This window comes from Hippoglossus stenolepis, chromosome 24, assembly GCF_022539355.2.
Source record: "Hippoglossus stenolepis isolate QCI-W04-F060 chromosome 24, HSTE1.2, whole genome shotgun sequence".
Taxonomy (NCBI): Eukaryota; Metazoa; Chordata; class Actinopteri; order Pleuronectiformes; family Pleuronectidae; genus Hippoglossus; species Hippoglossus stenolepis.
Window position 1 is genome coordinate 7,088,111 of NC_061506.1, and position 241,376 is coordinate 7,329,486.

The following is a 241,376-nucleotide window of genomic DNA, read 5'->3' on the forward strand; positions in this document are numbered from 1 at the left end:
ACTACAAAGTAAAACAGGAAATGATCAGCTCAAACAGAGAGGTCCTAGTTTAGGGAAAAGATTTAATCAGGGAGATCACATTTCTTAACATGAAAAAATAATGTTTGGCATTCGTGGAAACATTTAGTGGTCCGTGAAAATACAAAATAAAGTAATGTGAGTTTAAATATTGTCTGTGTACAGAGTAGAGCCTGGGTTTGGTTTTATCACTTGCTTATACAATAAATAAAAGTCAAGCTCTTTTCTCAATCTCCTATTTCTGCTTTTGTTTGCGTCTATTGAATAATAAGGAGCTCCCCCCTCAAGGTCATGACAATTCATTGCAGTATATCATTATCTTAATATCGTATCACAGATGCCTATATTCTCCATTAAAATACACATTAGCATCATTTACATCCTCTGTTATATGATCCTCGATGAGAACAAGCTGCTCATCGGGTCCCTGCAGCTTGTTGGGAATGTCGTCATTGCTCCTCCAGTGTATCGTGTTGCATGAGCCTCCCGATTATAGAGGCAAGACACTGTCAATGCACGATGATGTCACTCTATGATTAACTGAAGATGATAAGGAGGACGAGGAAGAGGAGAGCGCGGGTGGCGATGACGGCAGTGGGATGATGTAATGTCAAGTGTAAAACAGCATTAAACTAAACAGGATCTCGTTCTGGGCATGACTCCCCCTCTATCGCTGTGATCAAACTTCAGATTGGTTTACAGGTGATCAACAAATAGACGGAAATCTAAAACCAAAGCACTGGCAAACGCGAAACTGTCGTGGCCTTCAAAGTTCAGGTACCTGGACGTTTTACGACACCGACAACGATCACAGATTGCTGGAGGGCCAACTGCTGGCGAATGCAGCCAAGCGCTTGAGGTTTTTCTTTTTCATTTCATACGGTCAAATGATGTTTAATTTACTTTTTATGTCTTTAGCTTAAACTATTAATGTATTCAGGGATAATAAAGAGACTTGGTGGCTGTTAAATGGATCAAAAATGTGACATTTCAATAAGCTCTTATCATTCAGCCTAGCTGTGACTGCAGTACTTCACAATAAAATCTATTTTATCGCAGTTTTGACTCATTACAGCAGGGATTTCTTGATGCAATGGGCAAAGAACGGCACAGCAGTATTTTCCCTGTCTAATGTATTTAAATTACATGTGACAAACCTGATCTGATGGAATTAATTTAGGTAATCTCACCAACGAAAGACCTGCACAGCACCAAGCAGCAGGAGGACAAAGTTAGCGACACGCTGGTCAACCGAGCGATTTTTGGAGCCAAAAACAATCGTACAAGTAGCACTGACTGTAAATAAAGACGGACGAGTTACTGCTTTCCTAAAGTAAAACCAAAGCTTCACAATCGCCCCCTGGTGGCTGCAGTACAGATCATAAACCCTGACTCATAAATATTAGTAGATGGGATATGCTCCAATTTAAAAAGTACACATCACAGTATTTTTTACCACAAAGATGGTTTCATTCCTTTTAGGTAGTTCTTATTTAATGCTATAATAACAGGGTGAATCATCATGATTGACAGCTGAGAGTGACTCACGATCGGTTGGCATGCATCACCGGGACCGGGATCGCGACTGCACAGACTCCAGATGACATCACTGGCACAAGATGGCAGCATTCGTGAGACACATTTTCCAACTTTACTAACAGTCTATGACAAGAAGGGTGAATATTTCTGTAACTTTTTTAAACAATTTGTTTCTGTCTTTTTTTCTCCATATTAAGGTCAACACTGTGAATGTCCTCCAGGAAAGGTTCTCTGAAAACTATTGAAATTATCCCCTACATTTAAATAATATCACATTTTTCTGACGCCAGCTGCTCAGAGAAATTATAAATTGATTTCCAACATTGTCAGAAAACATGGTCGTTCTTTTCTAGAGTAACCTTTGCAATTTTCTTTCTTTCTCTGAATCTTGTATTAGTAATTCAGTCTGTATATTCAACAATGAAAAACTACATTTACTGGCCCACTATCTTTAGAATAGAAGGTGTTTTAAGAAAATAAAGAAACACTAAGAACAAAATGAGCGAGGGGTGCTTTGCCTTTGTGAAGGCTGGTCCGCACATTAGCTCCCACAGCCTGGATAATATCACATTCACTGGGGTACAAGGTCTGTGATAAGATCCACAGACGACAATAGAATTAGGATGAAGTCATCCATAAAGTAGATGTCATTTACCACTGTTTTTGCAGGTTTCTGGAGCCAGAAGATCCAATATTAGGAGACAGAGTGGCGTCCTGGTGAAGATGAAGGATAAGTGGGGGAGAGAAAATCACCCCAGCAGAGCTTGACAGATTGATTCTGAATCTAAAAATAAGACAAAAATAACATAAGCAATCATGTTTAATAGAAAATCTAATCTTAAAATTAGCATTTAGGCTGATACAACCCCTTAGTTTCAGCTCCAGTTTTAAAAAATATTCAATAAACCACTTGAAATTTCATGTAAGAGTCCACAAAGATTACAGTGCTTGACTTGATTACAGTTTTCCAAACTCTGCACAGACACTGTTCAGCTTCTAACGAACAAATTCGTGGTTGATATTCGACTTTGAGAACTTCTCATTCAAAGAGAAATTGCTGACTCTATATTTGATGGGGACGTTGTGCGGTTTCGAGCACCATCCAGCTCTCTTTGTATTTAGATGTCAGGATCCTCGCGGCAGCTGGGGATTCGGCGGCCCGCTCAAGAACTCTTCAGCTGGGTGGACACTTTCCAAAACAGCAACTTCAGTCTGACTCTCTGTTTTCAGAGTCAGGAGTCTGTTTACCCACTGGGACGCACGCTGCCACTCCAGTGTTCTGCCGTTCTTGCAACTGTGAGAAGTGTCGAGCGAGACGGCGGCTCTTTTTAAACTCTGGCCTTCCTCACGTCTGGGTGACAGCTGCTGAGTCGGCACACGTGCACCGCGCACCCGAGCACAATCTTAGCCACGACGGCGGCGCTGACGATGCACAGGCACAGGAGGACAATCTGCGGATCTCCGTGACTCTTTGTGATTGGCAAAGAAAGATATCATGTGGACAGACCAAAGCAAAAGCAATTTTCCGGAGCTGAGGGGGGATATATTGAGGTCAAGTGAACTTCATTTTTCCTCCACATTCACTTTACATGAAGTCTGGTCTCTAACACATTCATTATGTCTGAACAGCGGCCCCATAACAGCTCACGGCCCAGTCCTGAATACTGATTTCCTGAGCCCTCATGATGTATTCATGCACGGTTACATTACATGTGACAGCAGAGGGGGTGGTCTCAGCAGGGGGGGGATGTTAAAATGAAAGACCTCTTCTTTGGACTAAAAATGTGGATGACAGGGAGATACATCTGTTTTTGATTTGGTGCCTGCCCTTTGTGAGCCACGTGAACAAAATCAGAAATGTCTTAATGTCCCATGCCGATGGAGGTAGTGGGTGAAGTGTTTGAGTCCACAAAACACTTTTGGAATTTCACGGATAAACAGCGTTGCAGCCAACTCCAAAACAATTCAAGTAAATGGATGACTCCTTCTTCAAACGTAAAAAAAACTACAGAAAAACAACATAAAATGCCTCCATACTGCTCCTGTGGTGTCACCCAAGTGTCTGTGGACTAAATGTGTGCCGTTATCTTCCAGCCCGGAGCCGTGTTCCCTTTCACGCGCACACTCTCGCGCCTCTATGCTGTTGCCCGAGGGGCACGACATTAGAGAAACTCGCAATTTCTCGAGATAGGTGACTGCAGTATTTGCGGTGTTTTATGTTTTGTTTCCGTATTTCTTTAACGTTTGAAGAATCTGTCACCAGTTACTTCAATTGTATTGGATTTGGCTGCAACGCATTTTCCCCTGAAGCTCCAAAAGTGTTTTGTGGACTCAAACACTTTCACCCACCCCTCCATCAGCATAGTGGTGAGTGGATAATCGGTAAATTTTCCTTTTTGGGTGAACTATCCCTTTAAGACTGCAGACCGAGTTGAGCGTGTCCTCCTTGACGCCCTCGGATAACCTTCAGGAACAGGAACACCTCCCATGATTGCTCCAGGGTTCTGTGGTCTGCGGCAGGTCTTCACTCGCCACTGCTCAATTACTGCAGGTCACTTCTGGAGTTTCAGAGAGAAAGCTGCGACCAGCATCACCACGAACAAAGTCAAAGAGGAGGCGGCCGAGAGAAATCCAAAACCAAAAGTGTGAGAACTCATTTTCACAAGTTTTCCTTGAAGAGCCCTCACACGCTCTACGGCCAAGACAGAGTGGCAGAAAGAGAGCACAAGGTAAAATGTGCTCGGTTGCATGATTTCACGCCCCCTCCTGCTTTAGTGTCTGCCTGTGATTCTGCAAAAGGCGTCTCACTCTCTGGGTTTATTGACCGGGTCCTTTCTGCCTCGGCTGCATTGACCATCAGATCAGCCACCCTTTGCTTCACAGTTTATGAACTTCAAAGCGGCGTGGCCAGGAGTGAGCGGATGATGGACTGCGGCGGCGTTAAAGAGAGATAGCGGAAGGAGCCAAGGCTCAGCCGCTCCTGGCTGTTTAATTCCAAATGAGGGGGATGACAAGGCATCCCACGAGTGGTAAGTATGGGTGGACTCATGGCAAGTAAATAAATCACAGCAGCGGTTATACTAAAAGGCACAAGGGCCTGTGCTATGTGAGAGGTAAATAGGAGTTTCAGATCAATACATATACACAAACAAGCAAAGGGCGAGCTTGTTTGTGTTCTTGCTACACTTGGGCTGCTAACCTCTGAGAATAGCTATTCATAAGAAAGGAGTCGAGTGCCTTTTTAGCTGAGACATAGATGAGAAGATCGCTGCCACTCTCAAAATGTCAACTATTCCCTTCAAGGCCACTCGCTGAATGAATAAAAAGCCTGCCTCTTTAATTTGTCTCTGCCTGGTACAAGCGTACATGTAAAATCTCTGTTTGTTCTACCGCGGTGGTTCCATCTTAATTTGTCATCTCCCCGAAAAATATGAAATTCCATGTTCCAGCAGCAACAAAAGCAAAAATCATCTTTGCACCTGTCCAATTTCCTTTAACGAACATGATGTGATGCATGGGAGATACTTAAAATCCCAGCGCCTCCAAACTTCTTTAATAACCGGCAACTCAAGGGACAAAGTGTTCGGCACCTGCACAGCAAAGATCTGAAAGCGTCATTTTTTCCCTCCTTTATTTTAGTCTGAATAAATTTACTTTGTCTCGTGATCTGAGGATCTGCTAATTCCAGCCGCACAATTGGAAGCGAGGGCTGTTGCGCGCATCTGTAACAGTTGGTGTCCGCCAGATGAATTTAATGAGTCGAGTCTTTGTGCAGGAAGATAACCTTCTAAAGGGACATTGCCAGATAACAACTCGGCTCAAACAAAATGACAGCAAATGCCATCCCTGAGGTCCGACTGGGTCTGATCTGAGGTTGATATTTGCCACATATCTGCCGTGTGCGCACACCCCCAACACACACCTAGATACACTCAATGACACGACAACAGAAACGCACATTTGCAGACAATCCGCTCTACCCAGTTCTGGAAAACAAGACAATCTGCATCATGTTTTGAATTAAATAATGTGCTCTTATCCTTCCTCATCACATTTGTGTTTGCAGCCATGACTGAATATGCCATTAAAAGTCAAGTCATATTTGTTCATATAGCACATTAAAAACAACCCGAGTTGAGCCAAAGTGCTTGACAATCGTGGCAAAGGGAGACAACACGAGCATGGATGAAAGATAAGATGAACAATGTTAGAGATGCAGAAGAAAAACACAGTAAATGTGAATTCAAGATGAATTAAAAAGATAAACACCATAAAATGCATATAAAGTAAGTTTAAAAAAACAACAAAGATAAAGTGAAATATAGATAGGCATGACTAAAAAGCAAGATTAAAAAGCTAGCACTTTAAATTAGATTTTAAATTACAGATAGCAGAGCGAGACCTGAGGCGGAAAGTAGAGTAAATAATAAATCAGTAAATAAATCAAATAACAAAAACGGTAAATAATAAATCTTACTTTAGCTTGATTGTGTTTGAATTAAGCCAATTCTTTTTAAAACTCTTAATTTGAACTAACTACCTCTTAATTCACCTTCAATAACAGTGACCTGACTTTGTTAAATCAGTAGAATCAGTTAGTGACGTTTGTTTCTTCATCCGAAGAAACCCACAAGCGGCTGGCGAGGATTAAAAAGCCTGCTTTTGTGTCCTCCCTGAAATCGAGCACTTGTTTCTGAAACCACAATGAGTTCTTATTGTTAAATCTGCCGCTGTTATCACTGTAAACTGTGTTTGTGCTGTGGAAAAACCTTGATAAACTTGATCGGCATAGCAACAGTTGCAGGCTTAGTTGATTAGAGGACACTTTCCAGATAACATTTACCTCCTTAGATGACTTCCAGCTCTGGCACAGTGTGAAATTTAAACTGATGGAGCTGGCAAAGTCTGATTAAAGACTCCTCTGGGGCTGAATTGTTATGAGATGATCCCAACAACTACAAAATGATACCCCTGAATACGTTCTTGGAGCCTTCAAGTGATATAAAAAATCTTCTACCTGCAAGATCTGTGATTAAGTGCAAGTGTCAGATTCCTGGATCAGCAGACCCTGTGATGGGTTGAGCTTTCTACCCACACAGCACCAGGTTCCTACACATCCCGAGGAACAAACAACAACACACACCACCGCCCGAGCCTCACCGCAGACTTCTCTGCTTCTCCCCAGGCGATGATTTCCACCTCTCCCCTCACCCGCTCCTTTCTACAACACGGTCTGCTCACAAATTACTTTTGATTTGCTCATTTCACAACTGGCCCTGCGATATAACTTTACAACTGGACTGTTCAGCTTTGTGGATTGTCCACTAAAACGTGATCCCACAACATCGGGGAACATTTATGATCTTTTCAGTCAGGCATAGTTAGGGACCATCATTGATTTGAATAAAGTTTGATATCTACATGAGGTTGTGTGCATTGATCTTTCAATGTCGAATGTTGTTCTTTTGTTTCTTATGCTGGACTCACCCAAATATGTTGCTTTAAAGGTTCAGTGTGTAGAATCTAGTGACATCTAGTGGTGAATTGTCATGTTGCAGCCTCACCCTCTCCTTCCAAACATGAAAGAGATGTAAATATAAAGTATTTAATTATTAGCAGCGTTTCAGTCGTCACACATTGCACTTTGGTTTGTAAAGACATCATGTGAAACGACATTATCATCTTCAGTGAACACAGGGTCCGATAAAGGAGAGAGGCGGGGTATTCAAAATAACATCGTGCTAGCATGTTTACAGCCGCCTGTGCTTCTATTGGCTCTATTGACAAACAATATCATACTATAGATGTATATACGCAGTGAGGTTTAGCTTTCAATCCCGTATGAATTTGATTTAATGTCGTGCTACTCATCTTTGCTTAAGGTTTTCGGACACGTCCTCATAACTCTCAGGTTCCTACGTCTCCTTGTTTACTTCAATGTGTACACCTAATGTGTTTTTAAAAGTTGTATTATTTATATGCAAACAAGAAAATGAGAAAAAACTGAGCTATGATGATTGTTGTATGATTAATTCAAAATGTTGATATAGATTTAAGAGACATTATAACTCACTGCTTTATCAAAACATTAATTAGGTTAATCGTCCTATAATGAAGTTTTCAGATATGAACAGTCGGTGGAAATTAAAGAAATTTTGAGGGAATTGAGTGATAATAACATCAAACTGTAATTCAGACTTATATTACACAGATTAGCGTTCTTCACTGTTTACCTTCTACAGTTCCAGATAACAAGGCTAATAAATATCAGCCTTTGTCTCTTCACTCTCTCTGTGAAGGTCGTGACTCATCCAACAAAGAAGCCAGGACTTTACCAAGCTGAACAGGTTTTACCGCCCGAGATACAATTTCTTTTCTTCTTCCCGCCGCGACCACTTCTACTTCTCCTACTTTTTTAACGACCTTGTTTCTGCTGCTGTAAATAAATCTAATTTTCCGAGACCTTGAAGTGGCCCAGTGTTTGTGTGTGAGTGTGTGTGAGAGAGAGCTTGGAAAGCCAGAGATGAAAAGCACATCTTTAATGCATCTTGTCAGATGTCCTTCACTTCACAATAGCCCCATATTGCCATAATTGCTACACTTGTGGCTCAAGTAACAGTTTGCAGTTCAGATTTAAACATGGGGGGGGGGGTCACAGGCTCCATGTTGAGATGTTTACCAACCACACCATCCCAATTGATCTGTATCAATATAGAAAGGGTCCCTCTGAAACTGCCCCCTGTGTCTGATTTGCCCCCGAGGGAGCAATCACCTCCTCCGCCGACGAACACGAGAGCTGCACCTTCCCACGTTGGGCCTCGTGTGTATTCTCTGCTTTGCCTTGTTGCTTTGATTAAACTGTAATTCTCTGCCTTCATTTGCTCCCAGCAGCAGAGTCGTCCACCCCCCCCCCCCACGCGCATTCATCATGCAAAGTAATGATTTCCTGCTCTGGCTTGAATTAACTGTCCGAGTGAAGAACACTGGGGATGTGTGTGACTTTGGAGGAGCTAACACATGCTATAGAATACCTTGCATATATGAGGATTTCCCACAGAATTAAAACCTATTCCTGCAGCAGCCCTGAGCTCTGCAGAGCATTTTTAGCATCTGTTAGCTCGTTGTTATTGGTTTTACAGTCTTGAACTTTCACTATTTTTTGCTCCATTCTCACTTATCAACGTAACAGCTGTTTTGTAGTTTAAAACCCGTCATATAAGCCCAATGTGAGCAAGGCAGCAGCAAACACCTCACAGACACAGTTAGCCACCAGCTAGTGGATGTAGCACAACACCTGATATCTCACCTCATGAGTTAGTAGAGCTAGCAAATATAATATCTGTATGTCAGACTTACACTCAGCAGATGGTGGGACACAGGGGTCATGTTCCTCCTTGTTTCCTGCTCATGTCAACAACATGTCAGCCACATGTCAACTTCAGCAGGTGATTGATTACATGTCAGTGTTGTGTTGGGAGCAGGTTCTGCTGCCCCCAAGAGGCCAGAAACGGTAACTGCAGCTTAAAAAAAACAACCTAATATGGATTATTAGTCAAGGTGAAAGCAGTGCTGTTATTTTTAGTCTAGATATATTATCTGTTAATTTATCAATTTCTTTATGTTATTCATGCTTTACTTAAGGATGTATTGCAGCAGCAAGACATGGTGTAGAGAAAAAAGAAATCAAAATAAGAATAAATCAGAAACATATGGAAGTGAGAAATTCAGAGATTTTAAAATCTTTACTTTGTGACGTTTTTTATTAATCTTGTGACTGGTTTCATTGATTTATTTTGTATTGTTTTGTTTTGTTGTTGCTTGTGTTTAATTGTTTGTTGCTGATTGCGAATGATTCTTGCTCTCCTGGAAAAGAAATCTTGATCTCACTGTGACCGCCTGATTAAATAAAGATTAAATTAAAAAAACTAAATAATATCTCATCATCGTCATCTTTTCTAACTGTTCAGTGCTTCACACAAGTGCACATAAATGGGCAATATCAACAAAATCAAGTAGCTACATTGACAATCATAGAGAGCGAGAACAAAATACAAACTGTTTGAGGATTTATTTTTTGGGAAAAAGCTTTTTAAAACTTGGCTCCGACTCAGCCAACCCGACACTGAGAGAGCACATTAAACACTGAGCAGAATATGGATCAGAAAAAGATCAAAAAGCCTTGAAAAAAAAAAAAAGCTGTATATCTCAAAGTATAATCCAGCTGGAGTCACTCCCCAAAAGTCAATGAACGCAGCTTCGGGGCTTTTTAAGAACTTTATCTGCACTAACTCACGACTGCTTCCATGTACGTCCCATCATGCATCGCGGCTCCACATCTGTCACTGTCATTGTTGGTTTTCAAATCCTCCCTCTGATCCGTCCCGTCACTCGTTCCACGCGTGCTCTTCGGCAAAGCTCAGCCCGCAGAGCCTTGACATTAGAGCGTTTTAGGAATCGTCTACCTGACAGCTCCCTAATGATTTCTTTTGGCCGCCCTGTCCTCGGCTGTCTGCTAATAAGTAATTACGGGCCCGACGCAGCTCGGATCAGTCTTTCAGTGGGAACACATTCATCTGCTTGTGTGCTGGTGTTGGGTGTGCGTGTCAAAATCACACTTTTCCTCTTATTAATCTCGGTTGTGTGTGTGCTCGCACATTAAAACGACAAGTGGGACAGTGATGAAAATACACACCACCCACGGGAAAAGCAGCAAGAGAGGGCAGGAGAGGACAACGCAGCCGATATATGCGTTTGAAAATGGCAGGTTTGTGATTTTTCCGTATTTTTTCACAGCTCCATGAGGCTCTACTCAGCCGATCGAAAGCCTGAATTCGCTTTTCATCGCTCAGCATTTCATATGATTTACCCCTCAGCTGACACATGAAATACACAAACACATATATATACTCCTGTGACAGTGTTTATCACCTCGATTTAACGTCCTTGAACCTCGACCTGTAAGCAACCTGCAACCCTCCCCTCCAATCAGCAGCTCCGTTGGGCGTACACTTTTCTCACTATACTTTATCTGCTCCCAGGGCCCAGCGCATATTGACGCACCCGAACCTGTGCTTTAATTAAACCTGTGTGCCATCGACGGCCTGTTGAGCCTCGATATTAAACACAGGGATGCAGTGGGGGAGCTTATCTGCCCAGTTGCTTTTACTTTACAATCATTAGCATTAGGACCATGTGAGAGAATGAGTAAAAAGGGGGATTTAGCCTCGAATCAATTTTTTGGGTCCAACATGTTAAATATAATATGTCAATATGAAAAATGTATTGTCTGGTCCTATAGGTAATGTTGTGCTGAAAGAAATGATACCAAACAATGGCAAGCCAAAAATAAATGGGGAAAATAACAGAAATTCTGGGACCCTGAAACGGATCCGCATCAACATTTTGTGGGGTCTCTCCTGACCCATACCACATCCTTCCACCATGTTTTGTCAGAATCCGTCCTGTAGTTTCTGTGGAATCTTGCAAAACAAAACACAAGCAAGCAAACTAGATGGGCACTCTAAGAGCACATTCTACCACTTTATTCTGATCCACTCAAAAGAAATTATTTGTAACATTCGCCACCTCTCCACAGAATTTCACGGAAATCGGTTCAGTAGTTTCTGCGTAATCCTGCAAAACTAACAAATTGCACACACTCGTAAATATCAGCCCTTTAAATATAGCTCAGGACTCCTCAAGGTTAATGTGTATATTGATGCTTTTAATATTTTTTTTGGGGGGTGTCGATTGATCTCACGGGGACCTTGAGATCACATGTTTCATTTCCACCTCTGTAACAGTTCAAATCTCAAACCTGAGCTCCTTCAAATAAGTTGACTCAGCAGGAGATGTTTTATACTGTGAGAAAATGTATGACAGCATATCGAGACGGTGCCCTAGTGTTTCCTGAATCACAGCTGGAGTCCGACCAAGAACCTTTGTTGCACGTTCTCTCTCCACCTTTCATCCCACCCTCATTCTTCTTATGATATACAGTGTCTCAAAAATACATTTATAAAAAAAAGCCTCATACATATTGTGTTTTACTCAATGTTTTGTCCTCCTTGTGACATTTTGCTGTCAAGACGCCGAGGGCCCTCCCAGCCTCGTGTTTGGCCCCCTCTCTTTCTCTTTTCCTGCATCTGCTCAAACTCATCTTGACAGCAGCCTCTCGAAGCCACGTGAAATCTCATTAGCTCGGGTTTTATCTGTGAGATTCTAATCTGGGAAATGATCAGCTGGAAGTTAACTGGACCGGTTGACTGACGGGGAGGAACTTTTTCAGTTTCTTTTGTTAAAACAGCACATTTTGTCATTTGCATGGTATATGACCAGCCTAAATTATTATAATAAAACTTAGGGCACATATTACCTCAACTTTTTATCTTATCAAACTTAAAAATAACACTTGAGGATGCTCTAAAGAGTAGGAGGAGTCAAAACGTGTCTCTGCTTTTCTGTTGGTTAAATTAAGAGAAGTCAAGCACTTGAATTAAGATGTACAGAAAGTCATTACCTACATTTTTCATCATGACCACTGATATTTTCCACAGTCATCCCCCAAACATGTCTCAGGATCAGTATTCTCGTCCCTGTTTCTGCTCCACAGCCGACTAACACCCCCCTGAAGCTGCTCTTAACTTAAGAGCTCTCCAGTCAAAAGCAAAAGTGTTAAATTGATTTTTGTTAAGGGAGTAAAAGTGAAGGATATTTTACTTAATACTAAAATTTTCACTTTTTGCACTCTTCATGAATACAGGCCCTGAAGCAAGACTGTCAGTGCCAGTCCGCCATGTGCCGTGTTCATCCAATCAGGTGCGGAGAGGGTTCCTGTTCCTGGTTCTGCGCCCCGGCACAGAAGAGCACTTGTCAGAGTGTCAGTCGGATTTAGGCTCATGTTGGTCTGCAATCATCGACACTGTTTCTAACCCAAGAAAACTCAGAACAACAGTTAGAACTAGATCTGCCCTCAGTCGAACACATTCCTCTGCCCAACAGTCCCCTTAACTTGAAAAAAAATTATATTTCGCAATGTTAAAGAAAGTAAAAAACAAATCTTGGATCCAGATCCACACCAACATTGAACAGGTTCTCATCCTGACCCATAGTGTTTCCTTCCAACAAGTTTCGTTGCAATTCCTCCAATAGTTTTTGTGTAATCCTGCCAACTAATAAACCAAAAAACTAGATGAAAACTATAAGAAGGTGAAAAAGTATTTATTTGGATCCACACTAAAAGTAAATGGGATCATCTTCGTACCACGTCCCACCCTTTTACAAAGTTTCACGGAAAGAGATGAAAACATGACCTTCCTATGTCGGACGTAAAAAATCACTTGTAACCTCCCTCGTTCCCTTGCTGCCTCACTGTTGGCCCTGATGTTCCCTCGAGCCTCCCTCGTCTTCCCCCTCAAAACGCCGAAGGCTTCATCTGTGTCGGGCTTCCTCACAATCCCATTATGCTGAGTTTTGCTGAACTCGGCCAGACACACAACAACCTTCCCCCCGTTCCCTTTTCACCCTTATCTCCTCCATCTCTCCCCCAAATACCACTCGCCCATTATTACAGCTTTTTTATTCTCCTTTCGTTTCTCCATCACTCCTCCCGCGAACACCTCATTATCCCTTATCTGCTTTTCTTATGCCCCCATCTCTCATTGCCTCCCCCGCCCTAATCTCCTTTTTTTTTTACTGCCGCTCTGCATCTCCCCCTGCCATTTGCTAACCTCCACTTTCTTTTTGCTGTATTTACTTCGCTGACCTCAATCAAGCCGTCGCATTGTGTCCCACATTATATACAGTCTATGGTCCCAATCAGGTGGCTGATGGCGAAACGCCGCGAGGACGACGCGGGAAATGAGCTGACTAACAGCAGAGTGCGTCTGCTCCATTGTTTTAGATGAGTACTTACAACGGGCAATGGGGCCGGTGGATCAGAAATGATATTATAATGTGACACTGGAATAAGTCCGCCATTAGCACAGCCAAGTGCATTTGCAGATGAGGGCACTAGATAGCTCCGGCTCCGGCTCGAGTGCTTCGCGGTGCGGTTTCTTCATTTACATTAACTCTATTCATCTTAACCAATAGGTGCCCATTGCTTTAGTGGAATCAGGCCCGGATCTCATGAGCCAGCACTTTTTAGTTGGTACAAAATGGGACACGCCAGCTTCTGCCAATTCTCCTTCAACATCCCTGTAAGCACGTGAGAAGAATCATTAATACTTGATAGGAGTTAAAGGAGATTGTTTTTAAAAGTTGATTTGTGACGGAAGCTCAATCTCGCTCGGCGCAAAGTTATTTATTTGACCAAAAAAAAGAATCATCCGGTCGTTGAAACATCCGGAAATGTGCTCCGACAGCCCTGAGGTGAGTTTCTTAATCCAAACCACGAAGATGTTGAATTTTTCTTCAAATTTAAAAAGCTGGAAGCATATTTGGTATTTTTTTCTTTCGAAATGACCTAAAGGATTAATTGGTTTTCTGTCAGTCAGTGAGCTGATTAGCATGGCACTCAGACAAGCGCATACCTTCGCCCTCGCCAAGGCACAATAGTCGCCTTAAATTTGATAAAACTCCAACAAATTGCACAAACTTACAGAAATCAGTCCACTAAATATGTCCGATTGTTTTTTTTAAAAGAGTTTTTCGCACACAGCCATACCACCAAGTTTCGAAGTAATCTGTCGAGTAGTTTTCATGTGATGCTGCTAACAAACAGACAAATGAACAAACGCCGATGAAAACATTACCTCCTCAGTGGAGCGATTTACTTGACTCTTTGATTTCCTGTCGTATTAAAGCATATTAAAGAGAGAGAGTTTTGGACTGGACCTAAAACTGCAGAGTTGAAATACTTCGAAACTCGTGGCAAGCTACGTCAAAGACTGACGGACGTGATGTAATCGAAATTTCATACTTTGCTCAGGTGACAACAAATAAAGCAACCATCAAAAACAACTGGACAATTGACTGATGAGGTGTGACTGAAAGCCACATTTACTTTACTCCACTTAAGCACATTTTTCCGGTACTTCTCACATTTACTCCGGTACACATATCAGCAAATATCTGTACTCTCTACTCCACTACACTTTTACAATGTACTGCATTAAACTCAGCAAATACTTTAGTTAATCTTAAAAGTAAGTACTAACTAACTTTTAGTAAGTAGAAGCGTTAAAGTGGTGCTTTTCCTTGAGTTCATTTCTCTTGAGTACATTCCCCACCACCGATGAAACCTCAAAGGAAATGTCCAGTCCTTTTAATATATAGAATTATTGAAATTAAACGATGATTGAAATGAAATCTGTTTAATTGTACTGCTAACGACTCCAAGTTGTAATTAGGCCCTGAATTAGAAATGACTTCGTATTGAGAGTCTGCTCTAATGGCTGACTGATAGTTAACCAGGAAACCTAATGCATGAAATCAGAGCTTCGACGAGTTGTAGATGAATTAATTAACGTCTCCTTATCACAAACACTTCAGTAACACTTCCTCCTTGCGTTTCACATTCAAGCAGTCAATGTCTACATTTAGCAGCTGCCCTGCAGATTCCCTTCTCCTCCAGGATCGCACGCTTCAACTTTCCCCCTCTCTTCCACCCTCTTTAGTTACACAATGAGCCGGTGCATGGGTTTCATTAAAGGACGAGATGTAGGTGCAGTTTAGTTAAAATCTTCCTCCCTCTCTGAGCAGGGTACAGTGGATTTAGCCTCTGCTGAGCTGCGTTTGGTTCCTTTATTGTCAACAGGCAATAAAGGGAAACATCCTGCAAGATGCCATTCGGCTCTGGTGTCACAAGTTGACGTTATTAGTGTCCAGCAGACTCCTGGAGCTGCACTGCCCCCTGCAGGTGATGGGACCGCACGGTAGCCACACACAGCAGCAGTGATTCTGTGCACACTCCCCACAGGCCGAAGCCACTGCTGCGTAACCCCCTCCAGCACATGAGCACACTCAATTACCTATTATCTTTTCCATCCCATTTTAGAAACAGATGCACAAAGCACAAGCCAGGACACGACTTGTTCATTACTTGCTCCGTATTTGACCCTCGGGGTGTCACGACAGGTGGAGAGCTGTCGACTTAGGGCACGCTGCAGTCGTTTCTTTAAACTCACTACACCGTATAATAAGGATATGCAACTGATTATTCTAATGGCCTTTTTACTATGTCTAGAGTCATATGATGCAAGATTTCAAAACTCTTTTCCAGCAGATAGTCAATGCTGGTGTCATGTCATCAAAAACAAATGTCTGAGGGACTTCAGAGGCCGTGGTGAAGCAGATGTAGTTTCCAGCCTTACAGAGAGGTCGGCTGAACTCTGTGCGTCGGCCCACGTGTGCCCTTGAGTGAGACGCTGCTACGTATTAGAAGCTGCTCCACATATCGGAGATTCACTTCTACTCCATTCAAGGTGCGATAGGGAGCGTATCCTTGATAGCTTTGTGGCGCTTAGGAGGATTGAGCGCCGCTGATATGTTCTCGCTCCCAACCCCCGGATGCCAAATAGCGAAATGAATAAAAAGTCGATCAAATTGTGTTGAGTATCCTTATTCATTCAAAAGTGTGCAGGAAAGCAGAAGAGGAGAAATAAACGTTCACGCTCAGGTGCCACCGAGGTCTCACGCAGGTGTTGTGGCACTCGAGAGCACGGGTGACATGAATATTTGAAGCCTTGTGATTCTTTTGAGATTAACATTTGAAGACGTTGGAAATTACAGACTCTGTAAAGTTTAAAATATGGATTCGGCCATGAATCATTTAGGAGCGCTTGGTTTAAAATATGCGATGGAGACGGATTCAGGAAGAGGACGATCTGGGTTTGTTCCTCTTCTCGTTCTTCTTATTACCTGACCCCTTCATGCTCCCTGTTCTCCTGCACTGTGGCACTTCATCCCACAATATTGCAAAGAAAATAAAAGTGGCATAACACTGACTCTTAGAACGATAGAATTTGGAGGTCAAAGGTCAAAGATTAACGTAATGTGTTTGGTCTTACGAAAAGCAACGTCTCAGGGAACGCCATGAGCGAATTTCTTTAAATTTGGCAAAAACATACACTCGGTCTCAAGGATGACCTGATTAGAGTAGGCAGCAGACAGGAGGTCAAAGGTCAAGGTCAAAAACATCGGATATAAGTCACACAAAGTGCTCTTCTATTACTGTTTCTATTATTTGTTATGAGTTGAAATCCTCCTTGTTGCCATAGTTCTCCTGCAGCTAAATAAAGAAGCAGAGCATTTACTCACCTATGCAGGTGGGTAATTGGCCAGAGCCAAACACACTGGAATAAATAAGGGGGAGCTCGGAACTCTTTTCAGAACCGAGCGCGTGTTATTAAACACGGAACAAAAGGATATTCAACCGAGAAACTATGCACAGCTCATGTCAATGCCCTCATTTACCTCCCGTCCACATTCATTGTCTGTCCACACAGGTATTAACACACATGTAGCTCAGGTCTGGATCGAGTCTTGACTTTATTTTACGCAAAGAATTGTTATCAATGGACAAAATCTAAAATATTTACTCTGACCTCCTATTGATGCTTACACCTCTGCAGAAGTCTGTGTTACCTTTAAATAGACACCAGGAGTATTCACATAGAGCCTGTAGCTGTAGAGATGTGGACTATTCGTCTTTATGCTCGATGCGTTTTTATGTTTTCCAGCTGCAGCAGCTTTATTTGGAATAAATGGATGGATTTTAATAAATGTTGCTGGATGAGGCGATGTCTGTTGGAAATGTGTCCCATTAAGACCCCGGCATTCAAGTAAACACTAAATAATAATTGCTGGACTCTTTCAACCACAACTGGAAAATGATTCCTTCTGTTTCATCCACATATAGGTGAGTACTTTTTCAATTTCCAATGCACCTGAGCTCTCATTTCAAACAACAGATGATTATTAAACTGAAATAACGCTGCAGCACGAACTGGGGTTAAGATTTAGTCGAATAAGATTGTTTACTTTCTCTCAGGGGGAGCAAGAAGACTCCTTTCAACGTCTGGATGAAAGATACTGTCTGTTGCGTGCGGAAATGCAAATGGAATTTTTGGGAAACAGTTGAAAGAGAAATGAAATTAGTTCATAATTTTGGGAAACTGTGTCATACGTACAGAGTTTAAACAAAGGATTAATGATGTAGAAGTAGAAAGTGTGTTGGGAAACTACATTTCTGGGTGTTAGACTTGGACAAAGACAAATTGTGGTGGATAACATTCATCAATCAGGTCAAATCAAATGAACCAATAGCAAGTAAGCATGTTATTCCTGCATGACCACCATTTTTGTTTGGATTTGGAAGAAAGCTGTGAAATAATTCGGCCAGTGTGTTTATTCACTTTATTCCGTATCTACACGTTGTAATCCTGCAGTTGTTATTTCTCCCTCTGCTGCGTCTTATCTCCGGCTCCTGAAAGACGAATCGCTCGTTTCCTCTCTTTTTCGTGGGTTCATTCCATTTTCAATCGAGTGTCTAAGGACGGAGGATGCAGCTTTTTGTAAATATCATGAAGCCCTTTGAGGTCATTTGGGGGTTTTATGGACTTTTCCCTGATTGGGTTTTGATCTGATGAGTACTCAGGCCTTTCACATCATCAAAACTCTCAGTGAGCCATTTGTGCTCATAGAGATTACATAGAGACATCTATTGCAGAAGAGGGAAAGCCTCGATAGACCAAAACGCAATGCAGGCTTATTTAATAATCATGGAGCTTTTCCTTCTTGGGACACTGTTGTGATTTAACCTTCTCTCTCTTTACTTAAATGTGCTCTTTTTGAAATATCCTGGAGTTTGCTGAGAGGCAGTCGATGTTATCTTTGAAAACCAGGAGATGCAGAGAGAGAAGCGAGAGAGAGAGCGAGAGCGAGAGGAAGTACATTACAACACTTCATCAAAAACTAAACCAAAAAAAAGGGAACTGCTCCAGGAATGAGCTGGACGTCATGAGATTAATGATTTCAAAGAGTGTCAGCATAATGAGGGGGTGAGGTGGTGGTGTTGGTTGTTTGAAAGCACCTGCTCAAGGGCATCAGGGCAGGGGATCGTCCTCACTGCACCTCATCTCCAGCTCTGGCGTCCAGGTTCAAACGCAGCCTGTGTAAATAAGGACAAGGAGAGGCGTAAATGAGACAGCACATTACTGCAATGCTGCGGCTGCAGGTGACACAGGCTGTGGATGGTGCTAACACATGTTTGGTTATGTCTCTAAGAGAAAAGTAAACAAAACAAACCATTATTAGAGGATTCCACATTGTCACAGAGTGGATTATTCTTCCAAATCATTATCTTTTTGCCTCATTTAGTCTTAATAAAACCATGGAACACCATCTTTTAACTGCAACCTTATGGCAAAAGTAACGTTTTTTCAGTTTTGTCAAATTAAAATAAAATCCTAGTAGAATTACATGAAAAAAATGTTTGTATGTAATTTACATGATAATCATAAAAAAAACTAGAAAAAACTGTAAAATATTGACTGATATGTCCTTGTATTAATGTTTTTTATTCTGCGCTAAACCGTACAATGAGTTGCTTTTTTAGTTAAGTCTGTTTAAATTTACTTTTTATTAAATGACAATAGTTTCCTTGATATAGAAAACCTTTAACTGTAAAAAAATAACAGACATATACTGTTTTTGGTACGTGCCTAATCATTAATTTTATGTTATTAAATGCATTCTACCGTTTTTTGAAAACAAGGGTGCCAATTTTAACTGTTTAAAATATGTTTACAGTGCATTTCTCTCCCTGCTGTCTCTGGATGAAGATGTAATAACAGAAGATGAGGCCAGGCCACTGAAAATGTGTAATTACTTTGTCAACAGTGGATTTATAACTTCTGAAACCCTTAAAATAATTGATATAGTTTAACATTTTGTGTTATCTGTCATTTCAGAGCAGGTATTTTTCTGCCTGTTGCAGCGTGAAGATTCAAGGTTTTTTTGTATTTAATATCACTCAGCCTAATTCTACACTGGAATATGTTTTGCCCCCGGGCGGATTCATTTGTATTCGTGACAGATCACCACAGTGCTGAGGAGAATCCGGGCTCTGTGTGTTTATAATTGTCACAAGTTCATTCACAGGGAGTCATAAGATGTGACGCTTCCTGTGAACACACTTCATAGTATCTGTTATTAACAGGAAACACGCAGCGAGGCTCGTTGAAATGCAAAGCAGGTCGCCACGCAGACTTACAGCCATTTGTCAAACACAAGTGAAAGTTTTCTCGATATCGTTCTCTGGTGTTTTGATCCCTCGCTTTGATTCACTTTTGTCTCGCTGCTCTCCCTGAAGAGCTGCGTAATGAAGCCGCTCATTCAAAATCTGGTCTCGCTTCAGCTCATCTGTCACTGTTGATGATGGAAATCCAGGTCGTTGCACACACTCACTGATTTTCTGGTGTCGGCACAACAAGTCACACACCGGGAACAGCAAATACTCAACAGGAGCAGGATTTTTCAACCTAATCAAAGTGATTCTACAACCCCAAATCAGAAAAACTTGTAACGGTATGTTACATTTAAAATGTGTAAATGATCTTGGACCTGTTTTACAATGAAAACAACACAAAAGCAAATGTTCTGATGTTTGACCTTCAAAATCTTGCAACGTGTTTCAAAAAAAGCTGGGACAGTAAAGCATTTACCACTTTGTAATGTTGCCATTCCTTTTCACACGTGATGGAGGTGTCATTCTACTTCTTTGGTCCGGTAGCACATCGGCATCCACTTCTTCCCAGACGCCCTCGAGCCCAGAGAAGTCGACGGCGCTTCAGGACACTGTTGACACAAGGCTTCCTTTTGGCGCAGTAAAGTTTTAACTGGCATTTGTGGATGTAACTACGTATTAAAGTAATCCTGAGCCCCTGTGGTTATACTGTCTGATTGATCAGAGAGCACAGTTAGTCAGACGGGTGAAATATCCAAATCCCTTCCTATCTTTCTTTGAGGAACACCGTTTTTAAACTTTTCAATAACTTTCTCACCCATTTGTTGGCAAACTGGCAAACCTCTGCTCCTAAAGGACGAGGCCCTTCCTGGATGCTGCTTTTGCACCAAATCACGACACTACATTAAAATCACATGTTGACTTCACCTGTTTCAAATCACATCATTAATCAGTCTACCTCATGCCCCCTAATGTGTTGCAGGCCTGAATGGCAGGAATGGACGTATATTTACAAATGAAAATGAAGTTGACGAGACAAAACCTAAAATATCTTGTGTTCATGCTGTCTGCAATGAAATACAAGTCAAAGTTAATGTAGAAATCACTGGTCTTTTTCTAATATGTGCATTTTCCATACCGTCCCAACTTTTTCTGAGTTGGGGCTGTAGATTTAGTTGCTTCTCCCTCTAACAGCAAGGTCTGCAAAGTTAGTGAGAGTGGAAACCTCCTGAAACGCCGCGGCGCCACACTCCCAGGGAAGCGTGATGTCAAGTTACGTGTCCGGATATCACACATTTGCACAGTGAACGCCTACAGTATCTCATCTGACCGGCATCCTGTGGAAGTCAGGGGCACGTTCAATCTCAAAAATCACATGCAGAGAGTTTAACATTGAGCATAGTTTGAAGCATTACAATTTAACATTTAAACCCGTGTTTCAGACTGAGAAGAGAAGCTGCTGCAATGGATGTATTTGAGGAAAGTGACATTTTCTGAACATTAGAGCATGTAAACAATTTAAAATAATAACCTAAATATGAACAAATATCTCTGTTAGTGTTTGTCTGCCACCCACATTTAGCATTTGTCTTTTGTGACTTATTCTTGTGTCTCCCAGTTAATTAAAGTAATAAAGTATATTTACTTGAGCTGTGCTGCTGGTTTACAGTAAAATGTCAATGTTAGGTTATTTCTTTCCATTAAGAAAGACTGATCCTAACCTTTACAGCATCTGCATTAAGAGCCAGAACCAGAAACACTGGATAAACACAAGCAGCGACATATGTATCCTGAGCAGAAGCTGAGAGATGAAGCGACGCGTGTTCACGTTGAGCCCAAAATAAAACACAACCAACGCTCCACAGCAGCCGCAGCTGCTGGCGATGGAGAAATCCTGCAGTAAAACAAACACAAACGGATTCTAATCACACCATGATCGACGAGAAACATCTTTAATTGTGCCGTTACAAAATTCAAGCTGGGTAGAAAAAATATGTTTTCAATTATTGAGCTCATTAACAAGAGAGTGAATGTTCCATTGTGGTTTTAAAGTGATATTTCATGCTTGCACATATTCTCATGAGTTCTGGCCCAGTATTGTCTGTTCCAGGTGTCGGTGTAGTGATACGTTCTCCTCCCTCATTGTCCCGCTGCAAACGCTTCAAACGAAAAACTTAACTGGGGCATTTTTTTTGTTGTTGCAGATTTGTTGTTTTTCCTGATTTTAGCTATTTCCCCCGCTACTCTCAAAGCGAGAAAGTGTGCGGAGTCGGAGCAACAACAAACGAGACGGCAGCGACGCCGGCTCCCTCCTCGGGGCCACCTCTGAGGCTGATTCCTGCCTCGGGAGAAATATCACTTTAAAAGCAGGTACACAGTGTGAACAGCAGAATGCATGAAACAATCTGTAGCCCTGTAGACAAATATATATTCACATGTTGACATTCTTAACAATAAATAAAAAGATATGCTGCTTTACGATGCTGCTGAGTAGTGTAAAAAAAAAAAACGTTTCCCTTATTACAGTTTTTTTTCTGTTCGGTGGCCGTAAAAACTTTACAATCATCAATTGAAATGTGGAGACATTCATTACTAAAACTGACCAGTTCATGATGTAGTGTAACACGTATCCAATGTCCTATTATACAGTTCATCCTTGTTTCCATCCTCATTTTACATCACTGTTAAAAAACAGGGAACTATTTGTCAGTTTTTAAAAGATCGAATTTAAAGCACTTAAGACCTTTTTGCTTTTTGACCGACATCCACAACATCGTACGCACATTACAAGACAGAAAATGCAAAAATAAATGGATGAAATAATAATAAACATATTTACATTCTTTGTCAATTAAAAGCATCTCAGTTGGACAAACGGAGTCCAAGCTGTCTAACACTGATATTATCAATAAAAAATAAAGTTTCAGCACCAAAAGTGCTTCTGCTGACCAAACTCGGAACCCCGACAAAAATCAGTTCGGCCGGGTTCAACGTTTCACACGAACGCTGTGTCAGTCCGTGAAACCGAATTTTCAGCTTCTGAGCAGGACGTCGCTTCCCGGGACGCTCCTGCGCTCCGCGTCGGCCGCGCTTTCACCGGCTCCCGCGTCGAGTCGTCCGTGCGTTCGGGCTGACTAGCCGCTGCTCGCTTGAGACAGAAAGCAAGAAAAAAGGGGAGAGCAGTGATTGGAACCTCAGCGAAAAGAGGCTAGAAAATGATGTCATGAGCGTCACCGTTAGGCTGCGGCCTGTTCGCAACAGGCGGGAGAGGCTTCTTGAAAAAGTCTGTGGAGGGCATGAAGAGAAAGGGTTGGATTTTATTAGTAAACGACATTCCATTGAGACCTGGAGTTCAAACAATGTCAATTTGAGCTCTAGTTAGAAGAACATAAGCGAAAATGAGAAAGACACTGAGGTGTGGTGGACGGAGGACAAATGTGGGTGAGCACACAAACAGGCCTTTGAGTTGATTAAGACGTCTGCCACCACGAAGGGAACCACACACATTCAAACACATGCCTGGTGAGACGCAGGAGAAGAGAAAAACAAAAAAGACAGCGATGTGGGTCTGTTATGCTAATTAACAGTCGACACACATCGCGAGGCAGGTTTCAGTGTTTCCTTTGCAACGGCACGCTGAGACATTTACCGCCGCTGCTGTGGAACGTGCAAATCCACCAGACCCCCCCCCCGACACCGCAAGCGGAATCCACAAACACGGCTGTTCCGAATCGCACTCCAGCGAATTTCGCGCAGAGGAAACACTGAGTCCGAGCCGTGACATTTAATGAATGGGTTAATCCACACGCAGACCAGGTTAGCGAGAAGATTAATGGCTGATTGGGCTGAACAACAAAAAAGGAAGTAATGCATGAAATCGAACTGTGGAGGGTCAACGAGGGATGAAGCATAACCAGACGTCACACAGGCAGCTTTACCGGAATGCTTCGAGTCCCCCAGCGGCTCTAGTTTTGGCAGCCTAGAAGCTTTGGGTGTGGCCCATCCCACTAAAAAAAAAATTAAAAGAGACACACAAACTCATCAGAGTGAAAAAAGTGACGTTCAGGTTCCCTCTTCAGGATCTGGTGCATGTGGCTCCTTGAGAGCTTTTGAGGAGCAACGGTGACAACACGGAAGTTAATTTGACAGTCTACACAGCCCTGCTACTTTCTAGATACAAAAAATAAAAATTGGTTTATTTAATAAAAAGACAAGATGTAAATTTGTGTTTATATGTAAATATCAGCATTTATACGCCCTCAAAAATCCATATTGGTTGGGCTCTAAAAAATAAAATTGCACTTCCTGTAGCTGCTTCAAAATAAAAGCCTCCCACTGGTTTGTAGGTGGAAAACAGGAGTAACAAGAATTAACTGGTTTGCATTACTAGTAACTTAAAGTACGAGCAGCACTGTGGGGGAGACACTAGACTCAGACTATGCAGGCGTACGTTCAAGGATGGCGGCTTGAATCGATGTCCACACTCACCAGGAGGCGCCGGCGGGGCGAGGCTCTCCGCCGGCCCGTCCTCCGTCCTCAGGGGGTCCACGCGGTGCTTCCTCTTCAGGAAGAGCTTCTTCTTCTTGCTTTGCTCGCCTGTTGTGGCTGAACGTGCAGAGAGGTTTCGGGCATGAGACACGAGACAGCGGTTGGACTTTGTAAATATGGTAATGACTACAATTTTCTACATGGGCCTGAACAAATGTGTTCAAGTAATTTCCTGTTGCCCTTCGTTTTACTCCTTGACTTATCAGGTGTTTATCTTTTTCACATATTCAGTACTTCAGTAGAGATTGCATTACAGACTGCTGATAGTATTTTTAGCGCCTTTAAAATACTCGTTTCAGATGTTTGTTTTATCGTTTGCTGTAAAAACGGCTTTCATTTCTTGCTTTGTGTTTATCAACAAGCTCAGATTTACTTTCCATATGGTTCAAAGCCAATTCACACGCCAGAAGCTGAGCCTCTTCAAAGACGCTCTCACGTTCTTTAAAACTATTCCCAGACATATAACTGTATGTATTTTTGAGGCGAATTTACAAACGTATCACTCACCTGAACTTGCGCTTTCCGACGCTCGTCTTGAATCCTCTGGCTCTTCCTCCTCGCCCTCTTCACACTCCTCTTCCCCTTGATCACCATCCGCCTTCAGGCTTTTACTCCTGCCCTCCTGCAGCTCCTTCTGCCGCCTCCTCTCCTTTTCTTTATCCTCGTTCTGAAAGGAGAATGAAACCCTCGTTCCTGAGCTCTTTGAAATACAGAATGCTTTAACTTGAGCTCCTACGCAACACGACACCTTCCAGTTGTGCGTAAACCAACAGTTTTACACACCTCAGTGATGACGCTGTTGATTGGCTGGAAGGGGCTGGGAACGTTTTCATCATCAAGCTCCTCTTGGATTGGCCGGCCTTCTTGTTCTGCCTCTTCTCGCTCCTCCCGTTCTCTGCAGAGACAACAAGATGTCAACATCCAGTCACAATTAATACAAACGTGGAAAGAAATGTCTCCTTCAATATAACTCAAGCTCAAAGAAGCGAGGGGAAATATACTTTTACAGACAGAGGGGAGACTTTAGTGGAAATCCTTGGCATTTTGACATTTCAACTTCCCACCAGCTTCATTTATCATTTGCCTCTGTCCATCTTCTCCTTCTTTTATCTGTCCCAACATAATTTATTTCCTTATCTGCCTCCACCTTATGGTTTCCCCATTGTCATGTTCACGTGTGATTTTTAGTAGCTCTTATGAGGACAGTGCTTTACAGTCTACAGATGTTATTTTTATGGCCCCTTGTGTTTTCCTAACCTTTCTTCTCGTATCCGCCGCACCCTCTCCGCCCGCTCCTTCTTGTCCTGGTCCTCCTGTGCGCGCTGCTCGGCCGTGTCCTTCTGCACGCGCTCGGTGATGGCCTCATAGTCTTTGGCGATGTTGCTGAGGAGCCAGTTCAGGCCCTTCTTGATGGACTTGTCCATCTTATTGCCATAACCCAGGACTGCAGAGCATGGCTCCTGGCGCAGGAGCACATATTCAGAGATTAGATGCTGCCAGCAGTCCTCTAAACTACTTGCTGTCTTACACTGTGCTACGGTCGAGAAGGACAATAAACTTGTCTCTAAAAGCCCTGCTCTTAGTCTATAGCTGGGTATTACTGCAGTTAAACCAAATGCCCTTAACGCCACTCGACTGCCATTCCCCCAACAGGTGCACAAACACTTACGATCTGACAGAGACACTTGTTCTCGTTGACAAGCTTCTCTAACGACAGGTTCTCAATGATGTCGGCTTCAGCCAGCGCTCCGTCCTGGTCCTGTTTGTTGGCGAGGCTGAACGCACAGAGGAATACAGAGATATCAGTGAGTGCTGACGTGCAGGAAAAATAAATAAATAGAAGAACACATTGCACTCTCCTGTGATTTGGCTCAACTAGCTGCCGGGTTCAACCAGCTCCCTCAATCTTTGAAGAGAAAGGTAAAGTAGCTGCAAGGACAGTTATCAAACCACCTGCCTTCAGCACTCGGATGTCTCTGGCTGGGTAATGCCTCTATAATGTCCTCATGTTTTACACTTTCATCAAAGTGTCAAGACAGTTTTTTAAATCCCTTCGCACTTTCCACACATTTTCAAAATATAGTCCGATCGTTTGTAAGTGTGTAATACAGCATCATTTCTGGGGAAATATCACACTCACACTAGCACAGGTTTGCCGGCGATGCGCGGGTGCTGAAGGACCTCGGCCATGGTCTCCCGCGTCTCCTGGATCCGCTGGACGTCGCTGGAGTCGACCACGAACACCACGCCGTACGACTCCGAGTAGTAGTTCTTCCAGATGCCCCGGATTCTTTTCCCGCCTCCCAGGTCGAAGATGGTCACCTCGAACTTGCCCTGCTTCAGGTCGACCTTGGAAAAACCTACTGTTGGAGCCACATCCTGAGGATTTTCTGAGGGATGAGATAAGAAACGAGGAGAGTAAAGGGAAATTGTATGATATGGAGAACTAAACATTATAATATCTATAACAAACCTCCTTGGATCCCTCGCACTGTGGCCGTCTTCCCTGCATTATCCAGTCCCACCATCACCAGAGTCACTTTCCTGTAAGATAAGAAGGGGACAAATGAACACAAACATCACTACTACAAAAAACCCCGGGGCATCTGATGGCGTCTGCGGTGCCCTGCATCTAAATGTGCTGTGTCCGTGACACAGAATCGACTTGGCATTAGTGTCCATGACGCATTCGGGGGCACAGATAAGCCAGTTAATAATCTGAATGACCAACGCAATCAGATGTCTGCAGGCTGACTGGGTCAGCAACAGTCACAAGGTCAGCGAAAACAAATTAAACTAATACATTAAAATAGGGTATACTGGCTTACTATCAATATCAAGTATAAAATGCATGTTTAGCAGTGAAATTACCAGATTGTGGACTTAATTTGTGTGTCTATCTTCTGGAATGAATATGTCAAACAACACATCTTGGTTTTAAGTCCTCCGAAGACAAACAAATTCACGCTGGGCCTGTTATTTGTATTGAGAGCCAGGATGAGCTTTCCTGCAGGACAACACCGGCAAACAAAGGAACAGATGCCCGCTCGGCCGTCTCTGCAGGAATGCACCATGCACACACCTGGAGCGCAAAGACGGCACGGGAGCAACAGCTACCACCGGGTTTCTCAAACGTCCAGATATCTTAGGGAGAACTTCGATAAACAAGTGGAACAAACATTTTATAAAAGAAATGCAACATTTGCACCATCAATTGCAAAAGATATAATTTAGCGTTATTGCTCTCACAGCAATATTTTTAAATCCTGGAGCCACTTTATGAAAGGATCCATCAAAGAGAATAAAGAGAAATTTACAAAAATGGCACCTTAAAAGCAGCATATTGGTGGATGCTTACACGGTAATAACACAGCATAAGCATCATTCAAATCTTGTCTCCCGGCTGCATACTTAACTTTGAAACTTGCGCCAAAAAGACAACAACCGCACAATCCATCTAACCGTCCTCTGGAGCCAACTGGCCTTCATCATCTTGACGTAAACCTCCAAAAAACAGTGAGATGCTTCCCGTTCCCTGTCCGCTAACCCATAACCCTGCTGCCCTCGCTGACACAAACCCGTCACAGCCACGGACCATAGAGGAAGAGACGCACTGAACAGACCTGCCTGCAGGATTAGTGAAGGATTTCAGACTAAGTCCATAGGATCAGATGCCTCACAGGTACCACGTGGGTTAAGCATCGTCAATTAAATCTTAGTGCCCAACACCTTTCTGTTTTGGTGTAAACAGTAATCAAAGACGCCTCAGATAAAAAAGGCTGAGAGTATGTTCATTAAAAGAACAAAAAACGAGGAGACACTGAATCCTTTCTTACATATGATTGGATTTATGACTTATCTATTTGGCTTCGACAATGTCATAATAAAAAATGTCAATTGCATTTTCCCCAAAAACTAAATGACACAGCTTTAAATGTGTTTTATATAACCAACGGGCCAAAACCAAAGATATTTAATCTAAAATCAAATTGGCTCATTCACTAAAGATTATTCAACAAAATCATTATCTTGCAGTTGCACAGAATAAAACAATCACCACGAGAAATAAGTTTTTATGGAGCGCATTTGATGCCCTTGAAAAACAGACTACGAGGTTTGTTCTTAGAATTTAAAATGTTGTCGTAATACAATCCACCGTGCTGAAATAACCACAACACCTGTAAATAAAGCAGATGTCTAGTTAAAAATCTAAATAAATGAGGTTAAAAACTGACTGACAGACTTGAATGTGTGTTGAGGATCATTGAATAGATTATGCAAAAATAGTGAGAATGGATGATGAGGTGCTGATTTATGTTCTCAAGATATTTTCTTACTCAAGCAGGGTGATATGAATAAAACAGGGCATGCAGACATCTACGCGAGTGGACGGACACGCACACAATCAGATGGCGCCGTACTTCGTTTTCTGGAGCATGTGTGTAAAATAGAAAACACGAGACATGACAAAAAGAACTAAGAGGAGGAAAAAACCAAACCGAGACAAAAACCTGTCCCGCTCCGCTCCTCGTCTGTTCTCCGCTGAAGTAGGATGAGAGGGCCTGACTAATTTATATTGTCTGTGAAAGGAAGTGAATGAAGGGAGCACGGCTCTTGTGGAAATACTGAAGCTTTTTCAAAAGGGTGGATCTTATTCTTTCTCAATAAAGTGTATTTGTGAGTAAGAAGCTGTTTCTTTGCAATATTGAGGCCGTAAGAAAGGAAACCCTGTTGTGTATGTTTTTAAGGTAATCAGATATACCCAGGATGATCGTATTCGGGATATTAAATTGAAGATACTGAACCAGTCATTCTGATTTAAAGGGCATAGGGCGAAGCTATAGAGTAGGGTGTCATCTGCCTGAGAATATCTGTTGCATGTCGGGGTATATTCTATGCAACCTCTCCTTCCCATTTTGTTTTTATGGGAGTGGAATCAACGGGACTGACAGATTGTAAAGTGTTAATATACAAGATATACATTTTTCTGAGCACGACCCCTTAAAAGTCTCAAAATACTGCAAAAATGTACTAATAAAGTCTCTTATTTGTACAAATCCAAAGAAGTCACTCCCTGGTAATTTACAGGAACTGATTTAATGAGTGGAAAGAGACTGAGATCGTTACAATCAGCCTCCATCTCTTTCCTCTGATGGAACCACAGAAACAACCTGTTTGCATCTGTCCAAGTTAGATCTGTGCTGCAGACTCACGGGCTTCGCCACACAACTCACCTGGCCGGCTCTCGCCAGCGTTTTAGCCAATTGCAGCAGTTCGCCATGAGGCTGAACATCTCAGGCCGACTCCAGGTGACTGCGGTCGGGCGTCCCCTCGGCCGGGACCCGGTCACACCTCGATCGAGCCTCTCTCGCAGCCCAAGCAGATCCAACTCTGGGAAACCTCAATTAGCTACATAGCGAGCCAACCCGTGTTGGCGTCGACGTTGACGTCTTCCCTGCAGGTCGACATGAGCAGCGGTGGAGAGTCAAACGTCCGTCGCCATGTGTGTTGTCGATAAACGGGATTCTGGGTGACGGGCAACTTCCAGAAACCCGGAATCCCCGTCCCGTTAGATGAGGCTAATTGAAGCTAACGTAGCTAGCCGTAACGGTATCTTGTCAACGCGTTTAATTCCAGTCTCAACACGGGAGCGAGTCGATTCTGATCCAAACAGACGCTGGAATGCAGCAGCGTGGTAGAGCTGTTGTTTTCTCAGCTGGTCTGAAGCAGCCACATTCGCTGTTTTACTCACGGAACAGCAGCTAATTAGCTTTAGCCCGGTTTGTAGCTCCCCGCTTTGTTTACGCCGTGTGTACCGCTGCTGCTAGGCTGCGGACGTGATGACGTCAGCGTGCGTGAGCGACGTCTTTCAGAAAGAGTCCGAAGATGATTTAAAAACTACAGTTTCTATTTATGCTTATCTTTTTAATGGGGCTATGATAATAATAATGACAACAATTATTATTATTATTACTATAACTTGAGTTATACTAATATAATATAATATAAAACATGTATCTGCACTGATATAAGTGAAGAAGAAGAGAAAAAGAAAACGAAGAAGAAGAAGAAGAAGAGAAAAAGAAAACGAAGAAGAAGACGAATATTCAGTGTTCTGGATGTTCCTCTTCCCTTTGGCGCCCCCTCCTGTTTATTTTCGCTCCGGCTTAGCTCGACTTTTAATGCGCGTGCGTGAGTTCACTTCCGCTCCTCCTTGTTTTCCTTTTGCCTGCAACTCGTTGAACAACCGGCGAGCTGCTGTTAACACGACTCTGATCCGACTCCTGCGGTATGTTTGTTGTGTAATACCTATAGTGTGTGCAGTGTGTGCAGTGTGTGCAGTGTGTTCGGAGCAAGTGACCTGTTTCCAGTGCTGACAGCTGCCGGTACTTCTTTTACAGATCTACTCTTAATCCTACTTTATTTACTCATATTAATCATCAAACCCGTGGCTGTAGTTCTCGTGTATTTATTACAGGTGAGGACTTTGTTCCCTGGGGACACTTCACATTGATCACCTGCAACATTAAAATCACTTTAACGCATCAATAACTATGATTATCCACTGATATAATGCACTTTGTGTTCACCGCCTGTACAAGTTGTGTTAAGATGTTATTTTTTCCTTTCATATTCCAGGTGCGCCTCTTCTCCTGCGTCCTCATGACTCGCATCTTCGTCTACGGCACCCTGAAGAGAGGGCAGCCCAACTACCACCACATGTTTGACGCTGCCAACGGGAAGGCCGAGTTCCTCGCCTCGGCCCTCACCGCCGAGAGGTACCCGCTCGTCATCGCGGGCAACCTCAACATCCCTTTCCTCCTCAACCTCCCCGGCCGGGGTCACAAAATCCACGGGGAGATCTACGAGGTGGACGACAAGATGCTGAGGTTCCTGGACGACTTCGAGTCCGTCCCCACCCTGTACCAGCGGACTCTGGTCCAGGTGGAGGTGAAGGCGTGGGCGAGGCGGGCAGAGGGCGAGGAGGTGGAGGTGGCGCCGGGCAGCACCACTGAGGCTCTTATGTACAGCACGACGTCGTATCAGCCGGACTGGCCCTCGCTGCCCAACTACGACAGCTACGACACGCTTGGAGATCACGGGCTGGAGTACGTGACCAGAGAAGATCGAGACTGAAGGAGAAGAGCATCAGCTAAACAGAGATGTCTTTATTTTCATGATCACACTAGAAACTTTAGATTTGAATTCCTACAAAATGTTCTCTGTCTTTAAAAGCACACTTAATGTAGATTTATCCTTTTTTTTTTTTTTAAAGGAAACTCAACATAAATGTATTAATTTTATCGTATATCATCATCAGGGTAGCAGTTTAACATGATGTGTTAATAACAGTATAAAACTGAAGGTTTCTACTTGAATCATCTCATATTAAATAGATAAAACTGTTTAAATTCCTCGTACTTCTGTATGTTTTACTGTTTACTGTAAATTACCATTGCACTCCAATCCTCATGTTTACTTGTGCTGTGAGTTTTTCCGGACCAACCCGTCAAACATGTTTTTAACATCACCACCCTTTCATCATGTGTTCCAAGCCCTGAAGACGCTGCCGGAGACGATCTGGTGTGAACAGATTGGGTTCTCCAGGGTCCGGATAGATCAGGTTGATTTTTCTCTGAGTCGCTACGACAAAAACATTCAAAGGATGGATGGAATAGTTCATTCTTGTTCGCCTAAATACAATATACAGTGCTGTGAAAAAGTATTTGCCCCCTTCCTGGTTTCTTATTTTTTAGCATATTTGTCTCACTTAAATGTTTCAGATCATCAAACAAATTTTAATATTAGACAAAGATAACCCGAGTAAATACAAAATGCAGTTTTTAAATGATGATTTCATTTATTAAGGGAAAAAAGCTATCCAAACCTACCTGGCCCTATGTGAAAAAGTAATTGCCCCCCCCTTGATAAATCATGAATGAACTGTGATTAACCACATTTTTTGGAAAGCTGAGTTCAATTTCACTAGCCACACCCTGGCCTGATTACTGCCAGACCTGTTGAATCAAGAAATCACTTAAATAGAACCTGTTTGACAAAGTGAAGTAGGCTAAAAGATCTTAAAAAGCAACACATCATGCCGCGATCTAAAGAAATTCAAAAACAGATGAGAAACAAAGTAATTGACATGTATCAGTCTGGAAAGGGTAACAACGAACCACGGTGAGAGCCATTATCCACAAATGGAGAAGACTTGGAACAGTGGTGAACCTTCCCGGCCTACCAAAATTACTCCAAGAGCGCATCGACGACTCATCCAGGAGGTCATAAAAGACCCCAGAACAACATCTAAAGAACTCAGGCCTCACTGGCCTCAGTTAAGGTCAGTGTTCATGATTCAACAATAAGAAAGAGACTGGGCAAAAATGGCATCCATGGGAGAGTTCCAAGGCGAAAGCCACTGCTGACCAAAAAGAACACAAAGGCTCGTCTCACATTTGCCAAAAAAACATCTTGATAATCCCCAAGACTTTTGGGCAAATATTCTGTGGACTGACGAAACAAAAGTTGAACTTTTTGGAAGGTGTGCGTCCTGTTCGACTGGCGTCAAACTAACACAGCATTTCATAAAAACAACATCATACCCACAGTCAAACATGGTGGCGGTAGTGTGATGGTCTGGGGCTGCTTTGCAGCTTCAGGACCTGGACGACTTGCCATAATTGATGGAACCATGAATTCTGCTCTCTACCAGAAACTTGAACACATGAAAGCAGTAATATGACAGTAAAAAAATTAATGAAGAAGTAAAATAAAAGGTGAAAAGAAAACGATAAAAACACACATGAAAGCACGTCTATAAAAATGAGACGAGATAAGATAAAACGAGATAAACTTGATTCTGTCCCATCATTAACTCTCTTATACAAACTGTGTACTGTTTGTATACTCCAGTCTGTGTTCACCCTGATCTGGCATCTAAAGTGCGTGTGTATATAAGTGAGTGTGAGGTATGTGTTTGTCCACAGCAGCTCTCTGACTTCCTAATGCTGTTTAGAGAAAGGACTCCTCTGAGAGGCTGCACCGCCGGCAGCTTTAATGACATCGGTGCTGTGCTGCTTTGGTATGTGATCTCTGGGCGGGTGTCTCATTGCTTTCTGAATTAATGTCTGTTGCAAGCTGACGGAGGGTTCGGTTTCATGCCCTCCTCGCTGATTCGCATGCAGTATTTCTTTTCGGAAAAAACCTCGGCCGCCATACTATCAGCTTGGAATTTTGCGATGATAATTAAGAAAGAATCTGCAAAGAAACACTGCCTCAGCTGGCGTTTGGAGCATCCAGAGCTGCCAGTTCTGGGGGAGCTGTAATTGGCTGTTGCGAAAATGACAAGAATGTATGTGGTCGTTAGTGTGTCAGTGCCTGAGGATGTGTTTGTGGCTGAGTGGACAGTTTGACAGAGGGATGGGCTCCAGTGTCTGTGGGAGGGGGAGAGAGAGGGAAAGAGAGAGAGGTGCCACATCGAAGTAATATTATTCCACGTAAAAGAAAATGGAAGAAATGCTACGTTCAAAACTTCCTGTTTATTGCTTTCTTTTTGTATCTGCAGAGAAAAATGGCTGAAAAGAGCAGATAAGACTCTAAGGAAGTCAATGGAAAAATAACATTTTTTAAATTTTTTGAATTTAATTAATTCATATCACTTTAAATTTACCCAAACTAAAGACCAATCTTCATCAAAGTGGAGGATCAGGAGTGTGTGTGTGTAGCATACCCTTAACAGAACTCTCTAATGTACTCCATATTTTCTCCACTCATATCATGAACATATTTATTTGTAGGTTTTCACAGGTTTATTGAATTAAGAAATAATGAAATGGCAAAACAAAATTCATTAAACATTTTTTTTAATAGATATTAAATGCAAACATATTGACATTGACAAAGAAATACAAATATAAGGATATATTGGAAATCAAGAAATACTGCTATAATGAAATACTGAAATGTTTAAATGCTAATATTATGAAATATTGCAATCAAGAAAGAAAGAAAGAAATACTGAGATAAAAATTTCCATGTGGAGCTCATGGCATTTTAGTGCAGCAGTTGAAGCAGCTGCACCAGGCCTTTTTGACGCGCTTGAAAAACGTCCTGACGCGTCTTGATGCCGACTTTCTTCTGCTCTTAGTCACGACCTCTGAAAACCAAAAAGAAATGTTGGATTAGTTCGACTGAAAAAATAAACACCGGGAGTCTGTGAGGGATTTAGACGTGTGACTAACCAGGCTGGACGGAAGCTGTTGTCTCCTCTTCATCCTCCAGATTAGATGACACATTGATTCCTGGAGTAGAAGGATACACCTCCTCGGAGGTCAGTGGTTCAGGCTGCTGAGGTACAGTCGGCTGGACAGGTGCTGCTGTGACCTCTTCATCCTCAAGGTCCAAAGATGTCGTCTTTGGAGGAGAAGGATACACCTCCTCGGAGGTCAGTGGTTCAGGCTGCTGAGGTACAGTCGGCTGGACAGGTGCTGCTGTGACCTCTTCATCCTCAAGGTCCAAAGATGTCGTCTTTGGAGGAGAAGGATACACCTCCTCGGAGGTCAGTGGTTCAGGCTGCTGAGGTACGTAGGGCTCCTCCATGGTGACAGTCATGTGTGGGCCGTCACCGTGCTGCTCCACAGCGAGGAAAGGGTGCTTGAGCACTTGAGCAGGTGTGATCCTCTCATTCTTGTTGACTTTCAACATCTTTTTCAAGAGATCAATGAAGTGCTCCACCTCCTCCTCGTCCTCAGCTATGAGGCCTTGATACATGATCTGGAATGACAAAGCTCTGAATATGTCTAATGATCGGATCAAATGATGCAAATGCAGTCAAAGAGTAAGACTCCTGAGGAGTCTGTTGAAGACATTCTTGTATTAATATGACATAACAAACATTAACGTACCTCCTCAAGGGTACATGAAGATTTGAAGCACTTCCTGTCGCTGTAGTGGAGCCCAGTCCGAGCATGCAATTCTAATGAAGTCTACAAAAAGACAGAGTTTAGGGTAAATCATGGATGGATGGATGGATGGAAGGATAGAATGATCGATGGATGCATACCTTCAGTCTCCATGTCCCACAGATATTGAAATACTGCATGCTGCGTGGTCCAGCGTCCAGTTGGTCCGTGGGCGGTTCACCCAACGTTTTCACAATCTTTTTCATCTGGAAACGCACATATGATCCGATTTAAGAGCCGAGAAACAAATCCAGGACGCTGCAACTATTTGCATCTGTGAGGAAGATACTTACGATGTCGTACTCGTGTTTCCCAGGTAACAGGGGGCGGCCCAGAGCCATCTCTGCCACAGTCAATCCTACAGACCACATGTCAATAGGCTGCCTGTGACGGAGACCCAACATGACCTCTGGAGCCCTGATGGAGACAAAATAAACAACATTAAACTTCCTGTATGAAAAGAAAACGACTAGTGACACAAAGCTGCAGCATCTCTGCCACATGTTGTCTTCTCTGCGACTGCTGTGTGCCTTACCTGTATAACAGACTCTGTCCCCCTGAGCCTGGATGTATGTCGGGGCCTTGGCGAGCAAGTCCAAATTCAATCAACTTCACTTGTAGCGGTTTCTGCCACTTATCCAGCACCATGATGTTCTCCGGTTTGATATCGCTGTGGACAATATCCAGGTCTTCCAGGCAGAGCAGTGCAGTCGCCAGCTGAAGAAACACAATTAATTATTATAGTTTGTTATGAAGACAAAGTACATAGTATTTGCTTCGCATCAGATTTGAAATATACAGTGAAATGACACTTTTACACTGGAAACTTCTGGGAGTGGAAAAGAGAAAATCCAACAAACCTGCTGCAGAACAGGCCGGATCTCAGAGATGGTCATAAACTTGACATCCTTCAAGTATTCATCCAGAGTCACGTCCACAACCTCAAAGCTGGGACATGTGGGCTCATCGTGGACAATGATGTGGCTTCGATCTGCATCTGCAGCCTAGTCAACATTGAGGAAGCTTTGAGTAATGTGATGGGTCTAATTACAAAATATTTCTACATGCAAATTCTTGCTTCAGTTTTGATAAAGCAACAGTTTGTACCGCACCTCTTTCCGCGCATTCTCCTGGAAATAATCTGTGGTCATCTTGATGGCCACGTTTTCGTCAGTTTTAGTGTCCACACACTCCACGACCTTTCCAAACCTTCCCTTGCCGAAAAACTTCTCCACCCTGTCGCGGAAGGTTTTCTTGGGTTTCAGGGGCTTGTCTGTGGAGGACGAGATGAGATGGACACAACATGAAGTCACATGTTGATACATATATGATACATAGCAAAATACACATCCGTCAAAAACTTTAAGTCTATACCATATAATTAGTTTGTTTCATCAATAAAAATCTATTTTTGAATATAGGACAAGATGGTTAAGGTCTTCTGCACAATATAAGTTACCAACTACCAGCTGCTAACACATGCTAACAACTGATGTCAGCATCAAGTGTTTTAGTCTTGTTCTCAGCAATACAGGCCAAACTTGAGGTTACACTGAGGCTCAAGGTAAATCTGAAAAGGATTATCAATGAATAATAAATCCAATTCTTATTTTTTAACCATATAAAGTTAGCAATCATCTGTGTTTTTTAGATGCTAATTACTCAACTTACCTGACATATCAGTAAAGGAGCTGGACATCTTGAAACCAGAGGCCACAGTGATGGTGAAACACAACTGGAACAGAAAAATAAAGCTATCTGGAAGGTTTCAGTACAAAACCGATCTCGAAATACGAAGCACAAGCGAGCGCAGCAAAGCCAACAATCTCACTATGTGATTTGAGGGATTTTTGTGACTCATATATACATATATGATAAAAGGATCAAAGGAAGGGAACATTCTAGGACTTCCTTTCCTTTGATCCTTTTATCACAATTGGTACACTTCAAAGTCTTCAAAGTCATGGTTCTTTGTAGGTGCATCCTATGATCCTATGAGAGAGAGAGAGAGAGAGAGAGAGAGAGAGAGAGAGAGAGAGAGAGAAACAAACTACACAAAGTTAGTGACATATAGAAATGGGACAATATGTATAAGAATATGAACATGGGCCCAGAGGCAAAATTCCCAGCATGCACTGAGTTCCCCCAGGAGTCCTGGCCTATAGCAGCTTAATCAAACAGGAACATTTAAAGTCTAACCTTAAATACAAGAGAGACCATATTTTCGCCACTCATATCATGAACATATTTAGTTGTAGGTTTTCACAGGTTTATTGAATTAAGAAATAATGAAATGGCAAAACAAAATTCATTAAACATTTTTTTTTAATAGACATTAAATGCAAACATATTGACATTGACTGACTGACTGAGACCCCATCAGGGCAGAACGCATCAGCTGACCACAGCCCCATGAAACCAAGATGCTACACACACTAGGATGTGATTGTTCGTTTGCTGTCACAAGTGTTGATGGGAGGAAATATAAAGGTGTACTGCTGCTGAAAGAGGAAAAATAACAGGAAAAGAAAGAAGTGCGAATAAACGCATGCAAAGAGAACCTGCAGCTGCAGGCGGACATTCTCTGTATCCCCGTTGGTAAGGTTTCTTTTTATCTGCTCCTTGATTCTCACCTGAGCCACAAATGGTTCCAGTCCACCCATGGGGAGGATCGACGACGCATCTCAGAGGAGACATGACACTAATGTCTTTTACCACTCGAACACAACCCGTTGCTGGAAATGTACACCCCAGAATCAATAAACTTATTTTAAACGTGAAGGTAAATCTGAAAAAAACAACCATCTGTTTATCAGAGACTTTCTTCTTTGTGATTTGTTATTTAACCTTGTGTGTATCATTAATAATAAAGGCAGGGAGAGCAATGATCAAACTGGTTCCTTGTCTGACAGGTCACCCTGATCCTGTGTTTATCTGATGGAACATCATGTGTTGTGTATTGCTGAGCACAAGCAAGTCAGACATGTTTATAAAATAGAGCTCTTGATCACTAAAGCATCAAATTGTTATGACTGCGCTCTACTAATACATTCCAGTCAGTGTAGCAGACATGTTGAACAAGCACAAGTTTTATTTGTAAAGATTCCCAATTCTTGAAGTGCAAATATTTAGTCCAGTTTGTACAAAATGACCTCTAAATATGTCCAGACTAAAAAAGTGTTTTTAAAATGACCACATGCATGAAAGCAGTGTACAATCCTGTTCAGGTTCCAAATGTCCGGAAGATTAGCAAAGGGGAACTAGTGCGCGATGGGCGTTAGTCGGATGTGTGATTGTTTTACAATGAGGAAACTATTTTATTCGGAATGTAAGCTGGTAGTGTGGGAGAATAAGTTGCATCAAAAATATATTAGTTTTTTGGTGATTACTTGTATTTCCCCCAAAAATATCCAAACGATACAATCAGATCTAAATGTCGCTAATATTGACAATATTTTGTCCAAATATATCTTAGCTGTTTATTTACAAGAGAAAGATCAAATTACTTGTCATGGGCTGCATTTGGAGAAAAGGCAAGAACAACAAACCTTTTTTCTTTAAGGGGAAAACCCCAACAAGTAGGAAGCGTTGGGAAGGGAGTGGTTCATACCAACAGCAATGTCAAGTTAAGTACAACACATCTGCGGGATAAGGAACCAGTTAGTCAACAAAAGTATTATAGATGTACATATTTACGAGACAGTCTTTAGTTTATATGGTACTTTGAAAGGATTTGGGCATTCAAGTGAGTTTATTTAAATGTAATCCCACTCATTTGCATCAGCATTCAATTTAATGGGTCAATGGTTTTATTTTGAAACCGCCTCAGACTCACCTGGGTGACATGTCAACCAGGAAGCTGCGTGAGACATTTTATGCGTTTGTTCCTCATTTGTGATCTGGGCCTCGTCGAGCAGAAAGGTGGGACGGGGTCATCGCACTTTACTCTTCACTGCCGAGTGTGTTTGCACTGCAGGTTTTTGTGGGAGAAGAGGAAGTGGCGGTGCAGGAAGTCAACAAGTGACTCCTTAAACATGCTGGATCCAGGAGCGAGTGAGACCACAGGCCTCAGCCACATTTATGAAGGTGAGTTACTGCACAGGACACTGTTTTCACGATAAGGGGGGCAAAGAAGTTCACTGATATACATTTGTCTTGAACACTTGAATGCACGACCAAGTGCTTCTATGTCATTCTAAATCATTGGTCTTTGAAATTACTAGCGGGAGAGCCTGTAACTTTACTAATAATTATCTTGTTTTATATAAATTATAAAACACCACAGCGGCCAAAGTAAAAAAATCTGTCCCTGCTCTGCTTTTAAAAATGAGTATTTCTCCTTGAAATGCTTTTTCCTTTGTGATGTGTTGTTCTAATACAATTCCGACCGAGGCTCTGTTCATGAAACACCACAGTAAAACAAAACACATCTGTTTTCTGGGATGTTCTCCCTTTTTTTCTAATTTATTTATGAACACAATCTTTTCTCATCTTTATTTAAAATAGTAAAATACAAAAAAAAAAAAGTAGGGTAACACGGAGGAGAAGGTTTTTGGCAACGAACCAGTGAAATCTCAGTCGGCCTTTTTAAACAAAACTCGCGGGAAAAGAAGAAAAAAAAGAACATTTCACAGTGTATCAAAGTACTGTACAAAAAGTCACTCATAAAAAAAAGTGGAGACGGATGTTTTCCAATCTGGCGTCACATTGAATTCATAAAATTATGGATATTGAACATGTGTGTTCACGTGCACACAGATTCCCACATACAGTTCATTTCATCCTGGTCTTATTCAAGCCTTTCTATGTACATTTTTGAAACCTTATCACAAATGTGCTGCTCTACAGGAAAATAGAGAATATTTAAAATCACCTAGGAAATATTATATGGAGTGAAATACTTAAGGGATAAAAATCCTCCGTATTGTAAACAGGGATGTAGTTAAATCCATGTGTGTGTGTGTGTGTGTGAAAGTCACTCGATGGCACAAAAATAAAGAGTCGGGAAGGAAAACATCGTAGGCACGACTTTGCGTTGGCAGTTTGACGAAGAAAAAACGTTACGATATGACGTGATTAAGTTTCTGAGTGACGTGTGTGACGATTAGTGTAGATTGTGACATGATTCTGTGAATATAAGAAAGAGTCTTTTCTGGTGTTTGTGCCGTCTGAAGTCCAGATCAGAACGAGGAAGTGGCCGGTTCATCAGTAAAGCTCCTTCCTGGTGCTCAGCAGCGAGTGGCTGGAGGAGCAGGTGGCGCTGCGGATCACCTCCATCCACCTGCAGGCCAGATTTATTCAGTTCATAAATCAAGATAAACAATCATTGTCACATCCATCAGGACTAAACTCATCACGCATTTCTATTAAATTGTTGCTGTTATTCATGTTCATGTATTATTCTGTTGGTTCTGTGGTCTAAATATCTTTTTTAAATTAAGTAATTGCAATAAAAACAAATAGAGAATAAATGAATCCAGATTATAATAGCATATTAATAGAAATGTGGAGCTATATTCAACAGAATGTGTTTTTTTCCCACATAGGATAAAACTAAATACAGATTTGACGCAGTGTGAATAGAATCAATTCAACTCAACCCCCCAAGGGTTGAATATCCAAAGTGCTGTACCTTTCAAATGTGTACTCGCTCTCTGATCTGAAGTAGTAGACGTGGGACTTGAAGTGGAGCTTGAAGACGTAATCTTTGTGGATGTTCTCCGACTCGGACGGGACGGTGACGGAGTAGCCCAGCAGAGGGAGGCTGGCCAGCGGGTAGTCATCCTGCAGGACAGAAACATTTCAACTCATCGCCACAGCTCTGTTCTCAAACCAGAGGGAAACGTGATCACTGCATAATCTCCAGTTGGTTCCCCTGCGTCTCTAACCTGATGCGACTTGTAGAAGAAGAGGCTGAAGTTGGTGAAGACCACCCAGAGCTTCTGCCAGCCATTACTGTTCTTGAACTTCCTCAGCAGGTTACCTGACAGCTGGTTCTGGAGGCACAGAAGACGAGAGAAAGAATAAAAAGCCCGCTGAAATAAAATGCTGATTTTATTATAGCGTTTCAACGGATGGAAAAAGAAGAGCCTGAAAAACCTGACACACAGTTGAATGCAAATATTAAGATGCTGTGGGGTTATTTAAATAAGGTGGATGCAGAGACTCTTGCAAAAAAACTCTTCCCCTCCTTTTGCACACAACTCTGAAATCTAACATCCACGTGACAACTCGAAGAAGAATTTGAGGGGAAAAGACACACAAAAGGACAACAATAGAAAATACCAGAAATGATAACAGGATCTCTTTTATAGTTATATTTCTTTGGGCCAGTAAGAAATTAACATCCAATAGTTGTGTTACCAGGGTTTGTGCAACAAATTTGACATTTTTTGTATATTTCTTTGGCTCTTGCAATACCTCTCTACTCCAGGAGGTGTCCCTTAAGGACAGGTTGTGATTCCTGAACCAGCAAACCACACAGAGAGAGAGAGAGAGAGAGAGAGAGAGAGAGAGAGAGAGAGAGAGAGAGAGAGAGAGAGAGAGAGAGAGAGAGAGAGAGAGAGAGAGAGAGAGAGAGAGAGAGAGAGAGAGAGAGAGAGAGAGAGAGAGAGAGAGAGAGAGAGAGAGAGAGAGAGAGAGAGAGAGAGAGAGAGAGAGAGAGAGAGAGAGAGAGAGAGAGAGAGAGAGAGAGGGCCCTGGTGTCTGATGAGGCAGCTCGGGCAGGGGAATGGAAGATGGAGAGAGAAAGACAAGAGGGTGGAGGAGATGGATGGAGACAGAGACGTGGAGGAAAGACAGGATGTTGACATAAGACAGGAGGAGAAGAGTGAGACACCACAGATACTTCACACTGGACAGATCAGAGGACAGGACAGGAAGTGTGATGCGAGGAGGGGGAGAGGACGACCACGAGCGCACAGCGCCGTACCTCTACGGCGACGCTGAAGTCCACCATGGACACGCTGGTGTTGCGGTGCCAGCAGACGTGCACGGTGGTGTTGCCGCGGTGACCCTGGCGCTCCAGGGACGAGCGCGAGCCGCAGAGCTCGTCCTCCGACTCCTGCTCGGCCACGCCGTCCTCCGACAGCTCTGCGGGACGAGAGAGGTCAAGAGAGGTCAGACACGATGATCTAATATAAACATCAGGAGGGTTCATCTTTTAAATGAAATAAAAACCCACGACTGTGCCACCTTCGGATAAAATATTGCTTTAGTAAAGAACCTTTCACATTATATAATGGTGACAATTTGAAAACATTCCACTTATGTAACTATTTCTAATGTTAAAAAGATGAATAAATGAATACAAATACAGTACAGACGATTTATTTCCTTTCTTCTGTTGTTAGGGGAAGAATTTTGCACATTAACATGATATCTTTAATGCACATACAGGTGCATGTAAATATGTTACTTGAAGGTATTATACAACTTATTATCAATGACAACTCAATATGTTTAAGTTCAATGATCAGCAGAATCTATCCCTTCATTTCCTCAAGGTTTCTGCAGGTTTCAAAAACTTAAATTTGAGACTTTTAGACTTTTAATCCTACGTATAATAATGATTTATTCATAATTATAAGATAAATTATGCTCCTGACATTATTAAGATGTTCATAAAACTGTTCAATATAAATAAACGAGATTAAATTCAAACACACAGTAGGGCTGCACGATTAACAAATAAAAACTGATTCACACCAATAGAATTTCATTTGATTGAGGATTTGTTTGACAGGGATTATGCTGCATTTTAATTTGGGACATCAGTTGCCTCAAAACAAGCGCCCCAGATCTTTCCCAAGGAACCTAAAGCACCACATAATGCTGCGTCATCTTTGTTTTCTCCCATTTGATGCAGAGAAGCAGAAAACCGGCAGTGAGAGAAACGTGGAGAAAAGTTTGTATCAAAAGAAACAACGAAATGAATCCAGAAGAAAACACGCTGATGCTGAAGAGAACCGTGATTCTCATCTTTTCCAGAGTCTTGCAGCTCCAATTCCCATTCACACCCGTCTACATATTCTTAGGTTCACCGCGGCTGCAGATGAAGACGCCACAGAACAAAGAGCTGAGGCAAAAACATTGATCAAAGCAATTTCAATACAGTCTGGACATAAAAGAAGAGGAGAGAAAAAATAAAATCACCCTTTTGTTGTCGCTTGTAAGTTAATACTCTTCAACTGTTGGACAATAAGAGATGTCGAACCGAAGGTCACCAGGCGGGGGCCTCGCTGAGCGGGGTGACAGGCGTTTAAGATAAAGAATGAGAAAGAAGAAGGGGAGGAATAAAGGGCCGGCCGCTGGGGACTGGACCTACGTGTATCAGGTGACGTTACAATATGATGAAAGACCACCTGTGACACATCGGGGAGGTTTTTCATGTGGCGCTGAAAGCTGCAGTGTGGAATTGTGGGAATTGTGCAGTTATCGCTGTAGGTAAAGGTCGGTGCTTCCCTGGAGGGCGTAAATATTCAGTCGGTAAAGAGAACAGGTCCCAGCTGACGTCCCTGTGTCACATGATGTCTTCTGAGACATAGACTTTTTCTAGAGACCGACTCGGCTCGTCCTCGACCCCACTGTTACGCTTCGACGATGACATAATGTGTTTGTGTTGTTGGGGTTTGATGCTTCAAAGGGTCGGGACTTACTGTTGTCGGTGAGGCTCGTGGAGAGCAGGTCATCGCTGGGGCTGCTGCTCTGCTCGGCGAGGTCGATCGCCATCCTGATGTCCTCCACCCACCGCTCCATCTCCGACGCACAGCTGCAGACGGAAAAATGAGCAAAAGGATTACACGCCTTTTTATTTATTTTTCATCTGCACTCTGTGGCCTTACGAGCTGATAAAAACAAGAAAAAGAGAGCGCGCGAGGAAAAAACAAGCAGCGAAATGTCCGTATCAGTGCATGAGTGACTGAATGGAAACTAGGTCACACAGTTAAATTTCATTAGAGGACAAACAAAGTGTGGCGGAGCTCCTGTGGAGGAAAGATTCATTTTTAATGAGGCTGACCTGCATTAAACTGCACATAGTTTCTATTCATTCTAAAAGGCTTTCATGAGAAATGCTCCGCTCAAGTTTTCTTTTCTTTCTTTTTATCTAACATAGACGGTTTGTGGTGTTTCTTAACTCTTTGGGAAAGCTGTATCTTTGTTCTACAATAAAGTGTGTGTGTGTGTGTGTACCTGGCCGCCACCACCACTGACTGCCGCTGTCCGAACAAGGTGAAGGAATGAGGGACTCCCCACTCCTCCTCACTCTCTCTGATCTGCAGAAACACACACACACACACACACACACACACACACACACACACACACACACACACACACACACACACACACACACACACACACACACACACACACACACACACACACACACACACACAACTATTACTTTCACACACTTAAATGCTGCTTGAGACTTATTCAAAATAACCCTGGATGATATATTTCAGACAGAACCATCAGTAATCTACTAATGGTGACTGTATTTGTGCCCACTCCTTTGTGGTAGACCTCAGTAATCACAAATATGGTTGGAAAATTTACAGTTCCTGCATGTAAACGAAATTATTACACTGACATAGAATGAAGACAAACTAATTTCATCCCCAAGAAAATCGACTTTTAGCAGAAAAGAAAAAGATCATACCGTCATGCCATAAAGAGGCAGCTGGCCGTGAACTTTAAACTGATTGACCGGGGTCGTCCCTCGACTGGTGTACACCAGGGAGTCACTGAACTGAGGGGGGACGACGAGAGGAAGGAAGGAAAGAGGTGTCAGTTGCATTTTGTTTGCCATCATCAGTTTTAAAAATACTCTGAAAAGCGGCTGTGCGGTCGTACCAGGAAGAACATCCTCTGCTGGAGACCTTTCCCTGAGAGCTTGCTGAGGCAGCCGAGCCTGATGAACTCCTGGAAGAGGAACAAGAGAAAATATCAGAGCTGCAGAAATCAGCGGGATGAGTCACTTTTTTTAACAGGATCATATGATTGTAAGTCTATATAATAATAATAAATGCAAAAGGTCGAACCCTTCCGCGGATGGCGAGGTTGTCGATGCCGGTCAGGTCTTTCTTCAGCTCCAGGAGCTTCTGGAAGTTCTCCATCTTCATCATGGTGCCTTGAAGCTGCAGCACCATCTCAGTGATGTCCGCCAGGCCCGCTGAGGGAAGAGGAAGAGGGTAGAGATGGTAAGGGGGTGGAAACAGAGCATCCTCCTCTTCCTCACCCACACCCTGTCCCCGTACCTCTAGAGTCCCTGAAGTCGTCGTGCGTGGGGGGGTAGTGCTTGCAGAGCCGCTCCAGGATGAGCTTGTAGTGCAGCAGGCGATGGAGCGGTCGCAGCAGGAAGATGTTGAAGGGCAGGTAGCAAACCCGCTGCTGCTCAAAGTCTCGACACAGAGTCTCCACCTTGCGACTGGACCTGAGGACGGTCGAAGAGTTTCTTTTGTGTAAACTTTGGGTAATAAATCTTTCTCTTCTTTTATTTCTCCTCATGTAAAGCAAATGAGGATCTCAACAACAGTGAGGATAAAGTAGAAATGTGTTGCTTCTTATTGCTTTACATTCTGAATCTTAATTCTCATGATTATATGTTTCAAAACCAAAAATGCAACTTCTCCTCAAATGTAAAATTTTACACAAACGTCTAATGCGTTCATTTCCTACTGCTCCTTAACACCAGCCAGTAACGTTTGCATGATTACGGCTTTAGTTCTCTCACCTGCAGGCACGTTCCAGTTCAACCAGACACTCTGAATGTTTCTGGAGGTTAACGGTCAACTGCTGCACATGCAAAAGAGACAAGAGAGAGTTTAAGGATATGGGAAAAATGTTAAAATCACCTGATAATGAATGGATAAAGTGTAAGGGAGACATAGTTACCCTCAGACCCTGAATGTTCTTCAGTAGAACATCACCGATCCGCTGATAGTCTCCCTTAATGTGGGCGTTGGAGCGACCCTCCCTGTGAAAAGACAAAACAGACAATATTGCAGTAGCACTTATCAACCAGTAGGTGTCAGGTCAGAGCAAAGTTCCTCACACACGAGTGGAAAATCTCTAAATTCCCATCATCCCATTCATCTTTCCCAGTAAGACCTTGGTCCGGCTCCAAACACAAGGTTTGTCCTCCTGTCTGTCATTACGTAAAATAACACAGAGCAGATTCCCACAGGAGGAGATGAGGGCGACCATGAGTGTGTGTGTGTGTGTGTGTGTGTGTGTGTGTGTGTGTGTGTGTGTGCGCACTGGTTCCCATGCAGTGACGTCACATGAACTAAGACTTGAGGTCTTCTTCCACGTCTTAACGTTTCTTACATCTAAATTAAAATGGCACATGGTGTTAATGGCAAATGCGACTTAAAAGTATTGAACTCAAAACTCTAATTTGTCCTCCTTTCCTTCAGCCTGCAAAAAAAGCAAACTGTAAAGCACTTATCTGGTTTAAAAAAAATCTGATTTCTTCTTTTTCCCCCCTTTCTTTTTATTTGTAAAATATCTAAAATAAACATTTCCAGACATTTAAACTTTAACATAAGTTGCTTTCAGACGTGCACTGAAGTCCAGACATTTTCCTGACATTTCCCGGAGCGGTTGTGTGTGGATATTTCTAATTCATAATTATATCATGTTAACATACTTCATGTCTGAGTGAGGCCACGTGAGAATTCAGCAGGAAAATGGCTAGCAACTGTGTCAAATACAAATCATGGGAGTGAACGGACACTGACCACTGTGCCAGCCGCTGCTCCACCTCTTTGAGGAATCCCTGGTGGAACTTGTGGATCGGATCGTAGTTGGAAGAGATCAGGTTCTGAACGAGGTCTGGGAACGCCTCGTCTTTGCCCACAGAGCTCTGGAAGGACTGTGATGGACACACACACACACACACAAGAAACTGTTATGATCCCAGCAGACCCCCGAGAGAAGAGAACAGTGTGTCAGAATGAGTGATCTGATTTGAGAGCACGTTGACGTTTGGAAATCCATCAACTGCACGCACACAAACACACGAACATGATCCTCACGGCCCAAAGTGAGCGCACGACAACCCCTGACACAGAGGTGTTATATCTCCCCCCCCTCAGAGGAAATCACCAGCGATTATGACGGCGGCGCAGACAGAAGGCCGTCCAGCTGTTTGAAGAGGAAGGGTGACAGCGTGGAGGGAGAGAGAGGGAAAGAGGGAGGGAGGGAGGGAGGGAGGGAGGGGTGTGGGAGCTCAGGCCTCGGCAGTGCCAGCCAAAGAAAATATTTAAGAGGTTTTTTTTAAAAGCGCCAGCGCACGCCCTCCTCCCACATCAAAGAGGGTGGAAACTACGGTTGCGAAGGAAAACAGTGGCGACGGAGAGAAAGACACGGGAGAGGGGGAAACAAGATATCGTTTTCCGCTGCACGCCGAGGTCAGATGTCACGGTCAGCGTCTTTATATGAAGGTGACGCAGGCAGGTGCTTTAAAATGGGATTCCCCACAATTCTCGTCGTTACCTCTGCTGCAAATCCCTTCTAATTTGTCGGGAACAACACAGACAGCGGAGGAATCACATTAAGCCGACCTTTCATCCCAGGATTCAGGATCCAGACGTTGTGTCTACGAACGCACAGTGACTTTTCCCTCTTTTCGTGGTTTTACTTGTAAACCACAAAAAGAGGCTGGAGATAATCGTCTATTTAAGCTTGAAGAACAAACAAGATACAAGCTTGAGGGAGGAAAGGGAGCTGACTGTCAATATAAAAAAACACAAGGAGCTTTAACATGCTGGCTTCAGAGCCGTCTTCCGTCCGGAGCGACAAAAAAGATCATAAAGCTTTAGATGTCTTGGTCCAAACTAAACGCACATGGAGCCAACTTTTCAGGGGGGGAATAAAAAGCAGAGGAATAACACAATGTAATCTTAATATCACATGACAGACTTGAGCTCCTTGTCCTTTTATTTTCAATTTCCTGATATTTTCGCCTGGAAAAACACAGAATTCGACCCGATTCCAGGCGTAGAATCACACAAACCAGAATCTTGACTCATTGTCAACACATGCTCCTTTCAAAAGACCGGCTTTCACTCACTAATCCACAACTGAGGCTTTTAAGAGACCAAATTTGGCTCGCCGTGTCTCAGTGGCTGTGCACTGAAGGGAATGTGTTTACGCTTGGTCAGGGCAGCTCGACGAATAGGACGGAACATGTGGGAAGAGACACCGTCTTGCTGACATGTCTCAAAGTCCTCACCTCTGTGACGACCTGCAGGTCGTTGAGGTAGGTCCGCTCCGTGGTCAACAGCTCCTTGGCGATGAAGTAGGCCTTGTCTGTGGGAAACTTCTGGACACAAACGGAAAGATTAGACGGATCCATCAGTCAATACATCTATTTGATAAAGAACTGTACAGACACGGTTTTGTTTCGTCAAGTTCTGCAGGTTAAGAAATTCTTAAAATAACTGACAGTAGAAAGAAAAACCTGGAACAAATTTAAGGGGGGAAGTGGGGATTGTGCTCATCATCCATTCTGCCCACCTTCCTCCTCGCCTCCTCCTCATCCTCGTTGCGGACGTATCCGGCCTCAGTGAGCAGCGGGCTGGTGAGCGGCGATAACTGCTGTCCCTCCGCAATCTGACCCGGGCCCAGGACACCGTCGCTGCCCATGCCCTGTCCATTCATCGAGCCGTTGCCGTTGACCACCAGGCGGGGACTTCCCAGCGGAGAGTCGTCTGAGCCGGGACTTCCTGTGGGGGGAAAGATAGGAAAGTGGAAAAAGGGAGGGAGATGAGGACGTGAAGAGAAAAAGAGTGAGATACGATGGCAGGAGAGGATAAGGGATGGTGTTACTGTGGATTCTATATGTACGATATAAAAGCTGAATTCACGAAATTCACTGCCACGGTGAGGAGAAGGTTTCCGCTTTTAGAAGCTCAAGATGTGAGCTTGTTCTCTGAATCACCAGCCACCACTCAGCGTGGCAGTGGATTTCATGCATCGACCATCCTACGCCATCAATCTTTAACTATGAGTCAGGACCCAGAACGAGCAGCTGTGGTGTTCCAGCAGGTCGCCACATGACAAAAATGCTACGATCCCTCGACTCAAGGCTGCGTCTACAGAGTAAAGATAGAAGGATGGAAGGAAAAAACTATTCATTTGAAGTGGCAGGTTAGTAAGAAGCTATGTTTTATTCTGAAGGCGTTGAAGCATATCAGTGCATTATAAGGGAAGGTAAAAGGACAAATGATGCAAACTCAACTTTATGCCAAATATTTGCCAATTAACAGCAATTTGTTCCGTCCAAAAAGGGAGAAGTAGCCCAGAATTTTGTATTTTAATGTCCAAACTGGCCTTATGACGAACATAAGCTGCAAATTCTCCCATTGAAAGTTGAAAAGCTATTTGAACTGCATCACGTCTTTCCATTTCCCTCATGATGAACTACAGCAGGATCTTCAACAGTTGTGATGTCTAAAATTAGAGGTTTTTTAACAGGAGCCTGGTCTGACTGTCATCTGGAAAGAAGACTAGAAACCTACTTTTCACTACAGAGCAGCTACAGAGGTTTGACTACAAGTTGTGACTTTATACTTGCCCGTACAAGAGTCCACTGTTACACACCAAACTGGATCATGGGTAAAAAAAACCATGGCAACCACTGAGTGCAGATCTGTGACGGGTGCTATAAAAGAACTTACCACCACACACAGACACAAAAACAAGACGGGTGACACAGCGAGCGAACACAAAACAAGACGTGTGGAATTCACATGTGCACGGTGACCACCAAAACAAAGCACTACTCTACAGTCTAGCTACCACGACACGAAACACGGGGAGGGGGTTCACGACTCAAGCGGGTCGGGATGGTGGTGGTATGACGGGGTTGGGGGGGGGTCGGCCCCCCTCCACAGAAAATTCCGGAGTCCCTTTTTTTTCTTCGAACATACAAGGTCGTATTTTATTGACACTAGTGCACACAATCAGTTACAGTGTTGAAAAAAAGAGCGATGGAGGGTAGAGAAAAACAAAAACAAAATAGGTTGTGCAGGAATACAGAGTGTTACAAGAGTGACAGAAACCCAGTGAGCCAGCCTCATGCCGTACAGTGTGCGTTAAAGAGGAGAAATGGATCATTTCAAACAATGCCTTTCGTTTGCACAGGGATATAAAGACTTCTTCTGGCAGGTCTGCAGCTAAACTGGCAGCAGGTTGACCTCGGCACGTCCAGTATTTATTAGGATTTCATGCTTTTAGAGATGATACGCGCCTGTCGCTCAACAAACACCGAGCTGTAGCGTGGGCATGCACCATGGGAAATCAAGTGAATACCAGACATGCAAAGTAAAGCTGCCGCCAATCTGCGAATCAGCTAAATCGTTAGAACAGCCACAAAGCTGGGTTTATCCCTCGAAAAGAAAGATATGTAAACAGAACGAAGCACAAATGTGATGCTTAAACGTTTAACATTTTAAAAGACTAATTTAAAGAATGTAGTTTGACATCTTGGGGAAATAAGCTTATAGAAAACAAAATCACAATCTATCAATGTGTTACTGTTTGTACAGTACATGAAAATTACAAAAAGCCTCCATGGAAGTGCTGCTATTCGGGGACAGGCAGTGAAAGGGAACACAAGGCGGACTCAACTCCAGTGTTCAGGTGCATGTGTGATCGTGTGTGTCCATCTTCTGACAATACTCAGACTTTCACATCTTGCAAAATCTCTCAAAGATCAATATCTGTTTTGTTTTTTTACACTTACACTTACATTAAGCTTCACTTTACTTGTGTCTGTCGCCCGTCGCCCTCTCATCATGTAATAAGAGCACTGGGGTTGAGTCGGCCCCGTTTCACACTTGTGCACAATGAGGGAAAAAAAAATGGGGCGATAAAACAAATGGTTTCTGCACATTTAAAAAAAACACAGGGAGCAGTTAATTAATCATGAGGGTTAACTGGAATAGCTCACTGCACTGAAAGCCTCTTAAAATATGCGAAACCATTTTTGAGCCCCACGACAGAAAACAGCGGGTGATTAAGTGGAAAAATAAAAAAAGCAGAACAACAGAAAAGCAGGGACTTTGCTCGCCTTGTTAACATGCAATCAGAGTAAAGAAAAGGAAAAACAGTGAGAAAACAGTGTTGTCACCCATAAAAAAACATGCTTGAAATCAACGCATTTACAAAGCATGGACATTGTGTTTCAGGAAGAAGCAGTAGCTCTGAGGAAAGAGAAGGTTTAGGGGATGAAAAAGTTCTTGTCCAAGTTTAGTCACCCCCAGTGCTTGGGAAATCAATGCAAATTCTATGTTTGCAGAATTTAGAGGGAGAAAAGTATGTATGCAAACTGTAAAGCAGAATATATAATCTAAATCCAATAGAACTTCTGTATTTCCCATGGTTCCTCCAGCTTAATGCTGATATCACTGTCGTAACCATTAACTAATTACAGTAGTAACACAATAGTTTTAATAATTGTTAAATATGTTGGCTAAAAACACTTGATATAAATTGTATTCATAATGGTAAGGCTGGAATGTTTTTTCCTTTTTTGACATTTGGGAAACTTATTTGGGAAACACAGACCTTTTATTAACGCTATCCACCTAAGAGTGTGTTTGTGTGTGTGTGTGTGTGTGTGTGAGCAGACAGCCAGCAAATGACAGTGACAGGGATATGAGCACAGCTTCAATACACAGCATCGGAACAGAAGAGAAAACAGCATCCAAAGAAAGTGAAAGATAACAGTGAGTTCTGTGGTTATTGTTGTTGTTGTTGTTGTCGTGCATGCCAAGGGCCAAGCCGAGCAAAGCGGACAGCTGGAGATGGTCACGGTGGTGGACGACAGTCAGTGTGTTCGTTCGTCGCTGACGTGCGAGTGAGTTGAAGAAAGAAAAAAGAATGATAGAAAGGAAATGACGAGTGAAACCGACAGCTGATAAAGCATCTGGAGCAGAAACGCCGAGACACGTGGAGCTTCGGTTATCATCTAAAATACAGATAATAAATGTAATCTACTCAAACTCTTGCTCTTCCACTAATACAAAAGAGAAGTACAGGAGAACTTTCTACCACAAACATCCAAATTACAGTGCAAGCTGCCCACCGGACAGACGGACGGACAATCGAATGAAAGCGTGAAAAAGTGCTCAGAAGAAAAGGCCTTCAACCGAATAAGAAGGCATTACCGACCATTAGCTACAGCACTCTGATCCCATTAGCTTACACATGAAACACGTTCTCCTACGAGTCGAGTGCGTCACTCTAAGTACAATCCATCCTCTAGCAGGAACTATAGAACTCAAATATTCTGTACACATAAAGGGAAATATCGTGGTCCGAACAATCACACTCTGCCTCTGCCTCCCCCTTCCAACTGGAATCCCTCCACGGACTCCAGCCATTTTTCTTACAGCCCTTCTATTGCACAAGACGACAGTAAAATAATTAGAATAGTTTGATTTACTGGAAATGCTACATTAGGGAACTACGAACGGGGGAAACAGCATTTTCTACAAACCGAGCCTAATAGTCTCAACAGCTTTTCAGAACGAGCTATGAAGCGTCACATTTCACCCCAAAAAACACCAAGAATTCTATTTTATCTCCCGCTTCAACATGAAAACATCTCATTTACAGAACTTGGCTAATTTCTCCTAAATGGATTAGACTGACTGGGATTACATCAGTGCTGTTAAAGGATTACAGCGATTACTTCTTCAGAAAAATGACAATTCCCTACAAAATCTATTGTTCACCTGCTCAAATGTCTACACAGTTTTTAAGTTATGGCACATTGTAAGGAAGGTTTTCCTTAAACCGTCACCTTTGCTCGTTTTGTAACTTCTCACAACTCTGGCTAAATTGCCTCAAGGCTTCTTTAATGATTATCCTTAAGACGAATAGCCAGCAAAAGTTCCAACGTGTAAAGTTTAACTGGATTGAAAATTACAAAAATCCTGGGGATTGGGAGGTTTACAAATATCGGATGAATCACAGCTACGTCGCTTTCTATTCACAGTTAAAAATACGTCCAAAACTCTAAAAATATGTTAAACCATTTGCTTAAAAAAGTGTATCACAGCAAATCTAGTGTAAAAAGGTGAACTAGAACGACTTCTATATTAATATTCAAAGATTGATGGACTGGTTTTCTGAGAGATAAGACTTAAACCAGTCGAATATCTGTAATATTCTTGATTAAGGTTTTATGATTCCTACATAAACAGGATTATATTTGTTTTGCATAATAATGGATGATTCGAGGCTCAGCTACTTCTTATACGAATCCGTCTCAGCAGCTAAAAACCCGGCCGCCGATATCTTCCTCATTAAAGCGGTAACATCCTCCCTCCTCTCCCTCCCCATCCACCCCCTCCTCAAGCTGCAGACTCCCGAAGGAGAACTTGCTGCGAGGCAGCGGCGACGAGTGTGCCACATTTGAGTTAACCGAATTCAGGGAGCTGACGGCGGCCGGGTTGCCGTACATTAGCGGCTGGCTGTACGCACTGCTGCCAGTGTCCGACTCTGTGTCGCTTGTGTCGGTGCCGCTGCTGGTGGAGCCGTCAATCATCTGTACCGGTTGGTTTAGATTTTTGTGGTTGTTTGTGGGTTTTCCCTGGCGACCAAACAACCGCTGCGGCGTGCTGGATCGCGCCTGACCCGGCACCACAAGGTTACCCGTGTGGTTGCCGTTAGTTACGATCATCCTACGCTCCATCGGGGCAGAGCAAGGGGCTTGGGCGTGCAGCCCGGGGCGATGAGGGTCCCGGTGGTGCATGGGAGTAGACGTCAGCTGGCTAAGAATGAATGGATCAGTATCAGAGCGATTTCTCATGTTGTTGTTGCTATAGTGTTTGGACAAATGTAGCGGTGTGCGGTTTGAGGTTATTGGGGAGTAGCTGCCGTAGTGGTTCGGTGGTTGGGACGACGGCGGGACAGTGGGGGCTTCCATGGTAACCGTGCCGGGTAGTTTACTGAAAAGATGGCCGCCGTCGTCCCATCGCGTACCTGAGCGCGGCTGACTGTTGTGACCGTTGTGGCCGTTTGTCATCTCGGCGTGACTGAGCGAGTTGGTGCGGTGGTGGAAGCTGCTGATCACCGGGCTGGAGCACTGACTGCGAGTGCCAGACCCTAAAGGTCGACCTAACCCTCGCTTGTCTCGACCCTGAAAGATCTCATCCAACAAGGTGCTGTGCAGCGGAAGACGGCCGTGAAACGAACCCCCATTGGACAAGATGTCATCTGTTTGCCCATGACTCAGATTTAACTTGTTCGACACAGGAGACTGATCTACATGACTTCTGTTACCCAGCATACCCTGCGGCTGCGGCTGCTGCTGCATCAGCCCCTGGTGATTGGTGTGGTAGAACCCATTCACAACCCCAAACAAACTCCCAGCTTGCCCCTCATTACGACCGCTACCACCGCGCTTATTATTATACACCGCAGGCTCATCCTCATTGCTGTCATTTGCATTGCTGTGGCCCCTGGGGGCCCTGTTGTTCTTTGTCACATCACATTCACTGTCTATATCGCTGCAGTCTATGTAAGGTATAGAGGAGCTGCTGCCTTTGTTTGTCCTGCAGGATGGACCTGGGTTGAGGAGGTGCTGGTCCGGCGCTGATCCCGTGCTGCCGTGGTTCCGTCTGGACTGAATCGGGTCCGAGCCAGGAGCCACCGGTATATCTTGGAAACCGTTGGCGGAGGCCACAACCGGCGGCGGCTCCTCAGAACCGTTCGTCTCAGCTCGATGGCTCAACCTGGCTGAGTCAGGCTGGTCTGCTAACGCGACGGACATGGCACTCTGCAAATAAGAAAAGAATAGGAAGAGAATATAAGATAATGAGAAGAAACTTTCCAAGGTAAATAAAGGTTAAAGACATACTAAATTGTGCGTTACCTCTTTTGGCACTTGTAATCTGAAGGACGAAGACAGAGGGGACATGCCGCTGTGGGACAGAACCTTACTGTGCTTCCTGAAAACAGCAGAGGAGAAAGATGAGGTCAAATCATCAGCAAACTGCTACAGCAATAAACTGCTGTGGATTAGTTGCGACGTGATGGATGCTGGGTAGAGAGGACCTGTCTCTAATGAAGGAGGGAGATTCACCTTTCAAATGGAACTTTCTTGAGCTCCGAGTCTTTCACGTAATCGATGACCTGCTTCTGAGTTCTACCACTGCAGGAACAAAGCGGCTGATGAGAAACAAATTAAAGACAAAAGCAAACAAAGAGCCGTCACATCTCCAGCCTCTCCTGACCTGAAGCGGAATGAGGACCCTCTGGTGAAGAGGATGGGCTTGGCTTTGGCCTTGGGCTCCTCGAAGAGCCTGAAGAAGGCGTGATACTCGACGCTGATCTTCCAGAAGATCTTACAACAGTCCCTGCTGGCCATGGCGAACTCCAGCGTGTCGTGGTGTGCGCTCTGCTGGAGGACGCACAGGCAGATGTGAGCATGAAAGCGAGACAGGACAGAGGTCTAGATGACCACGTGATAATATAAGTAAAGAAAAGAAGGACGAGAGAAGAAGGGGGAAGACAGAAAAATGAAGGATTGTAAGAAAGTCATATAGACTTACAGCGGGGTCGGCTCGCAGCTTAATTAGGAACCTTTTGCGTTTGAAGCTCAGCTTGCGAATCTTAGACCAGTTGAAGGCGTTGATCTTGGTGTAGCCCTAAAATAAAGGAGAGGATATTATGAGAAGCTGGTTAATACTCACCATCTGTTATCTTACAGGGAAAAAAGATAAAAGGAAGGACTTCAAATGCAAAAATCACCTTTTCTTCTGTATGGATTTTTCATTTACCCCTAAAAACACACAGTTTCAGCTTGACTCAATAAAAAAAACCTCTTGGTATAACAATAAAATATTCTCAGTGCCGTTCTCCATTCTTCGTCCCTGCTCAGCTGGGTGTAGTCTTGCCACAAAACCTCAAGGATAAATTAACTATGCTGTGTCATATCAGCAAAAAATGTCAAGATCCAAACACTCTGTGAAAAGAACGAGTGCAGACTTTTTAACAAAATTCGGGTCAGAGTGGTTAGAAGAGGGTGGATCTTCTCTTTGGGTCCGAACGTATTGCAGGAAGGTGTAAGAAAGTCTTTGAAACCAGGTGTGGCCTCCATTAAACCAGGACATGCTGACTGCAACTTCTACATTCTGCTATTTGCTGTGTCCTTGTCTCAGTTTGTGTTTCTGTATTCACTCAGGAAAACATCCAAGATACTGCTAAATAATATATCTCCCTTTTTTTGGAAGGAACTATTTCAGGAATTTACGTCAAGCTGAGATTTACAGTTGTCTGCTTGTCCCTGCAACAACTTCAAACTATTTTAGGATTTCAGGCAGGTTGCTGAACCAGAGTTTGTGCCACAAGAGAAATCTAGAAGTAAAACCCTTCAAACTAAAATATTCTCGTGGATTTTAGTAACTGAAACACATTTCTCTGTAAGTTGGAGTAGGTTGCGTTATAAATATGTTCTATACTTGATACTCAGCTAAGAATCTGTTGTACCTGGAAGACCAGCACCCCGGTGTGTGCCACCGACAGGTTGAGCTTCGATCCCTCTCTGTCCTTGGCTGGGTGCAGACGAACGCCGTACATTTCCAACCGCCGGGCGATTTCCAGCAGCTGGTAGTCCGATTCTGCAGGAGTCTGCCCGCTAAGGAGGAGAGCGATCTATCAGTTCAGTAATTATCCATCAATCAATCAGCATCTTATGTGACTCTTTCTAAAGTGTCCTGACACCTTCTTCTCATCTGTTGATTTGAAGATTAAGTGTCTCCACATGCTTAACTCTCTGAGAGCACTGGGGACTGTTGCTGCCATGATTTGACAGCTCATCAATATCCTTCACCACATGGTCATGTGTCATTGTTTCAACTGTATCTGCCAGATTTGAGAGGGGAACCATTCCAAGTTTCAATTCCAGCTGGTTACCAAAAGTAGAAAGTCTTGAAATACACCACAGGATCAGATGTCAGTGCCCGGAAAGAAATCTGCCACAATACAAGTCAAAAAAATCTGAAAATAGCTTCCTGTTTCCTGTATAAGCTGCTGAATTGGCCACTTCCTTCCTGCGCCGTCGGGGGGGTGCTGAGGGACTTGAGGAGAGAAGGGGAAGGAGAGAGGGAGCCCAGAGAGACGAGGGGAAAGGGTGTGCACTGTGAAGAGTGTGACCGTGACAAAAAATAATCAACAAGTCTGAGATTATCTGCAGTTGAGGACGGGCTGAAGGGGAATTTATATTTCTGGAAAACAGGAAAATGCATTTGTCATTGGTGTGTGTGTGTGTGTGTGTGTGTGTGTGTGTGTGTGTGTGTGTGTGTGTGTGTGTGTGTGTGTGTGTCCCAAGGGCACAGAGGCAGGGCCAAGTAGTTTGTTTGTAGATAGCCACCTCTGCGGGGGAGAGATTAAAAGTGTGTGTGTTTGTGTCCACATGAGTGTGGGCGTGTGTGAGCAGTTGTGGTTTAAGAGATAAACATCTCTGCGGGAGAGAGAGGTATAGGTTGGGTGTAATTGTTTAATGTGTGCGTGTGTGTAGAAAACAACGTCTCCTGACAGCTACAATCTCAGCGACACCAGGAAACCCCAGTCAGACTAAAGCTCAGCTAAGTATTGTTTTCTAAGAAGGGATAATCTTGACCTGCTATTTCAGGTAAACACTGCTGCTCCTGTAACTGTTGAAATGACCTCAATTCTTATTTAATGCCTGCTATTAAAGCTGTGCAGAACACGTGTATCATTATTGGACACTTTTCCTTATATTTAGAACATTAATAAACAAAAAATAGATACTATGTCTATAATCAAATCACCATAATCTTCTTTTATAAGACATTTTATGGACAAGAGCAGCCCTCGTGACTGTATACACACTTAACATTTTACACGGAAATCCTTAACTTGTTCTAATCTGAAAACACAGCAGCTTGGGCCCTTCTCTGAACTGTGCATGCAACAACTCACACATGCTTGCGGTGGCAGTCGGTGATCTTGTCTCTGATGGCGTCCTGGTCGGGCAGGTACTTATTGTGGAGGAGATGCTGCCAGCTCTGGGTCTCATCGAAGTCTCCGATCTCCGCTGATGGAGGAGAAGAGAGAGGGGGGGAAGGGGAGAGAGTTGGCGGACGGGTGAGTATTCAATATTTATTTGGAGTAAAAAAGAAGAGGAGAAATGAAGGTGAGAGAGTAAGTGTGTGGCTAGAAGAAGAACAGATAAAGATCATTTAATTATGTTTTATGATTTATTATCATTATCTGTTTTGCTCGTTTTAATCTTGTATATACTCCATCTCAATCTAATCCACTGTACATGCAGTGTGCTGATGCCTGCCTCCATCTGTTCAATAACAACCACTCGTACTGTACCACCCGCAGGTGCACACACACATGCCAGCACTGACGGTTACCACGGCAACCCAGTGATATCCTTCAAGCATGGCGTGCCGCAGCGAGCACCGAGACCCATAAATTCTATCTCCTCCACACACTGAATAACAACGTTCGCTGGAGGTGAACACTGATAGAAACAGCTCCCACACAGTGTTTACTTCTTTCAAACATCACGTTTAATGTTACTAGTTTTCCATGTAGGGGAATATTAATAATTTATGTTATGGATAAGCACTGAGGAATAAAGACAAAGAGGCAGGAGGGCGACATTTCGATCGCGGTACCATGCTGGCAAGCATCTGTCCTGCTGGAGCGAGCCGAGACCCTCTTCTCATTAGTGTCATCGTAACTGTTAAACACTGTGAGAGGCAGCTTTGTGTTTATATGATGCTCTTTTTATTTATCCAGTACACGCATGGGGAGAGCTGCTTGAATATCCCAATAACTGAATATTTGCCGGGATATTTTAATATTAGCAGATTTTATCGTCCCTGGGACATTAAAAGGGACGATTGCCACATAATATTTAGAACCTGATGCACGAAAGGAAGTAGTGATGCATCCTCAGGTTGATACCTTGATCTCATTTGTTCCACTGTAATAATTTTAAAGGTGCTTTGTAAATAAACATTTACTTGACTCGATTCTTCATTTCATCATGTCTAGCTGTATTAAAATAAAGTGGCAAGAAATCAAGTTCAATTTGATCGTATGTGTCGTGTAAACCGACATATGGTGCGTGTTGTGAAAAACATGTCACACTGCCAATGTGGCACCTGCATGTGCTGCACTTACACTGAATGATGTGGGAGACCATGAGGGCGGCGCTGGTGTCGTTGCAGATGAGGCGACCGCAGGCGAGGTCGCGTTTAATCTGCAGGGCGAACAGATACCTGGAGAAAAGAAAAACGGAGGTAGAGAGGACAAAGAGGAGAGTGTGAGAGGAAAGTAGAAAGGGAAAAGGCACAGACAGAGAGGTCAATGCACACTCTGTAAACTTAACAGCTTACATTGTTAAAAGCAATTCCATTACCTTGACATTTATAACCACACACTGCTGATATATTGCATCTCCTGGCAACAAACTGTTCCCTAATTGAGAAAATGCTCCTTTTCTGTTAATAATTACAGAGTCTGCTTCTTATTGCAGGATCTGGAGCTCATGAGCAGAGTCACGCACTGCACGTCCATGTACGTGTTGCCAGGTCATGACGCCGCACTTACCGAGAAACAGCAGAGGCAGCGTCATAAAGCAGAGAGCGGTGCGTAGGTGGTGTGAAGAAAGCTTAGCTCAAAACCCATTGATAATAAAACCCTGACTCAACACACACGCCCACGTAAAGTCTCAATTTTACTAACGCATATTGAGATTTCAGTGTGTTGCTGCATATTTTTAGGAAAACGACAGAAGAGAAAAAATTCACCAGAGCTAATTTAACATTTCTCCCACATGGGCCCTTTAAACCTCGAACTAGACTGCACGAGGACGACAGCGCCCGCCTGAGGTTCAAATTCACAATGCATCCATGAGCATGTGATCAATGGACCAGGGCGGCTTTTTATGCAATATCCTTTTTATAAGTGTGTCATTACCTCAATGATAAAGTTAATGAGGCTTCGGCGAGAGTCTATATCGTTTTATTTCCGCCCTGAGAGGAAGAACAGCAGGGGCTTTTACTGTGTAGGGACGGCAGGCCAATTTAGAGTGAAATGTCTATTATGGAGAATGCAACTACAGCGACAACATACAGTATAAGAACATTACACCTACACTAACAGTGATTGGCCAGTGTTGTGTCACAGTTAGGGCGGCTGTGGCTCAGGAGATCACTGGTTCAATCCCCAATAAGTCTAGATAAGGACTTTATAAATGCAGCCCATTTACCAGGGTTCCATTTTAATAAAAAGCCAATGACATGTATCCCAAAACAAATCTTTCCTCCATCCGCCTGTTTCCATGTTTGGTCTGCATGTTGACACACTGACAGCAGTTTAACACTGTGACAGCAAAACAAAGAGAGTGGGCCCACTTCCTGTTTAATGCTGGAGTCAGCTGGCACACTACAGGACAATAAAGTGTCCAGATGAGAGGCAGCATTTCAAAGTATTCTGTTGTTAAACTGCACACAGCCAGAGGAGGACATGATGAAGTTTGAGACATTCTTGAGGTCACTTGCTGCTCTTCATCTAAAAGCTTCTTCTTATTCCATTATATTACAAACTGTGATTTAAATTAGACATTTATCTTCAAATAAACTCATGAAGAACAAATGTGAAAGCCACTGGAACAAGAAATATACACTCCTGTCAGTTTCTTGTCCATATCACCCATTTCCTTCCAAACAAAGTCAGCTGACAAACATATGAAATCGATGCTCTGACACAGGGAGGCTGATATTACACAATTAAACTACACACAGTAACACTGGATTACGTGCTGTGAATCCTGTCTGTGTGTGTGTGTGTGAAGGAAAGGCTAAGATGTGACTCAAGGATTACAACTTGAAATGTCCCCTCTCAGACAAGAGCTAACACTTCCTGCTTTCCTCTTGAGTGGAGTAAATCCAGCTGGGCAGGTCGTGGCAAGCGCTGCACCATGGGAAGATGCGGAAGGTGGAATCATTCTCGTATTTTGGTTGTTTTCGGGTATCGGCGTTGTGTTGCTGAAACCCTGAATTTAGTTAGACGGACGCAAACGGCGCAGTCAACTCTTTTAAAAAAGGGCAGGCGAGATGGCCGCTGATAGTTTACCCACAATAGATGGAATGTGAACATTTCTCCTACATAATCTAATCTTTGGATGCTTCTCCAGTTTCTGCTGGCTGTCTTAGATTAGTTAAAATGAGAATATGTCTCCCAGAGTAAAAGACTTCAATCCTTTGCAGTAAGACCGCCTGTTTCCCAAAAGCAGCCGAGCATGCTTTCAGCTATTTTGGAACAACAAATGTTTTTATGAGCCTGGTTCCAAGACGACAGACTAAAATGTCTTGTTTGGGTCCAGAAAAAGGAAGAATAACCTTGTTAGACGTTGTGGTATGTGGATATAAATGTGTTGTAAATGTTAAGTGGCAACTAAAAATACAAAACAAAATCCAAACATGTTGTAGAAGGGCCACAGATACAGCTATAAACTGTATATGGTGTTTAAAAATCCCCCTGGAGGGCTGGAAACCCTCCTCTTCAGAAAGGTGGGGTTTTCTGCAACGTGGAGACCTACCGAGTCAGCTCCTCCATGAGCTGTGTGTGGTCAGGAGGGAAGAACTTCACCACGAAACGGAGGATGGTGTTTTTAGGCCCTGAGGGAGGGAAATAACGGGATATGGGTGAGAACCGAGGGGCGGGGGGAGGGTAAGTACAGATTCAGAAGAAGAGGCAGACAAAACTGTTGTGTCATACATTCCCCTGTTATCCTATCCAGTGTCTGATTTTAAAAGATTTGAGTCTTTGTGTATGAAACATTTACTAAATTACCCTCAAAATTCAAGGGCCAAGATCTAACTTCTCATTTTCTAACACTTTAAATGTCATAATTACACTCGTGGTCATTTCTGAGCATCTGTGAGCTACTTACGTCTGATCTGTTTCAGCGTCGGCTTCAGCAGGTCCAGCCACACCTGTGGACGACAGAGACCGACTTTACCATCATAATAGTGTCTCATGACATTCTCTTACTGCAATGCAGCTGAAAAAGGTTTATTTAAATAAGTCATTCAGGAGCTAAATAAAACTCTGGATCTAGTGAATTTGAATGGGGTTTCATAAGGGGACTATAAAATAAACAGAAACTATGAACCAAATAATCTATATCTTATATTGGGCTTTCTATAAATATTAAAACACACTGTTGCAATAAATGCAACAGCAGCTCCTTATGATGCATAATGGAAGAGTCATAATATCAATACTGTCAGAACATGAACATGATGCTCCTTGTAATGGCTTTTGACATATAGTGCAGTATATTTTCAATCTGGGTAATTTATTACACCTGTAAAATTCCCCACTAGCTAACATAAAAAAGATAAACACTTCGCAGGGTGTGTAGCTTTGTGCACTTGTGTGTGCGTGTACTGACAATGTCGTCGTAATTTCTTCAGTATTACATCTTTTGTGGTCCACTTCAAAACCGCCTCAAGCCCGAGACACAGAAATGCACAGTGGGTACTTGTAGCCGAGCATATTGAAGCGTTTGTATGTGCATATTGATACATGAATGGGGCAGGCTATGAATGTTGTCCTCCAGCTATGGGTTCCTTTATTACGCAGAGACAACAACAAACTGCAGACGCGGCCCCAGGCATCTACAACCAGCTGCTTCTTTCATGAAACACGTAGAAAGTCCAGGTGAAAGCCGCGACGTCTTAAATCCCCAGAGGAGGATAAACGAAAAGAGACTCTCCCCTGCAGAGTCCCTGTGTGGCGCACTGAGCTCCTCCATTACATTACGTGGGACTAATCACAACCTTCGCGTGAAGCGGAGTGTGCACCCATGTCATTTAGGCTAAAGTTAACTTGTGGGAAAGGGAGAAGGAAACGTTGCTGAGATCCTCCCGACCACATGGAGGAGAGAAAATCCTCTGCGTGTGCTGTGCAAACATCCTGGATGCTAAATCTAGATCTGTGCAAGTCACAGGGTTTTAAATGCATCATTGAAATGTTATTGGAATAGGCTCCTTTCACAAATACAGCACTAAAAAGAGTGAAGACAGATGATGTTTGTTGTACTTTTGTGCAAAATGTTAAGTCGGAATATTTAAGAAAAGGGTTGAAAATGTATTCAGCAAAAATACCGTCATCTTGCGCTGGTCCTGGTACTCCAGTCCGAAGTAGTCCCCCTCCGTCAGGTTGAGGTGGACACAAGCCAGGTCGAACAGCACTTTGCCAGGAGAACGTTGCTGGAGGAGAGGAAGAGAGGTGGAGAAAGACTAAATTAAATTAAGATGAAAGCGGAGGATAGAGGAATTAAAGCAGACGCCACATTGTCACACAGCATCTCATCAGTGGGAGAGCTGATAGTGGAGTATTTTTGAACTGACTTTACCAAATTAGTTTCCTCAGTGAAAGGAGACGCGTATATAAATAAATGAAAAATCCTGATGCCATGTTTTCTAATTCTGCTGACCTTTGACCCTATGTGAGGTCGAGGCTTCAGGTTTGGGTCTTATGAGTAGCTGGAGGCCCAGGCTCAGCTGGGAGTCTCCAGAAACAATCACAACGCCCCAGGAAAGAGCACATGTGTGCTTCAAAACACTTGTATCATCTGTGTTCTGTTAAATGACGTCGCTCTACCCAGTGCTGGTATGTTAGCATGTTAACCATAGTTCTTTCTGGAGTCGTTCAGCAGACTAAATGTGGGACCAAACGAGACCCAGACATGGAAGCGAACCCAAAATTAGCACAGAGCAATTTTCTCCGAGGCGGTTCCAGCGAAACGGTGCCACCCTGTCAGTCCGTGGAGCGTCTGAGGAGATACACCGTGCTATTACATTCAGCGAGTCTGATTAGGCTCCAGTGGAGGTCTGTTATGAGTAGCTATTAAGACACGCATTCCTGCCGCTGACAGGCACATACAGGCAAAAACACAGATCCGAGATTGAGATCAGCAACAACAGACAAAACCTATACAGTCTAAATGTAGGAAGGGTGGGTGATGATGTTGTGACTGGGGCATTTCATGATGCTGAACATTGTGACTATAGCTTTTTAATTAGTTTTACTGCGTATTGAACATACAAAAATAAAGAAAACATATCCTCTTCTTTTAGATCTGTTATGGGCCTGTTGCTGCTTAGAAAGCCATAAATAACACTGACTTTCAACTATTATTAAGAGACTTTTATTTAGCCATAGAGTTACCAGGTAATGTAATGACATGAACTCTAGAAACTGTCCAGAAAATTGAAAAAGACTGTCTGAAAGCAACTCAACTTTCCAAATGGCATGCACCTAGTTTCAAAAGTTATGATTATTTGCCACGATAATCCAAGTTATTATTGATCTGCATTTTTGTATTTAAGAACAACCTCCTGGGTATCTCTTATAGAATACTATTAAAAAGACAGAATAAGTTCAAACTGCCAGGATACAAAAAGGATGGATGTAGAAACTGCACAATAGAGGCCACAGACAGGAGGGAGTGGTGAGCAGAAAAAATGAGGACGAGAGGGATCAGAGCAGCGCAGGGCTCGGTGTGAGCCAAGTCTGTCACCATCTGGCTACCGTGTGTGTGTGTGTGTCCATCTGTTTCTGTGTGGTTAAGACTGTCTGTAGGGACACACCCACATACTGTACTCGACCGCCCACACGCATGCACACTTTCAAGCTACCCAGGCCTCTAGAAACAACTGATATCTGACAATTTCACGTCAGTTCGTCTGCAGATGGACGCGACCTGGCTGAATGACAGCTCAGTGATGTCCTCGCGTGCATGTTATGACAGAGACGACTCGGAGCGTGACTGGCAGATGCCACAAAGCTCGAGGATCTCTGGAGTTTGGACGAGATCCAGATCTGGGCCGTGATCTGGTTTAACTGAGGTTAAGAGGGGAGAGGAGGAGGAGGTGGGAGAAAAGAATCTGAGTTTAACGCAGATTAAAAAGCAGGGAAGGAGACAGAAAAAAATAATAATCTGTAAATCATAATTAAATTTGGACAGAATAAGAAATCTCTATTCTTTCTTCAACTGACAGAATAATTTGATAAATTGTGCTTTAAATTGGACATTTTTCTTCAGAGAAAGAACATATGTTAAAGCCATTCTGTTATCACACATTGATTTGTGTTTACGTACCAACCACATTTTTGAGCCGAGAAAGGAGGAGAATGACATGAAAGCCCCAAAAAATGAGAAGGAAAAGAAATCTGTGTGTTTTGGAAACGGCTCGTCTTGCACAAAAGGCCGCGGCTGAATTCCAAGTGTGTTTTAGGAAAAAGCAATTTCCTTCAATATCATCAAATCCTTCTCCGGTAAAGACAGCGGGCCTGTGTGAATGCATTAGGGAGATATCCCCTATCACACTAAAGTAATGTAAGATGGTGGAATGCAGAGGGGAATGTCACTGAGGGAGCAGGGGTGAAATCTTGAAATATCAAAACCAGTTACAATAACAGAGGGTTCTCAATCACTTGAGGTGTCACTGTACAGGTGATATATCTTCTTACAGACGTGTGCCACATTCTTTGTTTCGTGTACAATGCTCGTGATTGGAGCAAATGAGCAAATGATATTGTTGATATTGTTTAATGAAAAGAAAACAGGGACCTGTGGTACCAGTCAAAATCGTAACTGTGAGGATTCCTGAGTGGAAAAAGAAAACGTTTTAATGAAGAAGGGAGGAAAGCAGTGTCCCAGTCCTGGTCAAAACCATTAGGTGTGGTCAGACTCAGCTCTTGTCAGGGGCTGAGGCAAACCTCTGAAAACAACGGTGGCTGAACTGGATCTCGTTACAGGCAGGTTTATAAAATTCAAATCATATTTAAATTTTACTCTGCTGTGCCATAATTTTACAGGCTATGTTAGTCTAATGGTTTTATTTTAAATTAAGAGTGCTTCACTTTCTCTAGAAAGAAAATGACTTGAAGTAGAACCGATTGTTTACAAACTGGTAATAGGCACAGAGACAGACTGAAAATACCGCTGGTGGCTAAGGAGGTTCTTTCAGGAGGAAGTAGTTTCCTGTTGTCTGAGATAACATTTCAGTTATAGCCACCATCGTCAGCCACGGTCAAAGGCAGTGGAGGATACCATCCTTATACTTCTGTCACATTTCCGTAGAGGATATGATACAATCTGTGTGATGACCAAAAAGCTGCCAGTTGTTTCAGTTCACGATTTCGACTCTCTCCCCGTCTAACACCAGAGTTAACACAGACAGTACAACAAGCAGTGGTGCTCACCGAATGAAAGTGGCACTCAAAATGGAACAGTCCGGCCTGTTCTCGTGATCTGCTCTGATCTTGGCAGCAGTTCGCAGCAGAGGAAATGGACCCTCGGTCGAGGTCAAACATGATATCCATATATATAGGTGTTGTTGATAATAAAAATTATGGAATAAAAATAGGCTGGGTGTCACACTTGCTGGTGCAGGGATGACGGGAAAGTGTTAATGACAAAGCACCACAGGGAAATCTCCCCAGCGAGGTTTACATTTTTAAAAGTTTGAGCGTCTAAAAATAACCGCTGTGTGCGAGCGTTGAGGTCTTTCAGCTGAACAGAGCCGACGAGGCCCCCGTGGAGCCCAGACCGGGGTCTTTTCAGTTCAAATCACAATCGCCTCATTCAGCGGCTTCCATCAATGAGCCTTTCTTAGTCGGCCAAAAACACAGATGGATATAGTGTCTTATCTAGATGTGGAATGAGGCTTTGAGAATTTCATATGCATACAGTGAAACATTCATCGGCATGTGTACTCGCATGCAGACGCAGAATAAAGAGCCTGAAAAAGAATTTCCAGCTCCAGCTCCAGACAGTAAAAGCAACCTGCAAAGGGCAAGGTCGCATCCATAAAGGCAGGGTCCAGTTTCACACAGCTGTCCTGTTGGGCCTTACACCAAACACGGCTCTTATTTTTTAAAAAGATAATTAGAGGGCTAGCCGGTCTAGCAGGGAGCCTTAATGACCGACTGTCCGGCAGTGAACTGTGCCGGAATCTGGCTTCAAGATCTAACACAATAGGAGGACGAGTGGCGACTTCAAGAAGTCGTCCAAACAGCTCCAGACGTGGGAGAAGGAACATTAAATCCATTTAAAACCATTCAAATCAAATGTTCTTGCTTGTGACAAAGCTAATGAGGATAACACAACATGCTGTTATTGATGGGACAGTACAGAGCAGAAAAGTGACTGCTCATTTTTCCAGCTAGTGAGTCAGAACAAATAAATAAATAAATAAATAAAGCATGAGAGGCCCTTTTTGCTGCAGCAGCTGTATCAACTGCTTCCACTTCCTGTTTACTTTTCACATGACTCATGCCCTATAGCAGTCATTCCCAAAGTGTGGGCCGCGGCCCCCTGATTTGTAAGTAAGCAATAAATTACCACAAAACATTTATGATTGATTTTTAAAAAAAAGTAATCATCACAGGTAATGAAACAAAGACATGAGATATAAATTCCACGTTGTTCTTATTTTATCTGACCTATATAGCAGGTGTCATTGTTTTTGCTGACCGTCACATTAACACTTGAACGCATCATTAGCGGGGGAATCATAGGTGAGGGAGAACTTTGTTGTGAGCTGGGTCGAGCAAAGATGGAGCAGAGGGAAAGTATTAATGACGAAGGGGAATCAGGAAGTCCAACTGACTCATTCAAAACTAAAAAGAGGACTCGCAGAAAGGACTCAAGTGAGTACCTGTCGCTGGCCCAGAGGAGAAACCCCAAGCCTGTGTGTGCTGTGCGCTGAGATGCGAGCTAACGAGACCCTGGGACCATGTAAAGTGCGCCGCCGCCATTTAGAAACTAAACGGACAATATTTATCCAAACCTCGAGCACCTTTTAAAAACACGCTGAGAGAGCATCGGAGCCAGCTACGCGGCAACATCAGCCCTCTCATTGGTTGGGTGAGTTACAGGTGACACGATGTCACTTTACACGATATGTGATTCAATATCAAGTATATCGAGATAAACTGCTTGAGGTGTCAGACTAGAGGAATTCCAGTGTTAATGTCAGTTTATGGACTTTTTGGGGGGGGGGGCCTTAAACGCCTTAAGTATATTTGGTTACGCCTCAAATGTGTTTTTCTTCTCCCTGATATTCTTGTTGTGCTCTGTTATACAAACAGCAAGAATATATTTTTAACAATACCCTATTTGCACTTCATGTTTTACATTGGTTGCTTTGCAAATTGTTACGCTTAAATGTGGATGTTATTGGATTTGCACTGCATATGCCTACGTTCATATACACAATTATTTTAGCTATAAAATGAATAATATGTTTGGTAATAGATGATTATAGTCCTGTGTGTGGATGTTATAGTTGTGATTAAAGGTGTGGGTGGGCCGCACAAATTTTTCAGTTTTCAAATTGGGCCGCGACATTCTTAAGTTTGGGAACGGCTGCCCTATAGACTCAGATTATAGTGGTGGCCCCAGAACGAAACGTGTGTCCAGAGGTTGTGTGTGTCACAGCAACAAAATAAAAAATATCCAACATGGTCAGCTGGAAATTTGATTGTGGTGGATCCCGCAGGTAGAGAAAAACCATAAGTGATGAAAATGTATGTTCTGCTTCTACCTCCCTCTCTCTCTTTGTTTTTGACTTTGGATCATCCCCTGTGTCACTCCATCCCCTGTCTGGCGTCCAGACTCCATTTCGGCTCTTTGCCTATCAGGGGCACTTGCCAGTAATCCGTCAGCGAGTCTGTTTACTCATCAGAGTGCGTCTCTGCCAAACCCACCCCCCATCACTGTTACACAGCAAAGCCGTCGGCCAGCAAAAACACACACACACACACACACACACACAGAATCAAGCAAACACACTTCCTCCAGACGTCTCTCGTGCTGCGGCGTCTGCGTCCGGCTCGTTTTGACCCCGGAGGCCTGCAGCTGAGAAAACCTCCATATATTTCCCTTCACTTTTCTTTATTCCTTTTTTCTTCTTACGGCTTTTCTGTGGCTCCCTTTATGTCGGAGATGAACAGTTAATGAAAATGCATAAATTACAGTAATAAACCTCTCGAGCAAGTCAGTCGTTAATAAAGTGGTGCCTTTGTGAGACCGTACAAACTGTATCTCACACTCATACTCGATGTCAGTTTTTACATTTCACATCTAAAAGTCTACGTGGATATATTTTACCTATTCATTATTTTGTTTATCTTCTAGTATTTCCTTCGCTCTCTCTCTCTCTCCTCTGATCCTGTCTTCCCCTGCAAACCCACGGCCAAGTAAAACATTCTCACCATCTGTGGTGGTGCGCTGAGGGTTTACAGAGAAAGCCCAGAGTGCCACTGATGCAAATGAACTATGAAATACCCCCCAAAAAATGACAGGACATTTTTTAAGATTTTATTTGAAAATTTTACTAAATAAGGCCACTGGGCTGATCTGAAACAACTGCAGACTCCAATCAAGGCTTATCATACTCTTGGCAGAAATGTGTTTTTCAGAATAACTCATTACTCCACACATGCAGGAAACAAAAGAAAGCGTCTTGAAGGGAATTGGCATGAAGTAAAAAGGGGTGTTTGAAGGGTAGTTCTCCTCTGTAGCGCTGGTCTGGTCTGCAGCACTCGGACTTATGTCAACAGGGATAGAAACCAGATGGGTGAGACTGACGATAAGAACTCTCCACAGGGGGGGGGGAAGAGACGGGTAAAAAAATAAAAAAAGTAAAGAACACAGAGCTGTTGAGTTTCTTCCCTCTGTCTCCTGCTAGGAATTCCAGCATGGGGTCTTTTCAGCACAGCTCAGGAAGTCCATCAATTAGTCAAAACTCGAGACTTAAAACAACCATCAGATATATGTGATAAAAGAAATAACAAATGCATAAGAAAGTTACATAAATGGAAAGTTGAGGACAAAGAGATATTGATACTTGAGAGAGCATGCTGTGTCCTGTTGCTTAACTTCAGGCCAATGGGACAAAAATCAACAGAGAGGACGCAGCTTGAGTTGGGGGGGATGTGCAATGGGAAGATGTTTTTTTTTTAAAGTCGAAACCGTTCTATCTCTGTGTCAGTATGCACGCCGGCATTTTGTCCAATCTCCTCACAAGCTGATGGAACGATTACAAAATGAGGCAGATCGGGGGGGTTGTTCCCTGAGGCGATGTTTTACAGGACCAAGCACAGTATAGTCGATAGAATCTGCTTTAGTAGTGTCATGTTAAGAGTCACTGCATTGGTGCGAGATCTTCAGCTTTGGAATTAAGGGAGCTGCTTAATGACAAACGACAAAGATCCCCCCACCCCCATTGTGCACTGGTTAACCCGGCTCCCGCTCCTCTAATGTCACAGCAAAGAAAATGCCAGTGGGTTTTCCCCATAGCGTGTTAGCATTGGCTAATGCATCTTCTTGAATGATGAAGATATAAAGTGGTACAGCCTTGGTGCAGCTGCATCCACCGATTGGTGAAATATTTGGGATGTACTTTCGATAAGGTTTTAAATTATATTTCTTGAATTGTTCACTTTGGGGCATTTTTTGGAAAGATTCGGTATTATCCTGGTATGAGGTTAAAGAATGCCACTGGCCTGGACACTACAATTTCCTCTCAAGAAAAAAAAGAGAGGAACACGAAATACCACTAAGCAGTGGGACAGCTGGGCGAGGCTTCCTCCCTCCTCGACTGCCCACCAATCACGTTCTCTCTATAAGATTAGGTTAAATGGCTTAACCCAGTGGCCGGTTCCTCCATGCTGCCAGAAGGGAAAGGACTCAGGGTTCATGCACACGCACACGCACACACCAAACTGGACTGGTGAATACACAGCAGGTTGGTAGAACACCTGCTATAGCGTCCTGCAGTGACAGCGAAGGTGCAGTGGGAAATCAAACTGGCAACACCCCTGGTGCAGGCTGATGAAAATGCCTACAGGCTGCGATGAAGACGACAGTGTGTCTCAGTGTGTCTCAGTGTGCACGTGTATATGTGAGTGTGTGTGTGTCTGCATGTTACGGCTCAGTGCACAGTTGAAGCAGACAATTAAATTGAGCAGCAGAGGGGAATACATGCACAGTGTTGTACCATTAAAAAAAGCAATTAGTGTCTTGGGTAGGATGGTGGCGGGGACGTTTGTACTACGCCTCGTGAAATAATGAGGACTGTAAATTTCACAGCACACAACTGCTTTGTCCCCTGAAAGCATCTGGCACTCCAGCAAGAGAGACGGGGCGATAAAATGCAAACGGTCGACCAAATGCTGCAGGCTTTTATCTTAAGTGTCTGACAGTATGTCACTGTGAGTGGCTCCACTTCTCCCTCTCTGCATCACAAGTCAGTCAAACCTCAACCTGCAGACGTGATGTCATTATTTCCAATGTCCACTGCTCATGAACGTCCATAGATCTGCTTATAGAGCTCAAGGAAAAATTACACAACCTGTTATAACTCCAAAACTTTCATGAGAATAATCTGTTTTTTATGTTTTCTTCAGTATCAAAATAAACCAGTGATGCTTCACGCCCAAATGTAAACAAACATGGTACTGATAGTCTCCTTTAAAATCTCTTTAACACTTCCACACTACCAGAAAATAATAGCAAATCACACGCTATAGGATATTATTATGATTATTGGTCCAGATGCAGGGCCGGACCACCTCACACATCTCTCATGTGACCTCATGGGGAAGCAGATGGAGAGTGGCATGGAGCGACAACTTGCTCTAATGTCAATAAACAAAAGTAGACGGCGAAGCGATGTTGTCAACACCGGTTATCTAATTTTTCAGCGAGATTTTAACGCTAGCTGACATTAGCCTCAGAATGTTATCCGATGCACATTCAGCTGCTCTGGTCTCTCGGTCTCGCTCACTGGCTGTGACGTGATCATCGTGATATCAAATCGTAAAATATCAAACGTGTTTGATAAATATCAGGGTGGCCCTGATGATTCTGTGGGCATTACGGGAGGTTTAAAGAATGGCTCTGTAACCCCTCACACTACCAGATAATCTGGGCCGACGTTCGCTACAGACCAAGGCTCCAGACCAGATTTCTCCTCCGATTTCTGTAGTCTGAGCCCAGCTTTATACGCCGGTCCAAAATCTCCCATCGATGTTTAACTGGGTTGAGATCTGGTGACGGCAAAGGTCACAGTGTGACTCACATCAATTTCATTCTCGTGGAAACTTTCATGACCCTCGTGACCTTTGGGTGGGGGCAGCAACATCCTGTATCTCCTTTAATTCCTCACGTCCGCAGATTAAAACTATGACGCACAAATGTTTGACAATGCAGATAAAGACAAGCTTAATCATTATTAATGGTGTAGATACCTAAGCCTGGATTGTGTTGCTGTTGATGAGACAGATGATTTACAATGAAAAACTAAGCCTGCATTGAACATGTTTGTTTGTGCCTTAATGGGGACACAGATGATTTACAAGTTATCAACATAGCCAAAAAACCTTCAGTGCATTTCAAAGTGGATATGACGGTGATATTAAAGCATGTCCATCAGCACTCACACAAACAAAACACACGCACACAACCTATTAACTTTCAACTGGAAATGAATCAGTCAATCGGCTTCAATCAACTTCAAATGAAATGCTCCCAAAAACCGATGTGCTTAAAAACAACACTTCAATCAAATAAATCAATCACAGCCAAAGTCAGAAGCGTGTTGATAGCGATTCATCAGGGAGCGCAGTGCTGGAAACTCCCAATCTGAGATGTTAAGGAACAGTCTCTGCAAAAGTGAATTAGGATGGGGTTGTCTTTCAGCGCTGCAAGTATGATGAGATTTTTGCATGACGAAATCGTTTGACGGAAAGAGAAAGAGAGGCATTGAGTCTGAGAATGATAATAAAAAGTAGGAGAGGAAAGAACAGGAAGGTGAGAAAGGGTGAAAACTTTTTCTCCAAAACATCACATTTGAGCACGCATTCCTCCGCTAGTTTCTCGGAGAAACGCGCAGCAGGGGAGACGCCATAGAATTCCACTGAGGCTTCTGGAAAACATCCAGACGGAGGCGAGGAGGGAGCGAGGAAGGAGATTAAGAAACACTTCACCTATTGAAAGAAGACCGAGCGCTGTGTGCTCCCACAGACTCACTCAAGCAATGTCCAAATGCTAAGGAGAGAAGTTACACAGCTCGGTCCAGAGCTGCGTCAGAGACTGAATGAGGCACCTCAGTGGTCTTTTATATCTAAATCTAATAGGGCGCCTTGGGTTTTAATCTGGTAGCTAAACTCCTCGTTCCCTCTTGTGCAGTTCTTTTCTGGTTCCCATACCAAGGACGATGGACTCCCATGTTGAGGAATCTCTTAATTCCAGATCAACATGCAACCTTAAGGGTAAAAAACAAATCAAACTAGAAGGGCACTCGGAGAACACATACCTCCGCCAAGGCCCAACAGCCCCCTTATTAAACTACACTTAAATCCACTAGATTTGTATTTGGATCCGCACCAAATTGCTCAAACTCATAGACTTCAGTACCTGAAACAAATCCTGAATCCAGACCAAAATTTAAAGGGTTCTTCCCTGATCCATACACCGAGTTCATCCGTCCAGTAGTTTTCGTGTAATCCTGCTAACTTCAAAAACATAAATTCTTTGGCGATGATAGAAAACTTATTTTAGGTTCAGACATGAAAAATGACCGCCACATTTGCCTGCATTGCTCGAATAAACAATGTGTTCCTGGGGAGAAGTCATGCTCCCCCTCCTCTCCCTCAGCTGTGACTTTATCACCTATACCGAGGGAAAACCCTGACACGAGCTAAATACTCTCCGGCATCATCGAGGGAAGATTTATGGCTGCAGCTACAGCTGGAACCAGAGCCTGCAAACATCTGTCGAGCTCACGCCAGAGAAATCAGGTTAATTTTATGTTACTTTGTACAAACTTGGCTCCCCCCTAAATGCCCCGCTCTGACAAATTGGGCTTCGGTTTCCAGGTAGAGGAGGCCGAACAATCAAAAAGCCTCATTATACAGCAAATTTGATCTGATTAGGAGAAACAGCACTGCTGCCTGAAGCTACGTACTGAGTCCAACAGCAACACGTGTCATTAAATACACCGTACAGCTTCTGTTTTTCAACCTCAGCCAGATTCATTTGTTAAATACGGAGCTGGATACCCGCCAGGGTGTCTGGTGGTGGTGATAAAACCCACCAGCCAGCAGTTGATGTTGATTTTACATTGTGTTTAAAATGACAACGCTGAGGTTTTACCACATGGTGACAGGGAGGGTGAGATGATATTATTGTAGCGCCACAGCTCCAATCGAATACAGGAAATAATCAATATCCCACTGGTGAGATTATAATGACAAGGGGAATTTGTAAAAGCAATAGTGAGAGTTTCACCACATACACAGCCCCAGCTCAAAACCCAGACTCGTAATCCACAAAATAAAACGACTAAATTGTAAGGGGTGGTTTTGTGTAGAGGAGGTACAGTGATTACCCTGAATGGGGCCCGGCTCTTCCACTATTGGCCTCCTCACTGGGGACCTCATTCACAGCAGTTACACAAAAATCCCTTCTACAGCCAAGCAGAGCGGACAGTGTTTGCTCATTCACCGGCTTCTGTGGGAGTCGGATGTGTGTCTGTATGCATCTTTCTCCTCCTCCCGAGCGCCGCAGTCTCTCTTTTTCTCTATCGCAGCGAGTGAAACACTTCTCTTTTTCCCCTCAGTGGGGCCCACTTTGTTTCGTTCCCACCCCCAGCTAGCTCCCTTTCAGAAACAACCCCTCGGGAATCGCCTCCTTCAGAAATAGTCTTCCACTTACTGGGTAATAATCGCTCTGTCTTGTCCCCCCATTCCCTCCTTCCTAGCTCAGAGGCAGCTCCGTCTGTGGCCCCGTCTTTGAACTCAGCACGTCTAAATGCTTCCACGTGGCTCCATGTGCACACACCCACCCTAAAAGCCAAGTTACAAAAGGCATGCTTCGACTGAAACCATGTAACACCAGAGTGTGACACAGCATGGGGAGAGGACTGACAACAAATAATGCAATTCTCACTTCTTTAAATTAGTTTTTTTTTTTTTACTTTAACAGTATGAAATTGCTCTTTTCCTTTGCTCCACGGGCAGGTCAAAGTTTGGGGTCAACTTCATAGAGCTAAATAATAATAAGTAGCTGAGAGGAAACTCAGTCCACAGTTAGAACTCCCTCTCTGAGGTCTCTGACCACAGGAATGAGACAGTGGATGCCAACCATTACATAATACAGAACTGAGCCTCTGTGTGCAGGCATGCTGCATCCACATGTTCCTCAAACCTGCGGTCGGGACACCACAGAGAGTCTGAGAACATTTCTAATTCAGACATTTTGCCATTTGTCTCGATTGGATTGTTGCTGTGAGCCTCTTAGTCACCATGGCTACACTTGACAAAACTTTGCATCCATGCACTGCGCAGTTTGTGGTGATTCTGGAGGCCGATTTAATTCGAGCAATTCAATCGTTGACTTCATGGAGACGTAAAGGAAAACAGGCTGTCCACTGAAATGACAACCGCTGGCAGATTATATCAGCTGGAGCTGGCAGGCTAACAGATGCTAACCCCAGAAAAATGCATCACGATCATAAACTGTATATAAAGATGGATGACGTCTATCCACTTCCTCCCACTATCCAGACGTTAGGCCAAAATATCTCTGATACAAACAATGCCATTTTGCCGATTTAGAGTCTGTGCAGTAGCAGAAGTTCCGTTTTTATAGCATCAAACAACTTATTACAACCAAAAGTAAAGAAGAAATTAGCACTTGAACATACAGCAGTGTGACAAGAACTACTTAAAATGACAGAAACCAATCTTTGAAGCATGAATTATTCTCTTGGTTCGTGTCCCATCCACTAACATGGAGGAGGACGGAGTAATCCACCTGGTGGCAATCGAGTCAATTTGCCTTCACTTTTGGGATGATGTCATTTCTTCCCTCTTTACAGTCTGTGATGCATTAGTTTGTGCTGTGTGTTAGCTCAGTGCTAAAGGGAGGATGGTGCATCACCCGTGTATTTAAATGATTGAAAAGCATCATTTATTCATGCTCGGCTATGAGAGAGACAGAGAGAGAGGGGGGGAGGGATATTGCATCTGCAGATCTAATAAAATATGTATTTTAATAGGACTGTCTTTAACTCGTCTTAAAAGTCCATCTTAGCATGCACGCATTGGAGATATATTCAGGCACACATAACATTTAACATTTATGTGGCCCTCGTGAGTTCATATAAACAGTATCAATATATGTAATGGTGTGTTACAGCACTGGATTGAGCAGGGACTGGGAGGGAGAGGTGGGTTAACATAGAGCAGCTCTCTGTGGATGATGATGAATGAAGCCTGACAAACGCTACTGTTAGTACTGTACATGTTCCAGGAGAAGAGGAGAAGAGAAAGAGAGCAGAGGTTTTCGAGTTCGTATATTGGAGCATTCCAGAGAAAACAGAAGTCACTCTAACCCATCACCTAAAAGTTTGAAAAAAGTAAAAACCAATATTAAACAAAACAACAAAACCAATCAATCAGTAGGAGGAAGAGAGGGGAGGAATGAAGAAGACGAGAAGAGGAGAAAGAGAGAGAAAAAGGAAAGGAGACAGAAGGGGAAGATCAAAAACCCAGTATTTCAACCTCACCCTGAAATAACAACGTTACACTGTCTTTAACCATCACCTCTACCGACACATCCAAATCATGACAACTTATAGCTGTCAGTACTCCTGCCAACCAACAGACGCGTTATCATAATTCTCTCTCTCTCTCTCTCTCTCTCTCTCTCTCTCTCTCTCTCTCTCTCTCTCTCTCTCTCTCTCTCTCTCTCTCTCTCTCTCTCTCTCTCTCTCTCTCTCTCTCTCTCTCTCTCTCTCTCTCTCTCTCTCTCTCTCTCTCTCTCTCTCTCTCTCTCTCTCTCTCTCTCTCTCTCTCTCTCTCTCTCTCAGAGCAGCTCAAGAGGGAAATAATTCAATCTCAGCTTCAGGGCAAAATTCTTCAGAGTAGCAAATACAAACATCCCCAACTTTCATTTGAGCACTTGAGCTGACTGGTGAAAGTTTAAAAACAACTTTATGAGTCAGTCTGGACCAAATTGGGACTGTCTGGTTCTGTGCGCGCTAATTCACTAATGGGAGGGCTGCATTAAAAACTAATTTCTCCAGCTCTTGTTGGGGACGAACAGTCGAGGTCTCTGTGGTGGAGGCACAACAATGAGGCAGTCATACCTCTGCTGTGGAGGAGGGATGAGACGCGGTTTAACCCACATGAGCGTTTCTTACAGAGCAGAATGATCTGGCTTTAAAACATTGACATGCTAAATATACAACTTCAGGCTGAAGCTGCTTTCAGACATGCAAGTGTTGATATTTTCCTGAAAATGCATGAGAACAGAAATGTCCAGGTCAGTTGAACTTTTCCGACCAGCCCCCTTAGTAAAATGTCTGAGTGAGCTCACGCGAGAACAGATCAGGACATTTTCCAGCGGACATGTTGACATGTTGACATTCTTAACATGTGACAGCCACAAAACTGGAAGATGTCATTGAAATTCCAGAGCTTTTGGCGATAAGGACTGGCGATAAGTAAAAAAACTAAAACACAAGATTCCCACAGTGGAATTTTTACGTCAAGTCCTGCCTATCCCTCGCCTGAATGTTCATCCTGTTGTTGTGAACCTGTCTGATCCGGTCAATTTTCTGCTGCCTTCTTCATATGTGTCCTAATTTTCTGGACATTTCCCAGAGTTCAGCTATTAAAAAAGCCAAATTCAAATGTTAATCTTGAAGAAATTGGAAAGAAAATGGGTCTTTGTGTGACTCCACTGCTCCTTTTGTCCTTTTTTAAAAAGGTGTAACCGACTCACTATCTTCCTTTCTCAGTCCTTTCATATCTGCTCCTTCCACGTGTATCATTTACTCCCAAGGCAGCCGGCAGCACAAAGGCCCATCCATTTGAAATGTCAACTGCTTTACATCGTACCTCAGTGAGTGAATGTGTGTGTGTGTGTGTGCATAATTGTGGCAGGGGACTTGTAGCTCATCTATCACAGGCCTTGGGGGACTGCTAGTCCATCAAATGATGTCGTCTGTAAAGCGCTTCCATCATCCTAATCCTCGTAACCCTCCCCCCTATGGTCCTGAATCGCTCCCTAGCTCACTTTTAGACCAAAACACACACAAAAGGTCAGGAGCCATGCAGATCATAAAGCCACAATCCAATCATGCAGCAAAAAACCCTCGCAGTGATCTTACTGCACCTCTCGCACACACGCCTCGCACACACCCCCCTTTCCACTCTGTCCTTCGCCTGACGTCCACTGAGAAAGTCAATCTTGACGTGGATATACTGGATGGTCTTGCGGGGATTAAGGTCAACATGCTAGACAAGACGTGAAAAAGTAATAACCAATCAGACTCCACTGATTGAAAGATAGATGGGGTAGAAAAAGGGACAGCGTTCTCCTTTTCTATTATATCACCTGAGACGCAGGAAAGAGACGATGGAAATGCGATGGGAGAGTGAAAACTCCGTCAGGGCACATGTGGCTCCATATGCAGGTCTTAATCATGACAAGTATTATACATATATGCTTCTGCTGAACCGGTGATTCATCTCAAGCGAGGGCAGGTCTACGGGGCGGGGGGGCAGATTTAACTGAGCTTAACTGATCTCCAGGGAGCAGGCAGCAGGTCTTCATCTTTGTCATCGGGCGAGTCACAGAAAAGAATTAAATTACAGCTGCAAAGACACCACAGACGACCACGAGAGAATAAGATGTGTGCAAATCAAAAAGAAGGAAAAAAAACTCCATTGTCTGCAGATCTGAAAGGAACAAAACACGAAATATTGAATTCACGGTCTTTTTGTTTTGCTCAGCGTTGCAGACCTCTCTCTCTTTATCTTTTGTGTGTTTTGCTTCAAATCCAGTATTACTGCATGTCATAATGTATTGTAGCTAACGCACATTCAATCCTATTGAAGAAACAAAACTCAAAAATACATAATTTAATTTAAAAACCCAAACCATTGGATTTGCTGTTTTTTACAAAGTGTTGGTTAATGAGAAGTAAATAATAGAAAATAGATCCCTATAAATCATTGTAGGGATCTATTTTCAGCTGTGGATTAATACAAATTTGGTGCCGAGTATTCTCCAGCAGCAGCAATGACTTAAAATTAGCTGCATGGAAAAGCATGTCGCCCAGTGCACCATTGTTTGGATATTAATAAGCTGTATCAGTCTTTAGCTACATGGACAATAATTGTTTTCTCGTCTTTCATGAAATTTGTGGACAGTAAAAAAACATAATCCTGCTACTTTCACTAGAGGAAATTACCCCGACAATGCAACATATTCCATTTGGATTTGGAAGATTACTGACTTTTGTATGGATGGGAAAGCCATTATTATTTTCTCCTCACTTTTGTCCCTATAAAATTGGTTTAAAAACCTTCTTCTCCTCAAACAAGTGCAGTCACTTGTTCCTTTCCTCCACCACACAAACCAAAATGGTTTCCTTTGGAATCTCCCCTTCAAATCGCAGATGCCTTGACCTAAACCTCAACTGAGCGAATCTGGGGCAGCGTTCTTTTCTTGTTATGGAAAAAAATAATCACCAAACAAAGATTCTCTGTGAAACACAAGTAAACACTACATAAACACTGCAGCTTAAACGGATTAAAACTGTAATTGAACTAAATATCGGAAGAGCTGAGTCAAAAGTGGAGCGTGATGTGTACATTTGTGGATTCCTGAATTTGTGTGTTGCAGGACATAAGAGGAATATTATGTTCTGGGTAAACCAGTGCAGAGCCAAAGCCACGATTAGCTTCAATGAAGGGCTTCAATGATACTGAATTTCGATTTAATAGGTGAAATCAACTCAAGGCAAATGAGAAAACTTCCTACATTATTCAGCAGGCACACAAACACACACACACACACACAACAGATGTAGCAACACACACACACTGCACATGCTCTCTACCTTCAATTATTTACCAGGTGGGAGTGGGTGATAATGTTCTGCACTCACACACTCCTCCACCATGCTGCTTCCACTGCAAATTAATAATGAAGCCTCCCAGCGTGTGTGTGTGTGTGTGTGTGTGTGTGTGTGTGTGTGTGTGTGGCTACAGTGGTCACTAATGCAGTGTGTGCCGATGTCTCGTCATGATGTTTTATTGATGAAATACACACAAACTACAGTTTCTCTACATCAGGTCAGAGCAAGACAAAGGAAATGACAGTAAGTTATAAAGAAGTCTAATTATCGATGTAAAATGACCTTGTTCTATAAATCTATGAAGGGAAAAGATACATTCGATTTAAATGGTGTCCCTACAACTCTCTAGAATCTGCTTTAAATCTAATGTGTTCCACATTCCTCCTCATGGGAATCCTGATAATAGACTCTGCTCATGGTGCTGGGGGGGGGGGTACACATTCCCACTGACAACCTGAGGATACAGCTGATAGAAAATAAATTGGATAATATACTATAAAATAACAGATTATGATGATTTAATACATCAATGATGATTTATGTTGAGTTTATAGAATCTTTTTTGAAGCTCTGAAGGTCAAGTCTCATTCTCTGTGGAATATGCATTCAAATAATGAGCCTGTTCCAAAGCAAGCTGTGGCATCATGATATCAGACTAAACTCTAACTGGGAAACAAAGCGTCAGACCCAGCGTCAACAGCCAACTGCTCTCAAGGATGCAAAGATACAACCCGTCGGATAGGTCACAGCTCGAGTCAGACTTTTTGAAAGGATCGGGATGGAGCCCGATACTCATGGAGCCCGATACTCATGTTTTCTTTTCTGCTCCATACTCATTTGCTTTTAAAGAAGACTATATGAAACCATAAATGTTTAAAAGGAACATTTAGCAGATAGCCAACGTTAGCAAAAACTGACATGATATATGTATTTAGGTGCATCCTTCTCCTCCAAAGACGACATCTTTGGACCTTGAGGATGAAGAGGTCACAGCAGCACCTGTCCAGCCGACTGTACCTCAGCAGCCTGAATCACTGACCTCCGAGGAGGTGTATCCTTCTACTCCAGGAATCAATGTGTCATCTAATCTGGACGTGACTCTGGATGAATACTTGAAGGATGTCAAGTTTATGACCATCTCTGAGATCCGGCCTGTTCTGCAGCAGGTTTGTTGGATTTTCTCTTTTCCACTCCCAGAAGTTTCCAGTGTAAAAGTGTCATTTCACTGTATATTTCAAATCTGATGTGAAGCAAATACTATGTACTTTGTCTTCACAACAAACTATAATAATTAATTGTGTTTCTTCAGCTAGCGACTGCACTGCTCTGCCTGGAAGACCTGGATATTGTCCACAGCGATATCAAACCGGAGAACATCATGGTGCTGGATAAGTGGCAGAAACCGCTACAAGTGAAGTTGATTGACTTTGGACTTGCTTGCCAAGGCTTGGACATACATCCAGGCTCAGGGGGACAGAGTCTGTTATACAGGTAAGGCACACAGCAGTCGCAGAGAAGACAACATGTGGCAGAGATGCTGCATCTTTGTGTCACTAGTCGTTTTCTTTTCATACATGAAGTTTAATGTTGTTTATTTTGTCTCCATCAGGGCTCCAGAGGTCATGTTGTGTCTCCTTCACAGGCAGCCTATTGACATGTGGTCTGTAGGATTGACTGTGGCAGAGATGGCTCTGGGCCGCCCCCTGTTACCTGGGAAACACGAGTACGACATCGTAAGTATCTTCCTCACAGATGCAGATAGTTGCAGCGTCCTGGATTTGTTTCTCGGCTCTTAAATCAGATCATATGTGCGTTTCCAGATGAAAAAGATTGTGAACACGTTGGGTGAACCGCCCACGGACCAACTGGACGCTGGACCACGCAGCATGCAGTATTTCAATATCTGTGGGACATGGAGACTGAAGGTATGCATCCATCGATCATTCTATCCTTCCATCCATCCATCCATCCATGATTTACCCTAAACTCTGTCTTTTTGTAGACTTCATTAGAATTGCATGCTCAGACTGGGCTCCACTACAGCGACAGGAAGTGCTTCAACTCTTCATGTACCCTTGAGGAGGTACGTTAATGTTTGTTATGTCATATTAATACAAGAATGTCTTCAACAGACTCCTCAGGAGTCTTATTCTTTGACTGCATTTGCATCATTTGATCCGATCATTAGACATATTCAGAGCTTTGTCATTCCAGATCATGTATCAAGGCCTCATAGCTGAGGACGAGGAGGAGGTGGAGCACTTCATTGATCTCTTGAAAAAGATGTTGAAAGTCAACAAGAATGAGAGGATCACACCTGCTCAAGTGCTCAAGCACCCTTTCCTCGCTGTGGAGCAGCACGGTGACGGCCCACACATGACTGTCACCATGGAGGAGCCCTACGTACCTCAGCAGCCTGAACCACTGACCTCCGAGGAGGAGCATCCTTCTCCTCCAAAGACGACATCTTTGGACCTTGAGGATGAAGAGGTCACAGCAGCACCTGTCCAGCCGACTGTACCTCAGCAGCCTGAACCACTGACCTCCGAGGAGGTGTATCCTTCTACTCCAGGAATCAATGTGTCATCTAATCTGGAGGATGAAGAGGAGACAACAGCTTCCGTCCAGCCTGGTTAGTCACACGTCTAAATCCCTCACAGACTCCCGGTGTTTATTTTTTCAGTCGAACTAATCCAACATTTCTTTTTGGTTTTCAGAGGTAGTGACTAAGAGCAGAAGAAAGTCGGCATCAAGACGCGTCAGGACGTTTTTCAAGCGCGTCAAAAAGGCCTGGTGCAGCTGCTTCAACTGCTGCACTAAAATGCCATGAGCTCCACATGGAAATTTTTATCTCAGTATTTCTTTCTTTCTTTCTTTCTTTCTTTCTTGATTGCAATATTTCATAATATTAGCATTTAAACATTTCTTGATTTAAATATTTCAGTATTTCATTATAGCAGTATTTCTTGATTTCCAATATATCCTTATGTTAGTATTTCTTTGTCAATGTCAATATGTTTGCATTTAATATCTATTAAAAAAAATGTTTAATGAATTTTGTTTTGCCATTTCATTATTTCTTAATTCAATAAACCTGTGAAAACCTACAAATAAATATGTTCATGATATGAGTGGAGAAAATATGGAGTACATTAGAGAGTTCTGTTAAGGGTATGCTACACACACACACTCCTGATCCTCCACTTTGATGAAGATTGGTCTTAAGTTTGGGTAAATTTAAAGTGATATGAATTAATTAAATTCAAAAAATTTAAAAAATGTTATTTTTCCATTGACTTCCTTAGAGTCTTATCTGCTCTTTTCAGCCATTTTTCTCTGCAGATACAAAAAGAAAGCAATAAACAGGAAGTTTTGAACGTAGCATTTCTTCCATTTTTTTTTACGTGGAATAATATTACTTCGATGTGGCACCTCTCTCTCTCTCTCCCACAGACACTGGAGCCCATCCCTCTGTCAAACTGTCCACTCAGCCACAAACACATCCTCAGGCACTGACACACTAACGACCACATACATTCTTGTCATTTTCGCAACAGCCAATTACAGCCCCCCCTCCCCCAGAACTGGCAGCTCTGGATGCTCCAAACGCCAGCTGAGGCAGTGTTTCTTTGCAGATTCTTTCTTAATTATCATCGCAAAATTCCAAGCTGATAGTATGGCGGCCGAGGTTTTTTCCGAAAAGAAATACTGCATGCGAATCAGCGAGGAGGGCATGAAACCGAACCCTCCGTCAGCTTGCAACAGACATTAATTCAGAAAGCAATGAGACACCCGCCCAGAGATCACATACCAAAGCAGCACAGCACCGATGTCATTAAAGCTGCCGGCGGTGCAGCCTCTCAGAGGAGTCCTTTCTCTAAACAGCATTAGGAAGTCAGAGAGCTGCTGTGGACAAACACATACCTCACACTCACTTATATACACACGCACTTTAGATGCCAGATCAGGGTGAACACAGACTGGAGTATACAAACAGTACACAGTTTGTATAAGAGAGTTAATGATGGGACAGAATCAAGTTGAGGTAAAGAGGAAGGATCAGGGGTCCGGAGGTGGGGTGTGCTCAGACAGGAAGCTGGTTTCTATCCCAATTCCTGTGTATCTCCAGGAAGTGGAGATAGGAGATAAGACTCAAAGGTGAATGGAACATACATGTAGATAGCCATCCTCCTGCAGCCACAAACTGTAGATGGAAGGAAAGTGTATTTGAATAATCGCCACTGATCAGCCCCCCCTCCTGGGTTGTTTTAAACAGATGAGACAGAAAGATAAAGACAAGGCCGATCAGCTGAACCCTGAGGCATCGCAGTCACCTGACAATAACTTCTTTATTAATTTATTAAAAGATACAGACTTGTGCAACTAGTTTTAGCCAAACATACCTGTCTGCATGCTCATCCTGGGAACAACAGATCTCCCAAATAAGATCATTTTAGTTTATTTATACACGGATAAACATTCCCTGTTCCTCTAAAAGCCACAGTTTCCAATCTGGATTTGTACTATCTGAATTACGTTTTGACATAAGAAATGAAGGTAGAAGTCAGAAGTCTGCCTTGAAAATGTTTGTTTTGAAATGCATTTATCAGACGAGCTGCGTGAAACAAGGTTTTTCATGTAAGTAACAGCAGCTATGGTCTTATAAACAGCCTCATGAGCAATAAATAACACAAGAAAACTGTCGGAGAACAACAACAAACACCCAGAAGGGGAATAGTTCCCAAAAGCAACGTGATCAAAGATAGAAATCTCTTCTGCCATAACGAAGAACAGGAAACTGTTCTCTCAAACTTCCATGCACACGTTGCACCTAAGAACCACAACTATTGATTGTTGATTGACAGTGAGTTTGGGCAATTCATTAGTCTGCGAGATACATATTTACACTGAGCAGGTTTCATGGGTCAAATTCCTTCGAACACACTCATTTTGCAAACATCCAGAGGTTCATGGAAGCAAAAGCAGAGGCACTCACCGATATCTGAAAGACTTCCTGCGTGTCATCGAGCATCTGCACCCGTATGGAAACCAGTCTCCCGGGAGGCTGAGCAGGAGGACGCAGGCCCGGCTCCAGGGTGGACACCCCGAAACTTTCAGTGGCGCCCAGCCTCTGCCCGGCTGTGGACGGCCTGTCGGCGGGTTCGACCATTGCGACGTGCACTGCGGTGTGGCGCTCTCGAGCTGCAGGGACCTCCGTTCACGTCTGGGGTGGGGGGGAAAGATAAAGAGCGTTAGTTGGTTACAAAATGTCTTTTTATGTGCTTCAGCGCAGCAAAGCCAACAATCTCACTATGTGATTTGAGGTATTTTTGATTTTTGGCTTCTCAAATATATAGCAGCCCGTTTTAGGCTTGAACAGTCAGGCACTTTCTGTAACACCCAAGCTTTTACATAGGCATGCAGCCTAAATAGAACCGTTCAGGGTGATAGTACATTTCTGTGCACAGCTTCATGTAGTGGAAAAAACACAACATAAAAGTCAGATTTAAAAGAAAGTAAGAGGCTCTGTTGTGGCAATGAGGGAAACTTTGCCAGGAGAGAGACTTTGTCCTAAATTAGTTCAAGAGATATGCCAAAGAGTTCAGTCTGGGTTAAATTGGCTGTGCAACATGTCAAAAAACCACAAGACATTCAGTCAGTGTGCACAAAGAAGCAGACGGACGTGTCCCACACCTTGCTAGACAGACACATGAGCTCATTTCTTCCAGGTGAAGCACACACGGGTGGGATTTGCTGTGTTTCCTACAAAAACCAAACACAGAGCTCTGCTGTGAGACGAGTTCAGACTTGAATCAAAGCGCTCCACAAGTAGAGCAGATGAGATACGGCCTGAGAACGCACAGACAGACACCCCCCTCCTCGCCCTCCTCTTTCACACACACACACACAAACTCTTCAGTGTCTCTCCCCCCCTCCACCTCCGTCCCACACTTGATAAACCTCAACCCTCAGACAATAAATATCCTCTCAGACGCTCTGTGACATCAGGGCTGAGGAATGTTTTAGAACATTGGTCAGGGGGGTAAACGCGGGGATGAGGGTTACATGCTGCCGAGCTGCCCTGGTACACACACAAACACTTATTTAGATCAACAGCCGTAAGTTTTTACGCGTGTCTAAGTGCATTGGTACAAGACAACGGGGATAAATCAAAACGTAAACCTGTCGGATTCCTTTTTCTTTGCTTTGTACGAGGGGAAAATCCTGTTTTATCCTCTGGTCAGTCACATTTGGACACATGCAGTCAATACTTCTGGTCAATAAACTGGTAAATCAATTAACCATCAGGGACCTATTGGACAACATGTTGATTAACAGGTCCTTGGATCGTTCTCTCCGTCCTCTGAGCAGCATCCATCCTCATGCTCCTAACGGTGAAGAATCAAGCTTGAGCAATAAATCAGCCGATATTGGCTTCATATAGATACATCAGTATTAGCGTACATGTAAGTAACAACGCTACAGAAATGCTAAGTTAAAAGTCCTTTAGGGTCAAGCTCAAATATGTGTTTCTCCTCAAGAGAGCACTGTTTATTTTATGTGTTTATATAGAAAGAAAAATCCTGATCGGTCAATAAAGCCCCAAATTCAGGCCTCCCTAATCCATAGTGAGGAATAAGCCATTCCCTCTTAGTTCTAAATACTTAGGAACAGATGGGTGGTGCAGTGAACTGAAATGTGACAGCAAAGCCTGTGTTTCCCAGCATCACCACGTCCACAGCGAGGCCTGTTTCAAGAGCAAATAAAAGTGTATTATTGGATTAATGGGGCTGTCCGATTCCAGAGACTCCTCCAGATGTGCCTGAGAGAAGAGCAGCTTTCTTTAACCCAAATCAGGAGAATAAAGCTGGTGTGTAATTTGCGGTATTCTGCGGACCATCCTACAATCCACTGAGCGCATGGTCACATGTCTGCGAGGCTGTGATGACGGGAAGTCTCTGTTGCATGATGTACGAAGAAGATGCTGGTTCAAGACACATCTAACCGAATGAAGAAAACTGAATCTGAAAATATTATAATAAATCAATTCAAACTTTAATTTTCAAATTTACTGTACTGTTTTATCATGAAATGTAAAATATGTAACTTTGGCCGCTACGGGGTCTCTCAATCAAAACAATAACTGAAGGACTAGTTTGATGAGGACATGAAGCAGTGTGAAATCATGGAAGTATACCTTTAAATTAAGTATCTTACAACACAAGACTCTAATATAACACTTTATAAACCAATGTGTCAATTGTTTAATAAGGAAAAGAACTGGAAGATATATCAACAGTGAGATTAGCCAGAATGTCGGGGCTAGAAGAACCAGAATGCCCCTGCAGCAACCTTTGACCTCAGTGTGAAAGTAGACAGATAACAAGGTCAGACACATTCTTAACAACACATACACCAAGTTAAACATTAAAATAAAACTAGAATATCACTCAGTATAGCAGGCAAGGCCCCATTCAATCAAGCTGCACCAAATTGCACACACTCATGATATCAGTTCCTTAAATATGCTTGATTTTTCTCATCAAGATCCATCCTGGGAAATGAGAGAAAATGTCACAAGAACTTTAAGATATTGATTAAACATTTATTTGGATCTGCACTGAAATTGAATGGGTTCTTCCATGACCCACACCACATCTTTCCACCAAGTTTAATGGTAATCCATCCAGTCGTTTAAGCGTAACCCTGATAACTAACTAACAAAGAAACCCAGGTGAAAGCATAACCTCCTTTGCGGGGGTAAAAAAACATAACAGCCATTCAAAAATCAACTTTCTTTGGTTTCTCTTTCCCAGGGTGCTTTGCAGCAGGGTTATATACAAAGCACAGACATTACATTTTTACTAATCCCTCCACCTGCACACAAAACACCAGCACTTCTCTCTCCACCTCAGTGACAAAAGGCAGGAGCTTGAAACTGGAGCCCGGCCAAGGAAGTGACCCGACAATGAAAAAAAAAAAAAGGGACCTGACATTCAGGTTACTCATTACACCTGTGGGAACAAATTTGTTCTCATGTGCCACTTCCTTACTGCGCTTTGCCACCGTTTCCAACAGTTTTGCATTTGCATTCACAGAGTTTGTCCTCCGAGGGGTTCAGCCATATCAGAGGTGGAATAATAATAGTTTTTGAAACCCTACACTCACTCACTCAGGGTTACCTACTTGTTTTTGTCCCAGTGTCGCATTTCAAAGCAAAACAAGTGTCAACTCAGAGCCAGTTTTATGGCTCGGCCTTATCATCCACTAACAGGCGGGTGCCAATTACCCTGACAAACACCAGTAGATCATACTCCGCAGGCAGCAGACGTCTTCATTGTTTCGACGCAAACACACAGCTTTCCCTCATAAACAACTTTCCGAATAACAAACTGTTCATTTAGAGCTCCACCATATTTTCAATCTCACTAGAGTGAAAGTCTGGAGGCTGAAGGTTTCATCGTCTCCTCAGTCGGGGCCCGGGAAGGATTAAACGTGGAGCTGCTTGAGCAAGAGCGGAATACAGAGCGAGCTGGTCACACGGGCACAAAGGAAGCTACTGTGGGAGCTTCCAACAGCGGGGCCTTAACTCAGCGGGACCGAGGCCTCTCAACCAGCCTTTGAACTGGTGTTAGTTGAAAGTTTCCCAAGGGTTTGTGAGACGGGAGCCAGGCCCTGGGAATCGGATGTGAGTGTATGTGTGGGTGTGGGTGTGTACACAAGCGCATCCACGGAGAAAGATGTTACCAATCTGTGTTTTTTTTGTAGTAACTCTGCATGTTGAAGTAAAAATAAGGTAAAAAACTCTGACGTTACATAAGCAGGGTATTTCATTTTCGCATGGAGACTGGTAAGTGTACTGGTTGGAAAACTGTAAAAGTACGGACTATATTTAAGGGGACGGCTACAAAAAGTATTTGAAAACATAGAAACTATTCTATCACAAGCTGAAAATACCTAAACATGGCTAAATATCTCAAGAATGCCTGTTAGGAATTCCTAAAGCTCAAGGAAAGGTTGAGTTTTCCACACAAGAAGTCCAAAGTTCTTCATCTTAAAATTGTCATATTTAAGAAGCTGGAAAAAAAGATAAATAACACAAAAAGCTGAAATCACTCTGTGCCATATCGCACAATACACAACTAACAAATCCAAGCCTCGGCCTCAAACCACAAAGTGGCTCCATCCATTAGCACACAGAGTTACTTGTTGCCATTTTGACAACAGGCCACTGACTGTTTACAATCTGACTCACACGCTGAAAAATGACACCCAGTGTCAACAGCGGCCCGACAAGCGCAGGTGAGGAGGGTGAGATCAAGGCTACAACACTGCACGCTTACACCTGCGATCCCTGGCAGATCAATGGCTGGGCTTGTTGCCTCATTTCATCAAGGTGACACTCTCCACTCGTGGAAACATTAAGCCGCTCCACTGGCCTCAGGTGGATTTCTATTGTGAGGTTGCTTGTGTGTGTGTGTGTGTGTGTGTGTGTGTGTGTGTGTGTGTGTGTGTGTGTGTGTGTGTGTGTGTGTGTGTGTGTGTGTGTGTGTGTGTGTGTGTGTGTGTGTGTGTGTGTGTGTGTGTGTGTGTGTGTGTGTGTGTGTGTGAGAGAGAGAGAGGAGGGGGTGAAATCAATTCTACCGCGATATTGATCACAATAGTGAACGAGCAACAGCATTGAGATTTGGCAGATCCCTGCTTTTAGACCTCAACACCCATGCTCCGCCAGCCATTAGCAAAATGAAGTGCCCGGTCGTGGACGCTGCTGCTTCCCCACTGACCCTGTGCTCTGGGGGGGGTGCAGAAAGAGAGGGTGTCCCCCAGAGATCAATAAAGGAAAGGGGGATTGTTTCTGTCAGCTGACACCCTGTAGGTGTTCTCCAGAGGGGGAGGGTGGTCAAGGTTTGCCTCGGAAAATGCCAAGCACCAAGGGGGGGTGGGGGGGGATGATATACACTATCTAACATTCAGCAGCTTTGTCAACACCAAGATCAAGCCCATTTAAAACACAAACACACGGACAGAGTACAGTTGGCAAAGAGCAAGCCCCTGAATGTAGGTTAGCAGAGTAATCCTTTAGGCCAGAGCAAAAGTGTCAGTAGGCTAAGACAGCCTAGTCACACTCAGGACACTCTCCTAGTGTGTGTGTGTGTGTGTGTGTGTGTGTCACTTTAGAACACAGGACAAGTTGGTGAATATCCCTTGTACGTTTGAAGGTGTGTGGGCTCAGTTTTGTAACCTCTTTAGGACCTTTTTCCGGCATAAGCACTGATCTTGTCAGGACCAGTAGACCTCACGGGGACCTAAGAAGCCTGGTCAATGAGGCAAAACGTCCCTTCTGAGGTCTGAGAGTCGGGTTTGTTAACTCTATTCCCACATAAACACTACAATAAACTAGATTTACATGGAGTTTTGGGTTATGAATGGAAGTCAATGCAGTGTCTTGACATGGAAAAATGCACAAAAAAGTCTAACTATAGCTTTAAAAGGACAATATAAGGACCTTTTGACCTCAGTTAGTTTAGGGTTTAGAGGCTAGGGGTTGTGTGCGTGTGTGCGTGTGTACTGCTCAATATTAATGTGCATCATGGGGCGACGTCTTGACAATGACAGGCTCAGGCCATTGTGGGGTTGTGGACACCAAATGTCTTTGTCTCCAGCTGGAACCACATACATGTAGTTAACATGTAGTTTAGCAGCAGAGTGTGTGTGTGGAGAAGTTGGTGCAGGAGGCTCAGCAGCAGAAGAAGAAGAAGAAGAAGAAGAAGCTCCTCCTGAGGCAGATTAGTGAAAAAAATGAACAAGCTGCAATGGAAGCGAGCTAATGCGTAAAAGAAACTCGACACATCTCGAACTGTTGCGTACAAATAAGCCAACGCGGCTCTTTCACTTTTCTTTCGGAGCAGGGACAGTGCTGCGCTACATGCAGGGAAAAACCGGAGAGGCTACGTGGAACCTCGCTCCACGAGCCGGGTAGCGTGGTTTCCTTACCCCGCGTTCGGTTGTCGGTTGTCGGTTGTTGAGAGCGTCTGGTGTCCGGACGCGCAGGCGGTGAAATCCCGGTGCTCCTGTCCGGGAGTAGGTGCGTCAAAGCTGGACCGCTCCCTCTCAGCTGGGCCGTGGAGAGCGTGCGGCGGCCATCGAGGCGACTGTGGGGAAGCCGTGCGAGATTTCTCCCGAAACAATGAGGAGCGACACACACACACACACTTAGTGCACACACACATACACACACACCGCCTCCAGCTCCACAGCGCCAGGCAGGAGAGAGAGAGCGGCCCGACAGCGACACTCTGTGGTAGATCGGAGGAAATGCAGCTGTGGAGGCAAGGGGTTTATGGAGAGATATTGGACTTTGCATGAGTATTTCCACCTCCATGCTACTTTTATATTATTCTAAAGGCTAATATTGTACTTTTCAATCCACTACATTGATTAGGAAACTTTAATTACCAGGTGTATACTATGCACACATATCTATATAAAATGTATTGCATATTTCTATTCTTTTTGTTCTACTCTCACTTGTCTATCTGCTACTGTAACAAGTGAATTATCTTATCCTAACTTAACTTAACTTATCTCGTTTTATCTTATCTCGTCTTATTTTTATAGACGTGCTTTCATGTGCGCTTTTATCGTTTTCTTTTCACCTTTTATTTTACTTGTTCATTAATTTCTTTTCTGTCATATTACTGCTTTCATGTGCTCAAGTTTTCATGTGACATAACAATATAAATTATTCATTTAATTTGAACGCTACCTTGTTTTCGACCACCTAAACGTGGTTGTCTGGCCTCCTTGTCACATTGCAACCTGCTGATTGTTATTTCTCTTATATCTTTTACTTTTCTTGCTTTGCTGTCAAAGCACCTTGTAAACTCTGTTTTTAAAAAGTGCTATATAAATTATTATTGTCTTATCTTATCTGTTCTTGTAGGTTTACATCTTTGGAAAAATCAATCAACTCAAAAATTAAAGTGTGGTTTTAAAGATTAAATTGGCAATAAAGCAGTGTAGTGGTTGAGATCCGCCCTACTTTACCAGATGCACAATAGTGATGTGCACAAGTGTTGCGAGGTGTAAACACAGGCTTTGCATAGACGAAGAAGGATTCAACACTGTAGACCAGTGGTCACCAACCTTCTCGAGCCCAAGATCACTTTTTAATTCCAAACGTAAGCCGAGATCTACCACCCTGACATCTTCCAAAAAACCCACTTAGGAGGGTCATATTTATTATTTTTTGCAATTTGTGTTAAAGGCTGAATGTACAAGAAATAAATATACACAAAGAGAGGCAGTTGTGCAACTTTTTCTATTCAATGCACAATATTCAAATTAATATCTATTCATATTTATAATGCACAATATGTAGCTTCTCAGTTCCACATCATGTTCTGCAGAGGAGCTGCTACATATAGGCTTTGATTTGAATATGGCCACAAATATGATTATTGCCTTGGATGAAAGAAGTCCCTTGTACTCAAATAAATACCAGTACTACACAGTGCTTTTATTTTCAAAAGGCATACAGAAAGTGTTGCAACCATGTTTGTGACATAAATTCATCAGAAGAACATTAAAACTCAGGAAAGATAATTTTCTGTTTATTCTGCTGTGAACCACAATGTTTATCTGTTTGACAAAAATGTATTTAAAACACTTTCAGAACCCATTTCAAAGTAAAAGCACTCCAGCGTTTCACCTTCTGAATCCACTCATTTGTTCCAACGGGGCTTTGATTGTTATCGACAGACCGAAAGATGCGCATCTTCAGACCGTAGAGTCCTGACATTTAGTTTAGTACATAAACCAACTTGTTCTTGAAGGAAATGCAGGAGATAAACCTGCAACTCCACCGCCAGTAGGGGACAAACAGCGCGTGTGAAAAACAGACAACCGACACACAGCTGAGCTGCGGCACGACGACAGCCAGTGAGTCCAGAGAGTTGGGGGATCGACAGTGAAGACTGGGAGATCGACCGGTAGATCGCGATCGACGGGTGGGCGACCACTGCTGTAGAATGTAGTTAAGATCTGCTACTAGCATTAAACACAGCTACTTAACCTCTTGACATTCTGGTGACATTCGCCTAAAACGCCTATCTAAGGCATACCCAAAGTAAATTGAAAGCTGTTCTTGAACCATTTGGAGTACATGCATGGTTTTGGTCTCTTTTGAAAGTTAACACTCAGAATCACTGTAAGTGCTACTGGCATTGAGTAATAGAAGTTGGAACACACTGAAGTAGAAGGTTTTTATTTCCGCCTGAATATATTTTGGTAAACAGATGCCTGCAGATAACTCTAGCTGGGACTTATGAGCTGGAAAACACAATGGGACCACAGCATGAAGCCTTACCTAGCCTAAGTTCAAGTTTGATAACAATACCACAGAAAATGAATATTTTACACATGTTTTTCTAAGGGTATGTCTAGGTGTTTTCCAAAAAAGGCCATTTGGAGACTCCAAAGGACCCTTGGTAACATGGTCACACACATACACAGTGAAACAAAGGGACACACACACACCTCCCCTAGAAAAGAGACTTTATTCTTAGACAGACATGTAATGCACAGTTCACTGTTGGGCTAATATAAATCAACATTATAATGTCAGGATATTTATCTAATGTTTTTATACGCTTCAACTTAAGTAAAATGTAAATATGCATTTACAAAATCTGGAAGGTCGATGGCCTAAAAAATGTCATGCCACAACATGATACAAAAACGATGTGATTATCTGATTTGTCAACATGATTTCTGTTATGTTTGTGTAAAATGTGTATTTTTGATCTAAAAATATTGCTATATGGAAGCTACAATAATACTAAACATGTTAACTACTAGTATTTATCAAAAAAGTACAACCCCTAATCCCTCAAACATAGAATGTGATCACAATTATCAAGTATCATCCTAAAGAAAACCCAGTTAAATGCAAGTGTTAGCTTTACTTTCTTTGTAGCATTACACGGTAATGAACAATGAGGCATGTTTCACTGAAACAACCAGCATTTGCCTTACTTTGGCAAATAGTTTCATAGAGCGGACTGTCTGACTGACAGTGTTTTTGTGCTTTTAAGCATACACCCATTTCCCCTTCAGGATGAGCCGCACCTTAAGAAAAGATGGAAGTCAAATTGTCAGTGCGTCACAATATACCATTCTAAATGACTTATTAGGTTTTTAAACCGCATACCTTTTCACCAACGGGTCCTTCGGGCACCAGCTGAGACGGCAGGTCATTTTCAGAATTCTTGGTTCCGGGGTCAGCTCCTTTTTTCATCAGCAGCTTTACCGCATCAACTTGACTCTTGTGATTTTGCAAAGCGCTGACAACGTGCAGGGCAGTGTTTCCACTAAACGTCTGAAACGTAAAATGCAGTTTCTGAGTTTACACAACCTTATAGCTTAGCAGGCAATTTCTGAAGAGTTTCCTGAGGACATGTCTCACCTTAACATTTACAACGGACAGCGAGCGAGGCCGGTCCAGAAAAAGTTGCAGCAGCTGCACGTTTGCCTCCTCAGAAGCCATGTGAAGACAAGTCCGGCCACTTTTGAGATCCTGTCGGAATCAGCACAAGCTCTGGTAACTATTGACCGCTTTACCTGGATGACTAAGAAAGTAAGTGTTTGTAACAGTTACCTTGGTCGCGAGGGACGCACCCATGAGCAGCAGAGTCTGGATACATTCAACAAACACGTGTTTCCTCTGCATCACCACATACGAACAAGGACTTTCCAGACGCTTCAGGTCTTTAAGGACATTGTTGTGCGCCAAAACTGCCGTGTGGAGCGGGGTCAGACCTCCAGAGAGAGAGAGAAGAATAGCATTCAATCAGACGGAGAGGCAACATTAGCATCAGAGTTTTCAGTATAATCCAACGTTCTCACCCTCATAATTGAAGACGTCAACATCAATCGGTTGTTGACTCTGGCAAAAGGCGTCACAGATTGTCTGCGAAAACAAATTGTCACATGCAACTGTTGATGTTTGTGGTGGTGAAGAAGAAACCTCTTGTGAACTGTTGAGCATGGAATACAGTAGCAGTCAAAAGTTTGGACACACCTTCTCATTCAATGGTTTTTCTTGATTTTTACTTTTTTCTACATTGCAGATGAATATTGAAGACATCCAAACTATGAAGGAACACATGGAATCATGTGGTAAACCAAAAAGTGTTGCACTTATATGCACTTTGGGAATCCCTGTTCTAGGCATGTCTGATACCTGCAAAAATAAAAAAGTTAATGAACTTTGATTTGTGGTGATAGATTTACACAAAATTGGTACCTGAAGACTGAGAAAGTGGCCTTTTCACAACACACGTGCAGGACGCGACCACCCCAGAAGTCACAAGTGTTGATTTGTGCTCCGTGCGCCATCAGATCACGGACGATTAAGTGCTGATTGGTGGCAGTGGCTATCTGAAGCGCTGTCTGTGGACAAAAAAGCAGATGAATCACGCAAACGTGTTGAAGTCTGTGATGGAAATCTGAAAATACAAGAGGCTGGAACACCAAATTTGTCTTTGTGTATTTTAATACGGGCTTTCTGCAGAAGGATCAACACAGAGTGAAGATGCAGAACAGTCAAAGCAAGGATATTATAAAGGAGAACTAAGGCTGTTTGTCTGAGCCAGTTCAGACTGGTTCTGTAGGCGCAGTTTGAAACAGGAATCAAAACACAGACAACTGATGTAAATAAGTGATAAAAAGGTCTTAAAGTTTTCAGGTCACACACACAGTTCAGGTCATAAAGTATTAAGACAGTTCTGCAAAAACTTACTTTTCAACTACAAAATAGGTTTCAACCACACTTAGTTATTTTTCCACTACAAGTCAGATGGACGCAAACTGAGAGTGTGCATACCTGGCCGTTGTGCTCCTTCAAGTCCAAAGAGCCAAGTTTGGCCATTCTCCCAGCAAGCACGTAAGCCAGAGCTCGTCTCCCTTGCGCCACAGCAATGTGAAGATACCTGACAGTCGGGAAAGGAAAACGTCAGTACCACTGCATGCAAATTATGTCAATGCTGCGCTGTCGACTTTACCAACTCGTACGCACGTGTCCCCGTCTGCATCTTGCCAGTTGAGCAGCCTGGGGAACGCCTCCAGCTTTATGTGCCGCTTGCTGGATTTGCCAGTGAAACAGAGACAGTTTGTTCTCGACGGTCGGAGCCACGTTTCCCCACAAAGGCGGAATCTGCGTGTGCTGCGGCTTGAGGTGAATGCTTCCAGGATAAGCAGGAGGAAATGAGGGGGTGTTTTGGTTTACTGGTACGTGAAGGCCCAACTGGTAAGGACTCGCGTCGCTGGCAAAGGGTTCAGGTTCTGCAAATTTAAAATTCTGCTCCATGTGGTTGTCCTCGTCTGAGCAGTTCCACTCCTGAAAGACAATCATTTGGTTACAAACACCCTACTACGTTCTGTCAAGTGAGCTTCTTCCTCATGTCCGTGTTAACTCAAGATTAAACTTTGTCACCAACCTGGCGTTTCATCATTAGCAGCTCTTTCACCGTGTTGTTCCTCTGCACGCTTGCCTGGATGAATCCTTGTACTTTGCCAAAACAAACAAGTAAACGGGGGCTTGTTATTACTGATTGCTTTACCCAGGCAGCAGAATAAAATAGCAAGTGTCAGCGAAACAATGAGAACTTTTGTGTATGGACAGCTAGTAAGTAATGTATTTAGTTACCCCGCCCCCAAGGAAAAGCGCATTCTGTACACTGATGGTGTTGACTGCATTAAACGTGTGATTATTAATAGTTCAGTTAACGTCGTTGTCTTATGTGATTGTACGTACTACGTGTTATTTATATGGCACTTTTCAGGCTTAAGAATAAAGTACTACTTCAAATCAGAAAGATGTGAAACTCCTTTTGACCTGGGGTGAGGTCATTCAAACTTTGGAGCAGTACAACTATATTGTATTTAGGAGAACAAGAATTAACCATTCCATCCACAAGATAATTATTAGTAAAGTTACAGGCTCTCCCGCTAGTAATTTCAAAGACCAATGATTTAGAATGACATAGAAGCACTTGGTCGTGCATTCAAGTGTTCAAGACAAATGTATATCGGTTAACTTCCTTGTCCCCCCTCCCCTTATCGTGAAAACAGTGTCCTGTGCAGTAACTGACCTTCATAAATGTGGCTGAGGCCTGTGGTCTCACTCGCTCCTGGATCCAGCATGTTTAAGGAGTCACTTGTTGACTTCCTGCACCGCCACTTCCTCTTCTCCCACAAAAACCTGCAGTGCAAACACACTCGGCAGTGAAGAGTAAAGTGCGATGACCCCGTCCCACCTTTCTGCTCGACGAGGCCCAGATCACAAATGAGGAACAACAAACGCATAAAATTTCTCACGCAGCTTCCTGGTTGACATGTCACCCAGGTGAGTCTGAGGCGGTTTCAAAATAAAAGCATTGACCCATTAAATTGAATGCTGATGCAAATGAGTGGGATTACATTTAAATAAACTCACTTGAATGCCCAAATCCTTTCAAAGTACCATATAAACTAAAGACTGTCTCGTAAACATATACATCTATAATACTTTTGTTGACTAACTGGTTCCTTATCCCGCAGATGTGTTGTACTTAACATGACATTGCTGTTGGTATGAACCACTCCCTTCCCAACGCTTCCTACTTGTTGGGGTTTTTCCCCTTAAAGAAAAAAAGGTTTGTTGTTCTTGCCTTTTTTCCAAATGCAGCCCATGACAAGTAATTTGATCTTTCTCTTGTAAATAAACGGTTAACACATATTTGGACAAAATTTAAACATGTCAATATTAGCGACATTTAGATCTGATTGTATAGTTTGGATATTTTTTGGGGAAATACAAGTAATAACCAAAAAACAAATTCATTTTTGATGCAACTTATTCTCCCACACTACCAGCTTACATTCCGAATAAAATAGTTTCCTCATTGTAAAACAATCACACATCCGACTAACGCCCATCGCGCACTAGTTCCCCTTTGCTAATCTTCAGGACATTTGGAACCTGAACAGGATTGTACACTGCTTTCATGCATGTGGTCATTTTAAAAACACATTTAGATCCAAAAAGTGCCCTATAAGCCTTTACACCAATTACCGTCGTACTCATTGAATTAACAAATAAACCCGTTCAATTGGAAGCACTGCTTTTATTTTAATTTCGAATCCACACACTAGTCAAACATGACACATGTTGGGCAACAGAGTCAAGACAGACATTAATTTACTCTCTACTACTTCCAGGTTAATTCTTCAAACCTGGACTGTACAGCACGGCAGAATAAAGTGAGACCTTCCAATGGTTTCGTAACACTAAAAATATCAAGTCAACTCTTATTCCAATAAACCTGCTTCATCAAGAGTGGATGCATATTTACAGTTCAGTGGCAATATCTTTTGCCAGTTTCAATCGTGACCTTAAATCAAGCTACCTGGGATGACATAAATAAATTAACTTCCTTCATCCTTTAAGGATGTTTGCAGATTGTTGGGCTCCTGGGAAACTCCCCAAAACATTCCTTATTTAATTGATGGAATCATAGTGTGAAGACAAGTCCTTTCGTTAAATCCCAACTGTTAGAAATTATATACATGTACACAGCTCCCACAAGATCACAGCTGGGAGATAATGTGAATGACTACCAGTTTGGAAAGATTACAACAATTTGAACTATCAGTACACTTTATACATAAATAAGCTCAAATCATTCCGTAGCAATATTGTACAAACAAAAACACTGCATGCACACTCCTGCAAAAACAATAAATAAAGAAACAGATCTAAAGTCCCATTAGTCATTTCTAATTTGTCCCTCTGGAATGGAGGTTGGAAGTGTTGGTCCGGCACAAAGAGCGTTTGTTTCCACTTTCCCTCTTTCTTGCAAAGCCTCCAGAATTCTGAGCCTAGTGGTGGCCTAATGTGGAAATTAAAATAAACACAGGAAAGTTCAATTTAGACAAAGGTGGACGTTACGAAGCTCAAAACAAACAACATAAGTCAGTTGTACGAGACAGGATTTCTTTTATTTTTTAGGAAGACTATCTAATGAATAACATGAAAAAAACATATTCACATGAAAGAAAGACTACTTTCAGGGGGGGGGGGCTACTCTCTCTTTAGCCTAATTGAATCTGCTAAGAACACGACCCATCATTGGTCCTAAAAGTCCTATGTGTCCTGCTCTATTCCTTAGAAAGTCAGTCAATTTGTCCATTGTTCTAACATTGCAGGGTCACTCCTCAACCGACTCCTTGCGATGCCTTTTTTATACTCAAGTCTTTTTTGAAGAGATGCATGTACTTTACAATTATGTTGCCGAGTATCAATCCTCGGGGATCTTATTACAAAAACACCCTCTCCCAGAATGGTTGGATTCTTTATACATGACCAGGACAAATTCATTGATACCAAAGAGACAGAACCGGTGCAACAGTGCAAGTAAGAACATTATGCTTCATAAACATGGAAGCAGAAACTGACCTGCAAGGTATTTGGCACCGACTAACATCAACATGCTGCCCATGATGAAAAAGCCCAGGGGGATGCTGCAGAAGATGCTGCATTCACCTTTGTGTCGTTCGAACGAAGGCACGATGAGGGAAAGACAGACGAAAATCAAGTCAGGCCTTTTGATTTTTTACAGGAGGGTGCATGTAGGATTTTTTTCTTATTACAACATCCATACAGTATGATTTCTGAGCTTATTTTTGTACAAACTCCACATGGTAGTTTAATTTGTTGTAACCACTCCACAGTGGTATTACCTCGTCTAATGAACATCTTTTATTTTAATTCATGTCGCTGGTATCTCGTGGTGTTTCTTACCGTTTCCATTACCAACAGGCTCCGTCGTCTCCCAGTTCATGGACTTCTGAACCGCCTTCTTCCACCGTGCGTACCGTAACTCGCTCTCTGCCAAGCAAACAAACTAACTTTATTTCCCCCGCAGCAGCAGCAGCAGCTTCTGACGATATGTACAATGCCATCATCTCATCTTTTTGGTATTCTTGTGTTTCCCCCCCAGTTGTGTTCACTCATCGTACCTTCAGGGTTGATCTGAGGCTCAAACTTCTCTGACGTGACTTCACTCAGGTCCTCGGGGCGCAGACTCCACACGCTCACGCCCTCTGCTGCTCCGGCTGCCATCGCTGCCCCGAGCGCCGTGGTCTCAGGCATGGACGGCTTCACTGAAAAACAACGAGACACATTTTCTTAGCCAGTTATGACACATCCACTGCCGTACAGAAATACTACACAGCCTTTTGATGCTCTATGTGGACAGTTTTCATTTTTAGTCTAGACATATTTAGAGGTCATTTTGTACAAACTGGACTAAATATTTGCACTTCAAGAATTGGGAATCTTTACAAATAAAACTTGTGCTTGACTGGAATGTATTAGTAGAGCGCAGTCATAACAATTTGATGCTATAGTGATCAAGAGCTCTATTTTATAAACATGTCTGACTTGCTTGTGCGCAGCAATACACAACACATGATGTTCCATCAGATAAACACAGGATCAGGGTGACCTGTCAGACAAGGAAGCAGTTTGATCATTGCAACAGTTTATTATGCAAAATATGTCTGCGCCGTTTCCATTTAGGCGTGACGCTTGGTAGGTGGAACCGCCCAGGATGTACTCGCCCAACATCAGCTGGGATTGGATTCAGCTCCCCCGTTGCCCTTAAATGATAAAGGGTGGAGAAAATGCACTTGGCACAAGCAGATTCCCTTCAGAGAAAGGATGAAGATTTACACACAATTCATCTAGGACATTAAACTTCTACCTGACCAATAAAAACATTTATTGCTGAAAAAGCAGTTGCCTCCTCTCCCTGACTTTATTATTAATGATACACACAAGGTTAAACCACAAAGAAGAAAGTCTCTCTGATAAACAGATGGTTATTTTAAGACTTCAGGTTTAAAATAAGTTTATTTATTCTGGGATGCACATTTCCAGCAACGGCTTGTGTTTGAGTAGTAAAAGACGTTGGCGTCGTCTCTCCAACAAACATGAGAAGATCCTCCTCAGTGGGTGGACTGGAACCATTTGTGGCTCAGGTGAGAATCAAGGAGCAGATAAAAGGAAACCTTACCAACGGGGATACAGAGAATGTCCGCCTGCAGCTGCATTAGCAGCCTGTTGGACGTCATTCCTCCGTCCACCTGGAGCTGAGTTAGTGGGATGCCGCTGTCCTGATTCATGGCGTCAAGTATCTGCAAACAAATACCATTTGTCTCAATGTCAGGTACCAAGCAGTTAAAGGTCAAACGAGAACAGGATTACTTTTCAAGGGACGGGATTTGTTACACCCCAAAAATATGCAAATTAATTTGAGAACTGAGCTAAAAAAAAAAAAAGAGGTCATGACTTTATTTAAAAAATACTGCAAACAAAACAGCATTTTAACTCATACAGCTGGCCTCACATATGGTCAGACCATTTGGAAATAATAGGGGGAAAAAAAAAGGACACAATATAACATCATACAAATAAACCCCTTCATCCTATGCTGATGCAGCACTTGGTTTTGTCCCTTTTACTTGGCCTATGTATTTAACTCTGCTAATAAGGACAAAACAGTGTAAGCTAAGAATGCGCGCCTCATTCAGAATACAATGAAGAGTCAAAACTGTACAAATTAAAGGTTTTTTTAACTGATGACACAAGAAATTGGTCATTTATTGCAATTATGTGAAATTAAACACGTCTTGTGTCTTTCGGGGAGCGCTTACCTCTCGTGTCTGGAAACAGACGGCTTCCAGTGCAGAAAACGCGAGGTGACTCTTATTCGTAAACTGAGTCAACCCACAGATGATCCTGTGACACGGGGATTTAATGACACAGCAAGATTTACTTCAGCAGGCTGTGTGAGTAACTGGAGACAAGTTCGCAGCACCACCGCGGAACGTCTCGCCCTTACCCTCTTGCGCTGGGCTCCCAGTAAGGTGCGTAAAGACCCGAAAACGCAGGAACAAAGTAGCAACCGTAGGATGTACCGACTGACGCAGCCAGCTTCTCTGCAGAAGAACCAAGACAGGAAAATATCACCGACTACAAATAACGGCTAATTATCTACATTAAATGACACCACAGTCCTGAAGATGTCGCTCCTACCAAGTTCTTCAGATGACTCGATGATTCCGAGATTGTCCTGCAGCCAACGAACCACAGCTCCCGCAATGGCCACAGAGCCCTGACAAGAGGATGAAGCAGGGAAACTTAAATGAATACAAAAAATTGACATGATAAAATCCACATTTGTGTCAAGCTGACACTGGACACTGTACCTCCAGTGCATAACAGGCAGGTGTGTCCCGGCCAAGCTTGTATGCCACAGTGGTCAGAAGTCCGTGGTCAGACATCACAGGCTGCAAAAACGCAGAGAAGTGTCACTGCGTGCAATGTGTGCAGGGTTTTAAAACTCTAATCTGAAGTAATGTACCTTGGTTCCAGTGTTTCGCAGCAGAAAGCAGCCAGTTCCATACCTGGAACATATGAAAGATTGGATTAGGGTTGAATTTCTAACAAAGGACAACTTTTGCCACAAAGGGAACCTTACGTGTTTTTCGCTTGCCCGTCCTGAAAACACATCTGTCCGACCAGGGCTGCCGACTGATCCCCGAGACACTGCGTTTCAAGACAAATGCATCAGGTTACAAACACTATTTAAGAGCAGATTATGTGTAAGGACAAAAAAAAAAAGAAAGAAACTCACCCCTGAAATGGGAATACCTGAGAGAGCTCCAGATTTCTGTCAGAGGAAAAGATTTGTTTGAGTGTGTTTCCTGGTTTAATCACATTAAAAGAGCATTTGAAATGTTTATGAGCACTATGATTAAATAGAAAAATGTTAACATACAATTTATTTTAAATTTGAAATGAATTCAGTCTGTTGGGAACAGAATTATAATACATTAAATTAGAGACCTGGGTCTAATTCAGGAGGAAATATGTTGATCGATTAAGAAATCAATAGTGTTCACAAAAAAAAAAACATACAAATTCCATCAGGTTTACTCACTATTAACAGTTTTGCCCTAACACCACAAAGCTCATTATTTGACTACAAGAAGCCAAATAACAAAACTAAACCAATTCCACCACAACATGTGCACATGCAGCGTATTGTAACCGTGGAAACTGAGGGAAAACGAGGGAATGTCAGAGCCTGTTTATAAGAAAATGTCTTCACTCCTACGTGAGGCCGTCATTTTGATGGCGCAGGACAAGAGTCGGGTAAATACAACTGTGCCAAAGGGTGAAGAGATTTGGGAGACGGGAATGGGACGCTGCAGGGGGGGACCATCTGAGTAACATGCCACAGAACGGAAGCAATGAGGGGGACAGGGGCCATCAACTACATTTCCAACAGGGCATATACAGTGCATCCAGAACGTTTTCAGACCCTTTCAAGTTTTCCACATTTTGCTATGTTTCAGACTCATCTTAAAATGGATTCTAGTCACCCTTTCCCCCCTCATAGATCTACACACAATACTCCACAATGACAAAGCTAAAACTCTTTATTTGAGTTTATTGTAAATTTATTAAAAATAAGACTGAAATCCCATTTACACAAGTATTCAGACCGTTTCTTATGACACTTGCAACTGAACTCTGATGCTTCTACATCTTGATTGGAGTCCTCCTTGAGGCTGTCATTGCTGCCAAAGGTGCTTTAACCAAGTACTTATTGAAGGGTCTGAATGTAAATTAAATATTACTCTTTAATTTTAATAAATGTGCAAAACACTCCAAAAGCTTGTTTTTGCTTTGTCACTGTGTGTAGATTTATGAGGAAAAGAATGAATTGAATAAATTCTAAGATGAGTCTGAAACAACTAAATGTGGAAAACTTGAAAGGGTATGAAAACGTTCCAGATGCACTGCATGTGTATGTGATGGGTCCAAAATCAAACAGAGGCTGGTACATTTTGTGTCCAGTAGCGCCTGCAACAGACGATTCATGGTTATGATCATGTGAGCCTGTATTTAAACATCCAGCAGTTAGAGCAGAACAGATGTTTGGGCCTGCAGACACAACTCAGGGCTCAAGCACTTCCACGTGTTTAACTTTACTGCGTCTGCCCAGAAACCAAACGTACACCGTCTGATAATTGCCGTTTTACCAACTCTGTCCTGCTTAAGACTTTATTTTGGACATTAACATTTGACGAAGATGACAAAGAAAAACGACAATTCCACCATTGGAAGGTTTGTTTGCGTCATACGTCTTACGCCGCCAATAGATTACAATACCAAATGGACCACGTTAAAGAGTTATCAATATATCGGCCGATATGAGCTTTTCACAGACACCAGTATCTGTTTGTTTTCCAAAGAGAGCTGACATGAAGACATTTGACTTTTTAAAATTCTATTTTAGAGTTACCTTTAAACTTCAAATTATCAAGCAGACATTCAATTTTGACAGGAGGGTTTGAAAAACTACATCTTAGGAATGTTAATACCAATATATTAGCAAAACTACTGATGCCGCAGTTAGTGTTGTGCTTCAGGTTCACAGCATGGTAACTTTTCTACATGCCCATCACATTTGTTTTTACTGATGAGCACGTGATTTGCCAGAAAATAAGAGCAATCAGTATCAGCTATAAGCAGTTATGAGGCTATATTAATTCAGAAACTAATATCCATATGGATTTGGGAAATTTGCTTTGGCCACAGAGAAGTAGGACAGGTTATATTCTGCATGATGAGGTGAAAGAGTGAGGGTGAGAATTACTTACCCGGCTAGAACATATTTTCTACCGGCGAGAAAGGAGAGACAATGGCACACACACAGAAGAAATGCCTAAAAGACTTTTTCAATCAACCTTCATGCACTTCAAATCACTCGCAATAGACAGCAGTGAAATCGTGGAAGGATTACAAGTTAATATAAACACTCACTGCGGAGAAATTTCAAGTGGAAGACTGAGAGATAAACAGATTAATGCGCACTTACCATGAGACCATATATTTCTGATGAACTCCTCACTCTGGGCAAGATCTCCATGGGGATACCAAAATATCTGATGGGATATAGAGGAAGAGCAATGTGACAGTCATCAAGTTTAAAGCTAATACAGACTATTCGATAAATACAGGGAGGAGAGCCGGGGCTTAATTATGGTGTCAGCAGCCGGTGGGTCATGATTGCAGGATGGAGCAGACATGGCAACCACACACTCACAGAAAGGGGGAGAGTCAGAAAGGGTAACAAGAGGAAAAGGGGGGAGGAGAACTGGAGATCCCAACATTTGTATTCCATTTTCAAAAATCCTCAAATGTACAAATGAATATGGCTTTAATTTCAAAGTATAAACATAATCATCTCAGTAATACTTGTGGGAGCGATGACACAGCTTTCTTACTTGCAAAGTTCTGGGTCCCATTCCAGAGTGTGAATGTTAAACAGCATGGTTCTACTGGCGTTGGTCACATCTGTGCAGTGGACTCCGCCCGACTTGCCGCCTGTCAGACACTGCAGGACGCCAATCACACAGGTCAGTTTCAGACAAAGTGTCACCAGCATCTGGACGACAGCTGTGGTCGGTGCCCTCTTACCCAGATGAGCCAGGAGTCGACGGTGCCGAACATGGCGCGGTGAGACACGACTGCATCGCGGACCTCGTCCACGTTGTCCATCAGCCAGCGGAGCTTCACCGCGCTGAAGTAAGTGCTGATGGGGAGCCCGGTTTTATGCTGCAGGGTGAAACCATGATTATATTGTTGCTGCTGCCAACACCGTTATCAAGTCTGTTGGAATTTGACCCCCTGGAACTGACGTCCCACGGGCGGGCCTGAGCTTCCAGTGCGAGATTGTTTGCATGAAATAGATTGAAAATAAAAACCACAAATCAATTATTTTTTGCTGCAGATGTTGTATGCTGTGCTGGGCAGAGAAAGGTGATCATATCTCAAAAACTAAGAAAATAAATAATTATTTTGTTAATGTTCAACTAATTCTCCCCACGTGTCAAGTTTTTGGTATTTTCTTAAATTCAGCACTTTTATCACATCTTACAGTTCATTTACTTGCATAACCTTATAGCTTAGGTTGTATAGAATTTACCGACATCAGGCAGTTCAAGAATTGACTGGCAGATGATTTATATTGCAGAGTTCAATTAGTTAAACTGAAAGGGGCTTAATTAAATTATAAAGATGGCCAAAGAAAACGTGAGTGAATAAGTCAGTGGAGATATGAGCTTTGTGAAACTGCACGTTGAACCTTTCAGAGGAAAACACATGAGGGAAAATAGAAAAACCAACTCGAGAGGAGGAGCTCACCTTCAAATGGTTCTTGTTCCTTCCGGGGGTTTTGTTAATTAGACGTTCAACAGTTGATTGAGTGCGCAGGTCCAACCAAACTGAACAAAAACACTGCAGTTATTTCATAGAAAGCGAAAAAACACGGAAATCCAACCCCCGGTTATATAATCACAGAATGTCAAATCTGTTACCGATTGCATTGTAGAGGGGCTCCCCTGTCTCCTTGTCCCACACCACCGTGGTCTCCCTTTGGTTGGTCACTCCAATAGCTGCACACATTCAAGCACAGTCTTCAGATCTTGAACACCTCTTTAAAAATCCACTGAACTTGGAGCATGTGCACATCAAAGAGAGCGAGTGGCATCGAACCTTTAATGTTTGAGATGTCGATGTTGAGCTGGGTGAGTTTTTCGCACGTCCTCTCCATGCACTCGTACACCGAATTCAGGATTTCTTTGGGGTCCTCCTCCACCCATCTGAAAAAAATGTAAAAAATCAAATCCATTTCTTGATTGCATGTGCATTGCTGCAAACGGATCATGCAGCAAACTGTTCACGTACCCTTCTTTGGGGAAGCTCTGTTTGATTTCCACCTGGTGATGGCTGAGGAGCTCGGCTGTTTTGGAGTTGAACACCTGAACGAGAGAAAGAAAGCTGATTCAGCCAAACACACATGACGAAATACAACTGGGGTCAAGATAGGACAAAGTAGAGAAGACCCCATACTAAAAAAACAAACAAGAAAAGGTGATTTAAAGGCAGACTTCAACTGACAACCCATGGAGGAGACAGACTAGCTGAGTGCCACCTGATATAATGGAGCCGGACCAGGTGAGATGAATCACCCCCATTACCAACTCCCCCTATCAGGCTCCTGCAGGGAGAGGTCTGCTCCAAGGCCTACACCCACCGTTTAAAAGTGAATGAAATGAAATAATGTTCATTTATATTTTTAAATTGGCATTCTACACTGAACCAGTCATTTTGTCCTGCCAACCCCCCACACATGTAGATTCCTCCACCATTTTAGATCTTCACAATCCTGGTGCTACATGAATCATATTTAAATTTTGAGGGAGATAATCCAGATTATAGTGGCTATGAGAAGGCAATGAGAGACAATGCATGAAACAAGTGTGCGCATGTGTGTGACAAAATTCCCAGAGTGTTAGTCTCCCCAGTCGCCAGAGGCAATAAAATAAACTAATGTATGAGATTTCCATTTTAACAAGTATTAACTTGAAGACGGCTTGTTTTATTTGCATGTTCTCTTATTGTTCTGCAGGAAGAACAGGTCAGACTCAGGCAACAATGTGTGACTGTACTAACGTTTTGTACACATCAGCACAAGTACTATTTAGAGACAATTAACTCCAGACAGTCCTGAGATGACTCATGCAAATTCTTGGCTCCCGACCATCCTCCACACCCAGAAAAGACATCTACTGCAATAACAAAAGACCTTCAGCATTGGCTGGGAATAAAATGTCTCCAAAAAAATACTGACAAACACCTTCACAGAAAGGATTAAAGAGCTGGCTAAATAAAACGTTACCCCATTGAAACACAGCAAATTTCTATTTCAAGAACTGCACAATCAAAGATCCATAAAAATAGCCTTGGTGCTTGTGATTGATCATTTAGATTCTTAGACAAAATGGCAAATAATTATGTTTGATAACTTATTTGGTCTTTAAATGTCAGCTTGCAACTTCAATATAAATTATTATTATATTGCATGTCAATCAAAGGCATTTCCATCTCATCCCTTGGTTTGTTTTGCAGCTTTTCTTGTTAAGACATTTTAATGCTCCTTTCAACTGCTGTTTTCTTTAAAAACGATTTTAAAATGTTGGTTTTAAAAGCTTTTCAAGTCACAAATGTGTTTTATTATTGCAGTAGAGCCAACACACATGACATGTTGGATGAATGTAATAAACAGAACACAGCTACACCATCATAAACACAGCCAGACTCGTAATGTAGCACAGCACCGCTAGCACCGGGAGCAGAGTTTCTCTTACGAGAAAGCGAGTGGAGCTGGTTCCCTGGTCGATGGCGGCGACCAGCGGCCCGAGCGTGATCCGGTGCGAGGACGCGGCCATGGCTCCGTTCATGTGCGGCAGAGGAGAGCGATCACCGCCGGGGACAGGGCATCAACCTCACGCCAAAGTCGGGCGGCGAGTCGCGGTGTTTAAGCGTCATGCTTCACAGTCGGCAACGGGTGATGACGCAGACGCAGCAGAGGACAAATATTTGCTCTGTTTGGGTTTTACAGGTTTGAACTACGGAAAGAGGTTCATAATTTTCTCTGGCTTTGTTTTTAACATATAAATCGTGTCTTTTGTTCCCATGATTACATCAGTGACAACAACAGGATTACTTTTGAATCATTAATTTGATATATATATATATATATGTACATTTGTTTTAAATGTTATTTAATAAAGACATTAAACCTGTCTGAAAACATAACATCCATCAAAGCCATCTAAAAAATAATAATAATTCAGTTTGCACATTTAAAGTGTTTTTATGGATTTGAACTCTTTTATTATTTCTTCTTTGTTATTTTTTTCATTCATTGTATATTATTTATTCTGATACATTTTCTTGAGATATGTAATTTATATGTGACAATTTACTTTATTTCTGTTTCTATACTGTATCTTGACTTTGCATGTGGACTGTCTATAATAAAGTTTGTTTATTTGTGTATCATTGTTTACGGGCAGACACAGCGAGAACAAACGTTAATAATGACTTCAATTTGGTGAAAAAAAATTATAATAGTAAATTTGAATGTGTTGATTAAAGTGTAATCTATCTAGTCTGTGCAATATAATGTTAAACCACAATATAAAAGAGTAGTTCCCATACCGGGAGTCGAACCCGGGCCGCCTGGGTGAAAACCAGGAATCCTAACCGCTAGACCATATGGGACACGTAGCACAGAATGCAAGTGCGTTGATTATTATAGGTGGTTTCAGTTGGTATGTGTTACGGTTATGATTACGGTTTTGTCTCTACTTTGCATTTCAAGGACACTCCGCCAGGAGGCATTAAAGAGTCAATACAAACTAGTGTGCCTTCAAATCAACACAATCCTGCTACTACTTCTGATCCACGTCTCAACAACAAACCTCGTACAGATTCTTATTCCGAACACGTGCTAAACTCTCTCTACTTCTCACGATTCATTGGTTTTCAAATGTTGGATTTCAGCCTGGAGGCGCAAGCATCGTCTTTTTCTGGCGACGGCCGATGACGTCATCACCGACGGACGGTGTTGTCATTCCTGAAATGTGGGGGAACTGTTGTTTCTTTGTATTTGTTTCGCTTTAACTTCCTCGTGCCGCTTCAATCGACCAAAGTTGAACTCAAATGTAAGTGCGTTCACACACTGGCGGTTTTGAGCTACTTGACACGGAGCAGGACCAGTGAGGGTTTCCGTCCTGGGCAGGATTTCTGACAATATAGCCACGTTAGCTGCCCATGCTAAAGCTAATCTAACTCATTCATGTGTTTGCCAACTGCTAATTTGTGCGTTTTCAGGGCGGACTACTGGAAGTCCCAGCCGAGGAAGTTCTGTCAGTACTGCAAGTGCTGGATTGCAGACAACAAGCCGGTGAGTCGGCTGAGACTTCATGAGGTTATGGTCAAATGGACCATTTAACAACATGTCATGCTAATGTCTTCCCACGTTTGTCTGGATCTGCAGAGCGTCGAGTTCCACGAACGAGGGAAGAATCACAAAGAAAATGTGGCTGCCAAAATTTCAGAGGTATTCACAATTTGTTTTCTTTGACTTTTTTTTCTGTGTGTATTTAAGTGGGGATTAAATACTCCATCTTCCAGGGGTATATACTTGTATATATGTAAAAGGGACAGTTTACATTAATGAATATGAGCACAATGGTTCATATGAATGTACCAGAGTTAGTCCCGGGCAGGTTGATGTTAAACAGTTGAGGCAGAATCCACAATATACAACAGTTAGTACAAATCAGACAATTAAAAGAAGACAAAGAAGAGTAATAACAAGACTATTCCAGGTGATTCAGTAACCATTGTTTTACATAATTGGAGAATAAGTTGAAAGAGTTTCTTTCCTTCTACGTGCTGCTCGATGGGAAAAGGCTGATTGTGAAAAAGTACTTTAATCTACTACTGAAACGAAAGTGTTTTTATATGTATTGAGATTTGACTTCTATAACTGTAAATATCTTCCATTTGCACGAGTCTAGTTCTGATCAACCTGTCTTATCAATAGCAATAGATTTACATTGACGATTCAAGTAATGATTATTTGAATCACTGATTTGTCTGGTTATCTATTTATCTTATTTTGCTTGTCAATTGTGAAAACTGCCGTTATTACTTCATCCAGAAAATGGCGACGTCACCGATGTATTCCGTTTAACATCATGTCTGTCCAAGAAAAAACAGCAAATGATGCAGAAACAGCAAATATATGACATCTCGTGAAAAAAATTGAGATTTAGTTTCTGTTTCTATTTATTCAGTCAGCTAATTAGGTAATTATTGCATCTCGGATTTACAGTGTCATAAAACACAAACACAAATGTTCTGTATTCTCACATGTGGGGTTTGGATATATTAACAGGCACAAAAAACTCGCCCGTCTTGGCACTGCTCTCGGGACTGGCAGGGGAGATAAGGTCCAGGCTCTCCTCTGATTGGACGCTTGTGGCTGTCGCTCATATCTTCCTATCTTTCCTATCTGCAGATTAAAAAGAAGAGCATGGACAAGGCCAAGCAGGAGGCACGTATGTCTAAAGACTTTGCAGCGATGGAGGAGGCTGCGATGAAGGCGTACGAGGAAGATCTTAAGAGGATGGAAAGGGAGGCAGCAGGTAACTGACACTTGTTGTTAAATAGTGTGTAACTGTGTAGGAGGAACCTTTTTTTTTGTTTACGTAAAATTTTGTTGTGTTAGGATTAGGTCCGCTGGTCGAAGCCCCAACAACTCCTCGACCAAAACCTGTGGTCATATGCCAGACCAAAAAACAGTATAAGAAAGAACTGAAGTCAAACAAGAAATCCGCAAAGCAAAGAGAAACACAGGTTTGGGCTGAAGGGCGGTCAGAAGATGGACACACGTACTATTACAACTCAGTAACCGGAGGTGAGGAAACTACTATTCTTCAACAACATTTCAAATTCAAACTGTGCTTGTTTTACTATGTTGTCTTTGTGTTTTAACTACAGAATCTCGATGGGAAAAACCACAAGATTTCGGACAACGTCCAGCCTCTGCACACCGTGGCCAGATTCAGGTTAATAACAAAAATGTGATATTTTATGACATTTTTTTTCTAATCTGCACTTTATTATACTGCTCTGTTCATAACACGTATTTATACATTAATATTGTGTTTGTTTTCAGAGCTCTTCAAGCTGTCCTTGGATGGAAGCTGTCAGCCCCGATGGTTATACATACTACTACAACTCAGGGACTGGAGGTAGAATATGTTTCTATGCATTCACACTTTATTTTAATTGGTATTTAATCCACATCTTTGCTCCTTTATCTGGTCAGAGATTCTGTCTGATAAATCATCTGCTTTGTCTTTCTCACCTCTCAGAGTCCAGCTGGGAGAAACCGGCAGACTTTCCTTCCTCTGAGGCATCTGGGTCTGGATCCAGCAAAGAACAGAATCGGCAGGAGCCTTCAACCCCTCAACGCGAGCCACTTTCAGCAGAAAAGAGCTCCAATGAGGCCCAGGCATCTAAGGAGGCGGGGGTCTCTGAACAAGCCAGTCAGCTGTCCAATGTCCCAAAGATCAGCTTCAGGGTGAGAAGAGTCCTGGTAGAGGATTGGTGAAAAGAATTTAACTTCTGTCGGTAAAGATTATATCAAAACAAAATCTTTTATGTTTGTCTTTAGAAACGGAAAGCTGAGGACAGGCCCTCGGACATGGAGGAGGACAAAGAAGATAAAGCCAGTGATGATGCTCCAAAAGAAGATGCCGAAGAGATGAAAAAAGAGGAAGAGGTCCAAAGCACAACAGCTGAACCCGAGGAGAAGAAAGAGGAAGAGAAGAAGAAAGAGGTCGTGGTAAGGCAAGCCAGAAAGCCAAAGAAGGCCAATCCATATGGAGTCTGGGAAGAGATCCAGGAAGAGGAGGATCCATAGTAAGTATAGAGTGTGAACCAGTTTAAATTTGGTATGAATGGTTGATAAAGATACCGATTGAGATGGATCCCCTAATGGATTACAGCAGCTTGTGAAAACACTTTAACCCATTTTCTTTCTTTACCCTCCAGTGCCAGCATTGACTTACAGTTGCCCCAGGTGGAGGGGAGCGCCGCCTGCGCTCCGGCCGAACTGCCGCCGGAGCCCAAACCCAGGTTCGGAGAACGCATCATCACCTCCCTCGGAGACGAAGGCGGACCTGCTTCGTTCAGGAAAAACAAGACGCAGAACGGAAAATCCAGGAGCCTCCGACCGAGAGACGACGACGACGACTGACAGAACTTCAGACGTCAGAACTTTGACAGCAGAATTAGACTTTTACACAATAAAAACAAAAAAATCTTTCTAGGAACTTTTGGGTGGACCATTTTGATCTGTGAAGTGGTCAGAAATCATTTTTTGGGGGTGAAAAATTGGCCTGAAAAAAAAGGTTAAATGCGAAAATTCTGAAACCTGTGCAACACTTTCAGTTTTCAGGTTGGTTTGGTCTCATTTGAACAGTATAGCAGACATCCAGGTGTGATGAGTTTATTCACGTGAAAATGTTTTCTTCCTGTTTGAAAAATGCGGCTGTATCCAATTCAATAACTTTTTTTCTATCAGTATTTTTTTACCTGTGTAAGTTATGAAAAGGCGAGTGGAAACATTGCAGTACTTGTTAGTTAAAGTGAATGAGTGTCATATTTTATAAGGTTGAAAAATCTGTTCTAAATAAATGATCATAGTTAATTTCACTAATTCGTGATTGATAAATGACTAATAAAACATTTATTTACATAAAAAGAGGTCAGATGACGAGGGGAAATGTGCTGGAGGTTGCTGCTCAGCTGGCACACACATGCAGGGTGTGACATGCAATTTGTGTGTGTGTGTGTGTGTGATATAAAGCTGATAGGTGGTTTTACCGCACCCCGACTGGCAGAGAACCATGAAGACTGTTTACCGACAATAAACGGGTGATGTCTGTTGACGTTCAGTGTAGACAGACAGTTTCACTGAACTTTACTAAGAAGTTGCGATCATGGTGCTGACTGATCATGACCTGGACAACTGAATGTTAAACACTGTCATTGTGATATACTTTTCTTTAGAATTTACATTTATATTCTAAAAACATTTAAAGTAGATTGTTAACTTACAACAGCGAGTAACATATCTTAAAGGCACTACTTAAAATCATTCACTTCCCTTTGTTTAAAATATATAATCAATAAATATATATGACTCATCATTTAGGGAATTACCTTGACACAAGATACATAATTTAATATTTTATTACAAAAATAAATACCTCCAAATTATGATCATCCTCTTAAGCTACATTCTTTGCAATTTCACTTTTGTACAAGCATAAATAGTAATATTACAATAAAACATTTCAGCGTAGTCCGAAATCATCCTCAAAACTAAAATACTGTCCATTCAGTCCACTTGACCGGAAGTCGAGTGTCAGTCTGCAGATTTTCCCGATTCTGGTTGTGGCAAACTGCTGCTGCTCTCTACCACCTCCAGGAGAGCCTCCCTCTCTGTGTGTTCACGTACGTCAGAGATCAGATCGTCAAGAGCCTCCCCTCCTCTCATGAACTCCTGCACACGGAACAGAACCCGCAACAATGATTTTAACTAAGAGTTTGAGTTTTTAAAAACGGATTCAACTGTTAAACGATTCCTTATGGTTTAAGCAGAATTTGGAGACGCACTGACACTCCCTTAAAATCTAACCTTAATCTCTCGGGTAACATATCCAGTCCGGTGGTCTGTGACACGGTCCTGGCTGAAGTTGTAGGTGCGAATCCTCTCCGACTGAGAACGTGTGCCCACCTGATGTCAGGAACATGAGCATGAAGTCGCTGCAAAACTATGTGCGTAATACATTTATTTATCTGCTCACTCACCTGCTGCTTTCGTGCCGTGTGCCTCTGCTTATCCTCTTTGCCCATCATGCCCTGGTAGAGCCGGGCCCTCAGCACACGAATGGCGATGTCTCTGTTTTTCAGCTGAGAGCGAGTCTGCTGACATTCGGCGGTGATGCCTGTTGGGAGGGTGACCGAGGATTTATGAGACATGAAAGCAGAACTGAATCTTGATGTTTTAAAAACCTAAGCCCCTGAAGTGGGTTGAGAACATGTCTGCTTTGTTTTACCTGTGGGGAGATGAACGATGCGCACTGCGCTGTCTGTTGTGTTGACACTCTGACCCCCGGCACCTCGAGCTCGGAATGTGTCGATGCGAAGATCCTTCGGATCAATGTGGACGTCAAACTATGCACACAAAGCACACAAAAAGAAAGAAATACTTTTATATTTGATACAGGCTGATGAGAAAGCAGGTGGTAAAGAGGAACCGATAAAGCAAACCTCCACTGGCTGAGGCAGGATGATGACAGTCATGGTTCCCGTGTGGATACGCTGCATCCTGGAGGAGAGGCCGACCTCAGGGATCCTTTGCACCCGGTGTGTTCCTCCTTCATGCTTCAGATGTCTGTACACATTGTCCCCGGCTATTCTTACAGCAGCATGGTGCAAACCACCTGAGACACAAAGTCAACCAACGTTAGACCTTTTCTGTCATGGCCCTCTTCAGACATTGTGACTTCTACAGCAAAGCACCATTGGTGTGACTAATAAACATGAATAATGTTTAATAAAGACTGCTGGAAAAAACCTCAACTTTAAATCTGTACATTTATCCAAATTGTCTATTTAGATTTTCCATAAAAACACATTAAATCAGACAAGAAACAACAGACGTGACTCTCTGGACAAGACCAAAGGAAGAGGATGAATGAAACTGAAATACAGACACGAATATGAATTACCATAGTCAGCAGATGTGTAGTTGTAAACCTCAAAGTCCCAGTTCTTATAAAACGCAAAACCCTGGTACATGTCAAACATTTCTTTGGTGAACTGTTGACAGATGTCACCTGAAATCACAGAAAGAGAGAGAACATATTGTTAATGCAGGCAAGTGCCAGCAGTGAATCAATCACAAACTGGGAGTCCAAACGATCTGCATCTACACACCTCCTGTTGTTCGTCCTGATACGACCTCCAGCAGGACATTACTGGAGTCCAGAGGGTCAGTGGGCACGAGAGCTTTAATCAACTGGAAAGAAAGAGGGTTCACTCGTTAACACAGAATCTTCAACATGCGGTTCATCATCCTGCCTTTGGGTTCTTACATCTTCTCTTAAGGCCAAAATCTTGCTGGAGATTTGTTCTTCCTCCTCTTTTAGCATCTGCATCAGTTGCTCATCTTCATCTTTGGTACTGGCCGACCCTGGAGGCAAGAGGAAAACACAACATGATGTGTGCATTTTAAGATAAGTGGATACTATTAATTGATCTCTACAGGAACAAGGACATTTGCTTGACATAAGACTGACTAATAATTGTAAAATCTCAAACTTTATTTCCTGTGTCAATACAAAATGATTACTTAGGGGTTACGGAGGCCTGCAAGGAACATTTAAGTAAAAAAATATGCATGTGCTTGTGCAGGATCTGGAGAAAGTTTTGCTTGCTCATGTGGCCTGGTGAGATTAATAATGGCATTTAGTAAACAACATCTACTAAAAGTCTGGGGCATCATATGTGCTAGCTGTGCAAGCAAATCTGTTTTCAGAATAAAATTGTTGTCTAATTCTATCTATTCAGAGATTCTAAGAATGTTTAGGACATCCATTGCACAGTTATAGGACGTGTATATGATTTAACATCATATAATAAAGTGCTGGGATACAAATCAATATCTCTTTCAGCAATATGCCTTGTGCAAAGAACTTTTAAACAAAATCAAATCCATTATAATGTAAATATAAATACTAATGTGACATTCATCATGACATGTATCGAAATGAACTGATTAGAAAAGTTTGATCTTGATAGAAGTTTGCCCATATGACAGCAAAACACGAAAATAATCACTTTTGTGTTTGTTTTTATTCTGTCATTTATTAGTGACATCAATAAGTAAAGAGCACTCACCCTGCAGCAGTGAACGAACCTCCTCGAGGTCTTGCAGGGCTTGTTCGATCCTCCCATGTATATTGGCCAGAGGCAGCAGCTCAGAGTGTCTCTTCATCAGCTCCTTCCTGTCCGACTCGTTCAGGTAAACCTGCTGCAACTTGTCACTGAGCTGTCCGTGCTCGTGCACCAGCTGCTGCAGGTACCTCCGGACACACTGCTGCTCGTACATGTCCCCCACATCGCTGTGACACAGACGCCTTGATCCCTGTGTCCTCCACTGAGGCTCCACTGTGATGTTAGCGTACTTCTTCACGTGTCCTCCTGCCTGTGTCCTCCATCGTCCTCTGACGCTACTACAGTGAACTACGCGACTGCACAGTCCAAACCAGCGGCCGACGAGCATTGCACAACATTTACAGAGCGACGGGGGAAAAGAAAAACAGATTACACGTGTTGTTTCTGTGTTTTCATTGCACCGTTAGCTACCAGGAAGAGGAACCGGATGTCTTTCTTCTTCTTGGTTTAATGGCGGCGGGGAAATCATATTATAGTCCCAGTACCGCCACCTACTGGGCTGAAATGGCTCAGTAGGAGCAGTCAAGTGATTGTATTTTATATAAAGATGTACAAACAATGCAAGAAATCAATTGTGGCTCTGTACGTTGTAGTGGAAGGACCTCACAGCTCAGATATAAATATTTTGCTTTTTTACGTTCCTAATAAGACCTGAAGAAGAGCCAAGAGGGTCGAAACGTCGTCAGGAGGCAGCACAGTGACACGGTCACGTGTTTTCAGTTTTTGATTTAATTTTCAGTTTGTTTCTTTGAGTTTTTGTGTTTTTGATTTAATTTCATAAATTTGACCTTTTAATAAAAAATATTTCACACTTGATTACATATATCTCACTAATAAATATGAAAAAAAGTATTATTACACCCTTATTATAAATTATATTTCATTATAGACAGATAACCAAGGAGACTGTACAAGCAACTATAAATCATCTATAAATAATTAAAAAACACAATCACACATAACACAAAATGGGTTACTCTAACCCAGGGGTCGGCAACCTTTTTGACAATAAGTGCCAATGTAAAATGTTCTTGTTAATTAGTGTGCCATATCAAAAAAAATTTATATTAAGTTTTATTATTGAACCACATTAATATTTCCAACAGACATGTCATTTTATTCCATCCATAATGGCTATATATAGAACAACACTTTAAAGTAAATGTTTAAACAAATATCCACTAACTTTCGAGGATGGACTATAGCCAGTTAGATTTATGTTTAGCCACAGCGTTATTTATTAATTAATACATTTTTTACTTTTAACTTTTTAATAATGATTTACGTTACTGTATAGATTAATTGTCTTCAGATTAAATGTAAACCTGTATTACTATTATCACTGTGGCTCTGTTATACAAAAGAAATGCACCTATATGACTTATATGATCAAAATAAATTCTATACAAATTGAATTAATTGCCCATCTGTTTGTTTAAATATTATATTTTTATTATTATTTATAATTTAAAACATGTTTATTTTATAATTATAGTTTTATCTTGACAATGTATTATTACATTAATAGTAATGCATTTATACCAATGTATTATGTTACTTTTTTGTACGCAATTCAATGTTGAATAAAGTTGTTTTTTAATTTTTTTAAAGCATCTGTCCAATTACTGGCTACGTCAGAGTTTCATCATTAGCCAGCTGACAGCTAACAGCTAACTTAAGCTAACAAGTGTCAAAATGACCGATTTTAGAGTCAGTGAAGACGGTAAGATGATTTTAAAACTATTTAAATATACTAACTGACAAAAAAGTTAATAAATAACACCGGAGTTTTACTGTTTAACAGCTATGAATGGTTTAACTATTACAAATATGCCACTAATGTCAACATTGTGAGCTAATTATAAGCTAATATCATAGCAACTTAGCTCTAAAAGTACTTCCTGTGGTTATAACCTTATCAGCCATAGGTTAAATTAAACATTATAACATGAGGAAATGACACCTGTAAACGCTACTAGCTAACCAGAGCTTTCTTAATGGCTTCCTAATTATTTTACATGTATCTTGTAAAGCCACAGTCAGCTGGTGTTTGTTTTTGTGGACCATCTCTCAGGCTTTTCACTGACCAAGGCTGTGGAGGACGTCAGTCAGCACAGCTTCACACAGGCCGAGGCTCTGAAGGAGAAACAGAAAACCCTCAGCTCCCTGCAGGTTCACATGCATCCTTCCATTCAATACACACATCACAAGCTACATTAGCCTCTACACAACACTGTGTGCGCGTTGACAGTAAGTGTTCGTGGTAGGTGTAGGTGTTGCAGTAAAGGTAGAAATACATGGTCAAATAAATGATAAAGAATAAACAGAAATTTAGATAAGACAGTGATTTACAATAGGGAGATTTACTGTGTTACAGCGGCAAAGAGGGAATAGTGAAATACACACTGGAATTGAATAGGTACAAAGCACAATATATACACAAGGAATTATGAAAAGTCATCGTTATTATTACTGCTCCTTTCATCTCTGTCAGACTTTTTGCAGACTTTACTTAAAACGTTGACACATCTCTCCATTTATGTCTTTTCTCCTGAATATTGTTATTTTGTCCAGCATCTATTTCCCTTCTGTCCCCAATGGGAGAGGGATCCCTCGCATGTCGCTGTCTCTAAAGTTTCGACGAGTGGTTTTGTTGGTAGTTTTCCTCACTCTCATTAATACAAACTGTTTCTTCTAATCAATGTTGTAAATACTGTATGTTTTTTCCCCCGTTAATAGGGTATTTTTCTCTGGTTGAGGGTCAAGGGCAGAGGTCGTCATACCTTGGTATATCCTGATTGTCTCACGATAGTTTAGTTATGTTATCGCTGCTTTAACACAACAACGCCTTCCTCTCCAGGCTACTCTTTCAGATGTTCAGAAGAAGGCTGAGATGGCAGAGCAGGAGCTGAGATCTAGAGTGAGGGACACCCTGGTGCTGGAGGGCAACGTGGAGCACCTGCAGCGGCAGACAAAAGTCCTGCAGGATCGTTGTGTGTCCATCAACAAGGAAAACACACAACTCCACATTCGCATATGTGAGCAGGAAGAGAACGCTTGCACGGCGCTGGCAGGGTTCGACACCTACCGACAAAAGATGGAGGGTCACGCAGCCGCTGTTTTGCGTGTGGCGAGCCAGACGGAGGCCTTTAAAGAGCTGGAGGAGAAGAGAGCGCTGGTCAGGATGTTGACACTGAAGAAAGAGGAGCTGAGGGAAGATCTGGAGAGCTCAAATGGAAACACAGCACATCTGGCAAAGGTGGAGAAGACTTTCATTTGTTTATATCCACAGAAATCTCCCACAGTAAACTACTGTATTCGTAACTATTATATATATATTTTTTTTGTCCTTTGCTTTTCTGCAGCGAGAGACTAAGGCTCTGAAGGGCGAGGTCTCTTTGATGAGGCGAATCATAGCTAAGCAGAGAGAGCGACTGCAGAAAGAGTTTGAGACTCACACCCAGATGAAGAAAGACATAGAGGTGTGGCAAAGAGAATTTGTCAAAAAACTAAAAATATCAAGTGCAGCACCTTTTCACATCTAATTTTAGAACGTAAAGAATGAATAAAGTGAATAGGATTTAAGCCCAAGGTCATAGTTTGTGTTCTTGTTTTAGCCTCAATTGAAAACTCCTCAGTCTTTGTTTGTGTCTCCACTGCCTCAGATCCAGAACAGGCGTTACGAAGCCATCGTCAAGCGCCTCCACTGCCAACTGAGCAGGGCCCAGGCTGCCCACAGGTAAAAAATAAACACAAAAACACAACACCAGTGATTACAACAACCTATTTTTATGGAGCAGTGAAATGCTTAAGTACGTTTATTTATGGAGATGCAAACAGCAAAATGACAATTCTTCTGCTCTCGGAATTGCAGCTGTAATGTTCCCACATTTAAAAAGCTACATCTGCTTTTCTTTAGGCAAATGTGTGAAGATATCTACCACATGGAGAGGCAGCTGGCTGAGCTCAAGAAGCAGCAGGAGTCATCACAGGGCAGCGTGGCCAGTAAACTGTAGTGTCAGCTTGTCTAATTTGAATATGGTTTATGCTAGGTTTTTATAATTGTCTTCTTATCAGATCCAATATTTCCCATTGTTATTCATATTCAGTTTCTGATTAAGAATTGTTGCAAATTTTGAACAGCAGGGGTCAGCAGTGTCAACTAAATACCTTTGTCTGTTTAACTTCATCACAATACCCTCACCTATTCTGCTACAGACTGGCAGTTTGATACCAGATAATAACATAGGTTCAAGCTGAATATGTTCCTATCAACGCACAAGTTGGAAAACTGTACAAGTGTTAAAATGTTGGCCTGTTGGCACATTATTAAATCCCCTTCAATAGCAGGACAGTACGCAGGAGTGTTTTAATTTATAGGAACTGGTCTGGAAACAATTTGGGATAACATAAGCAGGGTGTGAGATGGGGTTTTAGGTCAGTGGTGACAGCGTATCGGCTTGTCCAGTGTGTGTGCATGTGTCCACAACAGAACAAAAGCCAAGTGTCCAAACTCTAACTGTCGATGCAATGGTGTTGTTTTGGTACACGCTGTTCCGAGCGTCCGCTTCACCGGGTCGCTTGATGGTCTGCGAGATGACAGTCCCACTGTCGACTAACAAGGGCGTGACTGTGCTACTTCAGCCATCGCTCAAAACTAATTAAACAATGAAAATGGCTTTTCAGACAATTACCCCTCATAAAAATGTGTCTCGTCAGCTTCTGAGAAAAGCAACAACATGTGAAATTGAGTACATTTGCTTGATTTTCACATTTGTTTTACCGTGTGAATCCTGTTCTTTCAGACTATATGTCTCTTTGTATTATTAGAACAGTGATATAAAAGCAAGAGCAACCATGGAAATGCATTTTCCAAGCCCTGGAGAATCTGTAGAAATATATACAAATGTACAAATGTAGATTTTGATGAACTGGAGATAAAACTATAGCAAATTGGAAAGATAAAGAAAACAGTAGTTTCTTCTGTTCTACACAAACCTAGCAATGTTTTGACCACAGAATCCTTTTTCTGTATTTGTGCAATTTTTATTTTTATCTTAAATCTGCCACGTGTGTATATGTGACTACTAAACCACTCTATAACAAAACTAATCGTTTTAAGACAAATACCGGCAACTATTTCATATTTGAATTACCTACAACTTAGGACTGTGTTTATTCCCTGTCTCCACCACAAACTGTTGTTAGGTGGGGTATTTTCTTAAAGGTGTGCAATTGGAGAATATCCAGCCAGTGTGGATGTGTCTTTCCCTGCAGCACAGCTCTATCTGAATGACCTTATTTGCTGTTCTCAGCCTCACAGCTCTGTACTCTGTCCCTGCTGACGCTGCCAAGCCCCAGAGCTGCTGTGCTCGGCCTTTTAAAAACACGCAATACTGACACGCAACAATTTCAATTAGCAAAAAACATCCTCATATGAAGGAGAGTCCAGAATATATATAAAAAAATATACTCCAATGTCAAAGAGTGAATTTCTATTGCATATATGTATATGACATGTGCCTTTATGCTCACACCCACGGTGCCACTCCCAACAGTGTCACCTTTTAGAATGCACAGCTCTTTTTTATCCTCATAACAATCATAACATTCCATGAGCCAAAGTGGGTACGTTCTGAAAACGCAACCAAGTGTGCAGGAATTGTTTTGACCATGAAATATGCGTTATCAGGCGTTCTGTGTTGCACTTACTTAACAAGGGGTTTCCACAGTGAGTTCCTTTAAAGGAAAGGCTTTAAATAAATGCCACACATATCCTCCCAGTCCAGGCTAATTAAGCCGAGCTGATTGGGGGGAATTCATCTAACACCCGCCTGTTACCATATGCTGGTTTCGTTTCTTTGGCTGTGACACAATAATCTACTCCATTTTGGCATCAGTCGTCATTTCAAAATACACTTGGCTGTTGAAACAGAGAACCTAGGGGGAGAGTTTCGGGAGATACCAGCCGGCGGGAACCTGAACAGCGATAAAACGACAAACATATGTCGGTTTAAGGAGATTGTTTCACAATCAAATACACAAAACACTCAACTTAATTCAGCTATAGCACCATTTCTACAGCACTGTTTCTAAAAATTGTAGTTTATTCGTGTGGTTCTCCCTCACCTCCCTCTAAGAGACGTCTGTACCTTGTGCTGGCGTTTTTTAATAAATGCCTTTGCCAATAAAACAGGCTTGGCTAGCTTTCACATCGATGGAGAGACTCTCCGCAGAATGGCTGAGCTCATTTATTTCTCTGTCGTCGTCAGGGGACACAATGAGCCGTTTGTTAATTTTATCCATAGAGAAAGTGGAGGCAGGTGAGGGAATAGTGTGTATTCAGTTAATTAAAAAGCAACATTAAGACTAAAAACAAACACTGATTGGTGCAGCACAATCATTAGGTCGACTTTCAGCCATGGGATGGATTCTGGACAGCTTATGATTCACGGGAATTTCAGTTTGTTCAGTTACCAGCATTATTAGCATGTCGTGCGTGATTATGTGCGTCTGCCTGGCACATTTACAACCGCTTTCACTTTGCTCTGGCGGGCTGCCCGCGTGTATGTAATGTGGAGGCAGAGGAGACAGCTGACTCTTGAGTGTGTGAGAAATCGCTACGTGCATGCCTCGAGTGTTGGGTTGTGTGTAATAAATTCCTGAGCGCTTACCACTGTAGGTTGAGGTGTAGTTAGAGTCTGGCAGAGAAACCAGCGCTGGAAAAACAAAGTAGTAGAGGCGTTAAATATAAAGCAAGTGATGCAACGTGAGTGTGTGGGTGTGTGTGTGAATTCTCTCAACTACGTGAAAATGTCAAAAATCATTATGTGTGTTTGCATTGGTTGATCTCCACAGGTCACATCTAGGTTTTCGTTGTTTTTATCTCAGCTGCATAATCAATGTCTTCACATTTGTGCACGTGCAAGTGTGTGCAGGTGCATGCTGGGACTTTATCTCTGACTCCTGTGACTCCTGTGTTTCCCCCGAATTCAAGTCCAGACTCGAGTTAAGATAACACCCCCGCCGGTGAAAACATGGTGTCATCTTTAAGTGATGTAACTCATCTACGTGCACAGATCACAGCAAAATATATTTTGTAAAATCCCTCTGAGAGAAAAAAGACAACCCAGACTCTAGATATAAGATCCAAATTTCAATACTTTAAGATATTAACCTGTTTCTATGGGAACACATGATTTTACACTTTTAGACCAAGTCCAATCATTCTGGCTTTGCTTCTGACATTTTCTCCAAGGAAGGATCTGCAACAACATCAATAGATCAGTGTCTTCTGATACAACACCTTTGAATGTCAAAAATGTATCAAACATGACTACACTCTGAATAGTTTTGTGCATATTTGAATCACTGGTTCACTGGTTTTCTGATCTTCACTACCCTGAAACCATCTACCACACCCCTGGTACAAGTCCTGCTCCCCGCTTGGGGCCTGACTCCCACCCAGCAGCTGTTGAGTATTGGGTGGTACTGTGTGTAGACAATCAGCTGATCGGCTGTTTGCATGCGACCACATTTTTCTTCTGTGACATCAGCAGCTCACTGTTCACACCTGAGCTTAAGGTGGGAACGGACGTTGAAATACGCCCTCGGATGATCATCCTCCCTCCTCTCCACGTCGTAGGAGTCAGGAGAGGATACAGCATTTGTTTTCTCAGTTATAGAGATCAATTCCCTGAGGGACCTCCATTCTGGAATCGTTTCAATGTGACTTTAAGAGATTTAGTGCTGCACAAAGTCTGAGGAAACAGCTTGTAGTCCACTTGCACTCAGACAGTGTGTTTAGCTTTTTCTGTTTGTGTAAGTAATTGCTGTCTCAGTAAAGTTATACAGACGGCTCCGTCTCACAGAGCAGTAATCCTGATTCCCGAGAGCGGCCTCTGGCTTGTGTGTGGTTAACAAAATTAAAAAGAAGTGAGGAGGGGATATCCCTCTGAAGCGATGGTTATGGGAAACCACCGTGACGCTGCATCGCCTCAAATCGCTCCCGTTGGTCCGTGTTAGACTAAACAGATCTCCAGTTCACCGTCAAAACCTGCTGACTTTTAAACCTCCTGACCTATTTTCATTTGTCTTTTATCTGCTCAGATAAACTTGTCCGCAGGTGATTCTTCATTTACAATGCATTCTTTCAAATTAGACCAGGTCCACTGGGTGAGTCACCAGGGCGTTTGTTTTTATGTTCCTCCTTTCCCGAGCCCCGAGAGCTGTGCCCTTTGTTTCTTGGCATCGTCCGCACACAGAAACCAAGTCAAGGTGTTCGGAGTTATGTCGGGGTGTGGCTGGTAAATTAGCTTGAGGAATGTTTGTGATTTTAACAGGCACAGAATGGCCCACAGATGATTCCGACTAGAGACCTCTAAACGGTCTCACCTAACTCCAGGAAGTAGCCCGGGACAAAAATAGATGCAATATATAGAAAACCTTTAACCCACAAACCCGCCTGTAGCCGAGCCTCACCCAGACATGTACCTGAGCAAAGTAAACAAAGACATATACTTTAATGTCCTGGTGTTCATGACAGATAAGATAACGTGTGTTAGGATGCATGTTAATATAGTACATGTGGGCAGGATGCACATGTTCCACATAGCAACTGTACATATAGTGACTTGCTCATACTCAAAGGAGTCACGAGTCCAAAGTTGCGCACACAGACACACAAACATAAATACATATAGAGTACACAGCATTGTGTAAGAGGCAGATAATCTGGTCCCACTGCTAAATGTACACCTGGAGGTGTGCACAGTCAGCTGCACACCCACCCACCAGGCTGTGAGTCATTCTTGTAAATGCTGCTCAGCATCTTAAATCCTCCGGCACTAATCATGGGATGGACACGGTGTACTGTTAGTATACTTAAGTACAGGTAGTACAAGCACAATTTAAAATAAGAATAATAAACCTTATTTATGTTGGAGCTTTCTCAATGATGTTACAAATTGTTTTACAAGGAAGAAACAATGAGAGTAAAACAATGGAATGCAAGCAGAGAAAAAAGAACAACACAATAGATAGAATTATATAAGTAAATAGGATTAGTTGGGGCAAATGAGAGCCAATCATTTGTATAAGCTTTCATAAAAAGAAATGTTTTGAGAATGGATTTGAAAGAATCAAGAGACTTAGTTAGTCTAAGTACAATGGTGAGCAAATTGCATAATGTGGGGGCTCCTTTGTTACAAAGCGAGACCAGCAGGGCTCCAGTCGCAGATCTTAGAGGTCAAGAGGGTATTTACCAGGTCAATAAGTCTGAAAGGTATTTTGGGTGCCAGGCCATGTGAGGCCTTTAAAGTGAGTGATGACATTTTAAAATCAATACATCATTTTATAGGGAGCCAGTGTAGGGAGGCGAGCACGGGTCAATGTGGTCATTAATTAATAGAAGAAACCTGAGTAAAGTGTATTAAAGCAATCAAGGCGAGATAATTTAAAAGCATGTGCAACTTTTTGCAAGTCAAGTGATTTGATTCCAAAAATATGTTGTTCAAACTTTCAAAATGCTGCTTAGTAAAAGTTTGTAGGTTTCATTGGCTAAATTATAAGATTATTATTTATTCTGCGACTGGATTATTTTTTATGAACTCGCCTGGTTTGTGTGTTTTGATTGCAAATGCAAGTGAGACAGCGCTGTCTTGTTCCCTCACACCTTATGCACGCTGCTTATAAATAGTCTGGTAAATAAACAGTGCAATAGGATGTGAGATGGTTGACAGGCCGCACCTCTGCAGGCAGCACCGGCAAAACTGAGGCCTCCCTTGAAACTGCAGCACAAGACAGTAAAGTAGGGCAGCGAGAGGTGGAGGGAGACCCAGGTCGTCCATGACGTCATGCTAACAAGTGTTCGTGCTAGCAGGAAGAGAGAGAGAGTGGGGGGGGCAATGCCTTGGCTGGTTCCCTCCCTGTATCCTAATTGCAGACAGAACAGTAGGGGCAGTAAATTATGAATGAAATTCAGAGGGAAGCTGTGGAGGGACGGAACTCAAATTCAGGGACCTTCTCTCTCTCCCTCCCTCCCTCTCTCCCCCTCTCCCTCACATATAGGCATGAAAAAGCACATGCAGTACTGCACATACTGTTCCCTATTTATTTCCCCTCGCACAGGCCAAGAGAAACCACAGCTGCAGTTTTGTCATTCTGCACAGAATTCTTTTTCACAGGGCATTGAAAGACGCCTCTGAAAACACGGACAAAATCCTCCCTTTTATTCGCCCCGTTCTGTTCTTCTCGTTTTCCTGCATGTATGCGACAGAGAACAAAAGAAAAAAGAAACCTCATGCAATTTCTTTTTGGGTTAGGGTCAGCCATGTTATGAAAAATGCACAGAAAACTAAATTTAGAGATAAATCAGGCAGTCTTATACGTCAAAGACATCATTAAAATATGATATGTGGCAGTTCTTCATTAAAATGTCTAGAAACTACTTCTTTATGTTATATATTATGTTGACTTGGGTGCTTACATTAACCAAAATGTTTCCAATAAAATCCCCAAATTTATTCAAAATAAAGGGACGTTTGGTCGACCACTTCGTCTGTCTCTGCTATAACCTCCGAGGCAAATGGCAAACGGAAATTGAACACATTGCATCAGGTAAACTTCCATTGGCACTGGTGGTGAAGACTCCCATCATCCCTAGCTGCTTCACGATGTCATTAAACTAGGTCTTTTGTTAATGATTAACCTGAATAGTGAATATTGATATATTTGAGTCACATTTCTCCTTCAGTATTTAGATGGGAAAATAACCTGTCGAGGATGTAAAATCTTTTCTCGTTTCATGTGCTGGAAACGTGTTAAATACACATGTTTTACGACTCTCACGCTCCAGGCTACGAAAACAGTCACAAAGAACATGCATGGACTAGATGTGTGGCTGCACAAAAAAAACGGCTCCAGACGAAGTAAACACATGCAAACACGCCCAGCAGCACTTTTCCACTCCTGCTTATGAAGACACTGCATGTTTACCGCTCAGATGTGTGTGTGCGTGTTTAGATGTCAATATTTGCCTTTGCTGTGGTCTGGGCGGCTGCAGGCCCCAGCCAACCACTCCGCTTCATTCATTTGCTTGAAGAAGACAAAAACAAACACGTAAATTCGCCATTGTGTCACTGTGCCGACACGTTTCAGACCAGCATGCTCATTACACCAGGGTTTTGCTTCGTGTCAATCACTTGGCTCCCACTGAGAGACCCGGAAAAAGAGAACTATTCAAAACATGTTGCATGACAAGCTTCGCTGTCCTGTCGCCGTCTTCCTGCCCGGGGCCTCTTTGTAAGTCTTGACAGCAGCTATGTCACGTCAGCCTAAACACTTTGTGGTGTTAAAATGACAAATGACAACGAAAGCCACAAATTAGACAACAGTGAGCGGGTAAAAACATGAAAACACAGTGGGCTTGCTGTTTCAAGCACTTGAGATCTTCAGTGTTTTCACACCTTCTGCCCACGCTATGATGCATCGTGACTGCAGGTGATACACGTTTGTGTGCCGCTTCTCAAAGCTTCCCCTGTGGTCAGAGGTTCTTCATATAACAGCCTGTTTTATGTGAGTTGTACTCATCTTGGATTCCCACGTTTGTTTTGTGAGAAACAAGATCTGTGTGTGAGAACGACTTAAAGAGAAGAGATGTGAATTATAGCCTGGACGCTCAGGTGGTGACAAAAGACTGTGAACACCTATGTGTGTGTGTGTGTGTGTGTGTGTGTGTGTGTGTGTGTGTGTGTGTGGGAGTGATGGAAACTACTGATCTAATTAAGGGAAGACATGAAATGTAATACTGATAAAGAACAGGAGGTATCATTTTATATAATTTATTGCTATTACAAAAATAAAATCATGAAGCTTTTTCTTCTTCTTCTTGAGTGATTTAATTAAATTATGTTCAACGTATATTTAAATATATACACTAAACCCACAATTTGATTTATTTGATTTACTCACACTAACGCAACATGATGGAAAACACTTCATTAAATGTGACCCTTTACATTGAAATTATGTAATATAATGTATTTGAAACACACACAGTCAAAAATTATTTTTGTGTATACAACTACAATGGCACACGCAGTACAGTGCAAACATCCTCCATGGACCAACAGTCCCTTTCAATTCAATCAAGTCACATGGAAATTCCACACAGTCATAAATATCATTTCCCTAAATATGTTTGATTTATCCATGAATTACTCTCTGGGCAAAGTTAAACCAAATACATTTTCCTGGCTCTGTCCCTTTGTCCAAACCCACACCAAAATGTATTGGGTTCTATCTCGCCTCGTGTCCCATCCCTCCACCAAATCTTATGGAAATCCTTTTGTTTTTTTTGCGTTATCCTGCTTACATACAAACAAACCAACAAACAAGAAAATGAAACATACCCTCCTTAGTGGAGGTAATAAGAAACATCTACTTCTTCCCTCTCAAAGTGGACACAGAATTATTCATAAAACTAAACTAAAATCGCGAAGGAAAAGAATATAGGAGCTTCATCTGTATTTTACAATTTAAATTCTCACAGTTTAATACACTGGCACAATTGTCCTGCTGCAGGATGTCTCATGTGGACACAATGTACTCTGTGCATCCGACCTATAGCCAGACACATTCTCACGCATGCATGTGTGTGGATATGTGCTCGTCAGCTGTACCCTGTATGCTAAGACTGCGCTGGAACACCATGTTCTCTTCAAAGCCTCAACCCCCCCCCCCAGCTAAAGAGAGCGAGGGGGTGGGTCAACCCCACTGTGTTGTCCTCAGTGGGTTTGACCTAAATATCAACTCAGGTATGGTGACTATCTATTATATCTTTACAATCTATGTGGTGTAACTCAAAAACTGTCTCTTTGTCTCTACTGTATTTTTTACCTCTGCTACTCTGGTTTCTTGATGAAAAGAGTTTGTGACGTCGTGAACAAATATTAATGCACACACAGCTAAAAATATATTCTGTACAGGGCGGGTAAGGTTTGAAGCACCTTAAAAAGCTGATGCATTTATATTTGAAAGTGTTGGATAATAGACTCACGCTGCTAAATTAGATATGTTCATGGTTTCATGGAGGTTGTGTTTTCACCCCTGTCCCTTTGTTTGTCCGGAGGATTACGCAAAAAAAATTGTTCTTCGCAAAACTAGGTGTAAAGATGGGACCTGAGCCGAGAACGAACCCATTAAATTATGGCGTGGATCCAGGGAATTCTTTTTCACTTTCTGTAACATTGTGAGACAGGGCAGTTTTTCCACAATTTCACCAGGGAATAATTCATGGATCTGGATGAAGAAGATCAGGCACATTTAGGGACACTGATATTTGAGTGTGAGCCATTTGGTGGGGCAGTTTCTATAAGGGATGCCGCTTTGTCTAAGAATAAAGTGGGAAACCTGAAGGGGAGGTTTTTCAGTTTAACGTGACGTAATGTAATACCATGTCAATCACTGTTTTTCCTGTGCTTGCTGTTCATCAGCTGATGATAGCAAATTGTTCTCAGCCGGCAGTGAGTTGTATCCAGCTGCAGGTCACATGTTTTCCAGTGTCTCAGAAGAAGCCAAGGTTCTGTGCAACATGCCAAATGCAGGCATGAATAAATAAATAGTCTCAATTCAGTCACACGCGAGTGTAACCGCAGCATCTCATGTGCCAGGTGCTGCAGTGCTGCAGCAGTGTAGCAACAGAAGTGCCTCATTCAGACATCATCCTTGGACTGCACGTACCGTATCTGCCTCTGCTACGCCGTGTGTCTCTGCCCGATGCTTTTCCTTGCCCCAGTCTGCATTTTCTTCCAGATATTCGCTCCACGTGTGTCACTGTCTGCTGCCTGGAGCCGGACTGAAAACGTGAGCGGGAAGAACTCAAAGAAACACATCATTTACATTTTTTTTAGGATGACTGTCTTATCTAGATAGTCAGAAGAAAGCTCAGACTATTTCAGTAGATGTGGTAGTTGCCTGCAACAAAAGAATAAATTGCATGTCTGCCCTGGAAAAAGATCAGAGAAGTGGGAATGACAGTGAGGTGAGAAGTGAAGGACGACATGTGGAAGAAAGCGAAGGCAGCCGATTTCTCTTCCTGTCTCAAAAATAGGAAGCAAACAGGAAACACTGCAGTGTTAGAAGCTGACCTCAGACTGCGGGTCTTGATATACTTTGCACGCGTTGGGGTTGAACACACCATGTACCAGACATCAGGGTTCAAAGACATGGAGGAAGCACAGAAATAGACTTTCAGATGCTTTGAAAATGAAAGACGGCCGCTAAGAGAGAGAGTTTAAACCCGATGTGTTCACATTTCTGCTGAGCTGCGGGAGGTTCAAACACAAAGTTACTCCTCGATCAGTACTGCGGCAAAAGAAACAACCCGAGATGCAAAGTACGCTCTGTTGTGTCTGTGGATGCACCCGAGAGCAAAGATGATCTCAGAGCAAATATGCTTTTCGGGGAAAGTCAGGGTTTGTTTAACTTTGCTGTGTCTAATTATCTGCACACTGAGCACGCCCACCCTCCATCTCCACAAACAAGAAGTGGGATTTGTGGGTTTCTGTGAAGGGCTTTGCACTTTCCTGCAAACAGGTCAGTACAGAGGGGCAGATGTCGGCCAGATGAAGCCTTGTTTATCTATTTAAACTCTCCACTTTCCAGGCCGGCTTCGATCTGCTCCCTGGCTACTTGCAGAGGCCTCGGGCTTCGTTGGCCATTTGGTGAACACCTGCTCAAACACACCCGCTGTGGTGAATTTGCATTTAGGAAAACGGTCTGTATTTCTCAGCCGGGTCACTCTGATCGTCGGGGCAGACGAGAAGCATCGCAGACGCCTGCTCGCCGAGCGCTCCAGCTATCTTTGAGATTTGCTGTCACACAAGGTCGACACTTCTCCTTCCTTCTTCTGAGCAGTCGAGCTGTGTGGACGTGTCCGTGCGAGGCCAGAGGAAGGACGTCTTTAATGCTGGCATTGTGACAGCCCGGTGTGTCCTCTGATTGCTGCTGATCAGCACATTGTCAGCTAGGGAACAAACTGTCTTGCACATGACTTCATGAAACAGTCGATGTCAGTCTATAGAGGGATGGAAATCAATTACTATTGCTGCTGCAGCGTGGCGATTGTCTGTTTGCTAAGCCTCGCCTGCCTCTGTAAAGCTTTTCATTCTCACACAGCATGTGTGCAATTTACAGCTGTAACAGTGGTAGATTATGAGACATTTTCAAAAATACAGGATTTTGGCTGGGACTTTTCCAGAATCAAACTACGCTCCTCCTAGCCCCACCAACAAAAAACACAATGTGTGATTCATCCTGTCTCATGATTTTGCTGCCCGTCCTTCCTGTGCCCAGTCTGTCTTCTGCATCTTGCTGCACTCTGTGTGGACACTGTCACCTTTTCCCACTCCTTCCTGGCTGCAGAAGTATTAGGACAGAAACATCAGGACAATCTAAATAATATATTCCCTTAAACGCATCCAAAATGGAGGACAACCTGCTCGTGTGTTAGATCATGAGATGACTACAGGTGCACAGATTAATATTTTAAATTGAACTTTTCCCAGGGTGATGAAGGGCTTGGTTTTGGGTGTATTTGGTCCTGACACAACTAGGATGTAGAGGTCATACTTTGTTTAAAACCATTACAGACTGTATATAATTTTATATACTTACTGTGGGACAAGCTAAAAAAACAAACACCTTCTCACCAGACACACTTCCCTGTGTGGCTCTTAAAATTAAGTCCTTCAAGCGTCCTTCTAATAAAGTGGAGCAGTCTGGGCCATAAACAACCTGATTAAGAGGAAAGCTCTTTAAGTGAATGCAGTGTTGTTGGGCCTGTTGTTGTCTCTCCTGCTGTGTCAGCTCAACAGTGGTGTAATGACTGTCTGGCTGCACGGAAAAAGACGCGCACACATTCACACGCAGACGCAAACTCCCGGGCACGTCAGCCAAAACAAACACAGACCTGAAGTGAAGTGCGCCACAGAAGATTCCAAGTGTCTTACAGATACTGTTCTACTGTCTGTCTTACGCAGGTTTTACAGCGTAAACTGCCTCAGGATAATTTATATCCCCAAATAGAGGATTAGGAATTGAGGGATTGATGCTAAAATCTGTCCCCTCTCATGTTTTGCCTCCTCAAGTGCACTTAGATGTGGTTATGGTTTCTTTTTCATTATGCATCGTGCAGCAGATGCTTAATGTTCACCAGGAATGCCTCCTGCTTTTCACAGTGACACTGCAAAAATAAATACTGACGCAGGGAACCAGTCAAACCAGACTGAAATAATAACAAAACATTTCAGACAGAGCGCCGAGTAAAAATAATTTGTTACGCATACATGGAAGTCATTAGCTGTATCTAGAATCACAGGCGATGGAGATTTTAGGATGAGAACTTTTACGGTTTTGTCTAATCATAGGGAGCGAGGGAAGGTGCTGTGGGGAGGAAAAAGTGGAGGGCAAGAGAGGGCCGTAATCCCCCATAATCCCCTTCTCCGCCCAGTGGGGGTAACGGGCGCCGTGCCTCCCTCTTTGTGCTTCAGTCTGTGGTTTGTTGTTGCAGTTTTCAGACGGTTCTCGCCGAGAGGGCGCGACACGTGCCTCTCAGAAATGTGACTTTGGGCAGAGGACAGATGAGGACAGACGCACACCGAAGTACGGACCTGCTGCAGAAAGAACAATCGCAAAGCGTGCGGGTGTATGTTATATTTTCAGATTTGTCCGATTTTTACAGACACGTTTCTCCATCAATTTAAGAAATAATTCACACATGGAAGAAGAGGAATGTCAACATGAGCCAAATATTTCCCTGTGATTAAGTGTAATCAAGTGGAAACCGGGAACTCAGTGCCTCCATGGTGAGACAGTGTTAGACTAAAGCCCATTTCTGCTACGGCTAATATGCTCTCGTCTGAATAATCACCACGGTCACGATCAAGTCAGATCTAGATGCAGTCAAGATAATGATGAACTTTTGTCCGTTTTCATCTATCGTGTCTCCATCCATTAATTTGCTGAACCACTTGTACTTTTGTGGGTCACGTAGGGCCGGAGCCAATCCCAGTTATCATTGAGTGAGAGGTGGGGCTACGAACGCTTGATACGAACACTAACATTTTGCGGCGATGACATTATTTTGTTCTGCGCTAAACCAATCAAGACTAGGTCTAAGCTGTCCACCAGGGTACGACACTTTGGCTTTACTTTTGGGGTGCTGTCATGTCGTCCATCTTTGTTTTCAGTCTGTGGGCGCCACTTTAATATCAAGGCCAACATTCTGAGACAAACAGGAAATTTAGAGTCTCCATTTAACCCAAGCTGCATGTCTCTGGACTGTGGGAGGAAGCCGGAGAACCTGCAAAAACCCCAATCAGCCGCCATGGTCGAAGTCAGAACCGTCTTGAGGCCGTGCCCGTACTGTGGCTTGTCTGAAGGAAGCCGTCAGGAACATGAACGTACAAGCCACCCTTGTCGGAATGACACAAGGCTCTTGCTTTGAAAACTGGATAGAGTTAAATAGTCCGTGTCTCAAAAAAACAACAACTTATCTGATAAGCACTTAGCGTGAAGCATTTACGTCACAAGTCCACTCCTGGAATGCACCAGCCATCGAAGACAAGATAACATTTGTAACCCTTCAAGAAGACACTACTCTGGTGCTAGTGAAGGAGCTCTCGTGTTCAGCGCGAGTCTTTTTTTCTCGTGTGTCTATTTAAGTACTGCCACGTGCTCGCGTCTCCCTCGAGCTGCCGCCCAAACAAACAGACCTGACCCACATATAGTCTCTTCATTCAATCAGCTGGACTTCCAATTAACTGAGGCCGGCGTAGTAGAGCTGGTAATTTCCGGAATGTCCACACACACACGCGCACACACACACGCACACACACGCGTTCCCAGGCCTTCTCCTCCCGTTGGCATCACATGGTGCATCAAATGACTGACCCCTCGTCTGTATTTTGTGTGTAATTGGATGTTCAGATGGGAGCAGAGGCCCGTGGCGGCAGCTGACTTGAGCTGAAAGTAAGCGCCGATAATTAAATTGAGGCAAACCGCTGTCTCCAATGTTTTGTCTCTACAATCCAAGTTCAATTGGGAGACATGATCACGATGAAAAGGTCTTTTTGAAGTTGCGGCCCTGTGGTTTAATTTATATCAGGGATTTGGTGTCGATGATAGTGCCGTTAACAAGTTTTCTTTCAGTGTGTGTGCAAACACAAAGTGTATTTCTGACACGGGCTAATCCCCCCCTGTAGCACCTCAGGGGGTCCCCCAGGAGGTGGAGCTTTACTTACTGACAGTCTGGACGTAAGGGGTTTAACCAGCAGGACACCTGCTTTCTCAGCAGTGAGGACGACATCAACAGCGCTGAGGGGGGTCCACGTCCGGGGGTTTCTTGGGGTCGCTTTTGGGGCAGAAAGGTCTTTGTTTGTCTGAGTCGACCAGAAGTAGAGGTAGTACGTGTAAGCATGCGTATGCAGTATTTAATATAGTTTTTGAATAAAAACTTCAATATAACTTTTAAAGAAATAGAAAATCCATGAAAGAATGCTGTGTTTACTACTATAAAAACAAGCCAGTTTAGAGATAGGGTGCATAAATATGCCATCATATGCAGTTAATGGTGCCACACAATGTAAATAATGACTAAATATGTGCCCCCAAACACACCCGGCGGCACAAATAGACTAGGTTAATCCGCGTGTGATCCCTCAGCCTCAGAGAACATCCTGTACCCGTGGCGGCGGGCTTGAAGAAAACACCTTTTGTCAATGAAATGGGATTTGCGAAAGTGCCATCTGGACACGAGAGCAGTAGCTGTGTCTCCGCACGCCGTCTGATCCATGCAGCCCCGGTCGGCCCGGCCTCTCTCTCTCTCTCTCTCTGAGGTCAGAAAGAGGGATCAGACTGACCTGAGAAGAAGAGATGAGGAAGGGGTGGGGGTGGGGGGGGCTTCAAATAGATATACATGTAAACATCAGGATTTAGTAGATTTTGCACAAGATTTTTGCACCTAACAGAAGAATCGTATTTTTCGTAATTTGTATTTTCTTTATATTACAAGTTTAAAAAACACACTGGGCTGTTGGTTTTTTATTAAAACAACCGATAAATACTATAAAACATTGACTGAATTTTGACAGAGGAAAAGTGTAACCTAGAAAAAGATACTAAAAATATCCCGGGACGATCAGAGCCAACCTTGAGCTTAGAATTTGACCTTGAAATCAAACGTCAAGTCGCTGCGCTCGTCTCTACGTCTGAAGCTGCTTTGACTTTTGGACACAAGGAGCTTTCTGCCACATCTCCTGGCCTTCATTTGGAGTAAGAACAGTCACGAGAAGTGGCTGAAAGCTCAAAATATTGTTGACTGAATCTGTTTGGTTACTCTTACATTTCCATAGTAGTCAGACTTGTTTTTTTTTTTAGAAGTGAATCCAATAAAACTTGGGTAAATAGAAGAGTAGAGACAGAATCTTGTGAGTCTGTGCTGCTGTAGAGAGACATTGATTCAACTTTACGGCCATTTTAAAGACTTTTAACCCAGGATTTGGAACCAACCCCCACTATATATTAAAAACGCATCCTCCATCAACACATTTAAAAAACTGCCCAAAAGTTATCCTCGTTAGCTTTCAATTAATTCAATCATTTAGTTTCTCTTATTGTAAACGTATACTCTGGGTATACATATATCATAGAGCGTAGACAATAATCCATGACAAACTACAGATTAAAATGTATTTATATGTATAGGTATATGTTACATAACATATATGGTTTTGCGTAAGAATTGACATTTCAAGTTTGACCTTGTATTTAAGTTATCATTCCCATTTTAAAGCACATTTTTACAAGTGTTGTGTAAATTATATTTATTACTGTTCTATTTTAAGAGTACAATAGCTGTTAATTAGTACATTTGTAATGGAAAATATAAACAGCACCTATTATGACTGTTCATATTAAAAATAACATTTGATATTTATCATAGTGAAATGGTTTAAAGACCCTAGATGTAAATGGTCTATAGTCACGTTCAGCTGCAGCTACAGACTCCTCACGTATGACGTCGCCCTTTATTGCTGCATGCTCCTGTCTGACCGCATGCGGGTCCACGTGAGGGAGGAGTGGGCGGAGCCAGCATGAGGCGGCTTTAGGGGGCTCGTTCTTCTAGAGCCAATGAGAGGGGCTCTTATAGAAAAACACTTCCATGGAGGCCCACCCCTCACTGCATAAGTAATGAGGTCAGGAGAGGAGGACACTACATGGTGGTAACTGGGAGGTCTGGGTCAACTGGGCGGCTGGTTAGTTACTAGAACACGTGAAAACCAGCTGTGTTTACTTTTATATTGTGGAGCTGGTAAACCCACTTTATGGGTTTCAGGGACAAAAAGACTTTAAACCGTTTAATATTTGACTGAAATTTAGCTGTTACCTAAACGTTTCAAAAGAAATACTCTGATGCAAGATAAGCACATTCAAGAAGGATGTACCCACGTACACCAAGGACAACAGTCCACTTATGAAGTGGATCTATACCAAATTGCACACTTATGTCAGATTTTTTCCAAGATCAAGATCCATGAATTACTCTGAGAAATCATTAGAAATGTTTAAAAATGCTCACAATGTTAAACACATTGGAAAAAAACTTACGTGATGCAATCCTGAATTAAAATTGCTTCTCCCTCGACCCATACCGCAAGTTTCGTTGAAATCCGTCCAGTTGTTTTTGCATAATCCTGCTGACAAACAAACGCAGTCAAGAGCATAACCTCCTCGGTTGGAGTTACCTTGAAAAAACGTGAAGAAAGAAAACAAACAATCCAGCTTTTTGCTCTTTAGTTTTCATTTTTATTTGAGGTGCAACTGTCTAGTGCAATTTTAACGTCACATTTGTGATGGGCTGAGGAACATGCACAAATACATAGACAATTCTGCTAGGCATTTTCATTTCCTCTCCCTCTCATTTCTTTCTTGTTTTGTCAAGTGTCTCACTATTGTGTTCGGCGCTCCAGTTGCACTGCGAGCAACTTAAAACACTCGGCTGTACAAAAGACATAAAAGAAAAAAAGAAAAGAAAAAACTGAAAAAAAGAATAGTTCATTAAAAAAACAACTACACGTGCCCCCAGAAATGGTCAAACAGTCCTGATCATTTGAGCGAGTGAGTTTGAAGCGACGGCAGAGGAGCGGTCACGTACAGTACGAGGCCGTGTGTCACCGCAGGAGAGACAGCATCTTATAGTGCGGAGGTAAATAATCCTCTTCTGGTCCCACCCTGAGTAATGACATCACAGGTAGTTTCAAAACCTGGCAAAACCATAGATATATATATATATATATATAGATATATATATGTATATACAAATATATGAATAAGACAACTAAAAAAAGCTTTTATATATGTATCTATGGTTAGAATCCAGGCACTTGGCAGAGTTTAATTGGACATTTGAAATATGTACAGAGTTCACTACCTAGAAACAGTCACATCCTAATTATTCGCCTCTCTGTTATTTATTTTTACAGACACTTATTACACCAATAAGAGCAACAACAAAAAAGATAAACAAGACAAAAACTAATTCTCATCCTTTCACAGCCCACCCTAAAAAACAAGGATTCCCTGCATAAATGTTTAATGCTCCATCCGAGAAGGGGCAAGAGCGTTAGGGTGGTGACGGCAACGTGAACCTCAGAAAGAACACAGAGTTCTCCAAGTGAACAATGAGACGCAGGTAATATCTTTTTTTTTTTTTTTTCTCGAAATAACCAACCCCCTACCACTCAACCCAGAAAATAAAGTCTTCTCGTCGTGTTCAGATGCTGTGAGGGTTGAGACCCAGAGAAAGTATCGGCACGATTATTTGACTCCCATTCCAGATGGGACGCGCAAAACTTCGTCCCCTGTCAGCAGCGCCCGAAAAAAGTGCAAACGGGAGAAGGGGGGGAAAAAGGAAGAAGAAAAAAAAAACAAGAAGCTGGTGAGTAAAAAATTGTGTGCAGATGAACAGCGTTGGGTTGAGGTGGGGCAGGGCGATGGCACGCGTTACACTGGGGGTCACACGAGAACGGAATTCGACGTGCTCCCCCTGATTGGCCGAGACCATGCGTTATAGCTCCTCCTTCCTCCAGTGGCCCTAGACAACTGTCGGTTCCTGTCAGTTCCGTCCTCCTCGACATCACCGCGACGACCAGCATGACGATTGTCTGAAGCAAAAGTCAGAGACGAAGCAGACACATAAAAACACGAGCCGGTGCAACTCCAAAGTCTTTCAGTTAAATAAAGATGTGCAACAAAGGAAAGTTGGTTTTCGTCGTCCGGGTTAAGGTGAAGTGTCCTTGAGACGGTGGCATAGTCGGTCTTGATGCTAGAGTCAGTTCACAGTATGGCAAGACTCCATCTTCATCCTCCTCCTCCTCATCTTCTTCCTCCCATCCCCTCTATCTCTCATCCTTCGGGAGCTCTTCAGTGTGCAGGTTCTGTGTTACGCAGACGAGCTGGAGTTCTGTGCGGAGGGGAGGACTTGTGTGGTTCCGGCGGGGACTGGGACCGGGGGCTGAGCGCCGCTGGTGGGGGAGCCGTCGGTCTGGACCTGTGCCTGGAACTGGGCCATCTGCTCGGGGCTGGCCAGGTTCTTGAGCAGGTTATTCTCCTGCTCCAGTTGAGTGTTGCGCTCGATCAGCTCCTTGATCTGCTCCTTCAGCACCTCCACCTCCTCGCGCACGGCATACATGAGGTGGCTCTTCACCAAGTCCTGAGAACGAGGGGCGGGGGAGACAAAGAGCGAGAGATGGTTAGCTAAATAATTAATCAGATTCCTTGTTCTAAGTTTCCCCTGGGAGGAAAGAAAACATCTTGTTCAAACTACATTTCTGGTTCAAACCAGTCTCCTTGTTACACAACAAAAACAAAAAACACTAAAATATGCTTATTCAACTCTTTCTGTAGTCACCACAACAATAAGTCGTTATTAATCTTAAAATATTTGGACAATTAATAATTTTAAGAAAAATTTAAAATATCTTCTACTTCTTCAATGTTAAATAATAAATCGAATATTTCTGGAGTTGGACTTTTCCTCAGACAAAGAAAAGACATCTGAAGGTGGGTCGCTTTGGGCTATATTCTCCACTCTAGACTAAACGAATGAATTGATCGAGACAACACTAATCAGATTAATCTATAAGAAGCGGCAGCTTTTACAACTATTCATTGTTTCTGTCATTTTTCAAGCAAAGATGCTGAAACATCTGCTGGTTCCAGCTTCTTAAAAGTGCAGATTTGCTCTTTTTCTGATGTTTAATATCATATTATTCTGCATATACATTTAGGGTTTTGAGCTGTTGATCGGAGAAAATCGATTCTAGGGTATTACAAATATTTATTAAGACTGATTGTTAGTTGCAGATGTAATCACTTGATTCACAACTTCCTAAGTCATCCTCATTTCTTTATTTACTCAGTTTATAAACCTAGAGACTACTGCATAAACATTAACCACTTTGACTGGAGGGCTTGAAAACACTCTGGTACAGGTAAATATGTGACAGCACAGTGCAAAGGTTGAACCAGCATCATAAATCCCTTTAACGATCTTGCATAGCACAATGTCAGCGGGCTCGGCGTGTGAAAATGAAACCATTAACTCCTCATAAATATGGTTTTAAAATGTGAGAGGGCTTCGTGACGATGGTGACGATGTTGTGTTTTGCCGGGCTGCTGCTGCAGAAAGCGGGATTTGCGTTTAATAATCCCACCATCCCCTCCCTCTGCAGACCCGCCCCTCCTTCCTCACTCCTCCTCCGTCTCCCATGTCCCGGGAACAAATTGTTCCTGCATCGGGGTGGGAGGAGCCAATGGAAGGCCGAGTTATTTATACCGAGCCAAGGGGAGGCGGCTGCTTGCCTAGCAACACGGGACATGGGGAGGGAGGGAGACAGGGTAAGGGACGATACATGCTTATGAGAGAGGGAGAGAGAGGAGGAGGGAGTGAGGGATGGCGTGTGAACCTTAGCCTGGCCCGCATCAAGTTGCCAACAAACCGGAGGTCATCGGTCCAAACCGTGACAGAGCAGGAAGCTCCTGTTGCCTCTGTGCATACCAGCAGGTGCATACGTATGTGCGGGAAAACATTAGTGTTTTTGTACAGCATGTTGGCCCCCATCTCGCTTTTTAAAAAAAAAAAAGACCATGAAAGACCATCATGCCTTCCATTCATTCATTCATTCATTCATTCATTGATCAAGAGCTGCTTTATGCTCCATGTATTTATTACCTTCACAATCAAAACACACATCCTATTATAAATGAACAACGACAGGCGATTTATTTTGATGGTACAAAATAAAAGCAGGTTGGGTTAGATGTAGGAGTCAGTGCACGGGTTACATAACACTGGCACAAACATGTACAGAATGTGATCGGGCTTATAAATACATACAGACACAATGAAAAACAGCATCTTACCATTGCTTGTTCGATCTTGTTGTCAATAGCCACCACACTTGCACCGGAAGAGCTGAAGGACAAGAAGAAGAGAAAATAAATATATAAATAAATGTGATTTGTTAGATGATTTTAGTGTGACATCAGATGAGCACTGCAGTGTGTGTCTGTGTGTGTGTGTGTGTGTGTGTGTGATGGAAATGTCTCCATCAAGGGCAAACTGCCAAACGCAGAGATGTGAGATCTATCATGTCACTAAAATAAAGAATCAGGATTACTGTCTGCAACAAAGAGAAGCAGATGGAGGCTGCAGGTTTTTTTTTTTGCTGGTGGAGAATCAATGACATGTTCCATTTGGAATCCAGTGAGCAACAAAGCCTCCCCCTGACTCAAACATTTACCTATTGTCGACCCGGACTGACGCTCTCTCCTTCCCCAGCACCGAGGACAGAAACGAAATCGAGAAATTCCTCAGTTGACAAACGCCAAGGTCCATCGCCACCGTGTAACACTGGGGATTCATGCTACCCCGTCCATTAAAACCCCAGTCGGCGGTACAGTGAGGGAGTCCGGAGGTATAAAAGTAGAAAAACTGCGCATTCTTGTGTGTTGGAGGGCAGGCTGCTGCTGGGTCACCGGAGCGACCGCGGCGCTTGCAGCCGGAGGACGGGGCACACAAAGACTGAAGGCGGCTGACGGCGGCGGTGCTGCGGCTCCGCACACAGCGGCTCCCCTCCCTGGCTGATCCGTGCGGGGGAAACAGCGCCAGCGCCCGCCTGATTGGCCGAGAGGGGGGAGCTCATTAGCATAATGCGTGGCATAAACTGGCGCTGCGGCGACGCTGATTGGAGGAGAGGCGGCCGATGGGGATAATTTATGCAGCATCGCTTCTACCTGCTGCAACGATTTCTATAAAAGCCCGCATCCAACTGAAATACACAATCTAATGGACGAGAAGCGACGCGCAGGCAGTAAATAAAAAAGAAATAACAAAGCACGTTTAACTTTGATTGAACGTTTGGGGATTAAAACGTTTTATTCAGGGGGAAATGTGGACTGTAGATGATGGGAAAACTTTCCTCAGCAATAACAAGCTGTCATGTGAAGCAATGTCTCCACCTATTGGCTGGAACCCATCTCTAAAAAGCAACACAGGATGCCAAACTGACTAACACAGGCGTTATGTCATTTGAGAGAACATGATCAATTGCCCAGGGCTTGACCAGAGCGGAGGAGCTGACCTCAGCACCGGCTAGCCGTCACTCGAGAAGGTAAATAACCCCGGAGGGTCAATAGGAGGAAGGTGTCAGATGGCGGAAACGGCGGAGGCTGAGTTCAGATCAGTTTGACTGAAGTGGGAACACACTGTGCTTTACCGAAGAACAGGACCACCCCTCTATTCTCTGTTAATCACGAGGCGTCGTTACACAGTCTCTGGTTTGCTGTTTTTTGACTGACAGAAACTTAGTCGCCTACAATACTGATAATGACTCACTTGTTTGAGTGATTTAATCAAACAAAAATAATCTAAAATATTTGCTTGTGTGCAGAAACAATCAATCAATCGACTGATGAATCAAGTAAGATCTACGTACATTCACAACCATATCAATATGTCCAAATAAGATTTTCACACTTATTTCATCTTCAGACATAAATAAAAACTTCAGAAAACTAGATGGTTCCTCTCAAGGGGTTTATCCTCACGAATACAACTCACGGAGAATATTGTAAACACTAATTTAGTTGCAGCCATAATTTAAATAATTGTGAAGTCTTGTGGTTACATGCAATAGAAACCTTTATAAGGGCGTCTTAAAATACAAAGAGGCCGATTTGATTCTTTTTGTGAAAATGACTTGGAGCCGCTGATCAGATCAATACTTCACTTTAATTATTCATCGATTTAGGCACTCTGATGTGATTTGGTCTGAGATGTGTAGGTGTGGACTGATGTGGTCGCTATGGAAACCTTGGGAGCAGCAGCACACAAAGAAAAAAGGAAGCACGTGTAAACAGATGAGGTCAAGATGAAAAGAGTCTGACACTAAAAACCGTTGAGCTGTGCCTGCTACAGTCAGGGTGTGGTTTTCTTTGTAGACTTCTGACCACACACATGCATGCACACACACACACACACACACCATAAGAGCTTTAACAGCAGTCTAAAACTTGGAGCTGCAGTGGGGCGATGTCTGACTGTCCTGCTCTAAACACCTTAGCTGTGTTACATCTGTCTCTGGCTGCAACCAGCAGGAACTGGACCGATTGTGCGTCTGCATTGGACTTTGGAGATCTGAGAAGACAAAGAGAAAACCCCCTCAAGCTGCTCATGTGTTTGTATTTCAGTAGCTCCACTTCTGTCACTGACTTTAGCTGTGCTAAATGGGAAACGGTGCGGTTGAGAGATTTTACCGTCATAATGTTTACTTTCAGTATTGTAGAGACATTATTCATGTATGCTTGTGCAAAAAGTGTTGGGAAGAATCTGAAACAATTTAGAAAAAAGGTAAAAATTTGGGCGTTGGTTTAAAAAAAACAAAACTACAGATTGTCCACAGTAGGGAAGTGTGTTTGTAGGTTGGACAGTTTGTACAGTGGGTTTTGGAGAATGACGTCTATTGGTGGCCTGATATCTGAGCAAAGGAAAGTAAATATGGGCAGACTGGATCAATTGAGGAACTAGAACATGATGTTTATCAGGCAGTTGATATTAGAGGGGGGGAGCTCAACTGAAAGCAGACAAGATCACTTTTCTGACTCTATCTCAATCTGAATGAGCTTTAGCCCACCACACTTTCACATTCACACACAGTCAAGTGTAGCAGCATGCATGTACAGAAGCAAGAACATCATGTCCCGGAACATCCATGGACAGCTGAGCGGGAGTTTAAACAGGCTGGTGTGATGAGCCTTGATGCCTTGTAGCAGGCAGAGGCACGCAACCGCTTTCACGTGAAGTTAGATTTCGCAGCAGGTGTAAAGTTTCATTCAAATGTTTTCCAACTGTAGGCCCTACTTCAACATTTAACCGGCGGAAACGTCACCACAACAACCACAACAGTCACACGGATACAGCAAAACAAAGCCGCTTGGCACCAGCCCTCGTTTAACCCCTCGGGTAAGTAGTAGATCCGGCCAGCGCCACACTAACTCGACCCCCCTGACAACATGACAACACTACAGGTATCGTTACCTCTTCAAATGCTTCTCCAGTTCACAGAAGAGCAGCTTTAGGGCCGTGGTGTCCCTGCCCTGCGCTCCTCCTGCCCCGGCCAGCCCCTTCTCTCTCATTGATGCCCACCCCACCAAAAAGCACCCCCAAAACAAACAACGATAACCACCGCACCTCCTCCGTCCTTCTGACCTGCGCCCTTTGGCCCCAACCCCCTGCTCCCCTCCGCTTTGGGAGCTTCACATAGGGGAGCCTGACCAACAATGGAGACCAGGATGGAGCTGTGTGTAGGACGACAGGCATGGGAGTGGGAGTGCGTGTGCATACAGCGGGTGCGCGCCTTAGAATGTTAAGTCCTCCCGATTGCCCCCTTGCTAAGCCTGAATCGCATATACGCTCTCTGACGATTGGGCGCATTGGCGACGGGTGATAGGAGGATAGGTAGTGATGTCACTGCATAAGGAGTCATGTCACCTCCCCTTCTGTTGTTATGTAAACTGTCGGCAGAGATTATGGTGATCCATCCAATAGGATGATCTACTCTTGACCACACACACCGTCAGCACGCTCTAGGCCTGCCGATAAGCCCCTCCTTCATCCATTTCCTGCAACACCCTCTCAGTGATGGTGATGGACACAGGAGTGCTACCCTACTCTACATCTCCATGTTTCACTTTATTGTGAAGAGGTGCACATGCGCTTAAATTGCCTGAATATCACACCAAACATCCACCTCCTGCATCCCGCATCACGTTTCCTTACACAACCAGTTATCTCGAGGAGGATGTGCATGTTGTAGAAGGCATGCCTTCAGACAGCCCTGTCACTGCACATCAGTGGATGCTCACTGGACACATACACACAGTATGGGTCTTGAGTGGAGCACGCCTCACATGCACCTCCATGGTGGCTCCAACGCAGGCGTGCACACAGTCGATACTACGGGCGAAACAAAGACAAAACAAGATGGCTAACTAGACGCCAGCTCAAAGAGCTGATGGTGAGCCACACAAATAAGAAAAATAAACTCAAAATGTGTAATAACACTGTATTTTAAGAGTGAAATAAAAATGTTGAGAACAAAAAGGAGAGGCAAGCCTGCTTAAAGGTACTTGTGGTGGACAAAATGGCGGCAAGGGGCGCGCATGGCGCAATGTCTGGTGGGTTTTCAGTTCAACGCATGCAGTGAAATATTAACCTCATTAGTTGAAGGTCACGACTTCTTCTCTTCCCTCAACTATGCGTCGCTAATCCAAGAAACAATCTACAGCCTGAGACGAGAGCAGCGAGGTGCTGAGCGATTTATGTGACAAAAACGCTTCTCGTTTGAAGCCGCAACTCGTCGCACAGTATATCTGTACATTGTGTACTCGCAGGTCTGGGCTGGGGTGGGGTGGTGGGGGGTCAGTGTGCGCATGCTCCCTTAGAACAAAGAGTCGAAACTGGTCGGAAAGGAAGCGCTCGCTGATGTGGAGACAGTTTGCTTGCAGCCATTCGCTAGTGACGCAGCCAACCCGGCTCGGCCAATGTCACTGCATCACAGATAGCCCAGATGGAATGCACTCATTCATTATGTATCCTTGTCCATCCAAAGCTGGTTCGTGTGACAAAGGGCTGACCCATATATTACCAAACTCACGTCATGTATATTATACGTCGCTTACTACACATTGAAGAAGTTGGAAGAGTATGATGAGAAATGTGCGTGAAGGAAAACTAGCGATGAATAAGACGACTTTGAAACCAAATCACTATCTTATTTACTTTATCTTACGTTGGTGAGTTTCCTGTCCAACTAGTATAAAACAATGTATAAGATAAACCTGTATTCCTCACTAAAAAAGCCTTCAACTCTGTGTACATGATGTGCAGCAACTTCACCATCACAACACTCTTTCTATTCAACTCTATTTTACTCCAATGACTTCATCCTCTACCTCCATAAAAAAAAAAAGGTCATAAACATATCTACACAGGAAAGAACGTGGTGGTGGTGGTGGTGTACGTCTTCCCCACACCCTGTGGAGATTATATAAGTACACGATGTGGATGTGGAGGGATAAAACAAACGAACAGATGGTGCTTGCATTGCCCACACGGTTAAAAATATAAAGTTTTCTATAGCAAAACAAGGCGTGAACTATATTTCAGAGAACCGGCACCTATCATTAAGAAGTAATCCTGCTGGTTTCAGGCACCTAGCTTTGGAACTAGGTCAAAGAGATGCTCAATTCTGCACTGTTTGGATTTTTCTTTTCTAAAACCTGCAGGTGATATTGTTTTTAAACTATACAAAACAAACTGTGAGAGCTAAATCAAGGCATATAGTGGCGTATCTAGAAGCTCAAGAGCCTAGATGTTCTGGAATAGCGAAAAACAATCAATAGTACTAACAGAAACCTCAATGCCTTCCCATGTGTTTGCTGTACAGTTACGGTCTCCATCCCTCCTCCTGCTCTTTTACCTCCCCTTTATCCCTGTTCGCTCTCACAAAAGCATCAAGCTGAGTGTAAGTAATGTTTCCGCCTCACTTTATTGTGCGGTTTGAACGAAAAGCAGAGCTGGGCGCCCGGGCGGCAGTGTGAGGTCCTGAAAGAGATCCAGCCCTGCTAAACAACTGTGTGAAAATACTCGGGAGGGATGTAAACTGCAGCCATAAAAAGTCACAACACAACTTGATGTAATCAGATGGGTTTAAGACAAAATAGAACGTCACAAAAACAGTCACTTGTATATCGTGCTCCTGCTTCTATTGGTTTCTATCCCTCTCTTTGCATCCCTCGGTTTGCTGCTGGGAGACGAGAGGTTGCGTGTGTCTGTGCGTGTCCGTGCATTCTCTTTGTGTCTCCCTGTATCCATCAGTATGCGTGTAAGTGCGTGCATGTGTGTGAGGCTGGGGAGGCAGACTGGCAGAATCCGGTTTGGGAGGCTTTTAACGCTGGCATTTACACAGTGGAGAAGCGAAGCCGACAGCAAGATCAACGCTGCGGCACAAACACTCCACTTGAGAACAGGAAGATGTCTTTTCCCTTTCTAAATTTAGAAAACAAAAACATAAGAAAGGGGAGCACTGGGGGGAAAATACGAATAAGATCCGCTGAATAATATAATTGAATGTGGACCTGCAGCATGCAATCATTCCTGCGTTTTCAAGGTATAATTTCAGAGTTGATGGAGCGCACCAAGGTAGCAATCAAAAATAAAAACCCTTCTCCTTTTTTGCAACTGGAGACGATCTCCCTCGATCTTTGCCTAAACACAGACGAAACCAAATACAGGAACACCCCCTGAAATTCAAACAGCTCCCATGGCATCACAGAGCTTCAGGGCAGCGGTTCCATGTAGCGTTAGTGCATCAGTCTCTGCCCTGCACGCAATGCCTTACATAACCAACCTCTGTACCATATGGGCAATGAAAGAGCAAGAGAGGAAGGACTGAAATCCAACGTCTCTGCTGGTTGAGCGACAGTGCAGACAGGCCTTATTCTTCTGATGGATGAGGTATTAACTTTCAAAGGTCTCGCACATTCCCTGTCCCTGGTGAGGGGTGGACACATTTTAGATGGAACGCACGGGAGGATTGTGTGATACATTAAAAACGCCTAAATGATGATGTAAATAGAGATGAGATGCTGTCAAGCTTATTAACAGTGCTGCAGTTTAGAGCTCTTGTCTGTATCAGTTCATGTGCAGGAGATATTCTAAATCAATGGATAAAAATGCCTCTCACTATTTCTGAAAGCTGAAGACAAGAAATTGTTTCCAGTCACACATAGGAGCTAAATTTGGGGAATGTTTAGCCATCATCATCCAAAACTGACTTCAAAACAATGAATCCGTTACTGAAATAGTTGCCAATTAACATTTCCTGACAACTGATTATTTTAGTTGTCGTTTCAGCTCTAGCACGTATGCAGCCACAATTTCACAGAGGATAGAAATCGAGGAGGCAGCATGCTTGGGTTCGGAATTTGGCACGAACAGCAGAGATTAAAAGGAAATTTGACTAAAATAAACACAGATATCTCATCTCCTCCTGCTTCAGCGTGTGACTGGATGACTCACAAACTGGCAAAGAACATCTCCGTACGTGCGTTTGTAGTTGTAAGAGCTTTGTATGCTCACTAAAATAACTTCTGGCTCTTTGTGGGCAATTTACACACATAAAATTCAACAACTCCCTCCTCTAGCTATAATCCAGGCTGTAAAACAAACATTATACAACCTTATGACACAGTGACTACAGGAAACATCACAGGAAGTAAAGATACAGACCCCCCCAGTCACATGGGCATGCAGTGTTTCTGTTTAAGAAAGAAATACTGTCGGTTCTTAAACAGCGAGGGTCTTCTCAGCAGCGGTTGAGAAACGTTGCTTTAGGCTCCCCTCCGACTGTTAGAAACACACTCGGGTCGCCGGCTTCACGTGGCGACCCGAGTGTGTTTGTAACAGTCGGAGGGGTCAAGACCATGACACTAAACGTTCAGAAAAGGCTTTACGCAGAATTATTGTTATTTCTTTTACGAGAAGAGTCGCCGCCGGGGAGGATAAATATTTTTCTTTGATGGGTAGTAGAGTAGTCATGTTACTGTGTGTGAGTCAAATCAGAATGAAGGAACTGGAAAAGAACTTCTCGGACGGGTAACTGGTAAATATTATGGACAGATGAACAAGAATTAGAGTTATGATAATAAGGGATTCACTAAGAAATTTACTCTGCAAATCTGATAAGTTGAGAAAATGATCAGTGGACCAGTTTTTGTTCAGGTACAACAAGTACTGTATAGCTGCACTGAACGCTGTATTTTCTCTGGAGCAGGTGCATGTGTGAACGCATATGTCCGAGAGAGAGGCTCTGCAGTTTCTGCGGACTTTCTCCGCCTGGCCTCCTAGAATATAGTCTGTAAAAATGTGTGAAAGGCAAACTGCGGGTAAACTCCATGGCAAATACTCCGGATTTTACCCGCAGGTCATGTCTGAAACAGCTTCTGTCTCCTTGAGGAGGACACCACCCCTGCCTGCTCGGTGTCCTACTGCTGAACCTGACCTCTGACCGTCCTGTGAAGAAAGCAAAGCATTCAACAAAGCCTCACGTTACTCTAATTTCCATCTGGGCTCCGAGGGCCGGGCACCATAAACGCCTGGAGATGACGGACGTAAAGTCTAGCTTGATATATTCTACTGTTGTCGGGCCACGTTGGCACCGTCATGCAGACACAGGTCACCTAATTTGTTCTCGTGCATGTTCTCCCTGATGTTTACTTTAAGGCAAAATTTCCATAGACCTTGGTGGAACTTGAATAGCACAAGTGGCTTAGTGAAAACCAGTTTTTTAGGACACTGCATTCATAGGAAGGTCTATATACATAACAAATTTCTACATTCAGGGTTTTATCTGGTTTAATTAAAGACTTATATTACACGGTAGTATAACAATATGTTCAGATCAGGTGTCTAAGTGAGACATGACCAGCCAGCATGCAAAATACCAGGAGCCCCGAAACTGAAGTAATAACGTTAAATGGAACTCAGTCACAACTTGTGCTTTTCCCACTGTGACATGTCAAAATGTCCGCCATGAAACCTCCCTATTGTGAGTGAAGTTGGAGACTTAAAGACACCTGCTGCTGCATGTGAACAAAAGATGCTCGGGGGTGGGGTGGGGGGGTGTTCTCCTCTGGCAGCGAGCTCAGCTGGAGGTTTTGGTTCCGAAGGTTCAATTATAGGATGTGATATATCATCACGTTTGTTTTGCTGTCGTCGGGTGTGAGTGCTGGCAGAGACTGGGAGGATAGCCACTGGGGGAAATAATCAAGAGATGGTGATTGACAGAGAGTAAGAAAATAACGGCAGATTCGTCCGGAGGAGTGATCGAGCCACAATCAGTTAAAAGCAGAAACGGTGCCTCGCATCCTCTTAACCGGTGGTTTTCCCTTAAGGGAAGAGAAGCAGTTCTGTATAATTAAAAACACACATCACACACCGTAAACCACCCGCACAGATGAACTCATAAACGACCCGCGAGCAAACTGACAGAGACATGCCCACACATATCACATCCTCTCGGGCCTGCGACTCCCTTCAAGAATCTGCAGCTCGGCATGAAGGCACAAGGCAAACAAACGTGACACACGTCTAACTCAACCGTGCACCCCTCAAACCCCTGCTGCCTAAAACTCCCTGAGCCTGATGCAGCTGCATTAAGATCTGCACAAGCACTGTAGGAAACAAAAACATCCATCTGAACTAAAATGTTAGTTTATTATTTTTGTCTGATCGGCTACATGCACAATTGATGAATGCATAAATTATAAAGTCTGAGCTATAACGGTCAAAACAGGAATCTAGCAGTCATATGGGCCTGCACCTAACGAATTCATTTTTATTTCTCACCTGATTCATGAGTTATTAAGCTAATATCAAAATAGCTGCAGATCGTCTGTCCATTTCCTATTGATTTATTCAACTTATGTTGTTTCTGCAAAGATAGTGAAGCTAAAAAAAAAAAAACACAACCAGCCTCATAATGACAAGTTGAGTCAGGTGTAACATCTAATCAATTATTATTATGATGATTGACAAAGGATTTCGTAATTTCTTTGAAGCTAAATCCCAAATATTTGTGGGTTCCAGCTGCTCAAATAGATAATTTAAGGCTTTACCTTAGTCATACATGACACCTAATATCCAAAATCACTCACTTACTGAAATTTAAGACCATAATCAATGAAATCTAGTAGAAAATAACCCTTGAGACACAACGCTATCACAATAATGAATTTTAAAGTGCTACGGAAGTATCATAAAATTAATGTTAACATTAACATTGAGATACCTCAACCTATTTAAGACTAATAGGTAATATTTAGCGCATTTACGGCTTTTAACGCCTAAATATTCAGATTTTTAAACATTAAACTTTTAAAGACACCCTTTAGGTCTGACACACATTAATTTCTTTCAATGATACAATAAATAATCCAGAATAAGATTTTCGGTGTAATAATCTGACTGATTTATAAATCTGCCAAATGAGATATGATATGATATTGGTCTTGTGCAGCCAGTAAGTAGGTTTTTACACAGAGCTGCAGATATAAAACCATTCACACGTGACTTATTAATTGCGTGCAGGAAGGACATTTCCACTCCGCTGCAAGGCACATTTTAGGTCACTGATTCTCAAAGCACGCCAGGATTATATAAACCACTGATGACCTGGTTCAGGGGATTCATGAGCCAACACTGCCACCTTGTGGTGAAACAGCAATCCGACAACATGAAAGGGTGGAAAGACAGTGAAGTTAATGCCTCTGCTGGGGCATGATTTAATGTCACGTCTCATTACCACAGTAATGACCCTAAGAACCTTCCGCTGTGATTAATGGCTGCTGACAGGCAGGAGATGCCACCCAGGAAATTAGACGCAACATGTTGTTTCACAAAGCTGCAGTCCGACTTCCAAAGTCAGGATCTGTCAAACAGAAATAAAGAAGCCATACAAGTACCTGCTTTGCTTAAATCGCATTACAATTTCAGTTCTGCACGTTCAAATGGTGTGAACAGACAGAGAAAACCTTAAAAAACGAGGCATCATATACTGAGATTCAAAATTAAATGGGGGGAAAAAGGACAAGTGGAGCAAGGCTTCAGTCACCTGTCACATGAGTAAGCGAGGGAACGATTTATACATTGTTAAGTGATATATAAGATAAAGTTGAAGTATAACTCCCCATGGACAACCTCTTAAAACCTTTATTTTCCCCCTTAATTTATTTAAAAAAGAAATGTATTTCCTTAAACTAAATCCTTCCTTCTACAAAAAGATGTTTGTAAATTAAGTCTCAAATAAAGTGTCTTTACATGGTGTGAAAGCTTTCTGCTCAGTTTGATGCATAAAACCACCTTAAAAATGACTTCTGGATCTATTGACTGATGTTGATTGTGAAATCAAGACATTTTAAATTTGACCTGCACACAAACCTAATGCATATTCTTGAACATGCCAACGTCTGAGAGTTTGATTCAAAACCTTTTACATTTCATGTAGAACAACGTGAAGTGAATTCTTTCATTTTAGTTTCTTCCTGCAACATAATCCATTAGGGATTATGTTTTTAACTTTTAACTGACACGTGGTTTATTCTCCTCTTTGTTGTGCTCAGTCATTTCCGCGTGTATAAACCATCTGACATTCTTATCTTAGGGTGTGTTCACATGAGCAATGGTTCACAAATGTTTGGTATGACTCACCACTTAAGTTTTAAACGTTCATACCATCAACAGAGTTAGAGGTCATGTATGAGGTTTTACTCACAATCGAAGCATTCAGTCAAATATTAGCATTAATACTAACGTGCACCCGGGACAAAGAAACAGATGCTCAACTTACAAAACACACAATGGGAGTGTGGCTTCATTTCCTCTCTTTACATAGAAAAATCAATGTTTACAATCTCATATCTATAACCTTTAAAGAGGAAAGAGGAATTCTCCCTTTGACAGAAACTCCAAGCACTGGTCTGTGTTTGGTTTTAGCCGCAGGGGACTCCCCACCTGTCGCCTCGTAAAAGCTGCATTTTGGATGGTGAGCCTTTTCAAAAACAGGATTGTCAGTAACAACAACACATACATATATCACAAGGTAGAGCCGGTAAGACTACAGTGCCTGACAGGCAGCTTATCACCACAAAAGAAAATTTATGATCAACAGAGTGAAGTGAGTGAAAGCTCCGGATTAAAGCAGCTTTCATTCTCACACAAAACCTCAAAGGGTTCAACGGGGTAAGATCTTTGAGTCAGACCTTCACTCAGGAGCAAAAATTATAAAAGAAATAATAATGTGACATTTATCTTGATCATTATCGATATTGAAAGATATTGCCATTGTTTTTATCTAGTAGTCCAGCCCTAGCTCAAAGTGCCTTGAAATGACAGGTAAAGCAGTAAACTCAATTTTCAGTACGTGCTGTAAATACTCTTATCTTGCAGCAGAAAAAAAACAAAGTAAAGGGAGCTCTGATCTGCGCCTGATCATCGACTGATGAGAGAGACCGAGGATAGAGGGTTATAATATAATCGTGGCTTTTAAACGCAGATAAGCTTTAAGTATTGCAAGTTCAGTTCTGAGTGAGCTCCCTCCCTAATATGCTTGGCTACAACAGAAGGAGTCGTCCCTGTTACATCAGATTCCGCTGGGTGGTTGTCAAAAACGAAAGTCATGATTCATTAATTGATTGATCATTATCCCTTCACTTTGCCTTCAACCTGTAATCTTGTGACTGCTTGGTTATATTTAAACTTGCATTACTGCAAAAACAGCTGAGCGAGTTTACTTTAATACTGCAGAGACATACAGAAACTTTAGCTGCTCGTGTAAGGCTGTCAAGAAGCTGCGTGTGCAGGTTTTATGGGCAAACAATCTCTATCGTGCATCTGTAACTTCAATGGTTCCAAAGGATGAGGTCATACGTATTAACTGCCATATACAATACAGCAGTACTGTACTATGACACCTGACATGTCTTAGACATGTTCTTGACTGTGAAGTGGATAGTGACAACTCAACAAATCAGCACATGATGCTTTCATTTCATTTTTTGGAGCACAGAATAATATTTTGGGAGGGTAAATAATGTCTTAAACCAGAGTGTTAAACACATTCATGCACACAGGAATTCACAAGATATAATTCTGGATAAAGCTCATTACTGTACTGGAAGAAAGACGCTCACCGTTCTCGTTTCAGTATTTGCTCTGCAGGCTCTACTGTGTTGCTTTGCCTGCTGTTGTTTGTAAAGCTACGAACAGCAAATTAATTCTCTGCAGCCTGTGAGCAAATTCGTATTTCTCTTGAAGTTGGAACACAGAACATTTACATATGGCAGGTATGACATATATATGAAAGTGTTTATGTGTTTTGTAAGAGTTCTTTTCTCTTACTGCACATAGCTATCCAAATGTCAACTTCTACTGGCACAGGCCTGCGGGCTGAAATTCCACCTGGGGAGGAAGGAGGACCCGATGACAGCGCTGCCCTGGAGTACTCTCACTGACACATAGAAACTGACAGCGAGCAGGTGAAAACACACAGACACACCCTCACATCAGGGCTTCACAGCATGCACACATGATTGAGGGTTTTCATCATCCCGACATCTGCAGCAAGAGGCTTTGAAAGAGCCAAACTGGACGAGCTACAACTGAACCTCAGAGTGAATTTGAATAATCAACCCGGGCCACTCATTCAGGGTTTCTGCAGGTTTCAACAAGTTAAATTTAAGACCTATGTCAAGTGCAACAGATAGGAAGGCAGAGGAGTAGGTATCTATAGTCTTTCTCACAGCAAAGAGTGTAGTTATCAGTTCCACATTAATATTATTGTAGTTTTTTAATAAAATACCATGCTAATATCTGGATCATTGAGCAACAACTACAACACTCTGGAACATAAACTATGCATTTTTTGTTATCAAGTAGCAATAAACGAACAAAAATATAATTAAGACCTGCATAAATGTATTATAATCCACATGAAAGCCACAATAATAAGTCAACACAACAAATCATCAGAGTAAAAATCCACTACTATTTTGATTAAATGCTAAATAAATAAGATACCCAAAATGATCTGATGTCAACTTCTATTTCCTCTCTTATATCCCTGTAAACTGAATATAGACACAAGACAAATACTTTCAATGCCAAGTGTGAATTTATCACCCTGGTGCATAAGTGATGTTTCGTGTTGTTTCAATAGAAGGAAAACCAGTCCTTCTGCAGTGGACTTCTTTACTGTCAATATTGATAGAGGTGTTGTTACCGGACAACCTGGCTGTTGACTTATTCATACACACTGTGCTCTTTTCAGTCGTCAGTAAATGCGGGTGCACATGCCTGATGGTTTGAGGAAAAACCTGCATGTGACTTGGCCTGATAAGCTTAGAGGAAATGATTTAAGAGTGCAAAGGGAAGACAAGACTATTCTCTGAAGGAAAAGGGTTGGTGCACCAAGGTCTGCAAAGGGAAAGGAAGCCGGAGAGAGAGAGAGAGAAAGAGAGGGTGACAAAGGAGAAACACACAATACGAGACTGAAAGAAAACAGTAACAGAAGCGCAGAGCTGGATCGCAGCATGACGTGACCATGAATATAAACAAAGCAGAGACACACACACACGAAGACTAAGACATTTGCAGCCGCAGGACAGAGGCCGATTCACGGCAAGAAAACGGTCCGATTTACAGAAACGCACTTACAGAAGAAGGCAAGGAGATGCCATTCAGACACACACGTAGCAATGATGGGGTGCCACGAAAGCCTCCCCACAGAATAGAGCCCGGCTCTGTCTGCAGCCACGTATGACTCAGACCACATCAACACTAAGCCAGCAGTTATCGAACCCCGTCTCTCAAGACACAATCTGAGCTGTTGGAAATGCGTAATAGCTTTTTTTTTAAGCTCATCAACAACTTATTGTGACGATAAGTGAATTACAACTAGCTCTGATGCACAGCCACGTGCTTCACCTTTTCAACAGTTTGCATTTGAACCCAATCCAGGAGGATGGTGTACATTTTTTCTTGGGTGAGGCTGACCATGCCCAGTTGAACTCCCATGATACCCTGCAGTCATCATTGTTGTACTCACAACATGAATATCCTGCCTAACAAGAACAGTGCTGTAGTAACACTAGCTGCCACAACCGTGCACAACTCCCGACCAGGACCCCTTCATCACAGCACAGTTGGATATAGGAGGGTTTTTTCCACACCAACCTTATGTTTATTAAAATCTACCTGCAACTGCAACAACCACTTTTGAGCAGCAAATCAAACAGGAACATAGGACTGAGTAATTGCACACACAAATAAACCCTTCTGCACATCCTCAGAAGCGGAAAAAAACCCCAACAGATCAAGTCTCTGATAAAAGAATAAACCTAAGGGGCGAAGAGGAAAAAGGGTAAAGTTATGAAAGAAAGAGAGAGGAGGGATAGCATGAGGCTGTACAACAGAGAAAATGAAGCCCGCCTGACAAAACAGTCCTGGGGTAAAGGAGGTAGATATGAAATGGTAGGGGGTTGACCAGAGCAGTGCATCTGCTGAGTCACCAGTCACCCTCTGTGACTCAGCAGCTACACTGCTGCCATTCCAGTCACTGATATTCTTGCAAAGGCAATGTCGAGTGAGCCGTTCGTCTCCCACTGTCTTCTGAAGGCTGACAGATCGACCTCAGGGGACAGGGGACCAAGCACATGTAGATCTGAATGACAGAAACCCAGTTGCAGGATGCAGTTACATGCTGAGCTAAGGATACTGTGGTAGCGAGAGAGTTTGAGCTTGTAAATCCTGTGTGGCTGCTTCAGTGGTGTGATGGTGCAAACACACGTGTATTTCACTTTTATAGTCAACATGTGAAAAAATTATGTATTTCAGCTGCAGCTTGAACTACATTAAAAAGAACAGTAATTTCAATTTCATCAGAAAAACAGCTTGCATTAGAATAAACAGTGTTGGCAGCACTGCTGTCCATCCTCACCTGTCCTCCTCTCCTTCAGCATGCTGACTCCTGAAGCCTGCAGCAGCAGCGACCATCAAGGCACTGGCCTCAGCTGACATCCCCATGTGGGCCAGTGTTCCAGCAGCACCGCTGGCCTCTAAGCCCCTGTCACCTACTGCCACCGCCAACCTGGGGAGACCCAGCAGGCCTTGGTGCTGGAGCAGAAGCCTCTGGGCGTCCTCCAGGTGGTAGGTTCTTATGGAGCTCCCTCCTACGGGGACATGGGTGAGGGTCGCGCCTGGGGTGAGAATTGGCTGGAGGTCAGCTTGCAGTGCAGTCAGAGGCATGTAGTGGGTCCCGTGAGTGTAAGCAAATGGGGCTGGGGCAGTGGATTGGGGCTGGATTTGTGGCTGTTGGTGAGGTAGGGGCTGAGATGGGAGGGTCTGCGGCTGTCCTGCAGCAAAAGATCCTGGAGCTGGGGCTACCTGACCTTGATGGGGCAGCTGCTGAGTAATGCTGACTGCTGGATGTGCAGGGACGCCTGGAACTGGTGTTATGGGGATTCCTGTTCCATGTGGCAGAGGAGGCTGGACCTGATTCTGGAAGGGAGCGGTGGGCTGGATAAAGTCCGGCTGACGGATGCTTCCTTGGGTCATGACCCCTGCATGAAGCTGAGGTGCTGGGTAACCTCCCTGGGTTTGAGCCTGGTTGGGATCCACAGCATAGGGCAACTGCTGGGGTATTACAGGCAGAGGCTGACTTCCACTTGGTTGTGGTGTTGCTGTAGGGAGAGTGACAGGTGCCACGGGTTTAGGCATGTGAGCTCCACCAATGACCTCTTGGGGTGAAACATAGGTCAGAGGAGTAGTCTGGGCCAGTCCCTGTGGCGGGCTCTGCATGGCTTGAGGACTAGTGAAGTCCAGGCTCGGCTGCTGATAGGGCTGCAGTGTGTGAGGTGGCTGCACAGCAGGGATACCTGGACTAATCCCAGCTGTAGCTGCTTCAGTATCCGCTGCCAACTCTGCACCTTTTGGTGCCTCAGACGTAGCTGGAGGAGGAATCTCCTTTTCATAATACTCAGTACATGTCCATCTTCCCTTGCGGAAGGGCTCAGAGTTAGTGTCTAGCTTGACCACCCTAAAACGAGAGCCAGTAGCTGTCTGGGTTTGGGTGTGCTGGTTGTGAGTGTTCGGGACAGCAGCAGACGGTCCGGTTCCTCCTCCACCAGAAGCAACTTGCCCACTTACACTAGTGTTGTCAAACCCTGCAGACCCAGAGGGAAGAGCTGCAGCAGCAGTGGCACCAGTCACATTAGATATGTTTACACTGCCCAGTAGATGTGCATCAGTGGCTGCCCCACCAACAATAGGGGTTAATGGTTGACTTGTCCCACTTGCAGGTTTTGTGTTATCCAACCCCAGTGTCCTCTGGGACTTACTAGGCCCGGCTTTGGAGGCCATAGACGGGCTGGAGCTAGCCAAAGGAGCAATGGGAAGTGCTGGGAGCTCACCTCCTCCCAGGCCGTCAGAATGATGATGGTGGGACTGAGGATAATATTGATGATGCATGGTCCCATTTACGATAGAGGTCTGCTGCTGAGACCCCTGAGGGATGGAATGAGGGTGATGGGGTTCGTTGGGCGAAGCAAGCCCGGGTGTGTCGACCCCATGGAGGCTGTTCAATGTCTCATCGGAGGAGCTTCTCTCCGGCACACCTGTATCCGTGGCCCTGGACACTGACACGTCCAGCATATCGGAGGAGGAGAGGTCTTCGGTGTGCGACTCATCCATATCATCATAGCTCTCAGTGTCATCGGCCAAACTGTTGTTGCCGCTCACGTTGATCTGAGCTGAAGTGACACTTGTAATTTGGAAGCCACTCTTCTTCTTCACCTGAGCGCCGGCCACTTGGGACAGGGGCTGGTGGTGAAGTCCCGGAGAGGAGGCTCCAGTCTGGGTCGGATTGTCGTCCACCGCGTTGACCCCACTGCCGGCGGCGGCGGAGGGGACAGAAGCGCCGCCGCTTCCCCTCCTGTAGTGGAAGGCCGTTTTCCGGCTCCCGGTCGCGGGCGGGTCTCCGGGAAAGTCCTGGTGTTGCATCTTTTACCGTGGAGGAGTTAATACAAGCCAAAGAAGAAGGGGCAGGCGGCTGTTTGCGCTACCTACTAGCTAACAGAGGCTAGCTAGCTGGGTCAGCTGCAGTACCGCGATACTACCGAGCCATAAGTGAGAAGTCGGATGATTTATGTCCTTTAAAATCAAGCTAAACACGCCGAGGGCAGAAACACGTGTGGGCCGTGTCCTTCTTCTTAACTCAAGTATTAATCCAACTCCAGACTGTATTGGATAAGTCAAATTAAACAAACAAAGAATGGTGGATTCTAGCTAGCCCTTGGTTAGCTTAAAGCCGTGTTGGGTCGCCAGTAGCGATTAGCCACGCTCCTCTAGAACTTGCTGTGGCGTTTTGTTTTACCAACGACAGCGGTTGTCTCTTTAGATATGAACGTTGACAATCAAGCACACAGAAATCGGCGAAGCCCCCCGACTCGTTGGCGTGCACGCGAGTGGTCCTCGTCGCTGGCCGGTGAATGTCGCAGGAAGAGCGGCATCCATTCCTCTCCCCGGACGTCGAGTCTCCACGAAAACTAAGACAAACCTGGCGATGGGTGGGTACGCGTCCCCCTCCTGTTAGCAGGCAGCCGTGCGTGGGTCGTGTCCGTCTGTGCAGCGGGGGAAAGTGCTCGCTAAGTCCATCTCGGGTCGTGTCACCGACTCCGTGTTTGCTGTCTCATTGCCGGTGAGCAGCAGCAGCAGCTAACGGGCTGTCAGGCTCCGGGGAGGGAGGGAGGGAGGAATGCAAACACTCCCGCTGCTCATGCGCGAGTCGGCCTGCTCCTCTGGCCCGGTGCAGCGTTCACTGTCCAATCGGAATTTGTGTGATCCGCGCAGTCGTGGACAGCCGGATCATGCAAATATCTTTTATTTATTCATAAATAATTGTTTTGATTTGATTATATATTTACATGCTCAGCATTTTTTGTATATTATTTTCTTGTCTACCTCATTCTGACATATGTAACATATGCATTTCCCCGGTGTTTGGATCAATTGTTTTTTCTTCTCTTATTTTGAACATTAAAGAAAAGCATATTACAGATAGATAGATATGTACTGATTATTATTGTGTTACAGCAGCATGTCAAGGGCATTGCACACAGAGCGAAGTGGCAATAAAATAGATTCGAAGAATTAAAATCACACGAAATAGAATGTAATAAACATAAACACAATGTGCAAAAAACTGTACATACACAACAAAGTACTAGAATACACAGTGAAGAGCTAAATATAACAGAACGACGAATAAGCCTATAATATCGATGATCAAATAATATGTATGTGAAACAATCAACTTTTTCACAAAGTAAATGTCAAGAGTGAGAATGTCAATTTTACAATTTTTACTGAGTAACTGAAGGCAGCATGAGGTTCTGGGTTGTTTATTTTTTCTCCTTGGTTTCCACTGTTTGGGAAGTGCTACTGTACAGTATGTGAATTTACAAACTAAACAGCAGCCTATTGATTTGTGTCTTTGAGTCTGCACAGGTCGACATATTACTATGTATAGATTTTGTCAATATGGCCGTTCAACACAAATCACAACATAAATCATAGAAAAGTCTTTTTTTCCCCTCTATACAAATAACATTTTGATGCACAATATTAAGTAGAACCACCTCATGTAGGACCAGGCTAGAGGCTCAATACAAATTACTAAACAAATCCCCTCATATAGATCTTACATAGCATGAAGCCCTGAGGTTTTCTTTTGTACCTGCCTTCTGGCATGTTAAACGTAATATATAGCAGGCATGTGCTGTCAGAGCGAAAAGTGAAGTTGATGTCAAGACTGAGTTGAGACACGCCTGCCTGAGCACTTCTAACATGTCAGCATCATAGCTATTCATAAACACATCACATGCATCTGTAGGGGAGGGCGAGTTACAGGAAAGTTCCACTCTGAAGTCTGATTCCAAAGGTTGCGTAATGTTGAAACCACAGAAAGTAAACAGAGGGATGTATTCAGCCATGCTTTCTGTAAACGTTCAACCTCAACACTGCTCCTGGACCGTCTCTGTGTCAACAGAGTTTTTCTTGCATGGACGCGGGACAGTTACAGTACATCGGCCTCTACTTAACGTAGTCACAGGACTTTTATAAATAGGGAGCAAGATTATATACACAACATATTTGTGATTTTTTCAAGAAATAATGCTTTACAATTGAGAACGAAAGAAAGAAAGAACATTCCTGGATCCATAACCTACTCTGGATCCCCACCAAAATATTTAAAGGGCAAATGTTTATTGTAATTCCCTATCAGCTTCTGCCTGGTGCAGGCCAGATATGCACCGATGTCAAGTCTGTAGAAGTTGTATTTGAAGTTTGTAGTGCACACAATGTATTAGGGAATAGCAAATGTCTGCAGCTAGAAATAAAACAGATTTTCTTCAGGTTAAACTTTTACACAGAATTAGGATTGCGTATTTGGCTCCCCATTTCACTTGGGCTCTCTGTCCAAAGCGGTCACTGAAAATCCCTCGGTCTCCTCCTGTGAAGGGCAGAACAAAGGTGGATATTTTTCCATATCCTGGTGTTTCTTGGTTGTAGCCCCGCCCAGGAGGGTTCCCTGTCTTCGGGTCACAGATTTAAGCCTCATCACTGGTTCATTACCTCTGTGGATCTGGATGGCTGTAACACATGAGAAAATCATTCAACCATTTGCCCTTCACAGAAAATAGTACTGACATTTTACAGGAAATTATGACTGCAGACACAATCTGATCATCTGGTTCATGTCTCAGTTGTGACATTCTTAACTCTTTCTCTTAGCAACACTTACCACATACACATCAACAGAAGCCTTATTATGGAAACAGAAACCTGACATTTAAGACCCACATTAATGAAAGTGGAGAAACACTGACTTCCAACCTCTTAAGCCGACAGTCCACCCAGAATCTAGTCTTAACACCGGGTAGTAAGATACATTTTTTTTCTTCACTTTTTTCTCCCATAATTCGCAATGTGTTTGGCTCGGTTTTAACTTTCTAATTGTGGATTGCTGAAAAGTTCTCATTGGAAATTAAGCATCAAAGAGTACATGAAAACTTCACAAACTGATTTCCACACAATTCTGCACACAGTAAACAAGCACTGGCAGAGTACCCTAAGTAAGGCACGGCCACTATTTGAGCCTTTGAGCCTAACAAATTAACTGGCTGGACTTCAGTGAAAGGTCGGCTATTCAACTTGTGGAAAGCACTGCAATGTTATCTCAAAAGCAGGAAGATTGTTACCTTCCCACTGGTGTCGATATATAAATACATATACGTAAACTGTTTGTGTAAAACATATGCCCCGTGTGAGGCTCGAACTCACGACCTTCAGATTATGAGACTGACGCGCTGCCTACTGCGCCAACGAGGCCCGAAATGTATTAAAAATAATGTAAAAAAATCGATTATATTTTTCCTTTACAAATATATATAGTCTCATAAACTGTCAAGCAAATCAAGCAAAGACAAAGTAAACTTCTGTACTGTTTAGGTCTAACTTGCGATCAGTTTGGAGGGAGACCACCGAGACAGGAGACTCTGACACGTTACCAACCGGTGCTTCTGCTCTGATCCTGAAACAGCGGCACTAATTGTTTAGCATTGGCAGTCTGTGGTGGAAACCCTGTTTTCACACTTTTTGTTGCCACCGTTCCGACGCTTACTGCCTTGTTCACGTTAACAAGCTCTCCTCTCTGATCTCTGCTTCACACTCTGTTTTGCCTGTGTGAGTGAGTGGGGGCAGGGCCGGCCCGAGAACTGTGTGTGTGTGTTTGTTTACAATTTACATACAGAATATGGGCCATTTATAGCCCATATCCTCAGATGGATGTTACATTTAGGACATGGTGTGAACAACAATGAATATGTAATCAATCCATTTATCAATTTAATAATTCCAGACTGTCTCTATGTAACACATATATCAAGAACAGTATGGCAGTATATCAGTGGTATAAAATGGTTTGAAAACAATGACAATTATATCATTTGTCACAATATTTTCTGGGAGAATATATTGTTCAACAAAACTGGTTTAAACTTCACAGACAACCCTAGAAAAAAGTGTTTTCTCTCCCCGTCGGGGAATTGAACCCCGGTCTCCCGCGTGACAGGCGGGGATACTCACCACTATACTAACGAGGAGATGTCACTCATTCAAGACTAAAGACTATTTAAATGAGCTATTTGTAATGCTCAGATACCGAGGTTGAAACATGACACTCATGGTATAATGTGCATTGAACCTGTGTCAATAGCCAATCATTTTGTGTATTTATTGTTTATTACATAAGGGGGCCCTCAGCTGGCCTGCCCCAGGTCTTTGCAGACTGGTGCCGGCCGAACTGCCTCCAAATCTAAAAAAACTGATGGTAGATTTCCGCAGGCGCAGCCACTCCCCCCAACACCTGTGAACTTTGAGATAGTGCCTTTATATAAGTACCTGGGTGTTCATCTGAACAATAAACTGGACTGGACTGATCATGCCACTGCACTTTATAAGAAGGGCCAGAGCAGACTGTATCTGCTCAGAAAGCTGAAGTCTTTGGAGTGCAGGGGGCGCTCCTGAAGACCTTTTATGACTCTGTTGTGGCATCGGCCATGTTCTTTGGAATAGTAAGCTGGGGCAGCAGTATTGGGATACCTGGGATACCCCCTTGAATTAGTGGAGGTGGTGGGACAGAGGAGGATGATGGTGTCATCTCTGATGGACACCCCCTGCAGGAAACCATCACAGCACTGGGCAGCTCCTTCAATGACAGACAGACCCACCCTTAATGTCTGAAGGAGAGGTATCGCAGGTCGTTCCTTTCCGCAGCAATAAGACTGTACCATAAACTGTGCTCACAGTAGAACTCAGGTTCACTTACACTATAAGTACTGATGTATATTTTTGAGTGTCTCTATTTTTCACTAGAGAACTATGAAGCTTTAAAACACGTGCCCCGTGTGAGGCTCGAACTCACGACCTTCAGATTATGAGACTGACGCGCTGCCTACTGCGCCAACGAGGCCTTATAAACTCAGCCGTTTCCAGTACGTAACGGTCCACCAATGCAGAATTACCGCCGCCACTACTTCAGGTTTCGGGCGGTCACACATTTTCTGCTCAGTATACTTATACCATATCTTTTTATTACCCTGCCATATGTCCTCCCTAATCACTCCTGCTGACCTACACTCAACTTATTAGGACCTCTGATCTGTGCTGCGTTTCCCAATTCTGCTCTACGTGACACAAACTCTCACTTCACTGTTTTGACAGTGTTGAATATTACACAGTACAAAGAAATATATATCATATATATAGTATAAGAGTATAAGAATAAGAACTGAAATATATAAGTCTATTTATGTGCCAACACCCAGAAGTTCAATGCGCTATAAAAAAAGTGCAGCGTCAGCATCTAGATTGCCAAGACCAGACTGCAGATCAGATCTGCTTTGTACCAGAAAAAGGAAATTTGCATTGGCCGGGAATCGAACCCGGGCCTCCCGCGTGGCAGGCGAGAATTCTACCACTGAACCACCAATGCATATTTCTGACTTTTTTCCCTCCTTTTTTCTCCAACTGGGCCCTTTTACAACACGTCTGTAATGGTTCAGATCGGACCATGGACACCATGCTCTCCACAATGTCAACATACGACTGTGTCGCCTCTCACAAGGACAACGTCATCCTGAAATTTCATGAAGACACCAGAGTCATTGGACTTATTACTGGCGGGCGTGGAAACACACCATATAGGCGCGAGGTGGCAAGTTTGGTGACATGGTGTGAAGAGAACAATCTCACCCTCAACACGGACAAGACCAAGGAAATAATTGTGGACATAAGAAAGGAGAGGAGAACTCATCGGCCACTGTTCATCCGTGGGCTTGAGGTGGAGAGTGAGCAGCTTCAAATTCCTGGTAGTCTACATCAGTGATGACCTCACCTGGAGACTAACCCCGCCCCCCACCAGCTGGTCAAGAAAGCACAACAGCGTCTGTACTTCCTGAGGAGGCTGAGGAAATTCGGCATGTCCCTAAAGATCCTCAGAAACTTCTACAGCTGCATGATTGAGATCATCTTCACCAGCTGCATCACCGTGTGGTATGGAAGCACCACTGCAATGGACTTTAAGCGCCTGCAGAGTGTGGTAAAGACCGCTGAGAGGATCACCAGGACATCACTACCCTCTCTGCAGGACATCTACCCCCGCAGAGTCCATAAAAGAGCCTGCTCCATTGTTAAGTACTTCACCCACCCCCAACACGGACTGTTCACACCTCTGCCCTCTACAGAGATACAGAAGTGGTACATATCATGGTCGTATCATCCGTCAACATGGCCTTAATTACCACTCTTACGCGGACGACACCCAGCTCTGCATAAGCACTCATCCATCTGCTCAGCTGCCCCCCAGTCACTTGTCAATTACCTGCATGACATTAAAATTGCAAATCCCTCCATGCTCTAGCCCCACCATATTTAACTGACCTCCAACCCTACACTGCACTCAGAAGGCTCACACTTAGGTTTGCTCTCCATCCCCAACACCAAATTACAAACTTTTCAAGACAGAGCCTTCTGTGTCGCAGCCCCCACCCTCTTGAACTCTCCCTGCTGAACTACGCAACACTGAATCTCTTGACATTTCCAAAAACTCCTCAAGCATCACCTCTTCACTAAGGCTTTTGGCCTCGGTTAATGCTCCACCCTGCTGCTAAATTCTATCCTGTTTTGTACTTGTATTATAATTTTTTTCATTTCTCTACTGTTTTGTCCTCAAACATATGTAAAGCGTCCTTGGGTCCAGTGAAAGGCGCTATATAAATATAAGCCATTATTAGAAGTGTGAAATGCAGGACATCCAGACTGAGGAACATTCTTTATCCAACTGCCATCAGACACAATGTGTATTTATTTTTACTCTTAAAGCACGGTATTTGCAGCAGGTGGCAAAGTAAGAATTTCATTGTAAAGCACTGTATATATGACAAGAACACACTTTGAACTTTGCACTTCAAAGATATGGGTAAGGCTTAAAAATAAACAACTGAAAAAACTTTCCTCTCCCCGTCGGGGAATTGAACCCCGGTCTCCCGCGTGACAGGCGGGGATACTCACCACTATACTAACGAGGAGATGTCTCTGCCTCTTGGTAAATGATTTTTTAAATGAAGAGAAACAAAAATGTGATAGAATGTAAAGTGATAGTTGATGTGAGAGTCCAGGAATATACTGTATTCTTTAGAGTTCAAACAAATGGATTTGTGTTAAAAACAATCCATCTAAAAACATGACGCACTCCCCGTCGGGGAATTGAACCCCGGTCTCCCGCGTGACAGGCGGGGATACTCACCACTATACTAACGAGGAGGAGATGTCAAAATCCACAACCATAGGTATTTTAACTGTTTAAAAACAACAATAGAACTGTGTTTGAAACAATCCATGTAAAAACGTGATAGTTGATCCCGCGTGAGAGTCCAGGAATATACTAACGAGGAGATGTCAAAACCTCCGATCATTGTTTTTTTAAATGTTAGGAACAATAATTGAACTGTATTTGAAAGAATCCATCTAAAAACATGATACTCTCCCCGTCGGGGAATTGAACCCCGGTCTCCCGCGTGACAGGCGGGGATACTCACCACTATACTAACGAGGAGGAGATGTCAAAATCTCCGACCATAGCTTTTTTAACTGTTAGGAAGAATAATAGAACTGTGTTTGAAACATGAAACTCATGTTGTGTGCATTGAACTTCCACGTCACTAGCCATGATTGTTTGGCGTACTTATTGTTTTTTACATCTCTGGAACAACGTGCAAAAGAGATTTCTTTGATCAGGCACCTGCCCCTCCCCCACCGTACTATCCCTGCTGCAACCCCCCTCGACTGCAACCCTAGTATACCGCCCTAAGCCCTCCTCAGACCCTCTTCCCTCCCTCGACTGCTAACAGGAACGTCCTAATTTCCGCACTGTGGGACAAATAAAGGATGATCTTAACTTATCCTATTGCAAGAAAATGCATATTTATTGATAAAAAAGTAAAAGCTAGTTGCATTGGCCGGGAATCGAACCCGGGCCTCCCGCGTGGCAGGCGAGAATTCTACCACTGAACCACCAATGCTCACTTGCTACTTTCATTTCCTTGTATGATTTTGAAGGGGCCATTTCACGTGTGTGTTCACAAGACTGTGAATTTAAACAAATTTTTTAACTTCAGAAGTCTGGTGCCATCGGCTCAGATAAATAGAGTCACAACGTGTTATTAGGACATGTCCAGTACTTGAAGTTTGCTTTGTTTGTCTGGTTCATTCTAGAGTTTATGAGGCAGGTATTGTCGTGTTCTTTTTTCCTTAGGTAGAGAGGCTAGAGTCGGTCTGGTTCAAAAAAGTATTTATTTAGAAGCAATGAACAGCTACTACATAGCTATGGGCACTCAACGTACAGCCCCAAGCCGCCTAATACCGCCGGGGAAGTCAAGAGTCGCCCCGAGCGGACGACAGGTGCAATATTTATAATAATAGGTAGAACTTCATTGGGAGGGGGAGTCACCGTGGTTAGTGCACAGGCTGGTCCCAGCCTCTAGGCACTGAAATTTGCCAATGATGAGGAGCCGCTCCCAGTTTCGTCCCTCCTTTGACAGTAGCTGGGAAAATCTTCACATTCTGACAGTGTTTGGTTTGGTGTTTTAAAACAAGCCTTGAATCGGCTGACAGCTTGTGAGCTTTCAGTATGGCATGCGCATTTTCTAGACAAAACAACGCCTTTCCTATCTGTCCTTCAGACCCTAGTGGCAGCTGCTTGAATTCTTTCTAAGGGTATGTCACAGTTTTTTAAGAAAACAGTGCATTCATGTATGTGTGATGTTTGAATAAAGCTAATGGAGTTTAGGCTGTAATATAGTAAGTTAGGTATGAGAACAAGTTAAAGTACAGTGTATTGTATGCCACAGATGTACAGTCTTCTCAAACAGGCATTATCAGACAGGTGCAAGACTGAACTGCGATGTGACGCACACACACACACAACAATCAACTTCAAGATTAAAACCAGCCAGCAACGGCTACTATCAGTCACTATGTGAAGGCCGCACATTTTCCCACGTATTCAGCCCTAACTGCCCCTGCTCCCACCCCTGTCCAACATACTGCACTTGTTTAGAGTTCAGTTTCATTGCCATCTTCACAGACACATATTCAAAGAAAAACATAGATTTTAGTCTTAACAGTATTTAAACACAACAAACCATAAAAAAAAAGGTATTGACTCCCCGTCGGGGAATTGAACCCCGGTCTCCCGCGTGACAGGCGGGGATACTCACCACTATACTAACGAGGAGTTGTCACAAAACCACAACCATTGCTTTTTTTCGATACTGCCTGTCATTTGAAACTAATTAAACAGTTCAGAACTATACGCGGCTGGCCCCCACCTATACTGAGAGGTAATAGTATAAGGACATGAAAAATGTGTGATTGAACCAGGACAATATGCCCATTTACTTTTTCACAACTAGTCAAGAGGTCGCTCCAAAAACAACTTCTGTCGGTGACCCTTCACAATAAAAGTCCCAAACAGATACACTGCTTATGATGACAGGAAACACAAATTCACCGACCAACCTTCCACAATAAGGCAACTAAATAAAATAGTTTACATAAATTACTTTTAAATGGCCAAATGTGACACTATAAAAACTAACTGGATATAGTTGATGATAATAATAAATATTTTAGTTCATTAGCTATATTATTGGCTATTTATGAGCTGTATATTGCTTGTTGTGTGTCTTTTTCATTCTATAGTATGAATAATTGTGAAAACCGTGAAACCGACAATAATCCCGGCACCAGAATTTCATATCGTGACATCCCTACTTCAAACATATGGATTTTAAAATATTCCATCAAAAAAAAATATTATGCACTCCCCGTCGGGGAATTGAACCCCGGTCTCCCGCGTGACAGGCGGGGATACTCACCACTATACTAACGAGGAGGTGATGTCAACTTGCCTATGACATGACTGCCAAAACCCTGATCACCGGTGACAATGAGACGGCCTGCAGAGAGGAGGTCAGAGCCCTGACATCTTGGTGCCAGGACAACGGCTCTTCTTCCTCCGCAGGCTGCGGAGGCTCACCACATGCCCCCCTGCTCCAATCTGTCCCTCACAACAAACCAAGTGAGAAAAGAGATCGGGGAGATCAAGGCGGCTAGTCCTGATGGCATAGGCTCCTCAAATCCTGCGCTGAACAGCTGTGCAGGATCCAAAGGTTAGCTGCATTGGCCGGGAATCGAACCCGGGCCTCCCGCGTGGCAGGCGAGAATTCTACCACTGAACCACCAATGCTCACATGACTGATCATCTATTTTGAGAGGTCAGATTGACCTTGACCTTTGACTAAGCTAAGCAGTAGTACACACCTGCATAAAGAGTACGACAGTCATACATGGGCCTAAGAAACCAAGGCCTGATCACCGGCGACAATGAGATGGCCTGCAGAGAAGAGATCAGAGCCCTGACATCTTGGTGCCAGGACAACCTCCATCTCAACGTCAGCAATTTTTACTCTTCTCTCAAGGAGGAGAACTTTCTAAACATAAGGAGACATGCTCAGAAGATGTTGGTTCTCTTTGGCTCTACCTACATATGTGAAAAAACATTCTCAGTGATGAAGTTATCAATTTACAGGGAGAAGAACACGCCCTCCTCTCTCTAAACAGGACTACAGTGGAGAAAGTGCAAAAGTTAGTTGCATTGGCCGGGAATCGAACCCGGGCCTCCCGCGTGGCAGGCGAGAATTCTACCACTGAACCACCAATGCTCACATGACAAATCTTCTATTTTGAGAGGTCAAACTGACCTTGACTTTTGACCAAGCTAAGCAGTTGTACCCACCTGCATTAAGAGTACGACAGTCTACCTGTGCCTAATAAACCGGACCCAGTCTGCTTGAATGACTTCCATCCTGTGGCTCTCACTCCCAATAGCCATGAAGTGTTTCGAGCAACTGGTTAGGCATCACATTTCAAGGCCCGCCTCCCCACAGATCTGGGCCCCCAACAGTTTGCTTAAAGAACCAACTGGTCCACAAACTTCATATCCACCCGCCTTACTCTGTTTCATCTGGAAAACCATGATGCCTACGCCAGACTCCTCTTCATAAACTTCAACTTTGGACGAGAGCTGCGATGATGTGACACAGCCCAGTTACTCGTATTCGTCCGTGGGATAAAGGACTTCAAGATTACGGAGGAGCTGGCAGCACTGCGGTCAATGAAAGGGACAACGACAGGGAGCGATCTATTCACGGAGGTAGATGCATGCATGAACACGCTGGGTCTGAAATGGGACAGACTGGCAGGTGTCACAGCGGACGGCTGTCCAAGTCTGACCGGGAAAATGTCGGACTTTTGAAACGTATGCAAGATAAAGTGACTGAAATCGACCCAGATCAGAAATTGGTATTTTTGCATTGTATAATACATCAGCATGTGTTGTGCAAGTCAGTGCTAAAAATGATGTTGTCACTAAAATAGTTAACTTCATCAGGGCACGAGCATTGAACCATAGACAGTTTGTTTCACTTTTGGAGGAGCATGAGACTGAACATGGTGACATAGGCTACCACACAGCTGTCAGATGGCTCAGCCTGGGCAAAATGCTAAAAATAGTATGGGAGCTGAAAGCAGAGATTCGAGAGTTCTGCGAAAAGAAAGGCAAGGACATCCCAGAGCTCTCAGATGAGATTTTGCAGATTTTGCATTTGCTGTTGATGTGACTGCACTGATGAATGAACTGAACACCAAACTGCAAGGCAAGGGCCTATTTGTTCATGAAATGCACAGCCTGGTGAAGGCTTTCATGAGAAAGTTGCAGTTTCTTTCAAGCCAACTGGAGAGCAACAATCTCACTCATGCAAACCCTGAAAGAAGTCACACCATCAGCTGATCACCTTTGCAGGTACTCATCCATGCTAGGAGCACTGCATTGTGAGTTTTCAAGGCGATTTGATGATCTCAGAATGATCGAGGATGAAATGCAAATGATTTCCTCTCCCTTTACCTGTAGTGTGGATAATGCACCCAGTGATGTTCAGCTGGAACTCATTGACCTGCAGTCTGATGCGGTACTGGCAGAGCATTTTAAGTCAGGATCACTGCTGGATTTTTACTCTTCTCTCAAGGAGGAGAACTTTCTAAACATAAGGAGACATGCTCAGAAGATGTTGGTTCTCTTTGGCTCTACCTACATATGTGAAAAAACATTCTCAGTGATGAAGTTTACTAAATCCAGGTATAGATCCTCTCTCACTGATGATCATCTGGCAGCTGTGCTTCGCATCTCCACCTCAGACATTCAACCTGACTTTGATGCACTTGTGAAAGCCCAACAGAGACTAGATTTCTCTCACTGAACTGAAAAAAATCAAATGAGGTGGTTAGACTAGAAATGCTGGCATGTAAAGGCACCAACTAGCAGTGAACTGGGACACTTTCTTTGGAGGCCTTTTTCTCAAAATCACAGTTCAGTGACAATCGTTATAATATGATGTATCTTGCTTACTATTTGGAGTACAAAGACAATATTGCGGAGTCTTTAGAAAGCTAAGAACCTCTTTCCAACAGTATATGGAACTCAAAATGTGTTTTGGGGTGAATGTGCCTGAAAATGACACTATTTCTATTACTGTTTTTGTTTACCATTGTTTTGGGAAATTTTATTGAATAAATTACATTTTTTGTAAGGCAACCTCGCTTTTTCATTGCTTAATCATAACATGCAGTACTCTTACCAGTCTTACCAGCTTGTCAAAACAATGCTATATACTGCTTTTATAAAGAAATATAATTAATATTATGCAGAATTGAGTTCAGCCTTTGGCCTGGCCCCCCACAATATTTTCTGTTTCTCATGTGGCCCCATGGAAAAAATAATTGCCCACCCCTGCATTAAGCAGTGGTCCGACCAATCAGACTCAGCTCTAGGGGACTGCTTCAGCACTACGGAGTGGTATGTGTTTCAGGATAACAACATAAACACATACATGGACGCGGCCATCTGCTACATCAGCAAATGCATTGATGATGTCGAACCGAGGACTACTGTCAAACTTTCCCGAACCAGAAGCCCTGGATTAATGGTGACGTCCATGCCAAACTTAAGGCACAGACCGACGCCTAGACCATCAATGTCCATGTTACAAAGAAACCCACAATCCCCTGTCTGAACGACTACCGCCCAGTAGCACTCACCGCCACCACCATGAAGGACTTTGAGTGTTTAGTCAAATCCTTCATCACCTCCTCCCTCCATGACTCACTGGACCCACTTCAGTTTGCCTTCTGGCCAAATAGGTCAGCTGCAGATGCGTTATCTGCACCACATCCTCCACTCTGACTCTCACCACCGGCGCCCCCAGGGCTGCTTGCTCAGTCCCCTGACATCTTGGTGCCAGGACAACAACCTCCATCTCAACGACAGCAAAACAAAAGAGCTGATCGTAGACTACAGGAAGAGACAGGGAGAAGAACACGCCCTCCTCTCTTTAAACGGGACGACAGTGAAGAGAGTCAGCGGCTGGTCCTGCCGGCATAGGCTCCTCAAATCCTGCGCTGACCAGCTGTGCAGGATCCAAAAGTCAGCTGCATTGGCCGGGAATCGAACCCGGGCCTCCCGCGTGGCAGGCGAGAATTCTACCACTGAACCACCAATGCTCACATGACTGATCATCTATTTTGAGAGGTCAGATTGACCTTGACCTTTGACTAAGCTAAGCAGTAGTACCCACCTGCATAAAGAGTACGACAGTCACACATGTGCCTAAGAAACCAAACCCAGTCTGCTTGAATGAGTCTTCTCCTGTTCTCCCTGTTCACACAAGACTAGGTGGCCACCCACAGCTCAAACACCATCATCAAATTTGCTGCTGACATGACTGTCAAAAGGCTGATCACCGGCAACAATGAGATGGCCTGCAGAGAGGTCAGAGCCCTGACATCTTGGTGCCAGGACAACATCCATCTCAACGTCAGCAAAACAAAAGAGCTGATCGTAGACTAGAGGAAGAGACAGGGACAAGAACACGCCCTCCTCTCTCTAAACGGGACTGCAGTGGATAAAGTGCAAAAGTTAGTTGCATTGGCCGGGAATCGAACCCGGGCCTCCCGCGTGGCAGGCGAGAATTCTACCACTGAACCACCAATGCTCACATGTCAAATATTCTATTTTGAGAGGTCAAACTGACCTTGACCTTTGACCAAGCTAAGCAGTTGTACCCACCTGCATTAAGAGTACGACAGTCTACCTGTGCCTAATAAACCGGACCCAGTCTGCTTGAATGACTTCCATCCTGTGGCTCTCACTCCCAATAGCCATGAAGTGTTTCGAGCAACTGGTTAGGCATCACATTTCAAGGCCCGCCTCCCCACAGATCTGGACCTGTCGTGTTCTTTTATCCTTAGGTATGAGAAGGGTCGGTCTTAGTTCAAAAAGTATTTATTTAGAAGCAATGAAAAGGTACAGCATAGCTATGGGCACTCAAGGCACAGCCTCGGCTTTTAGTCAGTAGCTCGGGGTAGTCAAGAGTCGCCCCGAACGGATGACAGGTGCAATATTTATAATAGTAGGTTGAAGGCGTGGTCCCAGCATCTTGGAACTGGAATCCACCAATGATGAGGAGCCACTCCCAGGTTCGCTACTCCTTTGATAGTAGCTGGGCAAATCTTCACATTCTGACAGTGTTATTATCCCTGATCCGTGTGAGTACAGTAGAGCAACAGCCAGCTGAGACCCTGGCGATCACCAGATAGGTCAGCCATGCTTTCTTGTCGGCCGTTTTAAGTTTTGTGTATTAAGAAAAGCCTTTATCCGGCTGAAGCTTTGTGAGTCTTCAGTAGTTTTGCAGACACAGTGTTTTTGTTCATTGGAGTGTGAAACATTGTGTTTCTGTTTTATCGTCTGTATGTTCTGTGTGTGTAAGCATGCGTATTTATCAGACAAGACAACGCCTTTCCTATCTGGCCTTCAGAAGCTGGGGCAGCTTCTTGATTTCTTTCTAAGGCATAGGTCACAGTGTCTTAATGAGCACAGTGCATTCATGTATGTGTGATGTTGAATAAAGCTAAAGGAATACTGTAATATATATAAAGGTTTATGTATGAGAACAAGTTTAAGTACAGTGTATTGTATGCCACGGATTACAGTCCTAACACATAACAAAACATAAATTCTTTCTGTTAAGGTACAAACATGGTGCGTGTAAAATCGATCCTTTTCGGGGCTATAGTGTCTAATTATATTATTAAAATCCTAACAGACCCCCAACAGTTTGCTTAAAGAACCGTGGAGAGTCAGAAGTTTCAGGTTCCTCTGGGTTCACATCAGTGATGAGCTGACCTGGACTCACCAAACGCACTCCATCATTCCAGGATTCCCTGCAACTTCTACAGGTGCATCATAGAGTATCCTGACTGGCTGCATCACCGCCTCATATGGCAGCTGCTATGCCCTGAACCGTAAGGCTCTACAGAGGAAGTGAAGTCTGCTCAGCACATCACCAGGATGGTGCTGCCATCCATGAAGGACCTCTACACCCATCGGTGTAGAAAGAAGGCCAAAAGGATTATCAAAGACCCTTATCACCCCAGCCATAGACAGTAACGCAGCATTCGGTCCCGCGACACCAGGCCCTCAACACCAGGCTCAGAGACAGTTTCATTCCCCAGACCATAAACTCCTCCAATCTGAAAGATTGTGCCACTCCTCTAAACTCTGCACCTTGCAATATTTGCACTTCCTTATCAGTATTACTTATTTCATTCATTCATTCAGTCTACTCAGCAGTAACATACTTTATTTTGGTCTAAAAAGGTATATGTAAGTGTATATTTTATTTTAATATTTCTTCGTTTCATTCCCCATACCATAAGACTTGTAAACTCCTCCAATCTGAAAGATTGTGCCACTCCTCTAAACTCTGCACCTTGCAATATTTGCACTTCCTTATCAGTATTACTTATTTCATTCAGTCTACTCAGCAGTAACATACTTTATTTTGGTCTAAAAAGGTATATGTAAGTGTATATTTTATTTTAATGTATTTTTTCTCTCCTATTTAAATTGTTTTGCTTGTGTAATATTTTTGAGCATGACTAGAAGGGAGCCTGTTGCCCAAGCATTTCATTGCCAGCAACTGCTGTATGTAGTTGTTGTGCACATGATGAATAAAGTCTTGCATCTTAAATCTTGATATTTAATTGAATCAAGTTCCTGGGTATGCACCTGGCAGACAATCTGTCCTCAGCCACTCACTCTATGGCCATCATCAAGAAGGCCAAACAGCAGCTTCAACTGCACCTCCGGAGGCTCACGCAGGCCCTCACCACTTTCTACAGGGGCACAATTGAAAGTGTTCTGACATACTGCATCACTGTCTGGTTCGGCAACTGCCAAACAGAAACAGCTGAACAAGATAATGAGAACAGCAGGGAAGATCATTGCGCCCTTCTCCCATGAAACTGTTGGTAGACGAGGAACGGTATTTATTTTTTGATTGTACACTCGTGCATTAGGGCTGCAACTAACGACTATTCTGATAGTCGATTAATCTATCGATGATTGAAATGATTAATCGACTAATCGGATTATGAATCACACAAATTCTCAATTGCTCTTATTTAGCCAGCAGCTTTTAAATTGAGCTTGAGGTTGTTCGCGGCATGTGATGACTGAAAAGAAAGACAATAAAGATCGATGCTTCATTCAAAAATGTCTTTTAATAAACTTTGCTGCATATTAGGCTACTATTGATACAAAAACAAAGACAAATCAATTGTTGTCCATTTAAAACCAAGGACAGGCAAAGTGCTAATATAAAAAAAAAATTGTTTAATTCAAGTTTCCCTTTTTACTGTGAACCAAGAACAGGCCAAGTGCCGATACTAAAAAATAAATAAAAAATCAAGTATCCATTTTTTCTGTAAACAAAAAGGACAGAGAAAGTAGCAGCAATAAAAACATCAACAAACAAAACTACAGTCTTCTTCGGACTGCATAATTGTGATCAAAAAAGACGTTTGTCAGGGAATAGGATAACATTACACTTTTAAACTCGTAAAAAAAAAGTTTGAAAAAATCTATATTCAAACCATGTTTTTGTAATGGATTCTAGAATCCTGCACACAGGTATTGAGGGAGTTGCTACAGGCTATCTTACCGAGGCGAGTCTGCATCGCCTACGTTACGATGTCAAACGTGCCTCCTCTTCAAATACTCGTGTCCTGCTTCCATGGAAAGCAAGGTCCGCCTTACAAATATTGCAGGTAGTTTTTTTCGGGCTATGTTAAGGGTGAAATTCTCCCATACTTTTGACTTTCTGGTACGCGATGGTGTTGCAACGGACGCCGCCATTGTGCTATGTTTTGTCGCTATTGCACATGCGCGACTTTCAGAGATAGGAAGGGAGCGAGATGGCTCACTCCTCAGCTACTTCCATCAGCACCTCCGGTAAAACGACGTTTAGTTCAGCTGCACGGCACGAAAAAAGCGCGCTATGACGTAACCAACGAATCATCGACTATTAAATTCGCCGGCGACTATTTTTGTCATCGATTTTTGTCGACTACGCCGATTAATCGTTGCTCCCCGATTGTGCATGAGAAAATGACAATGAAGATTATACAAATACTGAACCTACCCTCTCAATGTTGGTCATTTTTCTCTTGGGCAAAACAAAGAACTTGTGGTATATTTCCGGAGGCACAGACACTTCGACTCGACACCAGTGAACATCCACGGAATGTACGTTGAGATATAGATTTCATATAAGTACCTTTGTGCTCATCTGAACAATAAACTGCACTGGACTGATCGTGCGACTGCACTTTATTAGGGCCACACTTCCCTTTAATTGACTACTGAACTTTATCTCAGGTTCTTTTTTTATTTATTATCTTATCTTTTGCTGTGAAAATGTATATATAAAAATTAAAAGCTAGTTGCATTGGCCGGGAATCGAACCCGGGCCTCCCGCGTGGCAGGCGAGAATTCTACCACTGAACCACCAATGCTCACATACCACACATTGTTCCTTTTTTTCTTTTTGGCCGGGCCGGTTTACGTCTTGCGTGCAGTGTTCACGAGGCAAATCATTTGTTTTGAGAAGTCAGAGTGGCCTTGAGGTTCGAGCACCAAATTGTAATACTCACACTTGTGCTGTGTTGTGAGTATTTGGTTGTGTTGCTTTCTAGTAAGAAAACTTGGGACTGCATTGAAGATGGCTGAAAGTTGGTGCCACCTCCACTGTTTAATTGTTTTTTTCCATGTTTTGTTTGCGTTGTGTGACACACTTGTCAGAAACTGCACCAGCAGTTAACCCAAACAAGCCTGCCGTTATGACAGTAATGCTAGCAACTGTTCGCTCACTAACCAAAAGATGTACCATATAACTCATGAGAGCTTCTGTTGAAAACCTTTTGAAATAAAATATGCACTCCCCGTCGGGGAATTGAACCCCGGTCTCCCGCGTGACAGGCGGGGATACTCACCACTATACTAACGAGGAGGTGATGTCACAAAGCCATGACAAATGATCTTTTAACTGTAAAGGCACAACAATGCACGATACGTTATTGTCGGTTGCCGACCCCAGCAGGTGAGGATGAGGGACGGTGATTTAGACATGACTGCAGTACAGGGGAACCGCAGGGACAGGTTCTGGCTCTGTTACCCATCACCCTCTACACTGCAGACTTCCTCTCCAACTTGATTCGACTGCTGACAGGCAGAGACTGGATAGACTTATTTACATTACATTACATTACATTTCATTTAGCTGACTACGGAGTTGTCAAAGATTTGGAGGGCTAGCTCAGTCCCGGGATACCCGCTCGACCCAGTGGAGTTGGTGGGACAGAGAAGGATGATGGTGAAGCTGTCATTTCTGATCCAGGCCCACACCCTGCAGGACACATTCACACAGCACTGGGCAGTTTTTTCAGCACAACACTACTTTGCTGATAGCAACCTTGAGATGCTTCATTTAAGCATGGCGTCCGAGCAAAATGTTTAAATATTTTTTTTGTTTTCTCATGGATTAATGTACATAGAAAGGCGCACAATGAGGGAAAAGGTGTAAGCCCAACGTGGGGCTCGAACCCACGACCCTGAGATTAAGAGTCTCATGCTCTACCGACTGAGCTAGCCGGGCTGTTTTTACTGGGTTAACGGTATGGTTTGTCTTGTTAGATAGATAGATATAGATGTAATTTATTGATCCCAATTTGGGAAATTATTGTGACACAGTTCTTAGGCCCAAACCCATTTCACCCCTTGGCCCTACCCCTACCTTGTTTTCAAGGGTTGTCTTGCCCCTTGAAACAAAGTCACAAGGGGTAGTGGTTTTAATCTTCCCCTACGAATTGGGACAGCCCTTCCAGAAGCTGTTACATCATCAGGGAGGGGGAGGGTGTTAATCACTTCAGTGGAGGAGCAGCACTTCGAAGGTGGGGGGTTTATGCACAGGGAGGTAGAGTGTGGGAGGGTAGAAGCATTGTGGGCAGTGAGGGTGTGTGGAAGTCTGGGAGTGCGGTGGGGGGACAGAGGGCTGTGCACTGAACCTGTTGAAGAACAAATTTAGCTCATCTGCCCCCTCCAGGCTGCCTCCTGGCTGTCTGTCTCTCGCTTTGAACCATGTTATTTCTGTCAATCCAGTCTACACATCCCTCGCATTGTTCTGCTGAAGTCCGGCCTCCAGCTTCCTCGTGTAGTCTCTGTAGTGCAATGACTCTACATCGATGCAACTGGATTCTGGACTCCCTGACACAGAGACAGCAGGTAGTCAGAGTCTGCAAGATTTTTTGTGAAATTCCAACACTGTTTCCTCATGTTTAAAACAACCCGAATTTTGCAGATAGCAACATTTGAGATAATGCATTTAAGCATGGCGTCAGAGGAAAATGCTTAAATTATATTTTTTTCATCTCCTGGATTAATGTAGGAAATAGGAAGGAGCACAATGAGGGAAAAAGTCTTGAGCCCAACGTGGGGCTCGAACCCACGACCCTGAGATTAAGAGTCTCATGCTCTACCGACTGAGCTAGCCGGGCTGATGTCACTCATTAAAACCAAGGTATTTTGGTTGACATTGCCAAGGAATGCTGTATGTTCTTGCAGCACTGCAGCTATTTACAACTAACTATGCATCGCCTATGGTACTATACCTAAGAGTGTAGGTATGGCTGGCTGTTACTCATGAATTATATAGGTATTCTGATGCCATTTTAGCGTATGGATTTATAGAATGACATGATTAATTAATGTGTAAAAAAAATCATAACCGTAAGTGTATTAGGCCCATGGCAACTGCCGACCTTTGCCACAGGGAGGTGGATGACTCTTTATTGATGCAGTGACTGAATATAAACGAGTCATGTTTTCCGCTATGTTCATTGTTTTAGCGGTTTTCCACCACTTAATAATTATAACCAGTGCTGCTTCAGGATCAGGACAGACGCACATTAAAGGTCTCTGTTGGAGTCTGCTTCCTCCTCACTCCCCCGCTGACCTGCGCTCACTTTAATTTGCCTCGGGTGTGTTGTATCTAGAATACGGCCAGATGTCAGTGGCAGTTGGTGGATTTTAGGCCAATGGAAAAGGGGCTTTATATAAAAAGTCTTTGATTTATGTTTTGTAACAAAAGAAAAGTTATGTGCATTGGCCGGGAATCGAACCCGGGCCTCCCGCGTGGCAGGCGAGAATTCTACCACTGAACCACCAATGCTTACATGTCTGCCGAACGACCCTGGATCCGAGAAATACACAAAACCGTGAAACGGCCTGCTCTCACTAATAAACACTCATCACTAGTTATCAGGACCTGATCAGTACATGAAGTAACTTAGTGCTTGTTTGATTCGCTCCAGAGTTTATGAGGCTGCATTTAAACATGAAATTCAAACACTGTTTCCTCATATTTAAACAACTTGAAATTTGAGTCACCGCAGCACAACACTACTTAGCTGATAGCAACATTTGAGATACTGCATTCAAGGATGGCATCAGTGGAAAATACTTTAATAAATTTGTTTTCATCTCATGGATTAATGTAGAAAATAGAAAGGAGCACACACAATAAGGGGAAAAAAGTGTGTGCGCCCAACGTGGGGCTCGAACCCACGACCCTGAGATTAAGAGTCTCATGCTCTACCGACTGAGCTAGCCGGGCTGTTTCAACCAGTGGAAAATAAGGGTTTATGAGTCACCCTGCAGCAGAATGCTGCATGTTCTTGCTGCATTGCACCTTTTAACAAATAACTATGCATCGCCTATGGTAGTATATCTAAAGTATGGTAGACTAAGGAAGACCTTAGCTTCGTTGAGAGGGTACTGCATAAATCTGTATCTGCTTTGCTAGCACTTTTGCTGGCACATGGATAGTACACACTAATACACACTAATATTCCTGCATTTCAGCATACAAAGACCACTTTGAAATAAAACATAATTGTTTCTTTAACACTGAAATAATACAAAAGGGAGACGCAAAAAACGTGCCCCGTGTGAGGCTCGAACTCACGACCTTCAGATTATGAGACTGACGCGCTGCCTACTGCGCCAACGAGGCCTGTAGCACATGGCCACAAGCTGCATTTACATAGGTACTACAACTTGACGATGAGCAACTACAATATTTCACCACAGACTGTCTCAAATAAAAGAAATACTGGAAATAAATTCCATTGCTTGCATTTCTCCGAAATGTCCACTAGGCGGGTTCTGGAATGCACACACACTTATCTATTCATTTTTGGTGGGGATCTTGCTTCTAGCCACGCCCAGGCCCGGAGGAGGGCGCTGGCCCATACAGATCTAGTGCCTAATCCTTGCTTGGACAACTCCCAGACCGCTTGGGAGGGGGTCTGTCCGTTGAGGAGCGACATCTATCGACAATTTAAGGTTTTTGTGAATGTTTTGATTGTTACACTGTCTATCCAGCTGGATGACAAACGGGAACCTAAAAAGTCTTGAACACCATCTGGTGACTGGGTGCAGCATCTAAAATTTCTTAATCAAATGTGGCTTCTGCCACATGAGGTAGGAAATATATATTATGTATTATAACATTATTCTAATAGTAATTATTAACAAATATGATATAATACTGTTGCTCTGACCATTATTGGATATATATATATTTGTATATATAAAACCATAAAAATAAGTACACAAAAACGTTATTATATGCCATATAATTATTATTGTGTACCTTATAATATGATTATATGTAATAAAATAATGACCATTAAAATAATTAACACGCATCTCTACAATGGTGAAGTGTGAAGCCTGACTGGGTGACCAGAGGGGGACTCGCACCCGGTCCCCCAGCTGCGAGTCCTGCTTGTCTGCGAGGAGACAAGCATGGCGGGAATCTCTTCCCCTTGCACACACACACACATATATATATTATTCACTTATCTAATCATTTTTGACGGAGATCTTGCTTTGAGCCACGCCCAGGCCCAGAGGAGGACGCTGGCCCGTACAGATCTAGGGCCTCATCCTTGCTTGGACCACTCCCAGACCACTTCGGAGGGGGTCGGTCCGTTGAGGAGCGACATTCATTAAATTCCATACTATTTAAGCTGGGCTACTATTTAAATATTTTTCAGTTTCATGTAGATATTCTGCTGCTGTGAATTTTTCTACATTAGTACCTTGTCTTAACTTGTCTGCAAGTGTCTGTCTTCAACTATATTTCAATCTTTTCACTGATATAAATGATAGAAAACTGTTTCTTAAGATGTATTTCTAATCTTAGTAATTAAAAATAACCAACAACAAATAACAAATTTAACTTATTCTCAAGGTTGTGCAGCAGTGATTATAGCCTCACTCTTATATACACTGTCCATCAAGATGGATGACAAACGTGTACCTAAAAGGGTATTTACCGCCATCTGGTGACTGGGTGCAGCATTAACCCCACCTCCTCCATGTTAGTGGATATTTGGGGAAAATTGCTCAAAATACATAATATCTCACATAAATATTCATACACATAAGCTTTAGATACTAAGTTATACTGGTGAAATATACTATGCATTGTTGTACCAGTACATCCAATGTAATATAATATAATAACAGGGGGTGATAAAAAAGTCGTCATTGAAACGGGGTCACTTTTGCCCAATTCAAAAATGGCGGAGACGTTCGCCCCAGCGGCCAATGTCGCATCTGCGTATTTAATCCTCTGATTCTGACCTCAAGTTTCATCAACACACTTTCCATCATAACATGTACGATTTTGTGAATGTAACACGTAGAGTTTAAACTTATATCTCACCTCATCGCTCCGCGGTTTACGTTTGATTGAAAACAAAACTAGCTCGTTAGCTTACAGCAAAACGCGTGACGTCGGTTAGCTTAAACTTGCTTTTAGACGACATGGCACAAAATGGCAACATGTTGGTTAAACGCTGTGGCATTAAACTGATGTTAACTTACCCTTTTGGCGGAAGGACGTCACGTTAAACTGATGTTAACTTACCTTTTGGCAGGAAGGACGTCACGTTAAACTGATGTTAACTTACCTTTTGGCAGAGAAGATGACCACGATTAGAAGATGCTGCTGCCGACTTTCATCGCCACAGCCACCGATGTTTCCCACGCTCGCCAACTTGAAAAATAAACTTTTAAAAGTGAAATGATCGCAGCCGCCACCGCCGTGTACAGGTGACGTTACTCCTGCGTGATCGCATCCCCCCCAGACTCTGAGGCACCTGCAATTAAACGTTGGCCAATGGAGGCAGCTCATGGGGATCACGTGGTGTGGGACGGACGCTGGTACATTATATTAAAACCACCACAAACTGCATCACGTCATGTTTCCCTGCTGGAACACAGTAGTAGTTTATATCAGCAAACAACATTTTGAGAAAGATTCACTTCCATGATGTGTATTTTCACCCTTTTCTGACACTAGATGATCTATGACATCGCTGATACATATGGAATTCATGATTGGCTGCAATCTTAAAGTAGTTTGTCTATTTTAGCTACTTTCTTGTGGATTTCTAGTTGGTTTTACCGCTTCGAGTGTCTTAAAAATGATTCAAGTGGATCAATCTGCCAAGTAGAACTCACTCAGGTTGTACTGATGACACATGCAACCTGTGAAATGGATTTTGCATAATTTCAAGGGGTAATAAGGCATGGAAATGTCGGGGGAAACGGATTTAGAGTACTCCTGCAACATTTCAATACATTTAAGAAGGAAAATATTAGGTTATGAGCTGGGTTTCAAGTATACGCTCATGTGTATAAAGCAGGAAATATTCATATACTGGGTAGAGCTCAAACCTCTACCAAGGCCCTGCAGTCCCCCTATGAAACCACATTTAAATTCACTAATTCTGGATTTTAAATTGGATCTGTGCATAAATAACAGTCCCCTAAATATACCTGATTTCCTTCATCAAGATCCATAAATGATTGTCTGAGCAATAAAGGAAAATGTCTCACAATCCTGGATCTGTATCAAAATGTAAGTTCCTTGACCCCTACCACATCCGTCCACCAATTTTCCTGGTAATCCATGCAAAACGTAACCTCCCTGGTGGAGGTAATAAAATCAAACATATGTGAATTGAAAGCCATATTTAATAATTTAATTTCACCATGCATAAACCATATAGAAAATCCTTTACAGCAATGACAATAAAAAAAAACATTTCATGATGCCCCCAAAAAAAAGCAAGCGTCACAGATCACTGAAGGCCCACAAGTTTTACTCCGATTAGTGTGAAGTTAGTATTTCGTTAAATCAGCAGGGTTTTATTTCACCCTGGAACGTATGAACAACAGAAAGTCAACACAGCGGTATAAAAAAAATAAAAAATTAAGAACCTGTGAAAAATCTAAACATGATTTCTTGCCTGTCACCTTATTTTACACCCAACCTAGCACTGGCACAGTTGATTTTTACATCCAGAACTCCGTCTTTGCTTTGAGAAATGTGTCCTAATCAGGAATAGTTAGTCGGTGCCCCCCGACAGAAATGGGGGTAGAAATAAATTAAGTGTGTTAGTTGAGGTGGAGGTCCGTGTAGAAGGCATCCAATCTACACCTCCACCCTTTCAAATGGCACTAATTTCAATAAAAGAGAGAAAGAGAAAAAACAAATACACTCCGGTCATATAACATTTGATTACCATCATCGTCCCACAGATTATACAGCTTTAATCACATCAGAGCATGGACAAAACATTTCAGTAAACCTTCTCCGTATGCAATGTTTGGCCACGACCCGATCTTCACCCTGTTGTCTTCTGGTTGGCATTGGATTTACAGAGGGAAATCTTCTTGCCCAGCCCTGCTAAAGTACAATACTGCTTTATAAAAAACGACCAACAAAAGCAAAAACAACGTAAAGCACCGTTTCACATATTTCAAGTCACATATGATGCGTCCCTCTCTTCACGTCACCGGGGTAACACGACAACTAAAGCCGTCTTTAATGAGATATGAAATGAAAACAAGCTGCCAGGTTAATGCCGTGTCTGTAATGTTGTCTTTGTTGAATTAGTTAGTTAGCGTTGTTAGTTAGTTAGCGTTGATTTTAGTTTGCGAATTAGGAGAAAATATGTCAATAAGGCTCAGATCGTGAACTGGAAGAGGCTACATTTACATTTGCTCACTGCTGAAACTTTCCCCAACACTTCTTGCTATAAATGGACTGCGTTGTTATTTTTCAAGAGGTTTTTCTCCCTCAGAGGCAAAGCAGGCAGGCGGAGAGGAGGGAGAACACAGGATTCGTTCGGAAATAGTGGGAAAAAACATGCCTTCGCTCGATTCACAGCTCAAACACCGAGTGTTTTAACACAGCAAAAATGTCTTAAACAAAAGCTTATAATGTGACATGAAACAAGGGATAAGTGGGCATTGATTTCCTATTTTAGCAACTAAAATAAAAATCTATGTTAGAGAAGGATTACTGCATAATTACACATCGGTGAATGGAAGCAGGAGCTGTAAAGACAAAAAGAAGCTTTGAAGCAGGAAATCAAAACACAATAGGTCCAAGTCACTTAAATTCCATAGGGAGGAATGAGTGAGTGATTCTTTCATCCATCCAGCTGCCTACGCTTCGGACGTCAGTGCTTCTTCTTCTACGCTCAGCGAGGATTAAATGGACACCTTGACAGCAGACAACAACTGGTGTCTTTTTTTTGTTTGCTCGTGGCTAACACTTTGGTTTCAATGCCAACCCAAGGTTTTCTTGTAAATGAAGCTGATTTTCTTTCTCCCCAGAAGAGCAAGACGTCTAATAAGCAGGGTAAAAAAAAATGTACAATAAAAAAAAAAGTCAAGGCATCCATTTAAGAAAGAGAAGATATGAACTTAGAGATGAAAATTATTGTCCTTCCCAGTATTCAGTGTTCCAGTAAGTCCTTTTTGTACAGTTATAGCGTTGCAATTTTTGGAAGCTTCAAGTTTGTTTATGAATCAAAAATGAAGGGAAACACTGCATCCTTCCATCTTTATTTTTATTTCTTCTTTGCAAATAGCCTCCTCCTTCATAGCTCCTTTTATCCACGCAGACGTTTCTCCTTCATTTCCACGTCAAAAGTCAGCAGGTCACTTTTTTCCTCTGTCTTTTCACGACGCGTAACTGCTTGAGCATCGTCCCGCTCTTTCTGTCCTTTCCCTCCCTCTCAGAACAGCACGTCTTCATTGGTAATGAGCATTTCCACCACTAGTCTCTGGTATCGGATGTCGTTGAGCGCCGTCATGGCGTCCAAGTCGGGGGCCCTCATGAGCGTCGGGCCGAAGACGATGCCCAGGTTCTCGCTGGGCATGAGGTTGTCCTTCTCGCACTGGGTCACCCTGGATGGAGAGAGAGGGGGAGGACGTATGTGAAGCGGGAAAAAAAATGACCACGATCAAGGAATCAAGAAAACGAGAAGTAACACAACTGCACAGCCAGAGGTATGTGAGGTAGTGAAACCAGTTTGTTCAGACCTCTTGAGGTGACCCATGAGGTATCGCAGTGACTCGCAGTGAGCAGGCGGCAGCAGCTTCAAGGACTCGTTGAGAGACTCCAGCCGTTTTTCTGGGTCCGAAATCTCTGTGACACGCACACACACAGAATACAACAGTGAGAAAAGGCAACGTGTCACAGGAACACTTCGATGTTGGATTAAAAAATGGCAAAATACATGTCTTTAACAGACTTATAACATATGCAGGATACATAGGAAAGCAAGAAGCCTTACTTGCTGTTTCTATGAAGTGTGGGTAAGCATCATAAGTGATGAGGGGGATAGGCAGCTCTCTGAAGTAGAGTTTGAGGGCTCCAGTGATGATGTTGATGTCCTCGTAAGCATTTGAGGAAATGTCCGCCTTCTCTCCGTCTGTAGAGGAAAACAGAAACAACCAGTGAGTTACTTTCGGTGGAAAAAGGAAACTCCAAGGTTGTCATCCAAGTGGAAAGATGCATCTCTGGAGGATTGTGTTGATGATAAAGTGGTAGTGGTGGAGGTTTCACATATTTTAAGAAAAGGAACAACAGGGGGCGACACTCACCTCTGTCAAAAGCCAGCTTGACATCTTCAATCAGCTCACTGAAGCCTGATATTCTGTACAACCCCTCTGACTGCAGACCTGGAGTCAGACGAGGAGAGTTGAAGGGACACCGCCATTAATATAATATATTAATCAAAATGTAATTGGAGTGTGGCTGAATAATTTCTTTAAATATTTAGAGCTTTATTAATCGGCCATAATCTTTATGATTAATTATTTAAGACTCTTTATGTGCCAGAAGTCTCTGGTTATTCTCAGATATGAATATTTGAACTCCTGAACATGAGGGGCGGAATGTAACAAAGATTGAAAGGCAATGAGATTCAACAGCTTTCAGTGATGGGGGGTTGGGTGTGTTTTCAGCCGTCTCTCCGGTCTCCAGTGAAGTTCAATCACTTCACGTTGTTGTCTCTATTGATTTCACATATTAGTTTCACTCCGGTCTTGAATCATAATCAATAAAATCCTGTCTGCAGCAGCATTTATTCTGCTTGTGCACATACCGCCACTGGGACACACACACATGCACACATCTTCTATACACATGCCAGTTGGCAAACAATACTTATGAGCCATTTTTATATAATCCCAATGACTCACACACCAACAGTATGCATGCACGCGCTCTCACCTCTGGCCTCGATTTCCTGTATGCACATATCGACCACCATGGGTCTCTTGGCGTTGTGGGCTTTGACCAGCGTGGTCAGGTCGCAGCTGTACACCTTCTTGACGTGCCGCAGGTCCGGCTGACAGTCGTTGGGCACGACTTTGGAGCACTGCTTATGGACATTCAACCCGCAGTCTGACGGGGAGAAAGACGAGAGACGGTTTAACATCACTTCCTGAAGAAAATGAGGAACGTGCTCCGTTATGCTGCTTTCAACTGTTTACAGGACAGTGGAGTTTTTTTATATTATATCATAGTAACTAGCCTGGGTGATAATAGTTCCATAGTTCACGTAGGCGCTGCAGAGGCTCAGTTCATCACCCACACACAGTAATACTCACACTGCCACTCTGTTCTTTGGCACTGAGCTGAATCTTTTAACATTTGAAATCTGTGATACGCGGCTTCAGATGAGTCAACAGCACTAGTGACTAACTTTAGCCTGCCGTCTACTTATGAGTCACGACTTGAGAGAGAGGAGGTGCGACGTGTCGAACATGACAAAAAGGAGCAGAGATTGAATCTTTTATGGCGCTTTTCTTTGTGATAAGTGAGTGTGGAGTACAATGGTGTGTGTGTTCATGTTGGTTACCTGCACACTTCACTCCCTGAGCGATGAGACCCCACATGAAGTTGGCACAGTACTCGCACCAGTGGGGGCCCCTGAAAGTGTGAACCTGGTATAAAGAGAGACGGTAAAAAGGTTAATTAAACAGGAAAAGTTACACAGCAAATTGAGAAAATATTCATATAAGCCTCGGTCAGGTAATACTTGACCCAGCAGCAATAACAGGCACTGACAAAAGAATGATGGCAAAATAATATAAAGAAATATAGTGAGAGGAGAGTTCAATCTGCTCATTTATTGCTAATTGGTTCTATATAATGAAATGCTAATGACCTCCATCACATCACAGGGCCTTTTGTGTGTGTGTGTCTGTCAGTGTGGGTTCATCCACATTTCCCTTGGGCTCAGGACACTGTGGCTCTGACCTTTGTGCTCTTTGCTAATGGCTGCATGTAATATGGAAATCCGGGAGTTCGAGGCACTAAACAGAGGTTTGAAATGGAAATGTAGTGTGTGTATGCGTGTGTGTGTGTGTGTGTGTGTGTGTGTGTGTGTGCACGCGCGCTCTCTGAGGTCAATTTGAATAAGACCCCATGAGCTGAATCAGCAACTCTGGCATTTTTCAGCACACACACTAACACGCGTACACAAATATACACACACACACACACACACAGAACACACAGAGCAGAGGATTAAGAGAGCGAAGGAGTCCCTCACCTTGAAGTTGTGGACCTTCTCGTACTTGGGCGCCAAGTCGCTCTCCCTCAGGGTCGCCCGCCGCACCAGCGATGTGAGCTGCGAAAGGGCAAAAGATCTGATTGGTTGCCAGAAGGTGGAAGCAGGGGAGGTGGGTTTAGAGGGGGCTGGCACCCGGTTGAGATGGGTCCCCGAGCCCGTGCTGGGGTCCGATGTGCTCCCGGAGACCGGCAGGGAGGGAATTGAACCAGCGCTGACATTTAAACCGAAAGCTGCTGTAAACAAAGAGCCCTTCTGAGTTGTTTCCTTCTCGGCTCGCCTGCGCGACTGCTTTTTACCCCGTTTAATGACGTGCGACTCACGGCTCGGCATTGTGGGAGCTGAAGGTTTGGTACTGAATTTTAAATCAAAAAATTGCCTCAGAGACCAAAATCTGAATCACACTAATAAATAATCAGAAAGCCAAGAAATATGAAATCAAAAGAAGGATATATTCTTTAAAATATTCTGTTAAAAACTAGAAATAAACTGCATTTGACAACAACATCCCAAACCAAGGAGCCAACGCAGCAGACACAGGACCAATCCTGCTGTTTTAGTACCACAAAGATCAGCCAATCAGATTAGCTCTGCAGCTGACGGGGCTGCAATTCCAGTTCACAACAAAAAAACCAAAAGCCAGCCGGGTCTAATAAAACATCTGCCTGCTCCAAAATACCCAGAGAAAGTTCAACAAATATAAATCAACAAATCTTCCTGGAAGCAAAATCCATCACACAGGACTGATGCGGCAGAATGAGCGCTGCCGTCTCTCGGTCTCGTGTAGGTGAGCGCCTCAGCCCACATGGCTCGGTGTGTGCGTTAATCCGCTTTTCCTCCACACACACACACACACACACACACACACACACACACACACACACACACACACACACACACACACACACACACACACACACACACACACACACACACACACACACACACACACACACACACACACAGGCAGAACCAGTGGAGGAGGGAGGGACAGAGGCGGGCAGAGCAAGGAGAGGAGGGGGAGGCTGAGCTACAGAGCAGAGGCGGACGAATTTAACAGGTCACATTGAGAGCGAGGGGAACCAATCGGAATTCAGGGATTGTTGTTGTTCGCCACCGATTCTGCCCCCGTTGATTGTCCCGGGAGAGAAAGAGAAAGGGGAAGAATGAACGGAGAGAAAGGCTGTTATTTAATTAATTTGTTCACACTTTTTTTTCCTCTTTGTTTCCCTCCATTCTCCCAGCAATACCCTCTAATATTTCCCTTTTTCCCAAATACCTGTCCAGTGTGTGTGCTGCTCGAAAAATCTCAACAGAATATACACAATCCTACATGCTTACATTGCTCCATGTCCATTAATTTGGATCATAGAGGAGACATTATATAAGAACAGTTTAAGGCTAAATAAGCATTTTGCAGGTTTCTGGTTAAGTGTCAGCTCTGGTATAAGGGATGTTTGGAATGTCGACAACCAAGCAGTGGGAAGGCATTAAATCCTGTTAGTGCGGGGGAGATTTACACGCTTTCAGCTGTGTTTTGATCTTTGACACGCACTAATGAAATTATTGTTTTTGTGGCATCTTGAAGATATCAGCAAAAACAATTTAAATTTCAGATGCAAAAATCCCTTCGAAGGAGCCACGGCAGATTCAAATTCCCTAATCTTCAGCTCATATACATAACACAGTGAATATGTATGACTGGTCATGGTTATTTAATGATGTTTTCATTGCAGGGAAATGGCAGGGTTGAGAGGTGGTGGGTTTCAGACAAAAGAGCCCCTCGATCACAGACAGATGTAGAAATTTAAAAGGAAAGGGAAAGAAATGGATGGAGGATATCGTCCGGGGACCTTAAATCTCCTCGTAGATTTTTTAAATTCTGTCTTGAAACCAAATTCCTGCCATTTCCTCTCACCATCCACTCAAATCAATCTCACCAGAACAAGGCCTTAAAAATGAATTTTAAAAAAACTCATCAGCAGGACCACGTCTTTATTTTCCCCCGCGGGGGCCATAAAGCTGCATTTAACTCGCTGCAAACGGCGATTAGCCGTGTGAACACATGAAATATGTATATCTCCGGGATGTATGACTTCCCTGCAGAGAGCCACCTCTGGTCTCAATGTCACAGCCGTACTGCTTTGTCTGCAAATCCACCCAATTACGAAAAGCACACACATACACAGGACCATCCCCACTACACACATACATGTAGACAGTGATGTATGAGGTGCAGCAATGGTGGTCATGCGCTGCAGGTCATACGAGGCCTCAGGAGGTTCAGCTGGTGTGGCAGATAAACGCACTGCATGTTGCACACAACACTTCCTCCTGAGCCTGTTGTTGTAACTGGACCGTTATATACGCGCGCCTGTTCCTGAAGGTTCTGCAGCAGTTTCCAGAGTCGATCTGCAATCGTCCTCTGCCTCGTTTCCTTGCACCTGCCTGAACAAACACGCAGCTGCGGAACGGAACATTTACATTTAACGTAGCACGGTGATTTATAATTAGAGTCGGCTCCTGCGTCGTGCAGAAACCTCACATCTGCACACCTTTTTTTTGCCACTTTTGTTTTCATCCTGTGCGAAAAGCTCCACCCCCTAGAAAAAGTCAATGAATAAGAACTAAATGCACAGAGGAGTGGAAACTAACGAGCCAACAACAAACTCCGCTCTTGAGTACTCAGTCCAAGGCTTTTGGGAGATAGCAGGTTTCTGCAGGCAAACCGCTGTTACGTAATTTTACTGCAGAGCCCTTGGCTGGAGGCCATCACTCCTCTGCATCCATCCTCCTCCTCGTTCTTCTGTTTCTTCTTTCACCATGTTCCTCAACTCTCATCCCTCCATCCCAGCTCTGTGCATCCAGAAACTTTCTTTCCCGTAGCTTTACCCAAACTTTTAGATCCGGAAATATTGTGATAGCATATATAATGACATTTTCTGCATTATGATAAGTCACTTTAATTTATGCATCTTCAACTCAGTGATTTCTTCTTTTTTTTTGCTGAACTTAAAACACATATTCATAATATTTTCTTGCTTGAGATTCAGATGGATCCATCTTCTCCTTGTTCGTGCACATTTTTATGTTCTCAATATAAAGATTGCACTAATTTTAAATTTAAAACTAAAATGTGTAGCAAGAAACTTGACAAATGATTCAAAATTTTCTTTGAATAGTTAATTTTCAGGCCAATTCTCAGACATTGGTTTCTTAACAGGAATATTCTTTGGACTCTACTGTGTGTGAGCACTACTTTATTTCTTATCCCAAACATTCAGGCCAGTTTGCCAAAAAAACGTATGATAATGGCATGAATGTTTTAGGACAGAAATCTATACTTCTTCCATTAAGTGATGTATTTTGGATGTCTATTTAACAATCTATATGGGTGAATAACTGAATATGAATTTCAAGGGTGACTTATAGTGGAATATATGAAATATCTGTGATTCTTTGAGAAAAAAAATGTGTCAGCGTCTGTATTTTGTAAAACTTATAAACTTTAAAGTGGTAAAACTACTTGCAGGATGATCGGTGCCTTCAGAGGTGTCCTGTCCTTACCCTCTCCTCTGCATTGCAGTCATCTTTGGCCGGAGCAGGTCCGTCAGGGCGCTCTGGGCTGAGTGGCAGATGTTTCTTCAGGGTGGGCTCCTGGTTCAGGGTGGTGTAGCCCACGTGTTCATAGATGGGGTTTATGGTCATCTTGGCGATGTACTCCGCTGCCTGGAAGAAGAGAGGGCAACTCTTAACACGTTTTTTCAACACAGATATTATTAATCACAGGTCAACCCTAACCCTAGACTATTAATGATTCTGTGTCTTAAAAAAGTTAATGGGAGAGAATGTGCACAAAAAAAGAGGACAATTCTATATTTCCTTTTTTCTTTCAGGGATCCATATAATTAAGAAAACAAGTGGTGAGCATGGGTTATTATGCAAGTGAAGCGAGCTGATTTTGTTTACCTGGCAAACTGCAAGCGCGATGCTTTAAATGCAGAATTACAACTTTTCAGCCCTGATCCGTGGGTCCATCTGTTCCATGCTGTTATTTTTAGCTTTTAAGGTAGAACGTGGCCCGTGTTTGTTAGTAAGGCTGAAGGGGAGGGAAGGACACGTGAATGCAAACACAAGCGCACACCTTTGTCTCAATGTAGAGCGTGATCAGGCCGTCCGTGACCAGGTCGTGGATGGACTCGAACCTCTTCTCTCCGACAAAGTGTTTCCCGTCGTGGTAGAGACGGAAGTTTCTCGTCTGGTTCCCGAACCTGGGGTTGGGATGAAGGAGGGCAGACTGGTGAAAAACAGGCGACATCAATCCCTAGACCCAATTGTTAAACAATTTTTTTCTGATAAAACATAATCAATATGACAAGAGTGAATGATTTGAACTGAGTGTTTGTATTATACCTCATATTTAAATGAGTTATATTTTTACAACCACACAACAAATACTGCAGCATTTTACTAAAATATAAGTCAAACATCAGCTCAGACTCTGTGACAGATCGACCCTGAACTGGGCCACCGCATCATCTGCTCCTCCATGGATCACAATGAAACCCAGCACGAGATTAAACAGCATCATTAGATCATTAACCCAAAATCCAACCTTTCCTTTTCTGCCAACCCAGACTGGGACGCTAGTTTATGAAGGGGTATTTATGGAATGTAATTATAACCACGGGGCTGGAGGAGGCGGTGAAAGGGAGAGGAACTGGCGCAGGTGGAAGAATGACACGGCTACGAATAGAATAAACTGACCCAAAACTACATTCAAATCAAGTCAGGCACCCATTTAGAAGTGTGACACCTACTCTGAGAGAAATGAGGGCTCCCATTCAAGTTAAACTGAGGATTGAAATGATATAACGTAAGTAGGCCAAGGGAACAGAGTGGTTTTAAGGATACAGAAAAGGCTCTTTAGGATGCAACAAATGGCCCAAACGCACAACTGAAGGGCCTCAGAGTAAGACACTGAATCACTACCTGCAGTAATGACTCCCAAAACAAACATGTAGCGAAAGGAAACTATTCCTCTCTCGCACTCTCCTCACGAGGGAAGGCTCGCTGGAAGGTGGCGTGCGATGCCATGTGAGTTTAGAGATGAGCGCCTCTGAGCAGCTTAAAGCTCGACTACTGCCTGTACTGAGGGCAGCGAGGGGGTAAACCCTCACACCTCACAACACCTGGGGCCTGTACACACGGCCACACCACTTCGTGCCTTGACACACAAATACGTGTGGGCAAAGGCAAAAGGGGTTAGAGGTCAAATAACAGTTTCTGCAAGGTCTTGGGGGGGAAGCAAAATATCTCAAAAGGCAGTTAAATGAACAAACTTTGTCACGCGTCCTTGTAAAATCTTTCACTGTAAATTGGCAGCTTATAAAAAGAATGTCTCTATTTCTCCAGACTTCAATGGATTTCCTGGACTTCATCATCTCTAGTCTATAGCTTAAGGATTTCGGTTTTTCTACTTGTAATTGTCCAGAACTTTTGCTTGTAAACATCCAGTGGCGCCACTCAGCTCACGTGTTCTTAATTGTTTGAGGGCGCTTTCAAAGCCACCTAGTTTGGCCCTTCAGGCCCTTGCCGATATAATGTTTGAACGTCGAGGGTGTTCATGTGGTGCATTTGAACCTGTGTTTAGTTTTGCGCCTGAAGTTGGTCATACCGGTAGTAACACAATAATAATATTACTGTGGCAACGAGCCGCCGACAATATGTCATACACTCCCAGTCTCTCTAAATTAGTCCAACACAAACACACCTTAGAGCCAGTGTGTATGTGCCAGGCTGTCTCTGACTCTCTCTGATGAGGTAGCTGCCTTCGGCCTGACTCAGCGACTGGTCGGCCTCTTCTCTCGAGATCATCCCGTGGTACCTGGATGCAAAGAGGAGTAAAATAATAGATTTGTTAAATTGCATGTGGGAAACACATTGTTGAATTGAAAGGGAAAAAAGGTGGCGATTTGGTTCAAAACCTTCATCAATGCCTGAAATGTCTCTGACAACTGATGCAACACAGACTAACACAGAGTAAACTTACTCTCTCCCATAGTATTTAGGCCGGTTGTCCACCTGCAGGGTGAAGAAGAATAAACAATGTCAAAAACTTCATAAGACCACATTTACATTCATCTGTAAAGAGAAAAAAGTCATTGACAAGTTGATATGCAAGAATTTATTGTTCTACACGGTGTTTAAATTATTTAGTGCCATAAAAACAAAATATAAAATATTTTATAGCCTAATGCAATAGCAGATCATTCATAAAACACTTGCATTCCAAAAATAACAACACTATAGTATGTGGAATGCCCCGGCCTCCCAGATTGTACACGTGTGCTCTTGCTGAACATGTCCCCCAGACTTTGGCACGTTTTCAACACTCGCATGTAAACCTCGCTTGGTGCCCAGCGTGCGTCCTTAGCTGGTGAGTGCGTGGGCGCAGAGAATATTGCACGAGTCAGTTGAAAATAAGCGGAACATTGTGTTGTTCTCGGCGAAATTGCTGCCGAGCCAATAAATCAACAAAGACACGGCAAAACGCGGTGAATATTAATTTGGACGCGCTGTGTGTGAAGTACGGGGGCAGTCCAGTTTAGCACAGGCGTGTCATAACACGCACATTGCTGGAAATGATCATTTTCAGCTTTTACTTTGAGCAAGAAATAATTATAACAAAATTAAGTCATGGTTTATGATCAGAGAGGAGGAATGCTGTGCCTGTGTCATCGCCCATGCACGTGCACCTCTGGACACCTACCAAAAACCACTGAGGCCTAATAGCCGTCACTAATACTCAGCAGATATCCCGCCGAGCTGGAAGGGAAATAACTCTTTGAGAGAAGAATGCACTCTGAGGCTCCCATTGCGAAGTGTATTTCACACGGAATGATGAAATGATTCGGTAAGGGGTGAAACGGCGAGAGTGGCAGAACGTGGAGGAGAACACACAAACTTTTATTTACTTTTGTCGATGGATTTAGGCAAATTAATGTTGATTTGGTCCTTGAACATAACCCTAACCCATAAAGATCAGAAGTTATCCTGCATTTATTTACTTGATATCTCTCAAAGACTGAATAGTAATCATGGAGGATAATGTCAGCTCGCAACTAAAAGGCTGTAATTACTCGTGATTAAAAAAAACTGAGAAATAACCTCAAGTAATTTGCCTAAAAACTGAACATCCTGAATGATTTTAGGCACAGCTTGAAGCCAAAATAGTGGATGCAGATATTTATTTCAATACCAAGCCATCATTAGAGATGTTATGATATGGATACAAGCACCGGAAATGCCTCAAATACCCCAGAAAATGCTTGGACCCAAGATCGCTCGGTTAAAGGACTCATTTGAGCCACGACTTCACCCGGACATGACACAAATTACAAAGTACCAGCCGCAGATAAGTGCTTATTGGTGCATCATTAATTCACATATGGCTGGACTCCCAGTAGACACCATGGGGCTGGTGGGAGCGGGGTTGAGGGTGGAAGGGCACTGACACTCCCGTCTGTCTGCCAGTCTGCTGCTTTTTAACTGGGTCAGCACCGACTACCTGACCAGGCCGGGGAATGAAACGCAACAGCTGTTCATTTAGCATCTGTACACGCACGCACACACACGTACCCTTCAGGCCCAAAGAGGACTGTCTATAGGGATTAATACACACAAAAAAAGCAGACGCACAATCTCTAATCCCTATTGGTTTGCCCAAAACCTTGCTGCCGCACACACACACACACACGCACACACGCACGCACGCACACACGCACGCACGCACGCACACACACACACACGCACACACACACACGGTGTTGCCTCTCCTGTGGGCAGACGTGCTGGTGCGTGGCATTTAGTGGCATCCCTTAGCACCTGAGTGCCACTGGCGAGCATGCAGCCTCCCCTAACTACACTTATTCCACCGTATCCAAACACAGAGGTTTAAACACTGAATTATGCTTTAACCTCAAAGTGCCGTAAAATCGCTTTTAATTATACAAAACCAACTTTAACCAACATAAAACAACGTGCTGTGTTAAACCTTTTAGATCATGTGCTGTGTTAAACATGTGCTACAGACGGTTTAACAGATGCTCTCCCTCACGACGACGGATTCCCCGGACTACAGCAAAAACGATCAGTCCCGCTGAAAGCCGACATCAGCAAATATAGTCTCGGGGGAGGCAGAATCACACATTAACTCACACAGCAACACACATACACAGAGACACACAAGTAATGTTCAGACTGCTTGAGGCTTTGATCCATACCAGTTTTTTTTTTTTGTTACGTTTTCAGGTTATTATCGTATTTACCCACAAAGATTGGAATTTGTTTAATCTATGTGAAGGTCTATCTATCGATCGATCCATTTTTTAACACTGTACACTAGGTACCACTATGTTTATTTGATGCATGACAATCTTTATTCTAAGATAGACAAGGCAGCTGTAGCTAAAGAGTTCGGGGGTTCGATCCCTGGCTCCTCTAGTCCACATGCCAAAGTGCCAGTGGGCAATACACTGAGCCCCCATATTTGCCCGTCAGTTTGTAGATGGTGTGTGATATAAAAAGTGCAATATGAATGTGTGTGTGAATGGGTGTATGTAAGAGCGAATAACTTTTAGTGGCCAACAAGACATTTACCATTTACTAACCTGACCTGGTGGAGGCCGCTTGTAAAATCAGATGTCTGACTTAATAATAATAAACTCATAAAATAATAAACGATACCAGTGCAATACTACTTGGACCTGGGAATTAGGGAGTGTGGTCTCTTACCTCACAGGTGCAGGTGAGTCTGCGTGGGTGAGGCGCCTCCTGCTGGAGCTGGTACACTGAGGGAGGGACCACAGAGCAGCTCATCAGCAAAAAACCCAGGACAGCGAACGATAGCATGAATATCCCAAATGCATGATACTCACAAGGAAATAACAATAGAAGTTAATGTTTATAAATCGGGCTAATAACAAAAAACAATGTTCCACTGAAACTTACAGTAAGACTTCCACACCGGTGGCCGGTATTCGTCATGATCTGAGAGCAGAAAAAGGACAACAATGGATTAAACAGCTGCAACGTTACTCAAACACAATTTCCTCTGCTTCTGCGCCCCCAAGTGGAGAAAACGTGACGGTGACCAGAGCTGATTTGATTGGAGGGGCTCAAGATTTACTCATCTCTTTACTTTCGATTTTAAATGCATGCAATAATATAAAGTTGCTGTTAAACCATTTGTTTTATACATTCACTCAAACCTACTCAAATGATGGTTTGACGGAAAAGCTTTTAGAAAACCATAGAAAAAGCAGCAGTTACTTTTTAAAAATATATTCTTAAATAATTTTGTAGCTTCAGCAAAATAAATAAACATTAAATAAACTGATAAATATCTAAATTAGGTGATTACACAGCTAACACTGCATTTTCAGCTTACAGCACAGAAGACTATTGAATTTTACTGCTAATACTTCAGTAAATAGGAAGTATTTTTTCCTCTTTACAGCATTTAAATTCTCTACTTTTTCTCCTGGGCTACATTAACCAACCCCAATATATATCACGGATGGAAGACGTATATAGATCCTAGTTACACCACATTATACAAGTACATGTAGTATATGTTCAGTCAAATTAGAATGATTATCAGCTAAATGTACTCAAAGCATTAGAAATTGCTCACTATGTGGCAGAGGGAGACATTATTTATTTTATATTAATATATCTTGGAATCAGTGAAGCATTACTATATAAGCAGCTTGTAGCAGCTCTCAACTACTTGTTATTGTGTCTAAAGATTCAATGTTTTATTGCCACACAACTCAACTGTTTGGAATTTGCCTCAGTTAGCACACGAGGAGACAATAAATCGCAGCATAACACATAACAAGAAATGAAATATAACACATAACCCACTCCCTATAGAAGCATAACATGCATCTGTGGATGTAAAATACAGAATAAAGGGGGAATAAAGGGATTGGATGGTTCTGCAGTAAATGCTTTTTGAGGAAGCCTTACTTTTGATGACCCTAAGAAAAAAAGCTCAATATAATAAGAAGCATCTTGTTTTATGATCCGATTGTAGGATTTTCAATGGAACTCCTTCAATTGCAAAGTTTCCAGTAAGTAAACAAGTGCAGAGACCAAGATTTGAGAAAGTTGCATGAAATGGAACTTTCAACGGTGGATCCACGTTGTGTTTTCTTGCCATGGAAACAGAAGGAATTCTAATAAAAGGAGAGTTGATCAGAGGACCAACACGTGAATCACCCGGTGAGCTGCTGCTTACCAAACACATTTAGGGCCATCTTGATTCTCTGGTGCGATGATGATGATGATGATGATGGACAACAATTAATCAGCAGATCCAAATCCCCAGTTTAAAAAAAAAAAAACGGAGAGCCTGCTTAGTTGAGATCTAGAAAGAGAAACACACACACGTGCATCAATGAATAACCAGATGTTGTGGCTCGATCAACCAGTGGTGGTGACGAGGCTGGGCAGAAAAACAGCTGACTAACGCTTTTTAAACAACAAATGACCACAGGCACGAGCTAACGTTAGCGGAGCCGCGCGACGCTACTTCAGTTACCGGGCGTTTAAAAAAAAATCCCGAGAATGATAAAAAAAACCGTAGACGAAGGGATACCGTGGAGACAAACCTCCCCCACGGTCACACGAGGAAACGACACGGGGCGGAACGACCCGGTGGTTTTGTCCGTGTAACGGGGAGATGATAATAAGACGGAGTACTCACTCTCACATCCACTCTGCCCCGTGGTCGCCATCTTGCTGGGTCACGTGAGCAGTCTCGCCCTCGCTCTGTCTCGGGTAGCTATGGCAACGGACTTAATAAAGATAAGAATAAATACACACCGGTAATTACCGCGATAAATAATGATAATGTTAACACGTTTTATTTGTACAGCAACTTAATACGAAAATGCATCTCAAAGTTCTTTACAATAAAATCGAAGACATTAAACAAGATTAGAAATAAGAACACGTTAGCAATAAAATAACACACTTAGGATAAAAGTCTAAAACTAGCAAAAGATATAAAAAGTCCCATTATTATTTATTTTATATTGAAAGACTGGTTTCTACCCCAGAGTGAAGGTTGTGGTAAGAAATATATCAATATACATCAAACCTTTGTTATATTGATGGAACTTATATCGCAGTAATTATTGGTATCCTTTTTTCGCCCAGCCCTGATATAAATAACTTTTTATTTAGTCGAATATAGTCGATTGACGTTGTGTTAACTTATGACTGAGGAAAAAACGCTTTGTCACTAGATTAAATATCACAAACACCCCGAATGCTTTGGTCTTGTTCAGTTGCAATCAGAAATATTCAACCCCCTCACCTCAAAAGACATTAAAGTGATGTGGATGAAAGATAATGACAATAAATGACAAAAAAACTCATTAAACAACAAAAAATATTTATTGATACATATGAGTTATCTTGACAACAGAAGTTGAACTAACTTTGAAGTTCAAATGAAAAATGTAACTCTTTTAACACATGTGTATGTGCAGTATTATTCAACCCCCAGCTTCAGTACTTTATGACGCATCTTCTTATACCCAAGGCCCTTCAGGTGTGAGGAAATAATCACCTCTCTCAGCTTTTGCAACTCACCTTGAATACCTTCATGGGTGGGGTTTATATATGCATCACAGCTGAAGCAATTGAAGGATCATTATATAGTTCCCAACGGCTTAATTATGTTTCAACTCCACTTTAGGCCATGATAACTGTCAGACAGCTTTAAAAACCACAATATTATATAGGGGTTGAATAATTGTGACATGGCTATCTTAACAAAATATACTGTTACACACAAATACGACATCATGCATTTTCTGTGTTGATTTTATGTATCACTCAACTCATAAAGAAGTCATCTGAAGCAGAATCTTGCTCTTTGAAAAAACTTTAATTGATAAATCCTTAAAATCTTTGGGGGGTTGAATATTTCTGATTGCAACTGTATAAAAGAATACATGTAAATACCTCAGGACGCCATTTTCCGTTCGCTTAGTCGGAAGAGCGTGGCGCTAACAACGCAATGGTCGCAGCTGACAGATGCATTACTGCCACCTACTGGACAGGACTAGAAGGCGATATCTCTACTCCAGTACAGTTCAGAATGAAATACCCTCTACTGAACTACATGCATTTGACAGCTTTAGTTAGAAGTATTTTTTTACTTTTCTGGTACTATACATAGTATGAACTATTTGAGAATTCAGGCTAGATCAACAACAAATAAGAAACATTTTATGCTCAGTCAAACCAGTGGAAATGGTTGTTTAACCCATTGATTGTATATAAAGATGGACAACATGACAGCTCCACCAAAGGTGAAGCCAAAATGTCTCAAATGTCCCCTGGTGGCTGGCTGCAGTACAGGTCATAAACCCCGCCTCCTCCATGTTAGAGGATGGCACACGGGCCAAACCTAAAAGTCAGATTACACGTTTAGAGATAATTATTATAACACGGATGCATGATTTATTCCCAAGTGCTCATATTTGGTTTTAATTAGTTATTTGAAGCTATAAAACTGAGTGAAACATTATGATGGCAGCTTAGACCGACTAAGTGGATCATGAATAAATTCACTAAGAAGCATATAAATCTGAAACATTCACGTATATTGTGTTGGAGAACACATGGACATGTTTCATTGCTGCTTGTTAGGCTGTAGCAGACCATAATCAACACTGACATTAATATTAAACTACATGCAGCATTTTAGCCCAAGGCCTTTTATTTGGAGTTTGGCTGAACTCTGCAGGAGCTAGTGAATGTTTCCAAATATCTACTCCAATCCATTCATATTTTCTGCTGTATGCATTTATTAATCCGTGTGATGGCAGCACACTAGTGTGACAAAAATGTGCATATTCACATTACGGCTGCATTTACAACATTTAAAACGTATTATCTGAAGCATTAGTTACATTTAACACTGCATATAATGAGAGTTTAGCAAATAAACATCCTTTTGGGCTTGTTTTTGTTTAAATGTGAAATACACACATGCATTGTGTTATATGTTTTCATTCTTCAGCTGCTTTAAGTTGCCTGATGCCGCCTTCTAATAAACTACACAATACAAAAAACATAAAATTAACTATGAATGTCTGCAGCTATTCCTGCACTGAAAAATCAACTCAAATGAATACAGTGTCTGTACTCCTACCTCTTAAAACAATGAAGAATAGCGTTACTATATCATGCAGACGATCATTTGAAGACGATACTGTCCTTCAGCCAGCGTGCATGCATAAAACTAACAGCCCGTTTCCCGTCTTGGTGAACTCTGTGTTCACTCTGCGAGCCTTATCTATTCAGCACTGGTCGTACCGGTATCCTGTCTTCAAAATAACTCAAAGTCCTCCCCGGGTAAGTGTCTGGCGGACTTGGACTTCTGACACTACTGCCTGCAACAGTGCTAAAGTACTGTTGCAGGCATTGTTGCTTCATTTGAGCATTTCTATTCTTGTGAGGCTTGATACTTACATCTCACCTTGGACTTTTCACTCATTTACTTCATAGTTTACTCGTATCTAAAATATCTAAACACTCAAATTTTTCATTTCTGGGCTACATTAACCAACTTTAATATATCAAGGATGGAAGATGTAGATATTTAGATCCACCACTGCAGGGGTGAAGCGTCTGCAGAGTCGGAGCAATGACTTTATCAGCAACAGTTGCACTTTGTTAATGTTGACTTTTTCGATTTGCATGCTGGATGTTTGAGTTTTAACCTTTTTTATGATGTTTAAAAGACTTTTTAACAGATGAGGATTCACTGATTCAGCTTTTTTCGCTCATGATACCAACATGTAAACTCAGGGCATCAGCTAATAGCTTTTCTTTGTTATCATGCCGCTGTGATCAAATCACATGATGTGTCTTGTGTGTTATTGGGGCCAATATCTTGATATACTATGCCAATTGAAAAATGTATTTTATGATCATATAGGGAATGTGCTGGAAGAAGAAATATTATCTGCATGGTATATCTTTTGATTGTGGTATGTAAAGGTAAACTGAAAATAATTCAAAAACGGCCAAAAATAGGCCAAGACTCAAAACAGACTTTCTAAATGAATGTTTTCACAGGTTTATTGAATTAAGAAATAATGAAATGGCAAAACAAAATTCATTAAACATTTTTTTTAATAGATATTAAATGCAAACATATTGGCATTGACAAAGAAATACTAATATAAGGATATATTGGAAATCAATAAATACTGCTATAATGAAATACTGAAATAGTTAAATCAAGAAATGTTGAAATACTAATATTATGAAATATTGCAATCAAGAAAGAAAGAAATACTGAGATAAAAATTTCCATATGGAGCTCATGGCATTTTAGTGCAGCAGTTGAAGCAGCTGCACCAGGCCTTTTTGACGCGCTTGAAAAACGTCCTGACGCGTCTTGATGCCGACTTTCTTCTGCTCTTAGTCACGACCTCTGTAAAAAACACAAAGAAATGTTGGATTAGAACTGAAAAAATAAACACCGGGAGTCTGTGAGGGATTTAGACGTGTGACTAACCAGGCTGGACGGAAGCTGTTGTCTCCTCTTCATCCTCCAGATTAGATGACACATTGATTCCTGGAGTAGAAGGATACACCTCCTCGGAGGTCAGTGGTTCAGGCTGCTGAGGTACAGTCGGCTGGACAGGTGCTGCTGTGACCTCTTCATCCTCAAGGTCCAAAGATGTCCTCTTTGGAGGAGAAGGATACACCTCCTCGGAGGTCAGTGGTTCAGGCTGCTGAGGTACAGTCGGCTGGACAGGTGCTGCTGTGACCTCTTCATCCTCAAGGTCCAAAGATGTCGTCTTTGGAGGAGAAGGATACACCTCCTCGGAGGTCAGTGGTTCAGGCTGCTGAGGTACAGTCGGCTGGACAGGTGCTGCTGTGACCTCTTCATCCTCAAGGTCCAAAGATGTCGGAGGAGAAGATACACCTCCTCGGAGGTCAGTGGTTCAGGCTGCTGAGGTACAGTCGGCTGGACAGGTGCTGCTGTGACCTCTTCATCCTCAAGGTCCAAAGATGTCCTCTTTGGAGGAGAAGGATACACCTCCTCGGAGGTCAGTGGTTCAGGCTGCTGAGGTACAGTCGGCTGGACAGGTGCTGCTGTGACCTCTTCATCCTCAAGGTCCAAAGATGTCGTCTTTGGAGGAGAAGGATACACCTCCTCGGAGGTCAGTGGTTCAGGCTGCTGAGGTACGTAGGGCTCCTCCATGGTGACAGTCATGTGTGGGCCGTCACCGTGCTGCTCCACAGCGAGGAAAGGGTGCTTGAGCACTTGAGCAGGTGTGATCCTCTCATTCTTGTTGACTTTCAACATCTTTTTCAAGAGATCAATGAAGTGCTCCACCTCCTCCTCGTCCTCAGCTATGAGGCCTTGATACATGATCTGGAATGACAAAGCTCTGAATATGTCTAATGATCGGATCAAATGATGCAAATGCAGTCAAAGAGTAAGACTCCTGAGGAGTCTGTTGAAGACATTCTTGTATTAATATGACATAACAAACATTAACGTACCTCCTCAAGGGTACATGAAGATTTGAAGCACTTCCTGTCGCTGTAGTGGAGCCCAGTCCGAGCATGCAATTCTTCTGAAGTCTACAAAAAGACAGAGTTTAGGGTAAATCATGGATGGATGGATGGATGGAAGGATAGAATGATCGATGGATGCATACCTTCAGTCTCCATGTCCCACAGATATTGAAATACTGCATGCTGCGTGGTCCAGCGTCCAGTTGGTATATGGGCGGTTCACCCAACGTGTTCACAATGTTTTTCATCTGGAAACGCACATATGATCTGATTTAAGAGCCGATCTCTTACTTGTTTCTCACTCTATTGAGAAACAAATCCAGGACGCTGCAACTATTTGCATCTGTGAGGAAGATACTTACGATGTCGTACTCGTGTTTCCCAGGTAACAGGGGGCGGCCCAGAGCCATCTCTGCCACAGTCAATCCTACAGACCACATGTCAATAGGCTGCCTGTGACGGAGACCCAACATGACCTCTGGAGCCCTGATGGAGACAAAATAAACAACATTAAACTTCATGTATGAAAAGAAAATGACTAGTGACACAAAGATGCAGCATCTCTGCCACATGTTGTCTTCTCTGTGACTGCTGTGTGCCTTACCTGTATAACAGACTCTGTCCCCCTGAGCCTGGATGTATGTCGGGGCCTTGGCGAGCAAGTCCAAAGTCAATCAACTTCACTTGTAGCGGTTTCTGCCACTTATCCAGCACCATGATGTTCTCCGGTTTGATATCGCTGTGGACAATATCCAGGTCTTCCAGGCAGAGCAGTGCAGTCGCCAGCTGAAGAAACACAATTAATTATTATAGTTTGTTATGAAGACAAAGTACATAGTATTTGCTTTGCATCAGATTTGAAATATACAGTGAAATGACACTTTTACACTGGAAACTTCTGGGAGTGGAAAAGAGAAAATCCAACAAACCTGCTGCAGAACAGGCCGGATCTCAGAGATGGTCATAAACTTGACATCCTTCACGTATTCATCCAGAGTCACGTCCAGATTAGATGACACATTGATTCCTGGAGGAGAAGGATACACCTCCTCGGAGGTCAGTGGTTCAGGCTGCTGAGGTACGTAGGGCTCCTCCATGGTGACAGTCATGTGTGGGCCGTCACCATGCTGCTCCACAGCGAGGAAAGGGTGCTTGAGCACTTGAGCAGGTGTGATCCTCTCATTCTTGTTGACGTTCAACATCTTTTTCAAGAGATCAATGAAGTGCTCCACCTCCTCCTCGTCCTCAGCTATGAGGTCTTGATACATGATCTGGAATGACAAAGCTCTGAATATGTCTAATGATCGGATCAAATGATGCAAATGCAGTCAAAGAATAAGACTCCTGAGGAGTCTGTTGAAGACATTCTTGTATTAATATGACATAACAAACATTAACGTACCTCCTCAAGGGTACATGAAGAGTTGAAGCACTTCCTGTCGCTGTAGTGGAGCCCAGTCTGAGCATGCAATTCTAATGAAGTCTACAAAAAGACAGAGTTTAGGGTAAATCATGGATGGATGGAAGGATAGAATGATCGATGGATGCATACCTTCAGTCTCCATGTCCCACAGATATTGAAATACTGCATGCTGCGTGGTCCAGCGTCCAGTTGGTCCGTGGGCGGTTCACCCAACGTTTTCACGATCTTTTTCATCTGGAAACGCACATATGATCTGATTTAAGAGCCGAGAAACAAATCCAGGATGCTGCAACTATTTGCATCTGTGAGGAAGATACTTACAATGTCGTACTCGTGTTTCCCAGGTAACAGGGGGCGGCCCAGAGCCATCTCTGCCACAGTCAATCCTACAGACCACATGTCAATAGGCTGCCTGTGACGGAGACCCAACATGACCTCTGGAGCCCTGATGGAGACAAAATAAACAACATTAAACTTCCTGTATGAAAAGAAAACGACTAGTGACACAAAGCTGCAGCATCTCTGCCACATGTTGTCTTCTCTGCGACTGCTGTGTGCCTTACCTGTATAACAGACTCTGTCCCCCTGAGCCTGGATGTATGTCGGGGCCTTGGCGAGCAAGTCCAAATTCAATCAACTTCACTTGTAGCGGTTTCTGCCACTTATCCAGCACCATGATGTTCTCCGGTTTGATATCGCTGTGGACAATATCCAGGTCTTCCAGGCAGAGCAGTGCAGTCGCCAGCTGAAGAAACACAATTAATTATTATAGTTTGTTATGAAGACAAAGTACATAGTATTTGCTTCGCATCAGATTTGAAATATACAGTGAAATGACACTTTTACACTGGAAACTTCTGGGAGTGGAAAAGAGAAAATCCAACAAACCTGCTGCAGAACAGGCCGGATCTCAGAGATGGTCATAAACTTGACATCCTTCAAGTATTCATCCAGAGTCACGTCCACAACCTCAAAGCTGGGACATGTGGGCTCATCGTGGACAATGATGTGGCTTCGATCTGCATCTGCAGCCTAGTCAACATTGAGGAAGCTTTGAGTAATGTGATGGGTCTAATTACAAAATATTTCTACATGCAAATTCTTGCTTCAGTTTTGATAAAGCAACAGTTTGTACCGCACCTCTTTTCCCGCATTCTCCTGGAAATAATCTGTGGTCATCTTGATGGCCACGTTGTAGTTTTAGTGTCCACACACTCCACGACCTTTCCAAACCTTCCCTTGCCGAAAACTTCTCCACCCTGTCGCGGAAGGTTTTCTTGGGTTTCAGGGGCTTGTCTGTGGAGGACGAGATGAGATGGACACAACATGAAGTCACATGTTGATACATATATGATACATAGCAAAATACACATCCGTCAAAAACTTTAAGTCTATACCATATAATTAGTTTGTTTCATCAATAAAAATCTATTTTTGAATATAGGACAAGATGGTGAAGGTCTTCTGCACAATATAAGTTACCAACTACCAGCTGCTAACACATGCTAACACCTGATGTCAGCATCAAGTGTTTTAGTCTTGTTCTCAGCAATACAGGCCAAACTTGAGGTTACACTGAGGCTCAAGGTAAATCTGAAAAGGATTATCAATTAATAATAAATCCAATTCTTATTTTTTAACCATATAAAGTTATCAATCATCTGTGTTTTTTAGATGCTAATTACTCAACTTACCTGACATATCAGTAAAGGAGCTGGACATCTTGAAACCAGAGGCCACAGTGATGGTGAAACACAACTGGAACAGAAAAATAAAGCTATCTGGAAGGTTTCAGTACAAAACCGATCTCGAAATACGAAGCACAAGCGAGCGCAGCAAAGCCAACAATCTCACTATGTGATTTGAGGGATTTTTGTGACTCATATATACATATATGATAAAAGGATCAAAGGAAGGGAACATTCTAGGACTTCCCTTCCTTTGATCCTTTTATCACAATTGGTACACTTCAAAGTCTTCAAAGTCATGGTTGTTTGTAGGTGCCTATGATCCTAGAGAGAGAGAGAGAGAGAGAGAGAGAGAGAGAGAGAGAGAAACAAACTACACAAAGTTAGTGACATATAGAAATGGGACAATGTGTATAAGAATATGAACATGGCCCAGAGGCAAAATTCCCAGCATGCACTGAGTTCCCCCAGGAGTCCTGGCCTATAGCAGCTTAATCAAACAGGAACATTTAAAGTCTAACCTTAAATACAAGAGAGACCATATTTTCGCCACTCATATCATGAACATATTTAGTTGTAGGTTTTCACAGGTTTATTGAATTAAGAAATAATGAAATGGCAAAACAAAATTCATTAAACATTTTTTTTTAATAGACATTAAATGCAAACATATTGACATTGACTGACTGACTGACTGAGACCCCATCAGGGCAGAACGCATCAGCTGACGACAGCCCCATGAAACCAAGATGCTACACACACTAGGATGTGATTGTTCGTTTGCTGTCACAAGTGTTGATGGGAGGAAATATAAAGGTGTACTGCTGCTGAAAGAGGAAAAATAACAGGAAAAGAAAGAAGTGCGAATAAACACATGCAAAGAGAACCTGCAGCTGCAGGCGGACATTCTCTGTATCCCCGTTGGTAAGGTTTCTTTTTATCTGCTCCTTGATTCTCACCTGAGCCACAAATGGTTCCAGTCCACCCATGGGGAGGATCGACGACGCATCTCAGAGGAGACATGACACTAATGTATTTTACCACTCGAACACAACCCGTTGCTGGAAATGTACACCCCAGAATCAATAAACTTATTTTAAACGTGAAGGTAAATCTGAAAAAAACAACCATCTGTTTATCAGAGACTTTCTTCTTTGTGATTTGTTATTTAACCTTGTATGTATCATTAATAATAAAGGCAGGGAGAGCAATGATCAAACTGGTTCCTTGTCTGACAGGTCACCCTGATCCTGTGTTTATCTGATGGAACATCATGTGTTGTGTATTGCTGAGCACGAGCAAGTCAGACATGTTTATAAAATAGAGCTCTTGATCACTATAGCATCAAATTGTTATGACTGCGCTCTACTAATACATTCCAGTCAGTGTAGCAGACATGTTGAACAAGCACAAGTTTTATTTGTAAAGATTCCCAATTCTTAAAGTGCAAATATTTAGTACAGTTTGTACAAAATGACCTCTAAATATGTCCAGACTAAAAAAGTGCGAACAAACGCTCTTCACTCTTCGTGCCGGACCAACACTTCCAACCTCCATTCCAGAGGGACAAATTAGAAATGACTAATGGGACTTTAGATCTGTTTATTTTTTTTGCAGGAGTGTGCATGCAGTGTTTTTGTTTGTACAATATTGCTACGGAATGATTTGAGCTTATTTATGTATAAAGGTACTGATAGTTCAAATTGTTGTAATCTTTCCAAACTGGTAGTCATTCACATTATCTCCCAGCTGTGATCTTGTGGGAGCTGTGTACATGTATATAATTTCTAACAGTTGGGATTTAGCGAAAGGACTTTTCTTCACACTATGATTCCATCAATTAAATAAGGAATGTTTTGGGGAGTTTCCCAGGAGCCCAACAATCTGCAAACATCCTTAAAGGATGAAGGAAGTTAATTTATTTATTATGATGTCATCCCAGGTAGCTTGATTTGAGGTCACGATTGAAACTGGCAAAAGATATTGCCACTGAACTGTAAATATGCATCCACTCTTGATGAAGCAGGTTTATTGGAATAAGAGTTGACTTGATATTTTTAGTGTTACGAAACCATTGGAAGGTCTCACTTTATTCTGCCGTGCTGTACAGTCCAGGTTTGAAGAATTAACCTGGAAGTAGTAGAGAGTAAATTAATGTCTGTCTTTACTCTGTTGCCCAACATGTGTCATGTTTGACTAGTGTGTGGATTCGAAATGAAAATAAAAGCAGTGCTTCCAATTGAACGGGTTTATTTTTTAATTCAATGAGTACGACGGTAATTGGTGTAAAGGCTTATAGGGCACTTTTTGGATCTAAATGTGTTTTAAACTGACCACATGCATGAAAGCAGTGTACAATCCTGTTCAGGTTCCAAATGTCCGGAAGATTAGCAAAGGGGAACTAGTGCGCGATGGGCGTTAGTCGGATGTGTGATTGTTTTACAATGAAGAAACTATTTTATTCGGAATGTAAGCTGGTAGTGTGGGAGAATAAGTTGCATCAAAAATGAATTTATTTTTTGGTGATTACTTGTATTTCCCCCCAAAATATCCAAACTATACAATCAGATCTAAATGTCGCTAATATTGACATGTGTTTAAATTTTGTCCAAATATATCTTAGCTGTTTATTTACAAGAGAAAGATCAAATTACTTGTCATGGGCTGCATTTGGAGAAAAGGCAAGAACAACGAACCTTTTTTTCTTTAAGGGGAAAACCCCAACAAGTAGGAAGCGTTGGGAAGGGAGTGGTTCATACCAACAGCAATGTCATGTTAAGTACAACACATCTGCGGGATAAGGAACCAGTTAGTCAACAAAAGTATTATAGATGTATATGTTTACGAGACAGTCTTTAGTTTATATGGTACTTTGAAAGGATTTGGGCATTCAAGTGAGTTTATTTAAATGTAATCCCACTCATTTGCATCAGCATTCAATTTAATGGGTCAATGCTTTTATTTTGAAACCGCCTCAGACTCACCTGGGTGACATGTCAACCAGGAAGCTGCGTGAGACATTTTATGCTTTTGTTCCTCATTTGTGATCTGGGCCTCGTCGAGCAGAAAGGTGGGACGGGGTCATCGCACTTCACTCTTCACTGCCGAGTGTGTTTGCACTGCAGGTTTTTGTGGGAGAAGAGGAAGTGGCGGTGCAGGAAGTCAACAAGTGACTCCTTAAACATGCTGGATCCAGGAGCGAGTGAGACCACAGGCCTCAGCCACATTTATGAAGGTGAGTTACTGCACAGGACACTGTTTTCACGATAAGGGGGGGGGGGAAGGAGTTAACCGATATACATTTGTCTTGAACACTTGAATGCACGACCAAGTGCTTCTATGTCATTCTAAATCATTGGTCTTTGAAATTACTAGCGGGAGAGCCTGTAACTTTACTAATAATTATCTTGTGGATGGAATGGTTAATTCTTGTTCTCCTAAATACAATATAGTTGTACTGCTCCAAAGTTTGAATGACCTCACCCCAGGTCAAAAGGAGTTTCACATCTTTCTGATTTTAAGTAGTACTTTATTCTTAAGCCTGAAAAGTGCCATATAAATAACACGTAGTACGTAGAATCACATAAGACAAGGACGTTAACTGAACTATTAATAATCACACGTTTAATGCAGTCAACACCATCAGTGTACAGAATGCGCTTTTCCTTGGGGGCGGGGTAACTAAATACATTACTTACTAGCTGTCCATACACAAAAGTTCTCATTGTTTCGCTGACACTTGCTATTTTATTCTGCTGCCTGGGTAAAGCAATCGGTAATAACAAGCCCCCGTTTACTTGTTTGTTTTGGCAAAGTACAAGGATTCATCCAGGCAAGCGTGCAGAGGAACAACACGGTGAAAGAGCTGCTAATGATGAAACGCCAGGTTGGTGACAAAGTTTAATCTTGAGTTAACGCGGACATGAGGAAGAAGCTCACTTGACAGAACGTAGTAGGGTGTTTGTAACCAAATGATTGTCTTTCAGGAGTGGAACTGCTCAGACGAGGACAACCACATGGAGCAGAATTTTAAATTTGCAGAACCTGAACCCTTTGCCAGCGACGCGAGTCCTTACCAGTTGGGCCTTCACGTACCAGTAAACCAAAACACCCCCCCTCATTTCCCTCCTGCTTATCCTGGAAGCATTCACCTCAAGCCGCAGCACACGCAGATTCCGCCTTTGTGGGGAAACGTGGCTCCGACCGTCGAGAACAAACTGTCTCTGTTTCACTGGCAAATCCAGCAAGCGGCACATAAAGCTGGAGACGTTCCCCCCGAGCTGCTCAACTGGCAAGATGCAGACGGGGACACGTACGTACGAGTTGGTAAAGTCGACAGCGCAGCATTGACATAATTTGCATGCAGTGGTACTGACGTTTTCCTTTCCCGACTGTCAGGTATCTTCACATTGCTGTGGCGCAAGGGAGACGAGCTCTGGCTTACGTGCTTGCTGGGAGAATGGCCAAACTTGGCTCTTTGGACTTGAAGGAGCACAACGGCCAGGTATGCACACTCTCAGTTTGCGTCCATCTGACTTGTAGTGGAAAAATAACTAAGTGTGGTTGAAACCTATTTTGTAGTTGAAAAGTAAGTTTTTGCAGAACTGTCTTAATACTTTATGACCTGAACTGTGTGTGTGACCTGAAAACTTTAAGACCTTTTTATCACTTATTTACATCAGTTGTCTGTGTTTTGATTCCTGTTTCAAACTGCGCCTACAGAACCAGTCTGAACTGGCTCAGACAAACAGCCTTAGTTCTCCTATATAATATCCTTGCTTTGACTGTTCTGCATCTTCACTCTGTGTTGATCCTTCTGCAGAAAGCCCCTATTAAAATACACAAAGACAAATTTGGTGTTCCAGCCTCTTGTATTTTCAGATTTCCATCACAGACTTCAACACGTTTGCGTGATTCATCTGCTTTTTTGTCCACAGACAGCGCTTCAGATAGCCACTGCCACCAATCAGCACTTAATCGTCCGTGATCTGATGGCGCACGGAGCACAAATCAACACTTGTGACTTCTGGGGTCGGTCGCCTTTGCACGTGTGTTGTGAAAAAGGCCACTTTCTCAGTCTTCAGGTACCAATTTTGTGTAAATCTATCACCACAAATCAAAGTTCATTAACTTTTTTATTTTTGCAGGTATCAGACATGCCTAGAACAGGGATTCCCAAAGTGCATATAAGTGCAACACTTTTTGGTTTACCACATGATTCCATGTGTTCCTTCATAGTTTGGATGTCTTCAATATTCATCTGCAATGTAGAAAAAAGTAAAAATCAAGAAAAACCATTGAATGAGAAGGTGTGTCCAAACTTTTGACTGCTACTGTATTCCATGCTCAACAGTTCACAAGAGGTTTCTTCTTCACCACCACAAACATCAACAGTTGCATGTGACAATTTGTTTTCGCAGACAATCTGTGACGCCTTTTGCCAGAGTCAACAACCGATTGATGTTGACGTCTTCAATTATGAGGGTGAGAACGTTGGATTATACTGAAAACTCTGATGCTAATGTTGCCTCTCCGTCTGATTGAATGCTATTCTTCTCTCTCTCTCTGGAGGTCTGACCCCGCTCCACACGGCAGTTTTGGCGCACAACAATGTCATTAAAGACCTGAAGCTTCTGGAAAGTCCTTGTTCGTATGTGGTGATGCAGAGGAAACACGTGTTTGTTGAATGTATCCAGACTCTGCTGCTCATGGGTGCGTCCCTCGCGACCAAGGTAACTGTTACAAACACTTACTTTCTTAGTCATCCAGGTAAAGCGGTCAATAGTTACCAGAGCTTGTGCTGATTCCGACAGGATCTCAAAAGTGGCCGGACTTGTCTTCACATGGCTTCTGAGGAGGCAAACGTGCAGCTGCTGCAACTTTTTCTGGACCGGCCTCGCTCGCTGTCCGTTGTAAATGTTAAGGTGAGACATGTCCTCAGGAAACTCTTCAGAAATTGCCTGCTAAGCTATAAGGTTGTGTAAACTCAGAAACTGCATTTTACGTTTCAGACGTTTAGTGGAAACACTGCCCTGCACGTTGTCAGCGCTTTGCAAAATCACAAGAGACAAGTTGATGCGGTAAAGCTGCTGATGAAAAAAGGAGCTGACCCCGGAACCAAGAATTCTGAAAATGACCTGCCGTCTCAGCTGGTGCCCGAAGGACCCGTTGGTGAAAAGGTATGCGGTTTAAAAACCTAATAAGTCATTTAGAATGGTATATTGTGACGCACTGACAATTTGACTTCCATCTTTTCTTAAGGTGCGGCTCATCCTGAAGGGGAAACGGGTGTACGCTTAAAAGCACAAAAACACTGTCAGTCAGACAGTCCGCTCTATGAAACTATTTGCCAAAGTAAGGCAGATGCTGGTTGTTTCAGTGAAACATGCCTCATTGTTCATTACCGTGTAATGCTACAAAGAAAGTAAAGCTAACACTTGCATTTAACTGGGTTTTCTTTAGGATGATACTTGATAATTGTGATCACATTCTATGTTTGAGGGATTAGGGGTTGTACTTTTTTGATAAATACTAGTAGTTAACATGTTTAGTATTATTGTAGCTTCCATATAGCAATATTTTTTGATCAAAAATACACATTTTACACAAACATAACAGAAATCATGTTGACAAATCAGATAATCACATCGTTTTTGTATCATGTTGTGGCATGACATTTTTTAGGCCATCGACCTTCCAGATTTTGTAAATGCATATTTACATTTACTTAAGTTGAAGCGTATAAAAACATTAGATAAATATCATGACATTATAATGTTGATTTATATTAGCCCAACAGTGAACTGTGCATTACATGTCTGTCTAAGAATAAAGTCTCTTTTCTAGGGGAGGTGTGTGTGTGTCCCTTTGTTTCACTGTGTATGTGTGTGACCATGTTACCAAGGGTCCTTTGGAGTCTCCAAATGGCCTTTTTTGGAAAACACCTAGACCTACCCTTAGAAAAACATGTGTAAAATACTCATTTTCTGTGGTATTGTTATCAAACTTGGGCTAGGTAAGGCTTCATGCTGTGGTCCCATTGTGTTTTCCAGCTCATAAGTCCCAGCTAGAGTTATCTGCAGGCATCTGTTTACCAAAATATATTCAGGCGGAAATAAAAACCTACTTCAGTGTGTTCCAACTTTTATTACTCAATGCCAGTAGCACTTACAGTGATTCTGAGTGTTGGGGGAAACAAATTCAGAGTGTTACCTTTCAAAAGAGACGAAAACCATGCATGTGGTTCAAGAATAACTTTCAATTTACTTTGGGTATGCCTTACATAGGCGTTTTAGGCGAATGGATTGACAATTTTACCAGAATATCAAGAGGTTAAAACCTCAACTTGTTTGTTTCCAACTATTTGATTTTACGAACTTGCACCCAAATATCTTAATCATTTGTTTCACAAGCCGCACGTGATGGCTCACCCAAGTAAAAATCAAACGACTGAAGAGGTAGATATGTCAAACTCGCATATAATCACAACTGGCTGATATTCAGGTTTATTTGTCTCAAACATTAACTTACACATTCTTCATCCAGTTCTCCCAATGTCAGTTCATCAAATAATCAAGTACAGGCGATAAACTCAACACTTTAACAGTTTGTTCTTGTTAATCATGAAATGCCAGACGTATTCAGGTACAAAGTGATGGCAGCATTCACGGGCTGTCTGAGGACAAATTTTCAAACAGCAAATGTCAAATACAAATCCAGAAAAAGTTGGAAAAGGACAACTTTACATTTGAGTCTCTAGGTTCAATCCAACTTTAAAGAACTCATTTCTTCTTCTTCTCCTGTGTGGAGGTGAACCACTGGTCCAGCAGCTTCTTGCTGTAGTAGATCTGCCAGCCGTGCACCTGCACAGCTATTACGATCACCAGGTACATGACCGACACTGCGGAGAAGCCAAAGATGAAGCGGTACGCTTTGCCGTGACGATACAGCTGCTGTGCCACTGGGAACATCTCCATGCTGCCGTAGATCAGTGGGGCCACGCAAAAAAGCCCGCCGCTGATCATAGAAATCACCAGGTAGCTGATGTTGTTGCGAGGCAACGCCAAGAAGCTAAAGACTGTGGGAATTATGCTCAGGAGGTAAGGGTACTCCCACTGGTAGGGCGAGGCCACCACCTTGTGGGACACCAGGCTCAGCTGGCTCACAGTTACCTGACATGTCAAAAAGAGAATTTGCTGTCAGTGAATCAAATCAAGTGCTTTCTTTCAAGGTTTGACTCAGTTACTTGTGGTTGGACTTACCTGAGCTGCCATCAGAACCCAGATCAGGACATGGACAATGTTGAGTTTACGGACTTCAGACTTCAAGGCGACGCTGTGCAAAATAAGACAGAGGGGAGGATGATAAAGTCATGGTGCAGCGACATATAAGATCAGGCTTAAAATCTGAAACTACTATGTGCCAAATTATGACACTGTCTACATCTCATTCCGTGATTATTATAAAATAAAACCAAACTTTTTGTTGTTTGACTTAAACAGTACATTAAACATGTATTTTTATAATGCTTAAAATCAGTACCCCATTTGGTAGTTTAATTGTTTAATACATCACTTGAAACGGTAACATTCACACTCTTTCCTACCTCATCTGGTAGTGTGAGGCAACCCGCTCCCGGTGCTGAAAGTCACTGCCGTCCGTGCCTGCTGCTCTCGGACCTGCTCGAGAAGCCATGGTGAGTATCTGAAAGCAAAACACATGATCTGTTAACTGACTAAAAAAGAAACACGATTACATTAGATAAGTTCACAGTCACTAGTTAGACTCATGACCGGGATGTGAATAAAGGGTTTTCTGATAAAGTTAGTAATTTGCAACTATTCTTCCTTAATAAAAACCTTATTAATTGTACAAGTGTTGAGCCAGAAAGTGAGTAGCTGTTCAATGGAAAACCTGCATATTATGAGCTGTATCTGGTAAAAGGACTGAATTAGTGACAATCTGAGGCATGGCATAATAAAGAAAGAATATAGAGATCAATACTTAACTTGTTCCTACACTAGACACAGACTAAGGCTACCACTCATACATGGAAGCAATAGCATGGTCACATTTACTGTAACCACGAGCGTGTGTGCAAGTTATGACTTTTCCCACATGACAGCAGCTCGAGACGTAAACAAACTGGGGAACACATCACTTCTCGAGTTCATCGGTCAAGGACACAGCTCGTTTGTATAAAACAGTCTCATACATGTCCTGTAGAAGCTGATACTTCGCCACCATGATTCTACATTAACGTCAAGGGAAACTCACATTAGTGATAAAGCCCGTCACCAGGGCAGGAGCAGCGAGGACAGAATACAGACGACCTACCGAGCTAATGCCGGCTACATGCTAACCGTTAACTACCGTATACATACAGACATAGTGTCGGCTCGTTCCTGTGGCATCACACAAGCACACAGACAGAGTTATTCAATGTTGGATTGAACGCAACACTTACTTTGTGCGTGGCTGTGCTCACGAGAGGTGCGTGAATGTTTGCTAACAGGCAAAGTGATGCTAGCTCTCGGCTTCCATGCCCGGGGGAAGAGGAAGTGAAAGTGTGACACCTCAAAGTCTGATTGGTCAGAATGTCTCACATTCAACTCAGCTTTATTGACAATGGAAAGAAGACAATAAACAGACGATCTATTTTATTTCGTTTCTATGGGCTGTATCAATCAATCAATCAAATTTTATTTGTATAGCCCATATTCACAAATCACAATTTGTCTCATAGGGCTTTAACATGGTGTGACATCCTCTGCCCTTAACCCTCAACAAGAGTAAGGAAAAACTACCTAAAAACCCTTTTAACAGGGAAAATGTATGTGTATTGATTTCCATCTAGGGGGATTTTACTTCTCCATTGCCCCCCCCACCCCTCCTCACTCCAGAGCTTTCATTCATTAGTTAAAACAAGTTAACAAAAAAAATGTTTTAAAAAAAGAACTACTACATGCGTAGAAAATGCACATCAGAATCCATTTTAATGCAATATGCATAGGTAAAACGTGAGGAAATGCAATACATTATGTATTTCACATGCTGTCAAATTGTCATGCATCCTCAAGAACTTTTGGACGGCGTACAGATGCACACAAATGTAGGCTATAAAAAAAAGAATACAAAAATAAAAAAACCTCTGAAATGTGCTGTACTGACAGCTAGCTAATTACTCATGTCGACAAAAATAAACAATGATTTCTTCACAAGTGACTGACATACACAAGCCTAGAGCCGCCACCCCCCCACAAAAGATTGTGTGCTTGTGTGTGTTGAGACACAACTGACAAATGTGTGGAATAAGTACATAATTAAAGATGGGGAAATTGAAACTCCAGAACAGTGGGGAAATCAAAAGTATGGGATGCACATTTGATCTTTTATCGATTTCAAGTATGTTATCCCGCGGTGAGTGAAAAAAAATAGAACAGATCGCGAGCCGTCCCCAGGGTTAGAGGATGATGATGGTGTGACGTTACTGCATTGTTTAAAATCACATGCGTCACGTCATGATAAATCAGCCTATGCCAGGAGCCACCCCTGTCTCCAACTCTTCCGATTTTTCCACCTTGCCATGTTTGTCTGTGAACACCAGATATTATATCTTGCCCTTCCTGTCTGTTTGCTGAAAATTGCCGGTGAATCTTCTTTTCCAGACGACCAGTTGCTGATGTACATGTTACAAATTCGTGGACAAAGACAGATTTAGACAAGAGGTTCTTTTTTATTTAAAATCACCAGCAACACAGGCCAAAATTCACACATTTGGGCATAGTTTCTTATTTGCTTATGCATTGCACCATTGTCCAAACAAACAAAAAGGAAAAACGGGTTGAAAGAACTTTGTTTAAACTGCTGTACTACTAATAAAAAACGTTAAATGCCGATGCAAAAAGATATTAGTGGGTAGGTGTTTTTTGACAGAACAGGTTAGCGGTCTTTAAATTCCAAAAATGACTGTTTACCACAAAAAACAAAACAATGCTTAGTAATCAGTAGTCAAACAAATAAATTACAGAGAATTCTGACAAACTGACCAAGAATCAATATCTACTAAAAACAAAACAAATTTGTCAAATGGTCACTAGGAGACAATCCTAGCCAAGCCAAATTGCAGGCATAGTTTGATTTGGTTTGGAACGGAGATGTGGTGTGGAGTTGGATAAAAATACATGATGCGAGACTTTGAGACAAAAGATTTAGTCACGTTAAAAAGCTGCATTTCCCAAATAACATACAAAAATAACAATAACTTAAGAACTACGTCGTGACCCAACTGTATGTTACGATAACAGAGTAAATGCATTGTACAATAAAACCGATATGATTGTATGTGCCTAGTGAAAAACAATTCTACAACATAAAGCCTCATTGTTTAAGAAATTATTCCCGCAAACTCATGGATACGGATAAATTGTGTGAGGATGGATATATGAATAAATGTAAGCATAAAACAACCTATGACAACTGAGATATTTCAGAGTAACGTTTGACCTCGCAGCTTCCTACGCGTCATTGCCGATAACCAGATGTGGATCCAAGTCATGTAATGCAGAGAATAATTCTATGAAGTATGTTGCCGCTATAAAAAAAAAAATCATTCTGCTGCCTCGAGTACTTTGTTTGAAACGCGTCGCTTACATTGGGTACAACAAGTATCCGGAAAATGTTGAGTGGACGTATTGACCGGCGTAAAGTCCCGCGGCCTGGTCCGACGGCAGCTGCAAGTGCACGGTGTCTCCTTGTCGCAACGGGAGTACAGCGCTCCCGGACGCCTGATCCAGCAAGCCCTTTTTGTACTCGTCGTAAGTGTACATGACCGGCTCGTTGTTCTTCATCAGTGCCACCCACACGTTACTTCCTTTGCAGTGGACGTGGTAAGCAAAGTAGTAGACCCCCGGTATGGTACAGGTAAAAGTACCAGTTTGGGGATTGTAGTCTTGATTGCCGTTGTGCAAGAGTTTATCAAAGATTACCGGAGAGCCCACGAGAGGGAACGGATTCGTGAGCTTGGCTGTGAACGAGGGCAACTCCACGCCGTTTCCACCGATCTCGCCTCCGTTTTTCTGTTTCTTGTAACCTTGTCTTTGACCGCTGTACGGGCCGGTCACGGGGAGGACCTGTCCGAGATCGGGAGATACAGAGGGCAGTCCCGGAAGACCGGGGGGTCCCGGTTGTCCCTGTTGCCCTGGAAATCCAGGAGAGCCGCTGGGACCGGGGTTACCTTGAGGACCGATGTGACCGGGCGATCCCGGTTTACCGTCTCCGGGATAGCCGGGTTTACCAGACACCCCTGTTTCGCCTTTTTGCCCCAGCAGGCCGGGAGGTCCGATCGGTCCCCCTGGTCCTGTGATCCCTGGAATTCCCTGAGGTCCCTGGTGGCCCGTTTCTCCCGAATTTCCCCCCTCTCCTCTTGGTCCCGGTAATCCGGCGGCACCGGGGACGCCTGGTAAACCCCTCATACCCGCTTCTCCTTTAGGGCCGATAGGCCCTTGAAAACCTCTTTGTCCTGGTTGTCCGCCCTCTCCCGATCTACCTGTCTGTCCTGGAAGACCCGGAGGCCCTAATTCACCCTTTGTTCCAGGATATCCCTTTGTTCCTCCAGCACCATACTCGCCCTTTTGTCCTGGGAAGCCAAGACTACCGGGAGGCCCGATTGGACCTGGGGGACCGGGCATACCGCTGAGACCGGTGGGACCGATGACCCCTTGAACACCTCCGTGACCTTTATCGCCTTTAAGGCCCGGAGGTCCGGGAAGACCTCCATGTCCCTTGTGACCCTTGGGTCCTGGAAACCCCGGTTTACCGTAACCCGGTAGTCCTGGACCCCCCGGTAAGCCTGGTGGGCCCGGTTCTCCTTTACCTCCAAAGAGCCCTGGTTGACCTCTAAATCCTTCTTGTCCTGGTTTGCCAATTCCTGGCAAACCTGGCTGTCCCGGTTGACCTGTTTCCCCAAATGGTCCCGCCTGGCCTTGTTCTCCAGGTGGACCTGGTTTTCCTGGTATTCCTGGTTGTCCAGGTACGCCATTGAGGCCAGGTTTACCAATACCAGGGAGGCCCACGTTCCCACGTGGACCAGGTGGTCCACCAGGTCCTTTCAGGCCTGGCAAACCAGGTAGACCGATTCCTTTGTCTCCTTTGGAGCCCGGGGGACCGTATAGCCCAGATGGACCCTTTTGACCAGGCTCCCCTAGCGGTCCCGGCTGGCCTGGAAGCCCCTGGCCTCCTGTTTTTGAAATCCCAGGGAGTCCGGGGGGACCCGGAAGCCCAGCAGGACCGGGAAGTCCAGTTGGTCCCTCGCTACCGCTTGGACCGAGATCGCCTTTTGGTCCCGCCAACCCTGGTACTCCGGGCTTTCCTGGCAATCCTGGCATACCGGGCTTTCCTATTCCTGGGTAACCTTGAGGACCTGGAGGCCCCGGCTTTCCCGGTAACCCTGGCAATCCCTGGCCTGGTTGTCCGGCAGGGCCCTGTGGTCCCGGTGGTCCTGTCGGTCCAGGGGGGCCTTGAATTCCTTGTGGTCCCTCTCTGAGACCTTCTACGCCAGGGCCGGGGGGAGGTGGGCCTTTAGCCCCTCTGGGGAATGTCTGACCTGGAAAACAGTGGACACATTTGATGGATAGAGGTAAATATTGACCCACTCGGCATTGGTTTGAATTAACATTTATTTTGTGATATTTCTTCCAAACCATTGGGCAAAAGAAGAACAGCTTGCAATGTGGGTAATATATGTCTGTACTGTCTTGGAATAATGTTGCTTTCAGAGGGTTTTCCTCTATTTTCACTAAATATTGAGTTCTATTCTTCAAATTAGATAGACGCATATCGTAAAAGCTAACTTATGAGGGTTAAATGACAGGTCTTGTTATACAATTGATAGTATATTAGGTATGTCCTTAGTAAATCACCTTTGCCTTCAAACAGTGGTCTCTCTTTTCCCTTTTGCAAAGGCAGCTGAGGCATCTCTTTTCCATACTGAGGCACTAACGGCATAAGTGGCATCTCGTTCCCCAAAAACTGTTGCTGGGGATACCCGTCGTTGTGCTGCGGCAGGGGCTGGTGAGGTGGCTGCTTGTGTCCGTAATACACCCCCCCGTGGGCTGGGCGTAACAAACACAGCTGGAACACTGGGACGAGTAGAGAGAAGAAATGGACGGCTGCGGCCACCATTTTTTCTAAAGTGGAGAATAAAGAAAGTAAAAATCCGGACACAAACGTAAGCAGATCAATCTCAAGTTTAACTCCACACCAAATCCTTTTGAAATCTTATAGTGGGCCATTTTCCATATCCAACTATTATGCAGAATGACCTATTGAATCCTATACTTACATCCTTATTGATGCCTTAATGTGATGTTCTTTCATAATACATTTCTATAGACTAATACTATTACTAATCTTAATGTGGAAAGTAACTGGCAACAAAGTAAAAAACATGATTTCAATAAAAAGTTTAATATTTCCCTACAACTATAAAGTCTTAGAAATACCCAAGTAACACAATAAAGACAGAGCATCAGAGGTGAAGATCCAGAGTTTGAAGTCCCTTGCATGTATCCTACAATTACCATAATGCAATATTTTGCCCTTCTCTGCTTGGATCTCTCATGCTTCTCAACTACTCATGAGTAGTAATAGTAAAGATCTAATGTCTTTCTTTAGAGCAGATGTTCTTCTATGTGACCAGTAGGTGGTGCTGTTGCACAAAGCAGATGGAATAAAGCAACCAAGGTACTTATTCGAATGAAATCCACTGTGGTCAAACTTGCAAAAATAAAACAAATCCCCCCCCCTCTCTTCCTGTGTTTACACGAGTCTCATATCTTTGACGTGAATTACATCGCGTACGTTGTTAAAACATTAATCATAATTACAGAGTCCTCGCAGGAGACGTCCGAACGTAATCCCTAATCCTTTAAACATGTCCGCGCTAAAGAGATTGGGTGAATGTTGCCAAGAGAGCAGTGTGAAAACAAACGGTGAAGGGTGAATGTATGTTTACCACCTCTGTGGTATTTGTGTGCTCTGAAACCCGAACCGAGGAGATTGAAACGTTTGGGGAGCTCGGACAATGGAAATCAGACTTGCTTACATTTTTCGGAGCAGTTATTGAAGAAGAGGAAAACCAAAGCTTCAGGCTGAATGTGATTACAGGGGAATATCAATACCACACTCTTTCTGATCTGTGTAGTTGATCTGCCCAATCAATGTGTTGCAGATGGGTGTCAGACAAGGGAGGGTGAATGTTTAAATGTGCGCACTAATGTAGGTGAACAGTAATATTTCTGGAAAGTACGAGTCGACAAGCTATGAATAAACATATAGTAATTTTTTTCTAGCCTGATTGTTCTAAATATCTTTCAATATAATATTTACATATCATGGGATGATAAAAACTACCAAAAATAAGCATCTTAAGTAGTTTGTTTAGAATAAATTCATATAAATATATATTCTAACCTGAGATTAAAAGTACTTTTGAAATGTTGCTGGAACCTGAAACACTGATTGTACTTGATTCTCAGTGCTGAATTTCGTAATAGGCTTCACAAAATTACATCCACTTAAACTCAGGTGACGTACAAGATGTTTATCTTCAAGCAAACTCCATAATCACCGATACATCTTTATAATTTTAACCCAAATTGGCATCAACAATCTCCCACCGTGCAAAACCACCACTTCTCTTACTTTCAGCGTTCTCCTCGTCTCAAACGTGAAGGTCGTCTCTCCCCCTGGTTCCACCGAACTTTACCTCGCTTCTCTGGGTCTTGTCCGCGGCATAAGTGGGACGGTGGCCATGCACGGGATTCCGGCCAGGTGTTCGCTGCGATCCCGCTGTTCCCTGCAGAAATATGAATGTCAGGTTGGATGAATGTCAGGCGGTGACCTTTCGCAGAGGCCTGGGGTTTGTAACACTAAGCTGCCATCCCCACGTGGCAGACATATTTTGGCCCTGATGCAGTTTTGCTGAGACACACCTACCTCCTCAAAGAATGTAGGAATGGGGGTATTAAAAAGAAATACAGCAAAACTGTGTCTTTGCAACTCGATGGGGAGATAGATGCTAACTATTATGACATTTTAGGCAAAATTGTTTAATGTATATTGTCATCTTACTGCTGAAACACAAAACAAACAATCAGACAAGGACAGAAAAGTGCAAACTTCCTGAAAAGGAAGGCTACAAAACAAATATTATACACTTAATGGTCATTGCAAATCACCGTTATCGTTCACCACACCCATCTGACTGAATTTAAAAGATGCTATTAGTAATGTATAGATCCAGCACCACGGACAGAGGCTGTACAGCTGATACTGAATGCCCATATATGGAAAGTCCATACAGTTGATATCACTGACCTCTGATCTGTTTCACTGTTCAGTCTCAAAGCTACAAATCCTCATGTTTACTAAAACTACAGTAAGAAACCACATTACACCCTAGCCAAATGGGGATTTGAACCGGATCAGGTGACAGTACCACCGTGCCACCCCTTGACATAATCCAACAACATAATTCAAAATCTGAAAACACTTTTATCTCCAGCTTCCTCACACTTTGAACTCAACTTTTCAGATTGACAACAGAGCAAAGAGAGGCCTCATTACATTTGCTCCCGGTACATTTAAGAATTCATTATTAAAGTTATTTGTAGCCTTGATACATTCCTGCATATAGTTGGAGATTCTAGAGCAGAGGATTTTTTGGGTTTAAAATCAGTTCCAGAAGTCTGACACAAACCTGAAGGGGACAGAGTAACATCCTGTTATCACAACTTAAACTGATTTAATTTCACTTTATTACCATATTCCTAAAATCCCTTACATCACCTATACATTTACGTCAGGTTATATATTTGAGTTTCTATTTCGCCGGCATAAAAAATAATTGAAATAGAAGTGGACGTGTAAGGTAAGCGTAGATCTATCAGATTAATGGAAAATGTATAATGTTAAGCATGTATCCAACCACAGCAGAAATAAAGCACCTATTAAAACAATAATCTAATCAATCAATCTAAATTACAACCTGGCCGGGACGGCTGAAACGACTAACTCCACGAGTAACATTCCTCAGTGTGTGGTTTTCAATTTCTAATGAATGTTTTGTAGAGAAAATGGGACAATGATAGTTAAACTGAAAACAGCTGCACTGCTACAATAACATACTGCATTTTTGACCAGAAGTATTTCCTCAAACTCTAGAGCCGTAACGAAACATTTGTTAAACATCTTTTTCAGATATAGACCCAAGAAGGGATTGATCCTCATGTATTGATCTTCTAAATTGAACATGATTTCACATGTGGGGATGCTAAGCTGGTCATCGCTGTAGTAAAAACCCTTTGTGCTCGCACAAAGAAAGTCGTTCTCTTTCCCTCCAGACTAAAACAAAAAGGGGAACATGTGTTTGGCGAGGAAACGAGACGACCTCCGTAAAACAATAAGTCAGCAAAACAAGGAGGACGGGCCCGGCGCTTTGAAACACATGTTCCCTCTGACCTCCGAGGCTACGTCAGGGCTAAGAAGCGGAGAGAAAAACAACAAATCTTATCCCATTTATGGGACGGGCTGCACGAGTAGCAGAGCTCATTTGGATGCGGAATTCCATCGCCGGTGACCTAATGTCTCAGAGACGCATGCAGCAGAGTTGAGGACTTTTTCTGTTTCAGCATAAACTCAAAGAACAGTGAAATCCAGTCTAAACTATTTGTCTTCTGTTCTTTTTAGATATACCTGAAACCTCTTAGGTATCTTGTTATATAAGTATTCCACTTTCTTAATGAAAAAACAACAATTACTTGTAGGTTTTGTGCCATTATGCTCTATATGATCAGTTGGGTTCCACTTTTCTATGAATGACTTTTTTCCTCCGGGAACTTTCTTTAACATTTGTACCATAATAATGCTTCGCTTGGCCTTCTTTTTATGTGAGGACCCCAGGAACTGCTGAGAGTCTAAAAGGGATCCAATAAAATAAACAATGAACAACATTTGCCAGAAACAAGTCTGTTTTTTCCATCGCCAGTCTCAGAAAACGCCCCCCCCCCCTTTGATAATTTCCAGGACAACCTTAAGCTTTCAACTCCAACTTATCAATCAGTAAACACGTAGTTACGGGCAAGATTTATGGCGCCGTTTAGAATTAATAACAAATATCCCGCGGAGATGAAATTCCTTGTGATTTCGAATCTTTCGCGGCGCAACCAAAGTTTCCGACCAAACAACTCTCACCAGAACTGCAGAATTTCGTCTTGGATATCGCCAAGACATGAAATTGCAGATTTGTGCGGCTCATTGGAACAAAGTTGCACACGAAAAGTGATTCCTGCTTGTTTTTCTCCCCTGAATGCAGCCAAAAAGAAACAAATTATATGACTGCATGGTTATTTGTTTGACAAAATCAGAAATATGGCACTTTTACTGGAGGGAAAGCACAAGCCCCATTTCCAGCTACAAAACATCTGCTTACGACTACTCGTCCAGCCATTTCCTGAACAAAAATCCCCCTAAAACTAAAGCATGTTATCTTGGTTCAGCTTGCCGCACAATCTTCTTATAGAACTTAGGAGGAAAATTGAGCAATCAGCCACTGCTTTAGTCTCAGGTTTCCGTGCCGCCGTGCGCCGTCAGGACCTCCCCTGGGGGCATGTGGGTCACCGTCAAATCCCAATGGCTGGTGAGAACAGCCAGTAAGAGCCTCCATTTCCTGCAGAGAACGAGAGGAGCTCACCTCCCTGTAGTTTTTATGGAATATAAAATGTTATGGACCGTCTTACTGGCTTTCAACAGGGCATATTTAAACTTCAACAACATGAAAGTGCAGTGCATTTTCTTTCAGCTGTTCTTCTTACGGTTTTCTTGCACCATTTCACAAAAGGAACTCAGCTTATCCCTGTGTGTGTGTGTAGTAGGACTGTTCAACATTTGAAATCTATTCAACATAACGGTGTCCTCTTCACATGGTAGCAACAAAGCTGAATATATTTTTCAACCAACTTTCAACCTCGCCTTTTTTTATTTTCCCCATCTCGTGCCTGACCCCCACTCTGATGAAAACTCTTCCGACACCTCCGCTCAACAAAAGCCCGCTCGCCCCGGAATGGACGCCGGGTCCCCTGAAGGTCTCTGCCAACACTTTCAACCGCAGCCGGCTCCGCTTGGTGATGAGCCACGAGTCTTTTATCACCTCCAGCTCGGCTTTGAAAATAATCAAATTTCCATTTCTCCTCCGTGTTCCTCTTCCTGACTGGTTCCAGATGGTGAGACAATACCGCTCCATAGACGAATGAGGACGAGCGGAGGCATGTCATTGCTTACAGATATGGGTGCCGGTCTTAATTGCTTGTGGTCAGGCCTGGCCTTTGCGTTTTGTGAGCAGGCAGGTAAACACGGCTGCAGGACACGAGTGGAAACAGAAAATTGTCACTGAACCAAGGAAAATAAAGAGATTATCAGAAGTGGGTGACTCGTAGTTATTAAGGAGCGGTGGTTCCACTCGTGTATGCGTCAGCTGTTTAAAATCAAATCTGCTCAGTGAAAAACAACCTTTTTTATGAAGGAAAATGTCACGGATCCAAACACAGACTTTGATAGACACCATAAAGTTTTGTAATAAAAGAAAAACTGCAAAACTACAACACCCTCGTACTCTTTTTGTATCAATTGTTGCATGAACTGAAATAAAGGAATGAAATATATCTACAGCTTTGTATTTTTCAGTCAAGAAATTCACAGTACCAGCAGGCTAGACATTTCTAATTGGAATAAGAGAGTGCGAATGGACAACATCTCAAAGACAAAAACAACTATGACTACACAACAAAAACAAGACTGCAACACAACAGCTCAGAGAGAGAGGGACTGCCAGAGATCAATTGCTCCAACAGCGACACAGCAACACCCCCTTTTCAGCCAATGTGCAGGATGGCAACAACCCAAGAGGCCAAGTAAGTTAGTAGGAAAAGTAAGAAAGTGGTGTAGAGAGGGCAGGAGCACAGGGAAATGAATAAGAGGCTGACCCCCGTCCACCAGCACGGCATGGCGAGACATGGAAGGTGGAAGAAGAAGATTGCGGGCATTACCCTGGAAAAGAAAGAGCTCACCGACAGGAACGCACTGGGCGAGAAGAATGCCGAGCTGAAGGCCACGCAGACTGAGGTCCTGTGACCGTCACGCTAAAGTCAACACTCTGGAGAATCATCTCAGGTCCGAGCAGGCCAAGACCGAGGCCCACTGAAACATTAAGAACATTAATCAATTCGTTTATCAGCAGAAAGTTTGCTGCAAAAATAATTCCCAACCTCCAGCTTTAAATGTGAAGACGTGCTGCTTTTCCCTGAGTCGTATGATACAAAATGAAATACTGTACATTTGGCCTTTTAAAACTTGCCATAACTGAACAAAACGAGCGATTTTCATTTAGTATACAGGCCCTAGGTATTTGGATATGTCAACACTTTAGTTGATGTAAACAGTCAAGATGAGACAATAACTTCAAACAAAGCGAGTAGTGGGGCTGGTGGTTCAATAGAGGGCGCCAAACTCCATTTCTATACCACTTATACTCTGTCTTGTTCACTGGTATTTCCACGGCCTGGGTGGAGAACTACATGTGCTTCCAATGTAAAAGGATACAAAATATTCAGATAAAGACTGTTTTTCCAGTTGATTCAAACACGTTGCTACAATGAGATATATATTTTTTGGAATTGTTGGTTCGCGTCTTGTATTTTCCACCTCTGCTCTGCAGAGCGACATGTCTCTCATTGCTACATCATATTTGGAAGATATTCTGGACCTGAAGCTATTTTCCCTTTTTCTGAATTCACTGGCCTTCAGGTCTCTGAGCAGGTGATGCCTCCCACCTCAATCATCCAGCAACATTTTCATTTCCACCCTTCATCCTGGCTTATCTCGATGGGAAGGGAAAACACGAGTTTCTCTCACGGGCAAAATGTGCATGACTGCTCCACCCGCCTTAGTTCCTCTCCATTGCTTTTTGTTTTTCAGCATTCCTTCACACCAACTCCATCTCTTCTCTCTCTCTCAGACGAGAGGTTAGCTGACCTTTAGGAGGGTGGCAACATTTTAAACTGATGTTGCAAACAAACCGAGCCACCGCGAAGGGAAGTATCATCCGGATGAGACTCAGATTGGCAACCGCTGTGTTTTCTCACCGCTCCTCCAAGCTCTGACGCACACAGACGTAAATGCACGTGATTGCACTTACACCTCCTCGCATTAACACACACGCACTGTCTGTTCAGCTTGTTCACCCATCTCATTGACAGTTTCCCTCTCCTGCAGTTCTGGGAACCGTAAGTCACAGAGTGTCTGGCCACAATTTTCATTTCAGGCAAAGTTCGGCGAGGGCGGAGAATTATTTTCCCATTAGCTGTGAGTTCTGTCAAAACACAGTATCTGGTGTCCGTGGACAGAAGTTAATAGCAACTCAGAACTGAGAGGCACTTCACATTTGTTCAGAGGAAACAAAAGACAGTTATTCAGTCTGAAAACATTTCCTCTGAAGAGAGCTTATTTTACACGACATGTTCCACTATCTCGCACAGCAGGAAAGAAACACTCGGGCGTTTTTTCTGACATTTAGCGTGGGATTGATCCAAGTTTTTTGCCCGAGCTTCCTGTGGTTTTGCCACATTTTTACTGGCTCTCACAGGGACACGCCTTTGGTGGGTGATTATTTTTACAGGCAGCAACAACGTTTGGCTAATAATCAGATCTGATCACTTATACCGAGCATAAACCACAGACTCCGGTGGGAAATCTGCCGATTGCAGCTGCGTAAATACATTTTGTGTCCGGTGTGAATCAGAGAAGAGGCCACATGTACTTTAGCCCTTTTTATTTTATTGTCTTTACTCTACTACGTTTAAGATTTGACATTAAAGCATGTAAAAGCTTATAAAATACATTCTGTTCATCAACATTAAACCTGTGGCTCTTGGCCCCTTACAAAAAAGCTCTTTTCAATTTGGAACAAATTACCAGTAAAATGGCAAAAGACAATGCTCAAACAAGATGGGGAACCTGAGCACCCCCGACTTTGAAATCCAAGATGGCCCCTCCGTATATCAACAGTGATTAAAGCTGTAATTTTTACTGTTTATTAGCACTTCTCTCATGAAATGTGTTGTACACGTAGTACTGTCCAATTACTGTATGTGGAAGTTTTACTACGGTGTTGGAATGCGTGAAATAGGTTATTATGAACAATGGCTGGCTGTATAACGTAAACATTGTTCCTGCGACTGGAGCGCCATCAACTCGGGTTCTTCGATGTGACATTATTCCAAGGGGCCGAGCTCCAAGGTGTAATGGAGCTCGGCATTAAACAGGCAGGTCATCAACCCCCCCCAGCAGTTGTGGTTCGTTGGAGTCAAGGTGTGAACGGCTATTGATGCCTGCAAGTTGTGGACCCACCCTGCTATTGTGTGAGTCATGAGGGTCACTGGAGTTTAGGTGTGGGTGGTCATTAAACAAAAAAAATAATGTATGTAGACTGTGGGTCTTAAAAGTGAAGCCAATGCGGAAATGACTGAAACCTGTATTCTCTCAAATGACCATCAGAGGGCGACTACACTAGTTGCTGCCTCGAACTTACATCAGTCAAGTTTACGATGATAAAGCACTGTGTACATTGGGCCGTGCATACTGTGTGACTGACAGCGAGTACCGTCCAATGGGTGCAGTTCGAAGTGACCCCGCACTCCTTCAAAAATGGTTACTTATGGTTTTGAATAAAAACCAAGAGGGCTTTGGACAAAATGCCAAACTTGAGGCTTGAAAACGGCAGCTCACAAACCGATGAGTGACGTCACAGGTTTCCACAGAGACCTGGTGTTTTGATCTGGTGCCAGTATTCATCTACCCACCCCTCAGATTTATTATGTGACCTAATGGAGGGGTCAGACGAGAAGGGAACCACTGGACTAAACTAGTTTTATTATAATTACAATGCAACACAAAACTAGCTCCATCTTGACGAGTTACACCATTAAAAAGGCTGCATATCCACTGACGCATCAGTATTAATAAAATATAAAGGTTTGCTGTCGATAAATCAAGTACATTTTGCGGATTATTTCAGTCGGACTTTAACTTGTAATGATGGATCTGCACACTTCTAGATGAAAAGCATAAAAATGTCAGAAGAGCTCCACCGCAAACTGACCATGAAGATTCCCCAACGCTTCAGCAATTTCAAAACACAGGGCAGGAAAAATATAGCACAAGCTGGGAACGGCAGCTTCCATGGGAGTCGTAATTGGTGAAATTTGGAGAGTGGGAGCAGAGCAATATTTAAAAATGACTAGGTGGTGATTATATGTTGCTTTGACAAGAGGTTTCTTGGGGTTTATTGCTGGACTATTTCACTTTAATGGTGGTTCCCTCTGTTTTCAGTGGTCTTTCTACCTTTTTCTGCAAACATTTAAATCCATCGAGATCATGTTAGGCTTACGCGTATGGATCGTCTGACCGGTGACAGTAATATATATATATTTATACGGCGACAATCTCAGGAGGCTTAATGTGTTACACAGTCGCACTGTAAAATATGCCACTCAGGGAAAAAATACGATCCTCCCTTTTCCTTCTGTCCAGATGTTTCTGCGGTGGAGTATTTACGAGGCATAATAAGGACTACGACTCCGTCTACTAGGAGTTTAGATAAGAGACGCTCTGCAATAAATCAGCACAATTTAAAGCCCAAATCTCAGAATAGTGTATTTAACCTAAACTCCCACTTGCTGCACTAAAAGAGGGTAAATTCATGGCAGGCGATGCAAGAGATTAATGACTCCGGTTGTCTTTTTTGATAAACAATGCAACTTTTCTGCAAAAAAGAGAGTGAGGCTTCATAGTTTTGAGACATTTCCGAGGCTGCGCTGCTCTTGCACGGTAGCAGCAGAGTGTTTGGACACATGGCCTCGAGTCACAGAGGCTGCAGCTGCGGGATCAAGAGACACATTCTCTCCGAGCTGCATAAACACTTCCTGTTCAGTAGGTGTGAACGGCAAAAGGAGTGCGAGACGGAGGGAAATAAAAACATATCGCCAGGAGACATTAACAGCGTAACAAATGCATAATGTCCAAGCCGGCTGACAGAAGCATCTCATGCACATGCGTCACACACTTTCCTGGAGTTTGCAGGTTCGATTCTGCAGCCGGGGCTCGAAGCAAACCAAACTTTAGAGAAATTCACATCCTCTGTTACAGCAACTGGCTTTGTCTCCGATATCTTAAAAGTATATTAATAATCTAAAGCAAAGGACACTTACATCAACTAACTTGGCCTTGACTGTTGTCATAAATATAGATTTTTTTCATGAGAATTAAACGAGGGGATCGAGATCACTCATGTCTGTACAATAAATGTGAAGCTGGAAAGAGACAGGCTAGACGTTTCCACCTATTTCCAGTCCTTATGCTAAGCTAACCAGCTGTGGTGTCAATCCCCTGAAAGTAACCACATACATTTTGCAAAATGTCAAATTATTCCTTTAAAAAAAGGTCAAACACCCTATTGGTTGGATGTGTGTTAAACAACAGCGTTCACAGTGCACATTTTTCAGCAGCTTCTCAAATCACTGGTTTTAGTAAAATGGGTGAAGCAAATTGTTTCAGGGAACAATAATCACATACTATGAATAAATAACTGACAGCCTGAATACCATTATAAGGAGCTGGAGTGATATTCTGCCGACTTCTTCTTTTTGCCTCGAAGTTAAAACTGTGTCGATCACTGTGCTGTAGATGTAACATTAAACTCGTATGACGTTTCCCTCTTATACTGGACAGCAGTGTTTTGTGGGGCCTAAACAGGGCAGAACTCAGAGTTCACATGAGAAGCTGCAGCTACCCTCAGGCCTTTGGACACAAACGCAAATACGCTCATAAACTCAAAAAACAATGCAAGTGTGCGTGGATCCAAAAGATTATTAACCCGACTTAAAACTGTGGATACAACCGCAAACTGACGATGGAGTAGAGTTTCAAAAAATGTGACCATAGTGTCAAGATCCAAATAAAAGCCTAAGACCCTTGGACACCTCTAAAATTGTTTGCTTTAGTGGCGAATCTACATTGGAAAAACCACTTGCAGTCCAAGAAAAACCAAACAAACATCCCCCCAAAATGCACTATTGCATCTTGGGAACTGTGGTGGTAGGTCCAGGCTTCAAGCCAAATTGATCATGAAAGGGAAAAACCTTCCAACAAGCAGGTAAAAATCAAGTCAAGGATCCAGACGCTCTCGATTTCATCTTTCTTGGCTTTCTCACATCCTCAAAACGGTCTTATGTGTTTTTCCACAGCACTGCTGTTTAGCACCTAATAACAAACAGCCCATACCATGATTTTGCTGATGCCAACAGTCCTTTCAGACCACCGAGGACCACCGTGGATGTGCACTACGAGCTTTGCGGTCATCAAAAACTATCAGCGAGTTAATTATACGACTTGTTTTACCTCGTGCGTGAGCTCCTCTTACCACATTTCCCCCTAATTAAGAGTTTTTTCCTCGCTGAGAAAGTAAAAACATGATCATCTTAAATAGAAATTCAAGGCTGGGAGTTAGAAACGGCTGCAATCAGTAACAGGAAATCTAACAAAGATGCAGAGTTTTCCACATCTTCTACCTGCACCAAAGCTGGTCTGCTTTCATGCTTTTGCAAACTACTAAATATAGCAGCCATTAAAACACATTTCCAGTTAAAGAGGTGAAGGAACCTTGGGCATGCGTAACCTTGTGATAAATCCTCGGTGGGTGTGAAGCAGGGATTCCCGAACGTTTCCTGGCAGGTGCGCACTTGGATTCGATCGGATCAACTTATGCTGAGAGGTTAAAGAGGCAAAACTCGGGCTGAAAACAGTCACGTCTGCATGTTCTAGGTGGAAGATACGGAAAAAAAGTTGCCTAAAAGCACAAACTTTCCATCTCTGACTCATTTCTCAGAACCAATGTGCTGCCAGAAAGTTTGAAACTGATTTTACTCAGGTTCCCCTCGTATTTAAGTGGACTTGTTGAAAGTACAATGACCTCAACACTGAATCCTTTTCTTCCTCAAACACAAACATGTCTAAAAAGTTTCCTTCCATTAAGTGGTGTTTAATTCAAACAAGATGCCGCACCAAGGATTTATCCTTAGAACTATGCGGTTTTGTCTTTTGGATCTGCAGAGTTCACAGCAGTGGGATCTGTGAAAAAATCTTATGAAACAATGTGATGTCCGTGTTCCCTTTCTGAGACCTAGTGAACCCACGTGCCATCCCAAAAACCTTCATGTGCATTGCTCCAAGAATTCAAAAACACACGAGAAAGGGAAAATAGAAATATTTTCCACTTAAAGCGTTGCAACTGCACAAGAAGTCAAGGAAAACACAAACTGGAAGCCTGATCGTGCCTGTGGAGCTCTGGATTGCACCCAAAAAAAGTTGGTGGCCGTGCCGATGAACACATCAGCAACTCCCGCTGTGCCAGGGTCCGGGCATCGCTTACCTTTGTGCGTGTGGTGCTGCTGCAGGGTGGAAGTATCACAGAGCTCTGAGGAGTTTGGGACAGACGGACGCTGAACGGCAGCTCTGCCTAGGGCTGGGCTTTTATCTGCAGGTGGGTGGAGCCGCCTGAGCAGAGAGAGAGAAGAGAAGCACTGGATCTGTACATGCATGTGAGAGGAGGGAGGGAGGGAAACAGGGATCTGTGCGAGGAGAAGGAAACCACTACATGTTTGCAGCATTTGAGGTCATCGTAGACAGAAGCAAACCGGGGGGGAAGAAAGGAAACCCAATCAGCTGCGCGACGATATATCACAGGGAGAAAGATTCTTGTTTGACTTGGACATCTCTCTGCATTCTTTGCATGCAGAAAGATTTAAAAAGGCATGGTCTCACTTTGGTTAGCCAGCGCTGGCTGGGGTCAACAGCGAGCACAGAGGAGGGGCTCTATTTTGTGACAGCAAACTCACCACGAGGCCCATTCACAAGCTGCTCAGATTGGTCACATTTCCATTTTTCTGAGGTCATTTTAAAATCAAACGCTTTCACTCATTATTTGCGCAGAAAGATGCATCAACCAGAATACGTGCTGACCTCAGCATGTTCCCCATCTTTGGTCTGTATACAAACAATTGCAAATTGGCATTAAACCTTAGTATCACTGAGGCTAATGCAGTTTTACAGGAATTTGATAAATTTAAATAACGCCAAGTCAATTTACTTAACAGCGCCCTCTGCAGCCATGTGTTGTGATTAATACTGCAAGGCTCCGTGTACTAGCAATTTACGACAAATGTATGCCACCTTTACACAAGAAGAGAAATGCTCATTCCAAAGATGTGACTGCCCACAAACTTCCATGTGTCCGAACATCAGCATGGTTAAGCAATGCATCCACTAGAGGGCAGCTCAGAGTCGAGAGCAAACATGGCGACTTTGGAGGAGGCCATGATAATAAAAGCGTCTGGTGGTCTGTGAGGCGATTAAATAAATCACGACATGTGGACGTTGAATACTCACAATCGTCCCGCTGGAACTATTGGCTACACTGACCCCCCCCTATGATTTGCGGTGGTACTGCTACTCATCCAGACGTGCACAAATATGGACGAAATGAACACAGACTACGGAGAGAAGGCTCTGTCAGTTTCCATATGCATACTCTGAGCATAAATGAGGCTTAAACGGTTCGTCATGTAGAGAAAAAACAAAGTCTATGTGTCGAGTGGAGCTCTGACTGAGTTAAGTGAGTGGGACAACACAAACACACTGAACAGAAGATATTTCCCATGATCACTGGCTTCTATCCAACAAACTGTTCCTATTTTAAAAGTTTCCTCGCTAAATATTTGAGATTACTGCTGGTTTTATTGACTATTTTAACTGATCTACAGTTCGGCATTACTGAGACTGACTATGAGTCAGTCACTTCTCACAGGAGATCGTACCCGCTCACTAAAGTGACACATGGAGCAAGAGCAGACGTTCTTGGTGAGGAGCGGGAATAAAAGAGGCGCCATTCTTTCTATTCCAAGTCAGTGAATCATCAAACCAATTCTGAAGCTGCTATTTTAAGGTCAAAGAGTCGCAAAGTGTCAAACAAAATCAAAATGTTGACGCAAACAACCTGAGGGATGAGCTGGAAATGACGCTCGGGCCTGCTTAGGTTGCATCTGCATTCCTGTGCGACTGTTCCCCAGAGTTTTTGGTGTGAAACATCAAAAACATTTAGCTTTTGTCCAAATTATTCACTTTGCTGAAGGAACCAGCCGAGGAAGAGGTGGGGGGGGGGGGTCACATTCACACTCTGAACAGCTGGTTTACATCAGACGAATTATCCTTTGTGTTCTTTTTGTTTGTGTTGCTGTTCAAGTTCTTCCTCGTGCAGGAATTGCGCAGAAAGAAAACAGCTCGGTTTCCCGTCCTGACTTATTTTACTGCCGGCGTCTTCGTGCTGAAATTCAGTGACTAATTTGTCATTTAAGTAATTTGCGATGTTCATAGTTATGACTTCACCGACGTCTTAAATTGCACAGAAAAACACTGACAATTGGACAGATCTCCTTTGCCAGACTAAAAAAAAAAAAGTTTCTCTTCTTTCCAATGGACTAACTTCTCTGTTTTCCCAGCGTACACGCACTCATCTGCGTGGAAACACTGACCTCATCCCCGTCTGCGTGGTCATGTAGTTATTAACCTGCTCCATCTCGCAGCCAAATTGCGGCGGCGACATGAAACGCACTGGCAGTAACTCGCAGTTCTCCCCGTTTCCTGTTCCTCAATCAGCTCGCTTTTCATCTGGGGATTGGCAGATCCCAGTCATGACTAATGCAAACAGGTGGATGCACCGTTTCAACAGCACTGCTTTGGCTTGTGTTTCTAATTTCGTCCTAATGGCCGAGACTCCTGCAGGATATTCACACTCTTTCCCTGAAGTTTTACACGATACACAGATGTCACTCTCGAAACTAAAAATCACAACCTGTCCAAATTTTGCAACCGCTTCCGTGTGATTGACTGAAATTTGACAAATCCAGACTCCATGAATATGATTTGGCAGGAACTAGAAATATTGCGGTCCAAATCAAAACTACACTGAGATGCATTCAAATGGGACATTGGAAAAAAAAAAAAGATTTTTAATTTCTTCTCCTGGCACGTCACTCCAACATATTCCTACGAGGGCAGCCATGGATGTAATCAGGTACTGAGTCAATTTCTATTTTGTAGGTTCATTCTTGACATTTACGAGCTGAATGCTACTTATAAAACATAATACTACAATAATATTGCTTTATTTTAGTGCTGTCCACTATTGCTAAACGTAAGTTATATTGGTTTGTGTATTAATCAGATCCAGGAGAACTTTGGCGTCGATGTTGACGGCTGTTTGCCGTTGATGGGACCGCAACTTTTTCCAAAGTGCTCAGGAAATAATTAAGCATTTAGGACAGGAAAATTAGATGCACTGTGAAAAAAACACTGAAGCTTGTTAATTAAAGTTTGTGCTGGTATGCTGTGGCTGAAACAGAAGTTGTGCAATGTTTACTGCGACCACTGACTTGGCAAAATGAACTTTCTGTTTTTAATAGGGACTTGACAAATGTGATTTTTTTTTTTTGCCTCTGAGGGCGCACATTTATCTTATCCGATCCTTTGTTAGATTAACAGATGGAAAACAACAATGTTCTATTTCTACATGTTCTAAATGGTCGACCTGCGTTGTGCTGCAGGCAGTGAATATCCCTGATGTGCCAAACATTCAAGATTCAGACTTGAGAAACTACACAGCCACACAGTTTCTGTACTGCACCTCCGAGTCCTCATCCATCATCCAGGCCCTCGACTGTGACTAACTCTAAAACCTTGTGGAGAGATGTGAGCTCTCTGTGGATTTTCTGCCCCCCCAGCATTTTGCGAATGTTCATACATCAAACTCATGCGAAGGAATTTACTTTTGTTACATCTTCAGAAATGTGACACCTTTAAACTTCCCTACCACCCACTTTCTAGATAAAGTCAACCTGGCAAGATTTTGGCTCAAAAAGACATCGGCCATCAGCCGGTTTGGCTCTTGCACTTTAACTACATGATGTCATTTCATGAAACCATGCAATCTAAATACCAGTTACAGCTGTGGGGCAAGAAGGCTAATGGGCTCCATGCGATGAGGCAGAACTGTGTATACGTTCCCAGTCACAACATGCATTAAAGGCTGCAGCACCTCCTCACAGCGAAACCCACTGCTGGAAGCAGTTACTCCATGCGGTGACGAGCTGTTTGCTCTCTCACGACCACCTCTGAATTTCTCTGTCTGGCTGTTAATCCGCTCGTCTCGGAGGCTGCTCGGAGCCGGGGCTGCGACTTCAGATGTTCCTCTCCATCTTTGGTGGATGGTTGGAGAATTTGGCGGTGGGACAGCGAGCGGATACAAAAGGTTTTTGGGAGACGACGGTCTTCATGCCTTCGTTGAGACTTTTTATCATTTAGCCCTCTGTCGAGCCCCCAGCTGTGTCTTAACCACAGCTGGCGCACGCAGTGGTGCAGTGAGTCTTAAAGACAGCTTAACTGGTGGAACAGCACGAAGCATGCAACACCTCCAATTAAGCCTGAAGTGTTCACCGTGGGCACAAAACCCTTTTACTTACTGCAGTCTTTTATGAGAGGAATGGTCTCTCACTTTTGAGTGAACTACATATTGTGGCAGCACTCTTAAGACAAAGGCCTAAATCTGCATTAAAAAAGCTGAGAAAACAGGCAGATGGCTGTGGGACGAGACAGGGCAGGCTTCAACGTCATCACCGATGAGGTTCTACCGAGAACAGGAGTCGACCTTGCCGCCGACATGAAACCAAAAACAGGGGCTGGCTTCGGCACCGAAGTGGGAACAGGAAGTGGATCGCCGACCGTGGAGCTGGAGCAGAAATGGCTGCTGCAGCACTGGCGCAGGAACTAGAGATGGAATTCCCAGATCTTTTGAAAAAATATGCACTGGGTCTGGTCGAGTCATTCTTTCACGATGTGGTGTGCAGGTGGACCCAAACACAGGAGCAAGGCGGGGGGGGGGGAGGTCAAATTCAAATACAGAATTTCTTGCTAAAAAAAAAGAAAAAATAATGGTGCAGGCCCAGCAGAAAACAAACAAAAAACTCAAACTGCTCAGGGAAGACAAGACCATCTAAACTGGAGGGAAACACAAATGAAAGAAGTAAATTTCATAGAAACACGAGGCCTACAAAATAAAACAGGAAACCCCAAACTAAATCAGATAACCATGACACGTGTAACTACCTTTGTCACGTCTGCCTAAATCGCTCAGCACACAACATTGTCAACAGACGGTGACCCAGCTGTCCCACTGTCTTGCTGCCCCGAGACGAATTCTGAAAACGCACAATAAATCTGCCACACACATACTTGTAATATCTAAATTTCTCTCTTGGATACAAACGTCTCTGCTGGTTCAATAATATCAGCGTCTTCGAGCCAAACGGTGCAATGTTGTCAGCGGGACGCAAGATTCATAGCTTCACGCAGACAGATCGCTGACGGCAAACTGCACATTATGTCAGCGTTTCCGAGCCAGGTCTCGTTTAAATCACAGCAGGAGGAACAAATGTGCATCGAGCAGATGCAAAACATGCAGACAACAAAAAGGCCAACTGTAGTTGCCTTCCAAATCGAAAATACCTTGTAGCTCAGAATCACTGGAGCTGGATTTACTGCTGCTTTTCCGAAGGCAAAATATAAAAAGGTGCAAACACAGGGGTTTTATATTCTGCAGAAATGCATGGTGAGGTTTTTGCAAATCCCTTACAAACGCCAAACCCTGTGCTTTGAAAGGTATAAATTGCCCGGAAAGTCAAATATTTTCATTATTAAGTCACAGCGTGTGAGCCAGTCACTGTTGCACGCCACGTGGGACCGCTTGTGCAAACATAATACTGGTCGTGCCACTTAGTGTTGGGAAAACAAAAACATGCCAGGTATTCATTTCGACACAGTCGTATGTTGTCTCTGTGAAGTCAGAGCAATTACGGGGTAAACCGAAGCACGCTAGCTCCATGTGATATCACAGGAAGGGGATCGTTAGCTGCCTACCGCCTCCTGCCAACATTTCCTGTGGTCATTAAGCGGACGCGTCCTACACCTCCTTTCCTGCTTGGTTAGTGTCATTTCACGGGAAATATGTCAACATCTGGGACGTGTGTGGACGACAGATCTTTTCCTATTTGAATGTTTCCGACTATGATGCAATCGTCTGCAGACTCAGGAATAATTCATGATTTTAAAAATCAACTTGCTGGATGAAGTGAACGGTTGGATGAGCGTCGGCTCTTGAGTATGTCAGTGTAATCTTATATACGCCTACATCGTTGGATATGATTAGATTGTTAAGTGTTTCCATGTGGGCTCTTAAGTTGTTGGCACGGCCATTTTTCTACGTCATTCACCGTCTCAGATTAGTCTTTATTGAGACATGGGCGACATGCAGCAAAGGGCCGGGTCAGAATCAAACCTGTGGCCAATCTAGCCTCCATACATGGGTGCACAATAGAGCCCCGACTTCCATCCATTAATTGAATGGATGAATGCATAGTGGTAAACATTGGTGTTATCTTGACTTTTATATAAATACTATACCCAACATTTCCCACAATACCACCTATAGCTAGCAGATTACGCAAAAACTACAGGACAGAAGACCACGAAAGGGAAGAACTCTCTAAATATTGGTGCGGATCTGGATCAGGGGAAAAAAAATCCAGTAACATTCTTTACCCACTTTCTTTAACATTGTGAAACTTCACATAATCGGTTTGTAACCCATACGACATCGAGATTTTTCTCTCAGATGACAAAAACTTCCTCCAGTCAGAAAACGTGACCCAACCGTTTCCCACTCTATAGACCTGAGTGAGTTCCACTTCATTCTCTTCCTCCAGTTCATTCTGCTGCTGTCTCTGCATCAATAGAGCTTTTGTGCACACTTTTATGTGCAATGCGTTTCTGGGCAGCCGTGGAATGGCTCGCATACAACGGGATTCAAGTAATTGCTTTAGGAGGAAGGTGAATATGATCCATTGCTCCTCTGCAGCCTGTCAGTCACCAGCTGACATGGCTGCTGACACACACACACACACACACACACACACACACACACACACACACACACACTTATAGGGGAATTTAACTGGACTAGACAGTAACAACATTAAAAAGACAGCTGGAAAATGCATCTATTCAGTGGTAATCATGTGCATATTTAAAGAAAATAAAGTAGTTGGACTGTAAAATTACAAACAATTTACCTATTTGCCATTTTGTATTTTACATCAGTGAAATTTTAAGTCCATATTACTGAATATTTGATACATGCTGGAGGCTTTGATGATTGAGCATATGTGGAATTAATAAAATTGCAGATTAAAGACAATAACCGATTAAAAACTAAACAAGTCATCTTATCTGGACTATTGTCCTCATAATCTAATAATAGCCACACTGCAGATAAATCATTTTTTCCACAGCACATGGACAGAATTATAAAACTGTCAAATATGCTGTCATCCGACTCTGAGCACTCCACCTCCAGCGGCCTTGGACACCAAGGTAAACTCGAGAACTACATGAGAGAACACCGCAGCTTTAGGAGCGACTCCCTCTCAAATGTTTTATTTATTTAGCCGAACGTTGGAGCCAAACGCTTCGGTTTGCGTTTCATTCCTCTGCTGCCCTTGGAACGGGGGCCAGACATGTGTGGACTGGCAACCCCCGGCGCTCGACGACGGTGGGAAGCAAATTAATCGATTTGAGGTGGATCCAAAAGGGGAGAGCCTGCTCACGGCTCGGAAAGATGCTGAGTCATTGCATGTTTTAATCTGGTACGCCAGAGTCTGGGCCCGCTGGGTTCGGGACAAATAAAGTG

General features: G+C 43.0%; 18 protein-coding genes, 3 long non-coding RNA genes and 22 other non-coding genes across 59 annotated transcripts; 6 read left to right on the forward strand and 37 right to left on the reverse strand.

The window, feature by feature from the left end:
* The first annotated feature begins 9,893 nt into the window (after positions 1-9,893).
* Positions 9,894-12,798, forward strand: LOC118103544. Its single transcript, XR_004694899.1, has 3 exons — positions 9,894-10,321; positions 12,320-12,436; positions 12,522-12,798. It is a non-coding gene; the product is annotated as an uncharacterized LOC118103544 (long non-coding RNA).
* Positions 12,799-21,683: 8,885 nt separating this feature from the next.
* Positions 21,684-30,127, reverse strand: arl13b (ADP-ribosylation factor-like 13b). 7 transcript variants are annotated; one of them, XM_035150505.2, is made up of 10 exons: positions 29,530-30,126; positions 26,769-26,839; positions 26,436-26,685; positions 25,965-26,070; positions 25,553-25,755; positions 25,079-25,190; positions 24,803-24,962; positions 24,236-24,352; positions 23,686-23,754; positions 21,684-23,032 (listed from the first exon to the last, which is right to left on the reverse strand). In XM_035150505.2, exons 1-10 carry the CDS (start codon positions 29,586-29,588, stop codon positions 22,956-22,958), a joined length of 1,224 nt encoding a protein of 407 aa, XP_035006396.1. In that variant the 5' UTR covers positions 29,589-30,126; the 3' UTR covers positions 21,684-22,955. The 7 variants fall into 7 exon arrangements, with proteins under 7 accessions (XP_035006396.1, XP_035006397.1, XP_035006395.1 ...); XM_035150506.2 differs by lacking the exon at positions 29,530-30,126 and adding an exon at positions 27,711-27,923 and having other exon boundaries at positions 21,684-22,895; XM_035150504.2 differs by lacking the exon at positions 29,530-30,126 and adding an exon at positions 27,711-27,923.
* A 184-nt stretch (positions 30,128-30,311) lies between these two features.
* Positions 30,312-31,707, forward strand: LOC118103498 (gamma-glutamylaminecyclotransferase B-like). 3 transcript variants are annotated; one of them, XM_035150515.2, is made up of 3 exons: positions 30,312-30,584; positions 30,697-30,773; positions 30,935-31,707. In XM_035150515.2, the coding sequence occupies exon 3, from the start codon at positions 30,959-30,961 to the stop codon at positions 31,430-31,432; it is 474 nt and encodes a 157-aa protein (XP_035006406.1). In that variant the 5' UTR covers positions 30,312-30,584; positions 30,697-30,773; positions 30,935-30,958; the 3' UTR covers positions 31,433-31,707. The 3 variants fall into 3 exon arrangements, with proteins under 3 accessions (XP_035006406.1, XP_035006405.1, XP_035006404.1); XM_035150514.2 differs by lacking the exon at positions 30,697-30,773 and having other exon boundaries at positions 30,315-30,681; XM_035150513.2 differs by lacking the exon at positions 30,697-30,773 and having other exon boundaries at positions 30,354-30,584.
* A 2,601-nt stretch (positions 31,708-34,308) lies between these two features.
* On the reverse strand, positions 34,309-35,217 carry LOC124851410 (proteoglycan 4-like). 2 transcript variants are annotated; one of them, XM_047339154.1, is made up of 3 exons: positions 34,733-35,217; positions 34,540-34,618; positions 34,309-34,454 (listed from the first exon to the last, which is right to left on the reverse strand). In XM_047339154.1, the coding sequence occupies exons 1-3, from the start codon at positions 35,066-35,068 to the stop codon at positions 34,342-34,344; spliced, it is 528 nt and encodes a 175-aa protein (XP_047195110.1). In that variant the 5' UTR covers positions 35,069-35,217; the 3' UTR covers positions 34,309-34,341. The 2 variants fall into 2 exon arrangements, with proteins under 2 accessions (XP_047195110.1, XP_047195109.1); XM_047339153.1 differs by having other exon boundaries at positions 34,540-35,217.
* A 55-nt stretch (positions 35,218-35,272) lies between these two features.
* Positions 35,273-36,608, reverse strand: LOC118103451 (homeodomain-interacting protein kinase 1-like). Its single transcript, XM_047339152.1, has 5 exons — positions 36,372-36,608; positions 36,120-36,263; positions 35,795-35,976; positions 35,553-35,676; positions 35,273-35,465 (listed from the first exon to the last, which is right to left on the reverse strand). Exons 1-5 carry the CDS (start codon positions 36,582-36,584, stop codon positions 35,301-35,303), a joined length of 828 nt encoding a protein of 275 aa, XP_047195108.1. The 5' UTR covers positions 36,585-36,608; the 3' UTR covers positions 35,273-35,300.
* A 3,080-nt stretch (positions 36,609-39,688) lies between these two features.
* Positions 39,689-91,543, reverse strand: LOC118103442 (FERM, ARHGEF and pleckstrin domain-containing protein 1). Of its 3 annotated transcripts, none has more exons than XM_047339123.1 (28): positions 91,284-91,543; positions 85,285-85,512; positions 63,444-63,548; positions 62,225-62,267; positions 61,871-61,949; positions 59,449-59,546; positions 58,228-58,342; positions 56,773-56,920; positions 55,836-55,931; positions 55,518-55,681; positions 55,367-55,435; positions 55,157-55,232; positions 54,850-55,060; positions 48,787-48,995; positions 48,503-48,592; positions 47,007-47,140; positions 46,159-46,240; positions 45,998-46,059; positions 45,522-45,697; positions 45,306-45,436; positions 45,118-45,186; positions 44,924-45,013; positions 44,452-44,534; positions 43,917-44,029; positions 42,191-42,351; positions 41,148-41,255; positions 40,892-41,043; positions 39,689-40,540 (listed from the first exon to the last, which is right to left on the reverse strand). In XM_047339123.1, the coding sequence occupies exons 2-28, from the start codon at positions 85,456-85,458 to the stop codon at positions 40,465-40,467; spliced, it is 3,114 nt and encodes a 1,037-aa protein (XP_047195079.1). In that variant the 5' UTR covers positions 85,459-85,512; positions 91,284-91,543; the 3' UTR covers positions 39,689-40,464. The 3 variants fall into 3 exon arrangements, with proteins under 3 accessions (XP_047195079.1, XP_047195080.1, XP_035006300.1); XM_047339124.1 differs by having other exon boundaries at positions 48,503-48,589; positions 55,518-55,684; XM_035150409.2 differs by having other exon boundaries at positions 55,518-55,684; positions 91,284-91,542.
* LOC118103453 lies at positions 82,137-82,991 on the forward strand. Its single transcript, XM_047339125.1, has 3 exons — positions 82,137-82,213; positions 82,291-82,371; positions 82,503-82,991. The coding sequence occupies exons 1-3, from the start codon at positions 82,175-82,177 to the stop codon at positions 82,923-82,925; spliced, it is 543 nt and encodes a 180-aa protein (XP_047195081.1). The 5' UTR covers positions 82,137-82,174; the 3' UTR covers positions 82,926-82,991.
* Positions 91,544-93,830: 2,287 nt separating the features above from the next.
* LOC124851395 (NF-kappa-B inhibitor zeta-like) lies at positions 93,831-95,614 on the reverse strand. The gene is made up of 6 exons (XM_047339015.1): positions 95,596-95,614; positions 95,196-95,259; positions 94,948-95,108; positions 94,756-94,866; positions 94,501-94,668; positions 93,831-94,418 (listed from the first exon to the last, which is right to left on the reverse strand). Exons 3-6 carry the CDS (start codon positions 95,017-95,019, stop codon positions 94,380-94,382), a joined length of 390 nt encoding a protein of 129 aa, XP_047194971.1. The 5' UTR covers positions 95,020-95,108; positions 95,196-95,259; positions 95,596-95,614; the 3' UTR covers positions 93,831-94,379.
* A 33-nt stretch (positions 95,615-95,647) lies between these two features.
* On the reverse strand, positions 95,648-96,405 carry LOC124851396. Its single transcript, XR_007032432.1, has 3 exons — positions 96,367-96,405; positions 96,175-96,280; positions 95,648-95,741 (listed from the first exon to the last, which is right to left on the reverse strand). It is a non-coding gene; the product is annotated as an uncharacterized LOC124851396 (long non-coding RNA).
* A 153-nt stretch (positions 96,406-96,558) lies between these two features.
* On the reverse strand, positions 96,559-97,707 carry LOC124851397. Its single transcript, XR_007032433.1, has 3 exons — positions 97,442-97,707; positions 96,788-96,858; positions 96,559-96,687 (listed from the first exon to the last, which is right to left on the reverse strand). It is a non-coding gene; the product is annotated as an uncharacterized LOC124851397 (long non-coding RNA).
* Positions 97,708-98,435: 728 nt separating this feature from the next.
* On the reverse strand, positions 98,436-108,811 carry gk (glycerol kinase). Of its 4 annotated transcripts, none has more exons than XM_035150416.2 (21): positions 108,618-108,810; positions 107,155-107,228; positions 106,963-107,069; positions 106,785-106,862; positions 106,612-106,691; positions 105,886-106,023; positions 105,693-105,802; positions 105,284-105,350; positions 105,066-105,083; positions 103,031-103,066; positions 102,875-102,942; positions 102,758-102,800; positions 102,603-102,683; positions 102,430-102,508; positions 102,236-102,332; positions 102,048-102,132; positions 101,408-101,528; positions 100,350-100,493; positions 100,132-100,218; positions 99,787-99,873; positions 98,436-99,220 (listed from the first exon to the last, which is right to left on the reverse strand). In XM_035150416.2, exons 1-21 carry the CDS (start codon positions 108,708-108,710, stop codon positions 99,210-99,212), a joined length of 1,704 nt encoding a protein of 567 aa, XP_035006307.1. In that variant the 5' UTR covers positions 108,711-108,810; the 3' UTR covers positions 98,436-99,209. The 4 variants fall into 4 exon arrangements, with proteins under 4 accessions (XP_035006307.1, XP_035006309.1, XP_035006310.1 ...); XM_035150418.2 differs by lacking the exon at positions 108,618-108,810 and adding an exon at positions 107,333-107,415; XM_035150419.2 differs by lacking the exon at positions 108,618-108,810 and adding an exon at positions 107,320-107,395.
* Positions 108,812-109,464: 653 nt separating this feature from the next.
* On the reverse strand, positions 109,465-109,536 carry trnae-uuc. The gene has a single exon. It is a non-coding gene; the product is annotated as a tRNA-Glu (tRNA).
* Positions 109,537-109,739: 203 nt separating this feature from the next.
* wbp4 (WW domain binding protein 4) lies at positions 109,740-113,547 on the forward strand. The gene is made up of 10 exons (XM_035150422.2): positions 109,740-109,979; positions 110,149-110,221; positions 110,315-110,377; positions 111,344-111,470; positions 111,554-111,742; positions 111,826-111,893; positions 112,004-112,079; positions 112,203-112,411; positions 112,505-112,752; positions 112,885-113,547. Coding segments are annotated over exons 1-10 (1,260 nt in total). The 5' UTR covers positions 109,740-109,977; the 3' UTR covers positions 113,090-113,547.
* A 524-nt stretch (positions 113,548-114,071) lies between these two features.
* mtrf1 (mitochondrial translational release factor 1) lies at positions 114,072-117,322 on the reverse strand. Its single transcript, XM_035150421.2, has 9 exons — positions 116,803-117,322; positions 115,998-116,095; positions 115,840-115,921; positions 115,632-115,739; positions 115,171-115,343; positions 114,957-115,074; positions 114,709-114,845; positions 114,536-114,634; positions 114,072-114,400 (listed from the first exon to the last, which is right to left on the reverse strand). Exons 1-9 carry the CDS (start codon positions 117,185-117,187, stop codon positions 114,263-114,265), a joined length of 1,338 nt encoding a protein of 445 aa, XP_035006312.1. The 5' UTR covers positions 117,188-117,322; the 3' UTR covers positions 114,072-114,262.
* A 1,170-nt stretch (positions 117,323-118,492) lies between these two features.
* Positions 118,493-121,208, forward strand: LOC118103452 (coiled-coil domain-containing protein 122). Its single transcript, XM_035150426.2, has 6 exons — positions 118,493-118,582; positions 118,934-119,031; positions 119,720-120,118; positions 120,225-120,341; positions 120,525-120,598; positions 120,779-121,208. Exons 1-6 carry the CDS (start codon positions 118,555-118,557, stop codon positions 120,873-120,875), a joined length of 813 nt encoding a protein of 270 aa, XP_035006317.1. The 5' UTR covers positions 118,493-118,554; the 3' UTR covers positions 120,876-121,208.
* Positions 121,209-137,701: 16,493 nt separating this feature from the next.
* Positions 137,702-159,858, reverse strand: zgc:65895 (uncharacterized protein LOC393546 homolog). Of its 3 annotated transcripts, none has more exons than XM_035150413.2 (3): positions 157,035-159,858; positions 141,343-141,394; positions 137,702-139,630 (listed from the first exon to the last, which is right to left on the reverse strand). In XM_035150413.2, the coding sequence occupies exons 1-3, from the start codon at positions 159,092-159,094 to the stop codon at positions 139,361-139,363; spliced, it is 2,382 nt and encodes a 793-aa protein (XP_035006304.1). In that variant the 5' UTR covers positions 159,095-159,858; the 3' UTR covers positions 137,702-139,360. The 3 variants fall into 3 exon arrangements, with proteins under 3 accessions (XP_035006304.1, XP_035006305.2, XP_035006306.1); XM_035150414.2 differs by lacking the exon at positions 157,035-159,858 and adding an exon at positions 144,518-144,864; XM_035150415.2 differs by lacking the exon at positions 157,035-159,858 and adding an exon at positions 141,723-142,265.
* A 2,553-nt stretch (positions 159,859-162,411) lies between these two features.
* trnam-cau lies at positions 162,412-162,484 on the reverse strand. Its single transcript has one exon. It is a non-coding gene; the product is annotated as a tRNA-Met (tRNA).
* Positions 162,485-163,185: 701 nt separating this feature from the next.
* trnad-guc lies at positions 163,186-163,257 on the reverse strand. The gene has a single exon. It is a non-coding gene; the product is annotated as a tRNA-Asp (tRNA).
* Positions 163,258-164,053: 796 nt separating this feature from the next.
* Positions 164,054-164,126, reverse strand: trnam-cau. Its single transcript has one exon. It is a non-coding gene; the product is annotated as a tRNA-Met (tRNA).
* A 451-nt stretch (positions 164,127-164,577) lies between these two features.
* On the reverse strand, positions 164,578-164,648 carry trnag-gcc. The gene has a single exon. It is a non-coding gene; the product is annotated as a tRNA-Gly (tRNA).
* Positions 164,649-166,170: 1,522 nt separating this feature from the next.
* trnad-guc lies at positions 166,171-166,242 on the reverse strand. The gene has a single exon. It is a non-coding gene; the product is annotated as a tRNA-Asp (tRNA).
* Positions 166,243-166,405: 163 nt separating this feature from the next.
* Positions 166,406-166,477, reverse strand: trnad-guc. Its single transcript has one exon. It is a non-coding gene; the product is annotated as a tRNA-Asp (tRNA).
* Positions 166,478-166,697: 220 nt separating this feature from the next.
* trnad-guc lies at positions 166,698-166,769 on the reverse strand. Its single transcript has one exon. It is a non-coding gene; the product is annotated as a tRNA-Asp (tRNA).
* Positions 166,770-167,164: 395 nt separating this feature from the next.
* Positions 167,165-167,235, reverse strand: trnag-gcc. Its single transcript has one exon. It is a non-coding gene; the product is annotated as a tRNA-Gly (tRNA).
* A 1,142-nt stretch (positions 167,236-168,377) lies between these two features.
* Positions 168,378-168,449, reverse strand: trnad-guc. Its single transcript has one exon. It is a non-coding gene; the product is annotated as a tRNA-Asp (tRNA).
* Positions 168,450-169,037: 588 nt separating this feature from the next.
* Positions 169,038-169,109, reverse strand: trnad-guc. The gene has a single exon. It is a non-coding gene; the product is annotated as a tRNA-Asp (tRNA).
* A 283-nt stretch (positions 169,110-169,392) lies between these two features.
* Positions 169,393-169,463, reverse strand: trnag-gcc. Its single transcript has one exon. It is a non-coding gene; the product is annotated as a tRNA-Gly (tRNA).
* Positions 169,464-169,867: 404 nt separating this feature from the next.
* On the reverse strand, positions 169,868-169,938 carry trnag-gcc. The gene has a single exon. It is a non-coding gene; the product is annotated as a tRNA-Gly (tRNA).
* Positions 169,939-172,760: 2,822 nt separating this feature from the next.
* On the reverse strand, positions 172,761-172,831 carry trnag-gcc. Its single transcript has one exon. It is a non-coding gene; the product is annotated as a tRNA-Gly (tRNA).
* A 420-nt stretch (positions 172,832-173,251) lies between these two features.
* Positions 173,252-173,322, reverse strand: trnag-gcc. Its single transcript has one exon. It is a non-coding gene; the product is annotated as a tRNA-Gly (tRNA).
* A 3,791-nt stretch (positions 173,323-177,113) lies between these two features.
* Positions 177,114-177,184, reverse strand: trnag-gcc. The gene has a single exon. It is a non-coding gene; the product is annotated as a tRNA-Gly (tRNA).
* A 422-nt stretch (positions 177,185-177,606) lies between these two features.
* Positions 177,607-177,678, reverse strand: trnad-guc. The gene has a single exon. It is a non-coding gene; the product is annotated as a tRNA-Asp (tRNA).
* A 572-nt stretch (positions 177,679-178,250) lies between these two features.
* On the reverse strand, positions 178,251-178,323 carry trnak-cuu. Its single transcript has one exon. It is a non-coding gene; the product is annotated as a tRNA-Lys (tRNA).
* Positions 178,324-179,148: 825 nt separating this feature from the next.
* trnak-cuu lies at positions 179,149-179,221 on the reverse strand. Its single transcript has one exon. It is a non-coding gene; the product is annotated as a tRNA-Lys (tRNA).
* A 603-nt stretch (positions 179,222-179,824) lies between these two features.
* trnag-gcc lies at positions 179,825-179,895 on the reverse strand. The gene has a single exon. It is a non-coding gene; the product is annotated as a tRNA-Gly (tRNA).
* A 371-nt stretch (positions 179,896-180,266) lies between these two features.
* On the reverse strand, positions 180,267-180,339 carry trnak-cuu. The gene has a single exon. It is a non-coding gene; the product is annotated as a tRNA-Lys (tRNA).
* A 326-nt stretch (positions 180,340-180,665) lies between these two features.
* On the reverse strand, positions 180,666-180,738 carry trnam-cau. Its single transcript has one exon. It is a non-coding gene; the product is annotated as a tRNA-Met (tRNA).
* Positions 180,739-183,758: 3,020 nt separating this feature from the next.
* Positions 183,759-199,513, reverse strand: LOC118103447 (N-chimaerin). The gene is made up of 15 exons (XM_035150420.2): positions 199,452-199,513; positions 198,984-199,112; positions 197,690-197,728; positions 197,474-197,529; positions 194,730-194,761; positions 194,451-194,564; positions 192,822-192,948; positions 192,245-192,406; positions 188,660-188,737; positions 187,964-188,048; positions 187,333-187,506; positions 186,702-186,779; positions 186,392-186,529; positions 186,138-186,243; positions 183,759-186,002 (listed from the first exon to the last, which is right to left on the reverse strand). The coding sequence occupies exons 2-15, from the start codon at positions 199,000-199,002 to the stop codon at positions 185,831-185,833; spliced, it is 1,380 nt and encodes a 459-aa protein (XP_035006311.1). The 5' UTR covers positions 199,003-199,112; positions 199,452-199,513; the 3' UTR covers positions 183,759-185,830.
* A 4,762-nt stretch (positions 199,514-204,275) lies between these two features.
* On the reverse strand, positions 204,276-205,930 carry LOC118103444 (homeodomain-interacting protein kinase 3). The gene is made up of 7 exons (XM_047339161.1): positions 205,854-205,930; positions 205,704-205,784; positions 205,231-205,572; positions 204,906-205,087; positions 204,664-204,787; positions 204,445-204,549; positions 204,276-204,367 (listed from the first exon to the last, which is right to left on the reverse strand). Exons 1-7 carry the CDS (start codon positions 205,890-205,892, stop codon positions 204,278-204,280), a joined length of 963 nt encoding a protein of 320 aa, XP_047195117.1. The 5' UTR covers positions 205,893-205,930; the 3' UTR covers positions 204,276-204,277.
* A 52-nt stretch (positions 205,931-205,982) lies between these two features.
* On the reverse strand, positions 205,983-208,401 carry LOC124851419 (homeodomain-interacting protein kinase 1-like). Its single transcript, XM_047339215.1, has 6 exons — positions 208,372-208,401; positions 207,419-207,482; positions 206,968-207,020; positions 206,613-206,756; positions 206,288-206,469; positions 205,983-206,169 (listed from the first exon to the last, which is right to left on the reverse strand). Exons 1-6 carry the CDS (start codon positions 208,399-208,401, stop codon positions 205,983-205,985), a joined length of 660 nt encoding a protein of 219 aa, XP_047195171.1.
* A 2,085-nt stretch (positions 208,402-210,486) lies between these two features.
* On the forward strand, positions 210,487-214,129 carry nfkbiz (nuclear factor of kappa light polypeptide gene enhancer in B-cells inhibitor, zeta). The gene is made up of 10 exons (XM_047339019.1): positions 210,487-210,647; positions 211,228-211,298; positions 211,399-211,724; positions 211,811-211,916; positions 212,350-212,496; positions 212,833-212,896; positions 212,984-213,144; positions 213,226-213,336; positions 213,424-213,591; positions 213,674-214,129. Exons 1-10 carry the CDS (start codon positions 210,596-210,598, stop codon positions 213,710-213,712), a joined length of 1,245 nt encoding a protein of 414 aa, XP_047194975.1. The 5' UTR covers positions 210,487-210,595; the 3' UTR covers positions 213,713-214,129.
* Positions 214,130-214,543: 414 nt separating this feature from the next.
* jagn1b (jagunal homolog 1b) lies at positions 214,544-217,019 on the reverse strand. Its single transcript, XM_035150646.2, has 4 exons — positions 216,879-217,019; positions 216,018-216,115; positions 215,674-215,746; positions 214,544-215,583 (listed from the first exon to the last, which is right to left on the reverse strand). Exons 2-4 carry the CDS (start codon positions 216,104-216,106, stop codon positions 215,194-215,196), a joined length of 552 nt encoding a protein of 183 aa, XP_035006537.1. The 5' UTR covers positions 216,107-216,115; positions 216,879-217,019; the 3' UTR covers positions 214,544-215,193.
* A 1,108-nt stretch (positions 217,020-218,127) lies between these two features.
* Positions 218,128-234,369, reverse strand: LOC118103518 (collagen alpha-1(VIII) chain-like). Its single transcript, XM_035150556.2, has 4 exons — positions 233,952-234,369; positions 223,115-223,268; positions 221,332-221,598; positions 218,128-221,015 (listed from the first exon to the last, which is right to left on the reverse strand). The coding sequence occupies exons 3-4, from the start codon at positions 221,591-221,593 to the stop codon at positions 219,061-219,063; spliced, it is 2,217 nt and encodes a 738-aa protein (XP_035006447.2). The 5' UTR covers positions 221,594-221,598; positions 223,115-223,268; positions 233,952-234,369; the 3' UTR covers positions 218,128-219,060.
* Between the last annotated feature and the right edge of the window lie 7,007 nt (positions 234,370-241,376).

Excerpts from the sequence above, each read along its gene's own strand:
- gk (XM_035150416.2), bottom strand. The coding sequence starts at position 108,710 with ATGAACGGAGCCATGGCCGCGTCCTCGCACCGGATCACGCTCGGGCCG. Across the intron at positions 105,351-105,692 it reads TGGGACCCAGAACTTTGCAA|ATATTTTGGTATCCCCATGG; the intron begins GTAAGAAAGCTG and ends ATATCCCATCAG. Across the intron at positions 102,333-102,429 it reads CGAGTCATCTGAAGAACTTG|AGAAGCTGGCTGCGTCAGTC; the intron begins GTAGGAGCGACA and ends GTTCTTCTGCAG.
- jagn1b (XM_035150646.2), bottom strand. The coding sequence starts at position 216,106 with ATGGCTTCTCGAGCAGGTCCGAGAGCAGCAGGCACGGACGGCAGTGAC. Across the intron at positions 215,747-216,017 it reads GCCTCACACTACCAGATGAG|CGTCGCCTTGAAGTCTGAAG; the intron begins GTAGGAAAGAGT and ends TATTTTGCACAG. Across the intron at positions 215,584-215,673 it reads GGGTTCTGATGGCAGCTCAG|GTAACTGTGAGCCAGCTGAG; the intron begins GTAAGTCCAACC and ends TTGACATGTCAG.
- LOC118103452 (XM_035150426.2), top strand. The coding sequence starts at position 118,555 with ATGACCGATTTTAGAGTCAGTGAAGACG. Across the intron at positions 118,583-118,933 it reads TTTTAGAGTCAGTGAAGACG|GCTTTTCACTGACCAAGGCT; the intron begins GTAAGATGATTT and ends ACCATCTCTCAG. Across the intron at positions 120,599-120,778 it reads AGGGCCCAGGCTGCCCACAG|GCAAATGTGTGAAGATATCT; the intron begins GTAAAAAATAAA and ends GCTTTTCTTTAG.
- LOC124851395 (XM_047339015.1), bottom strand. The coding sequence starts at position 95,019 with ATGCAGAGGAAACACGTGTTTGTTGAATGTATCCAGACTCTGCTGCTC. Across the intron at positions 94,867-94,947 it reads GTGCGTCCCTCGCGACCAAG|GATCTCAAAAGTGGCCGGAC; the intron begins GTAACTGTTACA and ends TGATTCCGACAG. Across the intron at positions 94,419-94,500 it reads AAGGACCCGTTGGTGAAAAG|GTGCGGCTCATCCTGAAGGG; the intron begins GTATGCGGTTTA and ends TCTTTTCTTAAG.
- nfkbiz (XM_047339019.1), top strand. The coding sequence starts at position 210,596 with ATGCTGGATCCAGGAGCGAGTGAGACCACAGGCCTCAGCCACATTTAT. Across the intron at positions 212,497-212,832 it reads GCCACTTTCTCAGTCTTCAG|ACAATCTGTGACGCCTTTTG; the intron begins GTACCAATTTTG and ends TTGTTTTCGCAG. Across the intron at positions 212,897-212,983 it reads TGACGTCTTCAATTATGAGG|GTCTGACCCCGCTCCACACG; the intron begins GTGAGAACGTTG and ends CTCTCTCTGGAG.
- LOC118103518 (XM_035150556.2), bottom strand. The coding sequence starts at position 221,593 with ATGGTGGCCGCAGCCGTCCATTTCTTCTCTCTACTCGTCCCAGTGTTC. Across the intron at positions 221,016-221,331 it reads ACCACTGTTTGAAGGCAAAG|GTCAGACATTCCCCAGAGGG; the intron begins GTGATTTACTAA and ends ACTGTTTTCCAG.
- mtrf1 (XM_035150421.2), bottom strand. The coding sequence starts at position 117,187 with ATGCTCGTCGGCCGCTGGTTTGGACTGTGCAGTCGCGTAGTTCACTGT. Across the intron at positions 115,740-115,839 it reads ATCAGGACGAACAACAGGAG|GTGACATCTGTCAACAGTTC; the intron begins GTGTGTAGATGC and ends CTGTGATTTCAG. Across the intron at positions 114,635-114,708 it reads ACACGGCACGAAAGCAGCAG|GTGGGCACACGTTCTCAGTC; the intron begins GTGAGTGAGCAG and ends TCCTGACATCAG.
- LOC118103447 (XM_035150420.2), bottom strand. Across the intron at positions 187,507-187,963 it reads TCAGGGAGTGAAGTGTGCAG|ACTGCGGGTTGAATGTCCAT; the intron begins GTAACCAACATG and ends TCTCCCCGTCAG. Across the intron at positions 186,244-186,391 it reads ACACTTCATAGAAACAGCAA|AGATTTCGGACCCAGAAAAA; the intron begins GTAAGGCTTCTT and ends TGCGTGTCACAG.
- LOC118103498 (XM_035150515.2), top strand. The coding sequence starts at position 30,959 with ATGACTCGCATCTTCGTCTACGGCACCCTGAAGAGAGGGCAGCCCAAC.
- LOC118103444 (XM_047339161.1), bottom strand. The coding sequence starts at position 205,892 with ATGCAGTATTTCAATATCTGTGGGACATGGAGACTGAAG. Across the intron at positions 204,550-204,663 it reads GGAAACACGAGTACGACATC|ATGAAAAACATTGTGAACAC; the intron begins GTAAGTATCTTC and ends GTGCGTTTCCAG. Across the intron at positions 204,368-204,444 it reads GTGGGACATGGAGACTGAAG|ACTTCAGAAGAATTGCATGC; the intron begins GTATGCATCCAT and ends GTCTTTTTGTAG.
- LOC118103453 (XM_047339125.1), top strand. The coding sequence starts at position 82,175 with ATGCAGTATTTCAATATCTGTGGGACATGGAGACTGAAG. Across the intron at positions 82,214-82,290 it reads GTGGGACATGGAGACTGAAG|ACTTCATTAGAATTGCATGC; the intron begins GTATGCATCCAT and ends GTCTTTTTGTAG. Across the intron at positions 82,372-82,502 it reads CTTCATGTACCCTTGAGGAG|ATCATGTATCAAGGCCTCAT; the intron begins GTACGTTAATGT and ends TTGTCATTCCAG.
- LOC118103442 (XM_035150409.2), bottom strand. The coding sequence starts at position 85,458 with ATGGTCGAACCCGCCGACAGGCCGTCCACAGCCGGGCAGAGGCTGGGC. Across the intron at positions 61,950-62,224 it reads GACGCTGAAACAGATCAGAC|GGCCTAAAAACACCATCCTC; the intron begins GTAAGTAGCTCA and ends TCCCTCCCTCAG. Across the intron at positions 59,547-61,870 it reads CTCATGGAGGAGCTGACTCG|GTATCTGTTCGCCCTGCAGA; the intron begins GTAGGTCTCCAC and ends TCTTTTCTCCAG.
- zgc:65895 (XM_035150413.2), bottom strand. The coding sequence starts at position 159,094 with ATGCAACACCAGGACTTTCCCGGAGACCCGCCCGCGACCGGGAGCCGG. Across the intron at positions 141,395-157,034 it reads GCTGAAGGAGAGGAGGACAG|CTCTTCCGGTGCAAGTGTGG; the intron begins GTGAGGATGGAC and ends CTTGTCCTTCAG. Across the intron at positions 139,631-141,342 it reads ACAAGATCGAACAAGCAATG|GACTTGGTGAAGAGCCACCT; the intron begins GTAAGATGCTGT and ends CCTCGTTCTCAG.
- LOC124851410 (XM_047339153.1), bottom strand. The coding sequence starts at position 35,068 with ATGTATCAAGGCCTCATAGCTGAGGACGAGGAGGAGGTGGAGCACTTC. Across the intron at positions 34,455-34,539 it reads AACAGCTTCCGTCCAGCCTG|AGGTCGTGACTAAGAGCAGA; the intron begins GTTAGTCACACG and ends TTTGGTTTTCAG.
- wbp4 (XM_035150422.2), top strand. Across the intron at positions 110,378-111,343 it reads TGGCTGCCAAAATTTCAGAG|ATTAAAAAGAAGAGCATGGA; the intron begins GTATTCACAATT and ends TCCTATCTGCAG. Across the intron at positions 111,743-111,825 it reads TTACAACTCAGTAACCGGAG|AATCTCGATGGGAAAAACCA; the intron begins GTGAGGAAACTA and ends TTTTAACTACAG.
- LOC118103451 (XM_047339152.1), bottom strand. The coding sequence starts at position 36,584 with ATGTATCAACATGTGACTTCATGTTGTGTCCATCTCATCTCGTCCTCC. Across the intron at positions 36,264-36,371 it reads AGGAGAATGCGCGGAAAGAG|GCTGCAGATGCAGATCGAAG; the intron begins GTGCGGTACAAA and ends AATGTTGACTAG. Across the intron at positions 35,977-36,119 it reads TCCGGCCTGTTCTGCAGCAG|CTGGCGACTGCACTGCTCTG; the intron begins GTTTGTTGGATT and ends GTGTTTCTTCAG.
- arl13b (XM_035150501.2), bottom strand. The coding sequence starts at position 27,787 with ATGATGAAGGCCAGTTGGCTCCAGAGGACGGTTAGATGGATTGTGCGG. Across the intron at positions 25,191-25,552 it reads CGGCGGATACGAGAAGAAAG|AGAACGGGAGGAGCGAGAAG; the intron begins GTTAGGAAAACA and ends TTGTCTCTGCAG. Across the intron at positions 24,353-24,802 it reads GTCGGAAAGCGCAAGTTCAG|CCACAACAGGCGAGCAAAGC; the intron begins GTGAGTGATACG and ends CTGCACGTTCAG.
- LOC124851419 (XM_047339215.1), bottom strand. The coding sequence starts at position 208,401 with ATGGGTGGACTGGAACCATTTGTGGCTCAG. Across the intron at positions 207,483-208,371 it reads TGGAACCATTTGTGGCTCAG|TTGTGTTTCACCATCACTGT; the intron begins GTGAGAATCAAG and ends TTTCTGTTCCAG. Across the intron at positions 206,757-206,967 it reads ACAGGGTGGAGAAGTTTTCG|GCTGCAGATGCAGATCGAAG; the intron begins GCAAGGGAAGGT and ends AATGTTGACTAG.